Source organism: Dendropsophus ebraccatus, chromosome 3 (genome assembly GCF_027789765.1).
Source record: "Dendropsophus ebraccatus isolate aDenEbr1 chromosome 3, aDenEbr1.pat, whole genome shotgun sequence".
NCBI lineage: Eukaryota > Metazoa > Chordata > Amphibia > Anura > Hylidae > Dendropsophus > Dendropsophus ebraccatus.
Window position 1 is genome coordinate 8842454 of NC_091456.1, and position 244827 is coordinate 9087280.

The window sequence follows — 244827 nt, forward strand, 5'->3', positions numbered from 1 at the left end:
CTAAACATTATATATATATATATATATATATATATATATATATATATATATATAATAGTCCTTCCCGTAATCTTGCCTCAGGATGACGGCCCTGGAAACCTCTCAGCATCCAGTCCAGTGTGTACAGTAAATAATCTCACTGCTGAAATAACAGGGTAATAATGTGTACACGACGCTCTTCACAACACCAGCGGCCGCCTCCTCCACCTTCCTCAGGGCATTGGCTTAAAGGTCTCAGAATACTTTTACTGAAAGAAAAGGGAAAATACTAAAAGAAAACTGTGTATACCATATAGCAGATAAACCCGCACAATTTCAAACAAAGTATACCGTAGACATGCCTTTAAAACAGGGCCAGGCAAAATTTTCCCATGGGGCTACGTGAGAAATTTAAATGGTTTCCGAGGGCCAGACTGATGCATGGGGACGGCGGTGAGACGGGTTTGTGTCCGTGGGGGGGACAGCAGCGAAGTAAATCAGATCAGGGCAGATGGCTTCAGATACATGCAACGGGAGAGGCAAACGGTACATACCAGGGTCAGGTATACTCCAAAGAGTAGGTGAGGATACACAGAAAAACAGCAGAATCACAAATACAAGAACACATCTTTAGGAGGAATACAAGTATCCAACAACTCTCAGGCAAGGAGGAACAGGAGCAACGTTAGGTGAAGATGGAACCGGATTGGTGGAGGCAGAAATAGGTGGAGACTTGCTGCCCTTTTGAATCCTTGGCGATTGGCCATGCGTGCACCCTAGTGGACAGAGGTGGCATTGCAGCAGAGGCCAAGAGAACTGAGGATGCCGGTGGAAACCAGTGGACTCGGGATCAGCGAGGGAAGTGGCGGAGAAGCAGGCAGGATAGAGGCAGGGAGTAAACAGGAGCAGGAGTCATACAAAGAGGCCGTCTTTTTAAAAAGCTACAGAAAAAAGAATCAGGAGAACTTGTGAACAATTAGATGAGGTTGGTCGCCAATGCGAAATTTCAACAAAATTTCGGCATGACAGATCACCTATTTAGTAGACAGTTGCTCAGTGCCGGATATCACCAACCAATATTTGTGTCAGTCTAATCCTAGTTGTATTTCTTAAGCTATGATATCTCTGAAACCCTGTAGAGTTTGCACATGCTTATGTGTATGAGCCATGTAACTAATACATAGTAATATCATGTGACAGTAGCATTATACGCCATTATGCCAGCGTTATATAAATAATCATATCGTTCTCAGCCGAAACAAAAACTTTTCTACACCAGAAAGTGATTCTCTGCTGGGTCAATGTAAATGATAGATTTCCTGTGAACAATGGTCTCATCCGTTATATTTAGCTTTTGTGCTTCCACTTCCTATGTGCCCACTTATAACATGTGGCGTCAGTAGTCTGACAGTAGATAAAGCTGTTTGTATTCCAAATTCCAAAAATTCTGGCTGGATATTTGTGCGTGAGACGCTGGGTTTCTGGTGAGTGCAGATTCTATAATAATGAACTGTTTGGGAATTTGAGAATTCCAGAGGAAACATTCTGTACCTGTGAGAGGAGCCCGCTATACCAAGAACGCAACTGCGAGAATGCTTGGAGACCGTCACCTGAGATTGTATAACTTAAAGCGACTCTGTGTCCACCAAACCGCTAGTACCATCCGTCTGATGAGAGTAAATCCTTATCGTCGTGTCTTTTAAAAAGCACCTGGAGTCTTGGTTAGAGCAAAAAAAGATCTTTTAATCTGCAGCGCTGTATCATACTGGTGTGGCCTAGAGTGTCTGTGCCCCAGGTCTGCAACGCCTCTCTCATCATCAGGAACGCCCCCAGGCAGGATTTCTCCTATTCATCACTTGCCTAAACTGTACCTGGGCCGTACTGACACATGTGCACTGGTTAGATGAGCAATGAAGAGAAATCCTGTCTTTGGAGGTGTTCCTAATGATGAGAAGGGTGGGGAGGAAGAAAGGTGAGGCGTTGCAGACCTGGTGCACAGACACTATAGGCCACACCAGTATGACACAGCGCTGCAGATTAAAAGATCATTTTTTGCTCTAAACAAGGCACCGGGTGCATTTTAAAAGACACGACTAGTAAGGATTTACTCTCCTCTAGGACACTTGCAGGACCAAATAAAAGTTTGTTTTCAGAGCTATTGGACCTCCACTTTAGGTATGTTTGAACTTCTTCCAATTCAACCTATGCACCAATGTCTATGGTTCAGGAGGATAAAGTGTCCTGACAATTCCCTTAAAACAGCCAATGCAATGTTGAATTGGAACACTTTCTAAATCTACTTGCCAGGAGTGGAGGTATGGTGAGGTGGACTCATATACTAAGGACATGTATGGGTAATATTTATTATTTGTGGATGGTGTTTCTTTCTTTGTACTCACTGTGAGATTTATTTATTGTATGCAGTACCAACCCAGTGCCCAGTATATATGTGTATATATAGGTTCCCCATTTTACTGTTATCTACTTTGTGATATAGTACCTTATGTATAAGAACCTAGTTAATCCACCGCTTTCATGGGGATTTGTATTAGCTCCAGCCCCCCTGTTATGTATTTTTAATTGAAATAATTTCTTTTTGATATTCTAATAAAAGATAAGTACTTATATATACATTGGTCTTGCATTCGTAATTTTTTCTTTTGGTTTTTATGTTGGACAGTTTTGGGTGCGCATAGACCGCACTATTTGGGCCTTATATAGGATTACTGCCAGGAGTGTTACAAGAAACGCTCCTCCGGCTGATAATCGGCTCGTGTAAAAGTGACAGTGATCAGCCGAGGACAAGGAAACTTCCTAATCCTTGGCCGAACGGGTCTTTAGAAAATGCTTCAAAATTTATTGCTATCGGCTGCATATGTTAAGGTGTAAACAGGGATATGTGTAATATATATATATATATATATATATATATATATATATATATATATACATATATAGGGATCTGGGATATGTATATATAGGGATCTGGGATATGTATATATAGGGATCTGGGATATGTATATATTGGGGTCTGGTATATGTATATATATTGGGGTCTGGGATATGTATATGTTGGGGTCTGGGATATGTGTATATATTGGGGTCTGGTATATGTATATACAGTATATTGGGGTCTGGGATATGTATATATATTGGGGTCTGGGAAATGTGTATATATTGAGATCTGGGAGATGTATATATATATTGGGGTCTGGGATATGTATATATATTGGGGTCTGGGATATGTATATATATTGGGGTCTGGGATATGTATATATATTGGGGTCTGGTATATGTATATATATATTTATTGGGGTCTGGGATATGTATATATATTGGGGTCTGGGATATGTATATATATTGGGGTCTGGTATATGTATATATATTAGGGTCTCGCATATGTATATATATTGGGGTCTGAAATCTTAAAGTGGATTTAGGGAACTGCATTGGTCAGTAGGTTTGACTAGTACCAGGTATGGTAAACTATCTATTTAAACTAGTGCACAGGTTCAAGGCCAAGTGCTAGTAACAATCGAGCTTCTGCTATCTTCATCACTATATACAGACCAGGGTCTATTTTTTTAAGCACAAAAAAAAACATTAAAAAGCCTTTATATCTAACCTTAGTATTTGTGCAGTTGCCTGTAGGAAATATCTGTGCTCTCATATGTTGCACTCAGAACACGGACATTTGATATGAAACACACCCTAATCTTCTGTACTAATCGCTCTGTGACCCAGTTATTGCCTTTGCTGTTATCCACCCTGATCATAAACGCAAAACACAAGCTTTGCAGAGAATCCTGTGCTGACCCGGCCAATGCTAGGCAAATGGTCTTATCCTGGTCTATGTGCTAAAGTATGATAGAGAAAATACAAATAATGGAGGACTGGTGACTATACATAAATATATGTGGGGAGTTTTATGTATAACCACACATATACTAGACTAAAAGTGTGAACATCCAGGTTCAATAACAAAGTGACCATAAAATGAAGGCAGTAGGGTGATACAATAATTTTGTCATATTTATAAGGGTTCTTTTACACGACCCGGTATGGGGCCAAGCAAGGTAGCAGATCAGTGAGATTGGTGCTGGTTTGTAGGGCCTTCCACTGGCGTACCATGGAGGCAGACCACTCAGCTACTATGGGGCCTGTGCAGCAGGGGGGTCCGGGCCCTCCTAAGCAAAGCATCCCCACTCCCCCGGAAAGACGAGAACCCAGACAGCATTGCACCTGTCCCCTCCCTTTGGACAGCCTCTGTCAGCGCATCAAACCCCCCTAACAGCCATTCGCTTGCACTGGTACCCGGCCCCCCGGAATGGCATACAAATTCTCTATGCTCATGTGAACCGGCCCCAGCGCATAAGCGACATCACTCACTCATATGGGGGGCAAGCAGGCTGTCCGGGAGGGGGTTATGAGGGGGTGTCAATGTTTTGGGGCCCCATCAATCCTAGCTACATCCCTGATGCCTTCAGAAGGAATGAGAAGTCACATTGCCGGGCCGCATGAACAATCCCTGCATTGTTTGCACGGGCGTTGAACTATATTACTGTTAGCCAAACATCCCGTTTACACAAGAGACGTGCAGCCAATAGCAATATATGTTAGCATGGCCCAAGAGATGCGATCAGCCGAAGATCAGGCATTTTCCTGTTTTCCTGTTTGGTGAACCGGGTCTAGGTAAGTGCGTTTCTTCTTTCTATCTCCCTACCCTTTCCCTGACAGCACTTTTTTATTTTACTCTAGAATACCCCTTTATTTGTACTGTAGGGGTAAATGCTTACTAGATGGATTTGCCGTGGATTTTCCCCAAGGACGTTCACACAGACGTGACTAAGCGTTTAAGAACTCAATACACTTTTACAATGTGAAGTTATCTTTGAACACAGTTTAAAAGTTTATTCCTAGATATAATCTGCATATAAAGTTAGGTAAATATGTAAATATGTTCCCTTACGTCTTACTGCTCCGGAGTTACTTCATATACTATAACTAATGCTGCGTGTTCCCTCTAGGTCTCTGCACACCATATCTAGGCTCTTATAATGCATTCTTTGTGAGTCACTGGGAAATAGCGTTATATACAGTGTTTGGTGTAAAATCGTTATTTCCTGGAATGCAAACGGGAAGTTCAAGTCATAGAAGGAAAAGCTTTGACATTTGAGCACAGCAACCTGCAAGATTGTAGATACAGCCAAGGCCAGCAATGGGGAATATTGGAGGATCCCAGGGGAGCTCTCCAGGGACCTGGGGCAACAGACTTTTCGCCTGGTGACCCCCCAATAGGGCCAGATAGATGGGGGGGGGGGGGTCAACTGCACCAGGGAATCCAGGGTGGCACTTATGAGCACCATTTCAACTGTAAGCACCTCCTTAGGAAATGCATGCAATTCAAAGCCGTGATCAAGCCTTTTGTAAGCTGCAGACTGCTTTATACTCACAACCTTCAAGAGCGCAGGGGCAGCTCCAGACTTCTGCATCTTGGCACAGGTGCATGAAATGACATAACTCATTGCCGCTTGTGCTTCCACCCAACCTGTCCACCTTCCCTTTTTACTGGCCCAAATAAGGGACACTTTGTGAATGAGACCTAAAGGTGACATTGTTACCAATTTTACCACTTTGGAAAGTTTTTCTAGGTGGAGAACAGCTGGAGAAGGTGCTGGAAAAGCCTGAGATTTTTGTTTAGCAAGTTCTGCAGAGCCTAGCCGTGACTACAAGAAGTTATCATGGCGGTCTGGGCCAGGTGGAGAAGACAGAAAAGTGGAAAACTATGATCAGAGAAGATATGACTTATGAGTCCCTGCATGTAACTGTACTGAAGTTATTTACAAAGTATTTGTGTGGTCAGACAATTTCAATTCTTTTAAAATGAAAAAAAAAAAAGGTTTCACCTTTTATTCTGCACCCATAGTGAGAAAGTAAAACCAAAATTTTAGAATTTGTAAAATTTATTTAAAAAAAATGAAAACCTAAAAGTATTCCGACCCTTTTCTGTAACCGCTGAAATGTCACTCTGGGGGGCCTCCTATTCCCTTATTTACCTCTAGATTGGAGTCATCTGTGGTACATTCATTGAATGGACATCATTTAGAAAGTTACAGCCCTGTCTACATAAGGTCTCACAGCTGACAATGCATGTCAAAGAAAAAACCAAGCCATCAGATGTAAAAAACTGTCTGTAGAGCTCAGAGACTCTATCCTTTGTTTGCAGGATTTTTATGGACAATCTTGGATGAATAGGCCAAGTAAATGTATGCATTTTGGCCATGCAGGGCCTGGTCCTCCTTCATATGATCTTGCTGGAGAGGATAATCCTGGAAGCTACCTCCAGTAGACCTGCTCTCCCAATAGGATCCTCTTCATTCTCCCCGTTTTGCACACTTGGCAGCAAGGAGACCAACAAAAGAATACATTCATGATGAGGAATAAACAAGTCTACATACTTAGGATGCACCTTAGCTGGGAGGCCATGCAATCAGTATTTTCCTTGCACACTCCACAGCTAACATAGAAGCCCTTGTAACAAAGTTGAGCAGCAGCCAAGTTGGGGTATTCTATCCTTCCCTTAAAGCATTTTCGCAAAAAAGGTATAATTGCCCCTCCGCTAGGCGCGTATACTCACCACAGCTGATCGGTGTCCCACGGAGCTGTCCAAATCTGGCGCACGCTCACGTCAGCCTCTGCTGTGACTCCTCTTCTGTCTCCTGTGATTGTACGCCGGAACTCACGCGCTTTAATGCGTTCTCTATGGGAGAGCGTGACTTCCAGCGTTCAATCATAGGACACAAAAGAGGAGTCACAGCAGAGGCTGAAGTGTGTGCGCGCCACGGGACACTGATCATCTGCGGTGAGTATACGCGCCAGCGCCTAGCGGGGGGGCCAATAATAATTTTTTGTGAACTGCTTCTTTAAGGGAGAAACTATCAGCAGATGAATCTAACCTGCTGATAGCCCCCTACAGCACCCGACACTGAGGAGGACAGTATGTCTCTTACCTTCCTCCTCTGTGCCGGTCCCCTGTGCTGTCAGTCGGGGTAAACTCCAACCCAGACCGCCCTTAGGAGAACTGTTGCGTCATTCGGCCTGCCCCTTCCAATGATAATCAATGGAGGAGGTGGGCCAGATGACGTGACAGTGCTCCTAAGGGTGTTCCGGAGTGGAGTTTACCCCGACTAACAGCACAGAAGCGGCACAGAGGAGGAAGGTAAGAGACATACCGTCCTCCTCAGCGCCCCGGGTGCTATAGGGACATATCAGCAGGTTAGATATTTATAACCTGCTGATAGTTCCCCTTTAAAGTGCTACAAAAACATGGCCACTTTTCCCCCTGCTGTTGTCTCCAGTTCAGGTGCGGTTTGCAATTAAGCTCCATTTACTTCAATGGAACTGAGTTTCAAAACCCCACCCAAACTGGAGACAAGAGTAGGGGGAAAGTGGCCATGTTTTTGTAGCGCTGGATAACCCCTTTAAATATTGCTTTTCAAAACCCATGTGCTTTATGCTACCATAGGATGATGAAGAAAACAGAAATGTATTTACCTGAAATATTCTTACACCCTGCAGGCATCACAGGTTTTCCAGCCAAGACGGCATTTCCTACCACTAAGTTTTAGACATTTCCCATAAATTTTTGAACAGTGCACGGAGCAGATTTCTTCTATACCTCCATGTTCTCACAATACCATGCTGTGCAGGTAATCTATGGGAGACATGTATACACCGCTCTCCGGTTTACTGCACAGTCACAATAAATCAAGTTTTTTCTTTTCTGTAAATTTTTATTGCATGGTGACAATAAAAACTGCCTTGTCAGCAAATCTTATCAGGACAAGTAACTTATTCTTTCGGCCTGGTTTATGATTAATACTGAAAGTAATTCTCCTGCTTAGCTCTGGTAAAACGTCGTAAAGCGTCGGATGTTACCAGTACATATAGCTGGCTGTTTACCCAATGTGGAAATGGAATCAATATTGTAGAATTTTTACAGCAACGTTACATTGAGTGAAGAACATATCATCACTTTCCACATTTAAAGGGATACTCCCACCTCAATTAATATAGTTAAAGGGGCATTCCAGAAAAAACTAACTTGTTCCCTATCCACAGGATAGGGGACAAGTAAGAGATTGCGTGGGGTCTGACCCTCGTACCCCCGCTGATCTCTGTATTGGTCCCCGGCTCCATTGTTTTGAATAAAGACGCGGGTACGGCATGTGGCCTGCCACTCTATTTATTCCTATGGAGCTGTCAGAGCTGAATGCTGTACCTGCGGTTTTATTCAAAACAAAGGAGCTGGGGGGCCGATATGAAGATTGGCGGGGGGTCCGGAGGTCGGACTCTCGCAATCTCTTACTTGTCCCCTATCCTGTGGATAGGGAACAAGTTAGTTTTTCTTGGAATACCCCTTTAAAAGGGTTGTCCAGCAAAAATCTTTCTCTTTCAAATCAACTGATATCAGAAAGTTATATAGATTTGTAATTTACTTCTAATAAAAAAATCTCAAGTCTTCCCATACTTATCAGCTGCCGTATGTCATGCAGGAAATGTTTCCTTTTCAGTTTGACACAGCGCTCTCTGCTGACATCTCTGGTCAAGACAGGAGCTATCCAGAGGAGGAGAGTCCCTGTCTCAGCCAGACATGTCAGCAGAGAGCACAGTGTCAGACTGAAAATAAAACAACATTTCCTGCAGGATATACAGCAGCTGATAAGCATGGGAAGACATGAGATTTTTTAATAGAAGGAATTTACAAATCTATATAACTTTTTGATATCAGCTGATTTGAAAGAAAAAGATTTTTGCTGGACGACCCCTTTAAACTTGGAGAGATCATCAAGTCAAACATTCAGCACATATATTCATTTACCAAACTGGTCTCCTTATTTTGATATTTGACGCCGCCTGTTCTTTCCTTCCCATTGTTGACAGCTTGTTACCGACCACCACTCTGCTCTAAAAACAGTGGTGTAGTTGATATACAGATAAAATACAGTATATGTATAAATAAATGAATAAAAAAAAATATATATATGTATAAATATATATATATATATATATATATATATATATATATACACACACACAGTGGTACCTACCTTGGTTTAAGAGTAACTTGGTTTAAGAGCACTTTGGTTTAAGAACTCACAGTTTTTCAAATTGTGACTTGGTGTAAGAGCATTGCTTTGGTTTAAGAGCTCCCTGAACTGGGTGGGAGGGGGAGTGGGGGAGGGGCATGGTCTACATAGCGGGGTCTACAGCACTGTACTCCGACCATGGAAGTCTCCCTCACCTTCCAAATCATGGCAGATCCACTTCAGGCTGGGGCTTACATCAGGGGACAGGACTGTGGGGGTAATCTCTCCATAGCTGTAACCCCTCTCTCCCCGGACAGAGTGCTGCATGTATGTGCCCACATCTGCCCCGCTCATTCCTTCCTGCTCCCTGCAGTCTCTGTCCGCCCTTGTGTTTCCCATCCTCTCCATTACTGTACAGTAACTTATAATATTACAGATTCTCCTGTTTCTGAATCTTTGTTTTATCTGTTTTACATCTTATTCAAAATAATAAATCATTATTCTTGGGGTGTGGAACCAATTGTCTGCATTTCTATTATTTCTTATTGGAAAATTTGTCTTGGTTTAAGCGTGGATTTGGTTAACAAGCACGGTCCCGGCACAAATTATGCTCCTAATCCAAGGAACCACTGTATATATATATATATATATATATATATATATATATGATGCCTTTGTCTTTGCTGGTGGCTAGTTGCAGAGTTATAAAATAGCTTTTTTCCTTTTTGAAAGCTGAAGTGCCACAAGAGTGATGCTGAGCCCCAGCATGCACACCTCCTCCCCCTCCTCTTCTTTCCCTGACTAACTGACATACAGGGTTGCTAGTTCAGCCCTCCAGGTCAATCAGTGGATACAGGGAGGGAGCTCTGTACCTGATATGGACAGATTCCCTTTAAGGATCATCGAGGAATTGAAATGTCAGACTGTCTTGTAACAAGGGAAGGACACACTGATATAACCTGCTCTCTGTTACACTGACTCATAGATAAATGCACCTAATTATTTCTGTCTTTATAATAGAATATCTCTCCAGAGATGATGGCAGGTTCCATGGTGTAATGGTTAGCACTCTGGACTTTGAATCCAGCAATCTGAGTTCGAATCTCGGTGGAACCTTGGTTTTCATGTTTTAATATTAAAGGGGTACTCCAGCAAAAATCAATCAAATCAACTGGTTTCAGAAACTTATATAGATTTGTAGGTTACTTCTCTTTAAAAATCTCAAGTCTTCCCATACTTATCAGCTGCTGTATGTCCTGCAGGAAGTGGTGTATTCTCTCCAGTCTGACACAGTGCTCTCTGCTGCCACCTCTGTCCATGTCAGGAACTTTCCAGAGCAGCAGCAAATCCCCATAGAAATGCCTTCCTGCTCTGGACAGTTCCTGACATGGACAGAGGTGGCAGCAGGAAGCACTGTGTCAGACTGGAAAGAATACACCACTTCCTGCAGGACATACAGCAACTGATAAGTATGGTAAGACTTAACATTTTTAAATAGAAGTAAATTACAAATCTGTACAACTTTCTGAAACCAGTCGATTTGAAATAAAAAAAAGATTTTCACCAGAATACTCCCTAAACTTTAAAGGACAACTCCCGCGGGACCCCAAAAAAAAAAAAAACACAGACACACACAGACACCATACTCACCATCTCTCCGGTGACGATCGCCACTCGATTCGCCCGCCGTCCGCCTCTCCGTCGCTGCCTTCCGCCATCCAGCGATGTCTCCAACTTCCGGGTCCAGGGGATGGAAAAGGCTGCCAGTGCGCTTGCGCACCGGCAGCCTTTTCATTGGCTGGAGCGCATCACATGGCTTCCAGCAAGCTCAGCCAATCAGGGCTGAGCAAGCTGGAAGCCATGTGATGCGCTCCAGCCAATGAAAAGGCTGCTGGTGCGCATGTGCACCAGCAGCCTTTTCATCCCCATTCACTTTGCATGAAGACGCCGAGGAGGAAGAAGACCCAGACCGCCCCTCGGCTCTGACGTCGTCGTCACCAGATGCCGCCCCGGAGAAGAGGACCGTGACTATCGTAATAGGTAATGTATACATTCCTTAACTTCCGGGGTGGGGGGTCGGGGGTCCGAAAGTGGGGGAAGGGGGCCAGGCCGGGTATTTAACCACATTACAAAGTTATATAACTTTGTAATGTGTGTTAAATGAGCAAAAAAAAATTTTTGTGGGAGTTGTCCTTTAACTAACATAGGAATACACTTTAAAATCTGTCAGGTCCATATCAGGTAGAGAGCTGCAGACACATTCAGATAGCTGATAGGGAGATGTAACAGATGACGCCTTTGTCTTTGCTGATGGCCATTTGCAGAGTTATAAAATTGCTTTTTTCCTTGAAAGCTGAAGTGACACAAAAGTGATGCTGAGCCACAGCATGCACACCTCCTCCTCCCCCTCATCTTCTTTCCTTCACTAATTGACATACAGGGCTGGAGGTTCAGCCCCGCTAGTCAATCAGTGGATACAGGGTGGGAGCTCTGTACCTCATAAAGACCTGACAGATTCCCTTTAAGGATCATCTAGGATTTGTAACAATTGTAACACACTGATATAACCTGCTCTCTGTTACACTGACTCATAGATAAATGCACCTAATTATTTCTGTCATTATAATAGAATATCTATCCAGAGATGATGGCAGGTTCCATGGTGTAATGGTTAGCACTCTGGACTTTGAATCCAGCAATCTGAGTTCGAATCTCGGTGGAACCTTGGTTTTATATGTTTTAATAAATTGAAAGCTGGTGACAGTGACAATGTCCATGTCACTGTCCAGAGCAGGAGAGGTTTTCTATGGGATTTTGCTGCTGCTCTGGACAGTTCCTAACATGGACAGAGGTGGCAGCAGGGAGCACTGTGTCAGACTGGAGAGAACACACCACTTCCTGCAGAACATACAGCAGCTGATAAGTACTGGAAGACTGGAGATTTCTAAATAGAAGTAAATTACAAATTTAGATAACTTTCTGACACCATTTGATTTAAAAGAAAAATATTTTTTCCTGGAGTACCCCTTAAAACCCTCCAATAGCGATTATGGCATTTAAGGGAGTCAGTGACAGGAGAAGTACATATCACTGACAGATCGGGGCCCACACAGCATGACTGCGAGTGTCCAATCACTTACACTTACATCTTCTCATAGAGTCTGTCTCAATCGATGTGATGCAGCGGCATATCATTGATCAGTATATGCAATCTAATGATTGCTTATGTAAATCCCCTCCCCCAATATAACTTTAAATTACCCCCTTTCCCATCATATAAATAAAAAAAAAAGAGGAGGAGAGCACTGCTTCACTGTGACCTGGGCGCCCGGGCATCAGAGACCTTTGGTCATGAAGGGGTTAATATAACTCTTTGAAGCAAAGATTCATAAAGATGTTTCTAAATTCAAACAAAAGAGTTCTAGTTTTAGGATATGGACGCACAAAGCTCCGAACCAGAACTCTCAGCATCTGAGCATACAGCCATAGGCCATAGATTGTAGTCACGTTTTCCAGGACTCTCTAGGACTGCATCCAGTGTCTTCAGCCATTGGTAATCAAATGCAGTCAGTTTGGGTTCGGATGGACCCAAACATACAGTACAATACTTGTGTCACCCACTAGGACGGGTCCCCCGACACTGGTAGGCCATTCGGTGGTGTGAAGACCCAAAGGTCAATACATGGGCACAAGTATTCTCTTCTTCTTCTAAGTATTCTTCTACCTCATCCTCCAACATCCCGGCAGAGCACAGTACTACTTGGGTTGGGACTCTCACGACATCCTCCTCTCTGCTACTCTGATTCTTTGTATCTCTCAACACGCTACTCAGTCAGCAAGACTGTACTCACTCTTCACCGCATTCCTATCACAGATCTGGTTGCTGTATTATCAAGTGTGTCGTACCCTGTCAAAGTCAAGCTGTATAACTTGCTGCACACAAGTACCTTTCAAGTAAAAACAAGCTTATTTATGATAAAGAGACTCTGGGGGGGATTTATGGTCTTATATTAGGCCCCGCTCCCTTTCCCCCAGCAGGATTTACTAAGAGACCCACGCCTCTTAGTGAATCCGGCCAGCTGGGCGCCCGAATCTGCGCCCGGTGTACAAAAAGATTTTGATCATGATTGGGAGGCCTATGGGAGGTGTACGCCAGGGAGAAGGGGCAAATCTCACACCGACACAGCATACACTACAGCCTTGGGACATTTCCTTTCTGTGGGTGGCAGTTCTGATGGTAGTTCTGAGGGTCACTACACCACTCCGGGCCACTTTTTTACATCTGTGTCCATATTTTTCAGTGATGTGCATCCCATCACCCCATGTGTTCATGCAAAGCAGAGCTGAATGTCATATGTGGCAGAGTTGGATATGTGGCATCCCTAATCCCCCCCTCCCCTCCCCCCCCCCCCCATGACTGTTGACATTGGATCTCCAACACAACACCGCCCGGTGTGTCTCAAAACCTTTCCCTAACCCCAGAAAGTTGAATGTGCCAGTACAGAACAAAATAACACCCCCCTTCCCAAACCGCTGGCAGCGCATCACCGAACATAACCCCCCCCAGACCGCTGGCAGCGCATCACCAAACGTACCCCCCACCCAGACAGCTGGCAGCGCATCACCAAACATAACCCCCCCCCCCAGACCGCTGGCAGCGCATCACCAAACATAACCCCCCCCCCCCCCCCGGGCCGCTGGCAGCGCATCACCAAAATTAACCCCCCCCCCCCGGACCGCTGGCAGTGCATCACCAAACATAACCCCCCCCCCCCCAGACCGCTGGCAGCGCATCACCAAACATAACCCCCCCCCCCCCCAGACCGCTGGCAGCGCATCACCGAACATAACCCCCCCCCCCCGGACCGCTGGCAGCGCATCACCAACCAAACATAACCCCCCCCCCCCGGACCGCTGGCAGTGCATCACCAAACATACCCCCCACCCAGACCGCTGGCAGCGCATTACCAAAAATAACCCCCCCCCGGACCGCTGGCAGTGCATCACCAAACATAACCCCCCCCCCCCCCCCGGACCGCTGGCAGCGCATCACCAAACATACCCCCCCCCCCGACCGCTAGCAGCGCATCACCAAACACAACCCCCCCGGACCAATGGCAGCGCATTACCAAACATAACCCCCCGGACCAATGGCAGTGCATCACCAACCATACCGCCCCCCCGACCGTTGGCAGAGCATCACCAAATATACCCCCCCCCCACCGCTGCCAGCGCATCACCAACCATGCCCCCCCCTGCCGCACTGCTGGCAGGGCATCACCAAACATAACCCCCTGGAGCCGCCATGCATATAGTCCCCAAGCTGGCGAGGTCCCCTGTTGCTTCATTCTCCGGCCTCACGAGTGACGTCATGGGAGGGGGGCTGATGTAGCTGTGGGGATGCCCCGGGATCCCTCTTTTTCACGGATTCCACGGACGTGCCATTCTACAAATTATATCCCTTACAACTAGTTTGACTTCTGCCGTGATCCTTACTTTATCCTAAGGAAAAAAGCCAATAAATGTGTCTGCTCAGTAGATAGAACTGAATGTCTTTTCTTTTCAGAGAAGCTTCCAGAGAACTCCGGTAAGAAACGCAAAGCATAAATTAGACTGTGATGCAATCTCACTGAAATAGTTTTCCCTCAATTATGATAATTGTACCTTAGAGGAAGTACACTTACATAACGCAAGATCTGGGTGACCAAACCCTACGCTGATCCTTCCCAAAGTGTCTATAAAATGGCATCAAAGCAAAGGAAGCGAATTGGCAAAGCCTCGCTATATACTGATACTGCCCACATAGCCTCGCTATATACTGATACTGCCCACATAGCCTCGCTATATACTGATACTGCCCACATAGCCTCGCTATATACTGATACTGCCCACATAGCCTCGCTATATACTGATACTGCCCACATAGCCTCGCTATATACTGATACTGCCCACATAGCCTCGCTGTATACTGATACTGCCCACATAGCCTCGCTGTATACTGATACTGCCCACATAGCCTCGCTATATACTGATACTGCCCACATAGCCTCGCTGTATACTGATACTGCCCACATAGCCTCGCTATATACTGATACTGCCCACATAGCCTCGCTGTATACTGATACTGCCCACATAGCCTCGCTATATACTGATACTGCCCACATAGCCTCGCTATATACTGATACTGCCCACATAGCCTCGCTGTATACTGATACTGCCCACAAAGCCTCGCTGTATACTGATACTACCCACAAAGCCTCGCTATATACTGGTACTGCTGGTGTCTGCATCTTCTGGAGGACACAAACCACAAGTACAGGAGGCTTTTTGCTTTGCAATTATCATCTCGGAGCTGACAGTCTCATAATAATACATTCCTGTAACAAGTCCGCATTATACAGAATGGAAGACATGTTTGTACCGTACAATTGTACAGGAAGGTGCAGCGTTCTATCACAGTTCCAGTTCAACTTTACATTTCACAAAACATTAAAGTGTCACTATCTTTCATTTTATTTTATTTTTTTGCAGAAATCAATAGTACAGGCGGTCTTAAGAAACTTTGTAATTGGGTTTTTTAGCTGAAAAATGCATTTTTATCATGATTAAGCAGTTTGAAGGTCTCCCCCCTGTCTTCATTGTTCTCTATGTAGAGGGGAGGGGTGGAGGGAGATGAGGCACCAAAACAGGACAACAAAGAGTTAATTTACAGCTACATCACCAGGCTCTCTCCTCTGAAGTCAGCACTGACCTCTTTGACCTCTGAATACCGGCTTTTACACAGCCCTCACTGTGTAATCCTTTGTTCTCTGCTGGCGACTAATCTCCCTCCTCCCCTCTTCATAGGTTACACAGGGCCGAGATTTCCTGATAATGAGCAGTGGATGAGTGAGAGGAGGGAGGGGGGGCCTGGGGAAAGTCTTTTTGAATGCAGATAATGGCAGATTTGTCTAATAAACCCAATTACAAAGTTTCTTAAAATCGCCTGGACTATTGATTTCTGCCAAAAAAAACAACAAAAAAACGACAGTGACACTTTTATTCTAGCATCAAGTGGGGTAGCCGATTCAGATAAAAAAATAAATAAATTAGGCCCTGCTGAAAGAAAAAGAGCATACTCACCTCATACTCACCCAGCACCAGTGCTCAGTAACGTAACCCAGACCCCTGGGTCCTCTACTTATTTACTCTGACGACATGATGTCCCTGCTCTGTTGGTGATTTCTCAGGGTTTGGAACAACATCAGCAGAGCAGAGAGATGGTGTAAGAAGGGTAGGTCAGAACTTCCGCTACCATGGAGACAGACTACGCAACTGCTACAGGGCCCATGCCGTGGGGGGGTGTGGGCCCAACTCCCGAAGCATGGTCTGCCTTCATGGTAGCTAAGGCTCACAGCATCCACATCTGCCACTACTGGCAGGGCTCTCTGTCCTGCCAGTCTCTCTTGTGGCTGGAGGCATCATCGCACCTCCAGCCACAAGAGGGCCCCCCCACTTCAATGTATATACTCACATGACCTGGCACAGTCCCTTAGCGATCGTTCTCCCAGCTCCCCGCTGCATCAGTGACATCACTTGTGGATCAGGGATCTGGGAGAATGGAACGCAACAGGTTACGTGTCATGTCATTATTGAGGGGGGGCACTGTACAGTTTGTTGCTATTGGTCCCCATGAATCCTAACTATGCTCCTGGCTGTAGGGACAGGAAATAACCTATAGACAGAATACGGTCTCTATGCTGAGCGGTCGTTTCCTGATCATACGACATGGCAGTGGAAGACACAGGACGACTATTGTGCAAATTATCGTTATATTGTTGAAATTTAAACGATAATCTTTTCGTGTAAATGCAGGAAACTATCAAACGACCAACAAGAAATTGACTGTCATTCGTTTGGTGCCGACACCAAAATCATTGTTACGCCTTCGCTGTAATTCCACATTAGTTCACCAATCGTTCGCTGTATCCTTCCACATCGATCCTTCATTTGCCGGGATCAGATGGAGAAACCGATCATAGAAACGTTCATAACTAACGACTATCGTTCTGTATAATATGGGGAACGATTTCAGGGTAACAATAAACAATCTAGTTGGCGATTGTTTATCGTTAATCGTTAAAAATCCATTCGTCTGATAGGACCCTGATACCCGAGGGTAGAAAGTCCACAAAACAACAGAGAAGGTCGGGAAGTATAAAGAAGAGGATTAAAAGAGGATGGTCCTCACAACAAATGTTCTTATTTATACAGAAATCCAAATGTGTAGTAAGTCACTTATATAATGGAACATTTCCTGCTGTTTACTCCAACTCTCTGCCAATTAGGCTATTTTAGTCCTTTAATAGATATACTGCACCCCCTTATTAGATAGACTAGAGGAGTAAGTGCACAAAGACAAAACTGGATATTAGGACGCAAAAGACAATAATCCTACCTGGCTTCCTTCCCAGACATGCATGTGGATTGTTATACAATAAAGGTGGACGCTGAAAATAAAATGAACAATGACAGAAAGAAGAGACATGTAGAGCCTGTGAGTTCATGTCCTTGCTGGTTCCACTCTAACTAATGTAGTAGAATAAAGGATCTTCTGTTTGTGTCTGTATTCAGTGGCGGAGGTACCATAAAGGCAGACCACGCCACTGCTACCGGACCAAGCCACTGCTACTGGACCACTACCGGACCACTACCAGACCACGCCAATGCTACCGGACCACTACCGGACCACTACCAGACCACGCCACTGCTACCGGACCACGCCACTGCTACTGGACAACTACCGGACCACTACCAGACCACTTCACTTTACCAGACCATGCCACTGCTACTGGACCACTACCAGACCACACCACTTCTACTGGACCACGCCACTGCTACTGGAACACTACAGCCCCACGCCACTGCTACCTGACTACGCCACTAAAACCAGACCACTACGGCCCCACGCCACTGCTACCGGATCACTACCAGACCATGCCACTGCTACCGGATCACTACCAGAGCATGCCACTGCTACCGGATCACTACCAGACCATGCCACTGCTACCAGACCATGCCACTGCTACCAGACCACTACGGCCCCACGCCATTGCTACCGGATCACTACCAGACCACGCCACTGCTACCGGACCACGCCAATGCTACCGGACCACTACCGGACCACTACCAGACCACGCCACTGCTACCGGACCACGCCAATGCTACCGGACCACTACCAGAACACGCCACTGCTACCGGACCACGCCACTGCTACTGGACGACTACCGGACCACTAACAGACCACGCCACTGCTACAGGATCACTACCGAAACACTACCAGACCACGTCACTGCTACCAGAACACGCCACTGCTACCGGACCACGCCACTGCTACTGGACGACTACCGGACCACTACCGGACCACTACCAGACCACGCCACTGCTACAGGATCACTACCGAAACACTACCAGACCACGTCACTGCTACCAGACCATGCCACTGCTACTGGACCACTACAGCCCCACGCCACTGCTACCTGACTACGCCACTAAAACCAGACCACTACGGCCCCACGCCACTGCTACCGGATCACTACCAGACCATGCCACTGCTACCGGATCACTACCAGTGCATGCCACTGCTACCGGATCACTATCGGATCACGCCACTGCCACCGGACCATGCCACTGCTACCGGACCACACCACTAAAACCAGACCACTATGGGCCACGCCACTGCTACAGGATCACTACCGGACCACGCCACATCTACACGATCACTATGGACCACGCCACTACTACCAGACCATGGTACTGAAACTGGACCTGTACGGGGCCACGCCACTGCTACCGGACCATGCCACTAAAACCAGACCACATCGGGCCACGCCACTGCTACCTGACATGCCACTGCTACTAGACACCACTAAAACCAGATCACTACGGGCCACGTCACTGCTAACAGATCATTAACAGACCATGCCACTGCTACCGGTTCACTACCGGACCAAGCCACTGCTACCGGATCACTACCGGACCACGCCACTGCTACCGGACCATGCCACTAAAACCAGACCACTACGGCCACGCCAATGCTACCGGACAACGCCACTGCTACTGGACCACTACCGGACCATGCTACTACTACCAGACCATGCTACTGGTACCGGACCATGCCACTAAAACCAGACCACTACGGGCCACGCCAATGCTACCGGACAACGCCACTGCTACTGGACCACTACCGGACCATGCCACTGCTACCGGACCATGCTACTGCTACCTGATCATGCCACTAAAACCAGACAACTACGAGCCACACCACTGCTACCGGATCACTACCGCACCATGCCACTGCTATCGGATCACCACCGGATCACGCCACTGCTACCATGGTACTGAAACCGGACCAGTGCGGGGCCCTGCAACTTTTTACACTCCATGGGTCATATGCAGAGCGCCCAGTCCACAGAGTGTAAAAGATAAAGAGGTACTCTGGGCTATGTGTGTTTTTATTGTATGGCCAGGGAGGGGGTGGATATAAATGCCGCCGGTCACTTACCTCCCTGGTTCCAGCGCCGGGTCCCGGATCCCGCCACCCCATTCTCCCGTCCCACAGCTGCTTCCAAGGCCGCTCAGCAACTTAGCGGTCGAGGCGTGACCCCGCTAGGACTGCTGAATGGCTGAGCTGCCTTAAGCTGTCACGTCTCAAGCCGCAGCTCAGACCAGAAAGCAGCTGTGGGACGGGAGAACGGGGCGGCGCGATCCGGGACCTCTTTAAGTGGAGATGCAATAACAATAACTTTACCACTTAACTCCTGTTGACTAACAGTAAGTGGTCATGGATTGTGCAGCAGTATGTATTGTAAAGGAGCAGGGATTCCTGTCATAAAGACAGGAATCCCTGCTCCAAACTGGTGGGTGGCAGCCCGAGGGGGGCTCCCCGCTGGGCATTTATGGTGACCCTGATCTCCTGCACAGTGATGTCGTCCCTCTCCAGGCGGCCAACCCGCCCACCTGCATAGGACTAGGAGACATGCTGGCCTCAGCAGTCTTCCAGTACTTATCAGCTGTTGTATGTCCTGCAGGAAGTGGGGTATTCTCTCCAGTCTGACACAGTGCTCTCTGCTGCCACCTCTGTCCATGTCAGGAACTGTCCACAGCAGCAGCAAATCCTTATAGAAATTCTCTCCTGCTCTGGACAGTTCCTGACATGGACAGAGGTGGCAGCAGAGAGCACTGTGTCAGACTGGGAAGAATACACCACTTCCTGCAGGACATACAGTAGCTGATAAGTACTGAAAGACACGATTTTTTTTAGAAGTAAATGACAAATCTTTGGTACCAGTAGATTTGAAAGATTTTTTTTTTTGAGTGAACTACCCCTTTAATTTTGGCTGTTCATTATGTAGAGGCCTAGATGTGGGGAGAGTTGCTCAACCAATCACAGCTCAGATTTTATAATATCACATCAATTTGAGAAATGAAAGGTGACCTGGGATTGGTTGCTCTAGGAATACTGGGAAATAGCTTCCTTACAGTCTGAATAAAATCACAAATATATTGTAAGACAGCACATAATGGCTGTCAGTGACTGCTGTGACATTTTGTGTCGCACACGCGTGCGTTTTACGGCAATCTGTTTGTCCTATGGAGAAAGAACGCCACAGAAAATAGTTCTCTTCTTCACAATTCAGCTGAAGTTGCTAAACACTCCGCGGAGTGAGACGCGACGTGAGCTGCGCTTCGGCCTTACGTGCTCTCGCCTCAGCATTAAACAGGTTCCTCTCACAGTGTGGAGATCCGTGCGCGGGCCGGCAGAGGAGGAGGAGGCGGCGCCATTTTGTGCTGTTCTCGTAGCCTGTAACGGAAGCGGGTAAGAAGCTATAGAGCAGCCGCTGAGTCGCCAGCTTCTTCCGCTCTATTCGGCCACTTGCTCCATATTTTTTTTTTTATTTCTAGCGTCGCCATCGTACTTTCTTACTCGCCTTTGGTTTGCTGCTCACGAGTCCGAGGCCATGGCAGATGTGGACAAACTGAATATCGACAGCATCATCCAGCGGCTACTAGAAGGTGAGGCTGCCCGGGAAGGCCTGACGCATAGACCCCCCCCCTCTATCCGCCCCATGGTACAGGCCGGGTGTCATAGAGGAAGGTAGCGGGCAGTAGTGGTATAGCCCAGCTCGGGGGGGATCTTCGCTAAATTATCTGCGTCTTATTGTGAGGCAAGAAGTCCTGACGTCTATTCTCGCTGCTGTGCCGCCCTGCTGGTACTTGTAGTTTCCTCACAGCTGGATGCTGCCCTCATAGCTACCGCACAGTGGTGTGTATGAGGCGCTGCGGTTACGACCCTGCCTCGGGTACAGGTCACACGGGGAGTTGTCAGGCGGCGGCAGAAGTTTCTGTCATGTTCAACTGCAAGTTCATTGCCGGGATCTGTAGGGCGGTCCTGCCCGGTCACCGGGGCGCTCAGCCCGGCTAGCAGTCTGGACTGTGACTGGAAATGATTGATCTACATTTAAAGGCCCTTTTACATTGACAGATTTTTTAAGCCAAAGCCAGGAATGGATGTGAAAAGAGGCGAAATCTCAGTCTTTCCTTTATGACTTGTTCCCTGTTTAGTCTGTTCCTGGCTTTGGCTTCAATAATCTGTTAGAGAAATCTGTCTGTGTAATAGGGCCTTAAAGGGAAAGATCAGCAGTAAAACTAAAAAATCATTATGGGCAGGGGTGGGGGGAAATTAACGTATGTGTATATATATATCTCATATAACCTGTCCTGCTCCTGGACTCAGCTGGCTACGGCATGACCCGCTGACGCATGCTCCGCTTAGTCGGTGACTGGGACAAGGACGGGGATCTGGCTGAATCCATCCCTTTGGTGACTTGGAACCTGGGTCCATGATGTACCTGGAAGAAGATGACAGCTGGCGGGCTCTGGGAACAGTAACCATTTTTATTCCCGCCCGTAGTGATTTTTTTTTTTTTTAAAGGAAACCTGTCACCCCCCCCCCCCCCCCCCCCCCGTGCCGGGGTGACAGGCTCCCGACCCCCCATTACAGCCCCCTATACTTACCTCATCGCGCCGGGTCCCGCTTCCTGAGCCGGTCGGGTGACTGAGATTTCAGCGCCCGAAGCCTGGCGCACGCACGATCACAGGAGAGTCCAACGCTCATAGAGAATGAATGGGGAGTCCGATGCTCCATCATTCTCTATGAGCGTTGGACTCTCCTGTGATCGTGCGTGCCAGGCTTTGGGCGCTGAAATCTCAGTCACCCGACTGGCTCAGGAAGCGGGACCCGGCGCGATGAGGTAAGTATAGGGGGCTGTAACGGGGGGTCGGGAGCCTGTCACCACGGCACGGGGGATGACAGGTCCTCTTTTAGTTCCCTGCTGGATCTCTACTTTAAAGGGGCACTTTGGCGAGAATCTTTTCTTTGAAATCTAGTTGTTTTTAGAAATTTCTATAGATTTGTAGTTAACTTCTATTTAAAAATCTCTAGTCTTCCAGTACTTATCAGCTGCTGTATGTCCTGCAGGAAGTGGTGCATTCTTTCCAGTCTGACAGTGTTCTCTGCTGCCAGGAGCAGGAGAGGTTTTCTATGGGGATTTCCTACTGGACTCTGGACAGTTCTGACATGGACAGAGGTGGCAGCAGAGAGCACTGTGTCAGAGAATACACCACTTCCTGCAGGACATACAGCAGCTGGTAAGTACTGGAAGACTGGAGATTTTTAAACAGAAGTAAATTACACATCTATATAACTTTCTGACACCAGTTGATTTAAAAAAAAAAAAAAGATCTTTGCTGGACAACCCCTTTTAAGTGCTTGTTTAGTTGAGCTTCATCTCTCCTGGTTGGTTACAGTTGTTTATAAAGCTGTGTTCACACCGAGCATATAATAGTCACATCATGAGCCTCTAATTTTCATGTTTTTTTAAATTTTATTTACTATTTTCATTTTCATGCTGGGTTCGCATCTGCGTCAGAAACATAGGGCCCCACAGATTCTGTGTTAGGGTAGCTTCACACACACACTGTATCACAGCAGATTTTATGCTGATCTAAATAACTGAACACTGCATCAAATCTGCTGTGGATCCTGTACGTGTGAATGCACCCTTAGGGTATTTTCACGCTGCGTAAAGCCGCCTGCCTCCGTGTTCCATAGTATTTCTATGGGAGGGCTTGTGCGCCTACACGTGTCACCCTTCACTCAAAGAATTGACATTTCAATTCTTTGCGCGGAGGCGCGTGATTCCTCCCATAGAGATACTGTGGGACACTGAGGCCGATTTTACTCAGTGTGAACCGTACTAAATGAGGTGGTTTCGGTACCTGAAGGACTCCTTGGGTATGCTCACACTGAGGAATTGAAGAGGAAAGTTTTCTGCTGGAAATGTCTGTTAGAATGCAAGCGGAACTTAAAGGGAACCAATCACCGGAAAAACGCATATAGAGCTTTTGAAATGTGCTGTTAGAGCACACAGCACACTTGCCACACGTGTTTCCATAGCCTCCGTGCCTTCCCCGTGTAAGCCGCAAAGTAACTTTATAAAACTGGCGCCCCGTATGCTAATTACCTGAGGTAGTCACCTGGGCGGTGTTTGGCTAGCAGGTAGTCACTGTCCCCTGGGCGTTCTACCGCTGTAATCACGCCCCTCTGGGCGTGATTCAAATGGCCTAGTAGCTGTGACATTCTGATGCCGGACGCCGCCGCACATGCGCAGTGCAGCCGCTTCCATTCCGGCGGTACTGCGCCTGTGCAGAATAGCCTCGAATAGCCTGTTAGCCGGAGTTCGAGGCTATTCTGCACAGGCGCAGTCCAACCGGAATGGAAACGGCTGCACTGCGCATGTGCGGCGGCGTCCGGCATCAGTACGTAAGCGCGCCGACGTTGGGCACGGCGCGCTCCCGAGTGACGCCACAGCCACTCTGCCATTTGAATCACGCCCAGAGGGGCGTGATTACAGCGGAAGAACGCCCAGGGGACCGTGACTACCTGCTAGCCGAACACCGCCCAGGTGACTACCTCAGGTAATTAGCATACAGGGCGCCAGTCTTATAAAGTTTGCGGCTTACACGGGGAAGGCACGGAGGCTATGGAAACACGTGTGGCAAGTGTGCTGTGTGCTCTAACAGCACATTTCAAAAGCTCTATATGCTTTTTTTTCCAGTGATTGGTTCCCTTTAAAAGCCCTAATGATTTCTCCAGCGGCATCCACCCAAAGAATTGGGATATCAAAGTCGATCCGCAGTGAAAAACTGTGCGCAAATTACGTTTTGTGAATGACAGAGCACAAATTCCATTGAACACAATGGGACAGTACAGTACATATTTTACTCTGCATGCTGGGGTTCAGGGGGGTGGGGTGGTTCGTGGTACAGTTTACACAGATTCTGCAGTGAAGGCCTCAGACACACGTGAACGCTGCTTTCACATTGGCGGTGCTAGATTCCTGGAGTGGTGTCCTGGACCAGGGACCTGACCTGCAGAAGCTCTGTCAATAACCTGTACCTTGAACCTGCTGACAGTATTCGCTCCACATAGATCTGCTTGCGTTTTTACCACTATTAGACCTTTGTTTCTAGTTTGCTAGAGAAAATATATGCGAAATGCAAACAGAGTTTTTTGTATGTTTTTTTTTATTTTTAGTGTAAGGCTGGAGTCACACTGCATTTTTGCAGTCCGGTCTAGTTTATGCAAAAACATGTTTGTGTCCATCCATTTTTCCACTGACTTTAAATTGACTTTTCCATTGACGCATACATTTTTTTAGTGTACACAAATGCAGTCAACTATGTTTTTGTGAACACTAAAGTTTTTATTTTTTCACTATTATGGAAGTCAATGGAAAACGGGTGCATGCAAATTATGAAACAAGCCAGGGCTGTGGAGTCGGTAAGCCGCAGCTGAAACTCCTGAATTGTATCAGGGACCGACTCAGACGCCTTCATAAATGGCCTGTCAGACACCAGGGGAGTTATCATACTGCTGTCTCAGAAGCTTCAGTGTAATGTACTACATGATCCTGGGGTGGGTAAATACGGAAATATATAAATCAGATTCTCCTATGTGGATGCAGCCAGTCTCCAGCCTCCATGTCCTCAACAACTCAGATCTAGACTAGATGGAAGAGGTGGCCTTTTCCCACTGAAATCTTCTGTGTTTTTCACTTTTCACAGTACACTAAGTAACACTAATGCTACGTTTACACGGAGCGATAATTCGCCAAATCGTACGTTTAACGGTTTTGTTTTTTTTTTTTAATAATCAGCGTTTAGACGGAATGATATATTGTACGGAAAAATCGTTTTGTGATTGCTTAAGTCTATCTCGCACGTAATCGGTGAACGACTGTTTACACGGAACAATCTGCAAAATTTTTTGCAAAACAGTCGACTGTTTAAGAACATGTTGTAAGATCAAAATGAACAATTTCTCGCTCATTGTTTGATCATTCTCTGCGTCTACACAAATATCGTTCGAATTCGATTGTTATCGTGCAAATTCGCAGGATAATTGTTCAGTGTAAACGCAGGATAACACTAAACACTCACAATGCCAGATACCTGTGATAGAAGACAGGCCCATATTTATCAACTCTGTCAGTGTCCGCACCCCACAGGAACTATTCACTCAGTCACTGGCTACAGCTGTGATCCGCCTCAGTCACTGATTGGCTGAGTGGGGCTCGGAAGCCCAATGGGGGACCATGAGCTGTGACGTTGCACTACAGGGGCGTGTAAATAGGAATTATGTCACCAACTCCTGTTCCCCCTAGAATTTTCACTGTTGCCCATAAGACCCCTTTAATTTCTGCCCCTTTCGCACATATAGCCTGCTGAAGCCACACAATCTTCTCCCAGAGAGAGAACACCACACTAAGGCCAGAGGCTACTGCTACACTACTTATGGCTTTTCTCTAGTTTGGCCAATCCTTTATTACTGATAGAGGGTATGTACACACCATGGAATTGCGACGGATTCGATGAAAAACATGTTCATTCTTTGGACTGACGGCGTAATCAACCCATGTATAAAATGGAGTCTGACACGGGTGGCCGCCAGAGTCCACGAGCGGGGGGTGTGAGCTGCGGAATCCACAACGGGTTTTCTGTTGTGATTCCGTAGTGTGCACGTAGCCATATGGAGGAAATGATTCACTGTTACTAACTAAATGTATTATTTGAAGGTTGTCTGAGCTTGTGTGACCATGAGAGAGAATGGATTTTCAGCAGCAGCATCTCTCCTACTTTAACCAGAGCTGCTAGTGGTCTGCAGATAAATCTAATGTGTACGTCCACTAAAGGCGGTTTATACTATATAGGCCTTCAAATTTGCAGGTGATTTCAGCAGAGCACACTTTCTGGCTTATACACTGGGAAAAGATTTCAGCATGTTAAGAAATGTAGTAAATCATTGTTCATTGTCTAGAGTCTTTAGGTAGGTTATGGCCTCGTGGGTAAAGATGAAGTGTACCTGTCATGTGAGCCCAATAATATAGCCTTGTTGGTTGTCAGATCCCTGGTGGGTTTTCTTCCTTCCCCCCACTTTGCTGCTGCTAGGAGCTTAGTTTGCCCGGCTTGGCATGAACTTGCTGCCTGTTCACCAGCAGACTTTCCTTTTTAGTCCCTTTTCTTTTATGCTGTCCTTAACAATATAATGTGGAAATACTAAATAGTGAGGGTGCTGCAGATGGTCGCACAATGACTTTTCATAGTGCCCTGCATGTCTTATGCCTCCCTGATGATCGATGCTCATGATGTCAGCCATGTACCATACTGTCACAGGGGGAGCCCACAGTGCATACTGTGTTGTGTTTTCTGTCATCTGTCCAGTCTAGCTGTTGCTAGAAATATAGTGACCCGGGCAACCAGGTTGTGTCAGTGGTTTTACTTGGTGGGTGACCCCTGTCTAGTGGATTTTAGTACATAAATACACATTTTAATATATATTTTGGTAAGATGATTAGTGTTCTCATAACCTATTCAATTGGGTTAACCTCTTCAGGACATAGTGGATTTTCACTTTAAGGACCAGGGCAACTTTTTTTTTTTTTTTTTTTAACGTGTTTTAAAGCAGCCTTGGTCTAGTAGTCTGAAGAGGAGGCCGGAGCAGTAGTGCTGGTATGTAGCGCATACACTGCCAGGAGTCTGCTGTGTGCAGAGGAAGGGAGTGGGGGCCTGGAGCAGAACAGTCACTGACAGAAGCAGCTCATGCCAGGCAGGGCTTGTATAGTGAGAGGAGGGAGAAGGAACTCATCCATCAAACAAGCAGCCTAATTGACAGAGGTAGTAAAGATAAGAGCTGTCCGTATCTGAACCGGACACTGAATCTACCTGGGGGGGGGGTTACTGCGGGGAGCTGCTAGGGGCCTTGGCACGGAAAGATGGCAGCAGATTGTTGCTATCCAAGTCGTTTGTCTTTCAATATGTTGAAAGGCAATGATCAGCAGACGTTGTGCCTTTTTATTATATGTAGTGATTATTGGCTGGAATGACTGACAATCGCTTGGTGTAATAGGGCCTTAAGGCCCAGTTCACACTGAGCAAAATTGAGAAAATTCCACGGTGGAGCCCTCTGTCGCGGAATCCCGCTGTGCTCAGTGTCCTGCAGTGAGTGAATGGCAGGGCGCGTGTCCACTCCCTCCGCTCAAAGAATTGATATGTCACTACTTTGAGTGGAGGAAGCGGAGGCGCGCCCTCCCATTCGTTCACTGCAGGACAATGAGCATGGCGGGATTCCGCAGCGGAGAGCTCCGCTGTGGAATTTCCGTGGTTTTTGCTCAGTTTGAACTGGGCCTAAGACTAGAAAACCAAGTTGCATAGGCATAATGAGCGTATATGGCTCACCCATAACAAATAGAGAATATCTAAAGGAAAATATTAGAGATGAGCGAATCTGGTTCAAGTCGATCCGAACCCGAACATTCGGTATTTGGTAGCTGGGGCTGCTGAACTTGGATAAAGCTCTAAGGTTGTCTGGAAAACATGGATACAGCCAATGACTATATCCATGATTTCCACATAGCCTTAGGGCTTTATCCAACTTCAGCAGCCACCGCTAATCAAATGCAGAAAGTTCGGGTTCGGATGGACTCCAGCATGCTCCAGGTTCGCTCATCTCTAATAATGAGCGATAACTGTTGCATTTCTGAATATTCCAATTGTTTACATGCATGGTGGCATCCATACTACAAACCACTCCTCTACTAGGCTTAGTGGGTTTGACAACATATCACTCATGACACATGTAGTTCTTTTATGAGCAATTTAACTATCTGACTACATCTTACAATAGTTGTGCTGTGTGAATGTGTGCCAGCCATCTGTTTCAGCGATCGGTTGATGATAAATTTGCTGGGCAAAGTGATCTCTATTTTAATCTGTACTATTTTTTTGCCAAACAAATTCAAAACACATTTTACATAAGAGAATTGTGCGCAGCCGTTCTTTAATATACTCGTCGGCCATTGGGTATTATAATGTGTAGCAGCAGGCTGAAGAGACTTCAGAGATAATGAGGCAATTTGTTTCATCGTTAGGGTGCCTTCACACCTACCCGACTGCAGCGGATTTCACGCTGCAAGTTCCACAGCGAAATCCGCTGCGGTTCCCAGTACTGTAATTTTCTTTTTCATTCCATTGCCAGTATGTAAAGTTCCTTCCCAGGTAACCCACTGCTGTCGGGCTAATATGTTACCTGGCCACGCTCCTGCTTGCTTCTCAGGCTCCCTGGTGTCCAGCCAATCGGTAGGCTGCCCTGCCGAACCCACCTTATCGGGATGTCAGGGAGCTAGAAGCCTGAGAAGCAGCCAGGAGTGCAAGTGGGTAACTTATTAGTCCGGCAGTGTTTGGTTAAGTGGGAAGGGTCTTTACATAATTGCAGCAAAATGAAAGATCCACTGGGAGTATGTAAAGCCGTAGAAAATAACAGTGCCGGGAATCGCAGCGTTAAATCCTGTACGTCTGAAGACACCCTTACTGTGAATGGACTCCTCTCTGCTAGCTTATATGCCAAGCATAAATGGAACAAAATGTTGAGTGCATAACTGATAGTTGTGGGGAACTTGCATTGGCAAGCTTGTGTGTTTGTTTTTTATGTGCTTGGGCACGATGGTGTTACAATGGCATGTGCCGTAGGCTTCAGACTGAGCAATGCAAAAAACTAAATTCACATATTTACTATTCAGCAAGTGTAGGTTACATGTGACCATGGCATATGTGTATGTTTTGAACATTGGGCGTTATGGGCAATCTCCCCCCCCCCCCCCCCCCCCCCCCCCCTAAACGGAACACTTTGCCACCTGCCCCAGTAGTGTCGTTCAGCTCTTATACTCTGTGCGGAAGCATGAGTATTTAGGCTCTGTATCACACATAAAGACATTACATCTTCGGGTCCGATCCTGTACCTTAAAGTTTAGCTGCTGCTACTTACATGGTTGGCTATGACTTTAATCCAGAAGCAAACCCCTTATTGAATGAGGTATATTTTAGTGGTAGGTGGGACGATTGGGGTTGGCTGGATTCACATTATAAAATGAGCTGCCCGCTACAAAAATTGAACTGCCAGCCCTCTTCTAGTATAACAAATATATATCTGAGCTGCCAGCCAACCAAGTAAAAATACGAATTATAAAATCGCCTGTCCATGTTCCTAAAGGCTAAGCGCTGGCAGTTCTCTAGGAGAATCAGGAGCAGGACATGGAAATTATTTTAGAATTAGTATTTTAACTTGGCTGGCAGGTAGTCAATTGGTTTTGTTTTTTTTTATTTTTTTTTTGTGTGCGCCATATTGGTGCGACTGTCTTATGCACTACGTTTTGGCACCAAAATGACAGCAGTCCAAAAACTATGTATAGCTTTCATGCCCCTGGATGATTGAGGCTATACATCAAGCAGCCCTGTTTGTGGAGACCTTAAAGGGAACCATTCACCCCGTGGCCCCCGTTAGAAACAGACATACAGTGACATAAAGGTCAATATACTTACCATATCGCTCCCGGTCCCGTCCCGGATCTCGTTGTTGACACGGAGAAATCGCCGATTCTTCTTCTCGCGCCCATTATGGTAATGAGCGCCGCCGGCCCGAAGTCCAGCCTTCTCCCCGCCTCCGACACTTGATTGACGCCGGATCTTCTTCCTCCTCGTCTTCTTTCTTCTCGCCGGATCCCGCGCAGGCGCCGTGACAGTCGTTTTCGGCGCATGCGCAGTTCACAATTGAAGCCGCTCCGCAGCTTCACTGTTTACTGCGCGTGCGCCGATTGGCTCGAACACGTATCCTGTTTACCGCGCAGGCGCAGAAGAGATGACGAGACCATCGCAACGGCGCCTGCGCGGGAATTCGGCAGAAGACTGAAGACTGAAGACGTCAATCAAGTTCCAGGAGGCGTGGATGGGCGGCGACGAGAAGAGGACCTCATGAATAAGTTGGACTCGTCCGTCGTTTCCTATGGACGTTGGACTCATCTCAGCTCATTACCATAATGGGCGGGAGAAGAAGAATCGGCGATTTCTCCGTGTCAACAACGGGATCCGGGACGGGACCGGGAGCGATTTGGTAAGTATATTCACCTTTATGTCACTGTATGTCAGTTTCTAACGGGGGCCACGGGGTGAATGGTTCCCTTTAAAGTGACACTGTTTTGCATTCTGACTTCTCTACTTAGGTGTAAAAGGTAAATTTTGCAGTTTTCGTACCTTATTTTATATCATATGTCATGGTGCTTGTTCCAGTAAAAAGTGATCTTTTTATTAACTGCAGATTGTGCTAAGTGGGTGGGGCTTCACTAACAGCACAACTTAGCCCTGCCCACAGTGCCACCGTTGTCCCCAACCCTCCATCACGTCATTGGCACATAGGCCCCGCGCTCTCGACGGCCATTTGTATGGCCGACCAAGAGGGGGAGGAGCCTAGACCTTTAGGCCAGCCTGTTCCATTGGTTGGCGAGGGGGCGGGCATATGTGCCTATGTCATGGAGGGGTGGGGCCAACAGTGGTGCTGTGGGCAGTGCTAAGTGGCGGTTACATGAAGCCCTGCCCACTTGGCACAATCTGCAGTTGATAAAAGATTTTACTTTTTACTGGAACAAGCATCATGACGTATGATATAAAACAAGGTATGAAAACTGCAAAATTTACCCATTACACCTGTGTAGAGAAGTCAGAATGCAAAAAGGGGGTGACAGTGTCACTTTAAGGGGATTATCCAGCGCTACAAAAACATGGCCACTTTCTTCCAGAGAGCCCCATTCTTGTCTCCAGCTTGGGTGGGTTTTGCTGCTCAGTTCCATTGAAGTGAATGGACCCTAACGGCAAACCACACCTGAACTGGAGACAAGAGTAGTGCTGTCTCTGGAAAGAAGTGGCCATGTTTTTGTAGCACTGGATAACCCCTTTAAGTCAGCTTTTGTCCTCACAGCAGCCTAAACTACTGTCATTACTAGGCACTCGAACAACCTCACACCCTGGCACACTGATGGTGTAGGGTCTCACCTGAGAGCCCAATCTGCGAGGTTCCAGACAAAATCTCCGCCATCATGCGTTTTTACAGTAGTGCTGGTGAAGTTGGTGGTGAACTGAAGAGGCGCCCCTGAGAGGCTGCCTGGTTTGCCCCCTGTGGTCGCTGTTTAAAGGTAGCGGCGTTTGGTATCGTTGTAGTGGGTGGCAGGTGATGTTTATGTGCCATAGGGGCCCAATTCTAATGCGAGTCTGGCCTTGCCGTGAATATAAGATTTTACACGTTTACTACCCTTATCGCATACAGAATTGTTACCTCATTTCTAGATCCTATTTATATTTTTATAAAAGCCAGTGAAAGATTTTAATCTTTTCTTACGATTTTTTTTCTTTTTTTTTTTCTTTAGTAAGAGGATCCAAACCTGGAAAAAATGTCCAGCTCCAAGAAAATGAAATTAGAGGGTTATGCTTGAAGTCTCGAGAAATCTTCCTCAGTCAACCAATCTTGCTTGAACTTGAAGCACCTCTTAAAATCTGTGGTAAGTACATGTTTCATGGTAAAATACAATTCCAATAGTTTGTTTTTGTCTGAGGTTAGGATTATTCATGACCATTCTTGTCTGGAGTCAACATCTCATGTGCATTTACATTGCCTTATCTATTTTGTATACGTGTACGACTTTTGTATAACATTAGTAGACAACATCTCATTGTGCGTAGAACCTTCATTTGACTACAAAGTGACATCCATAAAACAGTTCTTCCTCCCCTAGAGGCACAGGTTTACGGTTTTATTTTTTTTCCTGGCACAGTCCTTTCTTTGGTGCAGCAGTCGGAGTCAAGAACATTAACTTTTATTTTGTACTTATTTTAATGTACCAAGTTTAGGAGACGGGTAGATTGAACAATATTCACTTTTTTGGCTTGACTTGCATAGGAGCTAGTAAGGCCCAAGCATCATAATGGTTTGTCAAGTGAGGTTCTTGTAGACATCACGTTTCAATCACTAAACAACAAAAGTTGGTATCTGCTCGCACACCATGTTTAAAGGAAATCTGTCTTCTGTACCTTGGGTTCCAAAACTGACACTATACTGACACTGTTAGGTCAAGAGGAGCCTTTCATATACCCAGATTTGTTTCCAGAATGTAGGAAAATACTTGGTGCAAGGAATTACAAATGGTTTACTATTTAATTTTTAAGAAACACCAGTAGTCGGTTTACAACAAATGTGTCCAAATGGGAGATGTGCAGCCGAAAATGCATATTAATGGTTGTATGATTGATCATGCCTTGTAAAGGTACTGCAAGCCAGTGTCACTCTCACTTAATGGCGCTTGTTTGTAGCTGTATTAGGTCAAATCTGCCCTTGTAAAAAGAATCTAATACCTACAAATAGGTGCAGATCTTCTTAAAAAAGACTTTCCTTGTACTTTTGTAAGGGTGTTATTACACGGGCCGATGGGGGCCCGATAACTGTAACCGAGCGCCAATCTGCTAGATCGGCGCTCGTTTACTGCGCCTGTTCCACGGCCCAATTATAGTTTAACAAGGGCTGCATGGACGTTGGTTACAGATGTCCTTGCTGCCCTTAGTTAAAATTTATACATTACCTATCCATGCTTCAGGGCTCCTCTTGCGGTGGTTTTCCCGGGTCCCACGTGCTCCAGCTTCAGAGCGGCCTGTCTCAGCTGACAGGCCGCTCAGCTAATCACTGGCCGCGGCGGTCCCGGCCTTTGATTGGCTGAGTGGCCTGTCAGCGAGTGGGGAGAAGACTGCGAGAGGAGCCCTGCAGCATGGATAGGTAATGTAAGTCGCCAGCCGCGCACCGCTATTACACGTATCGTTGCGCGGTCGCCGCCTGACAATTATAGGTTCAAACCTATATCATATTATGATCTTAAAGGGTATCTTACTAAAATACTGATCAAAAGTAGTTATTTAAATTGTCAGCAAGTATTTTACATTATAAAATTTCAGAACGCTTTTTTTTTTTTTTTTTTTTTTTTTTTTTTTTTTTTTTAAATCTGTTTACTATCTGATAGAAAATTGAATGGAAAAAACAAACTAACTAGAAAGTTCATTACTTGGGCAGCTGTCTTGCCTCAGCTGCTTTAACAGCCTTTAGGGGGATGCATTACTGCAACCACTTATTGACAAGTGGGAGAGTTTCTAGGCATGCTCTGTCATGTGAAGATATTATAACTGGATCCTGTATTTATAGAGCTAAATAGCGATAGAAACAAAGATGTTACTTTCTTTTTGCTATCCTACCTGTGATTATGAGGAGGATGGTGAAAAAAACAAGTCTCAGCCTAAAGGGGGTATTGTACTCAAACATAACTTTTCATAGGTTGCTGCCCCTGGTGAGACTAACAATTCCTTCTATACTTGTTGTTTATTCAGTTGTCTTCCCCCAGTTCTCAGCTGCTGCTTTCACACAAATCTGTGTAAGCTTTTCTCTCCCTTTCCCCCTCCCTTCTAAGAAATGATGTACTGATGTAAACAAGTTCCCGACTGGCTTTATCTGCAACATTGTAGCCACTTTGTAATGTTGGGGCGGTTAAACAGTGAGTTTATCAGCAACTTGACCTCTTGAGAATAATCCTCCCAGCATTACAAATAAGCTACAAAGTTGCAGATACAGCCTGTCAGGGACTTGTTTACATTAGCTGCCTCAGAAGGGAGAGAAGCTCACACATGGTTTTCTGTATCTTCAGCAGAAAACGGCAGCTGAGAACTGGGGGAAAGGAGACTGAATAGTTAATAAATATAGAAGGAATTGTTTGTCTCGCCATGGGCAACATCATATAAAATGTGTTTGGATAATTTGAGTTGTCTCTGTGCACAGCCAAACGGGACCATGCAAGGGGTGGCGCTGAATCGTTAGATAAAACTGGGCCATAGAGAGGTCACACTGTATCAGTGAGTTATCAGCTGTACTTGCTGCATTGCTTTTTAGGTATGTGCCGGGAACAGCTAAATAAACAAACATACTCACCTTCCTGGCTCCTATTTTGCTGCTCTGTAGAGGTGAGCACAACTCTAGCATGCTAGGGTCCAATTGTTTGCATTTTAATACTGATGGCTGAAGAACTTGGATGCAGCCTTCGGTCTTCAAATGCTGGTTTTGGACTCATCTGTAACGCTCTGGTCCCGCTGTGAATCTACTTCTATTATTGTAGGTGTAATGTTATGGACCTGCCCAAATTAGTGGCTGAGGCATAACATCGCTTTTGACATTTACATCTTGAAAGCGGCTGCACAGCAGGGGTGGGAAGCACATCATACTGCCTGTGGCAGCACAGAAACCAGGAAGGTGGGTTTTCACAAATTAGAAAATGCAGGAGGAGCTGCTTGCAGTTCTCTTCACATTTTGAAGTATGTTTCTCATGTCTGGTGCTGCCAGGGACGAGGGCAGCATAACCAGGCTGGGACGGTTCCTTTTAACAAGCTGTATTAAAGAGTCTTCAGTTAAATTTCTGCTCTTGCCACTCAGAATTACATGTTTAATGCTAAATGTCCTATTTTTCTTTTTCTCCTTCATCGTGCTTAGTGGACAAACTTAATACATTGCTGCTTTTTGCAGGTGATATTCACGGGCAGTACTACGATTTACTACGACTCTTTGAATATGGTGGATTTCCTCCTGAAAGCAACTACTTATTTCTTGGTGACTATGTGGATCGAGGGAAACAGTCCTTGGAAACTATCTGTCTCCTTTTGGCATATAAGATAAAATATCCAGAGAATTTCTTCCTCCTTCGAGGAAATCACGAGTGTGCCAGCATTAACAGAATCTATGGATTTTATGATGAATGTAAGTATATGTACATATGCCCTTAACAAGTGTGTGTGATATGGTGGCCATAATTGTAATAGCTAATATGCTGGGATATGATGCCATTAGTCTAAATGTATGCAGTTCTTTAAGAACAGATGGCTGAGACAGTTTGTGTCGTGCTGCTTCAGTATGAAACTGGTTAGAAAAAAAGGTACTGAATCATGTTTATAAAATGGTTTGGCATTATGAACTTGCCACCTGTTATATGAATATAATTTTTCTATTTACTTTAGGTAAAAGAAGGTATAATATCAAATTGTGGAAAACCTTTACAGACTGCTTCAATTGCTTGCCAATAGCAGCAATAGTAGATGAGAAGATTTTTTGCTGTCATGGAGGTGAGTTCTGCGAAACTGAAAAAAAATATTTTGGGTATTAGGTCTTGCTGCAGCAAATGGACATTATATCACTGGTTTTATAGTAAAGGGGTTTTATGGGAATATTTCAAACTCTGCCTACTGCTTCCCTGTGCAGTCAAACAAGTCTAGACTTTGGTTTAAGCCTTGTTTCTATTCTGCCCGATTCTGATAAAATCCCACTCTTCGCATCGATGAACTAGGGAGCGCAGCGCACGGAAGATCATGCAGCAGGGATGCAAGGAGGGGGTAAGTATGTGCTTCTTTGAATGCACTGGAAGGCAATGGGCGAGGTGTTTTCTTCTCTCTTCTCTCACACACACACACACACACACACACACACACACACACACACACACACACACACACACACACACACACACACACACACACACACACACACACTTATATTATATAATTTTTTTATTTTTTTTATTGCCTTTTATTGTACCGATTTTGAGATATTGATTTCTTTTCACTTTGTTTTGCACTGCCCAATAGTCCGTCAGCTACTGAAAGGATATTGCTGCTTGAAGTACCAATTGTTGAGAATGTGCCAACAATCTGTAACTCTTGCCTAACATGAGAATTAATAATGACAGACTTCACAGGACTAGCGAAGTGCTTTGCCAGGCTTGGCCGTCGGGTTGTCAGCCTGCTGCCTTTGAACTCCCTGCTGTTCCTCTCTGGGTGCCTGGAAAAGCTGGATCCAGTCTTGGGAAAACATCTCCCAGTTTCCAGCTAGTATTATAAATTTGCTCATCCCCCGATTAGAATACCCATTTAATATGCCTTTACCTCTGATGTACTTTACCCACTGCTTCCATTTAATGTCTGCGGTCTTTTTGGCGTGCTTGACAACTTTGAAATCTCTTGAATATTTATTTTTTCCCTTTGCTGTATTAAAGTGCAACTTGCACCACTATTCAGCATTGCAAAACTGAAGGGTTTGTACAAGGTGTCGGGGTACCCGTCAGCACAGATGATGCCAGACTAGCCGCAGCGCTGACTTCTAATCTTGACAGTTTCAGACAGCCATGGTAACGCATCAAATGTGACATAAAAGTGCACGACCTCCATTGTTATCCGAAGGAGGTGGCACGTATTTGTCGCATGTGGTCCCTTACCAAGGGTACCTGAATTTTTTTTGATTAGGAGTCAATGCTGCCACTTGTCTGGCAGCAGAATCTGTCCTGACAGATACCATTGAGTAACTATTGTATATGTCCAGAATGTATCTTCTAGCATCATACAATGTTTTGACACTAGGAAATTGCTCTTTAAACAGGCTTATCACCAGACCTTCAATCAATGGAGCAAATTAGGAGAATTATGCGCCCCACTGATGTTCCCGATCAGGGTCTGTTGTGTGACTTGCTTTGGTCTGATCCTGATAAAGATGTGCTGGGTTGGGGTGAAAATGATAGAGGCGTATCTTTCACATTTGGAGCTGAAGTTGTGGCAAAATTTCTTCACAAACATGACTTGGATCTCATTTGTCGAGCTCACCAGGTATGTCATGTTTTTAATGTCTGATTATGTCCGTAGAAACAATCATTTTAGCAGAGACTCTATAAACAGTTGATGCTTTATTTTTTGCCACACCAATTGCAATTCCACTTTGCAATGACAGACTTTATTTTCCCATTAAAAAATGCTGCGAAACGGGAAACCGAAAAATCATTTGCGCTGTCATATTGAAAGAAGAAAAAGGAATTTGTTTTCATTTCAGGGAGTTTTGTGTTTACGCCGTTCGCCCTGGGGTAAAACTGACTTGTTATGCATGTTCCTCAAGTCATTACGATTAAAACTATATGTAACATTTATAACTTATCTGATGGCTTTTAAAAAATTCAAACCATTAACAGATATATGTTCCTTTAAAATCGCTCCATTCCCAGGCTTATAGCCCTTTTATGCTTTGGTCTATGGGGCTGTGGGAGGTGTCTTTTTTTTTTTTTTCTATTTTTATTTTTTTTGCGCCATGTGTTCTTTCTATTGGTATCTTGATTTTTTAAACTGGATGTGAAACTTTTTTTAGAATTTTTGCACTTTGGAATTTTTTTTATTTTTTTTTTCCGCTGAGGCAGTTTACCGCGTGAGATAAGGAATGTGATAATTTAAAGGACAACTCCCACAAAAAATTTTTTTTTGCTCATTTAACACACATTACAATGTTATATAACTTTGTAATGTGGTTAAATACCCGGCCTGGCCCCCTTCCCCCACTTTCGGACCCCCGACCCCCCCCACCCCGGAAGTTAAGGAATGTATACATTACCTATTACGATCGTCACGGTCCTCTTCTCCGGGGCGGCATCTGGTGACGACGACGTCAGAGCCGAGGGGCGGTCCGGGTCTTCTTCCTCCTCGGCGTCTTCATGCAAAGTGAATGGGGATGAAAAGGCTGCTGGTGCACATGCGCACCAGCAGCCTTTTCATTGGCTGGAGCGCATCACATGGCTTCCAGCTTGCTCAGCCCTGATTGGCTGAGCTTGCTGGAAGCCATGTGATGCGCTCCAGCCAATGAAAAGGCTGCCGGTGCGCAAGCGCACTGGCAGCCTTTTCCATCCCCTGGACCCGGAAGTTGGAGACATCGCTGGACGGCGGCGACGGAGAGGCGGACGGCGGGCGAATCGAGTGGCGATCGTCACCGGAGAGATGGTGAGTATGGTGTCTGTGTGTGTCTGTTTTTTTTTTTTTTTTGGGGGGTCCCGCGGGAGTTGTCCTTTAATAGTTCGGGCGATTACACGCGTGGCAATACCAAATATGTTTATATTTATAAAATGGGGAAAAGGGGGTTGATTTGGACTTTTATTAGGGATGGGGATTTTTTATTAAACATTTTTACTTTTACTTTTTTTTTTTTACATTTGACAGCTGCATTTAGAGGCTTAATTAGCCGGCACGGCATCTGGACCCGTGTCGGCTAATAGAGGTGCTCCCTGGCTACAGATTACAGCCGGGAGCAGCGCATTTTAGAGTGGGGTCCCGGCGGGACCCCTCTCTGAACTCCCCCCGTGGCACCATGACGTATCGGATATGTCATGGGTCGCTAAGGGGTTAAACTTATCCTAAAATACAGTTTTTAGTCTGACCGGCAGCCACCCAGTGCGGCTTATTTGAATGGGTAGCCCCTCCTGCTGCATCCCGCTCTGTGCGTGTAATAACAGACGACGAGGGGGAAGCAAGCACTTGAGCTGATGGGTCTGTGCTTGCTTTCGTATAATACGCCCATAATTGCTGTTTCTTAGAGCTCTGCTCCTCTTGTGAACAGTCTGGGTTCGTGTAGTGTGTGTTTCAAATGGGGGGGGGGGGGGCTTGGTGTAAAGCACGTGATTGTTAATAGCAGCTCAGGCAAGAAGGCTGCCACCAAATCTGTCTAAGATTTGTCATTCTTGTGCATTCAGTTTAGCCTCAACTTTTTTTTTTTTTTTTTTTTTTTTTTTTTATTTAACCTGCAGGTTGTTGAAGATGGATATGAGTTTTTTGCAAAAAGACAATTGGTAACGCTTTTCTCTGCACCAAACTATTGTGGAGAGTTTGACAATGCTGGAGCAATGATGAGTGTAGATGAAACCTTAATGTGCTCCTTTCAGGTACGTGACAACATCTCTGCTTTAATAACCTATGAAGTCCTCCATAGCATTCAACTGCACTCAAGCAAGGGGTGGTGACTTGTTATGGATTGAGAAGTAACCCAGCAGTGCCTAGGGCATTGGGGGGTAATACACAGAATGTGGACACAGCATACCTTACATGTAGAAGTACCTAGTAGTTTACGAAAAGTTGGTTTGTTTGGAGCAGATGTGTCAAACTCTGTCCCTCCAGCTGTTCCAAAACTACAATTCCCATCATGCCTGGACAGACAAGTTTCAGCTTTGGCTGTCCAGGCATTATGGGAATTGTAGTTTTACAACAGCTGGAGGGCTTGAGTTTGACACATCTGTGTGGTTTAGAGCAGTGCTTCTCAAACTGTGAGGCGGGCCTTACCAGTGAGGCGCCCCCTAGTTGGTGAGGTGCTGCTTGGCAGGCAGTTCTCACAAAAGTGACCATAAGCTGCACAGTCCTTTCCCTGACTCCAACAGTCTCTGCTTTAGGAACAATACTGACTGACTTTGTACTTATTTTGTTATATAGAGATCGAGAGACAAAGGGTAGACTGAGTTATAGTTTTTATATTTGCGTGGACTTTCACCAGCATCCATTTGGTCAGTCTGGTGAGGCCCAGGCGTCACTGTGTCTGTTGGGTGAGGCTCCAGAAGAAAAAGTTTGAGAAGCACTGGTTTAGAGGGATATTGAAACTCAAACATTTATGGAGTCCGTATGAGTACTGTAGTCTCAACACTTTGAGGACTAGGTGAGCGATTTATTAGCCAGTTTTAAGGCCCTACCAAACTAAACCTATGAGCCTTACTTGGCCAATTGTCGACTGTTCAGGCTGATAATGGTTTCGCCTTATGGGACATGTTGAAAGGCCATGATCGGCTAACATGCAGAGCTGCCTTTTAGCACGTTTAGTGACAGTAGTTGCTGAGCATGTATATTGTTATACGTAATACAGATCCTGGATGTCAGACTTGGTGGTCTTACTACTTGGGTTAATATGTATGTTCTTTTTTTTTTTTTTTTTTTTTTTGTCAGATCCTGAAACCTGCAGAGAAGAAGAAGCCCAATGCAAGCCGACCTGTAACACCACCTCGGGGAATGATCACGAAGCAGGCAAAGAAATGAGCGTCCTTCTCTCCTTGGACTTGTATTATAGTATATAATCACTTTTTTTATTTTAAATTGTGTAATGTGTACTGGTCCGCTCCATCCATCTAGATGTTGGTGGCTCCTTTTCACAACTTTTTGTTTGTTGCTTCCTTTCTAATGAGTTGTATTTGCTACAGCGCTCACTATTTTTGTCTCTTCTTTTTCAGTCTAAAAGCACATACTATTTTGCTCCCAAAATGGTTTCCTTTTATGCCAGTGTTATTGTACACTCCAGGTCTCTCTTTAATCCATGTAGCTTTGTACAATTCATATTAACTGTAAATGCTTGTTTACTACTTTAGTACAGAGGGCACTCAATGGCTGGTGAGACGAGGAATGTCACTGCTAGAATTTGCATATTGTTTATACAAACCACTGTGAAGATTTTTTTTTTATTTTTTTTTATTTTACTTGTTTTAAAGGGATTTTCTTTTAAAGTCATGTCCACAACTGTATAGCCATTTTCAATATCAGAAAGATCCCCCCCCCCCCCCCCCCCCGACTTTGCCAACATCACTGGTTTGATGTATATTTAATTAAAGCACATTTTCCCGTACTGTATTCTTTAACTGAAATTAAAGCCATTATTTTACCTGTTGTGTTCCATTTCCTAAACCTAGCACCCGTACCCGTGTATTGCTCATGTCTTCCACAGCAGTGAAGTTTGATTGAGTCTGTAGTGTTTGCATGGTTACTGAAAATTTTAAGAAAGAATGGTTATTAAGACATACAATGCACTTCCTAATGGCATTAGAAAATGAAAAGTTAACTGGTTTTAATATGGCCCCGAAGGCATAGTTATCACTCATTTGAGCTATCAAAATTAGGATATGCCAAAGTTGTCACTTTAATGTTTACCAGCCTTTTTTATTTCTTAATAAAAATTTAAAAAAAAAAAATCTGTTTGAGCTGAATGTACAGTATATTTATTTGGTAGATTTTTATTTTCCAGTGTTTTCTTGTACGTAAACTATCATAATTACAGGTTCCGGGTTAAAGCTAACCTCTCGATGATAGTAGCCTCATAGTAGCCTACAGTTTTAGATGCATTGCCGTCAAGTGGCTGGATAAATGTTCACCTAATAACTTGGTACTACTAATAGAAGTACATTACAAATCTCTGGCACCAGTTTATTTTGAAAGAAAAAAAAAAACCACTATTTTTAATGGTGCACACTTACCAGCAAGTAATCTGTGGTTAGATGCAGTTTTGTACGCCTGCTAATAATTCCATAATTTGGCTCTTGTTTTTTCTATTCATAATACGGTATACACTGCAGAAGAAAAACAAGACAAGTCTAGAATTTTAAGGGTAAGAACTGTAGGGTCTCCATTGGGGGGGGGGGGCAATGGCTCTCAGGGGCAGATAAAGGGGTACCTGGAGTATGCACAGGGTAGAGCATAACTAAGATTGGGGGTGGGGGATGTGGCCACTGGGGCCCCTGTGATATTTAGAATGGTAACCCTGAAATCCCCATAATACAGCTGTGGCTCTTTCCATTCTCTATAAAGCCACTGAACAGCCGAATGCAGCCTTTGGCTATCCTCTGTTGCTATATATTTTGGGTTCTGGTTCTGGAGATCACAGGGGACCCAGTAGTTGAGCACCCCCCCCCTTTTGTGCCTTGTCCTGTGAATATTCTGAATAGAGCATAACTACCCCAGGTGGGAATACCCCTTTAAGAAGCTGGAACTCTCTGGTACATTTTGTGAATCTAGACTCTAAGTAGCTTTACACCAATTTATTTTTTTTTAATTTGTAGCAGAATCTTGCAATATAACACATTTAAAGCCATGTCCCTTTCTGGTCCTGGCAGGAAGTTTCCAGAATACACAAGTGTTCTGCACAGTACAGTTCTGCCATATTTGCCAGCGTTCTGGGGTATCTGCAACAGTAAATCTGCCTCCCTGTGTTAGGATAATCGTGATCTTCCCCTCAGAACTTAATTTGCCAAAGTTGTTAGGCCCTCTCCGCTCATCGTGCCATGTTCCTATCATCCACAATTAATTCCTTATCCTCAGTAGCGCAGGGTACCAGTCACCGCACATAACCAGGCAGGAAGGACACTAGTGTTATATGGACACATTATGGATATATACTATGGCCTGTAGTTGGGCTGAGACTGAGTCTGTAATGGCAACAGAAACATGGGACTGTATTACCCTAATGTCAGACTGGGCACATTCACCCCTATGCCCACCATTGTGAAAGCAGCAGGGCACATTGCCTTAAAGAGTTTGTCATGTCAAAAGTGATTGCAGCAGGTCTCACTGCAGAGACTGAGATCAGGGGAAGAGATCATGCCATTAATAACTTAAAGTTTTTATTGCCGAAATCAATAGTCTAGGTTATTTAAGAAACTTTAATTGGGTTTATTAGCCGAAAAATGAATTATCATGAAAAAGCAGTTGGAAGCTCTCCCCCCTCTCTTCATGGTTTTCCTATGGAGGGAGAAAGTAAAAGCAGCAAAACAGGACAACAGAGCTAATTTACATTCACATTGTGGTCTCTCTCCTCTGACAGTCACCACAGACCTCTCTGACCTCTAATTAGGGCTCTGAATAGCTTTGTGTGGGCGGCTGATTTCTCTTATGGCCGTTCCGCTCCCCAATGTTTGCTTTGGGGGATCCTAGTTAGCCCTCAGCCATGTGTGCTAAGTGGATCAAGCTCTAACACACAGTTGGGGAGTCCCGGAAATCAATCTGTTCGCTACCAGCAGGAAAAAGAAGGCAGTTCGATTCTACTCTCAATCCAAGAGAGAACCCAGAGGTAGTGGCTGCTTTAGCCCAGGTTTGGAACCATCATCTAGCGCATGCATTCACACCATTCCCGCTCATCACTAGGGCGCTCCTAAGGATCAGAGAAGGTCAGACCAATGTAAAATTCATTTCTCCGGTGTCACCAAAAAGGAAATAAAAATTGGTGTAATCGTAAAAAAAAAGAATGCAATATGGTAACGTTTGGGAGGTTCCTGTGTCTACGTAATGCACTATACGGTAAAAGCGTCATGATACCGTTATTCTATAGGTCATTCTGAACACAACCATATGCAGGTTACACAGATTGTTCAGATTTTTTTTTTTTTAATAAATCCTTTTGTTTTTTATTATTAAAACGTGCCTATTGTGATGCTTATAACAGTTTTAGTTTTTCACCTACAGGGCTGTATGCTGTGTCATTTTGCGCCATGAGCTCTAGTTTTTATTAAAGGAGAAGTCCGGCCAAAATTTATTTTTTGTTATTACTGATGGAAAGTTATACAATTTTCTAATGTACATTAATTATGGGAAATGCTCATATACTGCTATTTCCCTTAATTTAGTGTATCAGGAAGTGTTAGAAATATCTCTGAAGCAGTGACGTCACGACGAAAGGTGTAATTCCTATGGAGTGTCCAGCAGGGGGCGCTCTATATATAGAAGTCAATGAGTACCATTGACTTCTATATATAGTGCGCCCCTGCTGGACACTCCATTGGAATTACAATGGATGTGTATGTAAATGTAGTATACAGTGTTTTTGATTGAATACATTTATGAAATACTTTGGGGAGCAAGTGTCCTTGCTCCCCAAAGTATTCCATAAATGTAAGCAATCAGTACATAACAGTAAGCCCGTCGCTACCGAATGCCCGCCGCTCTGGACTACTGAACTACTACTCTCCCCACCAGGGGCGTAACTAGAAATGGCTGGGCCCCATAGCAAACTTTTGATTGCCCCGCCCGCCCCCTCTCGATCAACCACTATGCCATCAACACACTCAGCTCTACACAGGTCCTGTACACCATGTAAATTACAGTACAGTTATATCAGGTGACTTACAGGGGACGTCTTCTCTGATCGGAGTTCTTCCCTTTTCATCTTCTCCATCTGCCCTGGGCCATTATAAGAACTTCTCCGAGCCACGAATCCACAGAATCTGCCAGACAGACAAATTAGGCTCCTCACACCGGCACCATCCTCATCTCTCTATACTGCACATCTGCATTGGCCCCTTTACACCCTCATTTAGTGGGAAGGCTGACTCTATGTGATCCCATTTTATTATATGGCCCTCCTCTCTGTCACCCCTCCTTATAAATAGCCCCCTTATGTTGCCCCCCCTTATAGAAGCCCCCCATGCTGTCCCCCTTATAGATGCCCCCCATGTTGTCCCCTAATAGATGGTCCCCTATGTTGCCCCCCCCTATAGATGGCCCCTCCTATGTTTTCCTCTTATAGATGTCCCCCTCTCCCCCTATATTGTCCCTTTATAATATCCCTCTCCCCTATGTTGTGCTCCTCTCCCCTATGTTGTCCCCTTATAGATGGCCCCCTCTCCCCCTATGTTGCCCCCTCCCTTATAGATGTCCCTCTCCCCCCTCCCTTATAGATGTCCCTCTCTCCCCCCCTCCCTTATAGATGTCCCCCTCTCCCCCCCCTCCCTTATAGATGTCCCCCTCTCCCCCCTTCCTTATAGATGTCCCCCTCTCCCCCCTTCCTTATAGATGTCCCTCTCTCCCCCCTCCCTTATAGATGTCCCCCTCTCCCCCCTCCCTTATAGATGTCTCCCTCTCCCCCCTTCCTTATAGATGTCCCTCTCTCCCCCCCTCCCTTATAGATGTCCCCCCCTCCCTTATAGATGTCCCCCTCTCCCCCCCCTTCCTTATAGATGTCCCCCTCTCCCCCCCTTCCTTATAGATGTCCCTCTCTCCCCCCTCCCTTATAGATGTCCCCCTCTCCCCCCCCCTTCCTTATAGATGTCCCCCTCTCCCCCCCTTCCTTATAGATGGCCCTCTCTCCCCCCTCCCTTATAGATGCCCTCCTTTCCCCCCTCCCTTATAGATGTCCCCCTCTCCCTCCCTTATAGATGCCCTCCTCTCCCTCCCTTATAGATGTCCCCCCTCTCCCCCCTCCCTTATAGATGCCCCCTTCTCCCTCCCTTATAGATGTCCCCCTCTCCCCCCTTCCTTATAGATGTCCCCCTCTCCCCCCCCTTCCTTATAGATGCCCTCCTCTCTCCCCCCTTCCTTATAGATGTCCCCCTCTCCCCCCTTCCTTATAGATGCCCTCCTCTCCCCCCCCCCTTCCTTATAGATGCCCTCCTCTCCCCCCCCCTTCCTTATAGATGTCCCCCTCCCCCCCCCTTCCTTATAGATGTCTCCCTCTCCCCCCTTCCTTATAGAAGCCCTTCTATCCCCCCCTTCCTTATAGATGTCTCCCTCTCCCCCCCTTCCTTATAGATGTCCCCCTCTCCCCCCCCTTCCTTATAGATGTCCCCCTCTCCCCCCTTCCTTATAGATGTCCCCCTCTCCCCTCCTTCCTTATAGAAGCCCTCCTATCCCCCCCTTCCTTATAGATGCCCCCTTCTCCCTTCCTTATAGATGTCCCCCTCTCCCCCCCTTCCTTATAGATGTCCCCCTCTCCCCCCCCTTCCTTATAGATGTCCCCCTCTCCCCCCCTTCCTTATAGATGTCCCCCTCTCCCCCCCTTCCTTATAGATGTCCCCCTCTCCCCCCCTTCCTTATAGATGCCCCCTTCTCCCTTCCTTATAAATTTCCCCCTCTCCCCTCCTTCCTTATAGAAGCCCTCCTATCCCCCCCTTCCTTATAGAAGCCCTCCTATCCCCCCCTTCCTTATAGATGCCCTCCTATCCCCCCCTTCCTTATAGATGCCCTCCTATCCCCACCTTCCTTATAGATGTCCCCCTCTCCCCCCCTTCCTTATAGATGCCCTCTTCTCCCCATCCCCCTTATAGGTGCCCCCTTCTCTCTCCTCCCCCCCCTCCCCGGAAAGCAGGTTTAAAAAAAACAAACAAACTCACCTTACAATGCGCTCCCCCGTCGAGCCTTTTTCCTCTCAGTCCCCTGTCTGATGCGCGGCTGCCGGGGGTGTCAGGTCCTATCCCCGACAGCGCGCGTATCATAGAGCTCTCCGCGGGCCTGTGCTGCGGCAGCGACTTCCGACACACAGAGAGCTCTATGATACGCGCGCTGCCGGGGATAGGACGCGGCAGCCACGCATCAGACGGGGGACTGACAGGAGCGCTGTCGGTCGGTCCCGTGCTCCTCCTGGCCCAGTGACTCCTTTTCCCTATGGTTGGGGAAAGGAGTTGCGTCACGGGCCCCCTGATGCGGCGGGCCCCGTAGCAGCCGCTATGGCTGCTACGGCGGTAGTTCTGCCAGTGCTCCCCACCTGCTCATAGCATGCACAGGTAATGGGAGAGTAGTAGCTGGGTTATATCTCCGAGATCGCCGCCGCTGATGATGCCGCTCATCACTGCAGCCATCATCCCCCTCCTGCTGCTTTACTCTATCTCAGAGATATAATCCGGCTACTACTCTCCCATCACCTGCGCATGCTATGAGCAGGTGGGGAGAGTAGTAGTTCACCGCCGCTGATGCCGCGCAGGGGAGCCGCTCATCACTGCAGCCATCATTCCTCTCTGCTCCCCTCTCCTGCTGCTTCCTTACACTATCTGATGGCTGACTCCCCGCCCGGCCGCCGGCACGTGTGATCGGAGAGTGGCAGCCGGGCGGGGAGTCAGCCATCAGATAGAGTAAGGAAGCAGCAGGGAGGGGGATGATGGCTGCAGTGATGAGCGGCTCCCCTGCGCGGCATCAGCGGCGGCGGCGGCGATCTCAGCGATATAACCCAGCTACTACTCTCCCATCACCTGCTCATGCTATAAGCACAGGGGCGGTCTTGGCATTTCTGGGGCCCCAAGCAAAGTCATGTCTGGGGCCCCCCCATGCCCCCCCTCCTCGACATGCGCTGCCCCCCCCCCCCCCAGTAGTCCTCTTATAACCCTCTTACCACCATACAGAGATTACATATCACCTCAAAACTGCTCTGAACAAAACAGGAAGATATTACCAATGATGCCATAACATAATACTGCCACACCATGACCCCTATCACTACAGACCCTATAACAGAGTGCAGTTACATCCAGTGACTTACAGGAGGCGTCTTCTCTGATCAGAGTCTTTTACTTTTTTTTCTTTCTCTCTCCATCCAGCCTGGGCCACCATGAAGTCTTCTCCTGGCTGGTAATCTTCCCTCCAGAATCTGTCACAGAAATATTTTAGGCTCCAACACATACAGTAGTTAGGTCCCCTGTACCCCTATATAGTAGTTACGCCCCTCTGTGCCCCCACAGATTAAAGGTGTCCCTGTGCTCCCACTTAATAATTAGGTATGTTCTGTGCCCCAGTATAGTAGTGAGGCATATAGGCAATTCTGTGCAGTCCCAATGTAATTAAGACCGCTGTGTGCTGCCCCCAGTTATATAGACCCCTTGTGCGCTGCCGACAGTAGTAAATACCACTTGTGTGCTGCCCCCTGTAGTATATACCTCTTGTGTGCTGTCCCCAGTGGTATATAGACCCCCCTTTGTGCTCCCGCAGTTATATATAGACCTGTGTGATCCCCCAGTTATACATAGCCCCCCTGTGTGCTCCCCCAGTATACTATATAGACCCCCTGTGTGCTTCTCCCAGTCGTATATACCCGTGTGCTCCCCCCAGTTGTATATACCCCCCGTGTGCTGCCCCCAGTTTTATATACCCCCTGTGAGCTCCCCCGCTTGTATATAGCCTCCCTGTGAGCTCCCCCACTTGTATATAGCCCCCCTGTGTGCTCCCCCTTATATAGCCCCCCTGTGAGCTCCCCCACTTGTATATAGCCCCCTGTGAGCTCCCCCACTTGTATATAGCCCCCTGTGAGCTCCCCCACTTGTATATAGCCCCCTGTGTGCTCCCGTTTATATAGCCCCCTGTGAGCTCCCCCACTTGTATATAGCCCCCCACTTTGTGCTCCCCCCGTTTATATAGCCCCCCTGTGCGCTCCTGCGTTTATATAGCCCCCTGTGTCCTCCCCCCGTTTATATAGCCCCCCTGTGCGCTCCCCCCGTTTATATAGCCCCCCTGTGCGCTCCCCCGTTTATATAGCCCCCTGTGCGCTCCCCCCGTTTATATAGCCCCCTGTGCGCTCCCCCCGTTTATATAGCCCCCCTGTGCGCTCCCCCGGTTTATATAGCCCCCTGTGCGCCCCCCCGTTTTATATCCCCCCCTGTGCGCTCCCCCCGTTTATATAGGCCCCCTGTGCGCTCCCCCCGTTTATATAGGCCCCCTGTGCGCTCCCCCCGTTTATATAGGCCCCCTGTGCGCTCCCCCCGTTTATATAGGCCCCCTGTGCGCTCCCCCCGTTTATATAGCCCCCTGTGCGCTCCCCCCGTTTATATAGCCCCCCTGTGCGCTCCCCCCGTTTATATAGCTCCCCCTGTGCGCTCCCCCCGTTTATATAGCCCCCCTGTGCGCTCCTCCCGTTTTATATAGGCGCCCTATATATAACACACACAAAAAAACAAAAAAAACATTTTTACTCACCTGGGTCCGGCGTCTCCTCTTCTCGTCTCTTCCCTCTTGTGGCCGCGGGAAGTGTTCCTGCGGCCACAAGAGTGACTGACAGGGAGGGAGCCAATGGCTCCTGCCCTGTCAGTGCCGCTGCTGCCTGTAACTATGTGCGCTCGTTACGAGCGCACATAGTTAGCCGCAGCGGTCTTGGGCACCAGAGCGGGGCCCCCCTGGATGTCGGGGGCCCCGCGCAATTGCGTGGTATGCGTGGTGCCCAAGACCGCTACTGTATAAGCAGGTGGGGAGAGTAGAAGTCCAGAGCGGCGGGCGTTCGGCGGGCTTACTGTTATGTACTGATTGCTTACATTTATGGAATACTTTGGGGAGCAAGGACACTTGCTCCCCAAAGTATTTCATAAATGTATTCAATCAAAAACACTATACTACATTTACATACACATCCATTGTAATTCCAATGGAGTGTCCAGCAGGGGCGCACTATATATAGAAGTCAATGGTACTCATTGACTTCTATATATAGTGCACCCCCTGCTGGACACTCCATAGACAATTTTGCATGCTATAGTATATAATATGTTTATTTTTTAAATTATTTGTATATGTTTTATTTATATAATGGGATAGGGGGGAGATTTTAATCTTGATTGGGGGAGGGGCTTTGGGGTATATTGAAAAACATATTTTTTTTTTACACATTTTAAGTCCCCCTTAGGGACTATTACCTGCAATCAATAGATTGCATACACTGATCACTGCTATAATTCATCATATTTTTAAAGGTTTTAATTTTTTAAAAGCCATCAAATAAAATAAAAGTTATACAACTTACATTTCTTCTTCTCTTCTAATGAGCCCAGATTTCCATGACCACTTCTCCTATATGCCATTTTCACCCCATTCATAGTATCCCAGACCATAATAACGCCCCTGGGGGCACCAAGTAGGCAGATAAGTTCCCCCTCACCAAAAAATAAAATAAAAATTGCATACCCCTTTCCGCTGCCATACCAACAGGGATGACTCCTGGTATTGGCCACACAAGCATTGAATGACGCCATCACGCTTGCACCTGAGCGGGGCGCTTTAATGTTTTATTTGTGCTTTTTAATAAATCTATAATATTTTACATAAATCTTTTACATATTTGGTGCAGTTGAAAGAGGACACATGCCTATCAAGTTCAATCAAGGAGGGGATGGATGGGTGATGGGTAGATTTTTTATACATATGCATTTATATTATGAAAGAGACATAACTGTATGAGCTGTTATCTCCCCCCACATCAGCAGCGTGACCACAGATTAACCCTCCCAGCATTACAGAGTGCAGAAACAGCCAGCTAGAGATACTCTCCACATAATCTCAGAATGGAGTGGGGAGAAGGGGAGACAGAGTGAACAGCTCACACACGGTTTTCTGTGTCTTCAGCAGAAAGCAGCAGTCTCAGAACTGGGGGAAGGAGATTGAAAATATAATGACAAGTATTGAACGAATTGTTAGTTTCCAGGAAGGGGGATGATTCAACGTGTATTTTACCTGAGTGAAATACCCCTTCAGGCAGTCCTCTCAGCAGAACCTCCATCAGATTGTCACCATCTGTTGCACCCCAGACGTACAGTTGAGCAGAACATCATGCACCTATTCTTATATAAGCCCCCTGACAGTATCACACAGGGCGCTGTGGCTTACTTTTTCTAGTTTTTATCACTGGGTTAGTTATATCATCATTCTTGCTTTAGGTTATATACAGGTTTAGTGTACAATCTTAGGTGTTAGGTGCAGTTAAAGCTGTAAAACCTTTTCTTGTCATTTATAATATGTAGGAGATACATTTATCCACGATTATCATTCGGATACAAAGTACATATAGTCTGTGAAATTTCATTTTCAAACACTAGATGGCGCTGTTGTAACAGATACTAAATGTATACCGTTATGTTGTATACTCTGCCAGGACATACTGCTTCTAATCTGCTACTCACATCCATGCTATACATAAACAGAAGCTACTCTATACATTAGGTTTATAATATACAGTTTAGGTTTTAGTTTTCTTCTTCACGCCAGACGTATGCTGAGATGTATGAAAACACTGAAAGTGCCTGCCATAGAGCTGGATACATTGTAAATGTCACAAGGATATATAATAACTTACTGACTGATGGACCTCCTACAATCATCCGACTGATGGGTAAGGGGGCGCTATAGTTTAAAATAGAAAAGCAAAGTTCACAAATTCTCCCATAAAACCAGTCATCTTTAACCCAAGTTCTTCTTAAAGTACTCACAGGGCAGCGTTCTGCGACGCATTTTGACAATTACGCCTTTATCTCGGCAACTTTTTTTTAATTTTTTTTTCAGAACTAGTTTTCCTAGTTTATAATGACCTATTTTTTTTTTTATAACATTGGGGGGGGGGGGAATCAAACTTGATGTTATCTTGAACCTAATACAGACAATATTTTGTGACTTTTGGCGCATGTCAGATGGGTGGTCACAGCAAGGCATGAAGTGGGCATAGTCACAGTGCTCCGCCTCTCAGCGTGCAGTAATCACAGGTGGCTCCCCGCCCAGATGACTAGTTTCCGCCCCGTTGCTGGCCTCAGCCCTGTAGGGTTTTTCCCCGGCATAAAGTTACCCTGCTTGTATGCTTGGGGAGCTGCATCCTAGGTCTATACTATGCAGCTGGGAGCCATATGAACACAATTGTGCTGATTGGTACCCTTTCAGGGTACAAACACACACAGCAGATACGCAGCAGATACGCAGCAGATTTGATACTGTGTTCAGTTATTTAGATCTAATCTGCTGCGTATCTGCTGCGTATCTGCTGTGTATCACAGCAGTAAATACGCAGCGTATAAGCCGTGTGTGTTTGTACCCTAAAGCAGGGATCTTAAACTCAATTTACCCGGGGGAGTCTGGGTGAGGCTGGGCTGCATCAGGGTTTCCACAAGAAAAGCTCTTACAAATACATTCCAATGTCATCAAATGTAATTATTATAGTGCTTGAAAAACCCTATATTGTAATCCGTATTCTTCTTCTTCTTCTTCTTCTTCTTCTTCCAGCCATTTTTCTGCGCGTAATACAGCCCGAACCGCTTTACACACAGACTCCGTTCAAACTGCGTTTCGAAGCCCTCGGCGGTGTGTGGTGTGCTATCTATTTTTCGTTTCGATGAGATTTGTCGTTTTTAAGAAATTTACGTTTAAAGACCCCAAATTTCCCATAGAAAATAATGGCCCATTGAAAATAATGGCCGCACTCTAACCGCTGACAGCCAATCACAGCACATATGCAAATAGCTGAGATATAGCAGCCAATAGGAATTCTAAGGTCTTGTCAGGCAATGTATCACACCATCCACAGTCACATGTCCACTATTGGCCAATAGAAGATGTAATATATGGAAGGCCTTAACGATTTTGTCTCACTGACATGAGTAAGGTATTATAATTACCCAGATCGCTCTTAAAGGGACCCAGGTCGCCCCTAAAAGGAACGCAAGTCGCTCTTAAAGGGACGGGAGCCATGTCGCTCTTAAAGGGACCTATGTCGTTCATAAAGGGACCCAAGTCGCTCTTAAAGGGACGGGACCCAAATCGCTCTTAAAGGGACGGGACCCAAGCCGCTTTTAAAGGGTCCCATGTAGCTCTTAAAGGGATCCAAGTCGCTCTTAAAGGCACGGGGCCCAAGTTGCTCTTAAACGGACGGGACGCATGTTGCTCTTAAAGGGACCCAAGTCACTCCAAAAGGTATGGGACCCATGTCGCTCTTAAAGAGACCAATGTCGCTAGAGCGACCTGAGTCCCTTTAAGAGCGACCCGGGTCCTTTTAAGAGCGACCTGGGTCCCTTTATGAGCGACCTAGGTCCCTTTAAGAGCGACCTGGGTCCTTTTAAGAGCGAAATATGTCCCTTTAAGAGCGACCTGGGTCCCTTTAAGAGCGAAATGGGTCCCTTTAAGAGCGACCTGGGTCCCTTTAAGAGCGAAATATGTCCGTTTAAGAGCAAAATGGGTCCTTTTAAGAGCGACCTGGGTCCCTTTAAGAGCTAAATGGGTCCCTTTAAGAGCAACCTGGATCCCTTTAAGAGCAAAATATGTCCCTTTAAGTGCAAAATGGGTCCCTTTAAGAGCGAAATATGTCCCTTTAAGAGCGACCTGGGTCCCTTTAAGAGCGAAATGGGTCCCTTTAAGAGCGACCTGGGTCCCTTTAAGAGCGAAATATGTCCGTTTAAGAGCAAAATGGGTCCTTTTAAGAGCGACCTGGGTCCCTTTAAGAGCGAAATGGGTCCCTTTAAGAGCGACCTGGGTCCCTTTAAGAGCGAAATATGTCCGTTTAAGAGCAAAATGGGTCCTTTTAAGAGCAACCTGGGTCCCTTTAAGAGCAAAATATGTCCCTTTAAGTGCAAAATGGGTCCCTTTAAGAGCGAAATTGGACCCTTTAAGAGCGACCTGGGTCCCTTTAAGAGCAATCTGGGTCCCTTTAAGAGCGAAATGGGTCCCTTTAGGCGTGAAATTGGTCCCTTTAAGAGTGAAATTGGTCCCTTTAAGAGCAAAATATGTCCCTTTAAGAGCGAAATATGTCCCTTTAAGAGCAAAATGGGTCCTTTTAAGAGCGACCTGGGTCGCTTTAAGAGCGAAATGGGTCCCTTTAAGCGTGAAATTGGTCCTTTTAAGAGCGACCTGGGTCCCTTTAAGAGCAACCTGGGTCCCTTTAAGAGCGAAATATGTCCCTTTAAGAGCAAAATGGGTCCCTTTAAGAGCGAAATTGGTCCCTTTAAAAGCGACCTGGGTCCCTTTAAGAGCGACCTGGGTCCCTTTAAGAGCGATCTGGGTCCCTTTAAGAGCTAAATGGGTCCCTTTAAGCGTAAAAAATTGGTCCCTTTAAGCATGAAATTGGTCCCTTTAAGAGTGAAATTGGCCCCTTTAAGAGTGAAATATGTCCCTTTAAGAGCAAAATGGGTCCTTTTAAGAGCGACCTGGGTCCCTTTAAGAGCGACCTGGGTCCCTTTAAGAGCGAAATGGGTCCCTTTAAGCGTGAAATTGGTCCCTTTAAGAGTGAAATTGGTCCCTTTAAGAGCGAAATTGGTCCCTTTAAAAGCGACCTGGGTCCCTTTAAGAGCGACTTGGGTCCCTTTCAGAGCGATCTGGGTCCCTATAAGAGCGAAATGGGTCCCTTTAAAGCGACCTGGGTCCCTTTAAGAGCGAAATGGGTCCCTTTAAGAGCGAGCTGGGGCCCTTTAAGAGCGACCTGGGGCTCTTTAAGAGCGAAATATCCCTGGGACCCTTTAAGAGCGACCTCCCAAAAAAAGGCAAATCTAGTTATTATTCAGATTCAAATGTCTGTATTGACAGTTCCTTAACATTTAACTTTCTGAACATGAAAGTTACATCAGGTGACTCACAGAGGACGTCTTCATTGATTGGAGATCTTCCCTTTTCATCATCTTCTCCTTCTGTCCTGGGCCATTGTGAGAACTTCTCCGAGCCACGAATCCACAGAATCTACCAGAGAAACATATTAGGCTCCTCACACTGGCACCATCCTCATCTCTCTACTAACTGCACATCTGTATTGTCCCATTTACACCCTCGTTTAGTGGTAGGCTGACTCTATGTGACCCCCCTTATAGTATATGCCTCCCTCTGTGTAGAGATGGCCCCTTGCTCAGTCTTCCATATAGATGGCCCCATGTGCATCTCCTTGGGAGCCCCTCTCTGTGTAGTCCCCCTATAGTAGATGCCCCCCATGTAGTCCCCTCCTTATATTTTCCCCCATATAGATGCCTCCTTTATATTGCCCCCCTTATCCCCCCCCATATAGATGCCTCTTTTATGTTGCCCCCTTCTTAACTTTTCCCCCATATAGAAGCCTCCCTTATCTTTCCCCCAAAATAGATGCCTCCCTTATAAATGCCCCCCCCCCCCTCTTTGTAGATGTTGTCCCCCGCAAAGCAGATAAAGAACAAAACAAAAAACAACTCACCTAACACCTCGATCCCCCGTCGCAGCTCCCTTCTTACGGACAGGCCCCCGGCTGATGCTGCCTCCCTGGGGGTGTCCCCGGGATTCCCGGGCAGCACGCGCACCAGGGAGCTGTGTGCGCCGGGCTGTTACAGCCCGCAACAGCCGCTGCGCACACAGCTCCCTGGTGCGCGTGCTGCTCGGGAATCCCGGGGACACCCCCAGGGAGGCAGCATCACCCGGGGGCCGTCCAACACAGACTCTTGTGACCGCAAGCAAAACACTACTTGCGGTCACAAGAGTGATCGATCAATGGGCCTGGCGGCGGGCGCCAGGGCAGTGCTCTGGCAAGGAGGGGGGCCGCCAGCCAGTAAAGTGGTGGGGGCCGCAAACTAGTGTCACGCGGGCCGCATAGCTGTCATGTAAATGTCACTTTTCAGATATCAATAAGTATCAATAGTACAAAGCAAAAATGATTCCTTCTGTACCTAAAAAACTTTTTTCCTTTTTCTTTTACTATTGATTTCTGCAATAAAAAAAAGTTTAATGACAGCTACACTTTAAGCATATGTTCACACTGCAAAATATGTGTGGAGACCTCAAGTGGAGGCCATGCAGTCTGTCCCATAGACTCAATTATATTCACCGGTGAATTCTGACGTCTGCCCAAAGAATTGACATGTGAGATTCTGTTAGAGGAATCCTATAAAAGTCAATGGGGGTTTAAATTCTGCTTGAATTCCGCTCAAATTCTGCTCCTATTGTGCCAGAGCTGAACAGGTGAGGAATTTCAAGCAGAAAACTTTCCTCTTCTATTCTTCAGTGTGAATGCACCCTATGGAAATCATGACTTGCTGCGGATCCCGTCTCTCGCCCTCCCGCTCTCACGTTGAAGTTCCGCCGGTCCCATAGACTCCATTCTATGATCAGGCGGATTCTGTCGTCCACCTTACACCGAACGCTCACAGAATCCGAGGCAAGTTATCCATGCGATTTCCATAGTGTGCAAGGGCCCCACAGCCTCTATTACATGGGGCAATGTAGAGAGCAAGCAAGCGCTGACCTGTCAGATCAGTGCTCACTTGCTCCTCGTTCCCCTGCCCGCTGCTGGCGCTATTACACGCGCCGACAGCGAGCAAGAAGGAGCAAGTAGGAGCCGGGGGGGGGGGCTGTCCAGGCAATCGTCTGACGGTCCAGGTACCCCATAGGAGGCAACGTCTGTCTGCTGCAGCCGCTACTATTGCATGGAGTGACGGCGGCAGATCGTTAACAAGCTGATCGTTGTCTTCTGTTACTCTAAATGATTATTGGTCGCAACGGTCTGTATCGGCTCAATACTGCCAATAATTTCTTTGTGTAGTAGGGCCTTAAAGGGGTTATCCACCGCTACAAAAACATGGCCACTTTTCCCCCTACTGTTGTCTCCAGTTCAGGTGCGGTTTGCAATTAAGCTCCATTTACTTCAATGGAACTCCACCCAAACTGGAGACAAGAGTAGGGGGAAAGTGGCCATGTTTTTGTGGTGCTGGATAACCCCTTAAGGCTGGGTTCACACTATGTATGTGTGCGGCTGTATTTTTTTATGCGGCTGTAAATGTGCGGATGAAACTACGGCCGTGGGAAAAAATAGACATGCGGCTGAAAACATACGGTCATTGGAAATCTGGTTCAACTAAAAATAACAAATAAAATCTTAAGAAAGTGATGCAAACACCTCTGGATGCATCTGGGAAAGCAGGGAAACAGTTTACATGAATTGCTATTACCGGGGTTTGCGATCCTCTGCACTATAGCCGATGTCTCTCATGGTTAATATATTGAATTAATAAAACACATTTTCTTTGTAATAAAGTCCCTTTCATTGTTCAATAATTAAATTTAAACGATTCCATCATTTTGCAATTAAATATACTGTTAAAATAAATATATATATATAAATAAATGTATATTTATATATATATATATTTATTTTTTGACAGTATATTTAATTGCACAATGATGGATTCGTTTAAATTAAATTATTGAACAACGAAAGGGACTTTATTACAAAGAAAATGTGTTTTATTAATTTAATATATTAACTATTAGAGGCATCGGCATTCGGCATCATTGCCGGCTATTTTTGAAGTACTCCGTACGGACCGCCTGTCAATCCACGGCCGCATTTCCAGCCGCAAACAATGGTCTTGTTCATTTTTTACGGGTCCGTTTACGATAGGGCCGTAGATTCATACATAGTGTGCACTGTGCAGCCGTATATCCTATACTTTCCAGCGTACGCATGAACCACCAAAAATACCGCTGCACAATTACAGACGCAAATACAGCCGCACAGTTACATAGTCTGAACCTGGCCTAAACACGGAAAAAGCTTCAGACCTAGGTGTAAAGAAGGTGCCATGTGTTCGGCAGGTGTGGTCGGAGAGATTCAGCTGCTGTAGGAATGTGGAGCCGCAGCCTTGTAGACCTTTTCCCTATTGAGGAGGTAGTGTCATGGTGTAACACTCCTGAGTATAGATGATGGTACTGGGCATTTAACCTCAGGCTTATACATAAAGCAGCTTAGTCATCGAAACGTCAATAATGAGGAACCCCAGTATAATATAATGGTGAATCCTAGGACGGCCTAGGCTCCATTCACACCAGCGTTTGACCCAACGGCAGTAGGGGATCATAATAGGTCATTTTCGGGCGGAATCAGGGCAAAACTGCAGCAAGAAGACAACAGTAACATTAGAGAACATACCGAAGGACCTTTTCATGTGACAATGATGTCACCACAGGTCCTTTACAGGCTGCATTATAGAAGAAAAAGACTAAAGCTAGTGCCGCCGCAGTTACAGTGGGTTGGGGGGCCCAAGCTTGGTGAACAGCCGGGGGCCCATGGTAAAGTTAATCCGCCCCTGCCCAACGGCACAATTTCATTTCTACTTTTCTACTTTCCATTTTGATGACTGAGAAACTGAACCAAATATATCCTTCAATTTCCCCATTCATTTCAATGGGTTTTTAAGTGTGCTCCATCTGTCTAGTTCACAATTGCCAGGATGTACAAGTATCACAAAGTTTTAAACCTTTTTATGATTCAGTGATTTTTTTATTTTTTACATGAGACCGGCCAGCCCCTTAGATAAATCCACCATACAGATTCCACAATAATAGAATATGATGGTTTGATAACATTGCGTATATGTAAATACACTGAGGTTGATCTGGCGTTCCGCCATCCCAAGCCAAACAAGCTGAGGACTTGGCTTTACTATGTATTGATATGGATTAATAGCGGCTTTGTGATTCATGCTGGAACTTGAGCATCGAGCTAAAATAAATACAAGAAGATAAAGAATAAAGTTTTCAACTTGTACTTAAAAAAAGTGTTCCCCAGCCTGTGGCTCTCCAACTCAGTCTCCTCGCTATCATCACAGACAGTAATGGGGGACACCAGTATATAGATAAGATGGAATCAGACCATTCACAATAGATGATAGTAACAGCTCACCCTCTCACAACTGATGAGCCCGCATCCAAATTCAGCAGCGAAGATCATCCGGACGGAACATGTCCCTCTCACTAGTAACGTCCCATGTCCCCGCTCAGTAGTAACGTCCCATGTCCCCTCTCAGTAGTAACGTCCCATGTCCCCTCTCAGTAGTAACGTCCCATGTCCTCTCAGTAGTAACGTCCCATGTCCCCTCTCAGTAGTAACGTCCCATGTCCCCTCTCAGTAGTAACGTCCCATGTCCCCTCTCAGTAGTAACGTCCCATGTCCCCTCTCAGTGGTAACGTCCCATGTCCCCGCTCAGTAGTAACGTCCAATGTCCCCTCTCAGTAGTAACGTCCCATGTCCCCTCTCAGTAGTAACGTCCCATGTCCCCTCTCAGTAGTAACATCCCATGTCCCCTTAGTAGTAACGTCCCATGTCCCCTTAGTAGTAACGTCCCATGTCCCCTTAGTAGTAACGTCCCAAGCCCCCACTCAGTAGTAACATCCCATGCCCCCTCTCAGTAGTAACGTCCCATGTCCCCTCTCAGTAGTAACGTCCCATGTCCCCTCTCAGAAGTAACGTCCTATGTCCCCTCCCGTCCCATGTCCCCTTAGTAGTAATGTCCCATGTCCCCTCTCAGTAGTAACGTCCCATGTCCTCTCAGTAGCAATGTCCCATGCCCCCTCTCAGTAGTAACGTCCCATGCCCCCTCTCAGTAGTAACGTCCCATGCCCCCTCTCAGTAGTAACGTCCCATGTCCCCTCTCAGTAGTAACGTTTCATGCCCCTTCTCAGTAGTAATGTCCCATGTCCCTCTCAGTAGTAACGTCCCATGTCCCCTCTCAGTAGTAACGTCCCATGCCCCCTCTCAGTAGTAACGTCCCATGTCCCCTCTCAGTAGTAACGTCCCATGTCTCTTCTCACTAGTAACGTCCCATGTCCCCTCTCAGTAGTAACGTCCCATGTCCCCTCTCAGTAGTAACGTCCCATGTCTCCTCTCACTAGTAACGTCCCATGTCTCCTCTCACTAGTAACGTCCCATGTCCCTACTCACTAGCAATGTCCCATGTCCCAGCGCTGTTTTAATCCCCCATCCGCCCCAATGTAATTGTTCGCTATGACCCCCACTCAGTAGTATTGCCCCTGTTATCCCCACTCAGTAGTATTGCCCCCTGCACCACCTTCTTAGTATTAATGCAGCATTTAGGGTCCGTGCACACTACGGAATTGCTGCGAATAACCCACTGCATGTTCCGTCGCTTGCCCCCGCACGTGGTGGCGCGCATTTCCGCCCGTGCCATAGACACTATTCTATGCACGGGCGGATTACACATTCCGCTGAAAGAAGTGACGGGGACGAGCGACCGAATTCGCGGTTATACGCGGCAATTCCGTAGTGTGCACGGACCCTTAAAGGGAAAACGATGCATGTACAATGTCTGTATTTTGGGGGGTAATAGGCCGGTTTACACCTCAATAAATGTGTATGGACGTCGCCTGAAAATCTGTGCACCTAGTGGATGGAGGAGTGTTCCCCTTTAAGGACATGGGGGAGATTTATCAAACATGGAGTAAAGTGAAACAGGCCCAGTTGCCCCCGGCAACCAATCAGATTCCACCTTTCATTCCTCAGACTCTTTGGAGAATGAAAGGCGGAATCTGATTGGTTGCTAGGGGCAACTGGGCCAGTTTCACTTTACACCATGTCTGATAAATCTCCCCCGTGGGGTTCTGTGATTCTCACTGAGGAGGCTGCATGTGCTTTACGTCTCACAGTCTGAAGGTTTTTGTTTCCTATTTAATAGTAATAACCCAGGAGGTGATAAGACACCAGTACAGAGAGGAGAGCTCCCCCTGGCGGATCCACAGCTCCCTCCCCCACCCGTGTCTGTGGCCGCAGGAAGCAGCATCTGATCTGTGAGGAAACGGACTCTCCTGACTCAGGGATATAGGGAGGCTCTCGGGGAACTACTTTTCCTCTGTGATTGGGCTCCGTGCAGCACCGCGGCGGAAGGAAACCACACGGATCAATCCACCGCGATTTAAATGAGTTGTAAAGTTTGTGAGGAGCGATAGATACGGCGTCTCCTCCGCTGTACGGTGAGTGTGGCGGGAGTTACCGGGATGGGGCTGAGTATGGCCAGGTATCCTGTAACAACTGCGGCTATTCAGGCGGCCCGGGGGGAAGCCGCACTAGTGTGAACATGTATGTATGCAGTCCTGGGTGAGGAGCAGCGTGCTGAGGCTGCCATCAGCTCTTATCCTCTGTACATGCATCTCTGCCATAAGATAGAAGCCTCTTATCCTCTGTACATACATCTCTGCCATAAGGTAGAAGCCTCTTATCCTCTGTACATGCGTCTCTGCCTCTTATCCTCTGTACATACATCTCTGCCATAAGATAGAAGCCTCTTATCCCCTGTACATGCGTCTCTGCCATAAGATAGAAGGCTGTTCACATTCATTTTGTTTATTCTCTTATAATGGAGGACGAGGCTGAAGTTGGTTTCTTATTCAGAGGATTTTTCTTTTTCCTGTTGTAGCTATTATTCTTACAGAAAATGTATAATATTCACACCCTACCATAAGTGAGGGGCCCTGAGGGGATTCGTGATAAAAATGGCCCAAAGGAGCCCACGGTTGGCATAAAAATGGGCATCAAAGTAAAAACAAAAAAATTATGATTTAAAAATAAAAATGAGTTTGGGCCACTGATCTCACACAGCCAGCACAGAGAGGGGGGACCCCGCATCACACTGATACTACACAGAGAGGAGGGACCCCGCATCACACTGATACTACACAGAGAGGGGGGGACCCCGCATCACACTGATACTACACAGAGAGGGGAGACCCCGCATCACACTGATACTACACAGAGAGGGAGGGACCCCGCATCACACTGATACTACACAGAGAGGGGGGACCCCGCATCACACTGATACTACACAGAGAGGGGGGACCCCGCATCACACTGATACTACACAGAGAGGGGGGACCCCGCATCACACTGATACTACACAGAGAGGGGGGGACCCCGCATCACACTGATACTACACAGAGAGGGAGGGACCCCGCATCACACTGATACTACACAGAGAGGGAGGGACCCCGCATCACACTGATACTACACAGAGGGGGGGGACCCCGCATCACACTGATACTACACAGAGAGGGATGCCCCGCATCACACTGATACTACACAGAGAGGGGGGACCCCGCATCCCACTGATACTACACAGAGAGGGGGGACCCCGCATCACACTGATACTACACAGAGAGGGGGGGACCCCCCTGCATCACACTGGTACTACACAGAGAGGGGGGGACCCCCCCGCATCACACTGGTACTACACAGAGAGGGGGGACCCCCCCGCATCACACTGGTACTACACAGAGAGGGGGGACCCCCCCGCATCACACTGATACTACACAGAGAGGGGGGGACCCCGCATCACACTGATACTACACAGAGAGGGAGGGACCCCGCATCACACTGATACTACACAGAGAGGGGGGACCCCGCATCACACTGATACTACAGAGTGGCTCCAGTGCTCTAATGGTCTTTATGTACAATGGGGCAAATGCCAAACTGCACCACAACGGCATCGAGGATGAAGATAAGAGACATCCCTTCATCCATGGCGTCTCTGTTGCAATAGGGACATAGCAGCAGGTTAGATTACTCTTACCTCCAGGTAGTTCCCCTTTAAGGCCAGCTCACACAGAGTAAAATCGGTGGAATTCTGCAACGGAACTCTCCGCCGCTGAATCCCGTCTGCCTCAGTGACATAGTCTGTCTATGGGAGGGATCGCGCGCCTCCGTTCTCGTCTCGAGTATTGCAGCGGAGACGCCATGGATGAAGGGATGTCTCTTATCTTCATCCTCGATGCCGTTGTGGTGCAGTTTGGCATTTGCTCCATTGTATATACAGACCATTATAAGAACTGGAGCCTCTCTCTGTGTGTTATCAGTGTGATGGGGGGGTATCCCTCTCTGTGTATTATCAGTGGCTGGAAATCTTTTAACCCTTTGAAAACAGCTGTTACTTATTCAAATCATGAAAAATGCCCATCTGCCCACTTTGATGCCAGTTTTTTACCCATAACCACTTTGGGCCAGGCTGGACTCTCTTGGATGTGATGCGAGGTCCCCCCTCTCTGTGTAGTATCAGTGTGATGGTTCCCTTTAAAACCGTATGGGAGCTCCCGACATCCTTAATCCTGATGCAGGGAGCTCCCAGGTCCAGTCCGCAGAACACAGGTCGTGTCACACAGACGTGTCAATGACCCCCTAAGTCTATGTTTGCTTGTTATTTGCCCTTTACCTAGTGGGAACATACCCTAAACATGTGCGAATAAATGGCCATTTTCCCAGGAAATTAAATAGAATCTAACTAAAAAGTATATAAACAGTGAAATATTGCAGCACTCACCACGTTTGTTGCAAATCCAAAGTTCCTTTATTGATAAAAATTAACTATCATAGAAGCGGGTAAGACGCCAGTGAAAAAAGCTTTTTTTCACTGGCGTCCTTCCCGCTACTATGATGATTTGTTTTTATCAATAAAGGAATTTTGGATTTGCAACAACCGTGGTGAGTGCCGCAGTATTTCTGTTTATATGTTATTAGTTGCATTTTTTTTCAATTCATCAGTTGAGCACCCCACTTAATCTGTTAGTTTCCCCTTACCTGCAGAGGTTTACTCCTGGCATGGACTAATCTCGTAGAAAGTGTCTCTGCTGTGTCGGTACTGTGACTTTTCGCTATAGATTGGTTTTCACGAACTAAAAAGTATGACCTTTGGATGTTTTTTCCCCTTTCCAAGTTGTTTAACCTCTTAAGGACATAGGACGTACCGGTACGTCCTATGTCCTCACTTGCACTTCAAAGCGGGGCCGCGCGGCGGCCCCGCTTTGAAGTGCCGCGATCCCGGGTGCCGCGTGTAGCCCGGGACCGCCGCTATTAGCGGGCACGGTCTGATCGCCGTGCCCGCTAATTAGCTAATCGGAGGCAGCTGTCAAAGTTGACAGCTGCCTCCGATTACCGGAGGCAACGTTTCCCTGGTGTCTAGTGGGGGAGATCGCTCCTCCGGGACCTTGTCCCGGAGGAGCGATCTCCGTTACTGATGCCGGCCGGGGACGCGTCCAAGATGGCGCCGTCCTCGGCTCGGCACTCGTTTACTTCCGGCTGCAGCAGCCGAAAGCAAACGAGTGCCGATCTCATGGATCTCTGCAGCATATCTATGCTGCAGAGATCTCAATGAGAGATCCAAGTGTATATACTAGAAGTCCCCCAGGGGGGCTTCTAGTATATGTGTAAAAAAAAAAAAAAAGTGTTGTTAATAGTAAAAAGCCCCCTCCCCTAATAAAAGTCTGAATCACCCCCCTTTTCCCAGGTTTTAAATAAAAGTAAACAAATAAATAAACATGTTTGCTATCGCCGCGTGCGTAATCGCCCGAACTATTAATTAATCACATTCCTGATCTCGTACGGTAAACGGCGTCAGCGCAAAAAAATCCCAAAGTGCAAAATTGCGCATTTTTGGTCGCATCAAATCCAGAAAAAATGTAATAAAAAGTGATCAAAAAGACGTATATGGGCAATCAAGGTACCGATAGAAAGATCAAATCATGGCGCAAAAAATGACACCTCGCACAGCCCCATAGACCAAAGGATAAAAGTGCTATAAGCCTGGGAATGGAGCGATTTTAAGGAACGTATATTGGTTAACAACGGTTTGAATTTTTTACAGGCCATCAGATACAATATAAGTTATACATGTTATATATCGTTTTAATCGTAACGACTTGAGGAACATGCATAACAAGTCAGTTTTACCCCAGGGTGAATGGCGTAAAAACACATTTCCCCCAAATAAAAGAAATGCGTTTTTTTTTTCAATTTCACCACACTTCGAATTTTTTTCTGGTTTCGCAGTGTACTTTATGCAAAAATTCAGCCTGTAATTGCAAAGTACAATTAGTGACGCAAAAAATAAGGGGTCATGGGGGTTTCTAGGTGGAAAAATGCAAGTGCTATGACCTTTTAAACACAAGGAGGAAAAACCGAAAACGTAAAAACGAAAATGGGCCATGTCCTTAAAGGGTTAAATTGCTTTTCACACCACATTTTTGTGGCGTCTATTAGGGATGTAAGTCAGGCCCCCCCATGTATATGTATGATGGAAGCCATATATCACACTCCCAGGACTCTGCTTTATGGAATAGCTTAGACGTCTGTGCTGTTCCATCCAGCAGAAATGCGGATGCCTTGCAGGAAAAATTGGTGGGTAGTCGAGAAGTTTCTCTGTGTGGAATCTGCATACAACGCTGTGAATCTGATGCTGAAGGTATTGTAGATTTTATGACCAAAAGAAGAATAAAGGGAATGATGCTCTGATTAAAGGGGTACCCTCACCTGCAAAACAATTCTTTCAAATCAACTGGTTTCAGAAAGGTCTGTAGATTTGTAATTTACTTCCATTTAAAAGTCTCCAACTTTCTAGTACTTATCAGCTGGTGTATGTCCTGCAGGAAGTGGTGTATTCTTCCCAGTCTGATACAGTGCTCTCTGCTGCCACCTCTGTCCATGTCAGGAACTGTCCAGAGTAGGAGAGCAGGTTTTCTATGGGGATTTGCTGCTGCTCTGGACAGTTCCTGACATGGGGAGAGGTGGCAAGTAGAGATGAGTGAATTTACAGCGAAAGGCCCTGAACAAGAATGGCGGAATTCTGTGGCGGAGATCCTGCCGTGCTTAGTCCAGAGCAGGAGAGGTTTTCTATGGGTATTTGCTGCTGCTCTGCACAGTTCCTGACATGGACAGAGGTGGCAGCAGAGAGCACTGTGTCAGACTGGAGAGAATACACCACTTGCTGCAGGACATACAGCAGCTGATAGTACTGGAGATTTTTAAATAGAAGTAAATTACAAATCTGTATAACTTTCTTAAATCAGTTGATTTGAAAGAAAACGATTTTCACCCCTTTTAAATATACTGTAGTGTGGAAGGGACCTTAGGGCTGGCTTCACATTGTGCATTATGGGATTTGTCACTGTGTTATAAGCAGGAGCCATAGGCCTGAGGTTAATGTGGCTATATAGTCCAGTTCCTGTTGCCCAGCCAAGCTTTTGTATTCATCTTTAGAGGAAGAAAACTGATGTAAAACTGTGTACACGTTCTGTATATACAGACGTTATAGCAGCACTAAGGTTTACATGGTCTCGGAGCTCCTGGCACCATAATGATGCACAGTGCCAGGAGCTCCGATAATCCATTTTGTTGCACACCGTCCGTGTATATATATGGGCCGTGCACTGAATGTGGAATCCCATCAGAGATATATACCACATTGTAGCCATAGGCTTTACTGCCTCAGATGCGCGCTGTTTGGTAAACCATTTGGCTTGGTTATAGTCTATGACCCATCCTCACCAATAGATACCATATGGTATGTTATATGGATACGCTGTGGGGTGTGTGTGTGTGTATATATATATATATATATATATATATATATATATATATATATATATATATATAATATATATATATATATATATATGCGCTATCCTGGTACCTTTTTTTTATTCTATGATGTGTAGCGGCAGCAGACGGGAAAACCTGATGTGAATGGGGCCCAACAAAACGTGATTTCATGGCTGACACTATAGACAGGCAGCTGCTGTGACCGCTCTATTATAAGGATATGTTCACATGTAGCATATAAGCTGCTGAGTTTTTTTTTGCATTTAATTTATTTATATTGATTTATTCTTCTAGTATAATTTGAAATTGGCGTAAAATCCATAGGGGGTGATTTGCAGGACATACGGCAGCTGATAAGTACTGGAAGACTGGAGATTTTTTAAATACAAGTAAATTATAAATCTGTATAACTTTCTGACACCAGTTGATTTGAAAGAAGTTTTGCTACAGTACCCCTTTAAATGATGTATTAGGGCAAATCTCTTTGGGTTTTTTTAAGTCCTATATTGGGCCTTTAGCATTAGTCATTGCCTATGTGTAAATAAATGCATAAATAAAAATATCTATCTATAATCTATCCTCACCAAGACATACTGCAGTGTATATGATCAGATAAAGGGGGAATATAAAAAACAAAAACAAAGGATATGTATACCTGTGATGCAGACGTTTCCATCCCTGTGTACATGCAGCCCAGTAGATAAGTCTTTATACCTGCTTGATGGGGTCAGTAATGGGCACGTTCTGTGTTTCTATCTATATATCTGGGAACACAAGCTGAATACAACACGGCCTAACTGGATAATAGTTACAGTGTGATTACTGTCCCAACTGTGCAGAATGTTCCTCAAACAGCTAAGACAACCCACATGTGGACTGTGCAGGACTGTGCTTATTATAATGCAATGAGCAGATTCCCTTCTTCTATATTTTAGATATTAAAAAAATTGAAAATTAAAAAAACATGGAGGAAGAAATAGTAAAACCTATAAACACTTCTGCATGTCGGTACGATTACAGCAATGGTAAATAGAGCTACCGTACAACACGCAGAGGAAATGCCATAAAAATCAAACCCAAGGCCGATGTATTTCCCTGCACCGTGATAATATTTGGGTTCTCTGGACATTTGTTGGTAAGGCTGGGTTTACACGGTTTTTGCAATTAGTTTTTTTGCAAAAAAAAACTGATAAAAAACAGACGCATGTGTGTGCATCCGTTTTGATCTTTTTTTTTTTTTCTTTATAATTAAATTCAAAGGAAAAACGGATGCACACACATGCGTCTATTTTTTTTTTTTTTTTTTTTTTACAGAAAAACAGATTGCAGAAACGTAGTGTGAACCCAGCCTAACATGAAGCACAACTTGTCCAACAAAATAATCACTCGTATGGCTTGTATGTCAATGGGAAACTATAGTTATGGCATCTAGGAGAGGGTGATAAATACAATTTAACAAAAAACCAAATTAACGGTGTTCTTAAAGGGGTAATGATGATAATGATGCCGCCTATACACCTATACAATGCTGTGTACTGGTAGTAGTATATTCTTGCTCTGGTCCTGCCCAGTGTCTGTTTCCGTTCCTTATATCCCTGCATAATAGAGGTGTGGGCCGTTCTGTTAATTCTGTATGGAGCCAAACATGAAAGCATTCAGCTATCCTCATCGGCTCCATAGAGAATGGATGGCCCACTGCTCTATTCTGCATGGATATCGGGATCGGGGGGGGTCGGGTCAGTGGTCGGATCTCCGCAATCTTAGTTATGTCTGATCCTGTGCATATTGTAGATAGAGCAAAGCTGCCCCCAGCCGGGAATACCCCATCAGTGATGTCCCAGCACAATCCCTGGCCTCTATTGTAGTCGGACACAGATTGCTGAGACCACTGGTGTGCTGTAGGATGGCCGGGGAATAAACAGGCAGCGAGGAGGATTGTAGGGGTGTTACTGCACTCAGTGACGGGACGTCCATTTTTCTTTAGCTCAGACCACCCCTTCAATCAATAAATTTGTAAAGTATAAAGGAGCAGATGCCGACATGAAACCGATACAAGGACTAAACTGCTGTCACATATTTGTATATCAGTTCTGTCATCATGACTGGACTGTCACATATCAGAGGTGTATGTATGTGTATGTATATTCAGCTATGTACCTGTCATATTGCTCAATCTGTAAAGGTCTATGACACGAGTAACAAGCGTTCCTGCACTCACACAGACGGGGAATCTACTAAGCAAACAAAAAAGTATATAAAAGAGCAATCACCGACCTGTTAAATGGCGGCCATCACTTCCAACAACTAACATATCTATAAATGATTTAAACTTAGCAAAAAAATCATCTTTCAGCATGTCAAAAAAATCATTGGCCGCACATCTGTCTGTTTAATAGGTTATATGCAGCCTAAGGCGAGGGCTGCACGAACGTTGCTGGTGTCACTTGTGCTGCCCTGACCGCATGATTATGAAGCCGTGTAATTGGCGCGGTAAAGCCCCTATTACACGAGGCGAGGGAGAGGAGCAAAGGGGAGCTGTCGGCATGCGTTTGCCCCTCGTTCCCCGCTCTCTGCCGACGCTATTACACGCATCAGCAGCGGGCGGGTGAGTACAGGGGTGGGGGGGGGGGCTGCCCGGGTGATCGCTAGAGCTCTGCTGTTTTGGAGAAGCACTGACCAAGTCGTGTAACCATAACAATTTGTCATTGTTGTATATATTTCCCCCCCAATGAAGCAACCTATGGTGACACTATTCATGTCACCCATCAGCGGTTCTGTTCTTCTAGCTGATGGGTCGGAGTTGCAGATATTGTGCAGTTGTATAATCTCTGGTGAATGAGGAAAGGAAGCTCTTATTTCCTGATTTCCTGATTTGCTTTGGGTAAGAGAGGTAACGTAATGCCACGGCCACCGCATTGTGATGAAACGTGTTGTGTCGTAGAGGACGGCTCTTGGGTAACAAATCTATGGGGGAATTGGCAATGGTGAGCAGGGAGGGAAGCGGAGAGTCAAGCGATCACATCCAAACATTGTTCTTATACTTCCAGACTCTCTGGGGGTAACAAATGGTCGCTGTCATTTAAAATCCCTTCCCTCCATATATCTTGTGTGATCTGCGACCTATTTGTAGATCCGATTTGCCCTAGAGAAATGTCTTTTGAGGGTGCGTTCACACGTACAGGATCTGCAGCAGATTTCATGTGTTCAGTTATTTAGTTACATTGATATCAAATCTGCTGCAGATCCTTTATCTGTGAACGCACCCTAAAGGGGTACTCTGACTGTGTTCTGTCCAGTCTGACACAGTGCTTTTAAGTCTCTCTTGCACGCAGTCTTCCGCCAATGCCAGGTTTAGCCAAACTCTAGTAATGGCCAAATCAAAAATGAAGGGAGTTATCCAGCGCTACCACAACATGGCCGCTTTCTTCCAGAGACCGCACCACTCTTGTCTCCACTTTGGGTGCAGGTTTTGTGACTCTGTTTCATTGAAGTAAATGTTTAATTGCAAACCGCACCTGACCTGGAGACAAGAGCGGTGCTGTATCTGGAAGAAAACGGCCATGTTTTTGTAGCGCTGGATAATCCCTTCAACACAGGAAGTGAGGGTATGGCTTAGGGCCCTATTACATGGGATGATTTTTGTGTGAAAAATTGTTAATTGTTTGAATTTAAAGGAAACCTGTCAGTCGGGATGTCGTGGCGGAGCCCGCCCAAAACCCCGGTGGAGCCCGGCATAGGTAACAATCCCTCGGAGTCCCGCTGCTGGATCTGGTCCCTGGGCGGAGAAATCACGGCCCAAAACGGAGCGCGTGCCTTATGCAAAGTAGGAGAGATGAGTCCCAACGTCCAGTCATTTTCTATGGACATCGGACTCCTCTCACCTGCTTTGCATAAGGCACGCGCTCCGTGATTTAAACAGTAATCGATACGTATGATTGAGGAATTTCATCGTTCCTTCATTTGCTGGGATCAGATGGAGGAAAAGATCATGGTAACAACTATCATCCTGTGTAATATGGTGACTGCACTGTGTACCAGCAATCTGGGAGTCTCTTTATCCTCCTGAGGATCCACACGCTCCCTGTGGACAGCAGTTCAGTGCATAGTATAACCCTTTCTTGCTGTGCTACTGCTGTTTTTTTTTTTATTTCTGCTCACAAAGCCCCTTGCAAACCCCTTCTCCCTCCATATACTGTCTATGTAGTATACTGAAATCATCCCCTGACGCGGTGCCATTCTGTTTAGTCCAATGTACATTCACCAGCCATAGGTTATGGCATAGCAGTAGGTGCTGTGATAGGACAGACACGTAAGGGAAAGGAAGACCCTGTGTAGGTGGAGATAAGCTGCTATGTCTGCCATACACGGAGGAGATCCGGCTTTCCTCTGTTGGTAAGCTGCTATGATGTCTGCCATACACGGAGGAGATCCGGCTTTACTCTGTTGCTATAGCCCAGAACATTCTAGAGTTGTAATGATGCGTGTAGGGCTCGGTTCACACAGTGTCGTCTTAGCAGTTTTAACAAAACCAAAATACCATGTCCTGGTAGATGACTGCTACCAGATCATCTCTTGTACTGACTTATGAAGAGTTTCTTAAGTACTTGGTTACCATTACAACAATCTTCTAAGAGCTTTAAGCATTTCATAGCTGTCAGTCTTATAGCACGTTCATTACCCTTAGAAAAACATGGCCCCCCTCTTCCAGCACCATTCTTGTCCTGCAGTTTGGGTGCGGTATTGCAGATGTGTTCCGCTGAATTGTAATACCACACACAACCTGAGAACAGGGGTGGTGCTGTTTTTGCAAGAAAGTAGCTGTGTTTTTCTTTTCTAACCCTGTATAACTGTAAATCAGTTTTGTGCTCTTCTATGACTGCCCAGAAACACATTCAGACCATTGGATAATCTGGGGCCTAGCCAATAGCCCTAATACCAGATACCAAACAGTACAGACAAGTTACATATAAATCTTATACAGAAAGTGAAATTATTTGCAGAGAAACAGCAATTTTCCATTCAGGGTGCGATTACACATGGCAGGTTCCCTGCTTCAGTCTCCAGGTCTCAGCTCACTGACGGCCCACTCAGCCAATCGGTTTAGGGTCTTGCTGCAGCCTGTGATTGGCCGTCAGTGAGCCGGGACCCGGAGACTGAAGCAGGAGCACTGGGGGAGCGTGAGCAGGTAAGGATCGGCAGCTTATTAGTGATACATGGCCGTCATTATGTTATAGCAGCAGAATGGAAATCCACTGAGACACTGCAGAGCCATGGACTGTAATGATAGAGTATCACTGCAAAGCTTGTAGTGTGAACGCACCCTTAGGGAATGGATCTATTTTTAGGAGCCTGCATCCTGTCTGCACCATTACAGACAATATAATAGTGTTTTGTATGCAGATTCCAGGGTTTATGGTGCGGTGAGTATTTATAGGAACTCTTCCCTCCCTCGGCTCGGTGCACAGAGACCTTTGCTGCGTTTCACCTGAATCAGAAATATTTTTACTCTTCACTAAAGGTTTGACCTGCAGTTAAGAGAAATTGTAGCCGGGTTATATGTAAACATCCCAGCGTTCCACTCCCGGCCATGTGCGGGGGCTAAGATCACCATACCTGAAGGTCACTTTTTTTCTTTTTTTTTTCTTTTAAGCAATGGTATGAACAAAAAAAAATACATGCTCTTATTTGAGCCTTTAGTATAGGTCTGTGTTCAGACATTGCAGTAGTGTTTTATTGCTGCATTATTATAGTGAGAACGCTACAATGTGTGTGAACACGGCCTAAGACCTCATTCACACATGCATAATTGCAATTACAGACAAGTTTTAAAACATATTGATTACATTTTTTTTTATGGATTTGTGAATAGGCAGTGATCTGTGCCGCAGAGAAAGACCGGTCCTAGTACGGACCCACGATTGTGGCTGCGGTCACTGTCTAGAACACAGGTGTCACACTCAGACTCTTCAGCTGTTATGAAACTACAACTCCCATCATGCCTGGAAAGCTAAAGCTTTGGCTGTCCAGGCATGATGGGAATTGTAGTTTTGCAACAGCTGGAAGGGCCAAGGTTCCCTGGTCTAGAATGTAGCGGTCTGTGAAGGGCAGACCACTATGGAGACACAAAGCGCTGTCCGTGATTATGGATGTGTGAATGAGGCCTTAAAGGGAGCTGTCAGTAGTTTATTTGCAGCTAAGGATATTAGAATCGGCACAGAGATTCCGCTCAGAACCCCTGCCCGCAGCTCCACACTGAATCCCACCTGCTATTTCTTTCAATGGGAGGTCTCTTGTACTTTTCCGATCAAAGAATAAACATGTTCATTCTTTGAAGAGGCACAGAAAGCAGAGGTGCGTGAGACCTCCCATTGAAAGAGATAGCGGGGGGATCAGTGCGGAGCCTGCGGGTAGGGGGTCTGAGTGGAATCTCCACGCAGATTTTGCAGTATGAATAGGCCCTTACTCTGGGTGGATTATAACAGTGTAAACAAGACGATTGAGCCCCTGCCTTGTGTGACATGAGTGTGTACAGTGCACACATCAGCCCTGTATCCACAACACTACCGGCCGTTTTACTGTATTGGTTTAGACGACAATTAACATGTTTTACAGTTCTTATTGTTAAATGTGATTTTATCTCTTTTGTTTTGTACAAGATGTATACGATGTAGTGTGTGTGTGTGTGTGTGTGTGTGTGTGTGTGTGTATATAATAAATATATATATGTATCTATCTGTAGCCATGGTTTTATGAAACTAACTCTGAAGGGTGGTGACATACACCTGGTTACTTCTGTAGCCCAGCACAGGCTTCTCTCTGCTATGACTTAGTGGTGCTGGTAAAAGTGACCAGAACAGGTTACAGGTTTGCACTGAGCTGCGCTGACAATTTACTTCATACACTTCTATAGATGTGGGGGAGAAGGGGTTACTGATGCACTGGGTGTTTGCAAGGTGGTTATATTAAAGGAAAACCGACAGGATGGATATACTGTACATATAGGATATGCATATATACGTGCTGCTAGTGTTTTTTTTTTTTGTACCTTCCGTGATCTGACAGTGTCACAGAGGTGTGTTTTGTTACTGTCTGCGCCCGCCCCGCTCTCTGGCTGATGCTGCTTCCTACCGCTGTCAGTCATTCTGGAGGAGGTGGGGCCTAAAGATGAAGGGCAGGCAGAGTCTGTGCGGGGCGGGTGCAGTGTCAGACATCAGCCCAGATATAGAAGATCATTCTTCAGAGACAGGCCAGGTCACAGAGCAGTGTGGATGGTAAGTATACACTGGTTGTGTGATCAGCAATGGGAAACTGGCAGCGCAGATACGTTCTAATCCCAGAACCCAATACATATTGGTGCTGTCAGTTTCCCTTCAAGTACTACTGAGAATTATTTACTTTGCATGAACAGTGCAGATCCTCAGGACACTTGGGGGTGCACGTACAGTCTCATCTCTAGAGCACATACTAAACCCTGGTTGAGACTTCACAGCATTGTGTTTGTGGTGTTTTTATTTGGGTGTGGGGGGGGGGGATTTTTGGTAAATTCAGTAATTTGACAAGGATGTTAGAAATCACCTGGAAGAAAATTGTAGTAAAATGACAAGAAGTGAGTGTAAGAAAACAAAGTGACAATCATGTAGTGGTCTTCTTGTGGGTACATCTATAACACACTTACAGGGAATGTAACACACACAGAATTTAGGATTATATTAGACACAATGCTTAGGAAGTCGTCAGTTACATCGGCCTTAAAGGGGTTTTTGTAGATTAAAAAACCAAGCAGGATTCTTCACCCTGTCATCCCTTTGGACTGCGGGCGTAGGACACAGAGGGGTCTGGATAGTAGGGGATCAGTGATGGCGTCTGTGCTCGGAGGCTTGTGTGTCTCTCCGCTCCTCTTCTTTCTCTCATAAACAGAAGTCTCCAGATTTGGCAATGTGTAATGTAATGTGGGTTTTGTTCTCCATGTGTGGAAAGTTGGAGGGAGGGGGGGGGGGATTCCTCTTATCGCTCAGCGTTTCCTTTGTTATTACAGGAACCTCTCCAGTAATATAATGTCTCCTTTTTTCTATGATGTTTGTATAGCCATATTGTACGGGGAAAGCGGCCGTAGAAACCGCTGCTATTACAATGTATTACATAGTGTGGAAAAGGGAAATAAACAGGGACAGACATATAGCAATGTGGAAAAAGCTGTATGTACATGATACATATATAGTCCTGAAGTCACAGATTCTCAGGACCCCAGTGGCACCAATCTCTTATGCAACTATTACTGGATCTCTATAACCCTATGGACCTTAATGGATGATGTGTGAATGAAGAGGAAAAGTCATGGCATGTTGTAGTATTTAGAAGAATCACTCCTGTGGGGGAATACTGTGCTCTATGGTGGCACCAGATCGTGGCGTGAGACCAGTGTAAGGGGCTGTGCTGCATGGATGAGGAGACAGGTTGGATTGGTCATAGTTATGTGCACTCTGCCTTTTTAAAGGAAAACTCTGGTGGAAATTTTTCAGAAAGTTATACAGATGTGTAATTTACTTCTATACAGATGTGTAATTTACTTCTATTTAACAATCTCCAGTCTTCCAGTACTTATTAGCTGCTGTATGCCCTGCAGGACATGTTGTATTCTCTCCAGTCTGACACAGTGCTCTCTGCTGCCACCTCTGTCCATGTCAGGAACTGTCCAGAGCAGGAGAGGTTTTCTATAGGGATTTGCTGCTGCTCTGGACAGTTCCTGACATGGACAGAGGTGGCAGCAGAGAGCACTGTCAGACTTGAGAGAATACACCACTTCCTGTAGGACATACAGCAGCTGATTAGTACTGGAGATTTTTTAAATAGAAGTAAATTACAAATCTGTAAAACTTTCTACATTTTTTTTTTTTTAGTTGGAGTTTAGCAGGAGGGTTACTGCTCTTTAAAGGAACACACAATAAAGCAGTAATACACACAATAAACCATCAGAATAAGTAGAAGGAAACTCGTTGGTCAGCTTGATGTGTGACCTGCCCCCTGGTCTGTGTGTTTAGTAAATGTGAAGCAGCTTCTCTCCCTGATCTTGCAGATAGGTGAAGCCTTCAGTCCGGCCGCTCAGTGATGAACATTTAGCCGAGGTCAATCATGTCCAAGTACCTGAAGCATTTTACTTCTGTCGGTGACAACCACAAGGACAGCCAGTGGCATGTGGACGTCGAGGAGAAGCACGAGGAAGAAAAGCCTCAAAAGACGCCCCATCCCTTCACTTCTTCATACACCCTCAGAGACGCTCTAAAGTGGCTCTTCCATTGCCACAAGTTCCAGGTACTTGTGTAGAATCATCACTATCTATGTCAGGGGGAGGGAACCTTGGCTCTCCGGCTGTTGCAGAACTACAACTCCCATCATGCCTGGATGGTGAAAGCTTTGGCTGCCCAGGCATGATGAGAGTTGTAGTTATGAAACAGCTGGAGAGCCAAGGTTCCCTACCCCTGGTCCTATAGCAAAGTCTTGTTTGTAGAATATTTACTGTTTGAGTGATGCGGAGTTCAGTATTTTTTATATATATATATATATATATATATATATATATATATATATATATATATATATATATAATTTTTCCCTGATGTAACATCAAAATTAATGTTTTGTATGTAGGTGACACTCACCTTATGTTACCTTTCATATAACCTTTTGGTCCTTTTTTTTTGTTCTCAGTCTGACACGGCCTCTGTGCATGTTTCCTATTCTTACAGATTGTCATTGTCTGCCTGGTTATTCTGGACGCCTTATTTGTTCTTATTGAGATTCTTCTGGACTTGGAACTATTAGCTGAAAAAGTAGACCACATAATACCAGAGGTAAGAACGCGCCGTACACCTCATCATGTGAACATGTCTTGTACCTGCAAAAGCTGAGACTTTCCGGTTCTCTAGTGAAGGGCATGCTGGGAGTTGGCACTTCCACATATAGTTAGATGTATTGTGTGTGTGTGTGTGTGTGTGTGTGGATTTGATGGGATCTATTTCTAGATCACATTTTGTCCATATTGCAGATGTCCAGTACTGATATCTACTAACTGGGAACACAAAGCAGTCTAAGCTATTGCAGATAGTGGCCGATCCAGATACATATGTGGTAACCAGATCCGAAATAGATCGTTTATAGGCACACATTGTATGTTACTGGATAATAGCAGCTGCTTAAATGGGTACTCCAGCACTCTGGAAATCTTTTTACTTCAAATCAACTGGTGTCAAAGTTGTATACATTTGTCATTTACGTCTATTTAAAAATTTCCAGTCTTTCAGTACTTATCAGCTGCTGTATGTCCTACAGAAAGTTGTGTATTTCCAGTCTTACACAGTGCTCTCTGCTGCCACCTCTGTCCATGTCAGTAACTGTCCAGAGCAGCAGCAAATCCCCATAGAAAACCTCTGCTGCTCTGGACAGTTCCTGACATGAACAGAGGTGGCAGCAGAGAGCACTGTGTCACACTGGAGAGAATACACCACTTCCTGCAGGACATACAGCAGTTGATATGTACAGGAAGACTGGAGATTTTTAAAAATCTCATGAATCGGAGGGTGTATTAAGAAACTAAAAAAAAAAGTGTAATCGGTGCACCCCCAACTATTTATTGATAATATCTCATTTTGGGGTATGGGCTACAGGTCATCTTTAAGCAGAAATCGGAATGTAGTGCAATAGCTTATATTTCCACTTTGAAGTACAATATTGCATAGATAATGAGGCCACATCTTCCATCCCAACTATGGGAAAAGCATAAAATCTCATATGTGAAAAAATGTATTGATCTCATAAAGCTATTGCATGAGGTTGTCTGCTCCTACACATCATTTTCTCTTCCTTCCTTCCAGATATTCCATTACCTGAGCATTTCTGTATTGTCGTTCTTCCTGCTGGAACTTGTTGGTAAACTTTATGCCTTCCGACTGGAATTCTTTCATCACAAGTTTGAGGTGTTTGATGCGGTTATTGTGGTGATATCCTTTATCATTGATGTGGTCTATGTCACTCGGGAAGACGTCTTCAGTGCGGTGGGGCTGTTAATCTTACTGAGACTTTGGAGAGTGGCCAGGATTGTAAATGGTAAATATGACTATAGTGGAAGTGACAATTACATGTATGACATTTATGTGACATTTAAGGGTTTAAAGCAACAAAGCTCTTGGGTGACAGAAGTTTGCATTGGATAAACAACCTGAATATTTGTACTATACTTCACTATGCAGCCGACTACAAGATACAATAAGAAATGAGGAGAGGGAGTGTTACAAAAGGGCCGGATCGTTGATTATCTTGGGCATCCTTTAAAGCAGGGGTGGGGAACTTCCGGCCCTCCAGCTGTTACAAAACTACAAAGTTCGGGAATTATAGTTTTGTAACAGCTGGAGGGACATCGGTTCCCCATCACTGCTCTAACGGTACGCATCGGCTTACAGGCAAGTGTTATGTTGATACCTGAGCCATAACCATTCAACTCGGTGGACCGAACGCTATGTACCAGTGACTTTATTTGGTCCACTTCTTTTGGTTCTTTGTGGGAATTCAAAGGGCAGATTTGCAGAGTTTTAAGTTCAGACCATTGAACTTAAAATGTAGATGTCATTTAAGAAACTGTAATAGGTTTTTATTAAGCCTTCATTACAGAGGAGCAAAGTGTAGACTGGTTTGCTGAGTCCATTATAACCTATGGAGGGACTGAGGGGGATGAGTGAGCAGGGAGAGCAGAGAAGCGGCTGTACAGTTTGGGACTCTGGAAACATAAAACACTGGATTTACAGGTCAGTGCTGGGATCTTGGTGAGAGAAGATTGCAGGATGATGTGCCGTGCAGGGTTGCCTTTTCTCCTTTCCGTGCTCACTCATCCCCCCTCGGCCCCTCTCCATAGAGTATAATGGACACATAAATCCTGCTTTTTCTGAAGTGAGGGGGGGGGGGGGGGGGGGGGGTAGGAAAACAGCTTTTTGAGCACAGAAGGAAACTTTTGCTTAGTAAAACCTATTAAAGGTTCGTAAAATCGCTTGTACTATTGATACTTATTGATTTCTGAAAAATGTCAGTTAAGTTTTAAAGAGGTAGTGCGGCGGTAAAGACATATTCACAGAATAACACACATTACAAAGTTATACAACTTTGTAATGTATGTTATGTCTGTGAATGGCCCCCTTCTCCGTGTCCCACCACCCCCACCCGTGTACCCTGAAGTGTGGTGCGCTATACATACCTGTCACGTGCCGACACCCGTCTCCGATCTTCATTCAGTGACGTCTTCTTCGGCCGGCGAACAGCTCTGTCTGTTCCGAATGCCGGCCGCCCTCTGCAGCATCATCCGATGCTCAGCCGCGATTGGCTGAGCATAACTGTGCTCAGCCAATCGCGGCTGAGCACAGTTGTGACGCGGCGGAGGGGGGACGAGCGGCAGCGACTCGGCCGTCCGTCCGAAGATGACGTTTGGCACAAGATGGCGGACGGCCCTCGACACGGATCAGGTAATGTATAATGCACCACACTTCCGGTTACACGGGTGGGGGTGGTGGGACACGGGGAAGGGGGCGATTCACAGAATAACACACATTACAAAGTTATACAACTTTGTAATGTGTGTTATTCTGTGAATTTTTTTAGCGCCGCACTACCCCTTTAACCCTTAGACGACCCAGGGCGTATAGTTACGCCATGGAAGTCTGTCCCCAGACGACCTAGGGCGTAACTGTACGCCCTGGGTGTTTCTCACGCTATGAAGCGCGCTCCGGAGCGGAGCGCGCTTCATAGCAGGTGGGGGCCGGCTGCAATCAGCAGCCGGGACCTCACCGGTAATGACACGCTGCAGCGATCGCGCTGCCGCGTGTCATTAACTCCTTAAACGCCGCGATCGCGGCGTTTAAGTGTAAGTGACAGGGGGAGTCCCCTGTCACCTACCGATCGGGACCCCCGCAGTGTGACTGCGGGGGTCCCGATCGGTAAAACGGGCCGCCGGAGCTCTCTCACCTGCCTCCGTGCGGTCCGATCGGCGCTCTGGTCACTGAGCCTGCACAGGCAGGCTCAATGAGCAGATCGCCGATAACACTGATCAATGCTATGCCTATGGCATAGCATTCATCAGTGTAAAAATCCAAGTAGTGAATGTAAAAGTCCCCCAAAGGGACTTCAAATGTGTAAAAAAAAAAAAGTTAAAAACACTAACACACTACCCCAAAACCCCTCCCCCAATAAAAGTCTAAATCACCCCCCTTTCCCATTATATAAATAAAACATATAAAAATAAATAAATAGATAAACATATAATATACCGTAGCGTGCGTAATTGTCCGATCTATTAAAATATAACAAGCGTCATTGCGAACGGTAAACGGCGTACACGAAAAGAGGGAAAAAAGTGCGCGGATTACCGATTTTATGTTACATTATATATATAAAAAAATTAATAAAAAGTGATCAAAACGTCCGATCTTCACAAATATGGTATTAATAAAAACTAGAGATCATGGCGGAAAAAATGACACCCCATACAGCCCCGTAGGTGAAAAAATAAAACCGTTATAAGCGTCACAATAGTCCCATTTTATTTATAATTAATTGCCAAAAAAAAGGATTTCATTTAAAAAAAATATATAACATTAGAGAATCTGTGTAAACCTGCATATGGTTGTGTTCGGACTGACCTATAGAGTAATGGTATCATGTCGCTTTTACCATATAGTGCATTACGTAGACACAGGAACCCCCCAAACGTTACCATATTGCATTCTTTTTTGCGATTTCACCAATTTATATCTTCATAAATAATATATTTGGGATTCCATCATACATGTTATGGTAAAATGAATGACGCCATTACAAAGTACAACTATTCCTGTAAAAAACAAGCACTTACATGGCCTGTAGATAAAAAACTGAAAGTGCTGGAGCTCTTAGAAGGGGAGGAGGGAAAAACGGAAACACTAAGATCAAAATTTGCGCGGTCCACTGGGTCATTTTGGGCCTGGTCCTCAAAGGGTTAAGGCCTCTTGCTGATGGAATTACCGTTGTGTGAAATTAGAGATCCGTAATTGCAGGCAGAATAACACCCATTGAATTCAATGGACTCTTTAACACATGGTTAGTTGTTTAGGATCAGTGCTGTAAAAAATACCAATACATAATACGGGCTGTATTTGCGGTTTGGATTCTCCCATGTCAATAAATAGGTCAGTGCTGATAGGGACGGTTACACCTCTGTAATTGCAGATGTGTGAATAGGGTCTTACTGCCCCAAAATGAGAACTCTTTACTTCTTTATAGTGTCTGACGTCCTTGGAGTCAACGCTAAAGGATTAAAGGTTTGTCTAGATAGACAAATGCAGGTTTTCTCTATTGAAGTCAATGGGGATTATGCAGACATCATGCTTGTTAGGTTTATTTTAAGGGAGGGGAACTGCACATATACTGCATACTTCACCACGGCATCCAGGGACCATTCATTCTGCGAGGATCCTGCCCACTTACCTGCTTCAATGTGTATTATTAAAATGCTGCTGCTTTGGGCTACTCGGTTTAATACTGCTAACTGTATGAAAAATATTTGATTTTTTTTTTTTTTTCCAAGGTGTCATTTTGTCTGTGAAGAGCCGAGCAGAAGAAAAGATCAATAAGTTAAAGGAGAAACAGGAGACCCTACTTGCCAGAGTCTCAGAACTGGAACAGCAATGTACCCAGCAGGTACTGTACATCTCCACATTCTAATGAAACCAGAAATTAAAGGGGTTCTCTGGGCAAAACAAATAACAATGCTGGGCAGTAAGAGGTTCTGTAAATCGAATAAACAAGTATTGTTCTTCCCGATCCAGCACCTCGCTCCTGACCTCCACTGTTCTTAGTTCCTGTGATGTCACAACATAACTGGAACTGCCTGCTCAGCCAATCAGTTCTGTCCCCCCTGTCACTGACACAAATGAAGGTCCTATTAGGAGATACTTTTTAAGGGAACCAATCACTGCCAAAACACCCATGAAGGTATAAATATATTATAAAAAGGAAATGGTGCTTCATTACATGTCCCTGTAAATTAACATTGTAAATGTCCTGCTCTGTATATAATCTCTTTTAGCTAGGCATGTGGCCGGTCCTCAGAGCCAAACTGGTCACATTATGCTTGAGTTGGCTGTGATCAGGCCTCTTAACAAACAGAATTTAATATGCCACTTCCTTAAAGGGGTTCTTCACGAAAAAAAAATTCTTTCAAATCAACTGGTGCCAGAGACTTGTAATTTACTTTTATTCAAAAATCTTAAGACTTCCACTACTTATCAGCTGCTGAATGTCCTGCGGAAGTGGTGTATTCTCTCTAGTCTGACACAGTGATCTCTGCTGCCACCTCTGTCCATGTCAGGAACTGTCCAGAGCAGCAGCAAATCCCTATAGAAAATCTCTCCTGCTCTCTAGACTGGAAAGAATACACTACATCCTACAGGACATACAGTAGCTGATAAGTACTGGAAGACTTGAGATTTTTTTTTTTAAGAAGTAAATTACAAATCTCTTGCGCCCATTGATTTGAAAGAAAAAAAAAAATGTCTGGACAACCCCTTTAAGAGAGAACCGACTTTGGCGCTCCCTTCTAATGCATGGATAGCTATTTGATTAACAGCTGGCATGTGATTCTACATTTGGGGGAAACTTCTGTATACTCAGATAATTCCCATAGAGAACGGACATTGGCCGACTTAGGATTATAACCGTTCTGCTGACCATTGTTATACTGCCACATGCAGGATGTTTGTCCCTTGATGGAATGATCAATTGTTGATTTCCCAAATATAGGATTAACAATACAAAACCTGATTTATAGAATTGTAGTGTAGACCGGCTGCATGAAGTGCACAAAAGAAGTCCGAGCACAACCTCTCTAATCCTGCACGTACAAACACCTTGCAGTGTGTCTATGACACTGAGCTATACACGTCATCCATTCAGGTGTAATATCCTGTGTAAACAAGAGTTTTCTCCTGTATTTGCATCCTACAGAGCTGCCGAGTAACCTGTTACGCTGGTATGAGTATATGTATACATGCAGATCACTCTGTAATCCTGTGCTGCTCAGCTTGGTCGCTCTATAAATGAGTGTCTGTAGCACAATTATTAGGGTAGAATGGCAAACTCTGGGCCAGCTCTCCCCTTCTGCTCCTACAGTTAAACAGTTTTGTGGGTTAGTTAGTTTGGAAGGAGGGGTCTCTAAAACAAGACCCTCACCAATTTTAAATTTATGCCCCCAAAAATATGGTTTAGCCATACTGTATGTATACATGTGAATGAATGAAGTTACCAGGTAAGGCCACTTTCACATGGCAGTACTTCTTGGTAAAATTAGGAGTGTTCAAGATACAGAGGAAGTTCATTGGTCGCCCATCTAGGTTCTTTTGGTTTCCAAATCTGTTCCAGGATCCACATTGAGCTCTGCATTTGTTACATGTGAATGTTGATTTTGGTGCATAATTCACTCACTGTATTGCAACAAATGGTGCAAGCTGTGGATATGAAAAATACATAGTATGTACTATCAACAAATCTTACACTGTGTACATAATATATTGACCCTAAACTGATGTATCTAGAAACCTGTTTTAAGTGCTTGAACATGTCCTGCAGGAAGTGGTGTATTCTCTCCAGTCTGACAGTGCTCTCTGCTGCCACCTCTGTCCAGGTCAGGAACTGTCCAGAGCAGCAGCTAATCCCCATAGAAAACCGCTGCTGCTCTGGACAGTTCCTGACATGGACAGAGGTGGCAGCAGAGAGCACTGTCAGACTGGAGAGAATATACCACTTCCTGCAGGACATACAGCAGCTATGGGAAGAGTTAAGATTTTTAAATAGAAGTAAATTACAAATCTATATAACTTTTTGATTTGAGATTTTTGCCAGAGTACCCCTTTTTTAAAGACATCTTTCCAGTACCTGGAGTGGCAGGAAAACTTAACCCCCCCCCCCCCCCCCCCCCCCATAAAAAAAAAAAACACAACGCATGCAATTGAATAGAGAAATGTCCACTGGATATATCTTGAGTAAAGAGAACTCGTCACCTGCAGTGGAGCTTATACTCTGCAACCATAGGTCCTAGGCAGTCACATGACATTACTGTGTAGCTTCTCAAATCAAGCCACGGTTACTGTATTTGAGCTATACTTTGTTTCAGTTGTATCCATTGATCCCAAGTTTATTTTTATTCCCCCCCCAGGAGCAAGAGATCTCAAGACTCCAAGCCTTATTACAGCAAAATAACATCTTTCCAGAGCCTTACAACCCGAACCCGGCCTGAAGAGATCAACTTATTTTCCTTGAAGATAGATATATTTTTTATATAGAACATAGAGTAACGTGCAAGGAAACATACAGACTGTGATTTATATTTAATCTTCCAGTATAAAACGTACATTCTAATCATGTGATTTTTGTACACTCATAAATAAGTACTAAAAAAAAGTGTAACATTTTTTTTAATATTATTGGACCAAAATAAAATATGATGGACCAGCCACCAGGTGAAAGCGTCAAGTAGTCCTCACTTTCTTCTCTCAGCAATTGAGAACCTGAGATATTTCAAAGTCTGATATTCTGCTGCCGCTCACTACAGGCGCAGCGGAGGAAATGCGTCACCGCGCTTCAAGTAAAGGATCCTTGTGCTCTTATACGGTTCATAAATTCAACCCAGATTGTTAAAACTGGGAAGTAGTATCCAACTGCAATTGGCAATGGGCAAAATCCACAGGTAGGTTTTTGGAGACTGGTTTTGCACTGGCTAATTTTTTATTTTTTTTTCAGATGATTACTGTAAGTCAATGGTGTTTTATGAAATGCCAAATACTTTTCCCCTGTGATGGCTTTTTTTCCTCCTATTTCTTGGCTCTGTAGTCATTTTTTTCAGAAATTGGGCATGCTGAAGATTTGGCATTTTTTTACTCTCCCAGAGGGATTAACTGAATTTCTTCTGTTCATCTAAAACACCAAAAAAAGCCATTGACAACGAAGGTAAAAAATGCTAAAAAAAAAAAAAAAAAAAAAGCCAAGATAATCCTTCATTCATTTTTTTTTTTTTCCTTCTTCTTTGGAGGCCAAAAAAAACACCACAGAGAGGCTGTGTATGGGGTAACCCTAACAGTCTGACTCTCGTCCACAAAGCTACGTCTTTATTCTAACTGATTATTAGCAAGGTCTTCTTCCCTCCATGCAGTTCTTCACGGTTTGATGTAGCAAATCAGTCTAAAAGAGAAGACTTAGTTTTGTTAGTGTTTTTTGTTTTTTTTTATGCTTATATAAGGCAACATCTGTCATTGTATGTATGGGTTTATTTTAGATGATGCATCAGTTATGGGTGGTTTGCCATTTTATGATTCTCCTAATGCAATGTCCATATAACAAACTGTTTTCTTACTGTAATGAAGAGCTAAGAAAAGAGTTGTGGCTCTGTGGCCGTGCCACGGTCTAGTGGCTTAAAGGGGTTGTCCAGCCGAAATCTTTTTCTTTCAAAATAACTAGTGTCAGAAAGTTATATAGATTTGTAATTTACTTTTATTAAAAAATCTCAAGTCTTCCAGTACTACTTGGCTGCAGTATGTCATGCATGAAATGTTTTTTCTCGTGCGTCTTATTGGGGGACACAGACACCATGGGTATAGGCTGCTGCCACTAGGAGGCTGACACTAAGAAAAAACAAAGTAAGTCAGCCCCTCCTAGCAGGCTATACCCGCCCACTGGCACTGAGCTAATTCAGTTTTAGCTTAGTGTCAGTAGGAGGCAGACGCAGGTCTGGTTTCTCCAGACCAGTATCTGCTTGACTTTTCTTTTATATTGTGTTATTATTACTTGTTTTTTTTTTCTCTTCCTAACAGTTTTGGGGCACGGTGGGTCACTAAAGACCCACCCTGATTCCCCCCCCCCCCTTTATGCAACCAGGGCACAGAACCTAAATGGAAAGGGGCTGTTTACCCTAGGTTGCCACCGGCCGGACCCAGCGCCCAGGACACATACTAGCCCAGCTGTCTGTTGCTCCTTCATGCGGATCTGCTCTGCCAGCCCCTGCCCGCCCAGCCTCCCAAAGTTGAGCGCGTCACAGTGTCGGCAGAAGATCTGAAGGCATAAGTTAGTCTCCCCTCTCTTTTCCCTCCCCTGGGCCCCGTCCCCTCTGTGGTCCCGAGGCCCCCTCCCGTGACCTATTCCGGGTGACTCCTGGCTGGGCTCTCTGCAGCACAATTCCCTCCTACGCAGTGTTCTCAGCGCTCCCGGGTTCTCCCGCGCCTCACCTCAGGACTTGATGCCCCTCCACAGTCCTGCGTCCGCAGGCGGGGGATCAGGAACTGGGATTCCGGTTCTCCGTTTCCAGAGGTCCCTCTTGACCGTGCACGGCCCGCGACTTCCGGTGGGCGTCCTCTGATTTGAGTGCGCGGCGCCTCCTTCCCAGCTACTCCTGGGTACTTTTAAAATTCCCGCGCGCGGTCTCCTGTTCCCGCACGGGCCAGCGGATGACGTCACTCCGCAAGCGGCGTGATTCGGTGCAGACCTCTTAGCAGTGGGACTACAACTCCCATCCTCTCTCCTCCTGCGGACTCATCCTGTTCTCTGCAGCCGCCCTGTGCCTTGACCAGACAGCTGCTTTCTCCCTCTGCCTGTTTTTTTTCTTCTGAGTTGTTGGTAAGCTCCCTTTCTATGCAGTTTTTTCCCTGTTGCTTTGTTCGGATTCAGAATACTGTGTGTCTTCTGTTACTCTGCAGGCTCGGTTGCTTCACAGTCTACTAGGTGCCTGTTTGTATTCTGGGTTGTGACACCTTCCTCCAGCAGCTGCCTGCCCTGAAGGAGCACACTAGATACATTTTTATTTCATTATATATAGTTTTTCAATTGCCATCTTATTTTCTTCATTATGTCTGACTCAAGGTCTGATTCCACACGCCGTCAGCAACCTCCTCCTTCCTCTGTTACCTGCTATTTCTGTACATCTTGTAACACTAAATCTGCTTCTGGTCACTCTCAGCCTCTCTGCTTGTTCCTTGCAGTCCAGTTCGTCTCTGTCCCCTGCTCAGGACCCCCCTCTGGAGTCCGAGGAGTCTGCCCCGGCTTGGGCGCGTTCCCTCTGCCAGTCAGTGTCGCAGATGGCTGTTCTCTCAGTCTGTGGCGGCCGCTCTTGATCGCCTGTCCGCTTCTTCTGTACCTGCCCATTCTCGCCCAGTGGGCTCTAATATTCGCCCAGACAGGAGCCGCTCCCGCAAGCGCCTTCGCCGTGCCTCTTCGCGCCCTTCCTCTGGCTCCCCTGGAACCAGTTTGGCTCCTACTCATGTCTCTCCGAACAGGCGGTCCCGTTCGCCTGGAGATCCGTCAGACTCTGAGTTGGCTTCCAACTCTGACGCTGAAGATGCTTCCCCCATGGCTTCCACGGTGGATAGCCTTGTGGCCGCGGTCCGCGATACCTTCCAGTTGAAGGATTCTCCGGACCCATCGCCCTCTGAGGTCTTTTTTTCATAAAAGCGCCCACCGTGTCCGTAGCACTTTCCCCAGTCACAGGGAATTTGATGACTTGTTCTCTAAATTCTGGAAGACCCCAGACAAACGTTTTTAAAAACCCAAACACTTGTCGGTTCTTTATCCTTTCCCTGAAGACCTTGTGTCTCGCTGGTCAGGTCCGCCTTCGGTGGATCCCCCGATTTCTCGCTTGACCAAGGTCACTACTCTTCCGCTGGACAATGCGTCGTCTCTCAAAGATTCCACTGACAGACGCACTGAGTCTTTAGCTAGGTCAGCCTTCGAGGCCTCCAGCTCCTCTCTCCTACCCACACTTGCTTCCACTTGGCTGTCTGTCCATTTCAGTGTGGGCTAAACCATTGAGGGATGGTCTTCTTTCTGGCTCATCAGCCGAGGATCTGGCTGATATCGCTCAACAAATTCAGGACGCGGCTCAGTACCTCTGCTCGGCTTCTCTGGATGCCGCAGCCTGCTCGGCCTTTGCATCGGCCAATATTGTAGCCATCCGCCGGTCCCTGTGGCTTCGTGCATGGCGGGCCGACAACGCTTCCAAACTGTCTCTTACCAGTCTCCCTTTTGCTGGTTCCAGTCTCTTCGGGAAACGACTGGATGACATAATTTCTGACGCCACGGGGGGCAAGAGTACCAATCTTCCCCAGCAACGCCCTAAACATCAGGATTTCCGTCGCAAACCAGACTCCTTTCGGTCGCTCCGGGAAATCCGAGGTCCCTCAGAACAAGAGGTCCGGATTCTCCAAGAACCGTTCTTCCTGGCAGGCGCGACCCGCCGCCTCCCGCACCTCCTTTAAGTCGGGCACCTCCAAGCCCGCCTCTTCTTGAAGGTTTTCCGCCACCCAGCTCTCCTCAGGTGGGCGGCCGCCTTCTATTGTTTCAGGAGGTTTGGCTCTCTCACGTTCAGGATGCTTGGGTGCGAGAAGTAATCTCACAAGGTTACAAAATCGAGTTCATTTCCACCCCTCGCGATCGTTTTTTCCTCTCTCGTCCCCCCCAGGTCCCCTGCCCTGGCGGCCGGTTTTCCCAGGCCATCCTTTCACTTCTCTCAAAGGGAGTGATTGTTCCCGTTCCTCCTCTTCAACGTTTTCAAGGGTTCTATTCGAATCTTTTTGTGGTCCCGAAAAAGGACTGTTCGGTATGTCCGATTTTGGATCTCAAACGTCTAAATCGTCATGTCCGACTGTCTCATTTCCGGATGGAGTCCTTGCGGTCTGTGATCACATCCCGGGAGCCGGGCGAGTTTCTCTCTTCAGTGGATATTCAGGACGCGTACCTTCACGTGCCGATCTTTCCCCGCCATCAGCGTTTCCTGCGCTTTGCAGTAGGGGCAGAGCAGTTCGTGGCTCTCCCGTTCGGCCTGGCTTCAGCCCCTCGGGTGTTCATGAAGACCATGGCGGCGGTCATGGCTCTTCTTCGGGCTCGAGGAATCTCAGTAACCCCTTACTTGGACGACATACTCGTCAAAGCCCCGTGCGAGGACCAGAACTTAGAGAGCCTCCAGATCACCCTAGACACGCTCTCATGTTTCGGGTGGCTGCTCAACCACCCAAAGTCCTCCCTAATTCCCTCCCAGTCCATTGTTTTTCTGTGAATGCGCTTGGATTCACAGCAGGCCCGCGTTTTCCTTCCGGAAGACAAATTGCAGTCCCTTCAGTCCGACATCAGAGCTCTTTGCGGTCACCGCCCAGTTTCCATACGTTCCTGTATGAGGGTGCTGGGGAAGATGGTGGCGTCTATGGAGGCAATACCTTTTTCCCAGTTTCATTCCCGTCCTCTACAGCTCTTCCTGCTGTCTCGGTGGGACAGGTCGCTCCACTCCCTGAATCGGCGGGTGCACCTGCCAGCGAACCTCCGAACCTCTCTCTGGGTTGCTCCTTTCTTCCCATTCATTGGCAGATTGTAACCACCGATGCCAGCCTGCGGGGGAGTTTGGAACGATTTGACTGTTCAGGGAACCTGGTCACCCAGAGAAGCTTGCCTTCCCATCAACATCCTCGAGCTGCGGGCGATTCGTCTCTCACTTCTGCACTGGCAGTCAGAACTCCACGGTCTCCCCGTTCGGGTACAGACGGACAGTGCCACCGCTGTGGCATATGTGAATCATCAGGGCAGGACCCGTAGCAAGGCCGCCATGATGGAAGTGGCGCTGATCCTCTCCTGGGTGGAGAAAGCCGTGCTTGCCTTGTCCGCTGTTCACATCCCGGGAGTGGACAATTAGATGGCCGACTGAGTCGTGCACGAGTGGATCCAGGGGAATGGGCCCTGCATCCCGAGGTGTTCTCCCAGATCTGTCGCAGGTGGGGGACACCAGATGTGGACCTGATGGCGTCTCGCTTCAACCACAGACTGCCGAGGTTCGTCTGCCGGACGCGGGACCCTCTGGCGCTATTCTCGGTAGCCTTGGTGATTCCCTGGCATCGGTTCAGCCTTCCTTACATTTTTCCTCCTCTCCCGCTCCTGCCGCGGGTGGTGAGAAAGATCAAGTCGGAAGGAATTCCGGTAATCCTCGTGGCCCTGGACTGGCCGCGGCGCGCCTGGTACACGGACCTCGTGAACCTCGCCGCCGACGTTCCCTGGCGTCTCCCAGACCGGCCAGATCTGCTAACTCAAAGACCGCTCTGCCACCCGCGTTTTGCCACGCTACGTTTGACGGCGTGGCTGTTGAAACCTGGATTCTGAAATCACGCGGTTTCTCTGATGCGGTCGTCAGGACCATGATTGGGGCCTGGAAGCCGGCTTCCGCAAAGATTTATTATCGTTGTTGGAGGGCCTACCTCCGCCATTGTGAAGCCTGTTCTGCTCCACCACTTTCTTTCTCTCTGGCGCGACTCCTTGCCTTCCTCCAAGCAGGCCTGGACTCCGGCTTATCCCTGAGCTCTCTTAAGGGCCAGGTCTCCGCTCTTTCGTTTTTTTTCCAGAGGCCCTTGGCGGCAGTTCCCTAGGTCAGAACTTTTCTCCAGGGGGTGGTGCATGTTGCGCCTCCTTATCGACATCCAGTTCCCCCGTGGGACCTGAACCTTGTCCTGGATGCTCTGCAGTCTCCACCGTTTGAGCCCCTTCGGGACGTGCCTTTGGCCATCCTTTCCTTTAAGGTGGTTTTCCTGGTGGCGGTCACGTCTATCAGGCGGATTTCGGAGTTGGCAGCTCTTTTGTGCCTTCCTCCCCTGCTGGTCTTGCACCAGGACAAGGCTGTCCTTAGGCCCGTGGCTTCCTTCCAGCCCAAGGTGGTTTTCCCCTTTCACCTCAACGAAGATATTGTTCTTCCTTCTTTCTGCCCAGCCCCCTCTCATCCGTGGCCTTGGCATCTATCTCTCCAGGACGAAGTCTCTCCGGAAATCTGACTCCCTTTGTCATCCCTGAGAGTCCTCGGAAGGGGTCAGCGGCGTCTAAGGCGACCCTTGCCTGCTGGGTCCGCTCTGCCATCGCTCATGCTTACCAGAGTAAGGGTCAGTCACCCCCGTTCCGGATTGCGGCTCACTCGACTCGTTCGGTTGGGGCTTCCTGGGCTATCAGTCATGGGGCCTCTGCTCTTCAAATCTGCAAGGCCGCCACATGGTCCTCGCTGCACACCTTTTCGAAGTTCTACCGTGTGGACACCTTTGCATCGGCTGATGCGAGTCTGGGCCGCAAGGTTTTGCAGGCGGCAGTGGCCTCTTCCTCCTCTTAAGCTCCACTCTTTCTTCAAACCCAAGGGACTGCTTTTTGGACGTCCCATGGTGTCTGTGTCCCCCAATAAGACGCAGGAGAAAGGAGGAGTTTTTACTCACCGTAAACTCTCTTTCTCGTAGTCTTCATTGGGAGACACAGCATTCACCCTCTGTTGTCTGTCTTAGAGTTGCCTGTTGGCCTGTGTTTTTCAGATTTTGAGTGTGGACTGTTTTCTGTCTATTTCGGCTCCTCCTACTGCTTTTTCACTACTGAATTAGCTCAGTGCCAGTGGGTGGGTATAGCCTGCTGGGAGGGGCCGACTTACTTTGTTTTTTTTTTTTTTTAGTGTCAGCTTCCTAGTGGCAGTAGCCTATACCCATGGTGTCTGTGTCCCCCAATGAAGACTACAAGAAAGGAGGAGTTTTTACTCACCGTAAACTCTCTATTTTCAGCCTGACATGCAGCAGCTAATAAATATGGGAAAACTTGTGATTTTTTTTTAATAGAAGTAAATTACAAATATAACTTTCTGACACCAGTTGATTTGAACAAAAAAGATTTTAGCTTGATAACCCTGTTAAAGCGACTCGGTACCCACAATCTGACCCCCCCTCAAACCACTTGTACCTTCGGATAGCTGCTTCTAATCCAAGATCTGTCCTGGGGTCCGTTCGGCAGGTGATGCAGTTATTGTCCTAAAAAAACAACTTTTAAACTTGCAGACCCTTGCCTAACAGGAGTATCTGTGCCCTAACCTTGGACCACCCCTCCATCCCTCTTCCCCACCCTCTTCATCATTAAGAATGCCACTGGAACATTTTCTCCTGTCTGAACATTGCACAGGTGCCTTAACGATCCAGCCCATGTTCAGTATTCACACAGCTGACTAATAGGAGACAATCTGCCTGGAGCATTCCTAATGATGAAAAGGGTGGGGAGGAGGGACAGAGGTTGTGCCAGCCTAATGCATACGCAATCTAAGCCCCGGCCGTTGGGCACAGGGCTGCCAGTTTAAAAGTTGTTTTTTAGGACAATAACTGCATCACCTGCCGAACGGACCCCAGGACAGATCTTTGATTAAAAGTAGCTATCCCAAGGTACAAGTGGTTTGGGTGGGTCAGATTGTGGGTACAGAGTCGCTTTTAACCCCTGGTTCATCCTTCCGCTTTCATTAAATTTCTCTCTGCCTCCAATTTACACACCACTGATGTGAAGGGTTGTGCGTTTCCTGCATCCTAAGCCCATACAGACACCATAGTCGGAAAGAGTGGGACACGTGTGCAGTGGAAGCTAACTTTCTGTCAATGCATGTACGCGGCTTTTCCTGGCTATGGTGCCTGCATAGGATTAAGATGCAAGAAGCGTGCGAACTGGAGGCAGAGACGAATCATTTAAATGAAAGAGGAGAAACTAGGGATTAGGCCGCCAGACCGTTGCACAGCTGCGCCTTCTTTTTGGCTCTTGATTACACTAATTGTGCAGTTTCTGTTACAAAGGTCCAAATGCTAACATCAGGGCTCCAGACTAAAAAATTTACCTAGGAGCCATTGGCTCCTAACCTGAAAAATTTAGGCGCCAAATAGAATATTTGGTCGCCAACATTTTAAAACATGTAAAATTAATGTTATGTTAAATGGGACTTACTGTGTGCAGAGGCCACAGCAGCATCCTCCTTTAGATTCTTTCTTTTCTTAGGCCCCGTTCCCACTGAGGAAAGGTAGCGGAATTCCGCGACAATTGTCCGCCGCTGAATGCTGTTAGACTCCTATTATGAGCGGGAGGCTATGGGAGGCACGCGCTCCTGCCCTGTCCGCGCTGAAGAATGAACATGTTCATTCTTCAGCGCGTACAGAGCAGGAGGCTAACGGCATTCCGCGGCGGACAATTACGTCGCGGAATTCCGCTACCTTTCCTCAGTGGGAACGGGGCCTTAGTTTGAAAACGTTCAACATGGAAACTTGCAACTTGACAACTATATACAGTCTGACTCAGTACTTCAGCTTCACTTGGCTAGCCTTTTAATGAGGCTTACTCTTCTGAACTTGAACTTAAAAGCTTGCAATTTGACAACAATATACAGTCCAATAGAATGTGTGAGGTGGTCTACAAGTCAGGTTCTGAGTCAGTGTATATACATACAGACACTGAGGGAAGTGGTACTGTGCAGTGTATATACATACAGACACTGAGGGAAGTGGTACTGTGCAGTGTATATACATACAGACACTGAGGGAAGTGGTACTGTGCAGTGTATATACATACAGACACTGAGGGAAGTGGTACTGTGCAGTGTATATACACACACACACACACACACACACTGAGGGAAGTGGTACTGTGCAGTCTATACATACTGACACTGAGGGAAGTGGTACTGTGCAGTCTATACATACCCCCCCCCCCCCCCGCACTGACTACCGCACCTAGCCGCCATCACAACAGACACTACCAATCAGCCGCCCAGGCCGCGGTCCCCCCACACAGATTAGTGGCCGGCCGCCACCCCTGCCGTCCCTCCGGTTGTACTCACACACACTATCCACAATCTTGGTGCCGCTGGGGTACACTTGAAGAACCGCCGGATGAGGAGAGGCGGGAGAGAGGCGCTGGAGGAGTGTGGCGCCTCTGCGGCCGTCCGTCCAATGAATGAAGGACGTGCGGGATGACGTCACTGGAGAAGCGTGTCCCCGTACACGTCATCCAGCACGTCCGTCATTCATTGGACGGACGGCCGCAGAGGCGCCACGTGCTTCGGTGCAGCGTGCGGAAGTCCTTAAAGAGACAGCCGCCGCCGGCGCCATTTGCAAGATATCAGTCGCATTGGCGACCATTTTGGTCGCCATCTGGAGCCCTGTAACATATTCCCTTTAATGGTGCGTTCACACCTACAGGATCTGCAGCTGCTTTTCTGCTGTGGATCCGCAGTAGATTTCATTTAAATAACTGAACACAGCATCAAATCTGAACCATCAGATCTGCTGCAGATCCTGTAGGTGTGAACGCACCCTTAAAGTGAATGTACCTTCAAGTGTTGCACATGGATAGAACGGCGCCGGGGTCCTCTTTTGAAACCACAGAAGAATTCCCGCGCACAGTGCCGGTCTATTACAGAGCACCAACCCAGGCCTCGGTTCAAAATATGGACTGTGACACCGTGCAGAGCTTAAAGTGAATACAACTTTTGTTACATTTAATGCACACAAAGATACAACCTCGGCACTTCCATACGTCTGAACTAGAGATGAGCGAACCTGGAGCATGCTGGAGTCTATCCGAACCCGAACTTTCGGCATTTGATTAGTGGTGGCTGCTGAACTTGGATAAAGCCCTAAGGCTATGTGGAAATCATGGATATAGTAATTGGCTGTATCCATGTTTTCCAGACAACCTTAGAGCTTTATCCAAGTTCAGCAGCCCCAGCTAATCAAATGCCGATCGTTTGAGTTGGGATCGACTCGTACCTGGTTCGCTCATCTCTAGTCTGAACGCAACCATAGACTGCTGTATCCTGCACCGCTTTCGAACCACCGCTACCGGAGGTGCTCTCCCGCATAAAGGAACAGTCTCTTAGGCAAAAATATCCAGGAAGGAGAAGCGGAGACACTCACCGATTGTAGCAAAGTATACATTTCTCTTTAATCCATAACAGGCAACACATGAGATCAGTGGATGAGCACTAGGCAACAGCCGTTGCCTAGTGCTCATCCACTGATCTCATGTGTTGCCTGTTGATGGAATAATGAGAAATGTATAGTATGTCGGTGAGTGTCTCCGCTTCTCCTTCCTGGATATTTTTGTTACATTTACTTCAAGGTCCCCATGAACAGTTGGCTGAACCAATTGTACTTGTCAGCATAGGCTAACTGTCTGTGTCGGGGTTGTTGCATAAAACTGCAGACAATCATGGTTTGGTCTGGTCTACAATATCACCGCTTTCTTTCTCTTTTATATAGAGCAGAAGAGATCTCCTTAGTGCACACTATACATGGAGAAGGTATACAGATAAACCAGGGGAGGGCCTTATAGCTGCCATGAGAGATCTAATAAGTGAGCATGTATTCTATAGGTAACAGGAGAGACTGACATCCTGGCTATATAGTAGGGCAAGCTCTGGATTTAACATGACACTGTCGTAATGATAAAATGTTCAGAATGTATGGATGCAGCTGAGCTGGGATGACACACACTTGCTGGAGAATAAGCATTACATGTGCCCAGAGTGCTACAAGACTTCAATTTTGACTTTCATTTCAAGATTCAGAATTCCGTTACAAGACACTTATGTATACAGTACAATACCCATCCCCTTTCACTGCTATAAAACATTAGAAGGAACTGACCTCCCCAATCATTTACAGAGCCCCATCAATGTTTTACCTGGACCCTTATAGAAATGGGTAAAAGAAATCAAAGGGCAATTTAGCATCAATGGTCGGCTGAGCTTTGTAACCAGGGCTGGCCGGCTGGGATACGTCCACAAAACTCACAGAGGAGGAGACCTGTACAAACCGTACACCGTCCAGATTATTCTGTGAATAAAACACAGTATACAACTAGATATGAGTACGAAGGGTTACACTGTAGCTGCACCCTCGGCCCATGTACGTATGAATAGAACTACTTACTGGGAAGAGCGCATAGGCGATATTCTGCTCCACATTCACTATCTGTGCTTGGGGATTCACCAAGGAGCCGTATTTTGTCCAGCTGATTTTCAGCGTTAAAGAAACTGGGATTTTGCACATTCCCTTGAAATAAAGAATTGATTAAAAAGTGACAGTTCTAGAAAACCAGGTGGTTCCACACTACATGCAAAAAAAAAAAAACCCCAGACCTTTTCCATGGGCCTGGGGGTTCCATAGGAACTCTCATGCAGCCAATAATCGGTCTGTGTAAACGTGCGGCACAAATAAAAGCGTCATCTTTGTGCAGATTATCGCGCCTTATAAAGGAACTGCAAGCCACAGCTGATGGCAGCACAAGAAGGGGCCCTTGGGGTGTATTCACATGTACAGTATCTGTAGGGGAGTCAATGCTGTTTAATCATTTAGTTACACTGATATCTGCAGCCAATCCTGTATGTGAGTATGCACCTTAGGGGACCAACATTCATGAAGTTTTTTCTTTTCTTTCAAATCAACTGTTGCCAGAGATTTGTAATTTACTTCTATTAAAAAAAATCTCCAGTCTTCCAGTACTTATCAGCTGCGGTATGTCCTGCAGGAAGTGGTGTATTATTTCCAGTCTGACACAGTGCTCTCTGCTGCCACCTCTGTCCATGTCAGGAACTGTCCAGATCAATAACAAATCCCCATAGAAAACCTGGTACTGGAAGACTGGAGATATTTTAATAGAAATAAGTTACAAATCTCTGACACTTTTTGGCGCCGGTTAATTTTAATGGTGCGTTCACACCTACAGGATCTTCAGCTGATTTTCTGCAGCAGATTTCATTTAAATAACTGAACACAGCATCAAATCTGCTGCAGATCCTGTAGGTGTGAACGCACCCTAAAGAAACATTTTTTTTTTTTTTTTAATTCTCAAGGGGTTAATTCTTACACACATACAATGCTAATTAAATTATAAAGGTGAAATTACCTGAACATCGGCTTGATCTGTAGTCACAGTACTAAGTGGCACCCAGTCTAATACATTCTCGGGCTGTGAATTCCCAAACTGGGCCACATAGTTTGGAAACTGTTGTCCTTGTAGGACATTTAGAATGGCGGTGCTGGCAAACTTACACAGTGCAGAACCTGTATAGCTGAGTCTGAAAAGAAAAGGAAAAAAAAAAATTCTCAGATATAGACAGTGGCCCAGATTTACTAACGCTGTCCAATTTTTAGATGATGCAAACCTGGACAGACAGGGAGGCATTTATCAAAACCAACGTACAAGTGCGCCAGTCTGACAAAGCCCCGCCCCCATGCCCCACACCACATTTACTGAGAGGCACAAGCCTAAAGGCCCTATTCCACAGAACGATTATCGGCTGTATTCAGCCGATAATCATCCCGTGGAGTAGAAGGCAGCGATCCGCCGACATCGTTCATGTCAGCTGATCGTTGCGTCGTTTGTCTTTCAAACATGTTGAAAGACAAACGACTCATACAGCAACGATCTTCTGCCATCGCCCTGTGCAATAGGAGCCGCGGCAGCAGACCGCTGCTGTATGCTATGGGCTGCACGGACGATTTAGCGATCACTCGGGCAGCTCCCTGTGGGCCCCCCCCCCCCCCCCCCCGGACTCACCCGCGTGGAATAGCGGCAGCAGCGAGTGGGGAACAAGGAGCAACCGAGCACTAATAGCGTTTGTTTGCTCCTCTCAGTCGGCCCGTGAAATAGGGGCTTAAAGGAGAAGTCCAGCGAAAAATTTTATTAAAGTATTGTATTGCCCCCCAAAAGTTATACAAATTACCAATATACACTTGTTATGGGAAATCGACATAAAAGTGCTTTTTTCCCTGCACTTACTACTGCATCAAGGCTTCACTTCCTGGATAACATGGTGATGTCACTTCCTGGATAACATGGTGATGTCACTTTCTGGATAACATGGTGATGTCACAACCCGACTCCCAGAGCTGTGTGGACTGTGGCTACTGGAGAGGATGATGGCAGGGGGACACTGAGGGACACAGGGCACTGGAGGGACACTGAGCATCCCTCTGCCATCATCCTCTCCAGCAGCAAAAGCCCGCACAGCTCTTGGGGTCGGGTTGTGACATCACCACGTTATCCAGGAAGTGACATCAACATGTTATCCAGGAAGTGAAGCCTTGAAGCAGTAGTAAGTGCAAGGAAAAAAAACAAAGATTTGAAGCCAAAGCCAGGAACAGACTATAAACAGAGATCAGGTCATAAAGGAAATAAATAATAATAATTTGAGATTTCTCCTCTTTTCAAATCCATTCCTGGCTTTGGTTTCAAATCTTTGGCAGATAATCTGTCAAATAATCTTTCTGTGTCAATAGACATCTCCTTACCGCAGTCTGCATCCAGATATCACGTTATAACCAAATAACACCGGACTCCTGGTTCCTGCTTGTGCTAAACAGTCTTGGTCACTGGAGCTCTTCAGCAGAGTCAGCTGCCCAAACCTATCGGTACTCTGAATAATTCCTGATTTATACAAGATTGTTAAGGAAACGTTTAACTATAAGGGTTTTTTAGGTGTTATTGCAAGATCTAAGGGTCCATTTACACAGAAAGATTATCTGCCAAAGCCAGAAACAGACTATAAACAGAAATCAGGTTATAAAGGAAAGCCTGAGATTTTTCTTTTCAAATCCATTCCTGGCTTTGGCTTCAGCTCTTTGGTAGATAATCTGTCAGATAATTTTTCTGTGTAAATGGACCCTAAGGTTTCTATTACATGAATTAGTCGGTTTGTCTGCAGCACATCCTGACTCACACCCTGAAGCTGCTAAAAATCCTCACTGCCTGCTCCACTCTGTCTCCACTCCTCTGTCCTCCCCCTCCCTTCTGAGACTGAGGTCACATGATCTCTGTCTCTTCTTTTGCCAGACAAGATGTAACACCTCATCTGTAACCCTGCCCACCACTGCCATCACACAGTGATCACTTGACCAAGGGCGGGGAAACAGCAGCCTCTCCTGAGTAGTATAGGGGAAAGGAGACACTGTTGTTTCATCTCTTTTCTTGTCTATCTATCTATCTATCTATCTATCTATCTATCTATCTATCTATCTATCTATCTAGATACTGTGCCTGTGGTGGGCAGATCCTAGAAAAGGCAGGGCAGGTACCCAGAGATGTAGTTTACCGACCAGGTGCCATGATGTAATACAGGGATCATTTGTAAAAGTTTAAATCTGGGGCTAGGAGCATTGTGTGCATTTTGGGGAGAATGGCTGGAGTTCCCCTTTAACAATAAGTTGACAGAGCTGTACTTGCCATTAGGCACTCCTGGTCCTGTGCTTAGGACAGCATATATTTGGTGTGAATGTTGCTGTCATGCTAAGGGGTGTAGAAAAAAAAAAGATGTCTCTCTTTGGCTGAATCCCTGCAAATCAGAACGGATGCAGAATTGTACCAACAAATTTGCCGCTGCTCATTATACTCTTGTGGATTTGTGATTGATTTCACTACTTTCTGTGTATACAAGTGAGAGCCACATTCATGGAGCCAAAATTCCTGTAATTTTTGCATAATTTTTTTTACAACTGTATTGCTGGTTTTTACATTAAAAAGGGGTAGTTCACCAAAAATGTTTTTATTTTAAATCAGCTGGTGCAAGAAAGTGCCAGATATTTGTAATTTACTTCTATAAAAAAAATCTCCAACCTTCAAATACTTATCAGCTTCTGTATGTCCTGCAGGAAGTGGTGTATTCTCTCCAGTCTGACACAGTGCTCTCTGCAGCCACCTCTGTCCATGTCAGGAACTGTCCAGAGCAGGAGAGATTTTCTATGGGGATTTGCTGCTGCTGTGGACAGTTCCTGACATGGACAGAGGTGGCAGCAGAGAGCACTGTGTCAAACCGGAAAGAATACACCACTTCCTGCAGGATATACAGCAGCTGATAAGTACTGGAAGACTGGAGATTTTTTAATAGTAGTAAATTACAAATCTCTGGCACTTTCTGGCACCACCTGATTTAAAAAGAAACATTTTTGGTGAACAACCCCACTTAAATGTTTGTAGGGAATAATATATAGATGGAAATATGTCTGATACACTGGATAGGACTAGTGATCTACTTGCACCATTTTGGTTGCAGTTTGAACTATGAGGGTAAGTTCACACTAAGGAATCCGCGCGGATAACCCGCCACAAATTTCGCCGTTCATGCCATGGACTCCATTCTATGGTCAGCACAAGAAGTGACATGACATTCCGTAGTGTGAACGCTCCCCAAAGCAGTTGCAAGTTGTGTAAACTTTGATGTTGGTAATCTTCTAGAAGACCTTTCACCTCAATTCCTCCCGGCTTGGGGAACTACGCGTCTTATAGTGTATTTAGTAAACTGAGATAACTACATGGGTGTGTTTGCACTTACAGCACAATGGTCATCACCACATAGTGCACAGTCATGCATTCATTCTTTAAAGAGTTTATTTAGGATTTGAAAAAACGAAGCTGCTTTCTCAGCGCCACCCCTGTCTTCAGGTTGTGAGTGATATTGCACCTCTAGTCCATTCACTCCAATGGAAATCATCTGCAATACTACAGGCCAGGGGTGACCGTAGCTCTCCAGCTGTTGCAAAACTACAACTCCCATCATGCCTGGACAGCCAAAGCTAAAGCTATCCAGGCATGATGCGAGTTGTAGTTTTGTAGCAGCTGAAGAGCCAAGGTTCCCTACCCCTGCTATAAAGTAACGCAGGACAAGAGTGGTGGCGTTTTTGGAATAAAGAAATTATGTTCTTTGCAATCCTGGATAAGTGCACAGCCAGCTAAATATATCTATCAATACACCTTGAAGAGGATGAAACCCTCTACAAATCCGATTACCATTAAAGTCTATGGCGCTCTATTCTCGCAGCAGATTTTTATTTCACTGTGAGTCTATAGCACTGTAAAATTTAAAGGGGTTATCCAGACTTAGAAAAACACGTCCAGTTTCTTCCAGAAAGAGCATCTCTCCTGCCCTCAGTTTGGGTGTGAGCTTTGCAGCCCAGTTCCATTAAAGTGAATGGAGCTGAATGGTAACACCACACTCAACATGGGGACAGGGTGGCGCTGTTTTTGCAATAAAGTAGCTATCAGTGTTTTTTTCTAATCCTGGATTATCCCTTTAAAGCGACTCTGTACCCACAATCTGACCCCCCACAAACCACTTGTACCTTCAGATAGCTGCTTTTAATCCAAGATCTGTCCTGGGGTCCATTCGGCAGGGGATGCAGTTATTGTCCTAAAAAACAACTTTTAAACTTGAAGCCCTGTGCCAAACGGGAGTATCTGTGCCCTAACCTTGCACCACCCCTCCGTCCCCTTCTCATCATTAGGAATTGCCTCCTATTCCTCACCTGTGTCAGCACGGCACATTGGCTGGATCGTTAAGGACCTGTGCAATGTTCAGCATGGAGAAAATGTTTCAGTGGCATTCCTAATGGTGAAGAGGGTGGGGAGGAGGGACGGAGGGGTGGTGCAAAGTTAGTTAGCTAGTTTGCATCACCTGCCAAACGGACCACAGGACAGATCTTGGATTAAAAGCAGCTATCCGAAGGTACAAGTGGTTTGGGCGGGTCCAGAGTCGTGGGTACAGAGTCGCTTTAAGATACTGTGCTGCTGTTATGTTAAAGTGAATGTAACTTGTGAGCAAGGGGATCCAGGTGGCACAGTCCTTTTTTTCTAGTTGCCGCAATCGGTGCCGTTTTTGTCTTGTTTGAATGGTAATCAGATTTGCAGCCTCACTGTGATACCTTTAAAATATAATCCTGGACAGATAACCCATAAAACCATATACCATAATATTGGTCTAGCACAAAAAAAAGGATATTGTGGCAGTTTAAAGCCGGCGAGGACAGGCAGCCCAAATACGTAACCCGGATTCCCACTCAGCGGGGCGGGTACTGTGCCATTCTGTAACAGAGCAGAGCGTTAGTGCCGCGGTTGGATGGATAGAACGATAAAACTTACGTCAATAAGATGTTGTGTTACGTGAACATTTCCCTTTCAGCTCTGGAAATGGTATTTACATCCCAAACACAATCTGGACGGACGGCTTTCGGCTTTCAGCAACTGTTTCCACGTCGGGTTAATGATTTCTCAGAGAAAAACTGTATAAATACTAATACTCCATTAATCACCGGTTATCTCGGCTGAGAGGGCAAGCGGCGGATTAACCAGTCTCCTGTAAACTACTCTCTGCTCCTTACGCATCAAGGTTCAGTTATACAACGTCCAGACAGAAGCACAAAGTTACAGCTATTAGGCCATAAACACCAAGTATACTGATAGAAGAAATAGCGGGATTCTCCAGCTCTGATAGTCACAGTTCATACCGGGCTCTTCTAGTCACTCACTAACTTGATCCCTTTCTGATGATCCCAACACTTTAACCCCTTAGATGCCACAGTCAATAGTAATCATGGCAGGTAAGTGATTTGATAGGCAGCAAGCTACCCCTTTTATCCACATAGGGGGAGGCCAGTGTGTGTGCCAGTGGTTACCAAAGGTTCCCTGTGTCTGCCGCGGCTGTGTACCTACTGTTTAAAGTGAACCTGTCACTGGATTCTGGGTGGTTACACTCACTGCATGACTGTATAGGGCTTCTCAGTCAGATTTCGTACATACCTTGATTTCACAGATTGAGCCCTCCAGCAACATAATAGCTGAGTTTTATTATTATAGAAAGGAGCTCCAAAAGCCCAGGGCTCCCCCTCTCTGGGCACAGAACTTAAAGGAGTTGTGGTCAGATTACCCCTTTAAAGTGAATCGATCAGCTGAAATGTAGATTTCAAATTGCTGACACTGTTAGATGCTGTTAGGACAAGGAGACACCTGGTACCTCTCATATATCTGTCTGTGCTTCCAGGATGAAGAGAAATACTTTTATTCTCTGGTGCAAGGAGACAGAGGCTTTTCCTGAGCTCCTGATCTGCTACAAGCTCCAATGTCTTCTCTCGCCCCCTCTTGACACCTGGAAGCTGAATCCCCAGCAGGGATAGGGATGGGAGGGGGAGAGGAGGTATTACAGAGCTTAGGAAAGCCTCTGAAGCAGACAGACAGATATATAAGAGGTACCATGTGCCTCCTTGTACTAACAGCAGCTAACAGTGTCAGAAGTTTAGAACATGGATTGTATCTGACAGATTCCCTTTAACGCTGGTTGGTATATTACCACAAATAAAAGCTACAATAAAATGGAGGGCTATTACAATGTTAGAGAGTTAAATAAACGCGCAGCATTGTGTACCTCAATGAACTGTATCTGGAAGTTCTGCTGGAACGTGTTGGCATCAATCGCTCCAAGAATAAAAGATGCTGCAATGCCAGTGATCTCACCTTGATCTGTATATGTAAATGTATAACTGCCCTAAAAAAAAAAAAGGCCTTGTCACATGACCAGAACTGTCCGTATGATACACACATCAAGCCCGAAAAGAAAAACCGTACAGTCATGTTACTTACACATGCACCCTGTTCCTCTACACAGACCACAAGGCACAGGATGTTTGTGTAATAGCGGTATACAGTACACAACCGCCTCGCAATCTGACATTTTCTAGAAGTTGCTTTCATGAAATGATATGTTGTCACATCTATGATCTTTCCAGGCTTTACCCCCTGCGCCCCTTGTGAGAAAAGGAAACTAAAAAAGGCTTTATAATAAAGCGGTATGGATATAGAAGAGGACATAAAACTAAGGCCTAGGGATATGTTGGAGCCTATCCCAATGCATCTTCTGTGGTATACAATGGCAAACCGTATGCAAATCCACAGCGCACCCTGCCGGATACATTTGTACAGGTATATACGGGACATGAGAGCACAGGGGGCGGTGGGTGTTGCAAAAGCAAGAAAAAGGGGAGGGGGGGGAATTTACTTTTACTATGAGTTAGCCTACAGATGCCCATAAAGTGAGAAACACTGATGAGTTCTGAAACCTGACAATACAGCAGGACCATTTTCTGCCAATAGAGTGCAGATTGCAGAAGAGCTAGAACTATTAGGGTGTGTTCACATGTACAGGATCTGCAGCAGATTTGATGGCACAGATTTGAAGCTGCAGATTCAAAGCACATTCTGGGCCAAATTCTGCAGATCTTGTACGTGTGAACGCACCCTTAAAGCGAATGTACCTTACAGTAGCAGATCGGCGCCGGCGCAGGGATCCCGGTGGCTCAGTCATGTTTTTTAAACACCACTTGGTTTCTGCACTTGGCGCTACTCTTTGTCCATTCACCAGCCCGGCTCTATACACTGGGGGTGGGCCCATCAAGGACTGCGCCACTAAAATCCATGCACTGACCTGCTACTGTAAAAAAGAAAAAAAAATGATTTACCTACATTCACATTTAGGCCGTGTTTACACGGTTGTGATATACGGTCCATATGCTGAACCACAGACTGAACTCTCCACCTCATATGGGGCTCCCTGCATCATTATTTAGCTCCAGGATGGCTAGAGCACTATGCTACTGGACAGTACTCTGCTGTGTCAGGTCAATAGTATCTCCTTGACCTAACAGTGTCAGTAGTTTGTCTGAATGTGAATTGCAGCTGACAAATTCCCTTTAAGGATAAGCTGCCCAGAATAAAAGTAAAAAAAAAAAAATCATGTTGTCAGCCAAGTTTAAAAGTACTTACCCCTAGAACCACATCATTACAGACCCCTGTAGTGTTGTCATAGAAGGGTATATAGTCAATGAGATTTCCTTGGGAGACGGCTCCATCTATAGATGTTATTGTGACAGCCTGAAGAGTCACATTGATCTGCAACAAAACCCAAAAGAATAACCAATAACCAAGTGCAATGCGATGTTTGATGGAGCACACTGATTTTTAACCCCTTAATGACTGCACTTAGTGTTTCCTTTCCTAAGTGCATCACAAGAGCCATACCTTTTTTATTTTTTAATCGACAGAGCTGTATGGGGGCTTGTTTTTTAGTGGAGCACAAAATGTAATATGAAATGTACAAGACAAATGTATGTATGAAATGTATGAAGATAAACCTGCAATTCTGTGAAAAAATAAAAAAAGTATTTTTATAACTGACATTCAGTGGGGGAGTATGCAGTGATCTGTATTTTTTTTGGATAGATGGGATTTCCTGATCACTTTTTGTTACATTTTTTGGGATATTCTTTCTGGCATTACTATTTTAGTTCAATAATATTCTATTCAATGAGGTTTTTTGAGCATTTTACATTGATTCCCTATTAATGGGATGAGCCAGTGGTCGAGAAAAGACTGGCAGCAAGCATGGGAATCGGGCGGTTTTAAAAAGGAAACAAAACGTGGCACCAGGATCCCCGCGCCAGTGCCAAGCAGCTAAAAAAAGGGGGGGGGGGGAGCGATGTACTTGGCGTCTTTTTCAGGTATGGCTGCGAACAAGTGCCGCCAGTTCGTATGAGATTCCCATGGTGACATATTCACCTTAATAGCAACAGAAGATGTGAAAATAGCCTGAACAGAACTTCTTACCGTTTTTTGTGAAGTCGGCACCTGCCATATGAAAAAAAAAAAAAGCATTATAAAGAGAAAGGCAAGAAGGCATAACATTTAATAACACAAAACACCACAGCTTTCCAAATCTTATCACTACAAATGTTCTGACTGATTTCCATTGGTCACACAGCAGATGTCTGGGCGTTCTGTACAGTTCTGTCCAGACACGTGCCAGCATATCCTTGGAAATGGACTCCACTGTGTCAGTAATGCATTGTCCCAGGTTGGTGTTAAGAGAGGAGACAGAAAAACCATGTGACTCAAGGACAAAAGTAAACATGCAATAAATGTAAAGGCCATGACCCCTTCTTTTTATTTGCCAAGGATACTGTCACTGGCCACTCCTACTTGGACACCTTAAAGGAATGGCGTATGCCACAAATAAAGAAAGACCTGCCAAACGTAGTTTTGTTTTCTGATACCTTAAAGTGATAAGGTCAACCCTATCAGGAGTTCTGAGCACCATTCTTACGCTTATATTCTGGATATTTTATATACTACAGTGTAAAGGATTTGTTGGACTCTTCCCTGTATGTTATTGTTGGTGGACAGTGCTATATGGGCAGGGCTTCACAGCAGTGGTGACCTACATCCCCGCCTACATCAGTGCCGAAACCCCCGCCCCCTCGGTGACATCATTGCCTCTTAGACCTCGCCCCCTTGGCAGCAGCATCGGAATGGGCTGACCTAGAGGATTAGACCCCACCCCCTCTGTGTCGGGTGGATCAGAGGGGGCCTAGGCCTCTTGGTGCCAAAGTAAGCGGGGATATAATAACCTGCCACTTCTTTCTGTGAGGCTACATCAAGAACTTGGAGTCCCTGCTCCCCAAACTACAGGATCTAAACACCCTGAAATAACACATCACTGAAACAACAAAGTCCATATTCGAGGATATGCTGGTAAGACCGCACGGAAGACCGCGCTGCAGCACATCCTCTCCTTGTACTCATCCTAAGAACAGAAAGTGGATGTGCTGCAGTGTGGTCTTCCCCCGGCTTGTTCTCCCGATCAGTATGGGTGTGAACACTCAGACCTGGACCGACCAATACTTTTGGCATGTTTTAAAGACATGTCAACAAGTTTTTTGTAATGACAGCGACACTTTAAATAAAGGGGCATCTGAGCAGAACCATACCTATTGTCTTTTCAGAACGTATCGTATACAGCGCTGGGATAATATTACTATACTTTTGATCACTTACAGTTAATACTTCGACGTTTGTGTAAGTTCCGAGAGTCAGGACCGGGATTGAGCAATTTCCTATCTGGATGTTTCGACTACATGCAAAGTTTTGATTCTGCAAAAATCCTATTGAAAAAAAAGACAAGATTCCTCACACAGTATTCATACGGAGAGCACAAGCCACTTAGTGTGCACAGCGGATGAGGTTAGGTATAAACCCAGCGACATTTCTTATTTACATCAAAACAAGTGATATCAGACATGAACAACAATGGGGGGAGATAAATGTGCGCGCAAGAATTGGGGCACAGTATGCAAAAATCTACAATTTGACAAGGGGGTGTGACTAAGTGAAAGGTGGGTGTGGCTTTGGAAAAAAGGCATGGTGCACACATTTTTCCCTTAAAAGTAAGGCAATTTAAGAATGGTCTAAATTTTAGACTAGACATTTTTAAAGATGCCCCAGATTCTCAAAGAGTATACAGACTTATATACAGAGGTCTCATAGGCTTTTATTTCATATACCAATCACTTTAATAGCAGAACACAGAATTGCTGGGATTCAGAGCTGCGATTTGGTCTACTGGGTAAGGCTGCATTCACACGTTCCGGGAAGTTGTCCGTCATTTTTACAGTCCATTGCTTTCTATTGGGCTATTCAGATGTTCCGTGATTTCACGGATCCGTGATCCGTTCCGTTAAAAAATAGGACATGTCATTACTCGGAACGGATGCACGGAAAGGATTCCCCATAGAAATCAATGAGATCCGTGTTTTTCACGGATGTGACATCCGTGTTCATCCTTGAAAAACACGGATGTGATTTAATTAATGTAATTTAAAATGCTTTAACACAGATCCGTGAAAAAAACGGACACGGGTGCAAAACGGATGAAAAACGGACTGTTTTGCACGGATCACGAAGGTAGCTGCCAGACCACAATCACGGACCGGGAAAAACACTGAACGTGTGAATGCAGCCTAAGATAGGTACCCTGTAAAATCTGATGCACACTTGGACCATCTAAGGTGTAAACTTAACTTATTTACATCATATTTAAAATGGAAATGCAGAGAAATTTATTTTCTTTCTAATCAACTGGTTTCAGAAAGTTATATAGATTTCTAATATACTTCTATTCAAAAATCTCCAGTCTTCCAGTACTTATCAGCTGCTGTATGTCCCGCAGGAAGTGGTATATTCTCTCCAGTCTGGCACAGTGCTCTCTGCTGCCACCTCTGTCCATGTCAGGAACTGTCCAGAGCAGGAGGGGTTTTCTATGGGGATTTGCTGCCGCTCTGGACAGTTCCTGACATTGACACAGTGCTCTCTGCTGCCACCTCTGTCCGTCTGGAAAGAATACATCACTTCCTGCAGGACATACAGCAGCTGGTAAGTACTGGAAGACTGTAGATTTTTGCACAGAAGTAAATGACAAATCTACATAACTTTCTGACACTAGTTGATTTAAAAAAAAAAAAAAAAATTGCCAGAATTATTGTCTAAAATATCTGAAATAATATGCGTAATATAGATGTAAATGAAAAAATAGAGGACACACTGAAAAACAAAAAGGAGTCTTCAATAGCTGAAAAAAAAAAACATCTTACCTACTGGGTTGCTGTCTGTGCATTCATTTGTACCCAGAGGAGCAGGGAGTTTTAGGTAAGAGGCACGAGTCAGGATGGGAGAACCATACTAAAAAAAATTATAAAATAATGAAATACAGTAAATCACGGTGAGCCATTGGTTAAATTTAGACATTTTCATCAGACAAAAATCAGGTTATCATCCACTGCAGCTCCAATTGGCCTGGGGCAAACAAAACTTCTGCCATGTTGTAGTAGAGACACGTCAAAAGTTTTGATCGGTTGGGGTCTTAGTGTTCGGACCCTTACCAATCGTGAGAGTCAACGGACGTCCGCGCTCAGTGCAGTGCTCTCTCAGCTCTGTGTCACATGGTGAGTCGGACTAACAATGTAAGGGCCCTATTACACGAGACGATTATCGTGTGAAAAATCGTTATATCGATAGAATTTAAATGATAATCATTCTGTGTAATTGCAGGCAATGATCGGAAAATCGTTCGTATGTCGTTAATCGTTGATTTAGATCTGAACCTAAAATTATCGTTAATCGTTCGCTATAATTCCACGTTCGTTCGCTCAAGTACTGCATTTTTTTCACAAATCGTTCAGTTTAATAGCACATTGCCCATTGTTTTCCTGAGATCAGAAGGAATAAAACAATTGTAATAACGATCGCAATTACAATCGTAATAACAATCGTATCTAACAATTATTGTTCTGTGTAATATGGTGAACGATTTCAGGTTATTGATAAACAATCTCGTTTGTGATTGTTTATCGTTAGTCGTTAAAAATCGCTCAGTGTAATAGGACCCTAATGCTGCATTTACATGGAGCGATAATTCGCCCAATCGATCGTTTAACGATTTTGAAGCAACAATTTGTTTTTTATAACAATCAGCGTTTAAACGAATAAATCGTTAGAAAATTTATAAGAAAAATAGTTATTGCGATCGTTTTTAAGATCGCTTAAGCCCATCTTTTACATAGGGTGAATCTTTGAAAGACTGTTTACACGAAGCGATCTGCGAATTTTTAGCGAACGACAAATGGCGATTTGAGAACATGTTGAAAGATCAAAATGAACGATTTTTCGCTCGTCGCTTGATCGTTTGCTGTGTTTACATGGAACGATTATCGCTCAAATGCGATCGTTATTGCGAAAATTTGACCGATAATCGTTCCGTGTAAACGCAGCATAAGTCTATGAACCTGACTCTTTTCACTGACACAGACCAGGGAATAGACCACGTGATCGGTAAGAGCCTGAACACGTCAAAAGTTTTTGCTTGCTGGACTCCTTGTTCCCTGTTTGCTGCCACTGCTATTGCCCGTGGTGGCAGCGGGTGATCACTAGATCGTCCGGGCAGCCCATAGGGGATACGGTCTGCAACCGGTGCTCCTATTCCATGGAGCAGATCGCTGCTATAGGAGTCGTGACATGTTGAAATGTTGACATGTAGAAAGACAAACGACTACAACGATTAGCCGTTATCGTTCATGTCAGCTGACTGTTGTCTTCTATAACACAGGACTATTATCAGTCATAATGGCCAATATTGGACGATAATCGTTCTATCCTTATCTAAGAGCCCTATTTCACTTTCACGCTGTCTAACAAGTCTCTGCCAGCTTCTCCCCACCGGCCTTGGTCTCCCCCTGTCTGGGTATAGGCAGAGATCTATGAATGAAGGTTTGCAAAGTCAGATAGGAACCACCAGGGACCGCACTGATCACTAATGGTTCGGGCAGCATGAATTCAGCATTTTATGGTTCAGGCAGCATTTAATGCTACAATCTGCTGGACTGGAGACTGGCTGGCAGAACAGCTACTGTCCCCTTACCATAGGGTCTCTTTAATAGATCATACCCTATTTGCCTACAGCAGGAAGACTAAGCAAGGCGGATTATATATTATACACAACAATATATGGGAGATTAAGTGTTTGCTTCTTTGTGTGGGAAACCTATTTCTCTGGCATTGTAAAGACGAAGAGGATTTTGGTGGAGCTCATCTTCTGCCCAGAACAAACACAGGAGATAAGGGCCGTGCCATGCGCTCGTGTAATGCACCTGCATGTATATTTACACAGAAAGAGGAATTGAACTTCTGTCCGTGGTGTCTGAGCCGCATCAAATAACCAAATTACCAAAAGTAAAAATAGATCCGTACCCGAAACACCGCAAAGAGAGAAGCACAATGTTCATTCTCGCTGAGGTTTATTATGTTTGTATCATCTAACCACATATCACATCAGGCCATAACACCACGACCTCTTCTCTCCACTCACAGTACAGGTGCAGCCAATGGTTCCTGTATTTCAGACAGATATTACATATATTACCTACTCCCCTCATATAGCTAAATGCCTCCCTCCAGTCAAAAAACTGAAGAGACTAATAAGTATTAGGATACTGCTGCAATGCCTTCAGTTTATCTTTTCTATCTACTTTATGTTGTTTCTATACAGCAGCATTCTCCAACGCCATTCTATGGAGGACCTGTCACCATTCCTGAGCTCACAGTCCCTAGATCTATAATTTAATAGAGCAAACTCTGGTCCGCCGGCCGTGGTGCAATTGTGCTGGTTGAAAAAAAAAGAAAAAAAGAGACTAAACGCAGGAAGTTCCAGTCATCTGCGCTCACAGAGAAGGGAGTCATGTGATTAATGGACGCATGGAGTTGTGTTACTCTACTGGCCGGGACTTCATGTGTTCAGTCTCTTACATCAACCAGCAGAAACTAAAAAGCTTTAGGAGACTGGACCTGGATATAGTAAGTATAGCTGTTATATAGCTGCCTTCAGGAGAATGGACCTGGATACAGTAAGCATAGTTGTTATATAGCTGCCTTCAGGAGACTGGACCTGGATACAGTAAGTATAGCTGTTATATAGCTACTTTCAGGAGACTGGGCCTGGATATAGTAAGTACAGATGTAATATTGCTGCCTTCAGGAGACTGGACCTGGATACAGTAAGTATAGCTGTTATATAACTACTTTCAGGAGACTGAACCTGGATACAGTAAGTATAGCTGTTATATAGTTACTTTCAGGAGACTGGGCATGGATACAGTATGTATAGCTGTTATATAACTGTCTTCAGGAGACTGGACCTGGATACAGTAAGTATAGCTGTTATATAGCTGCCTTCAGGAGAATGGACCTGGATACAGTAAGTATAGTTGTTATATAGCTGCCTTCAGGAGAATGGAGCTGGATACAGTAAGTATAGTTGTTATATAGCTGCCTTCAGGAGACTGGACCTGGATACAGTAAATATAGCTGTTATATAGTTACTTTCAGGAGACTGGGCCTGGATACAGTAAGTATAGCTGTTATATAACTGTCTTCAGGAGACTGGACCTGTATACAGTAAGTATAGCTGTTATATAGCTGCCTTCAGGAGAATGGACCTGGATACAGTAAGTATAGCTGTTATATAGCTGCCTTCAGGAGAATGGACCTGGATACAGTAAGTATAGCTGTTATATAGCTGCCTTCAGGAGGCGGCACCTGTATACAGTAAGTACAGCTATTATATAGCTGCCTTCAGGAGCCTGGACCTGGATACAGTAAGTATAGCTGTTATATAGCTGCCTTCAGGAGACTGGACCTGGATACAGTAAGTATAGCTGTTATATAGCTGCCTTCAGGAGACTGGACCTGGATACAGTAAGTATAGCTGTTATATAGCTGCCTTCAGGAGACTGGACCTGGATACAGTAAGTATAGCTGTTATATAGCAGCCTTCAGGAGACTGGACCTGGATACAGTAAGTATAGCTGTTATATAGCTGCCTTCATCAGACTGGACCTGGATACAGTAAGTATAGCTGTTATATAGCTGCCTTCAGGAGACTGGACCTGGATACAGTAATATAGTTGTTATATAGCAGCCTTCAGGAGACTGGACCCGGATACAGTAAGTATAGCTTTGTTATAAAGCATGAGAACTAAAAAAAAATAATGAATGTAAATTGCAAACATGCTTTATATCACATCCCCTTAAAGAGTCACTGTTGTTCATTTTTTTTTACAGAAATCAATAGTCCAGGCGATTTTAAGAAACTTTGTAATTGGGTTTATTAGGCAAATCTGCCATTATCTGCATGTAAAAAGCCTTTTCCCAGGTCCCCCTCCTCTTCTTTCTGTCATCCACTGCTCAGAATCAGGAAATCTCGATTGTTTTCATCAGTCGGATCTGTCTGTTCTATGAAGAGGGGAGGGGGAAGGAGGGAGATTAGCGGGCAGCTGAGAGCCTAGAACAAAGGATAACACAGCGGGGGAGCTATTCAGAGCCCTATTCAGAGGTCAGACAGGTCAGTGGTGACTGTCAGAGGTGATGTAAATTAACTCTTTGTTGTCCTGTTTTGCTGCTTTTACTTTCTCTCTCCATAGGAAAACCACGAAGACAGGGGGGAGAGCTTCAAATTGCTTTTTCATGATAAAAATTCATTTTTCGGATAATTACAAAGTTTCTTAAAATCGCCTGTACTATTGATTTCTGCAATAAAAAGTTTAACGACAGTGACACTTTAAGGTTTACATTCTGAAAGTTTGTAATGACCGTGACACTTTAAAGCCCGTAAAGATGAGCAGTATTAGTGAATCTATTAGTGTATGTTCCAAACTGCATCTTATTTCAGTAAAGTCAACATTAGATTTTATATTTCATATGACATATGACATGTGAGACCATTAGGAGCACTGCCCGGCCCCATAGCACCAATCCGCCCCTGGCCAGCCCGCCCCTTCCTAATGATAATAAATAGAGCAGGCCAGATCGGTGCTATAGGGGGCAGTGCTCCTAACGGTCTCACAAGACCATGGAACAAACTATTAACTGTACCGGAAGAGCCCAGAAGAGAAAGGATGAATGTTGGCCTTCTGATTTGTTCTATATGAATCGTGTTTTCACTCAGAATTGTTTGCCACCATCTTTTTATTTAGTTTCATTTATGTGAGAAGCTTCAGAGATTGGAATGACGGACTCTGCATTATATATGACAAACCAATGGTACAGCAGGCAATATGGATAAATCAGGAAAATGTTTACCTCATACTTTGTGGCATTGCGGGCTGCAGCTGATCCAACTGTGTTCTGTACATTACCATCACTGCCAAAGCCCATTCCGCCAAATTCCTGGAGAAGACTATCGAAATTTGCCGCTGTTGGATCATCTGGGGTTACGAAGGACAATGCTGGCGGATCTATAGCAAGTAGTAAGAAAATACAAATATGTGTACCTGTCACTACTAAGAACTTTTAACAATTAACATTGTTTTTATTGTGTGAGATGGATGGAGGGAGTGTATACAGTAAGTCCTGGCACCTGCAAGTTACTGAAGCATTTCTCCATTTTTTGTCCATATTAGCCACAGCCGCGTGCAACCTGCACAGTGTGAACAGTGGTATTGGAGTACTGGCCATTCAGGGCTCCAGATGGCGACCAAAATGGTCGCCAATGCGACTGATATTTTGCAAATGGCGCCCAGATTTATTAATCTGGGCGCCATTTGCGACTTGCCCCGGCGGCGGCGTGCTGTTTCTTTAAGTCCGGGCCCCCGGCTGATGCGCGGCTGCCGGGGGTGTCCCATCCTATCCCCGGCAGCGCGGCGCATCAGTGAGCTGCCTGGGGCCCTGACTTCCGGCACAGGAAGCGCACGTCAGAGACGCTTCCTGTGTCAGAAGTCACAGCCCCGGCGTACAGGGAGCTCACTGATGCGCCGCGCTGCCGGGGATAGGACGGGACACCCCCGGCAGCCGCGCATCAGCCGGGGACAGCACCTGAAGAAGAAGAGGATCGCCGGGGGAGCGGGTTGTCAGGTGAGTTTGTGTGTTTGTTTTTTTTAAATACTGCTTAGCATAGAGGAAAGGGGGGGGGCATCTATAATGGGGGGAAGAGAAGGGGGGGCATCTATAATGGGGGGAGAAGAGGGGCCATCTTCAAGGGGGGGAGAGGGGGCTATCTATAAGGGGAGGGGGTATCTATAAGGGGGGGAGAAGAGGGGGCATCTATAATGGGGGGGGAGGAGGGGGCATCTATAATGGGGGGGGAGGAGGGGGCATCTATAATGGGGGTAGAGGGGGTCATCTATAAGGGGAGGGGGTATCTATAAGGGGGGGAGAAGAGGGGGCATCTATAATGGGGGGGAGAGGGGGCATCTATAATGGGGGGAGGAGGGGGCATCTATAATGGGGGGAGGAGGGGGCATCTATAATGGGGGTAGAGGGGGTCATCTATAAAAGGAGGGGGTCATCTATAAGGGGAGGGGGCCATCTATAAGTGTAGGGCAAACTGGCTGCAGACACTGGGAGATAGATATATGCACAATTATTATTATCAGGGCCCCTCAGGTGTCTGTATTGTAGGGGGTCACTTGCATTAGTCACTAGGTGAGAGATATATCTATCTATATACACATCTTGTGGGGGGTCACTATGGCTGCAGTCATAAGTCTAGCTCAGTATGTATAGACTGTTGCAAGCTTTTAAAGGGAACCTGTCACCCCCGGTGCCGGGGTGATAGGCTCCCAACCCCCCGTTAGAACCCCCTATACTCACCTCATCGCGCCGGGTCCCGCTTCTGAAGATGGTCGGGTCACGGAGATCTCAGCCGCTGCAGCCCGGCGCGCACACTGAGAGATGAGTCCAACGCTCATAGAGAATGACGGAGCACTGGACTCTCCCGTCATTCTCTATGAGCGTTGGACTCATCTCTCAGTGTGCACGCCGGGCTGCAGCGGCTGAGATCTCCGTGACCCGACGCGATGAGGTGAGTATAGGGGGCTCTAACGGGGGGTTGGGAGCCTGTCACCCCGGCACGGGGGTCGACAGGTTCCCTTTAAGTTCAAGTTCAGAAGATTAAGCCTCATTAAAAGGCTAGCCAAGTGAAGTACTGAGTCAGACTGTATATGGTTGTCAAGTTGCAAGTTTCCATGTTGAACGTTTTCAAACTAAGAAAAGAGAGAATCTAAAGGAGGAGGATGCTGCCGTGGCCTCTGCACACAGTAAGTCCCATTTAACATAACATTAATTTTACATGGTTTAAAATGTTGGCGACCAAATATTCTATTTGGCGCCTAAATTTTTCAGGTTAGGAGCCAATGGCTCCCAGGTAAATTTTTTAGTCTGGAGCCCTGCCATTTTTTGCTTTTTATGTCATCATACATGTAAAAATGATGTCCATACAGGCCTTGCCCTAAACTGTTACTTCTCTACGCTCCCGGTCTTCTCCTGCCCTCTGCTCATTCCTGGAGCCGCAGCTGAAGCTTTAAAATTGTCTCTGAGCTGACAGGCGGCTCAGATGATGACTGTCCGGACTACCATGGCCACGGGAATTGTAGTTTTAAAACTGCTGGGGAAATAGGAACCCTGCTGTATGAATTTATATTCATATTACAGAAGTAGCATTGTGACTGATCATTGTATTACATGGCACTTGTCTGTATGTACAAAAACATCCAATTGTTTGGGAAACTACAAACAACTTTCATAAAGTACAGGAGAACTGTGAGAGCGGCGACGGGTGTGTACCTGTGTATTAGAATAAATCCTTTTCATGGATTATTAATCCTAATTCATCTCAGCACTTCTGTCATCTGTGTACACAGGATTTGTTTACAGTGGGCCTATTACATTGTATAACAGCTAGTATAACACAGTGTATGAACGCCTCCAATATGGATTGGAAGAATATGAAGAGTGAAGAATATGAAGAGATTGTTCAGCTGAAATTTTCAAGAAAAGGTGAATGGAAAGCAATGACACAACAGGGTAAAAAAAAAATATAATAATAATAATGAAAAAAATAATATATATATTTTATACCCTTTTGTGTCATTGCTTTCCATTCACCTTTTCTTGAAAATGTATGTATGTATGTATGTATGTATGTACGTACGTATGAGTGTGTATTATATATACATACACACACTGACTTTCTGCCATCCTAGCTGGGCACAGGGATATGTGTGTGTGTGTGTGTGTGTGTATATATATGTATATATATATATATATATATATATATATATATATATATATATATATATTAGATAGATAGATGACCCGGAAGTCAAAGATGGTAACATGCGATGGGTAGTAGTGACTACAGCTGAGTATATGGAGGGTGCAGTAGTCCTTGCGGAATTCCTAGGATGTTAAAAACGTTTCGGAAAGCCTCTTTCCTTCATCAATAACAAAATGGTACTGATGAAGGAAATGTGTCTAATACCATAGGAATAACACAAGGACTACTACACCCTCCATATACTCAGCTCTAGTCACTACTACCCATCACATGTTACCATCTTTGACTTCCGGGTTTTTTCACTACTTCCATCACTGACCCTGCGCACTGCGGATACGACACATCAGATTGCTAGCAATCCCGACAGAAGCCTCACGTACAGAGACACTTTCTACTATCAGATGCTCCGGAGCCCTCTGATTCTTACCCGGGTAAGACTGTGTGCAGTACTTCTCATCGGACCGGTAAGCCAATTGCATATGTGAGGATTACGGCAAGTTTTATGACTGTATCGCCAGGACTATCGCCGACTCATTCCCTTACAATTGGATAACATACTATGGAGTATCCTTTGGACTATTTTAGAGTGTAATGTGCTATCATTTTAATTGTTTTTAATCATTATTGTTTTATTGTGCATAAGTAATACATAAGGTTACTATTTTTAAATACCAATTTCATATCCTCACCATTAAACTAGATTTTTTTAGACTTAGTATGCTATATACCTTGAGGTTCTCCTTACTATCTTTTTCTCTAGTATATCTCTTGTTTAGTGTGTACAGGGACACACTGGTGAGATCACTCGGCATCAGCAACAGTGTTTTGTGACGGGACACAACTTCTACCTTTTTCTACCTCATATATATATATATATATATATATATACATACATACATACACACACACACATATTTATCCCTGTGGCCAGCTAGGATGGCAGAAGTCAGTCAGTTCCACTCAGCTCCCAAGTTCCTACATCTCAGATGCTATATATGTAACACTTGCAGCTTCCGGATTTTTAGCAATACTTACAGTTTGTCGCTTGGATGCAGAAAATATTGGGGTTCTCTATTTCCACTGTTTCTGTGATTCTTTGGGGGACCGATGCAGTATTGGTTGAATAGAGAACGGCCTCACGTTTGCACAGTTGGCTGTCACCGCTGTAAAAGCAAAAACCTAAAGCTGTAAATGATTATTGTCCATACACCTTACTAAACTATATAAATATCCTAAAGAAGCCTCTACCACTCTATGAGCCAAGATAGAGAGTGACTTGCCTCGGCAAACTCAGTCAGTGTGTGCATTATAAGTTTGGCAATACATTTGAATGGCCTAGTCAGTGCATGTCCACCAGAAGTACTGACGCCAGACCTGTGGTGATCAGCGCACCAGTTTCAGTTTCAAAAGGTGGGTTCTTAGACAGGGGTAGGCAACCTTGGGCTCTCCAGCTGTTGCAAAGCTACAACTCCCATCATGCCTGGACAGCCAAAGTTTTAGCTTTGGCTGTCCAGGCATGATGGGAGTTGTAGTTTTGCAAAAGCTGGAGAGCCAAGGTTCCCTACCCCTGTTCTAAGACATAGAAAAAAAACAACAACACATACTCATCAGTCATCCCTCATTGTCACTGCTCTGGTATTCCCTTGGCCCCGAGTTTGTCTATGTATATGTGCCAGCAAAAATGACCATTGGCAACAGGAGCAAAGCATTGGCAAGGCACGTTCTCGCTGCTGGCATGAAAGATTTTCGGCCTGCAGTGTGTGCGGCTGCTGGGGCTATAGATGAATGGATTTTCAATATATATTCATATATTATTCTAGTTTATTGATATTTGTTTTACATTATTTTAATAAATAATAACCCAATCACCACCTATTCTCAATATATTACATGATTACACCACAATGTATGAAGAGAGTTTTTTAAATAATTGGTTCCCTTTAAATTGTCCCTGTAGTTTGACAACTCAAAAGCTTTCCCAAATTATAGGGACACTTTAAAGGGAACCAATTACTTGAAAAACTCTCTTCATACATAGTTATAAAGCCCCCCGCAGAGTTTTCAAACATATAATTGACTGCTATCCGCTTCCCTGATAGCCCCCGAAAAAACAACTTGGAAAATTTCCCACGCCATATGTAAATTACCCCTATGTAGTCATATGATCAGTCCTCAGAGATTTTTTGCCCCAGCCATGACTACTTCGCCGCTGAGGACCGCCCACATGACTACATAAATGCAATTTACATATGGCGCAAGAAATTTTTAAATTTGTGTTTTTTGGAGGCAATAAGGGAAGCGGATATCGGTCAATTATATGTTTGGAAACAGTGCGGGAGGCTTTATAACAATGTATGAAGAGAGTTTTTCGAGTAATTGGTTCCCTCCAGTGTCCCTGTAGTCTGGGAAAGCTTCTGAGATGTCATAGAGACATGCCAAAAGTTTTGATCAGTCTGGGTCTGAGGGTTCAGATCAGGGCCGGGACAAAGGGTAGGCAGGGGTAGGCTATGGCCTAGGGTGCCATCTGTTGGTGAATTACAGGGGGCGCTATCCACCACATAGGGTCCTCCACAAGCCTGAACCTGAGGTCTGTGAACAAGGGCATATGCGTCCGAAACATGTCATCAGAGCCTAGAAGTGTGTAGCACGATGGTGTATTATGTCCTGACTTTTAAAGAATTCCAATAAAGCGCAAGTACTGGTTTACTGAATTGAGCTGGATCGTTTTTCCTTTCTACTGGATGTAAGTATGTATGCATGCGTGAGGGTGCATGTATGAGTGAGTGAGTGTGCATGTATGTATGTATGTATGTATGTATGTATGTATGTGTGAGTGAGGGTGTATGTATGTATGTATGTGTGTGTGAGTGAGGGTGCATGTATGAGTGAGTGTGCATGTATGTATGTATGTATGTATGTGTGAGTGAGGGTGCATGTATGAGTGAGTGTGCATGTATGTATGTATGTATGTATGTATGTATGTTTGTGTGAGTGAGGGTGTATGTATGTATGTATGTGTGAGTGAGGGTGTATGTATGTATGTATGTATGTATGTATGTTTGTGTGAGTGAGGGTGTATGTATGTATGTATGTGTGAGTGAGGGTGTATGTATGTATGTATGTATGTGTGTATGTATGTTTGTGTGAGTGAGGGTGTATGTATGTATGTATGTGTGAGTGAGGGTGTATGTATGTATGTATGTGTGTGTGCATGAGTAAGTGAGGGTGCATGTATGCATGTATGTATGTGTGTGTGAGTGAGGGTGTATGTATGTATGTATGTATGTATGTATGTATGTATGTGAGAGTGCATGTATGAAAAAAGAAATGTAAATTTATTTTTTTTTTGGGGGGAGGGGGGGGGGGGAGGGTTGGTGGGATTTGCCTTTTTTGCCTAGGGCACCAGAACTCCTTGTCCCAGCCCTGGTTCAGATCTGCACTGATCGGGAGATAGAGCCGGGAGAAGATACGCCGCAGCACGGTCCACTCCCCAGTCTGTATAAGAAAAATGAGTCGGGCTCATAATGTAAGTCTATCGAACCAGACGGGGGAGAGAAAGTGATGCAGCACAGTCCTCTCCACGCTCATTCTCCCGATTGGTATGGGTGTGATCACTCTGGACTGATGAAAATTTTTGACATGTCTCTATGACGCCTCTATGACATGTCAAAAGCTTTCCTGAAACGACAAGGCACTAAGGAAAAGAAGCCGAACTCATAATAGTGGATTTTATTTTTGGCTTTTTTTCCTAAACTCTCTATCCTTATTATACATATGATATACAATTCAATATTCCTGCATGTAATGATGCAGCACCTGTCAGGTTCCATTAATGATAAAAAGGGGTATCGTCATCAATGTATATATACATATAAAAAATATATAATAATAATTTGACTGCCATCTTGTGGCTTTTAGAGGGTACTACAACTTATTAAAAAACTGAACTACAGCCTGCTATAAACTCCCTCATATTCCCCTCACCTGCACCAGGTATTACAGTCCAAGCTGCACGGACATCGTTCTGCACACACTGAAGCCAATCCCTGAGGCTGCAGGCGATTGGGAACATCAGCAGCAGAGAAAGTGAATGGAGATGGTTAAAAAAAATCCAGGCACTGGAGTGAAACGGAGTGACTACACTAAACTGAACAAGACGTGAATAGAGAATCTTCACCCCTTGGGGGCTTTTAGAGCAGAGTGGTGGTTGGTAGCCTACACAACGAGCCGTCAACAATGAGAGGGGAAGAGCGGCCAATAAAGAGAAGGAAGCAAGTTTGTTACGTGAATGTATGCAAAAATATTTATATTGATGAGTCTTACGGGTTTAACCATATTAGCTGAGATGGGAATATTGCTCTAAAAGAGAAGTCTGGCAACATAAAATAAAAAAATGACAGGTGGTGGTGGTGGAGGGGGGGGGGTGTCTGAGATTTTCATAAAAAAAACAAACAAACAAAAAAAACAGTGGGGATATGTTAAAAGGTGTTGTCCCAAATATTATTTCTAGATTTAAAGGTGCTCAGCTGCTAATATACATATATATATATTCACACGCACACAGTGGTACTGGTGGTGGGGGATCAATCTTATATATCAGGGGTGTAAAACACAACCAGTGGGCCAAAAATTAAAAATTCAACAAAGAATTGGGTCAACCTTGATATTTACTTAAGTGCTCCTTGCACTGTCAGAGGGGTGTGCAGCGTCCCTTGCACTGTCAGAGGGGTGTGCAGCGTCCCTTGCACTGACAGAGGGGTGCGCAGCGTCCCTTGCACTGTCAGAAGGGTGTGCAGCGTCCCTTGCACTGTCAGAGGGGTGTGCAGCATCCCTTGCACTGTCAGAGGGGTGTGCAGCGTCCCTTGCACTGTCAGAGGGGTGTGCAGCGTCCCTTGCACTGTCAGAGGGGTGTGCAGCGTCCCTTGCACTGTCAGAGGGGTGTGCAGCGTCCCTTGCACTGTCAGAAGGGTGTGCAGCGTTCCTTGCACTGTCAGTTCCTTGCACTGTTAAAAGCAATGTGCGTTCCCCAAAGTTATATCATAAATTGCTGTGATGTGACAAGTAGACAGGGCAGGGTGAAGGAAAGTTTGGGGGGGGGGGGGGGGGGGGGAGCATCCACGTCACTGCTGCACGTATCACCCATGGACATACATACTGTTATCCTATGGGGATGGCCGGGCTGCAGCAGTAGGTAATTGCCCCAATAGTGCCCCACAAATAGTTAATTGCCCCAACAATGCCTTAATAGTGCCCCACAAAGTTACTTTCCCCAGAAGTGCCTCTGATATTAGCTGTAATATGGAGCACGCAGGGAAATGTATTCTATGTCAGTGTCTATGTATTCTTGTATTATACTTTTTATTCATTTTATTCTTTACATCTGGAATTCCATTAGGTGACGGCTACTGGTGATGAATACAGTGGTGCCTTGGATTACGAGAATAATTTGTTCCGGGGCCACGCTTGTAATCCAAATCCACTCTTACACCAAAGCAAATTTTCCCATAAGAAATCACTGAAATGCAGACAATTGGTTCCACACCCCAAATATGATTTATTATTCTGAATAACATGTAAAACTAATGAAACATTCAGAAACAGCAGAATATGTGATATTATAAGTTACTGTACAGTAATGGAGAGGATGGGAAACACAAGGGCGGACAGAGACTGCAGGAAGCATGAAGGAATGAGCAGGACAGATGTGGGCACATACATGCAGCGCTCTCTGTCCGGGGAGAGAGGGGTTACAGCTATGGAGAGATTACCTCCACAGTCCTGTCCCCTGATGTAAGCCCCAGCCTGAAGTGGATCTGCTATGATTTGGAAGGTGAGGGAGATTTCCTGGGTCAGTGTACAGTGCTGTAGACCTCGCTATGCACACCCTGCCCTTCCCCCACTCGCCCTCCCACCCAGTACAGCAAGCTCTTAAACCAAAGCAATGCTCTTACACCAAGTCACAATTTTGAAAAACTGTGAGCTCTTAAACCAAAACGCTCTTAAACCAAGTTACTCTTAAACCAAGGTATCACTGTATTTGCCATAAAAATATTGAGACGGCCCTGGGATCTATTCAGTGATCAGTTCCCCGTCCCTCCGGCTGCTGCATTGGTGACAATAGCCGCCATTACATCAGAGGTGGAGCTGTCCGTCTCATCTGCTCCTCCTGTCAGCGCAGTCACCCGGCCGTCTATTGGTGGGTCAGGAGTCTGATGGCTCCATCCATCACTGGGGGAATCTCACCGAATAACGGCCGGGGGACAAACCATTGTATTTACATATTGGGAACAACTGATATTGTTACCATAGCAACATAAACAATCCCTATATGGGTCACATGTCAATAACATGTGATACAGTATAGATGCTGCTTGTGGTGATGATGATGTCATAATGTCCTAGTGATGTCACATGGGCTTCGGAACGTTTCCATGTGACCTCCGGCGGGTATATAAGGGGCCTCCGGCCACCTATAGCTTGTCTCTGCTTTGCCATTCCTGGTGATAGGAGACAACCCTCATTGGCAACAATGAGGTTCCTTTTGCTTCTAGTTTTTCTGGATCTGGTCCATAATACACAGTGCAGCTTAATGCTTTTTAAGGACTTCTCATCCTGGATCCTGTCCTATGAGAGCCCTATGGAGAAACCACCACCACCTACTACTATGTATGAGGTAAGTGTCCAAGTACAATCCATGAAATACAGGATGATGGATATTACTGTTATTGCTGCTGATGTTATTGTTATTCCTATTCTCCTCTATGATTCGGCCATAATTATTCCTTGTATTTATTATTAGTTTGTTGTATTTGATATCAGAATATTATTTCTTGTCTTTTAGGACTTTTCGTCATGGATTGATAACATCCTGTCCCATGGCCGTCCTGTAGAGGAACCACCACCACCACCTCCCACTATGGTTGAGGTAAGTCCTTGAAAAAACATCATCATCATCATCATCATCATCATCATCATCATCCACCATTAATGATAAAATGAAGCCATAACTATTCCCTGTATGTATCAGATGTTATTATATTATTATTTTTGTCTTTCAGGAATTCTTATACTGGATAAGTAACATCCTGTCCGTTCCTAATCCACCTGCTCATAGACGGACCCGGGAGCGCTGTACTGGAGTAAGTGGAGCTCATACTGTATATACAATGTGTACATGTAATGTTAGATGCCTCTGGTTCCCTTTATAATACTTTCTATGTAATTTATTATATTATCTTTGGACCCTTGTACTAATTTTCATTTTTGCATCTTACAGAATAACCCATCAGAATCCACTGGCCCCCGAGAGAAGCCGTCTATTATGAAGATGATATATACATCGATATCAGCTAAAGTGTTTGGGGTAAGTGACGCCATCTTGTATTATAGGAAGCGATCTGCAGTCAGACATGACCCCCTCCTGTTCTGACAATGGAAGCTGGGACTGCTCTCATAGCTTCATACTGACTCTGTTCCTTTCTATTACAGGAGCCCCCACCACCCGCGGTCCCAATAGGCTGTATGGTGACCCTACGTGACCGGGTTATCAGCGGCGCTATATTTGGACTGGTGATATCTCCAATCTGCGCACTAGTGCTCCTGGCTGCATGGCTGGCACATGAGGAAAAACTATCATCAGAACCTGCAAATTCCTCAGATGTGGATGACCTGCAACCTGACTTGGAAGCAGAGCAAGACCCTGTAAGAGCCGCCGATGTGCCTGAACCATCGCCGCCGCCTGAAACAGCCGAAGATCTGAATGTGCCTGAAGCAGCAACATCAGGAGAACCGGAACAATCACGGCCAAGGAAATCCACGCTCAAGGCACCATCTCTCAGGGGCACCACCATATCGCTGAAACACGCGAGCTTCAATAAGGAGGTGCATATCCGTTTTATACCTCCGAACCACCGAAATGAAAAGGCGCGAATCTCTACCAAACATCGAGAAAGAGAGTTCGTCTTAGACCCCCCATCTGTCCATGACCTAGAACTCCTGGAGGACTGTGTGACAGAATTACGGCAACAGAGACATCCAGCCAACCTGTCACCTGGCCGCCGCATCTCCAGACGTTTTGTGCAGTTTCTGCGCTTTTTCTGGTGCTGTGCAGAACAGGAGGAAAACTAATATGGCAGATGAGCGTCAACACATTTAAAATTTTAATAAAAAAAAAACCTTAAAAATCCTTTAGTGTTATTGCCCAGACTTTTGTACCCGTTTCAGACTCTCTATCATTTTGCCAAGGTCCTTTTTTAACTCCCTGAACCGTCTCTTTTCTCATTATGTCTGGATGCGCTCCCATCCACGAATAGCGAGGAGGACCCTAATTCCACCCAAGAACTATGGTGGCTTATCGCTTCCAGATCCTTTTTATGATTACCTTGCGTCAGTTTCCACCAGAATATTGGACTGGTCACATCATGCCGACTCGAAGTTATGGGTCAAATTAGAGTCTTCTAGAGTCTCGCTAATATCCCACTAGCGACTTCCTTTTGGATAGCACCCGCTCGGATGCTGCGCCATGACATTGCCATTTCGCCGCTTGTCTCGCAGGTCATATTTGCTATATGTTCCTCCAACTTACCAAGGCTTAAATTGCTTACAGGAGACGGTCCTCTAATACCTAAACATGCCCATCCTGACTTTATTCCGGGACACTCTCCCACTAATTTTTTACCTGGCATCCCACACAAACCCCTCAGATTCTACCATGTGGTGTCCTCTGCCACACTCCTTCCCCGTACAACATTAGCCCCTGACCAAGCACCCTCCTCATCCTCTAGGCCGCAATATCTGCAACTGAAACATTTCTAGGATTCTCTCAAGACACAACACAATCTCCATAGAGATCTAACAGACTTCGAACAACTGTGTGTCACAGCCGAGGCGCCCTGCCATGCGGTCTCACTTATTTACAATCTGCTCCTATCCATAAATAGGGAAGATAAGCTGAAGGTCCAAAAATCGTGGGAGCGGGACCTTGGTAGGGAACTTACTTCTGCTGATTGGGACAAATCCTTCCATTTCGGTCACAAGGCCTCTATTTCCTGCAAAATCCAGGAAACCAATTAAAACATCATCTCCCGGTGGTATAGGGTTCTGGTGTTACTCCAGAGACTCTATCCAACAGTCCCTGATACTTGCTGGAGATGTAGAGCTGCTAGAGGGACTATGTTACACATATGGTGGGAGTGTGCGCTACTCTTATTTACTTATTTACAACATCACAGGTAATAACCTACCGGATGATCCAACAATCCTTCTCCTTTTGTTCTTACCAGGAGAAATGTATCAGCAAAAAAAAAAAATTATCAGATTTCTGCTTGTCGCGGCCCATGCGGTCATTCCTAGGAGGTGGAAATCTGTCTCCCCTCCATCAATCTCTGAGTGGTTGTGAGAGGTCTTACACATTTCTAGAATGGAGGGACTTAGGGCGGAATCGCACTGCACTCAAGCTGCTACTGCACGCTTATGATATCCTTGGGAATGGTTTATTTCATTACTAGAGATCCATTCCTTTGGGACGGCCCTGACCAGACCCGTATCCTCTACTGCCTAAAAACTCCCCTTCTCCTTCCCCCCTCTTGGTTGGGGTTTCTGGCCCCTTGGACCACTCTGGAAGGTTATCTACTCTCTTCTCCTTCTCTCTTTTTCTCACTGGTTGATACTTACTTACACAGCAAGGCAAACCCCGCTGTTGGGAACGCTGCACTATTCTCAGGGTGATGTAGCCCCTTGGGGTTAATGCAACTTCTTCCAAGTGCCTTACTTATCTGATAGTGTTTCCCCTTTGTCTGATGTTACTCTTTATGTTATTGGCCCCATAGTCAGAGTTTCCTTTTCTTGTTATGGCTTTGATTGATTTGTGCTGTACTCTTACATAGTCTGTATTTCTTTTTGAACTCAATAAAAAAGATTTGAATATGAAAAAAAAATAATAATCATACAATGTATCAGTGTGTGATTTAAAGGGCTGTAAAGGGGAAACTAAGAAGCTATAGGATCTGTCTAGGACAGAGGAACTCAACAACTTTCAGTGAAGCTCCACTTACCGGGGTCTATTGTCAGGTGAAGGTCCAAGCTGAACATCACTAATAAACATGTTTTTTTACTTTTCACAAACGTTGTTGAACTATTTACATACACTTGCTTATTAGCGGGAAAACTGGCATTTTTCTCTCTCACCGTCCCTTTGAACTTAGGTACAAAGGGAATGACTGCCCCAGTAGTATATAGCCCCCCTGTTGCTCCCTCAGTAGTATATAGACCCCTGTGCGCTCCCCCAGTAGTATATAGCTCCCCTGTGCACTCCTCAGTAGTATATGGCCCCCTTGTGCGCTCTCCCCCAGTAGTATATAGCCCCCCTGTGCGCTCTCCCCCAGTAGTATATAGCCCTCCTGTGCACTCTCCCCCTGTAGTATATAGTCCCCCTGTGCGCTCTCCCCCAGTAGTATATAGCCCCCCTGGGTGCTCTCCCCGTAGTATATAGACCCCCTGTGCGCTCTCCCCCCAGTAGTATATAGCCCCCCTGTGCGCACTCCCCCAGTAGTATATAGCCCCCCTATGCGCTCTCCCCCTATAGTATATAGCCCCCCTGGGGGCTCTCCCCCTATAGTATATAGCCCCCCTGTGCGCTCTCCCCCTATAGAATATAGCCCCCCTGTGCGCTCTCCCCCCAGTAGTATATAGCCCCCCTGTGCGCTCTCCCCCAGTAGTATATAGCCCCCCTGTGCGCTCTCCCATTGTAGTATATAGCCCCTGTGTGCGCTGTCCCCCCAGTAGTATATAGCCCCCTGTGCGCTCTCCCCCAGTAGTATATAGCCCCCCTGTGCGCTCGCCCCCTGTAGTATATAGTCCCCCTGTGTGCTCTCCCCCAGTAGTATATAGCCCCCCTGGGTGCTCTCCCCCCAGTAGTATATAGCCCCCCTGTGCGCTCTCCCCCCAGTAGTATATAGACCCCCTGTGCGCTCTCCCCCAGTAGTACATAGCCCCCCTGTGTGCTCTCCCCCTGTAGTATACAGTCCCCCTGTGCGCTCCCCCCAGTAGTATATAGACCCCCTGTACGCTCTCCTCCTCCCATATAGCATAAAACAAACACTTATACTCACCTGGGTCCGGCACCTCCTCTTCTCTTCCCTCTTGTGGCAGCACTGCAGCGGTCACTAGAGGTCGCTCTCCCCTTGTCCTGGTGCCGGCGCAGTGACGTCACTCGAGTGCCCATACCAGAGGCAGAGTGTAGCCTCTTGTGACTGCTGCGGCCAGTGAGGGGTGACTGACGGGAGGGAGCCAATGGCTCCCTCTCGGTCAATGCTGCTGCACAGTAACTAGGAGCGCTCGTTACGAGCGCTCATAATTACTGAGCAGAGCACAGCTACAGCAGGGGTCCGGACAACTGCCGTACGCGGTCCGGGTTTGGACTACGGTCCGCCAGTTGAGGACCCCTGGTCTAGGACATAGAGCGGGAAGCTGCAGCTCTCCAGCTGTTACACTACCATCCCCTTCATACCTGGACGGGCAGACTACAGGTGGAGCAGTACTTATTTCTGCACTTTGGCGCTGCTCTGGCACATTATGTGCACTACACGGCGGTATCAGGCGCTGCATAGTATTACGTGTCTGTTGGTGAGGCACAAGCATTAAAGAGAATGTACCACTAGCATATCCCCCCCTCCCTTTTTTTTTTTTTTTTTTTTTAACATGAATAGACCAGCGTGTGGATGCCGTTGCCACAGTCGTCCTTTCCCCTGCACGGCGCCGGTATATTACTAAGCACCAGCCGAGCATGAAACACTGGAGGCGGGCTGGCCCCAGTGTGGGGATCTGTCCCCCCTCTGTGACCCAGTTCCATAGATTCTACGGTAGCCGTGTCACAGAGGGGAGGGCAGATCATCACATTGGGGACCAGCCTCCAGTGCATCCCACTCGGCCGGTGTTCAGTGATAGACTGGCGTCGTGCAGGAGAAACAAAAGGACGACCACGGCACCAGCATCCACACGCCAGCCCCGGTCTATTCATGTTTAAAAAAAAATATATATATTCTAGCGGTACATTCCCTTTAACCTCTTAGTGACCATCCATATGCATTTGCATGGCGGTCACTAATGGGCTTTATTCCGATGCATACGCAGTTTAACGGCGGCGCATTGGAATAAAGTTGCGGCGCAGCAGGGATTAAACTTTCCTTGCGCTCAGCTACCGGAGGTATCCGAGAGCTGGGAGAAGCCATTGGGGGCCACAGTGAGCGGTCCCTGGCAATGCGATTGCCGCAATTCACCGAATAGTCTGTTGTCACTGTCTGATCTCCTGTGTCCGTTGTCACTGTCTGATCGCCCTGTCTGTCACCTCTGTGAGCCATCACTGTCTGATCCCTCGCTGTATGTTAACCCCCACTTCACATATATATATTTTTTTCTACATGTGTACTGCGCACATAACATTGTTATAAGTTGTGTTGCGGCATTTACACCTTTACACACCTGTCCGTGCTGGTAACAGTATTTTTAAATACTTAAAATGTCCAGCAGATCTGCTAGTGCTGAGCAGGCGTCCGCCATGCTGCTCTAGCACTTCAGGGAGCGAGACTGACATGGCGTCAGATCCGGATTTTTTCCCGGACTCTGACAAGAGTAGTTCAGGTAGTTCAGAGGAGTCCGTCGTTGTTAGACCCCGTATGGCAGCCGCAGTGGAGGTGTCGTACCCTGGCCCCTGTGGTGTCCCTAGGCCAAGTGTCGTCCCTGTAAGCTTTTGGGAGCCACTTCTTTCCCTCCCCAAATGCCCCCATTCACTGCCACTCCAGGGATCTATAGGGATGTAACAAATTATAACCCTATTGATTTTATTTGTTTGTGGGTGATCAGGTCCTAGGATTGACTGTCGAGTAGACAAACTTATATGCCCGGCTAGGGATGTCACCATACCAAAATTTACTTCAAAGTTCGATACCGATACCAGCTTTCGGATTTCGATACTCAATACTAATTCGATACTAAATAAAGTTTGAGAAAAAACATGTAAAAATACAAATATAATTTCCCTCCTCCCTGACTGCAGATATGTTCCCCCCCCATGCACAACATTTTTATTTATGTGACTTTTTAAACACTTTGTTACATTTTATAGTTCGTACAATTACGCATGTAATGGATGCCAAATACATGTATGCTCTTTTTTTTTTTTACTTTTTGAAAAAAGGAAAAAGAAGGGATTATTAGAACTTTTATTTTTTTATTTTAAAAACACTTTTTTTTTTTTTTTTACATTTTTTAATTCCCCTCTACCCTCAAGCATACCTCCCTGTGCACAACAACTCCCACTTGTTTTGAAAGGCTGCTGCCACGCAACTGCAACTCCCAGCATACCTCCTTGTGCACTACAACTTCTAGTATAACTCCTTGTGCTTTGTCACTCCCCACAAGAAGATATGCTGGGAGTTGTAGTGCACAAGAAGGTATGCTGGGAGTTGTAGAGCTCAAGGAGGCATGCTGGGAGATGTAGTGTACAAGGAGGCATGCTGGGAGTTGTTGTGCACAAGAAGGTATGCTGGAAGTTGCAGATGTGCATTAGCAGCCTCCTGAAAAAACAACTCCCAGCATACCTCCTTGTGCACTACAACTCCCAGCATACCTCCTTGTGCAGTGTGTGCACAACAACTCATCACAAGAAGGTATGCTGGGAGTTGCAGTGGACACGGAGGTATGCTGGGAATTGCAGTTGTGCAGCTGCAACCTCCTGACACAACAACTCCATGTAGCATACATTCTTGAGCACTACAACTCCCAGCATACCTCCTAGTGCACAAAGAGGTATGCTGGGGGATGTAGTGCACAAGGAGGTATAATGCTGGGAGTTGTAAAGCATTAGCAGCCTCCTGGCACAACTCCCAGCATGCCTCCTTGTGCACAACAACTCCCCACAAGAAGGTATGCTGGGAGTTATTGTGCCACTGTATCGGTGGGCCCCGAGGGAAGGAGGGGGGCTACAGTATTGTGGACACTGGTGGCATCGGCAGCTCCTGGTGGTGGGAGAACTGGGAGGTACAGTGGACCGCGCCGCAACAGTGGGTCCCGGAGGGTGGGGAACTGGCCGGCGTAAGGGACTGCTACTACAGCACCGGCGGGTCCCGTACTCGTAATGGTTGAATGACTGTCGCCCGCGGGATTGCGGGCAGCAGTCATTGGCAGCGGGGCCGCTCTGTAGGTAGCAGACTCCTGCTGCATATGGAGCGGCTCTGGAGGGGTTAAATGCCGCTGTCGGTTATGACATTGGCATCTACTCTGTAAAATAGACGGCATGAGCGATCGCTATGTGCCGGCTATTTAAATTTGGTGCTGCCGAGAGCGGAGAGCGTGTGGGCGGAGGAGGGGACACCAGGGGGCGGCACACAAAGAACACGGCCAGCGCTCAGGTAGCTGCCGGCCGTGTTCTCTGCACCATTGTTCATGATAATCTGCTGTATTACGCAGCTTAACAAAGTATCGATACCAGGAAATCCTGGTACCGAACCGTTTTTCTGCCTGAAATATCGATAGTAGTATCGATATTTCGGTGCACCGTGCATCACTATGGAGTGGCCGGGCTGTCCATAGTACTACTGTGTTTGCTGCAGTGATGTCCCGCACCCAATATGAGACCATAATGCGTTTCATGCATTTTAATGACAACGCATAGTGCCCCCCCCCCAAAGAAATCACCCCAATTATGACCGCCTCCATAAATTAGAACCCCTATTATCCCTCCTACAAGAAATGTTCCTAAACAGGTACACCCCAGGCAAACAACTGGTAGTGGATGAGTCCCTCATGAATTTTAAAGGCCTCCTTTCATTCCGCCAGTTCATTCCATCTAAGGCCCCATTCACATTAAGCAAGAACAGGGGAATTCTGCGGCGGAGCTCTCCACTATGGAATCCTGCCGCTGTGAGTGAATGATTGGGCGCACACTCCTCTGCTGCCGCCGCTCTCCGCTCAAGGAAGTGACGTCATTTCTTTGAGCGGAGAGGGGAGGTAGAGGATGCCCTGTACACAGACAATTTCTATTCCAGTGTACCCATTTACAAAACGCTGCATGCTGCAAACACAGGGGCCTGTGGGACAGTCCATAAAAGCAGGGTAGGACTCCCACCAGAATTGCTGTCCAGGCGGGTAGAAAGGGGGGCGTCATTTGCACTGGCAAGTGATAACCTGCTGGCTGTCAAGTGCCATGACAGGAAGAGGGAAGGGGGGGGTTCACCACTGACACAGAGAGAAGTAATCCGGCCTGTGTCTGCGATTACAACCGTTCATGGGAGGTATGGACCTGTCAGACCAGGCGCTGCAACCATACCAGGTAAAACGTAAAACCAGGGCCTGGTATAAAAAGGTGGCAGTCTACCTTATACAGACTGCTACCTACAACGCCTTTGTAATGAAGCAGCACCTGTCAGGTTCCATTAACGATAGAAAGGAGTATCTTCATCAATGGCCTCATAAAAAATATATATAATCTCAATGACCTGACTGCCACCTTGTGGCTTTTAGAGGATACTACAACTTACCTAAAAGCTAAACTACAGCTTGCTATAAACTCCCTCATAGTCACCTTACCTGCACCAGGTATTACAGTCTGAGATTTCCATAAAAATCTAATCGATTTATCTGGTCTTCTGCAGACCAGAGTAATACAGCAATGATCTGATCGATTATTGCTGCATTAAGTATATGGCAGTGATTTCTATGGGAGATCACTGCAGTAATACTGAAAGTCCCCCAGGGAGACTAAATGTTAACCCCTAGACGACTAAGGACGTAGCTGTACCTGGGCGTGCTGGTACGTCCTGACCTATGAAGCGCGCTCCGGAGCGGACTGTGCTTCATAGGAGGCGGGGCCGACTGCAGTGAGCAGCCCGACCCTCACCGTTAATGACAGGCTGCAGCGATCGCAGCGTTTAAGTGTAAGTGACAGGGGGAGTCCCCGTTATAATCGCCACAATAGGCCCATTTTATTAATAATTAATTGCCAAAAAAAAGGATTTCATTAAAAAAATATATATAACAGAGAATCTGTGTAACCTGCATATGGTTGTGTTCGGGCTGACCTATAGAATAATAGTATCATGTCACTTTTACCATATAGTGTATTACATAGACACAGGAAATGTTACCATATTTACATTCTTTTTTCCAATTTCACCAATTTGTATTTTCATAAATAATATATTTGAGGTTCCATCATACATATTATGGTAGAATGAAAGACGCCATTACACAGTACAACTATTCCTGTAACAAACAACAAGCCCTTAGGGTATGTGCACGCTGAGAAATTCTCGAGACATTGAAGCAGAAAGTTTTCAGGCAGAATTCAAGCAGAATTTAAGCCCCCCTTTTAATTCTATAGGATTCCTCTAGCAGATCTACAGCAGAAAATTCTGCTCTGAAATTCTGCAGTGTGAACAACAGAGCAGAAAACCCATTGAACACAACGGGACTTTGCTCTGTACATATTTTACGGGAGGAATTTCAAGCTGAAATTCCTCTTCAATTCCTCACCTAATTCCTCGCCTTTTCCTCAGTGTGCACATACCCTCACATGGCCCTGTAGATAGAAAAGTGCTAGAGCTCTTAGAAGGGGAGGAGGAAAAAACGAAAACTCAAAAATGAAAATTCGCGCGGTCCACTGGGTCATTTTGGGATTGGTCCTCAAAGGATTAAAGTATACAGTAAAAAAAAAAAAAAAAAAAACAAGTGCTTTTATTAAAAAAAAAAAAAAAACCCTCCCCTAATAAAAGTCTGAATTACCCCCATTTTCCCATTTTATAAGTAAAAATAAATAAATATACTTGGTATCGCTGTGTGCGTTATAGCCCGTACTACTAAATTATCACATTCCTGATCTCGCACGGTTAACTGCATAAGTGCAAAAACCGCCAAAGAGCAAAATTGCACATTTTTTTGTCACATAAAATCCCCAAAAATTGTAATACAAAGAGATCAAAAAGTGGCATATACGCAATCAAGGTACCGATAGAAAGTACAGATCATGGTGCAAAAAATGACACCTCACACAGCCCCATAGACCAAGGGCTAAAAACGCTATAAGGGTACAAACCCACACACCGTATACGCAGCAAATACGTAGCAAATACGCAGCAGATTAGATCTAAATAACTGAACACAGCATCAAATCTGCACCATCAAATCTGCTACGTTTTTGCTGCGTATCTGATGTGTATACGGTGTGTGGGTTTGTACCCTAAGGATGAGAATAGAGCAAATTTAAAGCGACCCACAATCTAACCCCCCCCAAACCACTTGTACCTTCGGATAGCTGCTTTTACTCCAAGATCTGTCCTGGGGTCCGTTCGGCAGGTGATGCAGTTATTGTCCTAATAAACAACTTTTAAGTTTGCAGCTCTGTGTCAAACTGGCGTGGCCTAGAGTATCTGTGCCCTAACTTTGCACCTCTACATCCCTCCTCCCCACCCTCTTCATCATTAGCAATGCTCCAGGCAGATTGTCTCCTATTCATCAGCTGTGTCAGCACGGCACTTGGGCTGGATCGTTAAGACACCTGTGCAATGTTCACTACAAAGGAATAGGAAAAATTTTGCCAGTGCCATTCCTAATGATGAAGAGGGTGGGGAGAAGGGGCAGAGGGGTGGTGTAAGGTGTAAGACACTCTAGGCCACATCAATTTGACACAGGGCTGCAAGCTTAAAAGTAGGAACGGACCCCAGGACAGATCTTGGATTAAAAGCAGCTATCCGAAGGTACAAGTGGTTTTGGGGGGAGGGGGGTCAGATTGTGGGTACAGAGTCGCTTTAAATACATTTAGTTTTTTTAAAAAAGGTTTTAATTTTTTTTAAAACCTGTCAGATGAAATAAAAGTGATATGAATTACATATCGTTGTAATCGTACTGACTTGAGGAACATATATAACATGTCAGTTTTACTACAAAATGAAACCCGTAAACATGAAACCCCCCAAAATGAAAACAAATTCCTTTTTTTTCCAATTTCACTGCACAAATAATTTTTTTCTGGTATCACAGCATAGTTTATGAAAAATTAAGTCGGCCATTGTAACGCTATGGCCTTTAAAACACGAGAAGGAAATACTATATATATAGTGGTATACACTGAGCCGTTTTCAAGCAACATTGGAAGTATATATACACACAGATACAGTGGCACTGGTGGTGGAGGATCAATCTTATATATCAGGGGTGTAAAACACAACCAGTGGGCCAAAATTTAAAAGATGGACAAAGAATTGGGCCAACTTTGGTATTTATTTAAAGAGGATGTACCACGTTTTATGTACCGGAACAGGCTGGTGCTCAAGCACTGGAAGCGGGTCGGGCAGCCCCCAGTGGGAGGGAATTCCCTCCCTTGTATGATGCAGCTCCCTTAGAATGAATGGAGCCGCGTCAGAGGGGAGGGAAATCCCTCCCACTTGGGGCGGGCCGGCCGACCTCCTGTGCTTGAGCACCGGCCGATCCCGCTGCATAGAACGGCGCCGTGCACGGGAACTGTTTTTCGAACCACAGCACCGGCTTCTCCGTGACGGCGCCGTTCAATCCGTGGGTTCAGATTACAGAGGATGTACCTGGTGTTACATCCTCTTTAAGCGTGTATGCAGCGTTCCTTGCACTGTCAGAGGGGTGGGCAGCGTTCCTTGCACTGTCAGAGGGGTGGGCAGCGTTCCTTGCACTGTCAGAGGGGTGGGCAGCGTTCCTTGCACTGTCAGATAGGTGTGCAGCGTTCCTTGCACTGTCAGAGGGGTGGGCAGCATTCCTTGCGCTCTTAAAAGCAATGTGCGTTCCCCAAAGTGATAACATAAATTGCTATGACGTGACAAGTATAGGACAAGAGGACAGGGCAGGGGGAAGGAAATTTTAGGGATGGGAAGCATCCACGTCACTGCTGCACGTATCACCCATGACATACATACCGTTATCCTATGGGGATGGCCGGGCTGCAGCAGTAGGTAATTGCCCCAATAGTGCCCCATAAATAATTAATTGCCCCAACAATGCCTTAATAGTGCCCCACAAAGTTACTTCCCCCAGAAGTGCCTCTGATATTAGCTGTAATATGGAGCACGCAGGGAAATGTATTCTATGTCAGTGTCTATGTATTCTTGTTATTCATTTTTATTCATTTTATTCTTTACATCTGGAATTCCATTAGGTGACGGCTATTTGTGATGAATATTTGCCATAAAATATAGAGACGGCCCTGGGATCTATTCAGTGATCAGTTCCCCGTCCCACCGGCTGCTGCATTGGTGACAATAGCCGCCATTACATCAGAGGTGGATCCGTCCGTCTCATCTGCTCCTCCTGTCAGCGCAGTCACCCGGCCGTCTATTGGTGGGTCAGGAGTCTGATGGCTCCATCCATCACTGGGGGAATCTCACAGAACAACGGCCGGGGGACAAACCATTGTATTTATATATTGGGAACAACTGATATTGTTACCATAGCAACATAGACAATCCCTATATGGGTCACATGTCAATAACATGTGATACAGTATAGATGCTGCTTGTGGTGATGATGATGTCATAATGTCCTAGTGATGTCACATGGGCTTCGGAACATTTCCATGTGACCACCGGCGGGTATATAAGGGGCCTCCGGCCACCTATAGCTTGTCTCTGCTTTGCCATTCCTGGTGATAGGAGACAACCCTCATTGGCAACAATGAGGTTGATCTTTCTTCTCGTTTTTATGGATCTGATCCACCCGACACACTGCGACTTCTCCTCCTGGATAAACACCATCCTGTCCAATGAGAGTCCTATGGAAAAACCACCACCACCTACTACTATGTATGAGGTAAGTGTCCAAGTACAATCCATGAAATACAGGATGATGGATATTACTGTTATTGCTGATGTTATTGTTATTCCTATTCTCTTCTATGATTCGGCCATAATTATTCCTTGTATTTATTATTAGTTTTTGTATTTGATATCAGAATATTATTTCTTGTCTTTTAGGACTTTTCGTCATGGATTGATAACATCCTGTCCCATGGCCGTCCTGTAGAGGAACCACCACCACCACCTCCTCCCACTATGGTTGAGGTAAGTCCTTAAAAAACATCATCATCATCATCATCATCCACCATTAATGATAAAATGAAGCCATAACTATTCCCTGTATGTATCAGATGTTATTATATTATTATGTTTTGTCTTTCAGGAATTCTTACACTGGATAGATAACGTCCTGTCCGTTCCTGTCCCACCAGCTCATAGACGGACCCGGGAGCGCTGTACTGGAGTAAGTGTAGCTCATACTGTATATACAATGTGTACATGTTATGTTAGATGCCTCTGGTTCCCTTTATAATACTTTCTATGTAATTTATTATATTATCTTTGGACCCTTATACTAATTTTCATTTTTGCATCTTACAGAATAACCCATCAGAATCCACTGGCCCCCGAGAGAAGCCGTCTTATATACAGAAGATATATACATGGATAAAAACTATGATATTTGGGGTAAGTGACGCCATCTTGTATTATAGGAAGCGATCTGCAGTCAGACATGACCCCCTCTTGTTCTGACAATGGAAGCTGGGACTGCTCTCATGGCTTCATACTGACTCTGTTCCTTTCTATTACAGGAGCCCCCACCACCCGCTGTCCCACCAGGCTGTATGGTGACCCTACAAGACCGGGTTATTAGTGGCACGGTATATGGACTACTAATATCTCCAATATGTGCACTAGTGCTCCTGGCTGCATGGCTTGCACATGAGGAAGAACTATCATCAGAACCTGAAAATTCCTCAGATGTGGATAACCTGCAACCAGACTTGGAAACTGTGCCAGACCCTGAAAGAGCCGCCGATGTCCCAGAACCATCGCCGCTGCCTGAAACAGCCGGAGATGTAAATGTGCCTGAGGCAGCAACATCAGGAGAACCGGAACAATCACGGCCAAGGAAATCCGCGCTCAAGGCACCATCTCTCAGGGGCACCACCATATCGCTGAAACATGCGAGCTTCAATAAGGAGGTGCATATCCGTTTTATACCTCCGAACCACCGAAACGAAAAGGCTCGAATCTCTACCAAACATCGAGAAAGAGAGTTCGTCCTAGACCCCCCATCTGTCCATGACCTAGAACTCCTGGAGGACTGTGTGACAGAATTACGGCAACAGAGACATCCAGCCAACCTGTCACCCGCCCACCGCATCTCCAGACGCTTTGTGCAATTCCTCCGCACTTTCTGGTGCTACGCAGAACAGGGGGAAAACTAATATGGCAGATGAGCGTCATCACATTTAACTTATTAATAAAAGAAAAAAACTTAAAATTCCTACGATGTTATTGCCCAGACTTTTGTACCTGTTTCAGCCTTTCTCTATCATTTTGCCAAGGTCCTTTTTTAACTCCCTGAACCTTCTCTTTTCTTATTATGTCTGGATGCGCTCCCATCCACGAATAGCGAGGAGGACCCTAATTCCACCCAAGAACTATGGTGGCTTATCGCTTCCAGATCCATTTTTATGATTACCTTGCAGCAGTTTCCACCAGAATATTGGACCTGTCACATCATGCCGACTCGAAGTTATCGGTCAAATTAGAGTCTGCTAGAGTCTCGCTAATATCCCACTAGCGACTTCCTTTTGGGTAGCACCCGCTCGGATGCTGCGCCATGACATTGCCATTTCGCCGCTTGTCTCGCAGGTCATATTTGCTATATGTGCCTCCAAATTACCCAGGCTTAAATTGCTTACAGGAGACGGTCCTCTAACACCTATACATGCCGATCCTGACTTTATTCCGGGACATTCTCCCACTGGTTTTTTACCTGGCATCCCACACAAACCCCTCAGATTCTACCATGTGGTGTCCTCTGCCACACTCCTTCCCCGTACAACATTAGCCCCTGACCAAGCACCCTCCTCATCCTCTAGGCCGCAATATCTGCAACTGAAACATTTCTAGGATTCTCTCAAGACGCAACACAATCTCCATAGAGACCTCACTGACTTAGAACAACTGTGTGTCACAGCCGAGGCGCCCTGCCATGCGGTCTCGCTTATTTACAATCTGCTCCTATCCATAAATAGAAATCCTACAAGAAAAATGGCTTACGCCAAAAAATATACAGCAACTATTAAATATCAATGATTCCTTTATTAGATAAATATTAATTACACAGAAACATTTATAAATATACTGATTAAAAACGGATGTGCAGAGATACCATAGATAAACCACAGATAACACCTGGACCCTACTTATATATTAGGGAACATCTGAGCAGCATTGGAGGAAAACTGGATAAAGTGCAAGTGCAGTCCATAAGCTAATACAAATAACATAAACTCCAATGTTTTTCAATCACATAAGTATATAGGTTCCCAACCATAGGATGTGCCCAGCTCCAGTAAAGTGCATCAATGCAAAGTGCTACATATACCTGGTATCCGGTGGTCTATGGCTCCTCTCCCTCCCCAACGCACGTTTCGCGTGGCAGCTTGATTACGGGGCTATGTATATACCGCTGCCCGCCGGTATTTATACTGTATCATCCTCCCTCATTAGCGGACGCCTCCGCCATGCGTCACAGACGTCATCGGCGTGGTGACGTCTGTGACGCATGGCGGAGGCGTCCGCTAATGAGGGAGGATGATACAGTATAAATACCGGCGGGCAGTGGTATATACATAGCCCCGTAATCAAGCTGCCACGCGAAACGTGCGTTGGGGAGGGAGAGGAGCCATAGACCACCGGATACCAGGTATATGTAGCACTTTGCATTGATGCACTTTACTGGAGCTGGGCACATCCTATGGTTGGGAACCTATATACTTATGTGATTGAAAAACATTGGAGTTTATGTTATTTGTATTAGCTTATGGACTGCACTTGCACTTTATCCAGTTTTCCTCCAATGCTGCTCAGATGTTCCCTAATATATAAGTAGGGTCCAGGTGTTATCTGTGGTTTATCTATGGTATCTCTGCACATCTGTTTTTAATCAGTATATTTATAAATGTTTCTGTGTAATTAATATTTATTTAATAAAGGAATCATTGATATTTAATAGTTGCTGTATATTTCTTGGCGTAAGCCATTTTTCTTGTAGGATTTGTATGTCGTTGGCAGGCTACGCCAGACATATACGTTATGCTGTTGTTTGGTCTTAATAGGATTTATATTATATCCTATCCATAAATAGGGAAGATAAGCTGAAGTTCTGAAAATCGTGGGAGCGGGACCTTGGTAGGGATCCTACTCCTGCTGATTGGGACAAATCCTTCCATTTCGGTCACAAGGCTTCTATTTCCTGCAAGATCAAGGAAACCAATTATAAAATCAGCTCCCGGTGGTATAGGGTTCTGGTGTTACTCCAGAGACTCTATCCAACAGTCCCTGATACTTGCTGGAGATGTAGAGCTGCTAGAGATTTTTGGGGAAAGTGCGAGAACTTTTATGCCACATCACAGGTAATAACCTACCGGATAATCCAACAATCCTTTTCCTTTTGGTTTTACCAGGCGAAATGCATCAGCAAAAAAAGATTATTATCAGATTTCTGCTTGTTGCGGCCCATGCGGTCATTCCTAGGAGGTGGAAATCTGTCTCCCCTCCATCAATGGTTGTGAGAGGTCTTACACATTGCTAGAATGGAGGGACTTAGGGCGGAATCGCACTGCACTCAAGCTGTTACTGCACGCTTACGGTATCCTTGGGAATGGTTTATTTCATTACTAGAGATCCATTCCTTTGGGACGGCCCTGACCAGACCCGTGTCCTCTACTGCCTAAACTCCCCTTCTCCTTCCCCCCTCTTGGTTGGGGTTTCTGGCCCCTTGGACCACTCTGGCAGGTTATCTACTCTCTTCTGCTTCTCTCTTTTTCTCACTGGTTGATACTTAATTACCCAGCAAGGCAAACCCCGCTGTTGGGAACGCTGCACTATTCTCAGGGTGATGTAGCCCCTTGGGGTTAATGCAGCTTCTTCCAAGTGCCTTACTTATCTGATAGTGTTCCCCCTTTGTCTGATGTTACTCTTTATGTTATTGGCCCCATAGTCAGAGTTTCCTTTCCTTGTTATGGCTTTGATTGATTTGTGCTGTACTCTTACATAGTCTGTATTTCTTTTTGAACTCAATAAAAAAGATTTGAATATGAAAAAAAATAAAATTCATACAATGTGTCAGTGTGTTATTTAAAGGGCTGTAAAGGGGAAACTAAGAAGCTATAGGATCTGTCTAGGACAGGGGAACTCAACAACTTTCAGTGAAGCTCCACTTACCGGGGTCTATTGTCAGGTGAAGGTCCGAGCTCAACATCAGTAATAAACAAGTTTTGTTACTTTTCACAAACGTTGTTGAGCTATTTACATACACTTGCTTACACCGGCCCTTTGAAATTAGGTACAAAGGGAATGACTGCCCCATTAGTATATAGCCCCCCTGTTGCTCCCTCAGTAGTATATAGACCCCTGTTCCCTCCCCCAGTAGTATATAGCCCCCCTGTGCACTCCTCAGTAGTATATGGCCCCCCCTGTGCGCTCTCCCCCCAGTAGTATATAGCCCCCCTGTGCGCTCTCCCCCCAGTAGTATATAGGCCCCCTGTGCGCTCTCCCCCCAGTAGTATATAGCCCCCCTGTGCGCTCTCCCACAGTAGTATATAGCCAATGGCTCCCTCTCGGTCAATGCTGCTGCACGGTAACTAGGAGCGCTCATAATATCTGAGCAGAGCACAGCTACAGCAGGGGTCCGGACAACTGCCCGCCAGTTGAGGACCCCTGGTCTAGGACATAGAGCGGGAAGCTGCAGCTCTCCAGCTGTTACACTACCATCCCCTTCATACCTGGACGGGCAAACTACAGGTGGAGCAGTACTTATTTCTGCACTTTGGCGCTGCTCTGGCACATTATGTGCACTACATGGCGGTATCAGGCGCTGCATAGTATTACGTGTCTGTTGGTGAGGCACAAGCATTAAAGCGAATGTACAACTAGCATATCCCCCCCCCCCCTTTTTTTATTTTTAACATGAATAGACCGGCGTGTGGATGCCGTTGCCACAGTCGTCCTTTCCCCTGCATGGTCTATTACTAAGCACCAGCCGAGCATGAAACACTGGAGGCGGGCTGGCCCCCAGTGTGGCGATCTGTCCTCCCCTCTGTGACCCAGTTCCATGGATTCTACTGTAGCCGTGTCACAGAGGGGAGGACAGATCATCACATTGGGGACCAGCCTCCAGTGCATCCCACTCGGCCGGTGTTCGGTGATAGACTGGCGTCATGCAGGAGAAATAAAAGGACGACCACGGCACCAGCATCCACACGCCAGCCCCGGTCTATTCACATTTAAAAAAAAATTATATTCTAGCGGTACATTCCCTTTAACCCCTTAGTGATCATCTATATGCATTTGCATGGCGGTCACTAATGGGCTTTATTCCGATGCATACGCATTTTAACAGCGGCGCATTGGAATAAAGTTGCGGCGCAGCAGGGATTAAACTTTCCCTGCTCTCAGCTACCGGAGGTATCCGAGAGCTGGGAGAAGCCATTGGGGGCCACAGTGAGCGGTCCCTGGAAATGTGATTGCCGTAATTCACCGAATAGTCCGTTGTCACTGTCTGATCGCCCTGTCTGTCACCTCTGTCAGCCATCACTGTCTGTTCCCTCGCTGTATGTTAACCCCCACTTCACATATATATATTTTTTTCTACATGTGTACTGCGCACATAACATTGTTATAAGTTGTGTTGCGGCATTTACACCTTTACACACCTGTCCGTGCTGGTAACAGTATTTTTACATACTTAAAATGTCCAGCAGATCTGTTAGTGCTGAGCAGGCGTCCGCCATGCTGCTCTAGCACTTCAGGGAGCGAGACTGACATGGCGTCAGATCCTGAATTTTTTTTGGACTCTGACGACAGTAATTCAGGTGGTTCAGAGGAGTTTGTCGTTGTTAGACCCCGTATGGCGGCCACAGTGGAGGTGTCGGACCCTGGCCACAGTGGTGTCCCTAGGCCAAGTGGCGTCCCTGTAAGCTTTTGGGATCCCGCCACTTCTTTCCCTCCCCAAATACCCCCATTCACTGCCACTCCAGGGATCTATAGGGATGTAACAAATTATAACCCTATTGATTTTTTTATTTGTTTGTGGGTGATCAGGTGCTAGGATTGACTGTCGAGTAGACAAACTTATATGCCCGGCTAGGGATGTCACGATACCAAAATTCACTTCAAAGTTCGATACCGATACCAGCTTTCGGATTTCGATACTTAATACCAATTCGATACTAAATAAAGTTTGAGAAAAAACACATAAAAATACAAATATAATTTCCCTCCTCCCTGACTGCAGATATGTTCCCCCCATGCACAACATTTTTATTTATGTGACTTTTTGAACACTTTGTTACATTTTATTTTATGTACAATTACGCGTGTAATGGATGCCAAATACACATATGCTCTTTTTTTTTTACTTTTTAAAAAATTCCCCTCTACCCTTAAACATACCTCCCTGTGCACAACAACTCCCAGAATACCTTCTTGTGGGGAGTTGTAGTGCACAGGGAGGTATGCTGGGAGTTGTAGTGCACAGGGAGGCATGCTGGGAGTTGTAGTGCATAAGAAAGTATGTAGGGATGTTGTTTTGAAAGGCTGCTGCCACGCAACTGCAACTCCCAGCATACCTCCTTGTGCACTACAACTCCCAGCATACCTCCTTGTGCACTACAACTCCCAGCATACGTCCTTGTGCACTACAACTTCCAGTATAACTCCTTGTGCTTTGTCACTCCCCACAAGAAGGTATGCTGGGAGTTGTAGTGCACAAGAAGTTATGCTGGGAGTTGTTGTGCACAAGAAGGTATGCTGGGAGTTGTAGAGCACAAGGAGGCATGCTGGCAGATGTAGTGTACAAGGAGGCATGCTGGGAGTTGCAGCTGTGCATTAGCAGCCTCCTGACACAACAACTCCCAGCATACCTCCTTGTGCAGTGTGTGCACAACAACTCATCACAAGAAGGTATGCTGGGAGTTGTAGTGGACACGGAGGTATGCTGGGAATTGCAGTTGTGCAGCTACAACCTCCTGACACAACAACTCCATGCATCATACCTCCTTGTGCACTACAACTCCCAGCATACCTCCTAGTGCACAAAGAGGTATGCTGGGCGATGTAGTGCACAAGGAGGTATGCTGCTGGGAGTTGTAATGCATTAGCAGCCTCCTGGCACAACAACTCCCAGCATGCCTCCTTGTGCAAAACAACCCCCCACAAGAAGGTATGGGAGTTGTTGTGCCACTGTATCGGTGGGCCCGAGGGAAGGAGGGAGGGGGGGCCACAGGATTGTGGACACTGGCGGCATCGGCGGCTCCTGGTGGTGGGAGAACTGGGGGGTGCAGGGGACCGCACCGCAACAGTGGGTCCCAGAGGGTGGGAAACTGGCCGGTGTAAGGGACTGCTACCGCAGCATCGGCGGGTCCCGTACTCGGAATGGTTGAATGACTGCCGCCCGCGGGATTGCGGGCAGCAGTCATTGGCAGTGGGGCCGCTCCGTAGGTAGCAGACTCCTGCTGCATATGGGGTGGCTCTGGAGGGGTTAAATGCTGCTGTCGGTTATGACATTGGCATCTACTCTGTAAAATAGCCGGCACGAGCGATCTCTATTTGCTGGCTATTTAAATTTGGCGCTGCCGGGAGCGGAGAGTGCCCGGGCAGAGGAGGGAACACCAGGGGGCGGCACACAGGGGGCAGCTACCTGAGCGCCGGCCGTGTTCTCTGCACCATTGTTCATGATAATATGCAGTATTACGCAGCTTAACATAAAGTATCGATACCAGGAAATCCTGGTACCGAACCGTTTTTCTGCCCGAAATATCGATAGTAGTATCGATATTTCAGTGCACCGTGTATCATTATACCCAGCAGTACATCACCCAGAAGCCCACACCCACCTATGCGACATCTTAGAGGCCCACAAGTGTCCCTGAAATTAAAAATTTTTCTAGGTTTGATGCTTCTGATGGGGGTAGTTAAAAAACCATCCATACGCTCGTACTAGAGTGGCCGGGCTGCCCATTGTACCCCTGTGTTTGCTGCAGTGATGTCCCGCACCCAATATGAGACCATAATGTGTTTCATGCATTTTAACCTCTTAAGGACATATGACGTACCCGTACGTCATATGTCCTCATTAGCACTTCAAATTGGGGCTTTAAGCGCCGTGGTCCCGGGTGCCGTGTGTAGCCCGGGACCGCCGCTATTAGCGGGCACGGTCTGATCGTCGTGCCCGCTAATTAGCTAATCCGAGGCAGCTGTCAAAGTTGACAGCTGCCTCCGATTACAGGAGGCAACCTTTCCCTGGGGTCTAGTGGGGGAGATCGCTCCTCCAGGACGTTGTGCCGGAGAAGCGATCTCCGTTACTGCTGCCGGCCGGGGACTCATCCAAGATGGCGCAGTCCCCGGCTCGGCACTCGTTTCCAGCTGCAGCATCCGAAAGCAAACGAGTGCCGATCTCATTGATCTTTGCTGTATATCTATACAGCAAAGATCTCAATGAGAGATCAAAGTATATATACTAGAAGTCCCCTAGGGGGAATAACCCTAACCCCAGGGGGAATAACCCTAACCCCAGGGGGGATAACCCTAACCCCAGGGGGGCTTCTAGTATATGTGTAAAAAAAAACAAAAAGTGTTGTTTATAGTAAAAAGCCCCCTCCCCTAATAAAAGTCTGAATCACCCCCCTTTTCCCAGGTTTTAAATAAAAGTAAACAAATAAATAAATAAACATGTTTGCTATCGCCGCGTGCATAATCACCCGAACTATTAATTAATCACATTCCTGATCTCGCACGGTAAACGGCGTCAGCGCAAAAAAAGTGCAATATTGCACATTTTTGGTCGCATCAAATCCAGAAAAAAATTAATAAAAAGTGATCAAAAAGTCGCATATGAGCAATCAAGGTACCGATAGAAAGAACACATCATGGCGCAAAAAATTACACCTGACACAGCCCCATAGACCAAAGGATAAAAGCGCTATAAGCCTGGGAATGGAGCGATTTTAAGGAACGTATATTTGTTAACAATGGTTTGAATTTGTTATAGGCCATCAGATACAATATAAGTTATACATGTTACATATCGTTGTAATCGTAACGACTTGAGGAACATGCATAACAAGTCAGTTTTACCCCAGGGCGAACGGCCAAAAACACAGTATCCCCAAATAAAAGAAATGCCTTTTTTTTTCAATTTCACCACACATTGAATTTTTTCCTGGTTTCGCAGTGTACTTTATGCAAAAATTCAGCCTGTCATTGCAAAGTACAATTAGTGACGCAAAAAATAAGGGCTCATGTGGGTTTCTAGGTGGAAAAATGCAAGTGCTATGGCCTTTAAAACACAAGGAGGAAAAACCGAAAACGCAAAAACGAAAATGGGCCCCGCCCTTAAAGGGTTAATGACAACGCACAGTGCCCCCCAAGAAATCACCCCAATTATGACCGCCTCCATAAATTAGAACCCCTATTATCCCTCCTACAAGAAATGTTCCTAAACAGGTACACCCCAGACAAACAACTGGCAGTGGATGAGTCCCTTATGAATTTTAAAGGCCGCCTTTCATTCCATCTAAGGCCCCATTCACAATGAGCAAGAGTGGGGGAATTCTGCGGCGGAGCTCTCCACTATCCTGCCGCTGTGAGTGAATGATTGGGTGCACACTCCTCTGCTGCCGCCGCTCTCCACTCACGGAAGTGACGTCATTTCTATGAGCAGAGAGGGGAGGAAGCGGACGCCCTGTACACAGACAATTTCTATTCCAGTGTACCCCATTACAAAACGCTGCATGCTGCAAACACAGGGGCCTGTGGGACAGTCCATAAAAGCAGGGTAGGACTCCCACCAGAATTGCTGTCCAGGCGGGTAGAAAGGGGGGCGTCATTTGCACTGGCAAGTGATAACCTGCTGGCTGTCAAGTGCCATGACAGGAAGAGGGAAGGGGGGGTTCACCACTGACACAGAGAGAAGTAATCCGGCCTGTGTCTGCGATTACAACCGTTCATGGGAGGTATGGACCTGTCAGACCAGGCGCTGCAACCATACCAGGTAAAACGTAAAACCAGGGCCTGGTATAAAAAGGTGGCAGTCTACCTTATACAGACTGCTACCTACAACGCCTTTGTAATGACGCAGCACCTGTCAGGTTCCATTAACGATAAAAAGGAGTATCTTCATCAATGGCCACATAAAAAATATATATGATCTCAATGACCTGACTGCCACCTTGTGGCTTTTAGAGGGTACTACAACTTACCTAAAAGCTAAACTACAGCTTGCTATAAACTCCCTCATAGTCACCTTACCTGCACCAGGTATTACAGTCTGAGATTTCCATAAAAATCTAATCGATTTATCTGGTCTTCTGCAGACCAGAGTAATACAGCAATGATCTGATCGATTATTGCTGCATTAAGTATATGGCAGTGATTTCTATGGGAGATCACTGCAGTAATACTGAAAGTTCCACAGGGAGACTAAATGTTAACCCCTAGACGACTAAGGACGTAGCTGTACCTGGGCGTGCTGGTACGTCCTGACCTATGAAGCGCGCTCCGGAGCGGACTGTGCTTCATAGGAGGCGGGGCCGACTGCAGTGAGCAGCCCGACCCTAACCGTTAATGACAGGCTGCAGCGATCGCAGCGTTTAAGTGTAAGTGACAGGGGGAGTCCCCGTTATAATCACCACAATAGGCCCATTTTATTAATATTTAATTGCCAAAAAAAAGGATTTCATTAAAAAAATATATATAACAGAGAATCTGTGTAACCTGCATATGGTTGTGTTCGGGCTGACCTATAGAATAATGGTATCATGTCACTTTTACCATATAGTGTATTACGTAGACACAGGAAATGTTACCATATTTACATTCTTTTTTCCAATTTCACCAATTTATATTTTCATAAATAATATACTTGAGGTTCCATCATACATATTATGGTAGAATGAAAGACGCCATTACACAGTACAACTATTCCTGTAACAAACAACAAGCCCTTAGGGTATATGCACACTGAGCAATTCTCGAGACATTGAAGCAGAAAGTTTTCAGGCAGAATTCAAGCAGAATTTAAGCCCCCCATTGACTACTATAGGATTCCTCTAGCAGATCTACTGCAGAAAATTCTGCTCTGAAATTCTGCAGTGTGAACAACAGAGCAGAAAACCCATTGAACACAATGGGACTTTGCTCTGTACATATTTTACGGGAGGAATTTCAAGCTGAAATTCCTCTTCAATTCCTCACCTAATTCCTCGCCTTTTCCTCAGTGCTAGAGCTCTTAGAAGGGGAGGAGGAAAAAACAAAAACACAAAAATGAAAATTTGTGCAGTCCATTGGGTCATTTTGGGCTTGGTCCTCAAAGGGTTAAAGTACACAGTAAAAAAAAACACAAGTGCTTTTATTAAAAAAAAAAAAAAATCCCCTCCCCTAATAAAAGTCTGAATCACCCCCCTTTTCCCACTTTTTTTTAAGTAAAAATAAATATATTTGGTATTGCTGTGTGCGTTATAGCCCGTACTATTAAATTATCACATTCTTGATCTCGCACGGTTAACTGCATAAGTGCAAAAACCGCCAAAGAGCAAAATTGCACATTTTTTGTCGCATAAAATTCCCAAAAATTGTATTAAAAAAAGATTTTAAAAAAGTGGCATACAGATCATGGTGCAAAAAATGACACCTCACACAGCCCCATAGACCAAGGGCTAAAAGCGCTATAAGGATGGGAATAGGATGGGAAATTTAAAGTGACTCTGTACCCACAATCTGATCCCCCCCCCCAAACCACTTGTACCTTCGGATAGCTGCTTTTACTCCAAGATCTGTCCTGGGGTCCATTCGGCAGGTGATGCAGTTATTGTCGTAAAAAACTACTTTTAAGCTTGCAGCCCTGTGTCAAATTGACGTGGCCTAGAGTGTCTGTGCCATAATTAATAATAATAATTTTTTATTTATATAGCGCCAACAGATTCCGCAGCACTTTACAATTCTGGGGTACATACATTACAGAGATACATATAATTATCCATACATGAGGAGTGAGGTCCCTGCTCGCATGCATGAGCTTACATACTACTAGGAGGGGGTTTGAGACCAAATGGCAGAGGGGCAAAGTGCTTCATTGTTCTTATGTTCCGGCCATCTATATAAATGAGGCAGTGCAGGTAAGGGTGGGTGAATCGGTCACCAGCCAATCCCTGCATGTGTAGGTCTAAGTGCTTAAATGCTTGGTGTGTGTGTATGTATGTGTGTATGTGGTGGAGGTGAGTGTGTGTATGGGGGGGGGGGGGGGGGGGGGGGGGGGGCGGTTTTGAGGGTAGCAGTGAAAATTAGGGAACCTGGTAAGCCTGTTTGAACAGATGAGTTTTGAGGGAATGTTTGAAGCTTTGTGTATTGGAGATGAGTCTGACAGTCTTGGGTAATGTATTCCATAGAACAGGTGCAGCTCGGGTGAAGTCCTGGAGACGGAAGTGAGAGGTGCGGATTAAGGTGGATGTTAGTCTTAAGTCGTTAGAGGAGCGTAAGGCACGGATAGGACGGTCGACAGAGATGAGGGAGGAGATATAGGGAGGTGCAGCACTGTGGAGAGCTTTATGGGTGAGCAGGAGGACTTTGTATTGTATCCTGTGTTTAATAGGGAGCCAATGTAGTGACTGGTGCAGGGGGGAGGCATCGGTATAGCGGCTGGACATGGAGATAAGCCTGGTCGCTGTATTAAGAATGGACTGGAGAGAGGAGAGTTTAGAGGAAGGAAGGCCGATTAGTAAGGAATTGCAGTAGTCTAGACGGGTGTGGAGTTGAGAGGACATTTTGTCTCTGTTCCTCCATTCTATAGTCTTAAAATGTGTATAATGCTGTGTATAAATGCTGTGTATGCAACTATTGGGAAAGAGGCCCCCGCTCTATCTATTCACCATTTTTATTACAAGGAGAACTTGTTTATTTACTGTCTATGGCTAGTGGAACTTATTCTTTACTTTAGGGTCTGAGGATCGTTGACTATAAGATTAGAGCGAGGACAGCTGGGGACACATGGCAGCTCTTGCAAGATATGTAAACACCCAGGGTTCAGATCCCTTGAAAATAAGAAGTTGTTTAATTAATCTTCGCCCCTCACATGCTGAGTAATAGATACATAACTGACACTCACTCCAATCAGAACAAGAATTACTATGTATGTAACATCTAACCAATAGGAGCTTGGTTACTGCCCATGTCCTTCTTGGTTGGACGCCAACTTTCTTTGTATGTATAAATATGTGTTTTTGTCCAATAAATGATGAGCTTGATTCACAGAATCCTGTGTCTGTGTCCCGCTAAGACTGGGGGTGGGTGTTTCCCCCACAGTTAATGGCACCCCAGATGGGACTGGCATCATATCTGCATTGACGACACCCAAATCTGGGAGAATTATGGTTCAGAGACCCACAGACCAGACCAGCTGCAGTATAAGGCAGCACCCAGGTATAGCGGGGAGACTTTATTCTAAGTCTCACCCTAACACGGGAATGAATAAGAGTGACAATGAGAGTTTTAGCAGATTCGACAGGAAGGAAGGGACGGATTTTAGAGATGTTTTTTAGATGCAGATTACAGGAACGTGAAAGAGATTTAATATGAGGAGTGAAGGATCAGAGTCTAGCATAACCCCAAGGCAGCGGGCTTGCTGTGTAGAAGCTATGGTCGCACCACAGACAGAGATGGAGATGTCAGGTGGAGGGCGGTTAGCAGAGGGAGGGAAGACAAGAAGCTCAGTCTTAGCCAGGTTTAGTTTTAGGAATAGGGAGGACATAGCGTTAGAGACGGCAGACAGACAGTTACTGGTGTTCTGTAGAAGAGCAGGGGTGATATCGCGGGAGGAGATATACAGCTGGGTATCAGCATAGAGATGGTATATAGCGGGGGTGATATCACGGGAGGAGATATACAGCTGGGTATCATCAGCATAGAGATTGTATATAGCTGGGGTGATATCACGGGAGGAGGTATACAGCTGGGTATCATCAGCATAGAGATGGTACTGAAAACCAAACTTGCTGATGATTTGTCCGATGGGTAAAGTGTAAATTGAGAAAAGGAGAGGGCCCAGGACTGTTCCCTGAGGAACCCCGACTGTAAGGGGGAGGGAAGATGAGGTGGAGCCAGAAAGTGATATGCTAAAGGAGCGGTCGGAGAGATAGGAGGAAAACCAGGAAAGAGCAGAATCCTTGAGGCCCATAGAGCGGAGCGTGGAGAGGAGGAGCTGGTGGTCTACAGTGTCAAAAGCTGCAGATAGAGCGGAGCATGGAGAGGAGGAGCTGGGGGGCTACAGTGTCACATACTACAGATAGAGCGGAGCATGGAGAGGAGGAGCTGGGGGGGCTACAACGTCACATACAGATAGAGCGGAGCATGGAGTGGAGGAGCTGGGGGTCTACAGTTTCAAAAGCTGCAGATAGAGCGGAGCATGGAGTGGAGGAGCTGGGGGGCTACAGTGTCAAAAGCTGCAGATAGATCCAGGAGAATGAGCAGAGAGTGGTCACCTTTAGATTTGGCGGAGAGGAGATCATTAGAGACTTTAGTAAGGGCAGTTTCTGTAGAATGGAGAGGACGGAAACCGGACTGAAGGGGGTCAAGGAGAGAGTTGTCAGAGAGGTAGCGGGTTAGGCAGGAATAGACCAGACGTTCCAAGAGTTTAGAGATAAAAGGAAGATTAGAGACAGGTGGATAGTTGGCTGCACAGGAGGGGTCTAGGGAGGGTTTTTTCAGTAATGGAGTGATGACGGAGTGTTTGAAAGTCAAGGGGAAAATGCCAGAGGAGAGGGAGAGGTTGAAGATTTTAGTTAGGTAAGTAGTGACAACAGGAGAGAGAGACTGGACAAGGTGTGAGGGAATAGGGTCACTAGGGCAGGTGGTGGGGCGAGAGGAGGAGAGGAGTCTGGAGACTTCCTCCTCTGTCACTGGCTCGAAGGCTGAGAGGGATGAGGAGGAACAGTGAGAGGGAATAGGATTAATATTACCTGGGGAATGGGAGATGATCTCCTGACGGTTTGTGTCTATTTTGTCCTTGAAGTAGTTGGCTAAGTCTTAAGCGCAGAGGTTAGTTTTGGGTGTCTGAAGTTTGGGTTTAAGGAGAGAGTTGAGGGTATCAAAGAGGCGTTTTGGGTTATGGGAAAGAGAAGAGATCAGAGTGGTGAAGTAGGATTGCTTAGCAGAGTGAAGAGCAGAGTAGTAGCTTCTAAGCATAACCTTGTAATGTAGAAGGTTGGCTGTTGTCTTGGATTTCCTCCACAGACGTTCAGCACACCTAGAACACCGTCTAGGAAAACGAGTTCTGGATGTGTGCCAGGGTTGTGGCCGTCTGTGTCGGGCTGTTTGGAGTATAGGGGGTGCAAGTTTGTCCAGGGTGGTTTTGAGGGTGTTGTGGTATTGTTTGGCAGCCAGATTAGGACAGGAGAGGGAAGAGGTGGGGGGCAATGATGACTGTACAGTATCTAGCAGTTGTTGGGTGTCTATAGCACGTAAGTTCCTATATGTGAGTGAGGTTGGGGTGTCAAGAGGAGGACGAGAATTTGTTATGATAAAGGAGAGGAAGTTGTGGTCAGAGAGGTCAGTGGTTAAGTTAGTAAAGTGGGAAACTGGGCAAAGTCTGGAGAAGACAAGGTCCAAGGTATTCCCACTCTTGTGGGTTGGGGAGTCAGAATGCTGAGAGAGGCCAAGGGAAGAGGTTGGAGAAAGAAACTGAGCGGCTGATGGGGAGATTGGGTTGTTAATTGGGATGATAAAATCGCCCATGATTAAAGCAGGAATATCGGAAGATAGAAAGTAAGGAAGCCAGGTAGAGAAGCGATCAAGAAACTTAGTAGGTGAACCAGGAGGGCGGTAGAGGACTGCGACTCTCAGGGAAAATGGACGGAAAAGTCGTACGGTGTGAACTTCAAAAGTGGAGAATGAGAGGGAGGGCTCAGGGAGAATGACCTGGTAACTGCAGTCTGGGGAGAGAAGTACACCCACTCCTCCACCATGCCTCTTATCAGGTCTAGGGGTATGGGAAAGGTGTAAGCCACCATGGGTCAGAGCGGCGGGTGAGGCTGTGTCGGACTCCTGTAGCCAGGTTTCCGTGAGAGCCAGCAGGTCGAGTGATTTATTGATAGGTTTTAATTTTTTTTTAAAACCTGTCAGATGAAATAAAAGTGATATAAATTACATATAGTTGTAATCGTACTGACTTGAGGAATATATATAACATGTCAGTTTTACTACAGAATGAATGGCGTAAACACGAAACCCCCAAAATGAAAAGAATTCCTTTTTTTTCCAATTTCACTGCACAAATATTATTTTTCTGGTTTCACAGCATAGTTTATGGAACATTGTAATGCTATGGCCTTTTAAACACGAGAAGTAAAAAAACTAAAACGCAAAAAATAAAATTAGCCCGCTCCTTAGGGGATAAAAGGTGTTGTCTCAAATATTATTTCTATAATGCTAATGCCATTACTGCCGGCCCCCAAGTAACATCTGATCATACAAGAAATGCCGCCAGTCACTGCTGTGGGGCTGAGCTGCCATTCCTAATGTGCTGAGGTAATAGGGGGAAGCAACATCAGAATGGCCCTGGCGGGGGATTAATCTACTATATATATAGTGGTATACACTGAGCCGTTTTCAAGCAACATTGGAAGTATATATACACACACACACACACACACACACAGATACAGCGGCACTGGTGGTGGGGGATCAATCTTATATATCAGGGGTGTAAAACACAACCAGTGGGCCAAAATTTAAAAGATGGACAAAGAATTGGGCCAACTTTGGTATTTATTTAAAGAGGATGTACCACCAGGTACATCCTCTTTAATCTAAACCCACGGATCAAACGGCGCCGTCACGGGGAAGCCGGAACCGGGGTCCGTTTTTTGAACCGTGGCCCGGTTCCCGTGCACGGCGCCGTTCTATGCACCGGAACAGGCCGGTGCTCAAGCACTGGAGGCGGGCCGGGCCGCCCCCAGTGGGAGGGAATTTCCTCCCCTGTATGACGCAGCTCCCTTAGAATGAATGGAACCGCGTCATAGAGGGGAGGGAATTCCCTCCCACTGGGGACGGCCCGGCCCGCCTCCAGTGCTTGAGCACCGGCCTGTTCCGGTGCATAGAACAGCGCTGTGCACGGGAACCGGGCCACGGTTTGAAAAACGGACTTCGGCTCTGGCTTCCCCGTGACGGTGCTGTTCGATCCGTGGGTTCAGATTAAAGAGAATGTACCTGGTGGTACATCCTCTTTAAGCATGTGTGCAGCGTTCCTTGCACTGTCAGAGGGGTGGGCAGTGTTCCTTGCACTGTCAGAGGGGTGGGCAGCATTCCTTGCACTGTCAGAGGGGTGGGCAGCGTTCGTTGCACTGTTAAAAGCAATGTGCGTTCCCCAAAGTGATAACATAAATTGCTATGACGTGACAAGTATAGGACAAGAAGACAGGACGGGGGAAGGAAAGATTAGGGAGGGGAAGCATCTACGTCACTGCTGCACGTATCACCCATGACATACATACCGTTATCCTATGGGGATGGCCGGGCTGCAGCAGTAGGTAATTGCCCCAATAGTGCCCCATAAATAATTAATTGCCCCAATAATGCCTTAATAGTGCCCCACAATGTTACTTTCCCCAGAAGTGCCTCTGATATTAGCTGTAATATGGAGCACGCAGGGAAATGTATTCTATGTCAGTGTCTATGTATTCTTGTATTATACTTTTTATTCATTTTATTCTTTACATCTGGAATTCCATTAGGTGACGGCTACTGGTGATGAATATTTGCCATAAAAATTGGTAAAATATAGAGACGGCCCTGGGATCTATTCAGTGATCAGTTCCCCGTCCCACCGGCTGCTGCATTGGTGACAATAGCCGCCATTACATCAGAGGTGGAGCCGTCCGTCTCATCTGCTCCTCCTGTCAGCGCAGTCACCCGGCCGTCTATTGGTGGGTCAGGAGTCTGATGGCTCCATCCATCACTGGAGGAATCTCACCGAATAACGGCCGGGGGACAAACCATTGTATTTACATATTGGGAACAACTGATATTGTTACCATAGCAACATAAACAATCCCTATATGGGTCACATGTCAATAACATGTGATACAGTATAGATGCTGCTTGTGGTGATGATGATGTCATAATGTCCTAGTGATGTCACATGGGCTTCGGAACGTTTCCATGTGACCACCGGCGGGTATATAAGGGGTCTCCGGCCACCTATAGCTTGTCTCTGCTTTGCCATTCCTGGTGATAGGAGACAACCCTCATTGGCAACAATGAGGTTCCTTTTGCTTCTAGTTTTTCTGGATCTGGTCCATAATACACAGTGCAGCTTAATGCTTTTTAAGGACTTCTCATCCTGGATCCTGTCCTATGAGAGTCCTAAGGAGAAACCACCACCACCACCTACTACTATGTATGAGGTAAGTGTCCAAGTACGATCCATGAAATACAGGATGATGGATATTACTGTTATTGCTGATGTTATTGTTATTCCTATTCTCTTCTATGATTTGGCCATAATTATTCCTTGTATTTATTATTAGTTTGTTGTATTTGATATCAGACTATTATTATTTCCTGTCTTTTAGGACGTCTCGTCATGGATAAATAACATCCTGTCCCATGGCCGTCCTGTAGAGGAACCACCACCACCACCTCCCACTATGGTTGAGGTAAGTCCTTGAAAAAACATCATCATCATCATCATCATCATCATCATCATCATCATCCACCATTAATGATAAAATGAAGCCATAACTATTCCCTGTATGTATCAGATGTTATTATATTATTATTTTTGTCTTTCAGGAATTCTTATACTGGATAAGTAACATCATGTACTATCCTAATCCACCTGCTCATAAACGGACCCGGGAGCGCTGTATTGGAGTAAGTGGAGCTCATACTGTATATACAATGTGTACATGTAATGTTAGATGCCTCTGGTTCCCTTTATAATACTTTCTATGTAATTTATTATATTATCTTTGGACCCTTGTACTAATTTTCATTTTTGCATCTTACAGAATAACCCATCAGAATCCACTGGCCCCCGAGAGAAGCCGTCTATTATGAAGATGATATATACATGGATAAAAACTAAAGTGTTTGGGGTAAGTGACGCCATCTTGTATTATAGGAAGCGATCTGCAGTCAGACATGACCCCCTCCTGTTCTGACAATGGAAGCTGGGACTGCTCTCATGGCTTCATACTGACTCTGTTCCTTTCTATTACAGGAGCCCCCACCACCCGCGGTCCCAATAGGCTGTATGGTGACCCTACGTGACCGGGTTATCAGCGGCGCTATATTTGGACTGCTAATAGCTCCAATCTGTACACTAGTGCTCCTGGCTGCATGGCTGGCCCATGAGGAAGAACTAACATCAGAACGTGCAAATTCCTCAGATGTGGATGACCTGCAACCTGACTTGGAAGCAGAGCAAGACCCTGTAAGAGCCGCCGATGTGCCTGAACCATCGCCGCTGCCTGAAACAGCCGAAGATGTGAATGTGCCTGAAGCAGCAACATCAGGAGAACCGGAACAATCACGGCCAAGGAAATCCACGCTCAAGGCACCATCTCTCAGGGGCACCACCACATCGCTGAAACACGCAAGCTTCAATAAGGAGGTGCATATCCGTTTTATACCTCCGAACCACCGAAACGAAAAGGCGCGAATCTCTACCAAACATCGAGAAAGAGAGTTCGTCTTAGACCCCCCATCTGTCCATGACCTTGAACTCCTGGAGGACTGTGTGACAGAATTACGTCAACAGAGACATCCAGCCAACCTGTCACCTGGCCGCCGCATCTCCAGACGCTTTGTGCAGTTTCTGCGCTTTTTCTGGTGCTGTGCAGAACAGGAGGAAAACTAATATGGCAGACAAGCGTCAACACATTTAAAATTTTAATAAAAAAAAAAAACCTTAAAAATCCTACGATGTTATTGCCCAGACTTTTGTACCCGTTTCAGACTCTCTATCATTTTGCCAAGGTCCTTTTTTAACTCCCTGAACTGTCTCTTTTCTCATTATGTCTGGATGCGTTCCCATCCACGAATAGCGAGGAGGACCCTGATTCCACCCAAGAACTATGGTGGCTTATCGCTTCCAGATCCTTTTTATGATCACCTTGCGTCAGTTTCCACCAGAATATTGGACTGGTCACATCATGTCGACTCAAAGTTATGGGTCAAATTAGAGTCTTCTAGAGTCTCGCTAATATCCCACTAGCGACTTCCTTTTAGATAGCACCCGCTCGGATGCTGCGCCATGACATTGCCATTTCGCCGCTTGTCTCGCAGGTCATATTTGCTATATGTTCCTCCAACTTACCAAGGCTTAAATTGCTTACAGGAGACGGTCCTCTAACACCTATACATGCCCATCCTGACTTTATTCCGGGACACTCTTCCACTGGTTTTTTACCTGGCATCCCACACAAACCCCTCAGATTCTACCATGTGGTGTCCTCTGCCACACTCCTTCCCCGTACAACATTAGCCCCTGACCAAGCACCCTCCTCATCCTCTAGGCCGCAATATCTGTAACTGAAACATTTCTAGGATTCTCTCAAGACGCAACGCAATCTCCATAGAGATCTAACAGACTTCGAACAACTGTGTGTCACAGCTGAGGCGCCCTGCCATGCGGTCTCACTTATTTACAATCTGCTCCTATCCATAAATAGGGAAGATAAGCTGAAGGTCCAAAAATCGTGGGAGCGGGACCTTGGTAGGGAACTTACTTCTGCTGATTGGGACAAATCCTTCTATTTCGGTCACAAGGCCTCTATTTCCTGCAAGTACAGGTGGAGCAGTACTTATGTTGGCACTTTGGCGCTGCGCTGGGATATTATGTGCACTACATGGCAGTATCAGGCGCTCCATAGTATTACCTGTTTGTTGGCAAGGCACAAGCATTAAAGCTAATTTACCACTAGTATATGTCTTTTTTTTTTTTTTTTTTTAACATGAATAGACCGGCGTGTGGATGCCGTTGCCGCAGTCGTCCTTTTTTGAACCGCACCTCGGTTCTCCTGTACGGCGCCAGTCTATTACTGAGTACCAGCCGGGCATGAAAGACTGGAGGCGGCTGGCCCTCAGTGTGGCGGTCTGCCCACCCCTTTGTGACCCAGTTCCATGGATTCTACTGTAGCCACCTCACAGAGGGGAGGGCGGATCATCACATTGGGGCTGGCCAGCCTCCAGTGCGTCACACCCGGACGTGGAGGGGAACCAAAAGGACGACCACAGCACCAGCATCCACGCGCCACCACCGGTCAATTCATGTTAAAAAGAAAAAAACAAAAAAGTGATGTTCTAGCGGTACATTCACTTTAACCCCTTAGTGACAATCCATATGCATTTGCATGGCGGTCACTAATGGGCTTTATTCTGATGCATACGCATTTTAATGGCGGCGTATTGAAATAAAGTTGCGGCGCAGCAGGGATTAACCCCTTCAAGACAGAGCCCTATGATGCACAAAAGTCCGGGTCAAATTAATGCAATGTTCCTTCCCGCCTTCTAAGAGCCATAGCGCTTCTATTTCTTTACCCACAGGGCTGGTTGAGGTGTCATTTTTTGCACCATGATTTCTAGTTTTTATTAATATCATATTGGTGTAACAGAAAAATTTTGATTGCTTTTTATTAATTTTTTTTGTGATATATAATTTAATAAAATCAGCAATCCTGGTGCGTTTTTTGTTTTTTTTTGTTGCCGCTTATGCTGTTTAACTGGCGGGGATAATAATGTTATATTTTAATAGATTGGACAATTCCACATGCTACGATATACAATATGTTTATTTATTTATATTTTTATAATGGGCAAGAGGGTATTTTAAACTTTTATTGTGGGGGGGGGGGTTATAAGGGGTATTTTAATACTTGTATAAAAAATTTTATTACACTTTTTTTTTTCCTTTACACTTTTATCACTGTAAAATATGCAATACTGATCTATGCTATGCCAGTGTTATCGGCGATCTATGTATACAGCCTGCCTGAGAGCAGACTCTACATATAGATCGCCAAACCGACAGGACGGAGAAAAGGAGCTTACCCCCACCTGTCGGCACATGCGATCGGGACGTGCTGCGGGGGTCCCGATCACTCAGTGACAGATGTACCTCTGTAGATCGCTGCGTTTAAGGGGTTAATGAGAGTCAGCTGGGGGATCACAGCTGACTCTCATTACCTGTGGCCCTGGACATTGACGTGAGCAGGATCGTTCTCACTGCAGCGCTCCCGCTCACATCATTAACCCAGTCAGTGCAGGAACATATATATACAGATTGCTGACGTGAAGAGTGTAAAATCCATTGGGGGCCACAGTGAGCTTTGACTGGCAATGCTATCGCCGTAATTCACAGAATAGTCCGTTGTCACTGTCTGATCGCCCGTCTGTCACCCCTGTCCTTTGTCACTGTCTGATCGCCCCTGTCTGTTACCCCTGTCTGTTGTCAATGTCTGATCCCCCAGTGTCCTTCAACCCTATCCGTTGTCACTTTCTGATCTCCCCTGTCCCTTGTCGCTGTCTAATTGCCCCTGTATGTTAACCCCCACTTCACATATATATTTATTTTGTACGTGTGTATTGCGCACATAACATTGTTATAAGTTGTGTTGCCGCATTTACACCTTTACACACCTGTCCGTGCTGGTAACAGTATTTTTACATACTTAAAATGTCCAGCAGATCTGTTAGTGCTGAGCAGGCGTCCGCCATGCTGCTCTAGCACTTCAGGGAGTAAGACTGACTGAATTTTTTCCAGACTCTGACGACAGTAGTTCAGGTAGTTCAGAGGAGTCCGTCATTGTTAGACCCCGTATGGCGGCCGCAGCCGCAGTGGAGGTGTCGCACCCTGGCCCCGGTGGTGTCCTTAGGCCAAGTGGAGTCCCTGTAAGCTTTTGGGATCCCGCCACTTCTTTCTCTCCCCAAATACCCCCATTCACTGCCACTCCAGGGATCTATAGGGATGTAACAAATTATAACCCTATTGATTTTTTTTATTTGTTTGTGGGTGATCAGGTGCTAGGATTGACTGTCGAGTAGACAAAGTTATATGCCTGGCAGTACATCACCCAGAAGCCCACACCCACCATACATCTTGGAGGCCCACAAGTGTCCCTGAAATTAAACATTTTCTAGGCTTGATGCTTCTGATGGGGGTAGTTGAAAAGCCATACGTTTGTACTGGAGGGCTGTCCGGGCTGTCCATAGTACTACTGTGTTTGCTGCAGTGATGTCACGCACCCAATATGAGACCATAATGCGTTTCATGCATTTTAATGACAATGCACAGTGCCTCCCAAGAAATCACCCCAATTATGACCGCCTCCATAAATTAAGACCCCTATTATCCCTACTAGATGAATTGTTCCTAAACGGGTACGCCCCAAGTGTACCCCTTTACAAAACGCTGCATGCTGCAAACACAGGGGCCTGTGGGACAGTCCGTAAAAGCAGGGTAGGACTCCCACCAGAATTGCTGTACAGGCGGGTAGAAAGGGGGGCGTCATTTGCACTGGCAAGTGATAACCTGCTGGCTGTTAAGTGGCAAGACCGGAAGAGGGGGTTCACCACTGACACTGAGAGAAGTAAACCGGCCTGTGTCTGCGATTAAAACCGTTCATAGGAGGTATAGACCTGTCAGACCAAGCGCTGCAACCATACCTGGTAAAACGTAAAACCAGGGCCTGGAATAAAAAGGTGGCAGTCTACCTTATACAGACTGCTACCTACATTACCTTTGTAATGACGCAGCACCTGTCAGGTTCCATTTAACAATAAAAAGGAGTATCTTCATCAATGGCCACATAAAAAATATAATCTCAATGACCTGACTGCCACCTTGTGGCTTTTAGAGGGTACTACAACTTCCCTAAAAGCTAAACTACAGCCTGCTATAAACTCCCTCCTAGTCAACTCACCTGCACCAGGTATTACAGTCTGAGATTTCCATAAAAATCTAATCGATTCATCTGGTCTTCTGCAAACCAGAGTAATACAGCAATGATCTGATCGATTATTGCTGTATTACGTATATTGCAGTGATCGCTATGAGAGATCACTGCAGTAATACTGAAAGTCCCCCAGGGACACTAAATGTTAAAGTATACAGTAAAAAAAAAAAAACACAAGTGTTTTTATTTAAAAAGAAAAAACCCTCCCCTAATAAAATACTGAATCACCCCCCTTTACCCATTTTATAAATAAAAATAAATATATTTGTTATTACCGCGTGCATAATCGCCCAAATTATGACATTCCTGATCTCGCACGGTTAACTGCATAAGTGCAAAAACTCACCAAAGAGCAACATTGCGCATTTTTTCTTCACATAAAATCCCAAAAAATTGTGATAAAAAAAAAAATTAAAAAGTGGCATATACGCAATAAAGGTGTCGATAGAAAGTACAGATCATGGCTCAAAAAATGACACCTCACCCAGCCCCATAGACCAAGGGCTAAAAGCGCAATAAGCCTAGGAATAGAGCAAATTTGAAAGAGACTCTGTACCCACAATCTGACCCCCCCCCCAAACCCCTTGTACCTTCGGATAGCTGCTTTTAATCCAAGATCTGTCCTGGGGTCCGTTCAAAAGGGGATGCAGTTATTGTCCTAAAAAACTACTTTTAATCCAGCAGCGCTGTGTCTAACGGCTGGGGCTTACATTTGTATATGCATTAGGCTGGCACACCCTCTCTGTCCTTCCTCCCCACCCTCCTCAGCATTAGGAATACTTCAGGCAGATTGCTTCCTATTCCACACCTGTGAGAGGATGGCACATGGGCTGGATCGTTAAGATACCTGTGCAAAGCTCAAACAGCAGTAAATGTTGAGGAGGGTGGGAAGGAAGGACAGAGAGGGTTTGCCAGCCTAATGCATATACAAATGTAAGCCCCGGCCTTTAGACACAGCGCTGCTGGATTAAAAGTTATTTTTATGACAATACCTGCATCCCCTGCTGAACAGAACTCAGGACAAATCTTGGATTAAAAGCAGCTATCCGAAGGTACAAGTGGTTGGGGGGGGGTGGCAGATTGTGGGTACAGAGTCGCTTTAAACACATTTTTTTTAAAAAGGTTTTAATTTTTTTTAAAACCTGTCAGATGGAAAAAAAAGTGATATAAATTACATATCGTTGTAATCGTACTGACTTGAGGAACATATATAACATGTCAGTTTTACTGCAGAATTAATGGCGTAAACACGAATCCACCAAAATAAAACAAATTCCTTTTTTTTTGCAATTTCACTGCACAAATAATTTTTTTCTGGTTTCACAGCACACTTTAAGGAAAAATTAAGTCTGCCATTGTATCGCTATGGCCTTTAAAACACGAGAAGGAAAAAAAACGCAAAAATGAAAAATTAGCCCCATGGCTATGGCTGTATCCCAGTTTTCCAGGCAGTCCTCTGGCAGTATCCACCCTCTCCACGGAGCTGGCAGACAGCGGCAGTCAGAAGCCGAGAGTTCAGGTTCATATGAACCCGAACCTCGGCAGGTTCGCTCATCTCTAGTTAAAGGTGTTGTCTCAAATATTATTTCTATAATGCTAATGCCCCCAACTAACATCTGATCATACAAGAAATGCCGCCAGTCACTGCTGTGTGGCTGAGCTGCCATTCCTAATGTGCTGAGGTAATAGGGGGAAGCAACATCAGAATGGCCCTGGCAGAGGATCAATCTAATATATATATAGTGGGATCAATCTTATATTTCAGGGGTGTAAAACACAACCAGTGGGCCAAAATTTATAAGTTGGACAAAGAATTGGGCCAATCTTGATATTTATTTAGGCATGTGTGCAGCGCTCCATGCACTGTCAGAGAAGTGTGCAGCGTCCCTTGCACTGTCAGAGGGGTGTGCAGCGTTCCTTGCACTGTCAGAGGAGTGTGCAGCGTTCCTTGCACTGTCAGAGGGGTGTGCAGCGTTCCTTGCACTGTCAGAGGGGTGTGCAGCGTTCCTTGCACTGTCAGAGGGGTGTGTAGCGTTCCTTGCACTGTCAGAGGGGTGTGCAGTGTTCCTTGCACTGTTAAAAGCAATGTGCGTTCCCCAAAGTGATAACATAAATTGCTATGACGTGACAAATATAGGACAAGAGAACAGGGCAGGGCGAAGGAAGTATTGGGGGGGGGGGGGCGGGAAACATCCACGTCACTGATGCACGTATCCCCACACACATACCGTTATCCTATGGGGATGACTTTTTGTCATGGATAAATAACATCCTGTCCCATGGCCGTCCGATAGAGAAACCACCGACACCACCTCCCACTATGGTTGAGGTAAGTCTCCAAGTACTATGCTTGAAAATCATCATCATCATCATCCACCATTAATGATAAAATGAAGCCATAACTATTACCTGTATGTATCAGATGTTATTATATTATTTTTTGTCTTTCAGGAATTCTTACACTGGATAGATAACGTCCTGTCCGATCCTGTCCCACCAGCTCATAGACGGACCCGGGAGCGCTGTATTGGAGTAAGTGGAGCTCATACTGTATATACAATGTGTACATGTTATGTTAGATGCCTCTGGTTCCCTTTATAATACTTTCTATGTAATTTATTATATTATCTTTGAACCCTTGTACTAATTTTCTTTTTTGCATCTTACAGAATAACCCATCAGAATCCACTGGCCCCCGAGAGAAGCCGATGATGATAAAGATGATATATACATGGATATCGGCTAAAGTGTTTGGGGTAAGTGACGCCATCTTGTATTATAGGAAGCGATCTGCAGTCAGACATGACCCCCTCCTGTTCTGACAATGGAAGCTGGGACTGCTCTCATGGCTTCATACTGACTCTGTTCCTTTCTATTACAGGAGCCCCCACCACCTGCGGTCCCACCAGGCTGTATGGTGACCCTACGTGACCGGGTTATCAGCGGCGCTATATTTGGATTACTGATATGTCCAATCTGTGCACTAGTGCTTCTGGCTGCATGGCTTGCACATGAGGAAGAACTAATATCAGAACGCGCTAATTCCTCTGATGTAAATAACCTGCAACCTGACTTGGAAACTGTGCAAGACCCAGTAAGAGCAGCCGATGTGCCAGAACCATCGCCGCTGCCTGAAACAGCCGGAGATGTAAATGTGCCAGAACCATTGCCACTGCCAGAAACAGCCAAAGATCGGCAAAATGCTGATTGTCCAAAAGTGACCGAAGCATCAACATCAAGAGAACCGGAACCATCACCATCACGGCCAAAGACGACCGCGCTAAAGGCACCAACTCGCAGGGGCGCCATCATATCATTCAAACACACAAGCGTCAAGGTGCAGATCCGTCTCAGACCTCCTAAGCACCGTGTGACAGAAAGACGTCAGACACATTGGGCCAACCTGTCACCCGCCCGACGCATCTCCAGGCGCTTGGGGCAATTTCTGCGCATTTTCTGGTGTGGTGCAGAACAGGAGGAAAACTAATATGACAAACAAGCTTCATCACATTTAACATTTTATAAAAAAAAAACTAAAAATCATACGATGTGTCAGTGTGTTATTTAAAGGGCTGTAAAGGGGAAACTAAGAAGCTATAGGATCTGTCTAGGACAAGGAGCGGGAAGCTGCAGCTCTCTAGCTGTTACACTACCATCCCCATCATACCTGGACGGGCAGACTACAGGTGGAGCAGTACTTATGTCTGCACTTTGGCACTGCTCTGGGATATTATGTGCACTACATGGCAGTATCAGGCGCTGCATAGTATGTGTTTGTTGGTGAGGCACAAGCATTAAAGCTAATGTACCACTAGTATATCGCTTTTTTTTTTTTTTTTTTAACACCAATAGACTGGCGTGTGGATGCCGTTGCCGCAGTCGTCCTTTTTTTTTTGAACCGCAGCTCGATTCCCCTGCACTGCGCCGGTCTATTACTGAGCACCAGCCGGGCATGAAACACTGGAGGCGGGCTGGCGCCCGGTGTGGCGATCTGTCCTCCCCTCTGTGACCCAGCTCCATTGATTCTACTGTAGCCGTGTCACAGAGGGGAGGACAGATCATCACAATGTTAAAAGAAAAAAAAGGAATGTTCTAGCAGTACATTCACTTAAACTCCTTAGTAACCATCCATAAGCACTTTCACGGCAGACACTAATGGGCTTTATTCTGATGTATACGCATTTTAACAGTGGCGCATTGGAATAGAGTTGGGGCGCTGCTTTCCCCGCCAATGTGATCGCCGTTACTCACAGAATAGTCCGTTATCACTGTCTGATCGCCCCCGTCGGTCACCCCTGTTCGTTATCACTGTCTGATCCCTCCCTGTATGTGAACCCCCACTTCACATATATATATTTTTTCCAAGTATTTTTTATTTTTTTTTGTACATGTGTATTGCGCACATAACATTGTTATAAGTTGTGTTGCAGCATTTACACCTTTACACACCTGTCCGTGCTGGTAACAGTATTTTTACATACTTAAAATGTCCAGCAGATCTGTTAGTGCTGAGCAGGCGTCCGCCATGCTGCTTTAGCACTTCAGGGAGTGAGACTGACACGGTGTCAGATCCTTATTTTTTTCCGGACTCTGACGACAGTAATTCAGAGAAGTGTTGTTGGTAGACCCCGTGTGGCGGCCACAGTCGCAGTGGAGGTGTCGGACCCTGGCCCCCGTGGTGTCCCTAGGCCAAGTCTTCCTATACTTATTAGCTCCTGTATGTCCTGCAGGAAATGTTGTTTTATTTTCATTGTGACAGGGTGCTCTCTGCTGACATCTCTGGCCGAGACAGGAACTCCTGTCTCGGTTTTCTATGACGCCCCATAGAAAGCCTCTCCAGCTCTGGACAGTTCCTGTCTCGGCCAGAGATGTCAGTAGAGAGCACCATGTCACACTGAAAATAAAACATTTCCTGCAGGACATACAGGAGCTAACAAGTATGGGAAGACTGGAGATTTTTTAATAGAAGTAAATCTTGGTATCGTGGTATCTTGTCCCGGCTCGCATTGCCAAAATGGTTCCTAAGGCTAGGTTCACGCTGCGTTTTTGCAATCTGTTTTTGCGAAAAACGGATTAAAAAAATGGATGCATTTGTGTGCATCCACTTTGATCCGTTTTTTCCATTGACTTCCATTGTAAAAAAAAAAAAAAAAAAAAAAGATCAAAACAGACCTGTGTTTTAACGTACACAAAAGTAGTGTCAGCTACGTTTTTGTGTCCGTTAAAAAAAAACTGATCCGTTCTGATCAGTTTTTTTTTTTTACAATGGAAGTCAATGGAAAAACTGATCAAAACGAATGTGCACACAAATGCATCCGTAAGGAGAGGGTGGCAGATAAAAAAACTGATTGCAAAAACGCTCCGGTCCCCGCTGCCCAGGCGCTTCCTGGTCTCTGACGCGGGCTCGAGACGTGACGTTTCAAGTCCGCTCAGCCAGTCAGTGATGGAGGCAGGATCCCGCCTCTGTCACTGACTAGCTGAGTGGACTTGAAACAGCCACCTCCTCTCCGGACAGATTTCCCTTTTCTCGGGCGTCTTATTGGGGGACACAGACACCATGGGTATAGGCTGCTGTCACTAGGAGGCTGACACTAAGAAAAAATAAAACAAGTCGGCCCCTCCCAGCAGGCTATACCCGCCCACTGGCACTGAGCTAATCCAGTTTAGCTTAGTGTCAGTAGGAGGCAGATGCAGGTCTGGTTGCTCCAGATCATCTCTGCTACTTTCTATTACTAACAACCCCTTTTTCCTTACAGGTTGGGCACGGTGAGTAATCTAGACTCACCCTGATCCCACTCCCCAAGTGACCAGGGAACAGACCCTAAATATAGAGGGACTGTCTACCCTAGGTCACCTACGGCCGGACTCAGCGCCCAGGACACAGACCTGCTCAGCTGTCTGTCTCCTCATTGCGGACCTCACTCCGCCAGCCCCTGCACCCTCAGCCTCCCAGAGTTGAGCGTTCAGCGTGGCACAGTGCCGGCAGAAGACCAGAAGACATCGGAACGGTGAGTTTCTGGTCTCGGCGGGCCTTCGCTGTGTGCGCTCGTGCTTGCCGCTACCCCGACCCCGGCGCGCGCCCGACTCTCCCGCCGGCTGTAGCGCGCAGGTCCTGCCCCTCCTCGGCCACCCCTCCACCTGGGCCTGGTACCGGAGGATACTGGGTCCCTCTGGTCCCGAGCGGCAGCTTGCTGGTTTTCTCCGGCGGCGTACGCCGCACTCCAGTCCCGGCGCCATTCCGGTTCAGGCGCCTGTTTGAATTTCCCGCGCGCGCGCGCGGTCCGGCGCGGTGACGTCACTGCGCTGAGGACGCCGCGCCAGTACTTGCGCGCGGGCAGGCGCGGTGACGTCACTGCGCTGAGGACGCCGCGCTTCCACATTCCCGCGCGTCGGCTCCAGGATACAGGCTTCCGGTCCACTCGCCGTCACTGTACCCTGCTCTGCAGCCGTTTCTGCCGGTCTTTACGCCGCTGCTCCTGCTTCATCTTCAGGACGCTTGAATCTCCCGGGTAAGCCCTCTGGGTTTCTTTACTTTATGTTACTGTCTGTTTGCTGCCGGCTCACTGGATTTCTATTCTCCCCCTGCAGCCTGTCACCAGTCTCCGGGTACTCTGCTGGAATCCTTCCACACGACACCTTTTTTTCTTAAGCTGTCTGCCTAGGAGATTGCACTTGTGTTTTTTTCTCTTTATATGCATTATGTCTGAGTCAAGGTCTGACTCCTCTCGCCGTCAGCAACCTCCCCCTTCTTCTGTTACTTATTATTTCTGTTCATCCTGTAACACTAAATCTTCTTCTGGCCATTCTCAGCCACTCTGCACTGCTTGCTCCATGCAGTCCTGCTCTTCTCAGTCCCTTGCACAGGATCCCCCTCCTTCCCAGGAGTCGGATGAGCCAGCTCCAGCTTGGGCGCGTTCCCTCTGTCATTCTGTCTCTCAGATGGCTGAGCTTTCCCAGTCGGTCGCGGCCGCCCTCGACCGTCTATCCGCTTCCGCGGCAGCTCAGGCTCGCCCTCTCCCTTCCACCAGTCGCTCCGGTCGGAGTCATTCCCGTAAACGCCTTCGGGCGGCCTCTTCCCGGTCGTCTTCAGGCTCCCCTAGGTCGAGTCTGGCTCCTGCCCACATCTCCCCAGCTAGACGGTCTCATTCTCCTGGAGACCAGTCGGATTCTGAGGGGGCTTCCGCCTCTGACTCAGAGGATCCTCTCATGTCTGCCACGGTGGATAACCTCGTGGCCGCCATCCGTGATACCTTCCAGTTGAAGGATTCAGCGGATCCTCCTCCATCCGGGGAGGTCTGTTTCAACAGGAGCGCCCTCCGTGTCCGTAGCTCTTTTCCAAGCCACAAGGAATTTGACGCTTTACTCACCAAGAACTGGAAGTCCCCGGATAAAAAGTTTGCCAAGCCCAAACGCTTGGACACCTTGTATCCGTTTTCGCAGGACCTTGTGTCTCTCTGGTCCTCCCCCCCTTCTGTGGATCCTCCAGTTTCCCGTTTGACTAAGGCCACTACGCTTCCCCTTGACAATGTGGCTTCCTTCAAGGATTCCACCGATAGACGGGTGGAAGCCTTGGCTAGGTCGGCTTTCGAGGCCTCCGGATCCTCCCTTTTGCCCACCTTTGCCTCCACGTGGGTTTCCAAGGCGATATCGGTGTGGGCTAAACAACTGAGGGACGGTCTTCTTTCTGGGGCGCCCCCTGATGACCTGGCTGACCTTACTCAGCAGATACAGGATGCGGCTCAGTATATCTGTCTAGCTTCCTTAGACTCCGCAGCCAGCTCAGCCTTCGCTTCAGCTAATATTGTGGCCATACGTCGTTCCCTATGGCTCCGTGAGTGGCGGGCTGACCCGGCCTCTAAGAGGTCTCTTACCAGTCTTCCTTTTGCAGGTTCCCGTCTTTTTGGGAAACGCTTGGACGAAATAATTTCTGACGCTACCGGAGGTAAGAGTACCAGTCTTCCCCAGCAGCGCCCGAAGCGTCAGGATACCCGACGCAAGCCGGGTTCCTTTCGCTCCTTTCGGTCGCTCCCGCCTGCTCCCTCCACTAAAAACGCGGGCTCTCAAAACAAGAGGACTGGTTTCCCCAGGAACCGTCCTTCCTGGCAAACCAGGTCGAACTCCTCCCGGCCCCCCTTCAAGTCAGGCGCTCCCAAGACCGCCTCCTCCTGAAGGTTTCCCCCCGTGCGACTCCCCGCTGGTGGGCGGCCGTCTCCTGCATTTCCAGGAGGCATGGCTCTCCCATGTCGAGGACGCCTGGGTGCGGGACGTGGTTTCTCGGGGCTACAAGATAGAGTTTTCCTCCATTCCTCGCGACCGTTTCTTCCCTTCTCGCCTGCCTCGGTCTCCCTCTCTGGCGGCCGGGTTCTCTCAGGCCCTCCAGTCTCTCCTCAACAAGAGAGTTGTCGTCCCCGTTCCTTCCTCCCAACGGTTCCGCGGTTTCTATTCAAACCTTTTTTGTAGTTCCGAAGAAGGACGGCTCGGTGCGTCCAATCTTGGACCTCAAGCGACTGAACCGCCACGTCCGGCTATCTCATTTTCGGATGGAGTCTCTGCGTTCTGTCATCGCGTCCCTGGAGCCGGGAGAGTTCCTCTCCTCGGTGGACATCCAGGACGCGTATCTCCATATTCCGATTTTTCCCTCCCACCAGCGTTTTCTTCGCTTCGCCATCGGATCGGACCACTTTCAGTTCGTGGCCCTACCTTTCGGCCTGGCCACGGCCCCTCGTGTCTTTACAAAGACCATGGCGGCTGTCATGGCTCTTTTACGGTCCCGGGGGATTTCAGTAACACCCTACTTGGACGACATTCTGGTCAAAGCCCCGTCCCGGGACCAGAATTTGGAAAGCCTCCGGATAACGTTGGACACTCTCTCTCGTTTCGGGTGGCTCCTCAACCGACCCCAAGTCTTCCTTGACCCCCTCCCAGTCCATTGTGTTTCTGGGGATGAGGTTGGACTCGCTTCAGGCTCGGGTTTTTCTCCCGGAGGACAAGCTGGCGTCCCTTCGCTCCGGGGTTCGAGCCCTTTGCAGTCATCGCCCGGTGTCCATTCGATTCTGCATGAGGGTGCTGGGGAGGATGGTGGCCGCAATAGAGGCAGTGCCTTTTGCGCAGTTCCACTCTCGTCCCCTTCAGCTATTCCTTCTGGCGCAGTGGGACAGGTCTCTTCCTTCCCTGGATCGCCGGGTCAGTCCCCCTGCTCGTCTTCGGAGGGATCTCCAATGGTGGCTCCAGTCTCAGAGCCTCTCCATCGGTCGCTCATTCCTGCCCATCCACTGGCAGATAGTGACCACCGACGCCAGCCTGCAGGGCTGGGGAGGAGTGTGGCACACTCTCACCGCGCAGGGGACTTGGTCGCCGCAGGAGTCTCGGCTTCCTATAAACATACTCGAACTACGGGCCATCAGGCTCTCTCTCCTGCACTGGCAGGCGCAGCTCCGAGGTCTCCCCGTTCGTGTACAGACAGACAATGCCACCGCGGTGGCGTACGTGAATCATCAGGGCGGCACCCGCAGCAGGGCCGCCATGGCGGAAGTGGCGCTGATCCTCTCCTGGGCAGAGGTAAACGTGTTGGCCCTGTCGGCTGTCCACATTCCGGGGGTGGACAATTGGATGGCCGACTACCTAAGCCGCGCACGTGTGGACCCAGGGGAATGGACCCTGCACCCCGAGGTGTTCTCCCAGATCTGTCTCAGATGGGGAACGCCCGACGTGGATCTGATGGCATCCCGGATCAACCGACGTCTGCCGAAGTTTGTCTGTCGGACGCGGGACCCTCAGGCTCTGGCGTCAGACGCTCTGGTGATTCCTTGGCGGCAGTTCCGCATGCCTTACATTTTCCCTCCCCTCCCGCTCCTTCCACGGGTCCTGAGAAAAATCAAGGCGGAAGGGGTTCCAATCATCTTGGTGGCTCCGGACTGGCCTCGCCGCGCCTGGTACGCGGATCTAGTGAACCTCGCCGTCGACGCCCCCTGGCGTCTGCCCGACCGTCCGGATCTTCTAAGTCAAGGCCCGATCTGCCACCCGCATTTCGCGTCGCTTCGTTTGACGGCGTGGCTGTTGAAACCTGGGTCCTAAAATCCCGGGGTTTCTCGGACGCGGTCGTCAGGACGATGATCGGGGCGCGGAAGTCGTCTTCTGCCAGGATTTACTATCGCTGTTGGAAGGCCTACCTCCGTCATTGCGAGGCCTGCGCGGCGCACCCGCTTTCCTTTTCGGTGGCCCGGCTCCTCGCCTTCCTCCAGGCAGGACTGGAGTCAGGCTTATCCCTTAGTTCCCTTAAGGGTCAGGTTTCCGCGCTTTCTGTTTTTTTCCAGAGACCCTTGGCTTCGATCTCTCAGGTGAAGACCTTCCTTCAGGGGGTGGCACATCTTGCCCCCCCTTATCGTCGTCCAATTACCTCCTGGGACCTAAACCTGGTTTTGGATGCTTTGCAGTCTTCTCCATTTGAACCCCTCAGGGACGTGCCCCTGTCTATTCTCTCCTTCAAGGTGGTCTTCCTGGTGGCCATCACGTCGATTCGACGAGTATCGGAGTTGGCCGCTCTTTCTTGCTGCCCTCCCTTCCTGGTTTCTCATCAAGACAAGGTGGTGATGCGGCCTGTGGCCTCATTCCAGCCCAAGGTCGTGTCGCCTTTTCACCTCAATGAGGATATTATCCTCCCCTCCTTCTGTCCCGCCCCCTCTCATCCGAGGGAGCGGGCGCTCCACCACTTAGACGTGGTTCGCGCCTTGCGCGTCTACCTTGCGCGGACAAAATCGTTTCGCACTTCTGACTCCCTTTTCATCATCCCTGAGGGTCCTCGCAAGGGATCGGCGGCGTCCAAGGCGACCCTTGCCCGCTGGATTCGTTCTGCTATCTCTCGAGCTTACAGTGGTAAGGGGAAGGCTCCTCCTTTCGGAGTCTCGGCTCACTCCACTCGGTCGGTCGGGGCTTCCTGGGCTATCCGGCATGGGGCTTCGGCCCTTCAGGTGTGTAAGGCCGCCACCTGGAAGTCTCTGCATACCTTCTCGAAATTTTACCGGGTGGACACCTTTGCATCGGCTGATGCGAGCTTGGGCCGCTTGGTCTTGCAGGCAGCGGTGGCTTCTTCCCCTTAAGTTCTTCTCTGCTCTTTCCCTCCCAAGGGACTGCTTTGGGACGTCCCATGGTGTCTGTGTCCCCCAATAAGACGCCCGAGAAAGGAGGAGTTTTTACTCACCGTAAACTCTCTTTCTCGTAGTCTTCATTGGGGGACACAGCACCCACCCCTTGTTGTCTGTGTTGTTGTTGCCGTTTGGCCTGTGTTTTCAGACCTTGAGGTGGACTTTGGTTTTTTTCCTTTTTCCTTCGGCTCCTCCTACTGCTTTTCACTACTGGATTAGCTCAGTGCCAGTGGGCGGGTATAGCCTGCTGGGAGGGGCCGACTTGTTTTATTTTTTCTTAGTGTCAGCCTCCTAGTGACAGCAGCCTATACCCATGGTGTCTGTGTCCCCCAATGAAGACTACGAGAAAGAGAGTTTACGGTGAGTAAAAACTCCTCCTATTTTGGGGTATAGGCAGTACACCACTGCCACCTTGTGGACAGAGGTTCTAGTGCAGCTTATTGTGGCCAGCACTATGCCTGTATGTTTTTAAATGTTTTTATGTTTCTTTGTTTTGTGCTTCAATAAAATTATATCTTTGATATATCATTTAGGTGTGCTGGTTTAGTACTTTCCTTTTCTTTTTTGTTTATTATGATACTTGTAGGCTATCTTTATGAAAAAAAACTAAAGTGAAAAATAGCATTTTTCTAACTTTGACATTTTCTGCTTGCAAGGAAAATAGTTATGCCACATAAATTAGATATGAAATAGCATTAGCAACATGTCTACTTTATGTTGGCGGCATTTATTAAACTTGCCTTCAATTTTTTAAGACAATAGAAAGCTTCAAAGTTTAGCAGCATTTTTCCAAATTTTCACAAGATTTTCAAAATCAGATTTTGCAAGGTACCAGTTCAGATTTGAAGTGGATTTGAAGGGACTGTAGGTTATGAAGCCCCACAAAGCACCCCATTTCAGAAACTACACCCCCTAAACTGTTCAAAATCAATTCCAGAAAGTTTCAAAACCCTTTAGGGTTTCAATTTTCTTTGCAGAATTTATACTGTGGTCCAATATCTTTCATAATAGAAAACTTATTTCCAGAGAAATGCACCACAATTTTTATTGCCCTGTTTCTGCAGTTTATAGAAATATATGATATGTGGCCCTATTGCGCTATTTGACCACAAGCCTCACATACAAAGGAGCGTCTAGTGAATTTTGAAGCCTCCATTACAATTGGCCAATTTTCAAAGTACCACTTCTGGTTGACAGAGGCTCTGGGGTGCCAAAACCTAACAAACACCCCTAAAGGGACACCATTTAGGAAACTACACCCCTCGAGGAATGTAACAAAGGGTATAGTGAGCATATGGACCCCACTAGTAATAGACACAAATGTGGAACAATGTGCTATGAAAATAAAAAATTTTTACACTAAAACGTTGGTGTAACTTTGAATTTTTCATGTTCACAAGGGGTTAAAAGAAAATATTAACCACTAATCATGAAGAGCAATTCCCCCCGATTACAGGAGTACCCCACATGTGGACACAAAGTGCAAAGCGGGTGCACGGAAAGCCTCCAAAGGGAAGGAGCGCAATTTGGATTTTGGAAGCTGGATTTGTCCAGAATGGAGGCCCAAAGGTTCGCAGAGCCCCCGTGCTGCCAAAACATTGGAAACCCCCCACAAGTGACCCCAACAAACTCAGGAATCTGTGGCTCGTATGTGTCAGGGACTGGGGTCCATGTGGGGTCTCGAGGGGGCTTCCTGGGGCGGCGCCTTGGGGACTTATCACTAAATGACAATGACGATGAGGAAGAAGAAGACGGAACGAGGGATCTTCCTCTTCTCCCTCGCTGGTTGTCTCATTATCGGAGGCAATCCAGGCGTTTGCTGAGAACAACCTGTGGCCCATTTTTTTGTTTTTTTTCTTTAGGATGCCTTCACACACACCGGATCTGCAGCGGATTTCACACTGTGGATTTGCAGCGGCTGCAGATCCAGCGTCAGTGCATCCCTATGAGAATACATACTCTCAACAGGAATGACATCCCGCTGCGTTTATGTAAGTTAACCCCCCGCTGGCTGGAGCATGCATCACATCGTTCCTGCTCTGGCTTGCTTTGGGGCTCCCGGTGTCTGCTCTTCCTGCGCAGCCTATCAGTGTGCCGCCCTGCCACAGCCACTGATTGGTTGAGTGGAACATCCTGCCAAGAACCCCCAAAGCAAGGCAGAGCAGGGAGGAGGTGATGTATGCTCCAGCCAGCGGGGGGTTAACTTACATAACACAGCGGGATGTCAATCCCGCTGTGTGTATGTATTCTCATAGGGATGCACTGATACTGGATCCGCAGCGGATTTCACTGCAAATCTGCTGCGGATCCGGTGTGTGTGAAGGCACCCTTAGAGGGGCGTGTAAGTGTTAGTGACTGTGTATACTTTATGTACTATTTTTATGTACTTGGGGGGCACACGGGAAGGGGGGGGGGGGGAGAGGGTGGCAAGAGAGGGGAGAGGTTAAGAGGAGAGGGTGGCAACAGAGGGGAGAGGATAAGAGAAGAAAGGAGAGGGTGGCAGGACGAAGGATGGCAGGACAAAGGGAGGCAAGAGAGGGAAGCAGGAGAGAGGAGAGGAGGGCAAGAGAGAGAAGAGGGTGGCAGAACAGGGTAAGAGGAGTGAGTGGCAGTGGAGAGGGTGGCAGGAGAGGGAAGAGGAAGCGGAGAGGGTGGCAGGACGGAGGATGACAGGACAAAGGGAGGCAAGGGAGGGAAGCAGGAGAGGGTGGCAGGAGAGGGAAGCAGGAGAGAGGAGAGGGTAGCAAGAGAGAGTAGAGGTTGGCAGAAGAGGGGAGAGGGTGGTCGGAGAGGGTGGCAGGAGAAGGAAGCAGGAGAGAAGAGAGGGTGGCAAGAGAGAGTAGAGGGTGGCAGGAGAGGGGAGAGGATAAGAGAAGAGGGGAGAGGGTGGCAGGACAGAGGGTGGCAGGAGAGGGAAGCAGGAGAGGGGAGAGGGAAGCAGGAGAGAGGAGACAGTGGCAGGAGAGGGGAGAGGGTAAGAGAGGAGAGGGTGGAAGCGGAGAGGGTGGCAGGATGGAGGATGGCAGGACAAAAGGTGGCAAGGGAGGGAAGCAGGAGAGAGGAGAGGGTAGCTAAAGAGTAGAGGGTGGCAAGACTGAGGGTGGCAGGAGAGGGAAGCAGTAGAGAGGAGAGGGTGGCAGGACTGAGCGTGGTATTACGGAGGATTGCAGGACAAGGGTGGCAAGAGAGAGAAGCAGGAGAGGGGAGAGGGTGGCAGGAGAGGGGAGATGATAAGAGGAGAGGGTGGCAGCGGAGAGGTGAGTGTGGCAGGAGAGAGGGTGGAAGCATAGAGTGTGGCAGAGGGAGGGTGGCAGCAAGGAGAGGGTGGCAGCAAGGAGAGGGTGGCAGCAAGGAGAGGGTGGCAGAGGAAGGGGGCAATAAGGAGAGGGTGGCAAAGGAAGGGGGTAGCAAGGAGAGGGTGGCAGCAGAGAGGGTGGAAGCAAGGAGAGGGTGGCAGAGGAAGGGGGCAATAAGGAGAGGGTGGCAAAGGAAGGGGGTAGCAAGGAGAGGGTGGCAGCAGAGAGGGTGGAAGCAAGGAGAGGGTGGCAGCAAGGAGAGGGTGGCTGCAAGGAGAGGGTGGCTGCAAGGAGAGGGTGGTTGCAAGGAGAGGGTGGTTGCAAGGAGAGGGTGGCAGAGGAAGGGGGTAGTATGGAGAGGGTGGCAGAGGAAGGGGCAGTAAGGAGAGGGTGGCAGCAGAGAAAGGGTGGCAGGGTGGAGGGCAGAGGGAGGGTGGCAGTAAGGAGAGGGTGGCAGAGGAAGGGAGGAGAAAGGAGAGGGTGGCAGAGGAAGGGGGGCAGTAAGGAGAGGGTGGCAGAGGAAGGGGGGCAGTAAGGAGAGGGTGGCAGAGGAAGGGGGGCAGTAAGGAGAGGGTGGCAGAGGAAGGAGGGCAGTAAGGAGAGGGTGGCAGAGGAAGGGGGGCAGTAAGGAGAGGGTGGTAGAGGAAGGGGGGCAGTAAGGAGAGGGTGGGAGAGGAAGGACGCAGTAAGGAGAGGGTGGGAGAGTAAGGGGACATTAGGAAAGGGTGGCAGAGGAAGGGGAAAGTAAGGAGAGGGTGGCAGAGGAAGGGGACAGTAAGGAGAGGGTGGCAGAGGAAGGGGACAGTAAGGAGAGGGTGGCAGAGGAAGGGGACAGTAAGGAGAGGGTGGCAGAGGAAGGGGACAGTAAGGAGAGGGTGGCAGAGGAAGGGGGCAGTAAGGAGAGGGTGGCAGAGGAAGGGGGGCAGTAAGGAGATGGTGGCAGAGGAAGGGGGGCAGTAAGGAGAGGGTGGCAGAGGAAGAGGGTAGAGGAAGGGGGTAGTATGGAGAGGGTGGCAGAGGAAGGGGGGCAGTAAGGAGAGGGTGGCAGAGGAAGGGGGGCAGTAAGGAGAGGGTGGGAGAGGAAGGGGGGCAGTAAGGAGAGGGTGGCAGAGGAAGGGGGACAGTAAGGAGAGGGTGTTAGAGGAAAGGGGTAGTATGGAGAGAGTGGCAGAGGAAGGGGCAGTAAGGAGAGGGTGGTAGCAGAGGAAGGGTGGCAGGGTGGGGGGCAGAGGGAGGGTGGCAGTAAGGAGAGGGTGGCAGAGGAAGGGGGGCAGTAAGGAGAGGGTGGCAGAGGAAGGGGGCAGTAAGGAGAGGGTGGCAGAGGAAGGGGGGCAGTAAGGAGAGGGTGGCAGAGGAAGGGGGGCAGTAAGGAGAGGGTGGCAGAGGAAGGGGGGCAGTAAGGAGAGGGTGGCAGAGGAAGGGGGGCAGTAAGGAGAGGGTGGCAGAGGAAGGGGGGCAGTAAGGAGAGGGTGGGAGAGGAAGGGGGGGGCAGTAAGGAGAGGGTGGGAGAGGAAGGACGCAGTAAGGAGAGGGTGGGAGAGGAAGGGGACAGTAAGGAGAGGGTGGCAGAGGAAGGGGACAGTAAGGAGAGGGTGGCAGAGGAAGGGGACAGTAAGGAGAGGGTGGCAGAGGAAGGGGGGCAGTAAGGAGATGGTGGCAGAGGAAGGGGGGCAGTAAGGAAATGTGGCAGAGGAAGGGGGGCAGTAAGGAGAGGGTGTTAGAGGAAGGGGACAGTAAGGAGAGGGTGGCAGAGGAAGAGGGTAGAGGAAGGGGGCAGTAAGGAGAGGGTGGCAGAGGAAGAGGGCTGTAAGGAGAGGGTGGCAGAGGAAGGAGACATTAAGGAGAGGGGGGCAGAAAGGAGAGGGAGAAAGAGGGGGCAAAAGGGAATAAGGAGGCGGCAGCAGCAGCTCGGGGGACACACAGGGGTAACCTTTATCCAGCAGTGGGAAGATCAGTTCCCAAATGATCTTCCCACTAACTCGGAGGATGGGAAGGGGGGGGTCATCTGGGGGCTGAATTCGGGTGTCCCTTCCTTCATACACTGTAAGGGTACGTGTACATTGCGGAATGGAGAAGGATAACCCTTTGTGTATTCCGCAGCTGGCACCCGCCGGTGGACTGATGCTGGCGTGCGTCTCCATCCGTGTCACACTCCATTCTATGCACGGGCGGATTCCGCCCTCTGTCCAAAGAATGAACGTGTTAATTCTTTGGACGGACGACAGAATCCGCCCGTGCATAGGATGGAGTCTATGACACGGGTGGAGACACGCGCCTACATCAGTCCAACGGTGGGTGCCAGCTGCGGAATACACAAAGGGTTATCCTTCGCCATTCCGCAGTGTGCACGTACCCTAAATCTGTAAGTGTACCCTGAGGTACTCTCACAGAGTTTGGAGAATTTCACGCCATACTGTCATCTCTTATTGGGACGGTACTGGCGGAAAAGACGTGTCCAGATACGTCATTGGATGATGAGGATGAGGATGAATGGGGGAAAGAAGGATCCCCCCATTCATCCTCACTGGCTGTTTCGGTGTCGGAGGCAATCACAGCGTATGGGTCCGACGCCGAAAACATTCTGGGGGCCATCTTTATATGGGGATTGGTATATGGGGTATGTAAATGTGTAGTGGTGTAGTGTAAAACTTTATTTTGTGTAGTGTAATAGTGTTTTTTACGTGTTTTTTTAAAATTAAGTATAAAAAAAAACCTACGCCAAGAAAGGAGTTGCTGATAAATGCCGCACTTATGTGCGGTACTTATCAGCAGACAGTGGCGGCAGGATATAGGAAAAAAACACCCTACGCCAAAAAGGAGGAGTTTTTAAAAGGAGGAGAGAAAAAAAAAAAAAAACTTTCTTCAACCATATAGCAACTGATAAGTGTATAATATAAGGACCCGAATTCCAGAACTTGCTGAAGGGAGCCGAGCCGGACCGACGGAAATTGCCGAAGACGCCGACCGAAGAAGAGGACGCGATCGGGACGCCGGGATCAGGTGAGTATGTGCCAATACCTGCTGGGGACACCTCAGCTACCTAGCTGAGGTGTCCCCAGCAGGTATTTAATACTTTTTGGGGACTTATATCGTTGTGATCGGCCAGTCGGTCCCGGCCGGCCGATTACGGCGATCGGGACGTGGCACCTTGGCCACCATTACTTTTAACAGTAATAGCGGTCGGTGCCGTCCCTGGACAGCACCGACCGCCATTGCTTTCCGGGTCACCGATGACCCGGAAAGCTGCAGATCGCCGCTATTGGCTGATCTGAATTGATCAGCCAATAGCGGTGATCGTCAGCACGGGGGGTGTTAACCACCTCCCGTGCCGACAAGCTATGATGGCCTGCTATACATTATAGCAGGCCATCATCCCCGATCGCTGTGTGTGTACATGGAGCGATCGGGGAAACCGCGGTCGTTAAGGGGTTAAAAATTATACAATAGAAGAAAAAAGACATCTACTTAATTTCCATCAGGGGATTCGAACCAGAGAATTAACTGCTGGCAGGTCTCTAGACAGGTGAGTTACCCCTAGACCACAGCTCCACCACATTAGGGAGAAGAGATTCAATTACACACCACCATTACACTCCACCACATTCAGTGTTTCTTTCAGACATAAACTGCCTACAGAGGACTGATCTGCAATCTGACAGCTGAGCGAGCAGAAGGCCGGGCAGCATTGATTATTCATGAAGAGGGAGGAGGATGCATGCCAGAGGGTGGCACCAACAACTGCTCTGTGACTCTTTAGTACAGTAGGAGACATAATATTGTACATAATCAGCTGCATGGAAAATTACCAAAAAGGCACCATGCTCACTGGGGGCTGCCAGCTACAGCACACTGTCAGCACCTTAGATAGGGGCCGGGAGCTGACAGATTCCCTTTAAACGACAGTGACACTTTAAACTCTAGACGACCAAGGACGCACCGATACGCCCTGGAAGTCTGTCCCCAGACGACCCTGGGCATACCAGTACGTCCTGAGCTATGAAGCGCGCTTCATAGCAGGTGGGGGCCGGCTGCAGTGAGCAGCCCGGCCCTTACCGTTAATTACAGGCTGCAGCGATCGCACTGCAGCGTGTCATTAACCCCTTAAACGCCGGCATTTAAGTGTGTCAGGAGCAGTCCCCTGTTACTTACCAATCGGGACCCGCGCAGTCACACCGATCGTTTTTTTTGAATCAGGTAATTTTTTTATTATTAAGAGCCGTACAGTACAATATATGATCATCATAGTCATACAGAAAATTCTCATTGGTACAATGACAAGATGTTGCATACCAGAAGCATTCAGGAAGGTACGGTTCTTAACTTTTTTCTTTTTTGTTCATTAAACGGGAACCATTCATATGTAATCAACAGCACATACCATAAGTAGAAGAAAGAGAAGTTCTTCTGCTAACAGTTTCATGGTCCAATATTAACATAAAAACCACAAAAAGAAAGGTACCATAAACTAAACCTCATGCCATACGTCTCAGACCACGTATTATCTCCTGCCGTCTCCAATTATAATGCTACTAACTACATTCTCATTCAGTCAGGTTACCAGGATAGCTATGGTGTCCCCACCAATGCCTGCATAGGGTTTCTACAGAGTTGCAAGAGGGAGCGTGATGGTAGTCCCGGCGTATCCACCCACTTACCCCAAATGGCTTCAAATTTGCAAGGGCAACCCCGTTTTAGATACACTCCCCTTTCCAGTCGTATCACCATATTCATCTTATTTATATACTCTGTAATAGTGGGGGCCTGAGTTTGGATCCATTTAGCAGCTATCATTTTCCTGGCCTGATATAATAATCGCTGTACCCCTAACACAGTATAGTCATCCAGGTTAAGGTGATCTAATAATCCCAGAATACATTGCTTGGGGTGCACAGCAGTATCCAATCCATACACCTTTTTAATGAGAGCCAGCACTTCTTTCCAAAAGGACTCAAGTTCCCGGCATGTCCAAAACATGTGGAGAACATGGGCTTCATGCTCCCCACATCGTGGGCATCGGGAATCCGTTCTATATCCAATTTTTTGCAGCATCAGAGGGGTACGATACACTCTGTGTATCAAGAGCAATTGAGACATGCGCTGTGGTTCACAAAGAGAGAGCAGAGGTGTTAGCGAAAGCATCTCGGTCCACTGCGCATCATCAATTGGCCCCACCTCTGCCTCCCACTTATCCCTTGCTGCTAAGGGGATTCCCGCATGTCTAGCCGCCAGTAAGGTGTCATACCCCAGAGATATAGTGCCTCTTAGTGTACCCCTGTCTCCAATCTCTACCAACAAGGCATGCGTCCCAATAGTAAGTGGCGTGGCCGCATGCTGTGTCTGCAGAGCGTGACGTAACTGCAAGTACTGATAGAACATAGTATTAGGAAGGAGATATTCCTCCTTTAACTTCTCAAAGGACTCCAGTGCGCCATCTTTCCATACCTGCGACAGGAAACGTATCCCCCTTCTAGCCCACGGGGTGAAGCCCTCCAGCTTAAACACCTCTGGAAGGGCTGGATTACGCCACAGAGGCGTAAAGACTGTATGTCCAGGAATACCCAAAAGTGACTTAACTCTATTCCAAACTCTAGTCATGAGGAGTAATGTGGGGAGCACCTTGTTGCGAATTTTAGTACAATTTGCCTCAATTGCCGCTATGGGCGGGATATGTCCTGTAAGCCCAGATGTCAGTTGTCCCGCTATGCCCACATCGTCCGCCTGCCCCCACCCTTTAAGATGCTGCAACTGTGCTGCCGAAAAATAATAGAATGGGTCTGGAATGGCCAGTCCCCCGCCATCTTTTCCCCGATGTAGAACCTCTAGTTTTATCCTTGCCACCGACTTTTTCCATATAACCTCCCTGAAGATGGAGTTTATCCGCTTAAAGTATTTAGCTGGGATCCAGACTGGAGAATTGTGTAGTACATACAGCAGCTGCGGCATAAGGACCATCTTCAGCAAGTTACTTCTCCCAACCACAGACAAAGGTAATTTAGCCCACGCCTCCGCCTTTGAGGCCAGCTTAGCCATCATAGGTAGCAGGTTATCGGGTATATAATCTTTGAGGCTTGCCGTGACTAGAATGCCCAGGTACTTGAATCTAGAAACTACCTGCAATGGAGCAGAGGATAGTGCGCTGATAGGAAAGGAAGGGGTCAAAGGAAGAACCACTGACTTGTCCCAATTTATTAGGAGACCCGATCTACGACCAAAACTAGTGATTATTTCCATTATGGGGCCTATGGATTGAACCACATCAGCGGAGTACAATAACATATCATCTGCATACAGTGAGATACGTTCTTCCCCATCCTGCTTCGGGATGCCTACTATAGCGTCCGATGTCCTAATAAGAGCCGCAAGCGGCTCTATGGCAATTGCAAAAAGCAGCGGGGACAACGGGCAACCTTGCCTCGTCCCCCGTGCTAATTTAAAACTCTGTGACAGCCTACCATTCGTCCTAATACGCGCCATTGGGCACGAGTATAGGAGCTTCACCCAATTTATAAAGTTCAACCCAAACCCCATGCGTTCCATTACCCGCCACAGATACTCCCACTCGACGCTGTCAAAAGCTTTGGCAGCGTCGAGTGAGATCACGGCAGCATGAGTGCCCGTCGGGGAGTAGATCTGCAAATTCAGATGTAACCTACGCAAATTGTGCGCCGTGGACCTGTTAGGCATGAAGCCAGACTGGTCCGGGTGTATTAAATGAGTAATTACCGTGGCCAATCTATTGGCTAGTACTTTCGCTAATATTTTAACATCTGCTGTTAGTAAAGAAATCGGCCTGTATGATTCCGGGTGTTCTGGGTTTTTCCCTGGCTTGGGCAATACAACTATAATCGCTTCCCTCATGGACGGGGGAAGTTCTCCCTGCTGTAGGGCAGCCTGGAAAGTTTCCAATAAGTGAGGGGCAATATACTCATTATGTCGTTTATAAAACTCCCCCGGCAGGCCATCCACCCCTGGTGCCTTCTCACTGGGTAGGGATTGTATAGCTGCCACTATTTCTTCTAGTGTTAGGGGCTCATCAAGTTGACTACTTAGTTCTGACTTTAATGTTGGCAATGGGACACGGGCTATATAGTTGTCTATATCTTGGTTGGCCCCCTCAGCAAGCCTGGAGGAGTATAGGTCCGCATAATAAGAAGTAAGACAGGTCAGTATGTCCTCATCAGAAGTGTGGGGTGTGCCATCCTGAGTAACCAACCGAGCTATGTGTGAAGTGCCAGTTTGAGCCTTTACCACCATGGCAAGCATATGCCCCGCACTCTCCCCTTCATGAAAATATGTCTGCTTCTGGAATAAGCGCTTATCCTCTGCCACAGAGATCAGGTGTTCCCTCAGCCCCTTTTGCGCCTCCTCCCAGTGCCCCAACATAGTGGTATTGGGCGAGTCGACATACGCTGCCTCAGTTTCAGTTACTCTAGCTTGCATAGCTTTCGTCAGCGCCCTTGTTTTGGCTTTCCGTGCACTAATTCGTTGCACGTAAAAGCCACGCACATATGCTTTCATACAGTCCCAGACCATAATCTGCGTAGCGGTGCCCTGATTAATCCGAAAATATTCTGTAAGTGCTACTTCTAACTCAGCACCCACATCCACCAGATTGAGCCAGAAGGGATTTAATCGCCATAAGTTGCCCCCCCCGATATCCCAAGGATCCCCATTGGAGTTTAACATGCAGGGGCGAATGGTCAGAGATGCTACGGGGCAGATAAGTCACTGAGTGCACCAGAGGGGCCATACTATCGTTACCTATAGCCAGATCAATGCGGGACAGGGATTTATACGACCTGGAATAACACGAGTATTGGCGAGCGTCCGGGTTTCGGAGTCGCCAGAAGTCACTCAGTCCCACTTCCACTAAGGTTTTGGCCAAGGAGGTCATAACAGCTACACCAGCGCCCTGGCCTTGCGAATGCTTATCTAGATCAGCCGACAGGAAGTTATTAAAGTCACCAACAAATAACGTGGGCAGGTCGGGTAGACAGGCAATTATAGTCAAAATCTTCTTAAGGGTGGAGCAATTATACGGGGGCGGGATATACAGCGCCACTAAAATAATGGGTTGGTTATATATGGAACAGTGCAGGCAGACATACCGCCCCTCCCCATCAACAAACGAAGCATGGCAAGTAAACACAACATTCTTATGGACCAGGACAGTCACCCCCCGGGCATGGGTGGAATAGGTGGATTGGTAAATATGCGATGCCCATTTCCGGGAGAGAACTGCCATGGTGTCCCTAGTCAGATGGGTCTCAGACAGACAGAGAATACCAGGAAGAAAATCTTTCAGTACATTAAATACCGCACACCTCTTATTCGCATTTCCCACCCCCCGGACGTTCCACGCTACTATCTGTACCCCATACGCCATTGGTGGGTTTGTGAATATATTTGCATGATGTCAATAAGCCCCTTATGACAGTTAATGTTAGCTAGGATCTTAAGATAGAGCTGGTTATGGCTACAGGAGACAGCAATGTAAGAACCTGAACACACAAAGCTTGGCATGAGAAAGCAACTTAACTGAAACCAAAAAGACATCGCCTCTCCAGCGAGAGACAGTGGGGCACCTAGAAACCCAGTTCGGGTGAGATAACGTCAGAACTATAATCCAACTATACGGAGTAAACTGGAAAAATATGTTTCTGTACAGTACAGCATCCTGCCTAGCTGTAATCAGAACACATTAATGTACGCCTTACACAGCAAACTTATTAGTAATATGATCTGTGTCAGCTCAGCATCAGTAGTTATGGAGGTGTCATAACATTGAGCGTGGTGCATGGAAGCAAGTGATGACAGAAATGAAGGCTTCCGCAGCAGAGCGTCCACTAGTCAAACATAGCTCAGTTCTCTCTAGCCGCTCTTTTAAGACGTTGCTCGTTTTCATCCAGCCAGTCCATGGCCTTCCGTGGGTCTTCAAAGAAATGGACGGAGCCTAGAGCGACAACTCTGAGCTTGGCCGGGTATATCATAGAATAAATCACACTTAGGGCTCTAAGCCTCCGTTTGATATCCATGAACTGCGCTCTCCTTTTTTGCACTTCAATCGAGAAATCTGGAAAAATTGATATGCGGGACCCATGTATAGTCAGATCTGAATGATCCCTCGCAGCACGCAATATGGAATCTCTATCTTTAAAATGCAGGATTCTCATCAGCAGAGGTCTAGGAGGGCCCCCCGGTGGTGGTTCTCGGAATGGCACTCTATGAGCACGTTCTATGGCAAATAATGGTGATAAGACATTTTCAGGGAACTTTTCTTTTATCCATTTCTCACAAAAGTCAACCGGGCTCCTCCCTTCTGCCTTTTCGGGAACGCCAATAAATCTCAGGTTATTCCTACGCATCCGATTTTCTAAATCATCAGATTTGGAGATGAGCAGGGATACATTATGGGCAATTCGCTTCATGTCCCTTGTCATGGGGGGCAGTTGGTCCTCTATATCACTGACCCTAGTCTCCACCACAGTGATCCTTTCATTAGATTTGCGCAGATCTTGCCTGATAAGGGAGACTTCCTCCCTGATAGTCCCCATACTGCTGCTCAGAGCCAGGACTGCTGTATAAACGTCTTTGAGAGTGGGTTCAGTAACTGCAGCAGCAGCAGGTGGTATGGCCACCTCAGAACTCACAGTCAGTAGGGAGCTGGGGGATGGTGCCTCTTCCCGACCGCCCGCTGCCGCAGGCCAGGCAGGGACCGTATGCTCTGTGTCCCCCTCTATATCTGGCTCCGCTGCGGGCCGCTCACTCACCCCGTCCTCAGCGCCGCGGACGTATCTCTCCAGGCGCGCCACAACCTCCTTCATCTTCTCCCCTCCGGCGGCGCCATTTTGTTTATGCGGCGTCTCCGTCCCGGTTTCTTTTCCGCTCCTGGTGCGGGTGGATTTCGTATGCACCATCTCTGGCAGCGGTCTGTATCGTTGCTGGGATGTTTCCCCACCGGTCTCACCCCAAAATGAGGTGAATAGCGGGCTGCAGGCAGGATAAATGGCCGGATACTAGGCAGGAGCTCCTGAGCGTGCGACTGCTCACATCCCTGGTCAGGCCACGCCCCCACACCGATCGTTTTAACGGACCACCGGAGGTCTCTCACCTTCCTCCTTGTGGTCCGATCGGCATAGCAATGATCAGTGTGCCCCAAGGGGACTTAAAATGTGTTTGTTTTTTGTTTTTTTATCAATTTCACTGCACAAATAATTTTTTGCTGGTTTCACAGCATGGTTTATAGAAAAATTAAGTCTGCAATTGTAAATTGTACAATTGCTGACGCAAAAAATAAGGGCTCATTTGGGTCTATAGGTAAAAAAAATGGAAGCGCTATGGCCTTTTAAACACGAGAAGGAAAAACGAAAATTAGCCTGGTCCTGAAGGGGTTAAAAGGTGTTATCCCAAATATTATTTCTATATTTAAAAGAGCTCATCTGCTAGTGCCATTACGGCCAGCCACCAACTAACATATGAACATAGGTAATAGGGGGAAGCAACATCAGAATGGCCCCGGCGGGGAATCAATCTAATATACAGTAATACCTCGGTTTTCGAACACTTTGGAACTCTAACTGCTTGGTATTCGAACAAAAATTTACCCAGTAGTAGTGTTTGGAATTCGAACTTTGCTCGGTTTTCAAACGTTTTTCGAAAGTTTTTGCAAGCGTGGATGGTGGGTTGTACCTGGCGAGTTAAGCAGTGGTGAGGCTTCACATACAGTACAGTGCTGTATAAGACTGCTGGAGTGCATATACAGTGTGGTAGTAGTACAGGCAGTGCACCACCATCTCCCATACATTACAGTGCTTGGATGGGGGGGGGACGCTATACAGTAAAGGATGGGTGAGGAGTTGGTGACTACTGTACTATAATTGCTGGTTCTGATGAACATTTCTTATGTTTAATGTCCTGTACAGTATAGTGCTGTTCTGTATTGTACTGTAGTGATTATACGGAGCACTTATCAGTGTAATAAATGAGTATTGTAGGTAATTATTGGTGGCTGCTGGAACCAATTAATCACATTTACATTATTTCCTATGGGAAGACACTGCTCGGTTTTCGAACTGCTTGTTTCTCAAACTGCCTTCCGGAACCAATTAAGTTCGAGAACCGAGGTACCACTGTATGTGTGTGTGTATATATATTATACTGTGTATATATATATATATATATATATATATATATATATATATATATATATATAAATACACATACACACACAGTGGTACCTTGATTTAAGAGTAACTTGGTTTAAGAGCGTTTTGGTTTAAGAGCTCACAGGTTTTCAAAATTGTAACTTGGTTTAAGAGCATTGCTTTGGTTTAAGAGCTCCCTGTACTGGGTGGGAGGGGGAGTGGAGGAGGGGCATGGTCTGCATAGCGGGGTCTACAGCCCTGTACTCCGACCCAGGAAGTCTCCCTCACCTTCCAAATCATAGCAGATCCACTTCAGGCTAGGGCTTACATCAGGGGACAGGACTGTTGAGGTAATCTCTTCATAGCTGTAATCTCTCTCCCCGGACAGAGAGTGCTGCATGTATGTGCCCACATCTGCCCTGCTCATTCCTTCATGCTCCCTGCAGTCTCTTTCAGTCCTGATTGGTCCATGCTGAACACACGCCCCTTCCCCATTGCTGTCATGTGACCACACAGACCTCTGACAGCAGTCCTGCTTCTCTATTCTAGCCTGTTGTACTACGCTCCTGGAATATGGGGATCTGCAGCTCCATCCTGTATCTACAACCAGTGGCCCCCACGCCCCGCTCTTGTGCTCAAGACCGCTGGATAGGGCCGCTGCCCCGCTCGCTGCTGCCATCTGAACTGTAACTATGAGCACTCGTAATGAGCGCTCATAGTTACATGCAGCAGCACTGACAGGGCGGGAGACATAGGCCCCCTTCCTGTCAGTCACTCTTGTGGCCGCAGGAAGGGTTTTCCCTGTGGTCACAAGTGGCAGCTTTGTCCTTGTGGTGCCGACGCTCCAGTGACATCACTGGAGCATCGGCGCCAGGACAAGGGGAGTGCGGCCTCTTGTGATCGCAGGGAAAACCCTTCCTGCGGCCACAAGAGTAAAGAGAAGAGGAGTCCGGACCCAGGTGAGTATTTGTTTGTAAGTGTTTGTTTTATTGTGTTATATACTATATGGGAGGGGGAGCACACAGGGGTCTGTTTAACTGGGCTAGCGCACATCGGGGGTCTATATAAATGGGGGGGAACACAGAGGGGGGCTATATAACAGGGGGAGCACACGGGGGGCTATAGACTACTGGGGCTTCACAGAGGGGTCTATATACTACTGGGGCAGCACACAGGGGGTCTATATACTACTTGGGGCAGCAGAATGGAGTCTACATACAACTTGGAGAGCACACAGGAGGTCTATATCCAAGTGGGGGAGCACACAGGGGGGCTATATACTACTGGGGGAGCACACAGGGGTCTATATACTACTGGTGGGGCACACAGGGGGTCTATATACTACTGGGGGAACATACAGGGGGTCTATATACTACTTGTGAGGCACACAGGTGGTCTATATATATATATATATATATATATATATATATATATGCCCGAGCCTCCCCCATACTCTGGAACTCGCTACCCCGACACATCCGTCTCTCATCCCCCATCAAGTCCTTCAAAAGTAACCTGAAAACCCACCACTTCAAACTAGGCTACAACATACAATAACTCTGCATCACACTTGTATGGCTGCGTTTTACCTCCTGTTTCTCTCCCTATACCCTATAGATTATAAGCCCTCACGGGCAGGGTCCTCTTCCCCCATGTACCAGTCTGTCTTTTGCCTTCATGTAATGTTTTCTGATCTTGTTTTGTTCCTGCCTGTTGCCTATCTATTGTATAGAGCTTTGGAATTAAGGGCGCTTTATAAATAAATAATAAATATTATTAATAATAATAATAATAATAATAATAATAATAATAATAATATTATTATTATATATAACTGGGGGAGCACACAGGGGTCTGTATACTACTGGGGCAGCACACAAGGGGTCTATATAATACTGGTGGGGCACACAGGGGGTCTATATACTACTGGGGGAACCACACAGGGGGTTTATATACTACTGGAGGAGCACACAGGGGTCTATATCCAAGTTGGGGAGCACACAGGAGGTCTATATCGAAGTGGGGGAGCACACAGGGGGGCTAAATACCCCTGAGGGAGCACACAGGGGGCCTATATACTTGTGGGGGAGCACACAGGGGGCCTATATACTAGTGGGAGAGCACACAGGGGGTATATACAACTGGGGGCAGCACACAAGGGGTCTATATACAACTGGGGCAGCACACAGGAGATCTATATACTTCTGGGGGAACACACGGGGGGCTATATATAACTGGGGGAACACACAGGGGTCTATATACTACTGGGGGAAGCAAACAAGAGGTATATACTACTGGGGTCAGGACACAAGGGGTATATACTATTGGGGGCAGCACACAAGGAGTATATATTACTGGCGGTAGCGCACAAGGGGTATATACTACTGGGGGCAACACACAGCGGTCTATTGTTTTGGAACGTGTGTTGAGGGGGGGGGGGGGCCCAGACATAACTTCGCTTGGGGCCCCAGAAATGCCAAGACCTCCCCTGTCTACAAACAGCTGCTGTGTTATCAGGGTTATACATTACTATACATTTTACACCACATGCTGATTGCTATACTGTACAGTAACTTATAATATCACAGATTCAGCTGTTTCTAAATGTTTGTTTTATTAGTTTTAGGTGTTATTCAGAAAAAAAAATCTATTTTTGGGGTGTGGAACCAATTGTCTGCATTTCAATGATTTCTTATGGGAAAATTTGCTTTGGTTTAAGAGTGGATTTGGATTACAAGTGCAGTGCAGGAACGAATGATGCTCTTAATCCAAGGCACCACTGTACATATTATACAAATATTTATATATACACACATACAGTGGCACTGGTGGTGGAGGATCAATCTTATATATCTTATATATCAACCAGTGTAGAATGGGCGGTGGGTGGTTAAATGACTGTCGCCCATAATATCGCGGGTGGCAGTCATTAGCAGTGGGAGCCGCTCCATATGCAGCAGACTCTTGCTGTATATGGAGCGGCTCGGGAGGGGTTAATGCCGCTGTCAGTTGTGACGGCGGCATCTACACTGTACAAAAGCTGGATTGGGAATTGCTAGGTGCCAGCTATTTGAACTTGGCACCGCCGGAAGTGGACAGTGTGAGGGTAAAGGAAGTGACACTAGGGGGTAGAGGGCGCCACATAGAGAACACTGCCAATCCTCAGCTAGCCGCCAGCCATGTTCTCTGTGCTATACCTTATGTTAAGCTGCACTATTATGCAGCTTAACATAAAGTATCAATACCAGGAAATCCTGGTACCGAACCATTTTTCTGCACAGAATATCGATAGTAGTATCGATATGTCGGTGCATCGTGCATCACTATTATTATATATTATATTTTTATTCATTTTATTCTTTACATCTGGAATTCCATTAGGTGACGCTACTGGTGATGAATATTTGCCATAAAAATTGGTAAAATATTGAGACGGCCCTGGGATCTATTCAGTGATCAGTTCCCCGTCCTACCGGCTGCTGCATTGACGACAATAGCCGCCATTACATCAGAGGTGGAGCTGTCCGTCTCACCTGCTCCTCCTGTCAGCGCAGTCACCCGGCCGTCTATTGGTGGGTCAGGAGTCTGATGGCTCCATCCATCACTGGAGGAATCTCACAGAACAACGGCCGGGGGACAAACCATTAGGGGAGATTTATCAAACATGGTGTGAAGTGAAACTGGCTCAGTTGTCCCTAGCAACCAATCAGATTCCACCTTTCATTTTTCAAAGAGTCTGTGAGGAATGGAAGGTGGAATCTGATTGGTTGCCGGGGGCGACTGAGCCAGTTTCACTTTACACCATGGTTGATAAATCTCTCCCATTGTATTTACATATTGGGAACAACTGATATTGTTACCATAGCAACATAGACAATCCCTATATGGGTCACATGTCAATAACATGTGATACAGTATAGATGCTGCTTGTGGTGATGATGATGTCATAATGTCCTAGTGATGTCACATGGGCTTCGGAACGTTTCCATGTGACCACCGGCAGGTATATAAGGGGCCTCCGGCCACCTATAGCTTGTCTCTGCTTTGCCATTCCTGGTGATAGGAGACACCCCTCATTGGCAACAATGAGGTTGATCTTTCTTCTCGTTTTTATGGATCTGATCCACCCGACAAAGTGCAGCTTAACGCTTTTTAAGGACGTCTCATCTTGGATCCTGTCCTATGAGAGTCCTATGGAAACACCACCACCTACTATGTATGAGGTAAGTGTCCAAGTACGATCCATGAAATACAGGATGATGGATATTACTGTTATTGCTGATGTTATTGTTATTCCTATTCTCTTCTATGATTCGGCCATAATTATTCCTTGTATTTATTATTAGTTTGTTGTATTTGATATCAGACTATTATTATTTCTTGTCTTTTAGGACGTCTCGTCGTGGATTTATAACATCCTGTCCCATGGCCGTCCTGTAGAGGAACCACCACCACCACCTCCCACTATGGTTGAGGTAAGTCCTTGAAAAACATCATCATCATCCACCATTAATGATAAAAAGAAGCCATAACTATTCCCTGTATGTATCAGATGTTATTATATTATTATTTTTGTCTTTCAGGAATTCTTATACTGGATAAGTAACATCCTGTCCGTTCCTAATCCACCTGCTCATAGACGGACCCGGGAGCGCTGTATTGGAGTAAGTGGAGCTCATACTGTATATACAATGTGTACATGTAATGTTAGATGCCTCTGGTTCCCTTTATAATACTTTCTATGTAATTTATTATATTATCTTTGGACCCTTGTACTAATTTTTATTTTTGCATCTTACAGAATAACCCATCAGAATCCACTGGCCCCCGAGAGAAGCCGTCTATTATACAGATAATATATACATGGATATCAGCTAAAGTGTTTGGGGTAAGTGACGCCATCTTGTTTTATAGGAAGCGATCTGCAGTCAGACATGACCCCCTCCTGTTCTGACAATGGAAGCTGGGACTGCTCTCATGGCTTCATACTGACTCTGTTCCTTTCTATTACAGGAGCCCCCACCACCCGCGGTCCCAATAGGCTGTATGGTGACCCTACAAGACCGGGTTATCAGCGGCGCTATATTTGGACTGGTGATATCTCCAATCTGCGCACTAGTGCTCCTGGCTGCATGGCTGGCACATGAGGAAAAACTATCATCAGAACCTGCAAATTCCTCAGATGCGGATAACCTGCAACCAGACTTGGAAACTGTGCCAGACCCTGAAAGAGCAGCCGATGTCCCAGAACCATCGCCGCTGCCTGAAACAGCCGAAGATGTAAATGTGCCTGAGGCAGCAACATCAGGAGAACCGGAACAATCACGGCCAAAGAAGTCTGCACTCAAGGCACCATCTCGCAGGGGCACCAAGAAATCACTGAAACATGCGAGCTTCAATAAGGAGGTGCATATCCGATTTATACCTCCGAACCACCGAAACGAAAAGGCGCGAATCTCTACCAAACATCGAGAAAGAGAGTTCGTCTTAGACCCCCCATCTGTCCATGACCTAGAACTCCTGGAGGACTGTGTGACAGAATTACGGCAACAAAGACATCCAGCCAACCTGTCACACGGCCGCCGCATCTCCAGACGCTTTGTGCAGTTTCTGCGCTTTTTCTGGCGCTGTGCAGAACAAGGAGAAATCTAATATGGCAGAAGAGTGTCATCAAATTTAACATATTAATAAAAAAAAAAAATTAAATCCTAAGATGTGTCAGTGTGTGATTTAAAGGGCTGTAAAGGGGAAAGTAAATCCCCTATTACACGGGGTGATATTGAGGAGCAAACAAGCACTGCCAGCACTCGTTTGCTTCACGTTCCCCGCCCTCTGACGGCGCTATTACACGCATCGGCAGCGAGTGGGTAAGAGCCGGGGGGGGGGGGGGTTAAGAGCCGGGGGGCTGCCCGGGTGATCGCAAGATTGTCCGGGTAGCTTATAGAGGATAGCAGCAGAGTCCGTCTATTAAAGATTAATAATTTAATTTCTCTTATTTATTTTAATTTATCTTTTTTTCTCTTTTTATACAGATGGTCTGGACTGTGGCTGATGGAGGGTGCCTTTATACTCACCTTCTTTTCTACTTATGATTTTTTTGTTTTAACTGGATGATGGATGGATGGGTATCATATTATGAAACCGCCTCTAGTCACCATTCACATTTAAGCCAAGGGGATGTCTGCCTGAGTACGTACAGCCTGGGAGATCCCGATCTAGGTTATCCGTGAGCACCGGAAGGATCGGGAGGCTACCAGTCCGATGGTCCAGTACCCCATATGGATTGAGGACAGAGACCGAGTTCGGATGTTTAAGGCTTTACGGCACGACGACTCCCCACCTTATTGTGAGTGATTTATTTACTATGTGAAGGAATGGGCAAGGAGTCCCACACGTAAGATGGCTTCCACTGTTCCTGTGCATCCAGCGCGCACGTGTGGTAGTAATATGCTGATCGGGACCGGTGTACTGGAATACAATAAGCAAGATGGCCCCGATGACTTCCATAGCGCCTGGTACACATGCTTGGTTCTCTGACGTTGATCGACTTGATGACACCCATCCAGACGCATCCATTGTTTTGCGCTCCTCCGCGCATGGGCAGTTCCGATGTTTACAAACACTCAGCAGCGTGACATCGAGCATGGAAGAGCAGCGGTTTATTTGGTGAGCTACAGCCTTCCCCCCCACCCGCGGTATACCAGCCTATGAACTTTGTTTACTATTTATGAATTATTGGAATTACCTTATCGAGAAATAGATCGGACACATGTATCACTATGATAATGCCACTGTTTTCACACAGCTACGATGTATTATGATATCAACACTGTATAACACTGTCTTTTATATATTGTTTACAATTTCTATGCAATTATGATGTCACTAATTATGGGCTGAACTTATGGACTTTAAATACCAGCCCCTTCTCACACTTGTGTATGTGTTGCTTGAAAAAGGTTTCATTGGGAAACTGAAACGTTGTATTGCACATGATGGGTGAATAAATTCACTGTCTTATTCACTGAAATTTGGAGTGCCGCCTTATCTCTATTGCTTTCTATATATATATATATATATATATATATATATATATATATATATATATATATATACATACATATACACACACACAAAGGTAGACTTGAAGTGTTTGCCAATGGTATAATGCCAGCCAGATACCAACCCAGACAGCATAGAGGAGATGGAGAATAAAATATACATTAAACAGCAGACTTCTACTCACGTTACAACAGGAATGGAGCATCCCGAGAAGACACTGAAGTCAGCAGCGCTGCAGTCAGGATCACAGCAGCAGTTCACGTCACAAGCGTTCACCAGCAGGTCACAGACACATAGGCTGCCAACTGAGGAGAACAAAGTCACGTCAGAGATCTACACAAACATAACCGGAAAGGCTTAAAGGGAACCTGTCACAACGGGCGCGGGCACAGAGCCCGTCCGACCCCCCAGGGCAGCCCCCGGTTACTTACCTTTTCTGGCGAGTTCCGCTCCTGGAGCCGGTCCCGGGATGAAGATACCAGCACCCAAAGCCGTGCGCGCGCTGTATGCAAATTACCTGACATGAGTCCGATGCCCATAGAGAATGACTGGAGCCATCATTCTCTATGGGCACCGGACTTACCTCTGCAGCGCACGCGCGCATGGCTGAAATCTTCGTCCCGGGATCGGCTCCAGAAGCGGGACTCGCCGGAACGGGTAAGTATCTGGGGGCTGCACCGGGGGGGTTGGTCGTATGGGCTCTGTGCCCGCGTCTGTAGTGACAGGTTCCCTTTAACAGGGTTTAGCCATTTTTTTTAACAGTTTTATGCAAATGCAAAAAAAATAAACTGATGGAAAAACATGCGCCAAAAAGCAGCCTTTTTTCTGCGGACACAAAAAAGTGGTCGGTCAAGGTTTTGTGTACGCTACAAATGCGTTTTCGTTTCAATTACCATGGCTTGAAATGGTCCATGGTGCCCATGTCTTCTTAAAGGACTTAAAGGGTAACTATCAGCAGGTCAGACAAATCTAACCTGTTGAGGAGGAAGGTATGTCTCTAACCTTCATCCTTGGTGCCGTTCTTTTTTTTTTTTTGAAATTGTATTTTTATTAGAGTTTTTGTATTTAAAACACACATTTTTAGTACAACGATTCCACAAGGTAAATCAGGAAAACAGATAGTACAGTACTAGGTAAACCTAAACAACGGAAATCGAGCCAGTATTATTATAGTGTATAACGTCCAGCTAGAACAGTCTACCCATAGAGTTAACCCAAGTGTCACAGAGTTATCACAAATGTCTCATTAGGGTTGCAGAATGTTATACAAACTTGACAAACTATCAGACACGACTGGGGAGAGACACAATAGGAGGGGGGGGGGGAAGGAATACCAGGAGAGAACAATATACAGGCGATCTCTTAACATGTAAAGCCTTGTGCGGAGGAGTACGCATCCCACGGGGCCCAAACTTGCTCAAAGGGGTCCAATCTTTCATTTAATGAAGCCGTGAGATATTCTAATGAACGTATTTCCTGAATTCTCGCTACTAAATCTGCAAAAGGAGGGAGAGTTTGCTGTTTCCAGTGCCGGGCTATCAGAGTCTTAGCCGCCACTAACAGATTTAGCAAAAGCTTGGTGGGTTTTTTACCCAGGGTTTTGGGGGTGAGGTTCAGCAAACAAATCAGTGGATCCCGAGGGATAGGGTGAGGGAACATAGAAGAAAGATTATTGCAGAAAGTCGTCCAGTAGACTTTGACCACTGGGCAGGTCCAAAAGATGTGATAAATGGAGCCCACTGCCTGCAGGCATCTCCAACACGTGGAAGGAATGCTCCCATTCAATTTATGCAAGAGCTCTGGCGTGTGATACCACATAGTCATCAGCTTATACTGGGTCTCTTTGTAGGTGACACAGATAGAGGAAGTAGCTGCCCTATCCCAGATAATTGACCAACATTCCGGGGAGATTTCCCGTCCCAGGGCCGCCTCCCATCTATCCATATATTTGTGGCGAACTGGAGTATCCTCCTTAGGGGATCCTAAGATTTTATAGATGTCTGAGATTAGACCCTTGGCCGATGGGCCGGTACGAACCCGCTGCTCAAACGCCGTCGGCCTAGACACCGCAGCGGTTCCTAAGCATGTCCTCATGTAATGCTGGAGCTGCAGGTAAGTGTATCGCTCTGAGGAGGGCAGGTCATACTTTTCAGCTAATTTTTCAAAGGGTAACAGCGTGCGAGCAACGGGGTCCACCACGTCAGCAAACTGGAAGAGTTTATTTTTCCCCCAGGTTCGGACTACCCCGGATTCCAGTCCCGGGGGGAAGGATGGATGAAGCAAGAATGAGATTAATGGGGGGGCAGGTGATACCAATTTGAATTTAGATGTGCAGATAGACCAGATAGACTTGGTAAACCCTATGGGGCCCAGGAGGCGGCCGATGGGGAGAGGGAAGGGTTGGGTCTGGTGCCACAACAGGGAGTTCGGATGCATAGGCGCTAGCCATCTCTTTTCAATCTCTGTCCACTTATTATATGCATGGTATCGGGACCAGGAGACAACGGGCCTTAGATGGGCAGCCCAATAATAATGTATTAGATTGGGGACAGCCAAGCCGCCTTGCAACTTGCTAGACATCATAACAGATTTAGGTATTCTGTGCCGCTTATCATTCCAGATGAACTTAAACAGTGCAGTCTGGAGGGATTTAAGCTCGCGCATAGGGATTTTGGTCGGGAGAGTTTCAAAATGATATAATACTTTGGGGAGAATGGTCATCTTGACCGCTGCGATCCTACCCAGGAGGGAGATATAGTGTTTTTTCCATTTAGTTAGTAGCATCCTAACATCTTTAAATAACGCAGGGTAATTAGCTGAATACAGTAAGTTATAAGATGGTGCTAAATTGACTCCCAGGTATCGTATAGAGGTGGGGGACCACTTATATTGGAAGTTCGAGCGTAGACGTTGAAGAACCAGGTCCGGTAAATTTAAAGGCATGGCCTCGGTCTTGGACGTGTTTACTTTATATCCAGACACTAGTCCGAATGCTTTTAACAAATCCTGCAAAACTGGAAGGGTAATATGCAGATTAGTCAGTGTAAGCAAAACGTCGTCCGCAAAGAGCATAATTTTGAACTCTTTCCCCCGAATATTCACCCCTGCAATATCTCCATTGCTTCTAATAGCCGCCGCCAGGGGTTCTATACATAGAACAAAGAGCAGCGGGGATAGCGGGCAGCCCTGGCGGGTGCCATTAGACAAGGGGAACGTTTCTGATTGATGGTGGGGAGATTTGACAGACGCAGTTGGCCTAGAGTAGAGGCTGCGGATAGCCGTTAGGAAAGATCCCGAGAAACCAAAACACTGCAGGGTTTCGAAAAGAAAAGGCCAGCCAAGGCGATCAAACGCCTTTTCAGCGTCAAGGCTAAGCAGTAGGGCCTGGTCCGATTGTAGATTAACAGCGTCCACTATGTCTACCGCCCTTCGCGTATTATCTCCTCCCTGTCGCCCAGAAACAAAGCCCACCTGGTCGGCATCAATCAAGGAAGGTAGCCAGCAACCAAGGCGGTTGGCCAAAATTTTAGTGAATAGCTTGAGATCGGCGTTTAGCAATGCTATGGGCCGATAACTAGCACATTCCTGCGGATCTTTGCCAGGCTTAGGGAGTAGAGTAATAAGGGAATGGAGCATGGTGGATGGTATGGGAGAGCCTTCTAAGAAGGAGTTGAAAAGGGGAACTAAGCGTGGGATCAGCTCTGTAGAGTATACCTTATAGTACAGGTAGGTGAATCCATCCGGGCCCGGGGATTTGCCAGAGGGAAGGGCCTTTAGGACCTCCTCCAGCTCCTCAGAGGTGATGGGGGAGTTAAGATCTACTAGGGCCTCAGCCGGAAGTTTAGGTAGACTGCATTGAGCTAAAAATTCTCCGATCTTTTGGGTCCTGGCTTCCGGATCAAGGGGTAAAGAGGATGGGAGGGAGTATAGTTTGGAGAAATAGTCAGTAAAAATGGAAGCGATCTCTGAGGGATGGAAGCGGAGTGTACCCATGCGGTCCTTGAGAGCCTGCGGAGACTGAGCAGCCGTGCGTTCAGTGAGCATGCGAGCCAGGAGTGTGTGGGCTTTGTTCCCTTTTTCGTAGAACTTTTGCCTCGAATAGAGGAGCAAACGCTCTACCTTGTGCATGGCCAAGTCTCGGAGGAGGGCTCGAGCCGCTATCAATCTGCGCAGGGTACTCACCGCAGGGCGGGTTGCTAGAGCTGCTTCCAGGTCTTTAATCCGTTTCCTAGCAGCGACCATTTGGGCCTGTCTATCTTTTTTGTATTTAGCACCAAGAGCTATGCAATGGCCACGGATCACAGCTTTATGTGCCTCCCACAAAACAGCTTGAGAAGTCACTGTTCCCTCATTCTCAGAAAAGTAAGAAGTGAGGCAGGTCTTGATAGAATCTCTAGGAATTTGGTGTTTCAGTAAAGATTCATTCAAGCGCCAGTGGCATTGACGCGTGGGGGAGAGAAGGGAGGCCAGTGTGATAGTCACCGGGCCATGATCTGACCATGAGATCGGGCCTATGTCCGACCCCTTGAGTAACCTGACTATAGGGACATTTCCAAAAAAATAGTCTATCCTTGTATGTGTGTTACGAGGGTGGGAGAAGAATGAATAAGTTGCCTCAGTAGGGTGCTCAATGCGCCACAGGTCATACAAGCCATGTAGGCGTATTAGTTTCCGAAACTCCGTAGAGAGTCGGCATTGGTCAGGAGACGAGGGGTACCCCAGTATTGAGTGCCTATCTGCTCTTTCTGAGAAGGGCAAATTAAAGTCCCCACCCACGACCAATGGTGCTGGGGGGGAGTTAGCTAAGCGCCTGAGCACCCCCCTGAGGAAAGGAATTTGAAGTCTATTGGGGGCATAAAGATTACATAGTGTTATCGGTTTGCCCTGTAGGGTACCTTCTATAATGACAAACCTACCCCCTGGGTCAGAGAAAGCAGCAGTCACCTGAAGAGGACAATTGCGCGAGAGGAGTATCGCTACTCCTGCTTGTTTGCAGCCCTTGGAAGCAGAATACACTATTGGGTACTGATGTCTAGCAAAATTGAAGTTGGCTGAGGAATCAAAATGGGTCTCTTGAATAAATGCTATATCTGCGTGAAGCGTGTTCAATTCCTGTAGGAGTAGCCGCCTCTTAGCGTTAGAATTTAACCCCCTGACATTTAAGGAGACTAGCCTAGCCATGGGAAGGGATGGAGAGTGACGGAAGCGATGTGACCCCACTTACCAACTACAGCTGATGACAGAAGTGGTATGACGGAACCCATCCCGCGTGCGATGGCCAAGATCTGTAATATATGAGGGAACCATGTCTCGAGATGCACCTGTAAGAGAAAGGTAAGAAACAAAAGGGGGGGAGGGGGACAAAGACACCACAAGGAAAGTAACAAAGGAACTAAAGTCAAAACTAGTAAAGCAATGGCACTAGACCAAAAACCCGCGCTAAGTATGCACGGGTGGGGGCAACACTCCACACTAGAGGCGAGTGGAGGTAACCAAAAGGAAAGCCCCAGGGGGGTAAGGGAGAAGCCAACAAGGGTCAAACTTAAGGAAATTATAGTGTCAATGACATTGTGGATCTCGTCCACACAGCTATATAGCTTAGGATTATGTTAAAGTACAGCCTTTTGAGAGAAAAATATAAACAGTAGATTGCTTGCCAGAGGAAATAAAGGATATCACAGCACAGTTCATGGGGGGTGACCATGTGGGCCACCGGCAGGGGGAGAGGGAGTGTGAGGTGGGGATCTGCGCCGCTTCTGTGATACCGCCTGCCATACTGTCGGAGGAGGGTGTGGAGGGGTAGCGAGAGTCCAGTCCACAAGTTTAGGCGTCGGGATTTCCAGAGAGGCGCAGAAAGCTTCGAGGTCGCTGAGGTCTTTGAGGGTGGCAGATCTGCCGTCTCTACGCGCTACCAAGGCAAAGGGAAAGTTCCAGCGGTAGGTGGCTTGATGGTCACGGAGGGTCGCCAGAAGGGGGCGTAAGCAGCGTCTCTTTTGTAGGGTGAGCCAGGATAAGTCAGGATAAAGCTGAACAGGAGCGCCATCGAAGTCAAAGTCTTTGAGCTGGCGAGATTTCTGCATAATGCGCTCTTTCAAGGTATAATCATGGACACAGCAAATAACATCTCTCGGAGAGCCCGCAGCAGCTCTCGGCCTCAAAGCCCGATGGGCTCTGTCCAACTTGATTTTATGACTCGGACGTTCCCCCAGGATACTACTAAAGATAGCTTCTAGTGTCTCATGTAAATCTTCAGCCTGCGTGGCCTCAGGGAGGCCCCTCACACGAATGTTGTTGCGCCTACCTCGATTATCGAGGTCTTCTAAATGGCGCTGCATGTCGTTCAAAGCTGTGGCTTGGAGAGCAACGGTGTCCCGTAACTGGGCCGTATAGGATCGGGAGTGATCTTGTTTGTTTTCTAGAGTCTCTACCCTGGAAGTAATATGTTGCATGTCCTTCCGCAACTCAGAAATTTCCGCCCTGCATGCATTTTGTACTTTAGTAACGAGAGCCTCAAAATCACTTTTAGTGGGTAGTTGGGATAGCAGCCGTTGCATATCGTGCTTAGACTGAGGGTCCGGGTGAGAGGAGTCGGAGTCAGAGTCCCCCTGTTGTGACCACTGCTCAGGGAGTAGTGCCGCAGCGTTATTTTGGGTCCCCTTATGTTTCTGCTTATGGGGCGTCTGCATGGTTTTCTGCGGTTTGGTTTTATCCCCTCTGGGGGGTTTGGGAGCTGCAGACATAGCAGCAGTAGTGCAGGCAACAGGCCCCGGAGAGTTCGTTGCAGGCGTTGGAGCTAGCTGGGTGTCCCCAAATAAGTCCTGGGAGCCCTGCTGGACCTCAGGAGGGTCAAGCAGGCAGTGTGAGTAGGGACCGGGGTCCCGGACGTTAGGTAGTGTCCCAAGGGGAAAGGCCAAGCAGTCAGGGGGGGCTGTGTAGGCTATGGGACACGCTGCCGGTCTGAAGAGTGGCTGCAGGTTGTCTGCTAGGGGGGATAGCGCTGCTCCGCTGCTAGCGCAAGATGGCGCCTGACTATCCTCACACGTGGTCCCCTCAGTACTCACTGTTGCCGGCTCCAGGTCAGAGACGGGCCGAGACAGCGGGGAGAAGCCGGTCGAGCCCAGCACTCCAGGGCGGGAGGTGAGTGCCCGCAAGTTGTAGGTCTGCTGGGGGTTCCCCCTAGGTGTTGCTTCTCCCTCCAGAAGGCCGGGGTCTGCAGGAGAGCTGGGACAAGATGGCGCCCGCTCTTCACCGCTCGTCGTCTCTGTAGCGCTCTCCTCCACCGCCCCTAACCTGCCGCCCGCTGGGGTCCACGAGGAGGGGGCGCCTGCGTCCGGGGAGCCCGATCTGAGTTCTGGCAGCTGGGATCCAGTAGACCGGCAATGATCCCGGTCCAGGCAGCGGCGCGGTCTCCTGAGGTGAGGCGGGGAGCGCCGGGAAACAGCAGGGCCCGGGAGTAGGTACCAGTCCAGAGTCCGACGGCCCAATTTCGGGTGAGCAGCAGGGTCGGGTTGTTGTAGGGGTGCCTTGGAAGTCTTCCCCATATAAAAAATCGGCAGGCAAGGCGGATTACAGGCTGTATTGTCAGCTGTGTGGACGGAGCTCACCACATGTACGTCTGCTCACATTGGTGGCTTGCTCCGCCCCCCCCTTGGTGCCGTTCTTGTGCACCTAATCGTTTACTCCACGGGCTGGTAAGGCCCCACTCACACAGTGTTAATCCGCCCCGATCGTTGGGGGTGGGCAGTGCTCCTAAAAATCTAACCAAACAAGGGGGTAAACGACTAAGTACACATGAACGGTGCCGAGAATTAAAGAGGACGTACCACCAGGTATATCCTCTTTAAAATTACACATGAATTGAACGGCACCGGCATGGGGAAGCCGATGCTGCTGTCCTTTTTCGAACCGCGGCCTGGTTCTCGTGTACGGCGCCAATCTATTCATGGTAACCGGGACAGGGGTGAAGCACTGGGGGCGGAAACCCCTGCCCCTCCATGACGCGGCTCCATTGATTCTAACATGAGATGGGTAATAAGCATGATACTCCTCAAACAGGGGTATCATGCTTATTATAATGGAAGTCGATGAAAAAACAGATTAAGACAGATCTACACAAATACATCCGTTTTACATCCTTTTTTGTTTCTTCATAAAGCGGATTATGGATCGAAAAAACACAGTGTGAACCCAGCCTAATTTGTCATTGTGGTTATCTAGTGACAGTCTGAACAAACCAAGGTCAACTTGCTCAACTTAGATGCACTATATAATGAGAGCCAAGCCCTTTACTTCTCATGTGTCAGATCCCCAACGAGCATAAGTTAAAGGTGAACTATCAGGAGCTTAAAAGGGGTGCTGGAAGTCTCTGCATCACACTTGACTGGCTGCACTTTACCTCCTGTTTCTCTCCCCGTACCTTATAGATTGTAAGCCCTCGCGGTCAGGGTCCTCTTTCCCATGTATCAGTCTGCCATCTGCCTTCATGTAATGTTTTGATCTTGTAATGTTCTTGTTTGTTACCCTTGTCGCCTGTATAGCGCTCTGGAATTAAGGGCGCTTTATAAATAAATAATAATAATAAGTCTTTTACTTCATCCTCTGCACCGTTATCATGCAGCTTGTAGTGTAATCCTGAGGGGGGGGCAGGTAGTCATCTTGGCGGCTCCCCGTCCGTGTCTGGTCACTGCACTCTGCCTGACAGCATGCTCGGCCTGTTACCGGAACTCTGCCATTCAATCATCCCCGCCAAGCACGCTGACAGGTAATGAACAATGACCGGACACAGGCAGGGAGCCGCGCGTCGGGGGATTAAACGTCTTTTTCTCGGGTATAAAGCTGCTGCAGCCGTGGCCAATGGGCGTCTCAGGAGCTTTATACCGTGCTGCAGGGACCATATCAGTCCAATTGGGCTGACTGCTTCCCTTTAAATGGGATGCAGGGTCCCTCTCTGTGTAGTATGAGTGTGATGCAGGGTCCCCCCTCTCTGTGTAGTATGAGTGTGATGCGGGGTCCCCCCTCTCTGTGTAGTATGAGTGTGATGCGGGGTCCCCCCTCTCTGTGTAGTATGAGTGTGATGCGGGGTCCCCCCTCTCTGTGTAGTATGAGTGTGATGCGGGGTCCCTCCCTCTCTGTGTAGTACCAGTGTGATGCGGGGTCCCCCCTCTCTGTCTAGTATCAGTGTGATGCGGGGTCCCCCCTCTCTGTCTAGTATGAGTGTGATGCGGGGTCCCCCCTCTCTGTCTAGTATGAGTGTGATGCGGGGTCCCCCCTCTCTGTGTAGTATCAGTGTGATGCGGGGTCCCCCCTCTCTGTCTAGTATCAGTGTGATGCGGGGTCCCTCCCTCTCTGTCTAGTATCAGTGTGATGCGGGGTCCCTCCCTCTCTGTCTAGTATCAGTGTGATGCGGGGTCCCTCCCTCTCTGTCTAGTATCAGTGTGATGCGGGGTCCCCCCGCTCTGTCTAGTATCAGTGTGATGCGGGGTCCCCCCGCTCTGTCTAGTATCAGTGTGATGCGGGGTCCCCCCTCTCTGTCTAGTATCAGTGTGATGCGGGGTCCCCCCTCTCTGTCTAGTATCAGTGTGATGCGGGGTCCCCCCTCTCTGTCTAGTATCAGTGTGATGCGGGGTCCCCCCTCTCTGTCTAGTATCAGTGTGATGCGGGGTCCCCCCTCTCTGTCTAGTATCAGTGTGATGCGGGGTCCCCCCTCTCTGTCTAGTATCAGTGTGATGCGGGGTCCCCCCTCTCTGTCTAGTATCAGTGTGATGCGGGGTCCCCCCTCTCTGTCTAGTATCAGTGTGATGCGGGGTCCCCCCTCTCTGTCTAGTATCAGTGTGATGCGGGGTCCCCCCTCTCTGTCTAGTATCAGTGTGATGCGGGGTCCCCCCTCTCTGTCTAGTATCAGTGTGATGCGGGGTCCCCCCTCTCTGTCTAGTATCAGTGTGATGCGGGGTCCCCCCTCTCTGTCTAGTATCAGTGTGATGCGGGGTCCCCCCTCTCTGTCTAGTATCAGTGTGATGCGGGGTCCCCCCTCTCTGTCTAGTATCAGTGTGATGCGGGGTCCCCCCTCTCTGTCTAGTATCAGTGTGATGCGGGGTCCCCCCTCTCTGTCTAGTATCAGTGTGATGCGGGGTCCCCCCTCTCTGTCTAGTATCAGTGTGATGCGGGGTCCCCCCTCTCTGTCTAGTATCAGTGTGATGCGGGGTCCCCCCTCTCTGTCTAGTATCAGTGTGATGCGGGGTCCCCCCTCTCTGTCTAGTATCAGTGTGATGCGGGGTCCCCCCTCTCTGTCTAGTATCAGTGTGATGCGGGGTCCCCCCTCTCTGTCTAGTATCAGTGTGATGCGGGGTCCCCCCTCTCTGTCTAGTATCAGTGTGATGCGGGGTCCCCCCTCTCTGTCTAGTATCAGTGTGATGCGGGGTCCCCCCTCTCTGTCTAGTATCAGTGTGATGCGGGGTCCCCCCTCTCTGTCTAGTATCAGTGTGATGCGGGGTCCCCCCTCTCTGTCTAGTATCAGTGTGATGCGGGGTCCCCCCGCTCTGTCTAGTATTAGTGTGATGCGGGGTCCCCCCGCTCTGTCTAGTATCAGTGTGATGCGGGGTCCCCCCGCTCTGTCTAGTATCAGTGTGATGCGGGGTCCCCCCGCTCTGTCTAGTATCAGTGTGATGCGGGGTCCCCCCGCTCTGTCTCGTATCAGTGTGATGCGGGGTCCCCCCGCTCTGTCTAGTATCAGTGTGATGCGGGGTCCCCCCTCTCTGTCTAGTATCAGTGTGATTTTCATCTCCAATCCAGTAAGGGCCCCTCACTTACATTTAGGTTAAAGGAGTACTCCGGCAAAATTATTTTTCCTTTAAATCACATAGTTATATAGATTTGTAATTTTCTTTTATTTAAAAATCTAAAGTCTTCCAGTACTTATCAGCTGCTGTATGTCCTGACAGAGGTGGCAGCAGAGAGCACTGTGTCAAAGAATACACCACTTTCTGCAGGACATACAGCAGCTGATAAGTACTAGGAAAGTGGAGATTTTTATATCCTGTGAATAAGAAAATCTTCAGCCTGGCATACAGATACACGTGTCAGCTCACCGGGGGTCACCAGAGCGGGGATGGAGCGGGACTGCGGGAGATCACCGGACACGGGCGGTCCTACGGTCACCGGAGTGACAGCTTCTCCCGGCGACTCCGAGACCGTGAGCAGAGTCACCGCACCGGAGGTGGAGGCCGCATAGTCCCCGGTGACCGGCGCTGAGGTGGCGGCTCCCTCCCCGGTGACCGGCGCTGAGGTGGCGGCTCCCTCCCCGGTGACCGGCGCTGAGGTGGCGGCTCCCTCCCCGGTGACCGGCGCTGAGGCGGAGGCCGCATAGTCCCCGGAGTGGTTGCTCAGCAGCTCGCCCAGCTCCGTCACATAGTCCGCGGGGAAATAGTCCGCTTCCTCGGGTCCTGCAGTCCCAGCAGCCGCCGCTCCGCACACCGCAGCGGACAACAGAGCCACAATGCAGAGCCGCCACACCGCCATCGCTTCCCAATCCGCGTTGCTATAAACAACCTGGAGCAGCTCAGAATCCAGGAAGTGACAGAGGGGAACTTCCGGCCTCTACCGGAAACAGGAAAGATGGTAAATGTCGCAGAAGGACCTTTGATGACGTCAGGCCCATGTGACACCCCCCCCCCCCTCCCGTGTGGGCGGGGCTATTATCAGTCCAGGGCTTCTGTGTAGTGGAATATGATCCACAGGTGGTGACCGCTGTCTGGGTGTAATGTTCTGCAGGGATAGAGATCTGGCTGTACTGTTATGCAATGTTGTGGTTGTAAAGTTATGCAATGCTCTGCAGGGATCGGGGGCTGTAACCACTGGGTGCAATGTTCCATAGGGATGGGGGTCTAGCTGAACTGTTATGCAATGGTCTGCAGGGGGTGTGTGGCTGTACTGTTTGATGTTCTGCAGGGATGGGGGCTGCAGTGTTATGCGATGTTCTGCAGGGATGGGGGCTGCAGTGTTATGTGATGTTCTGCAGGGATGGGGTGCTGTAGTGTTATGCGATGTTCTGCAGGGATGGGTGGCTGTAGTGTTATGCAATGTTCTGCAGGGATGGGGGCTGCAGTGTTAGGCGATGGGCGGCAGGTGGCTGTAGTGTTATGTGATGTTCTGCAGGGATGGGGGCTGCAGTGTTATGTGATGTTCTGCAGGGATGGGGGCTGCAGTGTTATGTGATGTTCTGCAGGGATGGGTGGCTGTAGTGTTATGCAATGTTCTGCAGGGATGGGGGCTGCAGTGTTAGGCGATGGGCGGCAGGTGGCTGTAGTGTTATGTGATGTTCTGCAGGGATGGGGGCTGTAGTGTTATGCGATGTTCTGCAGGGATGGGGGCTGTAGTGTTAGGCGATGTTCTGCAGGGATCGGCGGCTGTAGTGTTAGGCGATGTTCTGCAGGGATGGGGGGGGCTTTAGTGTTATGCGATGTTCTGCAGGGATCGGCGGCTGTAGTGTTAGGCGATGTTCTGCAGGGATGGGGGGGCTTTAGTGTTATGCGATGTTCTGCAGGGATGGGGGCTGTAGTGTTAGGCGATGTTCTGCAGGGATGGGGGCTGCAGTGTTATGCGATGTTCTGCAGGGATGGGGGCTGTAGTGTTAGGCGATGTTCTGCAGGGATGGGGGCTGTAGTGTTCGGCGATGTTCTGCAGGGATCGGTGGCTGTAGTGTTAGGCGATGTTCTGCAGGGATGGGGGGGCTTTAGTGTTATGCGATGTTCTGCAGGGATCGGTGGCTGTAGTGTTAGGTGATGTTCTGCAGGGATGGGTGTCAGGTGGCTGCAGTGTTATGCGATGTTCTGCAGAGATGGGGGGCTGTAGTGTTATGCGATGTTCTGCAGGGATGGGCGGCAGGTGGCTGCAGTGTTATGTGATGCTCTGCAGGGATGGGGGCTGTAGTGTTAGGCGATGTTCTGCAGGGATGGGGGCTGCAGTGTTATGCGATGTTCTGCAGGGATGGGGGCTGTAGTGTTAGGCGATGTTCTGCAGGGATGGGGGCTGTAGTGTTCGGCGATGTTCTGCAGGGATCGGTGGCTGTAGTGTTAGGCGATGTTCTGCAGGGATGGGGGGGCTTTAGTGTTATGCGATGTTCTGCAGGGATCGGTGGCTGTAGTGTTAGGTGATGTTCTGCAGGGATGGGTGTCAGGTGGCTGCAGTGTTATGCGATGTTCTGCAGAGATGGGGGGCTGTAGTGTTATGTAAATAAATTGAGGCCTCTGTATTTTAGGGTGCAGTGTTTTTGTTTTTTCCCCTCTATTATTTTTGGTTTAGTATTGATGACAGTCTGATGGCGTCCACTAGGAATGAGCGAATTTAGAGAAATAGCGCTGCGCTAGGCTCGGTGGTCGGCCTGTCAGCTGGCGGCCTTTGAACTCGGTGTTCTTTTGCATGTTTGATTTCCCAGGGGGCAATGTTCTAGAATACACTGACGTTGAGACACGTGATGGTGCCTCTGCGGTGTTTTGGTTGATCTCCCTGAGGTCAATCAGCGTCCTTTTGAACTCGGTGAGACTCTACTCCGGGTACCTGGAAAAGCTGGATCCAGTCCTGGGAAACTGGGAAGCAGGCAGAGCAGCGCAGAGGTCAAAGGCTACAGACCACAGAGCCTGGTGCAGCACTATTTCTCTAATTTCTCCCATCCCTAAAGTCCACCACCATTCATCATTCAGTGATTTTTCTGGGCTACAAAACCCTTTTTCTCTGCGATCCGTGGGAAATGATCCATAATTGTAACCGTGTATCCATGTAACGGAGCTGAATGAGCCGCCACCTGGTTCCTGTGCACAGCATTGGTCTATTCCTGAGCACCAGCCCGAAATATGTCAATTCTTTGGAGAGATGGCGGATTTGCCAGAAAATAACATCGAGTCTATGGGACGGGTGGAACTATGGGAAGCGGAATCTGCTTGATGTTTCAGCGCGTATTCCGTAGTGTGCACATACATGGGAATCATCCAATTCATTGTTAGATGGCTAAAAACTGGAGCTATTCAGGACCTCACCACTAGGGGGCGAAAGGGTCCTTCTGAGTTACGGGATTCAGTCACAACTAGAACATAGAGTGTGATGGTGTAAAGGCTGTAATGTGCGCCATCTAGTGGCAGCCTACATGTGTTTTAATTTCTTAGTGCCAGATACAGATCCCCCCCCATCCATAAAGTGTCACCTACAGATATTCCCATCCATATAGTGCCAGATACAGATTACCCATCCATATATTGTGGTGCCCCACCACGGGTGTTACTAGTTTGAACACCCCTCGCAAAAGCCTGTAACTCAAAGTCAAGTGGTAATGAAGTCATGTCTAAGTTTTGCCACTAGGTGTCGCTAGTATGTACATCTATGTCTGTATATTGCAGAGTTGTAGTGAACAAGGTGTTATTGTTCATGATCTGTGCACCAATGAGAACTATCCTTCTTCACCTATCTCTATCCTCCTTTCTCTGCACTCTCTTCTCCACCACTCACAGGACTTGTTACACACCCTGTAGGAGGTTGTCACATGGGTAACAGCAGCCAAGAGGTGCCATAGATTATAGACTATTTCAGGCCCCTTCCATGGATTTCATCGGGTTAAATAAAATAAGCTGAAGAATTGTAAAGCTGGTAAATTACTTCATCAAATCTTCATTCTTTTTACAATTTATTATTACGGTGCCGTCACGCACAATTTTTGCGGCATTTTTCTGGCTCTCACATAATGAGTGATATGGCGCGTGGTATTTTTTCATGCATTTGCAGGTTTTTTTGGGGGCGGTTTTGTATCTATATGTTTTATGTAACTTTGAGGTTGTTTTAAGCCAGCGTTTGCACCTAAACATGGGCCTCATCGCAGAATTCCATGTTTGGGTCTGAACGCACCAGAAAGGAAGGGGTTAATTGCGTCTTCTGTGTACCAGATCGCTGTGTGTGGGGGGGGGGGGGGGGGGAGAGGGGGTTGATGTCTGGCCCCAAGGGGTTTAAAGGGGGAGTCCAGCAAAAAAAAAAAAAAAAAAAATCTTTCAAATCAACTGGTACTGGAGATTTGTAATTTACTTAAAAAAAAAAAACTCTAGTCTTCCAGTACTTATCAGCTGCTGTATGTCCTGCAGGAAGTGGTGTATTCTTTGCAGTCTGACCAGGAGCCTCCCCGGCAGCACAATGCGCCTCCACCGCACCCTCCATTGTGTTTCACTAATTTATCTTAAGGAGCTGGATGAACTTTCTGTGACACACTGACACTGCCGCACACATGAGTTGTGTATTGTGCAGTTTTATAGGCTTTATTTTATTAATTTCTATTTTCTAGGATGTGCCGTCTTTTATTTCCTTCATTTTCCAGCATGGGAGACTGAAAAGCAAATGGCAGTGTGACAGTGATAGAGCTGGAGCTGCGGAGCTGGACTCTCTGTCGCCCCCTGGCAGCTGGGCTGGTCTCTCTGTCGCCCCCTGGCAGCTGAGCTGGACTCTCTGTCGCCCCCTGGCAGCTGGGATGGACTTTCTGTCGCCCCCTGGCAGATGGGCTGGACTCTCTGTCGCCCCCTGGCTGCCGGGCTGGACTCTCTGTCGCCCCCTGGCAGCTGGGATGGACTCTCTGTCGCCCCCTGGCAGCTGGGCTGGACTCTCTGTCGCCCCCTGGCAGCTGGGCTGGACTCTCTGTCGCCCCCTGGCAGCTGGGCTGGACTCTCTGTCGCCCCCTGGCAGCTGGGCTGGACTCTCTGTCGCCCCCTGGCAGCTGGGCTGGACTCTCTGTCGCCCCCTGGCAGCTGGGCTGGACTCTCTGTCGCCCCCTGGCAGCTGGGCTGGACTCTCTGTCGCCCCCTGGCAGCTGGGTTGGACTCTCTGTCGCCCCCTGGCAGCTGGGTTGGACTCTCTGTTGCTCCTGTACAGTGATGCCCTTCCTCTCCAGGTGGCCAGGACGGTCAGCTGCTTTGGAGACGCGACAGCTAACTGGGGAGGGGGGACATCACTGTGCAGGAGCTCCGGGGCTGCTTTCATTCTCATTCACCTGGGGGATGCGCTTTGTGTATTGGGGGTGGCCCAAGCTCCCTGCATAATGACATCCTCCCTCCCCAGGCGGCTGGTGTGTTTCCTAGGCAGCCGCCTGGAGAGGGAGGACATCACTGTGCAAGAAATCGGGGTCACCATATAAGCCCGGCAGGGGGGCCCTCTCTGGCTTCCACCCACTGGTTTAGAGTGGGGATTCCTGTTATTATGATGGGAGACCCCGCTCCTTTGCAGTAAGTAGTTGTGCAGAATACATCACCACTTACTGCTATTCCAGAGATAAGGGGGGACGCTATTGCTTTTGCATCACCACTTAACTCTTTACACTATGCACCTGACCCATGACCTATGGGAACACACAGCTCGGTTCTCGAGCAGCCTTCCAGAACAGACTGTGTTGGAGAACATGTAGTATTAGGGTACGTTCACACTTACCGGATCCGCAGCATATTTTCTGCTGCAGATCCGCAGCAGATTTCATTTAAATAACTGAACACAGCATCAAATCTGCACCATTAAATGTGCTGCGAATCTGCTGCAGATCCTGTAGGTGTGAACGCACCCTAACAGTACATTTTTACTACTAACAGTGGAAAATCTTCCATTTTTAGCTTCTGTTCCGGAGACTAGTATCGCTTTGGGACGTAGTGGGGTTTGCCGTCACCTGATTTCTTGCTCTGGGGTGATGACGGGCTGGATTCTTCAGCGCAGCTTCACTAGACATAACATAGATCACCTTTCACCCAGATCTGGGTCACAGCGCCTGAAGGCACAAGAGCATTAGAAGGGTTTCCTATTATAGCCTGAACTGCAGGTCATGGATACATGTGCGACCTTGGAACACGTCAGGAACGCTGCACACAAAGTCTTTCCATCATTTCTTCTTGGATCTCAGACTGGAGCCGCCATGAGATGGAGTTCCATCATTTATCTCTCGGGATTGTTAGACCAGTAGAGCAGCTGCGCAGAGCAATCATCCCCATTACTTCTATCACTTAATAAAACATCTCTAAAAAATAAATGAAGCAATCTGATCTATATGCATAGGAAACTCTCAAGGTGATTTCCAGGCGGGCTGCTGATGTATGGGCCTCTGCACCAGAACAGGATGCTGTAAAAATATATATATATATATATATATATACATATATATATATATATGTTTGTTTTTTCTCCAGTCTTCCAGTACTTATCAGCTGCTGTATGTCCTGCATGAAGTGGTGTATTCTTTCCATTCTGACAGAGTGCTCTCTGCTGCCACCTCTGTCCATGTCAGAAGCAAATCCCCATAGAAAACCTCTCCTGCTCTGGACAGTTCCTGACATGGACAGAGGTGGCAGCAGAGAGCACTGTGTCAGACTGGAAAGAATACACCACTTCTCACAGGGCATATAGCAGCTGATAAGTACTGGAAGGCTGGAGATTTTTAAATATGGTCGACAACTGAAGAATAAACAACAAGAGGGGAAGAAGCCGGGGGGCCTCCAAATCTGGAACTAGTACCATAACATGTACAATAATATGTAATAAATTGCATCACAGTACATAACAACGTGCATAATGGCTATCAGATAGATGAATTTATATCATAAGGAGAACGTGCAAATCTGTAATTAAAGGGGTATTCCACTCATAACTTTTGATATGTTGCGGCCCATGGTGAGACTAACAATTCCTTCCATACTTGTTATTATCTATTCAGTGTCCTTCCCCCAGTTCTCAGCTGTTTCTTTATGCTGAAGCTTTCTGCTGTCTACCCTCTCCCTTCTGCTGTCTCCCCCCTCCCTTCTGAGACAGCTGATGTAAACAAGTCCCTGATTGGCTGTATCTGCAACATTCTAGCTTCTTTGTAATGCTGGTTAAAGGAGTTCTCCAGCGCTACCAAAACATGGCCACTTTCTTCCAGAGACAGCACCGCTCTTGTCTCCAGCTTGGGTGCAGGTTTGCTACTCAGTTTAATTCTTTCAGCAGAGGCGCCCTATACTTAACACTGAGGCAGGTGGAATTCTGGAGTCTGAGGCGGGAATTCTGCTCGGAATTTCCGCAGTGTCAATGGGCCCTTATGAGACCACTCCCTAGACTTAGGGTCCTATTCCACGAAGCAAAAATCGGGCGAATCGGCCAATTATCGCTCCGTGGAATAAAGAGAACGATCAGCCGATGATTGTGTCATCGGTTGATCATTCATTTAGGTTCAAACCTAAAATTATCGATCGCTACCCGCGCATCGCTGTGTGGAATAGCGATGCGCAGCGGGTGACCGATTATTCCGCAAACCTCATACATTACCTATCCATGGTGCAGGGCTTCTCCTGCGCTCCTTCTTCCTCCCTGTCCCGCGTGCAGCAGCAGCTTCAGTGCAGCCTGTCTTAGCTGACAGACCGCTCAGCCAGGACCGCCGCGGCCAGTGTCAGCTCAAACAGGCCGCACCGAAGCTGCTGGTACGCGCGGGACTGGGAGGAAGAAGGAGCGCAGGAGAAGCCCTGCACCATGGATAGGTAATGTATGGTGTTTAAACAAAGGCTGCAAGGACATCGGTAAGGATATCCCTGCAGCCCTTGCTAAACGATTATATGGCCGCGGAATAGGCCCTGTAAACGAGCGCCGATCTATTAGACCGGTGCTCGTTTACATTATTGATCGGGCCCCCATCGCCCCTTGGAATAGGACCCTTATTACATCTTGTCAAGAGACACAGAGCTGAACCAGGAGAGGACTGAGTGTGACTTCTCCCGGCTCATTCTCACGATCAGTCGCAGACTAAGCACTCAGACCCGACCAATCAAAACTTTTCTTTCTGCCATAGAAAAACAAACTAACCAGCACAATTAATATCACTATTCACACTATGCAGCTGCCATGGCTAAGGGACAGACAACAACAGGGGAGTATAACATCATCTGCAATTACTAAGACTATATACATAATATAGATATATAGAATGGCAAAACTGCTATAGAAAAAGGTGAAGGTGGTGAGATGGTACATACTATATTATCTCCAGTCTAACACACTGCTCTCTGCTGCCACCTCTGTCCATGTCAGGAACTGTCCAGAGCAGGAGAGGTTTTCTTTTCAATCTTTATTTATTAAAGTTTTTTTAGTTTTTACAATACTTTAGGGAATACAGAGAGAAAAGAGGGGGGAAAAAGGGGCCGGGACCCCATTATAGATTCAGTTCAAAACTGTACATACTATAATACATAATGTAGATATAAGTTAAAGACATAACAGTCTTTTCTAGATTTAAAAAATATAGAGAGGGTCTTAGGTGGGAGAGAGGGGGGAGGAACCAACAGAACCATGGGAGGGGGAAGTTGTATAGGAAACAGAGGAGAAGTGAGGGAGGGAGTCCTGCGTCCAGTGGCGTAGCTGCCATAGAGGCAGGGTAGGCAGTTGCTAGGGGGCCCATGCAGGAGGGAGGCCCTGGGGAGAAGGTAAGAGCGCGTGTCCTTCTGCTTAACCCCTTATGTACTGCAGTGTGTAAGTGACCCAATGTTTACTTACATGCTGCAACACAAAAAACAAGCAGAAGACAGATGTCTGCTTCACTGCACTGATAACCTCTGTTCTCCAGCTGTGCAATCAAGTAGGAAAGGAAAATATGCAGAGGTCAGGAGTTATCAGTGCACCAGCAGTACAGAATATATATATGTGTGTGTGTGTGTATATATGCGGTGCTTTGTGTTGTGCGTGGGGGGGGGGGGGGGCGCCTTAAATAAATTTCGCTATGGGGCCCAGTGAATCCTAGCCAACCCCCTGCCTGCGTCCCACTATATCAAAGACTCAAGAACAAAAATTTAAATGTAAAATATACATATACAGATATTTATTGTATATTATAAAACATACTACTTTGGATAGGTTACGTTTCAATAGGGCTATCCAAGGATTCCTTTAAGTAGGCATCATGTGAGAAGTTCTGCCTGTCTATCCCGCTCTCTAACACTATGACCTCTCTGTTCCTCAAACTTAATCTCTCCAAAACTGAACTTCTTGTATTTCCTCCCTCTAACAAACCTAAACCCGACATCTCCCTCTCAGTCTGTGGTACTAGCATCACTCCTGTGCTCCATGTCTGGGGGTCATGCTAGACTCCGATCTATCCTTCACTCCCTACATCCAAGCTCTTACACGCTCCTGTCATCTTCATCTCAAAAACATCTCTAGAATCCGCCCATTTCTCACCGCTGACACCGCTCAGACCCTGACTGTCGCCCTGATCTATTCCCGTCTTGACTACTGTAACTCCCTACTAATCGGTCTTCCTTTCTCTAAGCTCTCCCCTCTCCAGTCTATCCTGAACGCAGCAGCCAGGCTAATCTTTCTCTCCAGCCGCTATACCGACGTCTCCCTTCTGTGCCAGTCACTGCACTGGTTACCCATTAAATCCAGAATCCACTTCAAGCTCCTCACCCATAAAGCTCTCCACTACTCTGCCCTCCATACATCTCCTCCCTCATCTCCACAACTCTGCCCTCCATACATCTCCTCATCTCCACAACTCTGCCCTCCATACATCTCCTCATCTCCACAACTCTGCCCTCCATACATCTCCTCATCTCCACAACTCCACAACTCTGCCCTCCATACATCTCCTCCCTCATATCCACTACTCTGCCCTCCATACATCTCCTCATCTCCACTACTCTGCCCTCCATACATCTCCTCATCTCCACAACTCTGCCCTCCATACATCTCCTCCCTCATCTCCACAACTCTGCCCTCCATACATCTCCTCCCTCATCTCCACAACTCTGCCCTCCATACATCTCATCTCCACAACTCTGCCCTCCATACATCTCCTCCCTCATCTCCACAACTCTGCCCTCCATACATCTCCTCCCTCATCTCCACAACTCTGCCCTCCATACATCTCCTCCCTCATCTCCACAACTCTGCCCTCCATACATCTCCTCCCTCATCTCCACAACTCTGCCCTCCATACATCTCCTCATCTCCACAACTCTGCCCTCCATACATCTCATCTCCACAACTCTGCCCTCCATACATCTCCTCCCTCATCTCCACAACTCTGCCCTCCATACATCTCCTCCCTCATCTCCACCTACCATCCTTCCCGTGCTCTACGCTCTGCAAAGGAATATACCATCAGACCCGGGCTGAAGCACTGGAGGCGGGCCGCCCCACCCCCAGTGGGAGAAAACTCCCGCCCCTCTATGACACAGCTTCATTAAAATCAATGAAGCCGCATCATAGAGGGGCAGAGGTTGGGGCGGCCCGCCTCCTGTGCTTCAGCCCGGGTCTGATGGTACATTCCTTTAACATCTTCCATTATCAGAACCTCTCATTCCCGCCTCCAAGACTTCTCTCGCGCTGCACCAATTCTCTGGAACTCCCTACCCAAACACATCAGATTCATACCCAATACCCACAGGACTCATCTCTTCAGGCTCGCTTATAACATTCCCTAAACTGTTTCCCCCTTCTGTTTCCCTTTCTCTATATCTATGACGGTTCCTGCACTTTATATGTTTACCTGCATCAGACATTGGCGCTGTTACTGGCTCATCCTGTATTTCTATGTACAATGGCCGGACCATGGACAAATAAAGCACTTATGCCTGGTGTCAACGAAAATTATAGTCTGTAAGCTCCAATGAGCAGGTTTATATTTTGTATTTTTGTTAATTTTATTTATTATGTTCTTATTTATTCCAATTTAACTGCATATTATGTATATGCATAGAAAAAGAAAAAAGCGCTGCGGAATCTGTTGGTGCTATACAAATAAATTTATTATTATTTATTATTATTATTATTATTATTCTGCCAACTCATAATTTCCTCCAATTCCTGACATGGACAGAGGTGGCAGCAGAGAGCACTGTGTCAGACTGGAAAGAATACACTACTTCCTGCAGGACATACAGCAGCTGATAAGTACTGGAAGACTGGAGATTTTTAAATAGAAGTAAATTACAAATCTGTTTAACTTTCTGAAACAAGCTGAAGGAAAAAGATTTTCACCGGAGTTCCCCTTTAAGAACAATCCACCCTGTACATTCCCTTTAAAGGTATTTTCCATCTTCCTCCAGCGATAAGTTTCCCCTCTCTCATGTGATGTCCGCACGGAAATAGCTTCCTTCTATAATATACAGCCCATGGAAACCCTGCCACACACGGAGCCGCTCCGGGATCAGCTGATCCGCTCTGGCAGCCGCCGCAGATCGCCGTAACCTACTGCGGGGAATCCTGGTGACGCGCGATGACGTCAGCCGGTCACGTGCCCGACCGCAGTTGCCTCCCTCCTCCGGCCTCCTGAGTGTCAGTGCGGTCCAAGATGGCGGCAAAGGTCGAGCGGACTCTGGAGAACCGGCACTGAGTACGGACTACGACACACCGACAGCGTCCCCCGGGGGCGCGGTGTGAGGAGAGTCCCGTACGGAGGCCTGTGAGGAATAAAACACCGAGGGGAAGTGGTGAGAGAGCGGCGCGTGTCCTTGAGGAAGGAGCGGGGCGACACGGAGGAGGAGGGCAAGAGGCACGGGGCACCGTCCGGGGCCATGTTCTCCGTTCTGTCGTACGGCAGGTTGGTGGCCCGAGCCGTACTGGGCGGTCTATCGCAGACGGACTCCCGGGACTACAGCCTGGTCACCGCCAGCTGCGGATTCGGTAAAGATGCCCGGAAGGGGATCCTGAAGAAGGGGATGTGCTACGGGGACGACGCGTGCTTCATAGCCCGGCACCGGACGGCGGATGTCCTGGGTGAGTGAATAAGCGGTACCGCAGCTAGTGTGTACGGGGGCAGACGACTCTGTGTGTGGTGATCGTATGTGTATAGAGAGGAGTCACGTGACCTGTACGCACCGTGGGAATAGGCTGATAACAGAGAACAGTAGAATGTAGTCACTATAGCCGGACAGGGCTCCGGGATGGGAGGGGGAGCGACTCTTGGCCCTCCAGCTGTTGCAAAACTACAATTACCATCATGCCTGGACAGCCTTCGGCTGTCCAGGCATGATGGGAATTGTAGTTTTGCAGCAGTTGCAGCTTGATACCTGCAGTTTACTTTATGGCTTTGGCCTCAGCTGTTGCAAAACTAAAACATGCAACCTCTGGGCATGCTGGGAGTTGTAGTTTGCTTACAGATAGTGTATAGTCTTAAGCGTTGGCCTGTTAAGGAAAGAGTCTACTTCTAGAACAGCAGCGCCGCTTCTGTTTGCAGGTTGTGTTTGGTATTGCAGCTCACTTTAGCTCCTGCGAAAATGTATTTATTTCAAATCGACTGATGCTAGAAAGTTATATAGATTCGTAATTTACTTCTATATAAAAAAAAAAATCTCCAGTCTTCCAGTACTTATCAGCTGCTGTATGTCCTGCAGGAAGTGGTGTATTCTCTCCAGTCTGACACAGTGCTCTCTGCTGCCACCTCTGTCCATATCAGGAACTGTCCAGAGCAGCAGCAAATCCCCATAGAAAACCTCTCCTGCTCTGTAGACTGGAGAGAATACATCACTTTATGCAGGACATACAGCAGCTGATAAGTACTGGAAGGCTGGAGGTTTTTAAATAGAAGTAAAATACCAGTTGATCTGAGAAAAAAAAATTTTTTTTGACAGTTCTCCTTTAAAATTGTTTGTTTTATCAAAACCAAGAGTGGAACCAACACAGAGTAAAACTAATGGAAAGATTCGTAACCTCTATTTAAAAATCTCCTGTCTTCCAGTACTTATCAGCTGCTGTATGTCCTGCAGGAAGTGGTGTATTCTTTCCAGTCTGACACAGCGCTCTCTGCTGCCACCTCTGTCCATGTCAGGAACTGTCCAGAGCAGCAGCAAATCCCCATAGAAAACCTCTCCTGCTCTGTACAGTTCCTGACATGGACAGAGGTGGCAGCAGAGAGCACTGTGTCAGACTGGAGAGAATACACCACTTCCTGCAGGACATACAGCAGCTGATAAGTACTGGAAGACTGGAGATTTTTAAATAGAAGTAAATTAAAAATCTGTATAACTTTCTGACACCAATTGATTTATGATATATATATTTTTGCTGGAGTACCCCTTTAAGCTGAGATGCAATACCTGGCACATCTGATGAGAAGGTGTGGCGCTGTTCCCTGGGAAATGTTCTGGTGTCCCCCCCCCCTTGTGGTGTTTCTTTACCTGAGCTTATAATATTAATTGGACTTAGGATCTGACGCTTTGGTCGCTCTGATGTTTGTGGTGACCTTGTAGGTTATATTGAGGTCATAGGTCCCCGGCGCGGGAAGTCGCTTTGTAGTGTGGCCTCTGCACTGGATGTCAAACTCGGGCCCTTCAGCTGATGCAAAACTACAACTCCTATCATGCCTGGACAGCTGAAGCTTTCGCTCTCATCATCCTGGCATGATGGGAATTGTAGTTTTCCAACAGCTGGAGGGCCTGAGTTTGACCCCAGTGTGTAGAACTACAATCCCCTGAGCATGCTGGGAGTTGTAGTTCGGTTACAGGTTGGGGAGCACTGCTCTAATACATCATACATTATATATACATATATCCTTGGTGCACACTCAGTGCTGACTTGTTTGAGTACGATCCCTCCGATACTCGATGTCCTTGACTTGTACATTGTGATAGTTACCTCCTCGCTGTGACATTGACGGCCGTGTAGTCGTGCAGAGGACACAGGACAAGGGCTGGTACTCCATGTCCTGACCTCCTCCTGGCATCACACCCAGCCCTTACCTGCTGGAGGAAACTGATCTGAACAGGATCCGGCCCTTGTGCACGTTCAGAGACGCTTTGCTTCAGTCTGGTGGAACTCGCTTGTGCTGCCTCAGAGCTTCATTACATGGATATGTCTAGCTGTGGCACAAGGCTCATACTGTCCCCGCTGCTACCGCCCACCTGGCCGCCAGGATGAATATGATAATATATCTGTAGTATTTAGATATACATTTGGTGTGTGTGTGTATGTATGTGTGTATATATATATATATATTAGTACCCCGCCATTGTCCTGGAGGAAGCCACCACTTCCCTCTAACCACTTAGGTCAGTATTAAAGGGGCTGTCCAGCGAAAATATTTTTCTTTCAAATCAACTGATATCAGAAAGTTATATAGATTTGTAATTTACTTCTATTAAAAAATCTCAAGTCTTCCCATACTTATTAGCTGCTGTATGTCCTGCAGGAAATGTTTTAGTTTCAGTCTGACGCAGAGCTCTCTGCTGACATCTCTGGTCGAGACAGGAGCTGTCTAGTAGTACAAAGTACTATGTCTGCTTGTGGGCACCTCCCATATACTACTATCTAATAGTAATGTTACAGGGCGAGAAGAGGCTAAAGAGGATCTGATAGAGATGAATTCTGGGTGTCTGCAAAAATGTGTCGACAGAAAATGACTTATTGTTTCATGTTAAATATATTTTTAAAGAATTGTTTTTGTAAAAAAATTTTCAACTTTACATTTTTCTATATGTTGTAAAATAATCCTGACATTTTGCAGTTCTCGTTCTCACCACTGGGGCTGAAACTAAGTAGAGATTTCCTGTTGTCTGTGGTGATAAGAGGAGGCTGCCATAAAGCAATCTGTACAGCATTGCAGCGTCATGTGACACCAGTAGATGGAGAAGACAATAGCAGCTCCCTGCCACAGGTCACAGAGTGTGCTCAGTAATGTTTTACATTCATCTCAAGGGGACAGAGTCTGTCTATTGTCGTCTATGTCCATGAGTCTGCCTATTGCATGGCATAACAGTCCAGGGTAAGCGACTGGTGACCTGTCCTGTCAGCACTCGCTTCCTCCTTCTTCCCTGTGTGCTATTACAGACAGCGAGCAGCAGGGACTGACCGGACTAGCCTTACATTGTTCAGGCAGCACATTGATGTCAGCTGCACAAATCTTGCTCTTACAGCATGCAGAAAGATCAGGATCAGCCGACACCGCGCATGTCGCAGATTGTTGCCTTTCAACATGTCCTATTACATTAGATGGTAACTATAGTCATTTAGTGTAATGGGACCTTTAGGCCTTAGTAGATGAGCAGTCTGGTGCCTCTACTGTCTGTAATAACACACAAGGCAGAGGTTGATGGCGTCCTGCTGTGCTTCTGGGCCCCTTTGTTCTATGAGGTTATTGTATTTTCTGCTATCCTCTATACAGCAGATGTGAGAACAGCTGCGGCGGTCCTTACAATACGTTACACCTGGATTTACCAGTGTGCATTGAAGTATCTGTAACACACAGATAACGTCCTCTGACGGCCCTGTGATTAAATACTGTAACATGTTACATACTACAAGGCGAGTGCAGACTAATATGGTGTCTCTTCCCATAGGGAGAAGATAGAAAGTTCCTTCTGTTCTGGGAAATACAAGCCGGGTGCCATCATACTGCCAGTGCAGGGTTAAATATTCCCCATGTATCAGTATCCCAGGGAGTGTATGTAATAAACCACAGAACCACTGAGACAGAACTGTATTGTCCTAAGCAGATTGAGTCGCCTTGGAGCCACTCAAAACAATGGCCGCATATGACTCCTCCTTTAAAAATATTTGTTCTTTTAAATCAACTGGTGCCAAAGATTTGTAATTTACTTCTATTAAAAATTTTGTAAATCTTCCAATACTTATCAGCTGCTGTATGTTTATTTGTTTGTGTTTTTATCAAATGTATATTTAAATTTGTTTGTGTTTTATGAAAACCAGGAGTGGAACCAACACAGAGTAAAACTAATGGAAAGATTTGTAACTTACTAAATCTCCAGTCTTCCAGTACTTATCAGGTGCTGTATGTCCTGCAGGAAGTGGTGTATTCTTTCCAGTCTGACACAGTGCTCTCTGCTGCCACCTCTGTCCATGTCAGGAACTGTCCAGAGCAGTAACAAATCCCCATAGAAAACCTCTCCTGCTCTCCAGACTGAAAAAAAAAAAATACACCATTTCCTGCAGGACGTACAGCAGCTGATAAGTACTTTAAGACTTGGGGTTTTTTAACAGAAGTAAATTGCAAATCTCTGGCACTTTCTGGCTCCAGTTGATTTGAAAGAATTTTATTTTATTTTTTTGCTGAACAACCCCTTTAAGGATCAGGAGCGCTGTGGGTAATAGAGCAGTTAGTGCCAGGAAAATCCAGTTTTACACAGACCTTGGCGGAATACAATAGTCTGCAGTACCTGCACATGGCTGCTCTTATGCACAGCGTCCCAGCCTTCTGTTCTCACCATGTCATGTTACACAGACTGCAGGGACATTGGTCGGATGGGTTCTTAGATTACTCACATTACTCCCATTTCAGTTTGAAAGGGAATTTCTGATTCCATGGAAGTTGTTAAAGGGGTTTACCATAAAGGACACTTGAGTGAGGAGTTTGAATTGGGCAGCGGCCGCACGTGTGCTTCAGTCTGACATGTAAGTGCCGCCTCGGCCTGGAGCACATGACATCAGGATCCTGTGGAAATGTGATGCGGACGTGTATGAGTACAGGCCCCCATTGACTGCAATGGCCCAGTAGTCACTACCTTCAGGTAATGTCCAAGGGTACATGTATTTGTGCATTGAGCGGTGGAACCCCCAGTGATCAGACGGTTCCCACAACTCTTAACCATCACACACGCTGCATCCAGCATGCATTGCGGCATCGTTGAAGGAAACGTCCACTCTGATCAGTGCATGTAGAAATGGGCCGGACCTCTGTCTTATACTGATCATGTTATGAGTTGATTGGGGTCGGCCCATTTGTTAGCTGGAGCTGGGATACTTGTATGGGGGTGGGACCCAAATACCCTCACTCTTCTGTAATCTGCCCCGTTTAGCCCTCATCTTCCCCCTGTGTATGATAGATCCTGTGTCCTTCCTCTTGGCCGTTCTTTACTGTGTGATCTTCCTCTAGTATATGAGCTGTGATCATGCTGCCTGCTTATATTGTGTTATGTAATACACTTATTGGATTGTTTCCTCAGCCGGCTCTCAAGTAGTTTAACAATAGTCATTTCCATTTCAAGCTTTAAAAGAGAACCCCAGCAAAAAAAAATCTTTAAAATCAACTGGTGTCAAAGTTATTTAGATTAGTACTACTACTGAAAAATCTCCAGTCTTCCAGTACTTATCAGCTGCTGTATGTCCTGCAGGAAGTGATGTATTTTTTCCAGTCTGACATGGCGCTCTCTGCTGCCACCTCTGTCCATGTCAGGAACTGTCCAGAGCAGGAGAGGTTTTCTATAGGGATTTGCTGCTGCTCTGGACAGTTCCTGACATGGACAGAGGTGGCAGCAGAGGGCACTGTGTCAGACTGGAGAGAATACACCACTTCCTGCAGGACATACAGTAGCTGATAAGTACAGCAAGATAGGAGATTTTTAAATAGAATTAAATTACAAATCTGTTTAACTTTTACTCCATTTGATTTGAAGGGAAAAAAAGTTTCTCTGGAGTTCCCCTTTAAGTGTTGGCCAGTAAAGTTGCAGGTAGCACAGCACTGTTGGTATAGAGTGTGGTGAGGTGTCGGTGTCTCTTGCGCTCTTGGTTCTTTTCTCTGTTAATAACCGGAGTGGTGACCGTCAGGCAGATGGATAGTAATGTCACATCCCGAGGAGATCGGTGACCGCTCCTCTTCCTGCAGTGCACGCTGTGTTCTTGTTTCCTTCTTACAAGCCTTCGGTTTTGGATAAAATAATGTTTCTGTACAGGAATGGGGTGTGGAGCCTCAGAAAATAAAGTGACTCACTTCACGGTGGAAATCTTCTTCTTCTTCTTTTCTGGGCCTCGTGCGTTTTTCCACAGTCCGGTGACTCATCCCGGAGAACAATTCTCTGATTTCAGTTTTGCCTTATACGGGATCAGTGCGGTGTATAGGCGGATGGTACAGGGACGCAGCATAGGAGAGCAGCACAACCAACACTTCTCAGGGCTGCTCTCTCTCTCTCTTTCTTTTTCTTTCACTCTTTCTTTTCTTCTTTCTTTCTTTCTTTCTTTTTCTTTCTTTTTCTTTCTTTCACTCTTTTTTTCTTTCTTTCTTTCTTTTTCTTTCTTTTTCTTTCTTTCACTCTCTTTCTTTCTTTCTTTCTTTTTCTTTCTTTCTTTCTTTCTTTCTTTCTTTTTCTTTCTTTCTTTCACTCTTTTTTTTCTTTTTCTTTCTTTCTTTTTCTTTCTTTCTTTCACTCTTTTTTTTCTTTTTCTTTCTTTCTTTTCTTTCTTTTTCTTTCTTTCACTCTTTTTTTTCTTTTTCTTTCTTTCTTTCACTCTTTTTTTTCTTTTTCTTTCTTTCTTTTCTTTCTTTTTCTTTCTTTCACTCTTTTTTTTCTTTTTCTTTCTTTCTTTCACTCTTTTTTTTCTTTTTCTTTCTTTCTTTTCTTTCTTTTTCTTTCTTTTTTCTTTTCTTCTTTCTTTCTTTCACGTGGCTTCTCGCTCTCCACGTGGCCGCTCTCTCGCTCTTCACGTGGCCGCTCTATCGCTCGCTCTCCACGTGGCTGCTCTCGCTCTTCACGTGGCCGCTCTATCGCTCACTCTCCACGTGGCTGCTCTCGCTCTTCACGTGGCCGCTCTATCGCTCGCTCTCCACGTGGCTGCTCTCGCTCTTCACGTGGCCGCTCTATCGCTCGCTCTCCACGTGGCTGCTCTCGCTCTTCACGTGGCCGCTCTCGCTCGTGCTCTCTTTCCTCTCGTGGCTGCCCGCACACCCTTCCCCTCTCTTCTCGTGGCTGCGCTCTTTCTCGCTCTCTCTCTCGCTCTTCACGTGGCTGCTCGCTCTCTTGCTCTTTCTCTCGCTTTCTCTTGCTCTTTCTCTTGCTCTTTCTCTTGCTCTTTCTCTTGCTCTTTCTCTTGCTCTTTCTCTTGCTCTTTCTCTTGCTCTTTCTCTTGCTCTTTCTCTTGCTCTTTCTTTCTCTCTCTCTCTCTCTCTCTCTCTCTCTCTCTCCTCGTGTTTGTAGCTATGTGTGGTCACTATGTTCTGGCTTCTGAGGTTTTCAGTCTTCATACAATTGTACATCGATACTCTTAGAGCTGTGAAGGTGACAACGTGACACTTTGTTGGCTGCTACTCAAGATCCTCCAGTGTAGAGAGAGGTCATGGGAAGGAGATCAGTGTTAGAAATAGGAGACTGTAAAGGTAGGAAGAAGCAGGACAGCGGTAAAAGATCACAAGCAATCACATTGTTACACTATGGCATGGTCGCGCAATACGCTGAATGACTGCTGTAAAAGGGGAACTCCGGATAATAAACGTTTAACCCTGTTCAATCCCCACCGATAATCTAAGCTTGTGTGTAATAGGTTTCTATTACATGAATTGGCCCATTTGTCTGCAGCTCATCCTGACTCACACCCTGAAGCTGCTAAATACCCACACTGCTTGGTCCACTGTCTCCACTCCTCTGTCCTCCCCCTCCCTTCTGAGACAGAGGTCACATGATCTGTCTTTTTTTGTCAGGCAAGCTGTAACACCTTATCTGTAACCACTGACATCACACAGTGATCACCTGACAAATGGAGAGGAAACAACAGCCTCTCCTGAGCAGTATAGGGGAAAGGAGACACTGTTTCATCTCACGTACAGCCATTGGTGAACACAAGGGGGCGTGGTTTGGGCCTCATGTTCACTAGCACGTGTCAATGCTGTTTCAGGTTGTTACTGACACGACGGTTTGCTGATACTTTGTGGTGCCCCTGTTAAACACTTTGGGGGAGACTTATCCAACATGGTGAAAAGTGAAGCTGGCTCAGTTGCCCCTAGCAACCAATCAGATTCCACCTTTCATTTTCCAAAGAGTCTGTGAGGAATGAAAGGTGGAATCTGATTGGTGGCCGGGGGCGACTGAGCCAGTTTCACTATACACCATGTTTGATAAATCTCCCCCAGTGTCTGCAGAACGGACGGCATAGCAAGTTATTAGTATAGTCTGGAATTTACGTGAACCCCTTAAACTCCCCCGCACTGTACTATGGTGAAATGACGTGTGAGGTTTGTTATGTTTGTCCTGTAGATACTTACCTCCTGGCAGTCTGGGAATTGCAGTAATTTTTAACCTACCTTTTGGCAAATCCCTCTTTTTGCTTTTACCTTATGAAAAGCTCCTCAAGGTTATTTCCGGTTAACTAGGGATCCATGCTCTGTGTGTCTGCATAGGAGTCCCTGACCCCTCAGAGTCTTTAAAGGGGTACTCCAGCAAAAAAAAAAAGTCTAGAAAATTGTATAGATTTGTAAATTACTTCTGTTTAAAAAAAAAAAAAAAAAAAAAAAAGAGAGGTAAGCTGGTGCAAGACTGCTTTGGTGCCAGCTTATTGCTCTGAGAACAAAAGGGTTGGACATTGAAATTCACCAGTATAAAGGGGTTAGTATAAGGGTTACGGGCACCTTTACATTCATGTAACATTGAAGACTGCTTTCCATATCCGGTTGTTTGTTTGTTTTATATAGGATTGATGTTGATGCATGCTAAGGGCCCTATTCCACTGGACGATTATCGTTTGCATATCATTAACGATTAACGATCGCAAACGACCACTATTGCGAAAGACCTGAAAACGTTCACTCATTTCCATTGAACGATAATCGTTACTTATGATCGTAATTGCGATCGTTTTTTCTTCGCTATTTATTCGCTATTGCATTCGTATCTATTGCGAACGACCGAACGATGTCTTATTCAACGCGAACGATTTGCGAACGAGCAACGATAAAAATAGGTCCAGGTCTTATAAAGCGATCAACGATTTCTCGTTCGGTCGTTAATCGTTAACTGCATTTCAACCGAACGATTATCGTTTAGATTCGAACGATTTAACGATAATCTGAACGATAATCGTCCAGTGGAATAGGGCCCTAAGGCTTGAAGGGAGACAAACCTTTATACCGCTATTTGTTCCTGGTTTTGTACGTTCGCCTCAGGACAGGGTGTCGGCTAGTGTTGCAATCTGTCATTTCATTGTCTTGGTGTATCTGTCTCCCCGTTCTTCTTAGAGCTCTTAGGCCTCAATGACATCAGGGCCCCAACTTCTAGTGCAATGGGCCCCACTGACTGCTCTGAACGTATCCTCTTCATATACAGCTGACAGGTGTGGTCGACCATGATTCTAATCCCGCAATGAAACTGACTGTAAAGAAAGGTGGAATCTGGCGTGACCCTGATCTCTGCAGTCACAGGATAGGGGCCCAATGAACATCCTACAGACCCAGGGTCACAGGTAACTGCATTTGACGCTTTAAAGGCCAATTTTTTTCCCTTTTCTTTCAAATCAAGTGATGTCAGAAAGTTATATAGATTTGTGATTTACTTCTATTTAGGAATCTCCAGTCTTCCTATACTTATCAGCTGGTGTATGTCCTGCAGAAAGTAGAGTAGAGTAGAAAACCTCTCCTGCTCTGGACAGTTCCTGACATGGACAGAGGTGGCAGCAGAGAGCACTGTGTCACATTGGAGACAATACACCACTTCCTGCAGGACATACAGCAGCTAAGTACTGGAAGACTGGAAATTTTTTAATAGAAGTCAATTATAAATCTGTATGACTTTCTGACACCAGTTGATTTGAAACCTTTTTCCCCAGAGTACCCCTTTAAATGTCAAATGCGGTAACTTGTGGCCATTGGTCTGTAGGCTGTTCAGCTAGTGCATAGAGGTATGATGTTGGGGTATAGTGTTGGGATTGTGCTGGCGTGTTGTCTGTGTATATAATCCCCCCCCCCTTAGTGTTAATCTGCCCTCTTGACTAATCCCCGCCGTTCTGCATCAGATCTACAGACCTATAAATACGATGTGACATGCTCTTACTAGCTGGTGTCATTTGTTAATGGACGACACCTTTTTCTGTCGGCCGTCATTGTCCGTTTGTCCGCTTTCTCTCAGATTGTTGGATCCCGAGGCGGCTCCGGCAGCTGATCCGGAGTATTCCGCAAGTTACATGGTGGACATGACCTGTATACGGATCCCTTCCTTGTGTCTATGAGCAGGTGGTTAAAGGTTGAGCTCTAATTTTTGGTAGAATCTGCTTAATCTGAGCAGCCGGTGGACTGGCCGCATGTTCCACACAGATTACAGGGTTCAGAGCCGGGTCACCGCAACAATCCCATCCTCAGCCTGTTAGGGCACCTGAAGGACGAGGCGCTGCGGGAAATGTCTATTGTATTTTCCCCTCAGATAGATAGCAATAGTCGTCAGCACCGCAGCGCCAGGTGCAAAGTAGTGTCTCATTCCATCCGAAGTGCATGAAACGTTAGTGTTATCAGGCGTGCTTTATAATGACTCTGAGAGATGAAACACTGCAACATTTCATGCACTTCTGATGGAATGAACCATCACTTTGCACTTGACGCTGCTGTGCTGAGGACTTTTGCTATATATTAAAGGGGTCCCCGGCCAAGGGACTTTCTTTGCCAGCACCTGTATCATCTATGAGGAGGGACGGCTCTTCTTGGAACTAAATATATATATATATAATTAGTTTGTGTGTTACACGCTGACTCTATAGAATAATCTCATTGAAAGCTTCTTTGTCCTTTTTGTTAAGTAAAATGATACCACATGGAGGAACTTGACAGCTTTTGTATGACAGCTGCTTTGCTGAAAGGACCCAATACTGACTGTGCATTCTCTTATGCTGTACAGATTTTTTAAAATACATTACTTTAATAGTTATTACTTTGCAATAAAAAAAATTAGGGGTACTCTATTTTTTTTTTTTTTTTTTTTTTTAGTTCAACTGGTGTTAGAAAGTTTTATATGGAGTTGTAATTCTATTTAAAAAAAAAATCATTCTAGTACTTATCAGCTGCTGTATGTCCTGCAGTAAGTGGTGTATTCTCTCCAGTCTGACACAGTGCTCTCTGCTGCCACCTCTGTCCATGTCAGGAACTGTCCAGAGCAGCAGCAAATCCCCATAGAAAACCTCTCCTGCTCTGGACAGTTCCTGACATGGACAGAGGTGGCAGCAGAGAGCACTGTGTCAGACTGGAGAGAATACACCACTTCCTGCAGGACATACAGCAGCTGATAAGTACTGGAAGGTTTGGGATTTTTAAATAGAAGTAAACTACAAATCTGTGTAACTTTCTGACACCAGCTTAATATGTGACCTTTTTTTTTTTTCCCCTGCCTGGAACCTGCACAGCTGCTGCTCTGGACCAGTCCATAGCCGCTTATGCTCAGTGTGTGTGTGTGTGTGTGTGTGTGAGAGAGAGAGAGAAAGGTGCTGAATTATTCAACATCTTAAGGGTAGCTTCACACGTACCGTATCGCTGCGTTTTTGGTGCGATTTTCACATGAAAATCTTGTGAAAATCAAAACGCGCATGTAAAAATCGCACCAAAAACACAGCGATACAGTACGTGTGAAGGCACCCTCAGGGTACAAATACACACAACGTATACGCAGCAGATTTGATGGTGCAGATTCTATGCTGTGTTCAGTTATGTAGATCTAATCTGCTGCGTATCGCAGCAGTAAATACGCTGCGTATACGGTGTGTGGGTTTGTACCCTTAGTGTATAAACACACACTGTAAACGCAGCGTATTTACTGCTGCGATACGCAGCAAATACGCAACAAATACGCAGCAGATTAGATCTAAATAACTGAACACAGCATCAGATCTGCACCATCAAATCTGCTGCGTATACGGTGTGTGTGTGTGTGTGTGTGTGTGTTTGTACCCTTAGGGTATAAACCCACACACCGTAAACGCAGCGTATTTACTGCTGCGATACGCAGCAAATACGCAGCAGATTAGATCTAAATAACTGAACACAGCATCAAATCTGTACCAACAAATCTGCTGCGTATTTGCTGCGTATTTGTTGCGTATCTGCTGTGTATACGGTGTGTGGGTTTGTACCCTTAGGGTATAAACCCACACACCGTATATGCAGCGTATTTACTGCTGCGATACGCAGCTAATACGCAGCAAACTCACAGCAGATTAGATCTAAATAACTGAACACAGTACCAAATCTGTACCAACAAATCTGCTGCGTATTTGTTGCATATCTGCTGCGTATACGGTGTGTGGGTTTATACCCACACACGGCATATACGCTGCGTATTTACTGCTGCGATACGCAGCAGATATGCAGCAGATACGCAGCAGATTAGATCTAAATAACTGAACACAGCATCAAATCTGCACCACCAGATCTGCTGCGTATACGGTGTGTGTGTGTTTGTACCCTTAGGGTGCATTCACACCTACAGGATCTGCAGCAGATTTGATGCTGTGTTCAGTTATTTAAATGAAATCTGCTGCAGAAAATCTGCTGCAGATCCTGTAGGTGTGAACGCACCATTAAGGTGTACTCCGGCTGGGGGCTTTTTTCCGATCTGGCCGGGGCGGAGGTGGCTGCAGCGGAGGTGCCCCCCCCCACCGGAGTGCCCCTTTAACACTCTCTACAGCAATGTCTGTATAAGGTTGTTTTTGTAGAAACCTTTTATAGGGTGCCTTCACACGTGCCGGATCTGCAGAAGATTTCACGCTGCGAGTATGCAGTGAAATTAATTCAGCTGCAGATATGTGACCCGGCCCGAGCATACATTACCTGCTCGACGCCGCAGCTGTGTGAAGATAATGTGTGCTCGGGCCGGGGGTTTGCAGGTGGCCGGAGGTTAAAGGGTCTGAGTCGCATATCTGCAGCCCTGGAGCATACATCACCTGCAAGCAGGAGCCTGGAGCAGGTGATGTATGCTCCGGGCCGGGGCTGCGGGGGTTAAAGGGGCCGGCTTACATATCGGCAGTGGAATGAAAATTCCGCAGCGGATATGTGACCCCTTAGACCTTCACACTACATGGATCCGCAGCGGATTTCACTGCAAACTCACAACGTGAAATTCGCTGTGGATCCGGTACGTGTGAAGGCATCCTTAATGTGTCAGCTTGACAGCAAAAATGGTGGTACTCCAAAGGGTAACGGCAGGTACTAAGAACCTTCATAATGGAACCAACCAGTACATGAACTGGAGAGACAGACTGGGGAAAATAATGTAGAAATGTGTATAATCCGGTGAATGTATATTGGTTACTAATTCTTTAATGCAGTTGTCATTTCTGCCTATTAACCTCTCCCTCTGTTTGCAGGTGTGGCAGATGGAGTCGGGGGATGGAGAGACTATGGAGTTGACCCTTCCCAGTTTTCGGAGACCCTTATGCGCACATGTGAACGTTTGGTTAAAGAAGGACGGTTTGTGCCAACTAATCCTGTTGGGATCTTAACTTCAAGTTACTGTGAGCTGCTCCAGAACAAAGTCCCTTTACTAGGTAAATCCTACAATCCTAATTCCTACAACCAATTTGTTTTATTAATTGTTCCCTGCTATTGTGTGCGTTCCACCTCATTGTGAGACCGTGCTACTGAAGGCCGGGCCAACGTACTGGAAGGGTCCAGTCACACTGCAGTGAAACCCACTGCCATTAAAGTCTATGGCACCCTATTCTTGAAGACACCTGGCTGCCAAGACTTCTGCACTGCCCATTTTCTAGTCACTTGGAAGACATGGTGACTAGTTTTTGTCCAGTTCAGCGTTCTTGAATATTAAAAAAAAAAAAATTGTGGCTTCAGTAACAAAACAATCCCTTTAAACATGTTGAAGGACAATGGTTTTAGAGAGGAATTTAGCTCAAGGTGCGGTATTTAATTAGCGGTGACTGCAGAAGTTGGATGCAGCCCTAGGGAATGCTGGGAAACATAGGTTGTATCCATGTTATCCATGTCCAGACCGTGCTGGGGAAACAATTTTTGCTGTAGTGCTGCCATTGCAGCCACTAAGTGCAGTCACTCTTGGGTCCGGGAGCACACATGCTTCCTGTGTACCGCACCCCGTTTGGTCTTAGACAAGGGCCAGTGAGTAGCCGCTGAGCGGCAAAGCATGACCGTATGCACACTGTTTAGCCCATTTTTTGCATACCCTGCATGTATTTAGGCGTATAGCTTATACATAGCTACGGACCCTTATTCTTGGGTGTGCTTGAACTTTGAATTACAAGCGCTAATCTCCACCACTGTGGTATTGGCGCTGATATACTCCCCTGATGACGCCGCGATAACTAGTGGCAGAAACGCGTTGGGAGAATACGACGCTAACGCATTACATTTGGGGCTTATCTAGCCTCTATATGGTTCATTTATATCTATTTTTGGTTGAGTCCGCACTCCGGATATGCGACTATTCAACCAACTATGTTAAATTTGTAACTAGGTGATGGGTACACAATTTGTGGTGTTTATTAATCATCATAATTAAAAGTTACGTTTTAGGCACCTTCCCTCTTTTTCTTTATGTATCCATGTTTTTCAGACTACATCCAACTACATCCAACTTCTGCAGCCACTGGTAATCAAATGCAGCATGTTGCAGTTCAGACTGCGCGCTCGAGTTGCGCTCATCTTCTTTTTTTTTTTTTTTTTTGGTACAGATAGGAATGGCCGTGCCTCTTCTCGGCTGTGCTGGCTTCCTTCCCTGGAGGGTTATACTTGTATATAACTATATCCCACCAGGGACGGAAGCCGGCACAGTTCATAGTAATGTCCCTCAGTACTGAACCAATGACCTTTCTAGGAAAATGTTTAATAAGTAAATACATATAAAAATTACATCCCATTTTATATTACAGCATATTTTATATGAGAATATAATGTAATATTTATATTATAGTCTACTAAATTGAGTCTGGGGGGGGGTCTAGCTTACATGATGGACATCCTGTAAATAGTATATACTTCTAGAAAGGGGATAGGGAACCTTGGCTCTCCAGCTGTTGCAATACTACACCTTCATCATGACTGGACAGCTAAAGCTTAAGCTGTCGAGGCATGATGGGAGTTGTAGTTTTGCAACAGCTGGAGATCCAGGGTTTCCTACCCCTGTGACTCCTGAGGTTTTCTGGCAGATGCTCTGTGTAATGTCACTTCACATCATAGTGATACAAAGCGCTAGAACTTGACAAATCCAACCTAGACATGAGTCAGCCCAAACAGTGAGGTGCTAAGAAACCTCTGTGCTGATAGCTATCTAATATGCCTGCGCGTACGCATTGGTAAAGAACTAAAGCCATAGCATGTCTGTCCTGTATATGATTCCTGATGATCAGGAGAATAAGGAGGCCTCTGCACTTATATGCTGCAGGCCACCGCTGTAAAGAGGATGCAGCATGGCTCGTCCTTTCTAAGGAATGGTGGGGCGCCCATTGGTCATAAACTGATGGCATATCCCGGTGAGATCAGTTTTATTTAGAGGGGAATACTGCTTAAAGGGGGTGGTCCGGCAATTTATCTTTTAAATTAACTGGTGTCAAAATTTACTTCTGTTTTTTTCTTTAAAAAAAAAATCTTCCAGTACTTATCAGGTGATGTATGCCCTGCAGGAAGTGGTGTATTCTCTCCAGTCTGACACAGTGCTCTCTGCTGCCCCCTCTGTCCATGTCAGGAACTGTCCAGAGCAGGAGAGGTTTTCTATGGGGATTTGCTGCTGCTCTGGACAGTTCCTGACATGGACAGAGGTGGCAGCAGAGAGCACTATGTCAGACTGGAAAGAAGACACCACTTCCTGCAGGACATGCAGCAGCTGATAAGTACTGGAAGACTGAAGACTTTCAAACAGAAGTAAATTACAAATTTTATATAACTTTCTGACACCAATTTATTTGAACAAATATTTTTCTCCCTGGAGTTCCCCTCTAACTTTCAGCATATGCAATGTCTGCTGAAGACGTTCCTTCTGTATGTGTGTGAACAAAACAATACACACATATATTAAAATACATTTTTCATTCTCCCTTTTTTTTTTTTTTTTTCTGAAGCTGAAATGTATCTGGTGGTCTCCTGCACGTCTTGTGATATCTAATGTAAAGGTCAGACAGGAGCAGCGTGTACCAGGATCCATTTTATGAGTTTCCAAGTATAGGAGATCATATTAATAACTCACAGGACAAGACGGATGGGTTTTTAATGCAGAAAGAGACTGCTGGTTGCTGCGCCTTGTGTCTGAACAGGTTTAGCTGACCTTCCAAGTGGAACTTAAGGAGCATGTGGATGTGAAGCAAGCAGAAACCTGATGCCGGGTCATTGTAAAATATAGAAACACAGCAAGAACCCATCAGCCGCGCAAGTTATTCTAGTCATGCAGTGTAATGAGGCGTCTTAAGACCAGATTCACAAAATATTTCTTCCTACAAAAGTCTTATTTTTTTGTAATGTTAACCCATTGGAGATCGGTTCCAAGAAATGAGGGTGGCTCCTGCTGCCAGAACCCGTCTGACTTTTATATCGGCAGCGTGGACAGAGGGTTGTCCCACAGTCAATGTTGCGTTTCCTCAGATAGAAATGTTACCAGGTACTGCTGTTACATACTGGTTATGGTCCCTCTCAGAACATCTGTCTAGTGTGTCCATTAATCGTGGTCGCACATGCTCAGTAGCTCAGTACCGTAACACAGATTCTTCTCCATGGGGGATGGGATAATTTCTGCCGAAACAATGAGAAAATGCCACTTCTAGTGTGCGTATATTCTTATATACGTCTATATTCTTACCAGTACTGGACACCAGGTTAATATCCTGAAGGGCCACCCTGTTGCTTCCCTATTTATGTTCCAATACTTGCAACTGAGTGGGACTTAAGGAGTTATCTATCAGGGGGTGTGGTGCTCTCCCCGTCATGGAGGCACCCCGCGGCAACAAGCTAGAGATATCTGACTATCCCGTGTTTTGAGACTCACAACTGAGACTCCACGGACTCTTGTTTTGCATATTTAATATCCTGAAGGGGCAGCAAAAGCATACCTGGGGGTGGTACCATTACTTATATGTACCATGTTTCCCCGAAAAGAAGACTGTGTCTTAGACTTGTTTGCTCCCAAAGATGCACTAGGTCTTATTTTCAGGGGATGTCTTATTTTTCCATGAAGAAGAATTCACATGTCACATGCACAGCAGGGACAGAGCGTACAGTATGGCGGCTTCCGGCCACCAGGGGGAACTCACCACAGCAGACTCGTACAGCACAGCAGGGACAGAGCGTATGGTATGGAAGCTTCTGGCCACCAGGGGGAACTCGCCACAGCAGACTCGTACGGCACAGCAGGGACAGCGTACAGTATGGCGGCTTCTGGCCACCAGGGGGGGCCCACCAAAGTACAGCACAGCAGGGACAGAGCATATGGTATGGGGGCTTCCAGCCACCAGGGGGAGCCCACCAAAGCACACCCGCACAGCAGGGACAGAGCTGTTGGACTGGCTACTCAGCTAGTCAGTGAGTCCAAAACCTTAATTAGCATAAATATACACCTTAATAGTACAGAAACTGTGCCGAGGATAAAAGTAAGAAACTTGCCTTCATCCTCTGCGCCCTATGCGCTATAGGGACATATCAGCAGATTAGACGCTTCCAACCTGCTGTTTTTTTTCCATGTAAATGTAAGTATCAGAGCTGAAGTCATGTCTGCAGCATCCACTTCTTGGCATAGATTTCAAGCTAGGACATAAAGAATAGTTCATCCCAGGTGCATGTACCCAAAGTAGGTGTAGTAGGGGCCAGATAGTCAATATTGACAAGCATAGTCAATCTATATGTTTATTTTTGTGGGGAAATTTTATTAGTATTGTGAGTATTTCTAAAATGTACCGTGATACTGTCATTTGCAGTTCAGTGGTCGCAGACAGGGTCATGGTACAACTGAATATATGCCAAATTTGCTGCTTAATCAGGGTTGCAGGAAACTGAGCAGCTTCATGATATCACAATGACAATAAAATAATGTGGATTATAATCCCTCATGAGCACAGTCCTCTCTCCCTATGTACCAATCTATCATTTATTTGATTCATGTTTTCTTTCTGTATGTTAACCCTTATCATATGTACAGTGCACTGGAATCAAAGGCACTTTTAAAATAAATAGAATGGGAGCAGTAGAAGTGGAAGGGTAGAGACAGGAAAATGTAGCCTTAAAGGGGTACTCCAGGGATCCCCAAAAAAAAAAAAAAACACTAAACAGGTGCACTTCCCGATCCCCCACTGATTGTCACTTTTCCCACTTGTCTATGCTGCTCCTAGCCCTCCATTCACACTTTTACATATGATCCTAGATTTATATCTTGGCAACCGTCAAGGAAACTGATGAGGTGTTACAGCTTGCCTGGCAACAGAAGAGACAGAGATCATGTGACCTCTGTCTCAGGAGGGAGGGGGAGGACATGAGTGGAGACAGTGGGCCAGCAAGTTAGAATTTCCAGCAGTTTCAGGGTGTGGGTCAGGATGTGCTGCAGACAAACTGACCAGTCCATGCAATTACCCACAAGCTTAGATTATGGGTGGGGATTAAACAGGGTCAAAACATACTTAGCCGAAGTTTCCCTTTTAAAGCAACACTCTACCCACAATCTGTGTCTCAGATCTGTCCTGGGGTCTGTTCAGCAGGTGATGCATGCAAACTATCAAGCGCCGAGCGAGAAATCGTTCATTTTGATCTTACAACATGTTCTAAAATCGTCGTTCGCAAAAAATTTGCAGATCGTTCTGTGTAAACAGTCGTTCACCGGTTTTTATTTTTTCCCCCCAATGTGTGATAGGCTTAAGCGATCGCAAAACAAATTTTCCGTACGGTATATCGTTCCGTCAAAACGCTGATCGTTTTTTTTTTTTTTTTTTTAAAAGTTACTTTTAAATCGTTAATCGTACGATCGGGCGAATTATTGTTCCGTGTAAATGCAGCATTAGTGTCTGTGCCCTTGGCCTGCACCGCCCCTCCTCTCTCCTCCCTGCCCTTCTCATCATTAGGAATGCCCCTGGGTAGGATCTCTCTTAATCACCACTTATCACTGCACATGTGCTAGATCGTTAAGGTCCCCTTTACACAGAAAGATTATCTGCCAAAGATTTGAAGCCAAAACCAGGAACAGACTATAAACAGAGATCAGGTCATACATGAAAGCCTGAGATTTCTCCTTTTCAAATCCATTCCTGGCTTTGGCTTCAAATTTTTGGAAGATAATCTGTCAGATAATCTTTCTGTGTAAAAGGGCCCTAAGGCACATGTGTAATAGGAAGAGATCCTACCCAGAGGCATTCCAAATGATAAAGGGTGGGGAGGAGGGATGGAGAGTCGTCGCAGGCCTAGGGCACAGACTATCTGGGCCACGCTAGTTTAACACAGGGCTGCACGTTTGAACATTTTTTTTTATAGGACAATAACTGCATCACCGGCCGAACAGACCCCAGGACAGATCTTGGATTAAAAGCAGCTATCTGATGGTACAAGTGGTTTGTGGGGGGCAGATTGTGGGTACAGAGTCGCTTTAAGTAGAAAGTGGCAATATATTGTAGGAGCAAGCAGACACTTCGACAGAAGAATCCTCCTAAAATCTCAATGAAAATGGTCTAAAATGTGGCCTACATGGAATATCTGAGTATTGGCCCTTCAGCAGCCTAGCTATGCTAAGCTGCTCCTTGTAGGAACGTTCTGTCAAATCTTATGTGAGGAAGGAGGATCTACAAGAAAGCTTGCTGTGTTTGTAATAATTTTTCTGTTCTATGTGCATATTACACGCTTGTTGCACGCTTAATAAACATTACAGGTGCTCACATTTGCTTCAATTGTCGTGTAACCATTAATCTGTGTAAAGACATTATACAGTTTTATTTTTTTCTTTTCAGGAAGTAGCACGGCCTGCTTGGTAGTTCTGGATAGAAGAAGTCATCGTTTACACACTGCAAACTTAGGAGATTCTGGTTTCTTAGTGGTACGAGCGGGAGAGGTGGTACACCGGTCAGATGAGCAGCAGCATTACTTTAACACTCCATTCCAGTTGTCTATAGCGCCACCTGAAGCTGAAGGTGTGGTCCTCAGTGACAGGTGGGTATCCAGTGATGTCTTATAAACATACCAGGGAATGAAATAGAAAGGTGTCCTTTTACTTAGCACAGTACTTCAGTGGTCTGTACTCTTGTCTTGCAGATCTGAGCTCTTAAAATCAGGTGCATTAACATTGTTACTGTTTTCTTTCAAATCAATTGGTCCCAGCAAATGCCAGAGATTTGTAATTTACTTCTATTTAATACTCTCCAGTCTTCCAGTACTTATCAGCTGCTGCATGTCCTGCAGGAAGTGGTGTATTCTTACCAGTCTGACACAGTGCTCTCTGCTGCCACCTCTGTCCATGTCAGGAACTGTCCAGAGCAGCAGAGGTTTTCTGTCGGGATTTACTGCTGTTCTGGACAGTTCTAGACAGGAACCTCTCCTGCTCTCCAGACTGGAAAGAATACACCACTTCCTGTAGGACATACAGCAGCTGATAAGTACTGAAAGGCTTGAGATTTTTTTAATAATAGTAAATTACAAATCTGTGGCACTTTCTGGCAATTATTTTATTTGTGAACAAATTCTTTTATGAAAACCATAATTGTTATAACATCGAGGCTTCAGCTGTGTGTATAAGGATGCTGCACTCATGCCTATAGACTGATCAGCAAGGGTTGGATGGGATTCCTCGATTCCTTGGAGCAGAGCTGTAGGCATGTGATCAGAGCGGTTTCATGTTGCTTTCACATCAGTGTGAAAATATTTCCAGCAGCACAGTGTGTTCCTGCAAAGGAAAGCAACAGTCCACTTGGCAGGGAGCTGTGTGTTAGATGGGAGTGTACAGAAGGCAGACCGTTCATAGGACGTGTGCAGGCCCTGTCCCCCAGCCCCTCCGGCCGCACACAATGCACATTCAGCAGGAGGCTGACCATTGAACTCAACCTTGATATGTAAATGAAGATGTTCCAGCGCACACAATTTAGAGTAGATCAATAATAACAACTCGTATTAGATCACCAATAGTTATAGTATATTGATAATAACTAGTTATAGTAAAACCATCAGATCAGAGGTGTTAATGTTTTTTGGTTTTGTTCTTGTTACAGTCCGGATGCCGCAGACAGTAGTTCATTCGATGTTCAGCTCGGTGACATTATTCTTACAGCAACTGACGGACTCTTTGACAATATGCCGGATTATATGATTCTTCAAGAGTTAAAAAAGTTAAAGGTATGCAGCTTGATGTAGCCGTATGTATGTGCATGCTGGTCCTTTGTGTAGGTAAGGCTGGATTTTACCTTACCTCCCAAAACAATACTGATTCTAACAATTTAGGTTCATGACACAGTGCTCTCTGCTGCCACCTCTGTCCATGTCAGGAACTGTCCAGAGCAGCAGCGAATCCCCATAGAAAACCTCACCTGCTCTGGACAGTTCCTGACATGGACAGAGGTGGCAGCAGAGAGCACTGTCAGACTGGGAAGAAAATACCACTTCCTGCAGGACACACAGCAGCTGATAAGTGCAGGAAGACAGGAGATTTTTAAATAGAAGTAAATTACAAATCTGTATAACTTTCTAAAATTAGTTGATTTGAAAGAAAAAGATTTTTGCTGGCTTGCTCCTTTAATCTAGTCTGCACTGATTCTGTGTAGGGAGAAGCTTTTTAGAGGGTATTAGACAGCCAATGATGCACTTTAAACAGGTGATGATGATGATGATCTAGATTGGTGCTTGTTTAGTATGCCTAATACACAGCTCGATCTGTAGACTTGATCCAGAAATTTCTGCAAACAAAAATCACTTCCAGATCAGTGGGGTTGCTCTGGCTAAAGGCGCATAGATTTTACCAGGCCCTATTTGAAGGTAATTTTACCCAAGCCAGTTATTGGCAGACAGGGACCCTCACTGCTGATAATCGGCCTGTGTAAAGCAATCAACCAAGGAGAAATCCTTTAATTGTATCTTTTGTGTTGGCATTAAAAACCTTGGTAGTCGCCGGCACATCTTCCCATGTACACAGGAATGTGTAGGGGTCTGTCTGTCATGATTGATTGAGCCAACCTCACTGGTCACTGCCGTCCTGGCCTGTAAAAAAAAAAAAAAAAAAGGGCCCAGATCTGTGGGCTGTATATACCCCTGTATATTAGAGTTCAGCACCAATACCTGTAATTGGACTCCGAGCCTGAATCCATGATCTTTCAGTGTATATTAGATTGGTGACATTTTGTACTGATGAATTTTCCCTTTTTTCTCTCCAGAATGCAAACTATGAAAGTATCCAGCAGACGGCACGCAGTATTGCAGAGCAAGCCCATGACCTGGCGTATGATCCCAATTACATGTCGCCCTTTGCACAGTTTGCATGTGACTATGGGCTGAATGTCAGAGGTAAGACTGACCATATCAAATGCAGAGGAAACAACATGGGGTTTTGCATGCTTATCATTTGTGGAAAAAAATGGGCACTTTATAATGATTCTGCATATCTGTACATTTGAGAGATTTGTGTGACTCCGCAGGGGACTGGGACTGTCCACATGACTCCTTATTGGTGACTTGCACCTTGTATTCTAAGAGCCCAATTACATGGAGCGATACTCTGCCCAATTAGGCCAATTTGTTAGATTATTGCTCCGTGTAATAAAGACAACAATCGGCCAAAGACACTATTGTTGGCTGATCAATGTCTTCTATGTTTAAATATCATTGGTCGCCAACCGCGCATCGCTACGTTTATTAGTATTGTGTGGCCGACTGCTGAGGAATGTGTAAAGTAAGATAATAAACTTACCTCACTACACTCCCCGGTGTCGTCCTAGCTTCTCCCCACTTACCTCAGCATAGTGCATCTGTAGTGTGCAATGTATTTTGCATTAAAAAAAAAAAAAAAAAACAATAGGGAAGACAAAAATGAGCTAGGTGATGTCATAAAAATGCAATTGTAATGTGCTCGCCGCAAATTTTGCACTTTTTAGTAGACTTCTATTGGAGTGTCTGTACTGCAGTTGTGAACTACATTACAACCTGTCTTTTTTTTTTTTTTTTTTTTTTTTTTTTTTTTTTCCGGCGTGGATTCCGCACATTTACAGGATGTCAAAATAGCACCATAGAAATGAATGGGTTGCAAAGGAAATACAAAGCAAATACTGATGAAAAGTACTGTCATGTGAACGAGGCCTAAGGCTTGGCAACCATTAGGTGGTTGTCCTTACATAGTCTATAGATATAACTGGTAATATTGAAACCTTTAACTATATAAATGTATATTTTGCGGTTTATACTTACTGTTTTTTTTTTTACTTCTCTGCGTCTTAGGAGGAAAACCGGATGACATCACTGTCCTTCTGTCAATTGTAGCCGAATATACAGACTAAAATGCTTGGAACATCTGCTACAAATTTAGATTATTTTTTTTTCTCTAGAACCCTTGAACTTTGCGTTATGTTGTACTGTATCCTGCTGGCAGGACTGCAATTTTTCAAACAGATTTCATTGGCCAGGAGTGAAAGAATGCTGTCCGCATGTTACAAACCCAGGATGTTATGGAAACCACTACTTTTTTTTTTTTCTTTCTTTTTTTTTAATGGTTGAGCTTTCCTGAAATCATACACTTCTTTACCCAACCAGGAACATCACACAGACATGTTTCTGTATAAAGCTGTGCTTTTTATCAGAACCATGGATTTTGTTCCTGGTTATTTGTTTTGCCAAAAAAAGCACATGTGGAATCCTTAAAAAAAATTGTGATTAGTTAAAAAAAAATAAAAAACAAAATGGGGAAAAATCCAAATTTTATAATTTACCAATTTCTTGTTCTGAAGTTTTAGTCACTGTTTAATTCCCCATCATTTTGCATCCGAGAACCTTGACTAGAAGCCTTTTTATATTCTGAACTGCTGTACTATACGACACAAAGAGTTCCTTCAAATGTTTGTGTTATTTTTAAAACTACTTAACTTAAAGCCATGTTTCTATATGTGTTATATACAGATCTGTATATAATATATATTTTGGGTAACATTTCGTGACTATGCAGTGAAATTCTAGCGGTCACTTAAGGTTTTGGGTGTAACTTTCTTACGTCGGTCACTTTTTAGGACCTTCCGTAATTTAAAGGTTGCAGCTCGAATATTCGGTGGCGCCGATTTCATTGTATTTTATACGCGTGTTGTGTGTAATGTTACCTCAGATTGTATATTAACTTTTTTTTTTTCCTTCATTTTTGTGAAATTGTATATTTGCATACCTATGTTGAGCTTTTATTTAAATGTTAACATGTACCATGTACATGTCATAATGATAGCACATCATGCTTGTAACAGGCATTAAATTCTCAATGAGTTACTCGTGTGTACGCAGTTAAGAAATGTACGTCCTCTCGCTAACTTCGTCCTGCTGTCTACACAAGGTCACCTTGAATGACTTCTGATATTGCCTTAACTGCCCGAACTTGACAAAGCAGGAAAACCAGCAGATGTACTCACAAAAAAAACATGAATTTACAATGGAAATTTGACATTCATTGCAGCTTGCCTTATTGATCCGTGTCAATCGCTCTTTATAAGTAATTGGATTACTATGTCCTTTACACATTTACTGCTATACCTGCTTACTGGTACTTTTTTTGCTTCTTTCTTATAAATTTGGTGTCAGATGAGAGAGAGAACCTCTAAGTCAGAGATGGGGGACCTTCCCTCCAGCTGTTGCAAAACTACAATTGCTATCATGCCTTTACAGCCAAGGCATGATGGGAATTGTAGTTTTGCAACAGCTGGAGGGCCGAAGGTTCCCAATTTCTGTTAAGTCAATTAAGGGTCTGACTATTATCCTGGAGTATAATGTGGGTAAAGTGAAGGTCCAGATTTTAGTATACATGAGCAGTATAGGTATATTGTGCTATGAAGAGGGCTATTGTTCAGTTTCTCCCATTGATGTCTATTGACATGCCAAAACATGGATTAAACATGCACCTTTTTAAAGGGATTATATAATAATTATAATATAATTGCCCTTTCCTGTGGTCCCTTAGCTACTGTCGCCACTAGACCCAAGGACCAGGAGATCCTGGTTTCAGGGTGGGGTCACCATTTATTGACAAAGGTTTTAACAGCTGGACTCCCATTAGTCCTACTGTGGTGGCTGACGCTTAAAGGGGTTATCCAGGCTTAGAAAAACATGGCTGCTTTCTTCCAGAAACTGCACCACTCTTGTCAGTTTGGGTGTGGGGTTTTGAAACTCTGTTGCATTGAAGTGAATGGAGCTGAATTGTAATACCTCACGCGCTGTTTTTGCAAGAAAGTAGCTGTGTTCTCCCTAATCCTGGTTAACAACCTTAAGGTACCTATACACTGTAAATAAATCCTCTTCAAGAAGGGGTAAACCACCGCCAGCTTCTGTGGCAGCTGCTTATCATTGATTGGACAAAGGGGACGCCACTGCGCCGGTGGAGACTCAGGAGGCCCCCATATTGATAGGTCATGTCCCGACTGCTGCATGTGTACAAATGCAAGCCTAGCAGCTTGACCCATATGGCGTCAGTCAGACCCATTAAAAGCTGTTTGCCGCAAATGAAGGTGTGAAAGTTTTTCTTTCTTAATCATTCGCGTATTCCAATCTTTTATTCCTACCAGTATTATCCTTTTCCATCCCCCCACAATGAAATCACTGGCCCGCCCTTCTCTAACATTAACAAATCAAACCATTGATGCCAAATGTTCTTCCTAACGAATATGTCACCCAGAGAACATTTTAGCGTTACCATTAAGTAAAACCTTGATCAATGATGATCAGTTATTTGTCTTATTGGGCAAAGTTGCATTTTTTTTTTGTTTTTCCTTTATGTTGCCATTTATGATCTTGATCACATGTTCATCCCTGAGGTCTAAGTGGTATGAAACTATCAAACCAAAATGTGTAGTCAGTGGCTGCTGCTTGTATGTGGATAAGCTGATGCGATTTCTATTACTTTTCATTCGTATGATGATGGGAGATCTAAAATGCCTTGGATACATTAGCTTCCTCTACATCACGTATATACATTAAAACATGGCGATCTTGTTCTTGGATAACTCGTAAAGCATCACTGTCTCTTAAAAAATACTTTTAACTAGTGTTGAGTGAACCCTTCCACTCTCAGAATTGACATGTCAATTCTTTGAGCAGAGAGTGAAGGCACTCTATACATAACATTGAGAAAGTGAGGCAGGCAGGATTCCAAGCGGAGTCCGCTGCGGGGATTCCACTCTCTTCCGCTTGTTTTCCGCAGTGTGAACAAGTCAAGCATCAAGCCAGGGAGTTAAAGGGGTTATCCAGCGCTACAAAAACATGATCACTTTTCCCCCTACTGTTGTCTCCAGTTCAGGTGCAGTTTGCAATTAAGCTCCATTTACTTCAATGAAACAGAGTTTCATACCCCACCCAATCAGGAGATAAGAGTGGGGCAAAAGTGGCCATGTTTTTGTAGCACTGGATAACCCCTTTAAGAGCAGTATGGTGCCTCGCCTGGCTATATCTAGTGATCCTGGAGAGGCTCTGCACTCATACCCCAACCAATTAAAACTTTCACATGTCTGTGATACCACTTAAAATAAAAAATAAATAATAAAATTATATATTTATATATATATATATATATATATATATATATATATATATATATATATATATATATATATATATATATATATATATATAAAAAAATTTATATATATATATATATATATATAAATTTTTTTTTTTTTTTTTATAACTGACTAATGCTTTAAGATGGTTAACCATGGGATGGTCGTACTGCTCTTCCTGAGGTTTTGGTATTACATATTTGTGGTGCACTTTTGCTTTAGTGCTTGAAGATGATACCCAAGCCTATAAACAATATTACTAATATCTGCAGCTGCCTGATTGACAACATACTATATCGGGTTGCACAGAGTGCTCTGGAGAGTGCAACAACTTGGCTCATCTGCTACTGGGGAATTATTCTGATACTTGATCCTCTAAGAGCCTGGATCAGACCATGTATTGAGCGCATTAATTCATTCCTCCCTTTTGTTGCATTAATTTAAGGACTTAACCGTACAGACGGTTGAAAACAAAAGATCACAGACTGCTTTATTTTGTCATTGTGTTTTTGTTATTTGTGTAGTAAGAACTGATGTTGAGGATGGAGAATGGTCTAAACTATAAGGGTATGTTCACACTACAGAATTTCAAGTGGAGTCGGGGGCTGCGGATTCTGCATCTGGGTTGATGGCGTAGTGCGCATGAGACACCCTATTAAATCAATGGGACAGGCGGAACTTTAAGCAGAGTCCACGGCCTGGACTCCACTTGAAATTCCCAGCTGATTCGGTAGTGTGACCCTAAGGGCCCTATTCCACCGGACGATTAACGTTTGCATAATCGTTAACGATTAACGATCTCAAACGACGGCTATTGCGAAAGACCTGAAAACGTTCACTCATTTCCATGGAACGATAATCGTTACTTATGATCGTAATTGCGATCGTTTTCTTCACTATTTATTCGCTATTGAGTTCGTATCTATTGCGAACGACCGAACGATGTCTTATTCAATGCGAACGAGCAACGATAAAAATAGGCCCAGGTCTTATAAAGCGATCAACGATTTCTCGTTCGGTCGTTAATCGTTAACTGCATTTCAACCGAATGATTATCGTTTAGATTCGAACGATTTAACGATAATCTGAACGATAACCGTCCGGTGGAATAGGGCCCTTAGGGTGCATTCACACGTACAGGAACTGCAGCAGATTTGATTTGCTTTGTATCTGCTGCAGATCCTGTAAGTGTGAACACACTCTTAGGGCTCGTTCCCACTGAGCAAAAGCAGCTGAATTTCTGCGCTGAATCAGCGCTGAAATTTCAGCCGTTAAAATAGGTGCAGAGCTAATTTCCATTGTGTTGAATGGAAATTCTGCTCTGCAGTTCACACAGTGGAATTTCCGCACTGAACTAATCCGCTTTCCGCCAGAAGAATGAACATGTTCATTCTTCCGCTAGCGGAAGCCTATACAAATCAATGGGGCTCTGATTTTCTGTTTCAGCGCGGATTCAGCGCGGAATACAAGCGTAATACAAGCGGAAATTACTCGCTGAATCAGCGCGGAAATGGGGAAAAGGGGGGGAGGAGGATTCTAGTATATGTTCTGGTATAGTCTAGTTTACTCACCAAATACTCGCTGAATTTCAGCGCTGAATGCATGCGGATTCAGCGCGGATTCCTCGAGTATTCCGTGCTGAATTTATCAAGAGCTGATTACGAGCTGAACACTTTCCTAGCTGAATACGCAGGGATTCTGCTTGCATTCTGCTTATATTCTGCTCGGAATTCAGCGTCAGTTGATTTCAGGCGGAAATATTTCCTTGCGTAATCCGCTCCTTTTGCTCTGTGTGAACGTAGCCTTAGGCTGGAAACACACATGGAGTGTTTGAGCCACAGCCAGCAACAGTAGATCCAGCCGGATGAAGAAGGATCAGCTTTTCCTGTATACTTCCTATTTCTTTTGTATCCGCTCCTGCTTTTGTCTTAAAACTGTATGTATATCAGTCTTAGGGCGCATTTACACGTTCCATGAATGGATTCACAAATCCTCTAGTATCATGTAGCATTATGATGCCAGGAAAACGGCAAGTATTTAAATCTTGGCGGTACTGTACAAACACAGCTGCGTTCCATTATTCGGCCTTATTCTGACAATCCTTCGCACACCATCCGTATATACTGACTGTGTACAGATCACAGGAATAAGGCCTAAGACTGATAAAAACTTCTTTGCCTTCACTTTTTTTTTTTTTTTCTATATCCATGTGACCCAAACGCCAAAAATCTGTTTGACGACATGTAAAATTTCTTACCTTTTTGTCATTTTTTTGGATTTTGTAAGAGTCACTGAAATACTTTTGCAATCTTTCCCCCTCTGACAAACATCTCTGTGTTGGGAATTCACATCAAGGTGTGTTAGTGTCTCAAGAGTGGCCAGTGCATTCATGTCTTACTAGTTTTTTTGTGTTTCAAGCCATTTCGCTGTCAAACTGCGGCCCTCCAGCTGTTGCAAAACTACCAATCCCATCCTCTCTGGACATCTAAAGCTTTGATGGTAGATTTACAATAGCTGAAGGGTGGCAAGATGGCCCAATTGTCTCCTCTGTTACTTGGCAGTATATTGACAATCCAGTTAGCTGTCTGCATGTAGAGAGGGCTGCCATATATCTAAGTAGCTGGACAGGGTTGGGATCGGAAGGGGTGAGTATTTAAGGGCAGCTGTGTTACATATGATACAGATGAGTTTCAGGATATTCAGTGTTCAAGTTATGAGGCAAAACTACCCTGTGTGTGTGTTGTTTTTTTTTCTTGCATTCTCTTCAACTCCAGCAACTGTTTGTTTCCAAGAGATCTCATGGATCATAGCCATGTGGGCAGGTGGTTTGGTGGCTCTAAGGGTTTTGTTGCACATAGAGGCACATTTATCATTCTCTTTGCACCATTATTTTGCCTAATTTGATGTTTTTGCACACAGTGTGACATTTTAAGCAACATTTATTAAGGTGTTTGCTTTATTTTTGAGCAGATTATGCCAGCTGCACCTTTTATTTTTTCTGTTCTGAGGGGGAGTGGTGGGGCCATGGTTTCATTTTTTGTTTTCAGTTTTGCACTCAAAAAAATTGTGCAGCAGTATTCCACTGCTACCCTGGCGTAGTTTTTACCCACGCTTTGTTAGACTGAAAATTGCGCAAACATGACAAGATGTGCAAGATTCATGAAGGCCTATATGTTTAATAATAAACTTTGAGCAATGTTTGTGAGTTTTTGCGCAGATGATAAATGTGCCCTTCAATCTATGTTTCCCAGCTTCCACCTACTCATTGTCCCAACGTTTACTTTTAGGGATCAAATCATTAGGCTCAGAGTTAGAGATCTTGAACTCATCCAGTGTATTATTGTTACTATATAAGGTTCCCTTATTATGAATAGGTAAGTGAAGGCTACTGACGTGCTTTGTTGTATCGTGTGGATATGCCGTAAATGTCTGATACATGTGATCCTTACTTTGGGACCTGCATCTAATAGGGAGAATGCGGTCCACAGCTAAGATAGGAATACTCTTCTCACATAGAATCTGTGTTTCCATCTGATATAGTTATGTTATGTTATGTCTTCTTTTATACCTCTTGCAATGATCAAAGTTTGGAATACTAAGCAGCTGCTTCTTGACTTCTCCCTCACGTAACACCAAAGACGGGTAACATTAATAGCTTTCCATCGCTCTAAAAGCAATATTGTATGATAGATACCTATTTTTGCAACGCCCCTTGTGTGATGTCCTGCACTCGACATATCGGCCTAGTCTCTTCCTTTATAAAGCTGTCTGCGCACAAAACATCTATTTTAAGATGAAACAAAACCCATGCACTTTCTAAAGTGAAAATGGTAATGTGATCAAATGCTAATACTAGTTCTGTAAGATGTGTACATTAAAGGGGTCATCCAGGTCT

At 46.4% G+C, this 244827-nt stretch overlaps 7 protein-coding genes and 2 non-coding genes across 13 annotated transcripts; 8 read left to right on the top strand and 1 right to left on the bottom strand.

Moving 5' to 3' along the window:
* The first annotated feature begins 10112 nt into the window (after positions 1 to 10112).
* On the top strand, positions 10113 to 10184 carry TRNAQ-UUG (transfer RNA glutamine (anticodon UUG)). The gene has a single exon. It is a non-coding gene; the product is annotated as a tRNA-Gln (tRNA).
* Positions 10185 to 11721: 1537 nt separating this feature from the next.
* TRNAQ-UUG (transfer RNA glutamine (anticodon UUG)) lies at positions 11722 to 11793 on the top strand. The gene has a single exon. It is a non-coding gene; the product is annotated as a tRNA-Gln (tRNA).
* A 9027-nt stretch (positions 11794 to 20820) lies between these two features.
* On the top strand, positions 20821 to 41061 carry PPP1CC (protein phosphatase 1 catalytic subunit gamma). The gene is made up of 8 exons (XM_069960808.1): positions 20821 to 20925; positions 21012 to 21122; positions 31919 to 32050; positions 35101 to 35331; positions 35589 to 35693; positions 37000 to 37223; positions 39176 to 39310; positions 40356 to 41061. Exons 2-8 carry the CDS (start codon positions 21068 to 21070, stop codon positions 40443 to 40445), a joined length of 972 nt encoding a protein of 323 aa, XP_069816909.1. The 5' UTR covers positions 20821 to 20925; positions 21012 to 21067; the 3' UTR covers positions 40446 to 41061.
* An 18979-nt stretch (positions 41062 to 60040) lies between these two features.
* Positions 60041 to 83303, top strand: HVCN1 (hydrogen voltage gated channel 1). Of its 2 annotated transcripts, none has more exons than XM_069960822.1 (6): positions 60041 to 60377; positions 74843 to 75078; positions 75513 to 75617; positions 76638 to 76869; positions 80369 to 80481; positions 82994 to 83303. In XM_069960822.1, exons 2-6 carry the CDS (start codon positions 74899 to 74901, stop codon positions 83072 to 83074), a joined length of 711 nt encoding a protein of 236 aa, XP_069816923.1. In that variant the 5' UTR covers positions 60041 to 60377; positions 74843 to 74898; the 3' UTR covers positions 83075 to 83303. The 2 variants fall into 2 exon arrangements, with proteins under 2 accessions (XP_069816923.1, XP_069816924.1); XM_069960823.1 differs by lacking the exon at positions 60041 to 60377 and adding an exon at positions 72977 to 73040.
* TCTN1 (tectonic family member 1) lies at positions 83151 to 203168 on the bottom strand. 2 transcript variants are annotated; one of them, XM_069960796.1, is made up of 15 exons: positions 202661 to 203168; positions 191761 to 191881; positions 115919 to 116046; positions 111910 to 112064; positions 106872 to 106959; positions 105280 to 105386; positions 104053 to 104073; positions 103213 to 103338; positions 101819 to 101938; positions 100398 to 100482; positions 96921 to 97059; positions 95533 to 95704; positions 94557 to 94679; positions 94309 to 94460; positions 83151 to 84015 (listed from the first exon to the last, which is right to left on the bottom strand). In XM_069960796.1, the coding sequence occupies exons 1-14, from the start codon at positions 203088 to 203090 to the stop codon at positions 94317 to 94319; spliced, it is 1959 nt and encodes a 652-aa protein (XP_069816897.1). In that variant the 5' UTR covers positions 203091 to 203168; the 3' UTR covers positions 83151 to 84015; positions 94309 to 94316. The 2 variants fall into 2 exon arrangements, with proteins under 2 accessions (XP_069816897.1, XP_069816898.1); XM_069960797.1 differs by having other exon boundaries at positions 94272 to 94460.
* Positions 121346 to 136227, top strand: LOC138785178 (uncharacterized). 3 transcript variants are annotated; one of them, XM_069960804.1, is made up of 5 exons: positions 121346 to 121556; positions 121725 to 121808; positions 121942 to 122022; positions 122160 to 122246; positions 122372 to 123025. In XM_069960804.1, the coding sequence occupies exons 1-5, from the start codon at positions 121413 to 121415 to the stop codon at positions 123008 to 123010; spliced, it is 1035 nt and encodes a 344-aa protein (XP_069816905.1). In that variant the 5' UTR covers positions 121346 to 121412; the 3' UTR covers positions 123011 to 123025. The 3 variants fall into 3 exon arrangements, with proteins under 3 accessions (XP_069816905.1, XP_069816906.1, XP_069816907.1); XM_069960805.1 differs by lacking the exon at positions 122372 to 123025 and adding an exon at positions 135504 to 136227 and having other exon boundaries at positions 121352 to 121556; XM_069960806.1 differs by lacking the exons at positions 121346 to 121556; positions 121725 to 121808; positions 121942 to 122022; positions 122160 to 122246; positions 122372 to 123025 and adding exons at positions 134539 to 134704; positions 134869 to 134955; positions 135074 to 135154; positions 135292 to 135378; positions 135504 to 136223.
* Positions 153203 to 154852, top strand: LOC138785177 (uncharacterized). The gene is made up of 5 exons (XM_069960803.1): positions 153203 to 153380; positions 153549 to 153632; positions 153769 to 153849; positions 153987 to 154073; positions 154199 to 154852. Exons 1-5 carry the CDS (start codon positions 153234 to 153236, stop codon positions 154835 to 154837), a joined length of 1038 nt encoding a protein of 345 aa, XP_069816904.1. The 5' UTR covers positions 153203 to 153233; the 3' UTR covers positions 154838 to 154852.
* LOC138785179 (uncharacterized) lies at positions 188573 to 190196 on the top strand. The gene is made up of 5 exons (XM_069960807.1): positions 188573 to 188737; positions 188906 to 188989; positions 189098 to 189178; positions 189316 to 189402; positions 189528 to 190196. The coding sequence occupies exons 1-5, from the start codon at positions 188600 to 188602 to the stop codon at positions 190164 to 190166; spliced, it is 1029 nt and encodes a 342-aa protein (XP_069816908.1). The 5' UTR covers positions 188573 to 188599; the 3' UTR covers positions 190167 to 190196.
* Positions 203169 to 213837: 10669 nt separating the features above from the next.
* PPTC7 (protein phosphatase targeting COQ7) lies at positions 213838 to 238828 on the top strand. Its single transcript, XM_069960818.1, has 6 exons — positions 213838 to 214316; positions 227595 to 227774; positions 234165 to 234363; positions 235416 to 235539; positions 236571 to 236700; positions 237628 to 238828. Exons 1-6 carry the CDS (start codon positions 214115 to 214117, stop codon positions 237684 to 237686), a joined length of 894 nt encoding a protein of 297 aa, XP_069816919.1. The 5' UTR covers positions 213838 to 214114; the 3' UTR covers positions 237687 to 238828.
* Positions 238829 to 244827: the final 5999 nt, after the last annotated feature.

Excerpts from the sequence above, each read along its gene's own strand:
- PPP1CC (XM_069960808.1), top strand. The coding sequence starts at position 21,068 with ATGGCAGATGTGGACAAACTGAATATCGACAGCATCATCCAGCGGCTA. Across the intron at positions 32,051-35,100 it reads AGCACCTCTTAAAATCTGTG|GTGATATTCACGGGCAGTAC; the intron begins GTAAGTACATGT and ends TGCTTTTTGCAG. Across the intron at positions 35,694-36,999 it reads GATTTTTTGCTGTCATGGAG|GCTTATCACCAGACCTTCAA; the intron begins GTGAGTTCTGCG and ends CTCTTTAAACAG.
- HVCN1 (XM_069960822.1), top strand. The coding sequence starts at position 74,899 with ATGTCCAAGTACCTGAAGCATTTTACTTCTGTCGGTGACAACCACAAG. Across the intron at positions 75,618-76,637 it reads TAGACCACATAATACCAGAG|ATATTCCATTACCTGAGCAT; the intron begins GTAAGAACGCGC and ends CCTTCCTTCCAG. Across the intron at positions 76,870-80,368 it reads AGTGGCCAGGATTGTAAATG|GTGTCATTTTGTCTGTGAAG; the intron begins GTAAATATGACT and ends TTTTTTTCCAAG.
- LOC138785178 (XM_069960804.1), top strand. The coding sequence starts at position 121,413 with ATGAGGTTCCTTTTGCTTCTAGTTTTTCTGGATCTGGTCCATAATACA. Across the intron at positions 121,557-121,724 it reads CACCTACTACTATGTATGAG|GACTTTTCGTCATGGATTGA; the intron begins GTAAGTGTCCAA and ends CTTGTCTTTTAG. Across the intron at positions 122,247-122,371 it reads TATCAGCTAAAGTGTTTGGG|GAGCCCCCACCACCCGCGGT; the intron begins GTAAGTGACGCC and ends TTTCTATTACAG.
- LOC138785177 (XM_069960803.1), top strand. The coding sequence starts at position 153,234 with ATGAGGTTCCTTTTGCTTCTAGTTTTTCTGGATCTGGTCCATAATACA. Across the intron at positions 153,381-153,548 it reads CACCTACTACTATGTATGAG|GACGTCTCGTCATGGATAAA; the intron begins GTAAGTGTCCAA and ends CCTGTCTTTTAG. Across the intron at positions 153,633-153,768 it reads CACCTCCCACTATGGTTGAG|GAATTCTTATACTGGATAAG; the intron begins GTAAGTCCTTGA and ends TTTGTCTTTCAG.
- LOC138785179 (XM_069960807.1), top strand. The coding sequence starts at position 188,600 with ATGAGGTTGATCTTTCTTCTCGTTTTTATGGATCTGATCCACCCGACA. Across the intron at positions 188,738-188,905 it reads CACCACCTACTATGTATGAG|GACGTCTCGTCGTGGATTTA; the intron begins GTAAGTGTCCAA and ends CTTGTCTTTTAG. Across the intron at positions 188,990-189,097 it reads CACCTCCCACTATGGTTGAG|GAATTCTTATACTGGATAAG; the intron begins GTAAGTCCTTGA and ends TTTGTCTTTCAG.
- TCTN1 (XM_069960796.1), bottom strand. The coding sequence starts at position 203,090 with ATGGCGGTGTGGCGGCTCTGCATTGTGGCTCTGTTGTCCGCTGCGGTG. Across the intron at positions 191,882-202,660 it reads CCCCGCTCTGGTGACCCCCG|TTGGCAGCCTATGTGTCTGT; the intron begins GTGAGCTGACAC and ends TGTTCTCCTCAG. Across the intron at positions 112,065-115,918 it reads CTGCATCCAAGCGACAAACT|ATCCGCCAGCATTGTCCTTC; the intron begins GTAAGTATTGCT and ends TACTTGCTATAG.
- PPTC7 (XM_069960818.1), top strand. The coding sequence starts at position 214,115 with ATGTTCTCCGTTCTGTCGTACGGCAGGTTGGTGGCCCGAGCCGTACTG. Across the intron at positions 227,775-234,164 it reads GAACAAAGTCCCTTTACTAG|GAAGTAGCACGGCCTGCTTG; the intron begins GTAAATCCTACA and ends TTTTCTTTTCAG. Across the intron at positions 234,364-235,415 it reads GGTGTGGTCCTCAGTGACAG|TCCGGATGCCGCAGACAGTA; the intron begins GTGGGTATCCAG and ends TTCTTGTTACAG.